This window comes from Phocoena phocoena, chromosome 1 (genome assembly GCF_963924675.1).
Source record: "Phocoena phocoena chromosome 1, mPhoPho1.1, whole genome shotgun sequence".
NCBI lineage: Eukaryota > Metazoa > Chordata > Mammalia > Artiodactyla > Phocoenidae > Phocoena > Phocoena phocoena.
In genome coordinates this window covers 29,536,750-29,823,429 of record NC_089219.1, presented here as the reverse complement: position 1 = coordinate 29,823,429, position 286,680 = coordinate 29,536,750, and the positions used below count along the sequence as shown (strand labels likewise).

The following is a 286,680-nucleotide window of genomic DNA, read 5'->3' as shown; positions in this document are numbered from 1 at the left end:
TTTGGCCCTTGCCTCCCTACAATCTATTCTCCATGTAGAAACCAGAGTGATCTTATAAAACAAAAACCACATAATTGACTCCCCTGCTTTAAACCCCTATTCATTCACTGTTGTACTTGGCATTAAGTTCAGGCTCCCCACCACAGTCTACAGTGTCCTGTGTGGTCTTGCACTGCTGTTGTCTCTGGCCTAATCTTTGATTCAGCCACACTGGCCTTCTTTCTGCTCCTTGGACACCCCAAGATTTTTCCCACTTTACAGCCTTTACATTAGGAGTTTCTCTGGCCTAGAATTCTCTTCTCCCACATCTTCCCATGGCTCCCGATTTTCTTTTAGACCTCAGCTCAAATGTCACCTCCCTAGAGAAGCCTTCTCCGACCACCCAGTTGATGCAGCCCCTCAATGTAGCATCCTCTATCACTTCACCCTGTCTTACTGTCATCATAATTCCTACCACTCTCTGAAATCTTACTATTTGTTGACTTATTTTAATCGGTGCCCTTATACGTAGAACATAATCTCCACTGAGCGTAGAGACTGTGCCTGTACTGTTGAATGTTTTAGTGCTGGATCTGCAGGACCCAGAAGTGTGCAAGTACCTGAATGAATGAATGAACACATGAATGAATAATGAAAGTTGCCAGGAGCCAGCCTGTCAGAGTCTCATCTCTCTTGGATCTTCCCGAAAGAGGTTTAGATTCTGTGAGTGTCTTTGGGGGACAAAGCTCTGAGCCACTTCAGTCACCAACATCAAAGACCACAGAGAAGTCAAGTGCAGGAAGGATTCAAACCATTCATCAGATTTAGTAACTAGGAGATGATTGGAGATCTTGAGGAGAACAGCTTCAGTGGAGTAGAGGAAGCAGAGGAATTAAACTGCAGAAAATGGGAGTGAATAGAAAAGCAAGTAGTGAATACAGAGAACTCTAGGAAGATATTTTTCAGGGGTGGAACATAAAGAAGGATCACTTGTTTCTATGGATTTTTTGAGATGGGCTTTGCTTTGTTATAATCTAAGGGAAAGTTGCTGATCTGGTATCACCATGAGCACAAGCTGGTAACACTCACAGGCTGTGTCAGACTCTCTTCTAAGCTCTGTGTGTATTCATTTTCTATTGCTATGTAACAAACTGCCACAAATTGAGCAGCTTAAAACAACATACATTTGTTATCTCACAGTTTCTGTGGGTCAGGAGTCCTGACATAGCTTAGTTGGGTCCCCTTGTTTAGGGTCTCATAGAGTCAACTGCAGACTGACACCTACAATCAAAGTGTCAGCTGGGATGTATTCTCATCTGGAGGCTCAGCTGGGGCAGAATTCACTTCTAAACTCACTCAGATTATTGGCAGAATCCACTTCCTTGCGGTTGCAGAGCTGAGGGCCTTGGCTTTTTTTTTTTTTTTTTTTTTTTTGCGGAACGAGGGCCTCTCACTGTTGTGGCCTCTCCCATCGTGGAGCACAGGCTCCGGACGCGCAGGCTCAGCGGCCATGGCTCACGGGTCTAGCCACTCCGTGGCATGTGGGATCTTCCCGGACTGGGGCATGAACCCGTGTCCCCTGCATCGGCAGGTGGACTCTCAACCACTGTGCCACCAGGGAAGCCCGGGCCTTGGCTTCTTGTTGGCTGTTGGCTAGAGGCTTCCCTTAGGTCCTGGAGGCCATTTGCAGTGGCTACAGGCCACCTGCAGTCCCTAGACGATGCCCAGAATTTCCTAATGTGGCTGCTAACTTCATCAAGCCAGCGAGGGAATCTCTGTTTTTTCTTCTAAGATGGAGTTTTATATAATATTACATAATCGTGGGAATGACATCCTATCATCTCTTCGCCATGTTCTATTGGTTAGAAGTACATCACAGGTCCTATCCACACCATCAGAGAGGATTACACAGAAGGCTGAGCAGCAGGAGATGGGGATCATGGGGCCACCCTAGAGTCTGTCCACCTTAATGTGTATTGACCCATTTAATCCTCACAAAAACACTATGAGACAGGTCTTACTACTATCCCCATTTTATGTGGGAGAATGCTGGCGATAAGAGAGAGAAAAGGGACAATTAATGGAGCAAGACCCCCAAGGCAACAGGGAAGGAGACAATGCAGAGTATAGCTGAATAGTTCTCCTGTAATTGGAAGGGAGACACCCCAGTCGTGGATGCTGAAGAGGGACAAGGGAAGGATCCAGATTAGCTTGTAAGACTGGGGTAATATCCTAGGTATCTACCCAAGACGAATGAAAATACATGTCACGAAAATGTGCGTACGAATATTCACAGCGGCATTATTTATAACAGCCAAAAAATGGAAACAACTCAAACCTCCATCAACTGGTGACTAGCTGCACAAAATGTGTTAGAGCCATACAATGGAACTCTATCCTGAGATAAAAAGAAACCAACTACTGATGCATGCTCCAACACGGACAAACCTCAGAAATATTATGTTAAGTGAAAGAAGTCAGATACAAAAGATTACATATTATATGGCTCCATTTATACGACGTGTCCAACAAGACAAAGCTATAGAGATAGAAAGTAGATTGGTGGTTGCCTAGGGCTGGGGATAGGAATGGAGAGTGGCTGCGAATAGACACAGGATTTCTTTTTGAGGTGATAGAGATGTTCTAGGATTAGAATGTGGTGATAGTTGAACAACTCTGTCGATACACTAAAAATTGTTGAATTGTACACTTCAGTGGATGAATTTTCTGGTATGTAAATTACACATCATAAAGTTTTTAAACAATTGGGGCAGTAAGTTGACAGAATGCCTCCCCGCCCCCAGTTGGCCTTTTTCTCTCCCATGGAGGTGAAGGTCATACACAGGAGTGTAGCGCTGGGGGAAGGGGGCTTGTCGAGAAGGGATGAGGGTTAAAACATCAGGAGGGGAGGCAGTAGACAAAGCTGCTGTGTGGAAGGTCATTGGTGGCAGAGCTGAGGGTCCAGGTCAGGCTGGAGACTGTGAAATGGTCGTGTCCTAGTCTACAGTATAATTTTTTTCCCATCTTGCTCCTTTCAGAAGCCCAAGTCCCTAAGAAAAAGAAAAGAACAGCTGGGTTAAACCAGACTTGGCATTTTGCTGGACGGGATGAGCAAAAAGACAAGGAGGTTGAGAGTTTGACAAGAATGGGATCAATATGATGGCGGTGGCATCTCTGATGGGCAGGAAAGGAAGCAATGCTGTGGAGGAGCTAATGGACTGTCCTGTCCCTCAGGACACTGCGGAGGGTTCAGAGAGTAGGGGCCTCAAGAAAGTCAAGACACAGTGGGAGTGAGGGTCTTAGGGACAGTCAGAGGAAGTATTGTATATGCTGGTTCCTTTACCTTCATGTCCTCAACTGTCAGTGTTTCTCTGGAAGCATGGTGCCCAGGCCTGAGCATCCATCCCAATGTGTTGTGGCCTGAGCAGGGCAGAGCACATGCTTCCACTGAAGCAGCCCAAGTTTAAATAATCTTTTTTTTTTTTTGCAACTTGCAGCAGCCTGAGCAATGGGCTTTGCAGCCAGCTTGTCTGTATTTCAAATTCTGCTTCCCCCACTCTTTAGGTCTTGGAAAAGTCACTTAACTGCCCTCAACATTAGTTGCCTCATCTGTCAACTAAGAATAATAATACTATGTGTCTCATAGGGCCATTATGAGGATCAAATGGGACATCGCCATGAAACACCAGGTAAGGTACCTGGCCTGGAGAACGTGTTCACACATGTCAGCTGTCATTGGTACCCACAGCAGAGAACTGACTGATGCTGAGATTACTCTTAGCTCACAGCCCTAGAGCCACATGGTGGGACCGCTGTAAGCCAGCGGTTGGGTTCGGGACCCAAGGGCAAAATTGCATGATTATACTATGTCACTTCATCTTGTAAATCTTCGTCTCTTGGTCCAGCCCAAGGACATCTGTTTGATCCCACCTCCCTGGCAGCACCTCCAAAGTCTCCTGCAACTGTGTCCTGTGTACCTGTGTCTGCAAGCTAGTGTCTTTTGGAGATCTCTAAGTCACTGATGGAAGGGCAGGCTCTTGGGCACTGGGGCTCCTTATGCTGCCTGGGTCTGGGACCTTTGGATCATTCATCCAAGGAAGGAAAACACAAAAAATGCAAGCCCTTGAGTCTTCAAAGGCTTGTTTGGGGAGTGGGGCAGTGGGGGGCAGGGGACCAATCTCTTATACCAGGTGCCTCCCTGGGGTTAGAACCTCCTCTCCTCAGCCAGCCAGCCCCACGGAGGTGAAGGTGACTTCACTGCAGCCTCCCTCCCGGGGCGCCTTCCGTTCACGCTCCAAGTCTCCCAGGCAGGAGGATCGATGCTTTCTGTATCTCCTGGAGACAGACCGCGCATTCCTGCAGGACTATTGACAGCCTCGCCTCTCTCTCATATCTTCCATACTTCATTTGCGAACAGCACCGTAATTACCCTCCGGAGTCATTGAAGGAAAGTGTGCAGATAGAAAAGGGCTGGAAATGGGCACCTCTGGCTGCGGAGAAAACACTTTCAACATTGAAGTCTTCTCTCCCGGGTCTAGGAGTTCCCATTCGCTGGGCCCTTAAAGTTTCTGCCACAAACTGTGGCCGCCTTTGTGCACCCCGTGACAATGGGCATTTGACACGGAGGGCAGGGAGATTAATGAAAGACCAGAGTTTTCCATTTCTTCCTTCAACAGCTAACTACTTTCTTTTCAATTCCTACTGCTAAATAGCTCGGACAATTAATAAAGCTTCGGTTGTGCTCGGTTTTTCTCTTTTCTTCCCACACACTTGGTTGTTTATGCTGCCTTAACCTGACCGTCCAGTGCCCTTGTTGACTGCTCTGGAGACTCAGATCTTGCCAAGTGTGGAGAGCTCTGGGATTCGGGGAAGAAAAGGTCCCATTAGGGAACAGTTATCTGAGGACAAAATGCTGAAAGCTTTGTCCCAGGCCCTGGGACAAAGACTAACCTCTGAGCTCCCTGCCCAGCTGCCGGGTCTGATGGTACCTCTTGGCCTTGAGGCCTTTCTGTCTGGGGAACTGTAGGGCTGCTGTAGGAAATTACCACAAACCTGGTGGCTTACAGCAAGAGAAAATCATTCTCCCACAGTTCTGGGGCCCAGAACTCCAAAATCAAGGTGTCAGCAAGGTCGGTTCCTTCTGGAGGCTCTGAAGGAGAATCTGTTCCAGGCTTTTCTCCCGCCCTCTGGGTGCTGCCAGAGATCCTTGGTGTGCCTTGGTTTATAGCTGTATCCCTCCAATCTCTGCCTCTGTCATCACGTGACCTCCCCTTCCCTGCATCTCTGTGTCTTCTCCTTTTCCATCTCTTATAAGTTACTGGATTTGGCCCCACCCTCATCTAGGATGATGATCTCATCTTGAGATCCTTACCTTAATCACATCGGCAAAGACCCTTGTTCTGAATAAGGTCACACTCGGAAGTTCCAGGTAGGTAGACTTATCTTCTGGGGGCCACAACCCTCCCAGGACCCATTACAACTCTGTGTCCCCTGGAACTCAGAGCTTGGGCTGCTTCAGACTGCATTTTCTGCCCAGTGCCGGAGGCTGAAGACCTTTCTGTGTCCAGCAGCTCTCAAGGGGCAGGTGAGGGTGGCCATGGGGCAGGCAGGGCAGGAGGAGAGTGACCACGAGCCACTGCAGCTGTGGACTGTGGTGGGTCCCTCTACTCACCTGCTGTCTGGCTGTCCACCCTGTATAAAGCAGACCCTCAAATCCCAGCTGGGGTGTGAGGAAGCTGGACCCCTTTCCCTCAACCCACTTCCTCTCCATCTTGCCTCCCCAGTTCTGAATTCTCAACTTTAGGACACCAAATTCAACCTTGCCTTTGACCTCTCCTCTCGTTTCTGTCCTTGGACTTCTTTTCTTGCGCAGACTCTGCCGGGTTCCCTCCCTTGGCCCTGGCTCCTTCTACTGCCCTGGGTGGCAATCATTGCGTTGACACGCACACACTTGTAGTGATTATTCTGTGCCAGGCACTGTTTAAGCACTTTATATAAACTGGAACATTTAATCCTCACAAGAGCCTTGTTAGGAGGGCTCACATCCCCATTTTAGAGATGAGGAAACTAAGGCACCAGAAACATTCAATAATTTGCCTAAGCCAGGATTTCCTTCTTTTTTTTAACATCTTTTTTGGAGTATAATTGCTTTACAATGTTGTGTTAGTTTCTGCTGTATAACAAAGTGAATCTGCTATACGTACATATATCCCCATATCTCCTCCCTCTTTTGTCTCCCTCCCACCCTCCCTATCCCACCCCTCTAGGTGGTCACAAAGCTCTGAGCTCATCTCCCTGTGCTGTGCGGCTGCTTCCCACTAGCTATCTATTTTACGTTTGGTAGTGTATATATGTCAATGCCACTCTCTCACTTCATCCCTGCTTACCCTTCCCCCTCCCTGTGTCCTCAAGTCCATTCTCTACGTCTGCGTCTTTATTCCTGTCCTGCCCATAGGTTCTACAGAGTTTTTTTTTTTTTTAGATTCCATATACATGTGTTAGCGTACGGCATTCGTTTCTCTCTTTCTGACTTACTTCACTGTGTATGACAGACTCTAGGTCCATCCACCTCACTACAAATAACTCAATTTCGTTTCTTTTTATGGCTGAGTAATATTCCATTGCATATATGTGCCCCATCTTCTTTATCCTTTTATCTGTCGATGCACACTTAGGTTGCTTCCATGTCCTGGCTGTTGTAAATAGTGCTCTAAGGCAGGATTTCTCAGCCTCATCACTATTGACATTTTGGCCTGATAACTCCTTCCTGTGGGATCTGTTCTGTGTATCGTAGGATGTTTAGCAGCATCCCTGGCCTCTTCTCACTAGATGCCAGTAGCCACCCCCCTCCCACTCCCTCAATGGTGACAACCCAAAATGTCTCCAGTGAATATTGCCAAGGTCTCCTGAGAGGCAAAATCACCCCAGTTGAGAGCCACTGGCCTAAGATCATACGGTAGTGAGTGGCAAAGCCAAGATGAGAGCCCAGGAAGTCTCCACCTGACCTACTCCTTCCTTCTATTCGATGCCTGTTCTGGGCTTGAATCTGTATTGCTCTGCAAGTTCAAAGTTAGGGCTAAAAGCTTAGTCTACACTTTGTGGAATCTAATGTCCATCCTGGCCTTTTACTTAAACCAAGCTGTGTAACTGGGCGCTGGAAGGAGGGGCGCACACTTTCTAGAAAAGCACGGAGTCTCCCCAACCCTGCACAGCTCCCGGCTGTGGCCATGACTCCTAGCTGCCTGGCCAGGCGCAGCTCCTGGATTCACAAGTTCACCCCAGGATCCTCCCTAGCATCTCATTGGCAGGACAGGAGGTGACGTGACCCACCCCCATAGTGGTTTCCTAGAGAAAGGGCAAGGATCCCACCTTTTCTCCTTAAGAACGTGAGAGATACACGCTTGTGCTCATCGGGGGAGGGGATGACCTTTCAAGGTCTCATCAACTCTGGCTTTTGTTGAGTCTAGAAATGGTGAGGGTTTTGGAGTCTGCAGAGAAGGACTAGTAATTAAAATGTCAAGTTAATCGCACCCCGGGTCATGGCCACTGCCCTTGGCTTCTGTCCATCTCTTCTCCTACAAAGAAGAAAGGAAGGTATCAATATTAAACTAGTAGGGCCGGAGAGCGTTGCTAGTTCTGTGTCCCCGCCCACCGCCTGCCCCCCCCAATAAACACACATATGTGTGAACAGTGTTGTGAAAAGCTCTGCCTTCTTTACACAAGAGCCCCTCTCTGCCTGATTCCGTAACGAACAGGAAAGGATGCAGTTGTGTCATTTTCGGGAGAAGTGTATCCATTCTTTCTAAACATACAGTGGCTCCGAGGTGCTCACTGCTTTACGTTGTCTGCTATAATCATGCATTTTTTATTTGCACATAAAAGGGCTTCCTGTAAAACATATTAAAGCTTCCAATTCTGAATGAAAAACACTTGATGTACAATCTCTCTGTGAAGAGGAACCTCAGACTGTGCGGGGCTGATGGCATCTCCCCTGCGTGGAAGGGACAGAGCAGCCTTGAGCATGGTTCCGGCAACAGCCCTCCAAGGAAGTCATCCTGGGGAGGATACTGCCTGGTCGGCTCCTCCAGGAACCTGGGCACTGGCCCCTTCTCCACAGCTGAGCTCGCCACGGATGTGTTCAGACACGCACCGGAGGATCCAAAGCCCTAGGCAATCACGATCTAAGTCTCCTGGATGCCTGTTTTATTAGAAGATTCAGAAAGAAAATGTTATTATCTTCACGTGCAAACAAACATGGCAATACTATGGAGTAGAATACAAATTACGTGTGCACTTTTAAGATTAAAACATAGGATATCAGAGACAGTTCCTGGCTCTGAGCAAGGCTCCCTTTTAGTAGGTGTCCTTTAGCCGACAAGTTTGAGCAGCATTCACATTTGGATCCAAGCGCTAATTCCCCAGCATTCAGAACATTTTATGATCAGGGTTCACGTCCAGGGTGGCCCTATTCTTCCCAGGTGAGAGAACTCAGGCTCAGAGAGGAAGACTGATTTGCCCAGCATCACACAGCTAACAGCAGCATCAGAATGCAAGCCTGGATTTCCTGACTCACCCCCATGCTGCCTCTGGAGGTTGCAGCACTTACAGAGACTTTCTACCAAAGGCCACCAGCTCCAGCTTCATCATACAGTGTCACAGTGACATCCCTGAGATGGAGAGAAGAGAGGTTGTGGGCCCACCATGAGTTAGTTCATAGTGCAAGGTTAGTGCAACAGGAGGTAGATTTCGCTGCCATTTACACACTACCCATATGAACACAGGGGACTATAGTGGTAACTCACGTTTATCAAGTGTTTCCCATGCGCCAGGCACTCTTCTGAGAGTGTGTTAAATTTATTTGCTTTTGGTAATAGCCTTATGAGGGAGTTACTGTTGCTATACCCATTTTACAGATGGAGAAGCTGAGGCACAGAGTGGTTAAGCAACATGCCCAAAGTCACACAGCCGGGAAGTGGAGGAATTCAGGATCTGAACTCAGGCAATCTGGCTGCAGAACAAGCACACACGAGTGCCTCTTAAGCTTCATCATACCTACCTTTCTTTAGAGCAGTGTCCTCCAGGAGTAGTCCCCCGACCAGCAGCATCAGTATTACCTGGGAACTGGTTAGAAAGTCACGTTCTCAGTCTGCATTCTAACCTCCTGAATCAGGAACTTTGGAGCTGGGACACAGCAGCCAGCTGCGTTCTCTGAGTTAGAAACCTAGAAGTTCCTGTGACTTAGAAAGTCCCTCAGATGATTCTGATTCAGGCTAAAGTTTGAGACGCACTGCTTTAGAGGGTGAAAATAAAATAATGTTTATAAAGTTCTTAGCATAGCACTCAACCATGTTAGCTATTATCATGACCAGCTTTATTTGGTGAGAATGAAAATACCGTTGTGGGGAATATAAAAAAAACACCTGTCTCCTTGGTAAAGTGCCATATAAAGCAACTTAAGCTTGCAAGAAAAGAAATAAAGTTTTCAGGCAAAGACTGGGGGGAAAGATATTGACAAGACCATCATGGTACACCTGACACCTGCACCTGATCCAATCCAAATGGATGCAGCCCGCCCCAAGGGGCAGAGCCCATTTTGTCATTTGAAGGATGCTGTTGCCTCCTCCACGGACCAAATATAGTGGGGTTTTTGTTTTGTTTTGTTTTGTTTTTCACCAAATACAGCTTGATGAATGTGCTGGCCAGCTGACTCACTGGTTGGCTTTAGAGCTAGACGCAAACCCAGGGCCTTCCTGGGCACGCCAGTCACTTCCCATGTGGCCTCCTGAGTTAAGAACAAGGATGCCACAGCTCCGGCTTCCTATGCTTGCCCAGGTACCATGTAGACACTTCATTTCAAGTATGACCTGCCCCTTGTCACTGTGTGTCACTCTCAGTGATGACGGGCCTTCCCTTCCCTGGGACGGATGTGTATTTGGCCTGGCATTACCCAGCAGTCTCCGGGGAACTGCTTCTGTCAGGAGCAGAACAAGCTTATCTGTTTAGCCTGAATTATGCGCTCACCATGTGCTCCGTGTAAATCTGACCGCCTTCCCGAAGTGTTGGGTCTGCGTGGATCTGTGAATAATTTCACCACCACAATTATTTTACAGTTTTGAATCTTCGCTGGCAACATAATGCCATAATTTGCAGCGCGAAGCTACATTAATCAGGACTTCAAACAAAGGCTCTCCAATCAGGCGAGGGACTCCCAGGCACATCTGAGAGGGGCTGGTGAGCCCCTTATTCAGGGGAGCTGGGCTTCCTGCCCCTCACCCCACCCAGGTCACACCTCAGCTTGGAGCTTCCATCTGCCCTGGGGCCTTTCAGTGCTCTCCAGGCTAGATTTTTCTTGTTATCTTAGTGTTTGAGTTGATTTCCACTTTATAGATGGGCGTGGAGGGTGATGGTGGTTTCACCTCCTCTCTTCCTGCTTCTAGAACCAGCTTCCCTCATCTTCCCACCTTCCAGAGCATCCATCAACTGACAAGCGTTAAGTGAATAGAATCCCAGAATGTCTGAGCTAGCAGGGCCCATAGAAATCATCTAGTCCAGGATTTTTCTTTCCTTTTTTTATATTAAGTTATACGTGCCATACAATATTATGCTAGTTTCAGGTGGACAGCATAGTGATTCGATGTTGTTATATGTTATGAAATGATCGCCACAAAAGCAAAAGTAAACAAAAAGGACTGTTCCAGCATTTTCTAGTGTCTGTTCCCTGAGGTCCCAGAGGTACCTCAGGGTCTGCTTTAGGGGACAACACAGAGTCGGGGGCAAGGCTCTGCCATGTGTCTATCAGAGCAGCTCCCTTTTTACTTATTTTTCACATTGGGATTCTGTTTGAATAGAAAGGTTCAGGTGGTAAAAAATTCTGAAAACCCGCAGTCTCATCTAACTTCTTTGTTTTACAGGATGGGAATTTGAGGCTCAGAGAAACGTGACATTGCTAAGTGAATTTATCGTAAAGCACACAGGTTAGAAACTCAGGCTCTGCCACTGATTCCCCCAAACTGGCTTCTTTCATTCACTAGCTTGCGTGACCTTGAGCTAAGGCTGCGTAACACCTCCAAGACATGGTTTCCTCATCTATTAGATGGGAATCATAATGGATTTGTTCTGTATGTTACACGAGGTCATATAAAGTACCGGCATAGCATCCGGCGCATAATGAATCAATAAGTGTCGCTAATGTTACGAACTTGGGTCTGCTTAATCCCGACCCCAAGACCACCCATCAGAAATTCTTTTGCAGTGCGTCTGTCTGTAAGGAAAGAAGAAACCGCATGGGCTGAGCCCCTAATGCCTGCCAGCCTCTTATTATTTCATCTTTGTAATCAGCATGTGGATTCTCACCTGCATTTTGCAGGGGAGGAAATCGCAGCTCCAAGCGGCAGATTGACCTGGGCAGCGTCCCAATGTGGTTCCACCTTCCTTAGACCAGACCCTGGCTGGGCAGGGGCTTCTATAGCCATTTTAGCTATAAGGATTCTGCTGGCGTTCGGGCTGGGCTATTAGCAGCTTCTTTAAACCATGTTAGCTGTTTTCCCCACAAAGGTCTCATCAGCAGACCTTAGTTCCTATGCTGCCTTCTGACTGTGTTTACTTTGATAGCATTTGATAGCTGCAGTGTGCTATTGGTCTATTAGCTACATCTCCCCCTAAGTTTTGTTTTGTTTTTATACTCTCCCCACTTTTATAAGTGACGAGAGAGACTCAAAGGGGCCTCTCGCTGGGGAGGGAGCACCCAGGAGAGGGATGTTGCAGTTCCTGAGAGCTTTAAGGCTGTAGAAAAATGGAAGTTGTTCTTTCTCTGTACATATCTGGGAGGGACTGGGCATTTCTTTATTCATTCAGTTATTTAACTGATATTCATCAAGCACCCCCAGGTAGTGAGTGTACAGCGGCGGATGAGACAGACCTGCTCTCCACCCTGTGGAACTCAGAGTCCAGTGGGGGTGGGTAAGGCAGCTAAGCCAGTCCTGTGAAACTGAGTATTGCCGCCACGATGGAAGGTTCTTTTTGTGGGTCCTGGCAGCAGCTCACCCAGACTGCACCCCAGCACCCAGCTCAAGGCTCAGCCCAGAGGATGGCTCGGTAATGATGCTGAACAAGCATTTGTGAGGAAATATGAGTGGCATCAGCCCATCACTTCCGTGCCCGGTCCTTTCCCTGAGGTCTTCTCCCCAGACCTGCAGTCATCCCGAGGAGTGTCTCCATGGCCAGGGCGGTCCTTTGGGGTGTTCCTCTGCTTGCCTTCAGGACAATATTCCATTCCCAGGCCATTCTGGGTACCCCAGCTTTCCTTTCCTGAAGTCTATGCAGGACCTGAGACATCCCAACTGGGGCAGGGATGAGCGGAAGAAACACAATGCCTGCCATTTTTAACGCACACTGTCAGACACATACGTATGGGTATAGGTACTTAGTATACACACTTGCATGCGGACTTGTGCACACAGATAAGCATGGGCATCCAGAAAGGCATGCTCCCCTACTCAGAGGTATGCGGCAAACACACACACACACACACACACACACACACACACACACACACACACAGATTCATCCAGTCATTTAATTCTTGTTGAAAACCTACTATAAATGGAACATTATGCAAGGCACAGAGGGTGCGAGAGTTACAAAGAGACATTCCCTACCTTCACGGAGACAAAGAATAGACACCGTTAACACACAAATAAATATACAATTACAAATGGAAATCAGCTCATGGAAGGAGGATAATTGGACATTGTGAGAGAAAATAGCAGAGAACATGTTCTTTGAGTTGGATGAGGAGACAAATAGCAGGGAAAGCGTTTCAGGCATGGGAGCACACATGCAGAGGCCTTGAGGATGGAAAGAGCTTGGGACATTTAAGGAATCCAAAGATGGCATCAATGTTCATATGAACGTAGACCGCACGTTATGTATATGCAGAGAAGCCTACACACAGACAAGCACGTGCATCAAACCCACGTCGGCAGGGCATGTACCGTACTCTGAGGCCCACGTACCTGTGTGGACAAGTACACGCACACGCGCCCCTGTGTAAACACACAGCATACAGCGGAACACGGAGCCACGTGCATCAGGACGGCCTTGGTAAAGACAAGCACAAACGATCAGGGAATGTAGCGAGGGGCACTGCACAGGGATGGGCACGCACACACACACACGTTTGCTTGCATGCACACAGACCCGAGATGTGCACGCCCGCTCTTTGCACGTGACATACGCACACACGCGCACACACAGGATATGTGCAAGAAAACAGCACGTGCTCCAGAGCGCCAGAAAGATCAGTGATTCCCGAGCCCGGGGTCATTAAAGTCAATTGCCATCAAGCAGCTAATCCCTCATTCAATTTCTGAACATTTGGGGACATAATCCGTGGCCTCCTCCGTTTTTGCACAGCTTTGAAAGGATTCTGGAGGGTGAGGACAAGCGAAGGGAGATTGGAGTCTTAGATCCTTGATGTGAAGCCTTTTTGGCAGGGGCGTCTGCTGCCCTGTATGCAGATGATCTCGAGCTCCGGGGGGGTTGGGCTCCATAATCCATATTACACCAGTGTCCCGCTGGCCATCGAGGCCCGCCAAAGCTCCCTGGGGCCCGGAACCTTTCTTTTTCCAGTCGGGGAGGGTCAGGACATCCCTCTCCATTGTAGAGTGAACAAGGGAGGGTCTGGGGGCCCGGTTCTCTGGGGACACGTAGCCCAGCAGGCTTCCAATCTGTGCTGTGCTAACCAACACATCAGCTTCTCCATGGCCACCTCCCAAACCCCAGGAAAGTCGGATGCGTGTTGGCGATGCTGGTCTGTTGGCAGTGCCTGGAGGAAACCAGTGAAAGGGGCTGTGCTCGAGGCCAGGAGGGAGAAGCCTGCGGTTCCCATAGAGGGATGCCTGGCAGAACCAGAGTCCAGGAGGAAGTTGGGGGGAGGTGGTCCTGAGACCCTGTCTCCACGAATTGCCAGGAATCTAGGAGCAGCCCCAACCTCCACATCCATAGGGCGATAATAGGAATTGCAGTCTGAAGAAGCCCTGTGCCCGGGGGAGGTAGGAGGGCTTGGATTAATTCTCAGAGCGGAGGAGGACTTGGAGAAGCACTGCGGTGCCCCAAACCCAGAGGGAAGATGGACCAAGCTGAGCCTGCAGCTAATGGGGCCCATCAGGGGCCCTGCAGATCCAGGGGAGGGACGGCCCAACAGGGTGGGGTTCATTTCTGTCCCCTGGTCATCGTGAGCTGAGACTCTGTTGAGGCAACTCTAACCCATGCAGGGGCCTCTGTTACAGCCCCTGCCCTGGGGCCCACACAGCGTGCAGGAGGCTCCAAACATGCCCATCACCCTGCCCCTGAGCAGAGTCCACTAGTCTCAGCCATTCGGCATGTCTATTAAATTAGATTGAGTAATTACGCTCGGTTCAGAGGCAGAGTGACGGAGAGGAGGAAGGCCTGTCAGGGAAGGGGATGCAAATGCGTCTCAGGTTACACATGCTGATCCTGACTCACAATACCCGGCTCCTGACAGCAAAGCCACGCACACAAGCACTGAGCACAGGGACTTCCCTGGTGGCGCAGTGGTTAAGAATCGGCCTGCCAAGGCAGGGGACATGGGTTCGAGCCCTGGTCCGGGAAGATCCCACATGCCGCGGAGCAACGAAGCCCGTGCGCCACAACTATGGAGCCTGCACTCTAGAGCCCACAAGCCACGACTACTGAAGCCCACGCACCTAGAGCCCGTGCTCCGCAACAAGGGAAGCTACTGCAATGAGAAGCCTGCGCACCGCAACGAAGAGTAGCCCCCTCTCGCCGCAACTAGAGAAAGCCCGCGTGCAGCAACCAAAAATAAATTAATTAATTTAAAAAAAGAAAAACGAAAAAAGCACAGAGCACTCTGCTGTCCCTGACCCAGCAGCTCAGGCTGAGCCGGGGAGCGAACGCTCAGAAAAGGGAGAGGCAGGAAACGGGAGTGATGGAGCTGGAGTTTCTGATGCTGGTTGATCAGAGAGGAAGTCTCAAGCGCTTCGCAGCACACATGCAGCAGTTTAGGGGAAACTCCTCAGGGGCCGCGTTCCCAGGAAAGGGGAGGAAAACAGCTGATTCATTTATTCAACAAATATTTACCGGGCACCTGCTACGTGCCAGTTCTCGGCAATCATGGGAGAGTTCAGGAGAGCAGTTAGGTTGGAATGTTTACACAAAGAGCAGAGACCTGAACATGAATAGTGAACTCGGAGTCCCAAGTTCAAGTGCTCTCCTTTCCTTGTGATCAAGAGAGCTCAGAGGAAGAATCCTTGACTCAACAGGGAGGTGGGGACAGGGAGAGGAGCCAAAGGTGGAAGTAGGAAATGAACTTGGAGATGTCTGTGGCAGCCTGACTAATGAGCCTTCTGTGCCAAGCCAGCAGGAGTGCCCGTGCCCATGGCTGGTGCCAGCTACCTCTGCAGACAGTGATGGAGGCCTCCGCACTCTCACCAGATGAGCGAGGCCACGTGTGTGCCGGAGGTGACAAGAGGAGAGGACTGACGAGGAGAAAGAGCACAGGGTGAGGCCAAAGGCAGGGCTGCCGCGTATCTGGGAGGGCCCTGGCGGTGTCCAGAGAGAGCGCCAGACAGGGGGTGCGGGGGCCGGGGGTGTGACGACACCAGGCCTTTGCTTCCAGCTGTGCTGCCCCAGAGTGCTTGGGGCGGGCACAGTGCACAGACAGAGGGACGGGAGGGAGGTCAGCTCCCGGGCAGGGGCAGAAACATCCTGAGAAGCTGGTGGAGATGCAGGGCCGTCACGTTAGACCCCGCTGAGCACAGCCCTGGCCTGGGTCCCGACCTCCACTCTGCCTCGGCCAGGCCTGGTGAGGCCGGGGTCAGGGACCTGGCAAGTGAGTGAAAAGGAGGCACTGAGGAAGGCTGGGCAGACCCGGAAAAGAGAAGCGGCAAAAACCCAAACCAATGGATCTTTCCCCAGTGATGCTGTTTAGACGGCATGGAGATGACACAGGAGCACGCCCTCTCTCTCTCTCTCTCTCTCTCTGAAATAGGCGCTTTGGCTTATTTCCCTGAAAATGTTTATGTGGATTGAGGAGGGTGTGCAGGTTGATGGGGGCGGGGGGGGGGGGGGTTCTGCATATGGTTCCAGGAGAGGAGGGGAGGAGAGAGGAATAAAGGCCTTGAAGGGCCAGAAATGCAGGGGCTCTTCAAGGCAGCCCACAGTAGGGCTGGGGGGCCCTGGGCCCATCTGTGATCAAGGATTGAGGGCTGAGTTTAGCAGTTCTTGTTAGGTATTAGAAAAACGAACTCAGACCCCCCCCCCCACCGCAGATTGGTGGCAGAACCGTGAAGGTGGGAGGAACTGTGAAAAACCTGGGGAAAGACCACCAAGTGATACCAGTTATACCCATTCAATCGGTAAAAACCAAGCAACCTAACAATACCACGTGTGGAAGAGCTTGTGACTTCCGACATTGCCAGAAGTACACATCGGCACGACTCCCCTGGAAAACAATTTGACACCGTCTTGTAAAACTGAGCAATTCAAATACCCTTTGCCCCGGCAATTCCATTCCCAGGTATGAATGCGCAGAAACCCTTGCACCTGTGCCCCCGGAGACGCATACACGGAGGCTCGGAGCAGCAGTGCTCATAAAAGTAAACATAAAGACACTGAGATCTGGAAACAACCCAAATGTCCAATGCTGGAAGAATGGCTAAATAAACTGTGGTGAAACTCGCACTGTAGAATGATATAGAACAATGAAGAATGAATGAACTGCAGCCACACGCAGTAACCTGGATAAATCCTGGTCACAGAACGTGCAGTGCAAAAGCAGGTCTCAGAAGACTGCATAAAATTTGATACCTTGTTTATAATGATCAAAAAGAAGACAAACTAAGTGATAATTGTTTAGGGTATATCATGTATTAGACGGAAGGAAGCAAGGAAGGAAGGAAGGAAAAATTACTCATTGTAGTAATTATGTAAATGAGGGGCAGGGCTTAGGGAAAAGCACATAGGTGGATGTAAATTCTAATCTGGGGGTTTGAGTAGTGGGTTCATGGTTGTTTGTTGCATTATGATTATTAAACCAAAACTTTAAAAAAATCATTAAAAGAGGGTCATGACTAAACAATGCTTCATGAACAAAAGCTTCTGACGAATTTGATTCTGTGCTCTAAGGGACAAAAAAGTGTGAAACCCCTTTGGAAGTACCAGTGTTGTCAGGATGTCCCCAGGTCCCACCCTGCTCCTTTCCTCCTGTCACTTCCTTCCCATCATCACTCCATCACTTCCTCCAGGCATCTCTCTGAGCTCTGCCCGGAGCGGGTGCTGAGGAAGCCAGGCCATGGGAAGAGGGGACCCCTGAGATGAAGGGCCAGCTCTGTCGGATTCGCTGCTGTGACCCGAGCCCCCAGCACAGGGCAGAGATGCTGGACATTCAGCAAGAGCGAAGGGAGAATGGCTGTTTCTGTGTCTGCTTTTGGTCCTTGCCCTCCTCATGCTCTTAGCAACTTCCTGACATCCTTTGCTGCATCTTTTTACCCGTGATGGGGTGGGCGGGGGCGGAACTTATTTCTGCAATTCTGATTTCTGCAGGCTCAGACATCATAGAATTTCTCCGACCCCACCTGGTCCCTGCTCCAGCCACGTCAATGGCTTCTCTTCCTTTCATTCATTCATTCAAATATATTTACTAAGGGCCTACCGTGTGCCAGGCACTGTCCTAGATGCTGAGAACACAGCAGTGAACAAAGGGAGCAAACATCCTTGCCTTTGTGGCACTTGTCTTCTTGGTGGAAGGAGGGCAGGCAGGGAGACTAACAAGTATGTGATGAATGTGGAAAAGAAGTAGTGTGTTATACAGGTGGTGCTGAGTGTTGTTGGATGAGAGAGGAGATCAGGGGTAAGGATAAGGGGCAGGCTGGAGTTTTAGATAGAATCCAGGGAAGACCTCGTTGAGAAGATGACATCCGAGTAAAGATCTGGAGGTAAGAGAGTGAGCCATGAGGACACGGGGAAGAGCCTTCCAGGCAGAGGGAACAGCCAGTGCAAAGGCCCTGTGGTGGGAGTGCCTGGGCGGAGGGGAGCTGGGGACAGGAGGAGGAGGTGATGTAAGGGCTGAGATAAGGCAGACAGGTAGGGAAACTAAAAGTTGACACCTGGGCAGTAATCAGTGGCGACCTGGATGAAGCTGGTAGCAGTGAAGGTGGTGAGAAGTAGTCAGATCCTGAGTGCACTTTGAAGGGAGAGCTGACAGGGCTGCTGACAGATTGGGGTGTGTGCAAAGTATCAATGGTGACGCCAGGGGTTTTGTCCCACAGGCAATGTTGAATGAATGAATAAATGAAGAATGAATGAAAGAATACACAAAGAACAAGAGTGTCAGCTTGCTGGTCTGACACAGATGCCTCCATACCACCAAAGAGGAGGAACTGCAGAAATGTGTCCCATAACTGTGGGCACTTTTTCAGAGGGGTCTTGTAGAGACAGTGACCCATCCTCCTTGTGGGGTCTACCTCAGAGGACTGGAGCTCTGGTGGGAACTGATGGGAGTCAGCAGGAGTAGAACCCCAGGGGCAGCGAACCCCGGGCTCCACAAAGCATGGTTGGAGGACAGCAGTGTCCCCAGTGCTCGGTCAGGGACTGGTCACCTTCGGCAATGGCAGATTCTCAGGCTCCACCCTGGAGACTCTGAGTCCATGGGTCTTCTTTGCCTAATGGGTAAACTCTTGGCCTCCTGTTTCCAGGTTTCCAAACTTGTTCCCTAAGGTTTGTGATTTCACCCTCTCCAAGCCTCAGTTTTGTCCTATAAAAATGAGGATTCTGCCAGTACCTTGTTTGCAGGTGAGAACTCAGCAAGACAAAGCACCGCAGCTGTGACTGTTCTCTCTTGTCTGTAGCGAAAGTCTCCTGCAGGTGGAGCCAGGTTTGGGGACAAGTAGCAGGGAGGTCACCACCACCCTGAAGATGCCATTGTTGTAGGATTCCACTGAGCTGTTCCAACATCCTCTCTGTGTTCAAGCACTTTCCATGCAGCTGCGACTGTCTGCCTCTCTCCTCAACCTCTCCCCCTTCCCTCCCTCCCTGCTTCTCACCTGCCTCCTCTCAGCCCCCACCCCCTGGACCCTGGAGAGGGAGGCAGCCATTCTGCACAGCATCACCTGTGAGACTAGCAGGTGTTACGGGGACAGTGGACTTCTGGCGTATCCCCTCCTTCCCGCAGCCTCTCAGAATTGGGGGCAACTTCTGAAGACGCTGTTTTTGGCCCAGGCACCATGAGCCCAAACAAAGGCATTTTCTGTGGCTGCTGGGAAGGAGACAATTGTTTCCACTTAGCAAAGGGTTGCTGCCAGCACCAGTGTTTTCTCTTGGAAGCCAACGTTTGGTTGAGAAGACAATGCCAAGCTAAATATTTTCTCTGCATAAAAATCCCTTTAATTTTGTAATCATTTGGCAAACATCTCCTTCCTCCCTCCCCTCGTGTTTCTGTTCCTCTTCTCCCTCCCTCGCTCTCTGTCTCTGTCTGGGTCTCTGTGACACCCACCATCTGGGTAGGAAGGGGAAGTTTTGGTGTGCCACACAAATGTCTCCAGACCTATAGATGGTGAGCTTGGTGCAGACATGCATCTGGTTGACGTGTTAACATTGTTTTTTTACGACTTTTTATCTGGATCTTTGAGGTTGAGGCAGACATGGTCTTTTCAGCCCCTGCCCTATCCTAGTCCCATTCTAGCTGCTTATATTAAATTCTGGTTAAGAGAAGCCAACCAGATAGTGATGAGGGGCCCCTATGCCGCCAGCCAGGGCCAGGGGAGACGATAGTTCTCCATCACTCTATGGCTGATGGCTGAAGCGGCTGTGGGGTATCCAGCTCCTCTGGCTTCCTCAGTACCCCCTGAGGAGGACACCCATCTCATTCTCTGTGCCAAGGTCCGAGGGTACTCAGGGCTTCAGGCCTCCAATTCTCTAGATCCAGGAGTGAGCGTTCCCTGCCCTGCCTCCCACCATACCTCCTTCCTCATACACCATGGCTTGGGGCTGAACCACTCTCTTCCACCTCCACCATGGTGCCTGCCTTTTCAGGCCTCCTCCCCACTCCCTTTGCATGCTAACGCACACCTGGAACACCTCTATTTGGACTTGATCCAAGTCCCCTTCTCTGGAAACTTGAATTTCTATACCACAATCCAGATGGTGAAACATATCCGGGTAGGATTTGCAGAATGAATGGTTACATGGATAAATCAATCGGTGAATGGACAAGTGGGTGAGATAGTAAACATGTGAATAAGTGAATGGGTGGGTGAATGAGTGACTGAATGTATGAGAGACCAAGTGAACAAACAATCTCATCTCTGCGTCTGTGCCCAAGGGTAAAGCGTGTGCACGGACACTGAAGGGGAGACCGATAAACGTGAAACTGCGCACATTGAGTCTCCATGGACGATCTCACCGGGAAAGGGAAGATTGTGTTTATTCCTTGTCAATGACAAAAGCTCCACCCTCTTCAGGAAGAGCGCCAGCTTTGGAACCTGAGCCTTCTATCTGGGTTTGATTCCTGGCTTTGTCATTTCTTGGCTTATGACCTTGAGTAAGTTGCTTCACTTCTCTAAGCCTCAGTTTCCTCATCTGTAAAGTGGAGTGAATGGGTACCTATCTTTTGGATTGTTTGGAGAATTGGGGGTTTGAACATGAGGCACTTGCTAGGTATGAGACTTGTCTCCCTGCAGGAGGGTGAGTTTTTCAGGTCAATGGGAAATATAACCTTTGAGGCCAGACGAGGAGTGGCTGAAGTTCGCCTAGCAGCACAGTGGGTAAAGGCCACCTTTGGGCTCCAAGGGAACATCACCTTTCCGTGTGGAAGGACATCTGCAGGTACAGGGATATACCCAGAGGACACTGCCAGCTCCTCTGCCTTTACCATCCTAGCTCCTGGTGAATGTTTGACATCACATGGACCAGGCCAGGGTGGGAGTATTCAGAAAAAATCTTTCTTGGAATGAAGAAGGGAACTTCCTAGAAAGAATCACCACTGAATACTAGCAGAGAAGACCAGAGAGAATGTTCACTGAGGCTGAGCATGTTAATCACCAAGGTCAACAATCGCTATGAACCAGAGGACAGGTAATGATATAGAACCAGGACGATGCTGATGAGATACGTACTGGCTTGTGACCTTGGCCATGCCATTTAACCTGCGTGGCTCTGTTTCCTCATCTGTGTAATAACAAAAAAAGTATCTACCTCAGTGCTGGGAATACAGCCTGGCAGATATTGAGCAATATATAAATGTTAGCTGTTATCATAGACTGGATCACGGCCCTCGACTCTTCACTCCTTCTTCTTTGCAAGAGGATTATACAACTTCTCCCCCACTGACTTTGGGCTTGGCCATGAGACTTGCTTTGACAAATGGAATATAGGCAGGCGGGACCGTGTTCGAGCTCCCAGGAGAGCTTTGAAGAGCATCTTCTGCTCACTCTCTTCATCCTGCTTCCACCATGAAAACAGCAGAGTCTAGATAACGGTTGTTTCTTCAGCCCTGGACTTGGGAGGAAAAGATACGTGAAGCCCAGGCAAGTCTGAGCAAGTGCAGGTGAGCTGCAGCCTTCATGTAATGAGAGCAAGAAATAAATGTTTGTTAGCATAAGCCACGAGATTTGGGGGTTGTTGTTATTGCAGCAAAGCTGACTAATACAGCTATTATTACTATCATTAGCTCCATCTTCTAGAGGAAGGAACTGAGGCTCTGAGTGGTTAAGTTACTTGCTCACGGTTACACAAAAATTAAGCAGTGCAGATGAAATTCAAACGCAGAACCGCTCATTCATTCAACAGTTAGTGGCAGACATTGAAAACGTAGAGAAGGCCCTGCCCTCGTGGAGCTTACATTCCGGTGAGTGGAAATAGAGAAATACAGTCAACCAGTAAATGAGCAAGAAAATTTCAGGTAGTCCTAGATTGTTTGAAGGATATAAAATAGGGTGATGTGATCATGACTGGGGAAGGGGTGAGGGACTAGCTTTGAAAGGATAGTTAGAGAGGACCCTGAAGGCAGTAACATTTGCCTCGAGCTGTTAGGGATGAGAAGGAGCCAGCAGTAGAAGAGACAGGAAGAGCCTGGCAAGCAGAGGAAACAGCACGTGCGAAGGCCAGAGGCTGGGACAAACATGGAGTGTTTCAGGAATGGAAAAGGGCCCAGTGCGGCTGGAGGGAAGTGAGAGGCATAGTGGAAGATGAGGCAGAGTGAGAAGGCGAGGTAACACGTGGCTTTGTCATCTGCACCGTGTAAGGACTTTGGAATTTATTCTGAGCTCATGGAGGATTGTAAGCAGAGGAGAGATGTGTTTGGGTTTAGGTTTTAGAATTATTATTCTTTTGTATGGAGAAGGATTGCAAGAGTTTCAGCTGGCAACTATGCAGAGTGTAGGAGAGAATGGTGGCTAGGTCCCTGGTGGCCGGGTGGAAATAAGCAAGGGAAACTGACCTGAGATATACTTTACAAGGAGAAGCCACATGTTCACTGGAGGTTTGGAGGTGGAGATGAGATAAAGAGATGACTCAAGGATGACCTTTATGTGACCTTGGGTAGGGTGGTACCCCCCTCTGACCTGGGGAAAGCAGGTGTTCTGCATTAGACACGCTTGCCTTGGGAGGCTTGTGGGTCATCCACGGGAGCTCTTAAGCAGGCAGTGCGCTGTCCTAGGCCAGAATTCAGGGCTGGAAGCATAGATGTGGGCATGGCCAACATATGGTTATGCTATTTTTTTCTTATTTTTATTTATTTGTTTTTGGCTGTGTTGGGTCTTCATTGCTGTGCACAGGCTTTCTCTAGTTGTGGCGAGCAGGGGCTACTCTTCGTTGCAGTGTGCGGGCTTCTCATTGTGGTGGCTTCTCTTGTTGCAGAGCACAGGCTCTAGGCACACGGGCTTCAGTAGTTGTGGCATGCAGGCTCAGTAGCTGTGGCGCATGGGTGTAGTTGCCCTGCGGCATATGGGATCTTCCCGGAGCAGGGCTCGAACCCGTGTCCCCTGCATCGGCAGGCGGATCCTTAACCACTGCGCCACCAGGGAAGTCCCTCTAGTTATGATTTTAAAGGAACAGGATGCGATCCTCTGGGGTGAGGAAGAGACACAGGGTTGAGTCCTGAGCACCATGGCATTTGGCAGTCAGTTGGAGTTAGAGGAGCCAATAAAAGCCTGAGGCTGAGGTGCCAGCGAGGGACCTCTGTCCAATCCCAGAGGTGGAGTTCATTATTGACAAAGCTCCATGACCCTTGAAGCCTGAGACTATACTGTGTGATAAGGCAGCCACCAGCCACGTGTGGCTACAGAGCACTTGAAACGTGACCAGTTCCAGGTTGACACGTGCTATAAGTGTAACACACAGAGCAGATTGCAAAGACTTCGTATAAAAACCGGAATATAGAATATCTCATTAATAATTTGTATATGATTATATGTTAAAATGATAATATTTTGATATATTTGGCTAAATAAAATATAGAGGTAAAATCAATTTTACCTGTTTCTTTTTACTTTTAAAAATGTAGCCACTAGAAAATCTACAGCTACTCTGGGGCTCAGGTCTGTGGTTTGCCCTGTATTTCTATGAGGCTGCGACAGAAGGACGGCAATGGGGTGCTGCCCCCAGGTAATGACATAATTCCTAAAGCAGGGTCCAGAGCTGTTCCCTAGGGTCCCTGGGCTTTCCCAATCAAAAATAAGTGTCAAATTTCTCTTCAAAGACTCAACTGACAAGTCCTCACTCCAGCCCGTGTGGATCTGTTTTTGCCTAGAAATCACATGCAATTTTCATCAGAAAACACACACACACAACATGAAACTAAAGAAAGGAGCAAAATTTCCTGATGCACTGCCAAGCAACTGTTCCATTTCCCACAACGCCCTACAGTTTCTTCAAACACAAAGACGTTTGCCACATGGTCAATGAAATCATTTGGGAAAGTGTCAAAAGACCATCCGTGGCAAGTCTGGGAGCCATGAGATTTCCTTATGCCCCATTATTATCTCAGAGCTACTACCTGTCTCCCTAGCTCAGAGCTTCCTGGGGGCGGTGTCTGAGATCACACACCTGTAACTCTACAGCCCCATCAGACCTGGAGCTCCTGAGGAGAATTGGCACTGAGGGTCTTCGTGGGCCCTGGAGGGATTTGGGGGCTCTGAGCAGTTACTGTTTCTCTTTTGTGGAGGGTATTTGAACTCAGCAGGGTCAGGCAGGGTTTGAAAAAGTGTCATCTTCTCCTGCCTGCTCACAGCCCAGACTGGCTATGTCACCTTGCCCCGAGGCCATTTAACAAGGTGGACCCTCAGTAGAGCAAGACAGAGAGCTGCAGAGAGAGGCAGAGCCCAAAGAGACCACACAAAGACAGAGCCTGGGGATGGTGGGGCAGAGAGAACACAGAGCAAGGAGGATGCGATTCACTCATTCATTCATTCACTCATTTATGAAAATGTAACTGAAGACCTTCTGTGTTCTGGGCGCTGTGCTAGGCGGGGGTAACAGGCAATGAGTGCAACAGATCTGGTGTCTGCCCTCATGGGCTTACAGGTCAGTTGGGAAAACATGAAACAAAGAACGTGTAAATGTATTTATAATGAAAACTGCACGTGCTATGAGGCTAGGGATACGGTGCTGTGATATCCCCACCAGAGATGGTTGAGCTAAGCTGGGAGACCAGGAAAGCCCTCCTTGAAGGAAATGACGTGTGAACGGGGACCTGAAGGGTGACTTGGGGTTAACTGCACAAAAGGGAAACTGAGCATGCCAAGCAGAGGAGACAGCATGTGCAAAGACCCTGTGGCAGAGGGAGCAGAGTGAGTTTGAGAAATAGAGAGCAGTGTGGTTAAAGCAGAGACAGCTAATGAAAGCCTGGTAGGAGATGAATCTGGAAAGGAAGGCAGGGGACAGACCACATGGGGCCTCATGGAGATCTCAGAGTCTGGGTGGGAAGCAGAGTTGAGAGACCGAAGCCAGAGACTAGAAAGAGCAGGAGACTTGTTCATTGCCAAGGACAGTAGGCTCAAGATGATGTATGGTTGAGGCAGTGATGGAGAAAATGGTACTGACCTGTGAGTGGGTCACATGGGTTCACACCTCCAAGATAATTTTAACTTTGTGGGGTATTGTGAAGATTGACTGAAACAGTGCCTGGATGCCCTTAGCAGAGCATCGGCATGTGGTGAGTGAAAACATATTAGAAAGCTGTTATTAGTCTGTTATTAATAGTGTGAAGCTGGGACAGGGCACCCAGATAGGGAGCCCCACGGCAGAGCTGAGACTTAGGGACAGGATGGTTTGGGTCCATGGAGGACCAGGGTTGGTAAGAGGCAAAGCAGGAGTCAGGGGCAGCATCCTGGGGAGGGCACGGCCAGGGTCCCCCAGGCTCTGCCACCACAGTCCCAGGACCTCAATTCCCATCTCTCCTCCCACCTGCCAAGCAGGAAGGTGGGCACTAGTGGTTGGACTGTTGGCTGGTGTTTCCTATGAGGGAGGAGGACAGAGGAGGTGTCCTGGCATCTCCCTCTAACGACCTCAGCTTTGGAGCTTGAATTAAAGAATGAAGACCCTTATTCCTCATGCAGTGACCCGGCACCAGATTCTGAGGCCTCCTCTGAGGAGTGCAGTCAATGGGCAGAGCCTTCCAGGGAGCCTCAGAGATTAGCATCAAAGGACCACGGACCTCCGGGTCCAAACGGGGTTTAGGGTATTTAGACTTCTCAAAGATCCCAAACTTTTAATCTGCCTTTAAAAATTATGTTTTCCAATTTCAAAGGTTTGGGGTTGTTTTTAAAATGCTGCCTATGTCTGAAAAAATCTGAACAAAAGAACTTGGGGATTTGGGAGGTAATTAATATACACGTAATATTTACTGGTTTTTCTCTTAATTTTAAAAGTAACATACACCTAACCTGAAGACTTGTAAAACACAGAAAAAGACAAATTAAAAAATTGACCCAAACCCACAATCCACACTCACTGTTAATAGTATTAATGTATAGTATTAAGAGTATTAATATAAATTTGAGCTCTTATAATACTATATAACAGCCATTGCCCTTGACCTTTACATACTCGATCTTATTTTGTCCTCACAACAGCCCTCTAAAGTAGTACTATTATTCCCATTTCACAGATGAGGAAAGTGAAGCCTAGAGCAGCTACACAGTTTGTTCAAAGTCATTCACAAACTTTGAGAGGTGAGAAGAAGCAGAGCTGGAATCCAAGCCCGTCTGACCTTGAGTGCACGCAGGTCACCACTCAGTTAGCTTCCGGCTTGGGTCACATCCTTGTAATCTGCCTTTCTATACACAGACATGCATTTATAGTTAGATTTACACATACACCGACTGCATTACCCAGATTGTTTTGCAGTTTACCTTTTGCACTTTGCAACATACCATGTATATTTTCTCAAATCAATATCTATTCTTCTCCAACATGATTTTTAATGTCTACATAGTAGGCTACAGTTTAGACTAGCAGTGGTTCTCAAAAATTTGTTCCAGTATTATCTGGGAACTTGTTGGGAATGCAAATTCTCAGGCCCTAACCCAGGCCTACTACATAAGAGATTCTGCAGATGAAACCCCAGAATCTGTGTTCTAACAAGCTTTCCAGTGATTCTGATGCAGGCTAAAGTTTAAGAACGGATCCTTTAGATGTTCTGTATTTTTCTTAACTAATCTTCTGTAATTGGTACATTTAGATTGTTTCCAGGTTTTGACCATCAAAAATAAGGCACAATAAGCATCCCCATTTGTCCATATCTGTGAAGATCAAGAAAGTGGTTTTCAAATAAAACAGGTGGAAAAAAAACAAATAAGAACTATTAATTAATAAATGTTATATATATATATATATATTTTTTTTTTTTTGCGGCACACGGGCCTCTCACTTTTGTGGCCTCTCCCGCTGCAGAGCACAGGCTCTGGATGCGCAGGCTCAGCGGCCATGGCTCACGGGCCCAGCCGCTCCGCGGCACGTGGGATCTTCCCAGACCAGGGCACGAACCCGTGTCCCCTGCATCGGCAGGCGGACTCTCAACCACTGCGCCACCAGGGAAGTCCAATAAATGTTATATTTTAAAAAAGAAACTAAGGAAAAGCAGGAGAGATTTTGGTCAGACCTAAGGAAGTACTTCCTTTGTTGGCAGGACCACCTGGCAGGAGGAATGTCTCTGGAGCACTTTGTCACCTGTGGGGACAGCTCAGTGCTGCAGGCAGCCTGGGAGATCCCCCTAGCACTGCTGGAAAAGCTGAAAAGCTCCAGGCTTTTTCTCACAGTTTCTGTTCTTTAGAGCATAATGGCTGAGATGTTTATTAAAGAGACAGCTGCTGTGTGGGTCGAGCCAGCAGGGGGAGGGCAGAGGGCCTCAGTAGCTGCAAAGCTGGATCTAGAGGGCAGGCTGGCCGCTCACCTCCCAGCTGGCCATGTCATTAAGCAAGGGCTGCTGAGAGGGCTCTGCCCGATCCTCAACTGCTGCCCTGCCAAGCTGTGTGGTCATTAGCCCAGGGCCGAGCCCAGACTTCTGAAATAAACTCCAGGCCATTTCCCCAGGTCTCGGAAGACATCCTCCAGCTGATGTCGAGTGGAGATCTGTCGAGAGGGCATTTTGCTCCCTGTTCTGAAGCCCAGGCAATCGCTAATGTCTGCCTGTTCTCATCTCCCATCCAGCTCCCTATTGGTAGAAAAAGTTTCCCAGAATCGGACGGTCCTGAGGAATGCCTTAGCAAAGGACTCAGAAAAGTAATTTTGACTTTCTGGCGTGAGTCAGTTTTCTTGCTTGTAAAACGGGAGTAACAATCCCTGTCCAGTGAGAAAAGGGGCAGACCGTGGGTTGTAAATGGTAAGTCTTACATATTAGATGGATTTTTGAAGTCATTGCAGTGTTTTTTTGGTTTTGTTTTGTTTTAAATTCTGGAAGTTGCTGCTGCTGCCACTGGCAAATGAGGAAAGCACAGGTCTTTGGGGACTTACTGGCCTGGGTTCAAATCACAGCTCTTCCACTTAGTGACTGTGTGATCACGACTGAGCCACGTCTCCTTTCTGAGCTGCCATTTCCCCATCGATAACACAGAAGTAATGACAGTTGCTTCAGAAGGTGACCGTGAGAAGTGCGTGGGCTAGTAGGGGAGAGCGGCCAGCACAGGCTGAGCACACAGTAGGCTACTCAACTTTGGTCTCAACCCTTCCTGTTTCAGAGAGCTCCTCTGCCTTTCTGCCTGGAAAATGGTCAGATGTCAGATACCTGCCAATTTTGGTCCCATTAGTGTGTTTTCCAGCCTTGGACACGTGACTTCACCTCTCCGAGCCTCAGTTTCCTCAACTGTAAAATCGAGAGATGATAGCTCCTACTTTATAGGACTCTTGAGAGAATAAAATAAAATCGTAGTCTTCAAATGTGAGTGATTGTTAGGTAACTCTGTTACCATTTTTCCCCATGTGACAAAGCCCTAGTCTCTGGAAATGTGGAAACGCCGGGAGGGTGGACAGCTTTTCAGTTTTGATTGGACATTCAATGACAAGATATTAGTTGAGCACCAGCTGTGTGACAGGCCACTTATTGGCCCATGAGTCCCTTGAGTTTGGGGTTTGGGGAGGATTTTCAACATGGCAGAGAGGTCCTGGAACTGGAGATGCAGGAGGTGGGGTGGGGGTCACTGTGAAAGTCAGAGGGAGTGGACAGCCTTTGCCACCATCCAGTGAGGAAGCCACTTCTCACCTTGTGTGGGCACATCTCAGAACGGTTGACTTCTCTGACAGCCCCTCCCCCACCACCTCCAGAAAAGCAAAGCCTTGAGAAATTTCAGGTTAAAAATCAGTCCTTAAATTCCACTTTGATTATTCAAAGGAAAAAAAAGAATAAAAATCAAGGCAGACCCAGTCTCTGGTTCTGAGGAACAGTCGCATCTTGTTTGTAACCTGAAGGGATCAATAAGAGATGCTTCTTCTGGTCCATTTTTTAAGCTCAATACCGTGGATGCAATTTGGTCGACAATTATGAACAGTCAGTTATCTCGTACAGCTTCGCTCCCTCCATCAGCTTCACTTTCAGGCAATCATGAGCTATTACCAGGAGGGTGGTGTTGGCCAGGTGCTGGCTCCTGTGACACACTCGCCAATGATCGCTCAGGAGAAAACGGAATTTGCCGATCCCTTGAGTCATTGGGATGGAGAAGTTATGAATGCTCTGATGCAGAAGCCTGGCTTATCGAGTTTTCGGACCCATTAGCCAGGGCATAGCTTCCTATTGATTAAATTATACATCTCCCTGGCATTGGCAGTCTTAGGGGCCAAGAGTCTAGGTTAGGACTTGCAGAGGTTCAGAGAATAAAGTGCCTCTTATTATAATCAAGAATGTGGAGGGACAAGTGTCTTCACAACACGGGTATCTAAGCTGGGTGAATAAAACTCTGTAGCTGCCCCTGGGTGTTAAATGCCCCAGAGACAGGTGGGATAGAGCCTGGCAATTCCCTCGTGGGGGATATTCCTCCAAGATTCTTGGTATGTGGCCACTTGGCTACAGGAACCCACGGGAGCAGCCCTATGCATGTTGGCAGAGCACAAGGGACTTCAACCCCTTTTGGGTCGTGGACCACTTCGCAACACTGTTGCAGGCTCTTCATATTTCTCTAGAAAATTGATCAGATACTATGAAACCTGGGTTATGAATGCAAAGCCAAGGGTTTTGGAATCAGATAAACCTCAATTTCTTATTCAGAAGACTGTGTCATCCCGGGAAAGTAACCTTAGTTCTCCAACCTGCCGTTTCCTCCTTATCATGGGAACAGTAATTGTATCGACCTAAAAGAATTACAAGATGATCCAGGTAAAGAAGTAGTCCGTATGCTTAGCCTGTAGTATGCTTAATAAACATTAACCAGTCTCACTATTAACATGAATGATAGCTATCAGTAGGAAATAGCTATAAATCATACAATCTCTCTATGCTGTGTCTGTAAAGTGAGGATATAATAGGACCTACCACACAGACACATTTAAGAAAGTGTTACTTAAAAGGATGCGTGTAAAGCGCTTAGCCAGGACCTGGCGCATTGTAGGTGCTCAATAAATAGTAGCTGTTTATTGTGATTATGGTTGTTCATATTTTTTTACTAGTAAATGTTATTGATTATTTCCTGGATGCCTCCCAGGACTAGGCTGGGCTGAGGGAGAGTCTGACAGAGGTCTTGGCAGCAAAGCAATGACAAAGATCAGAGCGCTCACGATGGACTCTGGCAGGGCGGCAGGGGATGGGGAGGCAACAAAACACCCAGATGATGCAAGTTTCCCAGCCCCAACTCTGTAATGGATATGCTGTGTGACTTTAGCTAAGCCTCTTTGCCTCTCTGGGCAGCACTTCCCCAAACATATGGTGGGAAATTGAACTCGATGATTTCTAGTGGTGTAGACTCTACTTGGCTCAACCCAGCTAGTTAATTGCTGGAGAGATTTCCTATAGCTGACACTGGGCTGGATGGGTGTGGCCGGGTGCTGAGGGTGGACCAGGAAGAAAAAACAACTTTGGCAAGCACAGAGAATCCTCCTCCCTTGCTTTCTCCTTTCCCTTGGAAAAGTAGGACTCGCTGACTATAGGTGTCTCCCCAAACCTCCTGGCCACTGTGGATCATCTCCTTCCATCACATCTAGAAGCTTCATGTTGGGCCAAGAATGCTGAGTATCACTGGCCCAGCAGGCCAGGCATCCAGGGCCGTCTCTCCATCCTTCCCCAGCCCTACCTGAGACCAGGAACCATGGCTGCCTCGTGCTTGATGCCTCCGCTGGGTGATGGGAGGCCCAGCCTGTCCTGTCTCCACCATTTGCTTACAGACCTCTTTGAGCCTTAATTTCTCCTTCTGTGGAATAGGATGAACAGCCCTCACTTCCCCTCACCCCTGTGGAAGAAGGGCAAGACCTCTCCATGTAGAGCAGGGACAGCGATGGGCCAACAAGAAAGCCATTGTTCCCCTCCCCAGCCTTTTGAGCGAACTGGTTCACCCAGCAACATATCCTCATGACCCTTATGGAGGAACTGCTGATGCCTGGGGTGGGAGGTGGGGGGTGGAGACAGCTGTTTCTCACCCTGGATTTGCCCCTCCCTCTCCTCCAATGTCAGCCACCTTCACTCAGGTGCTTCCCCCCAATTCCAAATTCCTGATGCCCTCTCCCCACCTCCATGCCAGCCACTGATCTGATGTTGATCTGGACTCTTTCCTGGCATTGCCGTAGCCCCCACACCGCTCCTGTCGGCCAGCTCCTGGCTGACCCTGCCCCTTCGTCCCCCAGCTCCTAGCTCCAGCCCCAGGTCCTTCCTCTGGAACTATTTTCATTCTGATTCACAGCCAGTGTCACAGCCATCTTCCCAGGGGAAGTGGGAGGAAGGGGGACTGGATGGCTCCTAAAACCCTGGGCTGCATGATTAGAAACATACTATTTAGGAAAAGGGAGGTGACAGTCCTGCTTGTGGTCCTGCCAGGCCACACAGGTGTTGTATTCAAGAGCCCTGTTATCGTTCTCAGAGAACTGCGTGACCTTCCTTTAGAGCACACTTCTCACTCTTTGTAATGACTGATTTATTTAGGTGATTATTTGTTCATGTCACCTCCTCACTAGACTGCATGCTCCCTGAGGCCAGGGGCCACATGAACCAATTTAGCTCACCTTTGTATTTACAGCTGCCACACCATAGGTACTCAGTATTGATTTACTGAATATATGAATGGATGAATGGATGGTTAGATGGATGCATGGAGAGGTTAAGAGGGAAAGTAGACTTTTTACAGAACCAGCCCCTTACAGGTGTGAGTTCAAAGGAAGTTAGGAGGGGGAGGAGCCTGATACCCAGAAGACAGTGTTCTGTGTGTGTCTGGGAGGCATCCCACCTCTGAATCAGAACCCAGGTCTCTTCCTGGCTCAGGGCATTGACAGTAGGAACAGGATTGACCACGGGGTCCTGGACATGCCCCCTGCCCCTTCCCCGGGCCCCTACCCTTCTTCCCATTGGATGGCAACCTTGTGCTCTCGGTCTGCCTTGCCCTAAACCATCCAGCTTTCGGGAAATGATGTGATCCTTTTATAAGCACCGGAGACTTAACCGGATTCCATTCTTGGGGTTATTTGCATTTTAATGACCAGGAAGAAAACTATGCAGACTGGTGAGACAGCAGAGGCTCTTCCAGGTGTTTTAGAGAGAAGGTCTCTGGGTGAGAAGAGCTCGGGCCCTGCTGCTTGATGTCCTACTGGCAGGCCTGTGGGCCGTGCAGCTTCTCTTCCAGCCTCCTACCCCCAGCACCCTCCTGTTCCAAAAATGTTCTTTATTTCCAGGATAGGACTCGGCTCTCGGTGGTGTGCATCACGGCAGCCTTTCAGAGCCGGCGGCGCCGTCTCTTCTTACCCTCTCCTCCCCAGCCTAGGGCCCCTCCCTGTTCAGGCCACCCAGCCTGGCTGGAATCCCACCATTCAGGGCCTCCCAGAGACGCAGCTTCTTCTTCTTTTTTTTTTTTAACATCTTTATTGGAGTATAATTGCTTTACAATGGTGTGTTAGTTTCTGCTTCATAACAAAGTGAATCAGTTATACATATACATATGTTCCCATATCTCTTCCCTCTTGCGTCTCCCTCCCTCCCACCCTCCCTATCCCACCCCTCCAGGCGGTCACAAAGCACCCGAGCTGATCTCCCCGTGCTATGTGGCTGCTTCCCACTAGCTATCTATTTTACGTTTGGTAGTGTATATATGTCCATGCCACTCTCTCACTTTGTCACAGAGACGCAGCTTCTGTATAGGCACTGGAGCTCCTGCAGAGGTGGGACCGGAACAGCCAGGCTGCTAAGAAGCCAGACCTGGGTTCGCAGGCAAACCCCAGCCCCTCCCTGTAATAAGGCAGAGGCACAGGTGGGGAGGAGGAGGGGGAGGGGAGAGAGGACAGGCACGCAGCGCCAGAAAGACAGCCACGTGAAGTGCCTGTGGGATTCTGGGTTCAAACAGTCTCCCAGACGACCCAGATGGCTATCAGCGACCCCAAAGAGAACCCCGAGGGGGAGGGGATGGGTGGAGATGAGTTGAGCGGAAAGGGGCCTTTTCCCAGCCTCCCAGGTAGGGATTGCTCTCCTGATGAAAAGCAGGCCCACTTTAGCCTGAGTGGCTGGTCTGTGCAGTGGCGCATTCATCTGGTATTCATAAGCCCGGCGTTAACTCTAATGGCAAGGCACCGTGGGCTTTGCAGCTCCCTTTCCCGGCCACTCTGTGATTTCCCATTAGTGAAATGAACATGCAGAACTCAGATGACAGTAGCTTGGACTGCTGGGCACACACACGCATGCACCCATGTCTACACATGCAGGCACAGTGGGCTGGGTTCTGATCCTGTGCCTGGGTGAAGGTGGCAGGACAGCTACTTCCAAACCCAGCTAAAGATCCTCGGGGGTCTGCTTGGGAGCTGCTACATCACAGAATGCTACAGCATCATAGAGGAAGAGCACAGACCTGAAGTCGAGAGACCTGGATTCAAGTCCCAGCTAAGAGCTAAGATTTGCTCCGTGCTCCCACACTCCTGGCACTGTGCCATGGGCAGGGCGCACCTTATATCCTCCAATTCTCACAACAAATGCTCAAGTGGGTATTATTATCCCATTCTACAGATTAGGAAACTGAGATCAAGTAACTTGCTTGACATGCTACAGCTAAGAGGCAAAGCTCGGATTCAAACCAGATCTGCCAGAGTTCGGCCAAAACACAGAGCAGTCACGGTCCCTCTGTTACTTACTAACCTCATGACCTTCTCGGACCCTCCGTTTCCTCATCTGCAGAATAGAAACTCATACCTCTTCTACTTCTTACACAGGATTGTTATGAGACTGGCAGGTTATGTGCGTACTTACACAGTTAATGAGATTTTTAAGCCGCTTGGTCCATGTTAAATTCTAGACCAGAGATTCAGAACGTCTGAGATAGCTGCGAGCACTCTGAATGTTCTTTCTAGGAAAATCCCACTCCAATAATGAGAAATGTTCTATTCCTTGTGAGAAAGAGAGTGGAACTGATACACTGAGGAAGAAGCTCCCTAGCCAGACTTGGCAATGCCTAAAAGGACTCAAGGTGATGCATTTCTGAGGACTTTCATCTTGGCCTCCCTGACTCATTGCCTTGAAGGCAGAGGAAAGACCCAGTGATGGGGTCTGAGGCATCCGACGCTTCAGCCCCAGGGCCCTTGCCCACTCGGAAAGTGCCGGAGCCACCGCACCCTTCCTGCCTCTAACTGCCTTTGTCTGTTGACTATCTCCCAGGTCGGTTTTCTGGGGCCTAGAGCAAAAGACATTAACTTTGTTTGCACCTGCGTCAGAGACCATCGAGAACGCATGAGTGGGCCTTCGGAGAAGAGGGACTGGGCAGCTGCGAGGCTGATTTTCCTGTGTCTTGGGGGCCTGGACACGGATGGATGAAGCCACCAGGTCGAGGCTGACCTGGTCAGACCGAGGTGGCAGAATTTCCATTCCAAATAGCAGCCTTCTCCTTCCACTACCCTGTGTGTGAGCAAAGCCACAGGCACCTGTATGGTGGGGCTGCAGGGGTGCCCAGCTTGCCAGTCTGCACCTCCACACTGAAGTGTCCCCGCTACAGGTACACGGAGACATGCGCCTTCCAAGAGAGCAAGGTGCCAGGAGATGCAGTCCTGTGGCGTAGCTGGTCTGGGACCTTCGTCCCAGACCCGGGGTGGTGGAGGTCGGGGGACCGCAGGACAGATGCGTGCAGACTCCGGAGAAGTATGAGCTTGCTGGGAGTCACTGTTTGGTTGAAGCTCCCTCACTCTCACCTTTTTCGCTCAGGCCCCAGGAACAGAGGAGCCTCCTTCCCTCACTTTACCAGCAAGATTCTTCTCATCACTGTGTGAGAGATTCTGCCCCAACCCTCCTCTGGTCACATCTGCTTATATGTCAGTGCACATTTCTCAAGAGGTAGGTGCGCGTGTGTGTGTGTATATATGTATTTGAATATATACATATGTGTGTATTTGCATATGTGAGCATGTTGGTGTGTGTGTACAACACACATGTTTGCATGTGTGTGTGCATTCTCAGCCCACCCTCCTCCCAACTCCTTTCCCCTCCTGGGTAGCAGGGCCTCCTAGGCACTGCTCTCGGGCTTCTTCTCTCTTGAGTCTACACACTGTAGAGGATCTCATTCTTGTTCATAGCTTCTTTTCTTCCCTCATGAGGATGAAACTCTCAAATCTATATCTCCAACCTCTGACCTCTTTTCCAAGCCATAAAGCCTCATTTCCAATCGATAACCTGTGTACATCTCGAACCCAATGGTCCCAAATTGTCCCTTATCACCCTTTTCCCAAAACCAGGTTGTCCTCCAGCCCTAACTATGCCTGAGATGGGCACCGCTGCCCTCCCAGCCTTCTTCATCTCTCCCATCTCACACTACAGAGGCCGGCGGCTCCTTCCTGTGAAACGTGACCTTCTCTATTTCACCGCCGCCATCCTAGGCCAAGCCCTTAACACCATACACCTGTTCCACTCACCAGTCTTCACTTGGTCTCCCCGCATCCAGGCTCTCTGGCCCTAATACACCCAATTCGGAGGAGCGGAGTTCTTTTTAAAAGCATGAGACAGATTCTATCACTTCCCATTCTAAACCTGTGACTGGGTTCCTGTGGCCTTTGGAGCCAACTGTATCTTTTCTTTCTTTTTTTGTAATTGAAGTATAGTTGATTTACAATGTTAGTAAATGCTGATTTACAATGTTAGTTTCGGGTGTATAGCAAAGTGATCCAGTTATATACATATATATAAAAATTTTCAGACTCTTTTCCATTATAGGTTATTAGAAGATATTATACAGTATACAGTGCTATACAGAAGGTCCTTGTTTTTTATCTATTTAATATATGGTAATGTGTATCTGTTTATCCCAGACTCCTAATTTATCCCTCACCCCCTTCCCCTCTGGTAACCATAAGTTTGTTTTCTATGTCTGTGAGTCTGTTTCTGTTTGTATCATTTATCTTAGATTCCACATATAATATGATATGTGATATCATATGATATTTGCCTTTCTCTGTCTGACTTACTTAGTACAATTATCTCTAGGTCCTTCCTGTAGCCGCAAATGGCATTATTTCATTCTGTTTTTATGGCTGGGTAGTATTCCACTGTATACATGTACCACATCTTCTTTATCCACTCCTCTGTCTACGGACACTTAGGTTGCTCCCATGTCTTGGAAGCCAACTATGCCTTAACGCAACTCTTCCCTCTGAAGCTCGCTACCTGTGGGCCCCTGGCCATGCTACTCGACCTCTCTGAGCCACAACGTGGTTTTCATAGAGGTACGATGAAAACGGAGCAAAACAACATGTGAAAGTACTGCAAAGTGTCTTTTATGTAATATATATGTTATATATATATGTTTTCTATATATTGTATAGATATGTATAGTAGTATATAAAATATGTATTTTCTTAAAGTTCCTTGGTTTGGGGGTAGAAGTAGCGTGTATGTGTTTGTGTGCGCAAATTTGCAAATACGAAGGAAAATGAGTGTTGCATATAACTGCATACAATGAAATACTTTTATTCTTCTCATTCATTCACTCATTCAGCAAACAAGCATCTGTTGATCCAGCCACATACCACGTGTGGGTGCAAACACATAGAAAGACCCAAGTTCTAACCCTTAAGAATTTGGCATCATATATGAACTTCCTCTCAAGTCAGAATACTTGAGAAAAGTCCAGAGCCAGTGGTCAAATCCTAACTCCCTTGCTCAGTCAGAGTTCACGGGTATGTGATAATGTTTACAAGAATGTCTGGCTGGCCCTGTCCCTCCATCGCTGAGGGACCCCTCACCTGGAATTATTTGCCCTGGAAATCACCGGGCTCCGCAGAGCCTGGCAGACCTGTCCTCTGTGTAGCTTTTTTTCTGCAGAGCGTGAGGCCCTGGCCATGGCAGATGGGCTGAGGTCTGGGGAGGGCCCTGCGCCCAGACCCTGGGAAATTCACGCTTGCTTTCGTCGTGGGCAGGGAAGTGGAGGTCAACGAGACTCCATCAAACTGAAGTCTCTCCAATTTACTTTCAGGAAGGAGCTCCATTAATGCTAGCGTTTGGGGAAAAAAACAAAAACACTAATCACCATCCAAAATGTACATGCTATTTCCCATCTGGTGTGCGGAATTGGATCATCTCGGGAGTCTCGGGAAAATGCAGCAGATGGGCTGGGTTTGGAGCGCGTCTCCCCACAGGCACTAAGGAGAGGAGGAAGAGACTTGGCACCAGCAGCCAGCCTGTGTGAGGGATGCTGGGCCCCGCTGGGCACCCATCAACTGGGTCCTGCAGGAACCCTCCCCACTGTCAGATGCCTGATGCTGCCAGAGCAGCTGTGCTGGCTGCCCCCGTGGCTTCTGGTCCATCCCGGGAAGCAGCGGCTCACGCTCTCAGTTTGCAGAATCTCTGCTGCATCTCAGATTTCAGTGGTGCCAGGGAAAGATTCGAGAACATCAAACGCTTGCTGCTACTGCTTCCTCACTGTGCGAGACGGGCCGGCCACTCACCAAGGATCGTAGTTAGTGCCTCCCAGAGTCACCATGCTGGACCACTGCTGATCAGTGGGGTCAGTGGAGTCGGTGGGGATCATTGCAGATCAAGGGGTCAATCAAGCACTCTGCCTGCACACCTTATTACTTGGTTTGGATGTGTCCAGGCAAGGGATTTAGGGATCCTCCAGAGAGGATGGGGGCATAGAGATGGACCTCTGCTGGGGAGAAGGCACTGTCCTCGAGCTTCTGGCCTGCCAAGTCAAGGGAACAGGTGTCCAGGGTCCCCAGGCTACACCACTGCAAAAGGGGCTGTGTGTCCCAGACAGTAGCTTACGCTATGACCTTTGAGTGCATTCAGGAAGGAGAGAGGCATGTGCAGCAGGCGGAGGCTGGATCAGCTCCCAGCACATGGAAAGAGAAACTGGGAGGGAAAGCGTAGGGTGGGAAAATAGGGCTCCTGGAGAGAAGGACCACGGAGATGGCAGGGAGTGAACAAAGCTCTCAGAATTCCCCTCTCACAGGGGCCTCTAGAGAGGGAATGGCCCCCTCCTCCTCCACCTGACTCCAGCCGATGCCTGCCGTCCTATCAGATGGCAGGATGCCACCAACACCTTTCTTCTCTGCAGTGATTTCCGGTCCCCCTCCCTAGGACAGCCCTCCCCGCAACATCTAATCAAAGAGAAGAAAGTAATTAAGGAAGGGCACGTAACATTCCCAGTAACTTAATAACGATCCCCGCCCACGCCTCACTTCAGATCCATAAATATGACACGCAGAACAACTCGTGGCGACACCAAGTTGTTTATTGCTTGCTAAGCTGGAAAGCACTTGAATTAACCTCTTGCATAAGTGGATTTAGGAAAGATCCAGGCGTCTTTAAGTGGAAAGAGGACGTGAGCCAGACAGAGTCCTTGTCAGGGAACCCAGAGGATGGGGCCTCACTCACTCACGCACTGGCTCATTCCGACAAGTGTTTACTGAGTGTTTATGTAACGGGCCATTTGGTAGTGTCCAGGATGTAGAGGAGAATAAACAACATGGTTTGCAGTTTGAGACATGTTGTCCTTTGCAGTTTTAAAAGTGGCAGCTGTGACCCAGTGAGAGGAGGGCCCGATACCCTGGGAGAGGACCCTTTGGGGCTGGGGGCTAAAATGAGATGGGAGGGCAGTACCCCAGCCTCCCACCCTCCCCATCCTGGCTGAACCATGGTTGATCAACAAGCCTATTATATACACCAGGCACTGTAGGCGGGGATGGAGATAAAGCAGTTACCACGCACCCCCCCACCCCGCCCCAATCTAGAGAAGTTCATAGTCAAGTTGGGGAGACAGATTGGGACACAGCATGAAATGCAGCATGAAGAGAAGTACTCCTTAATTGAGATGTGTGCAAAGGGCAGGAAAAACACAGGGATGGGAACAGTTAACTCTGTCTGGGGGAGTTCTAGAAAGGCTCACAAAGGAGCTGACATGGAAGTTGGGTTTTGAAGCCTAGCTAGGAATTCCCAATAGAGAAAAGGGCACAGGAAAATCTAGGTATTAGGAAAGCTCGTGCAAAGACTCGAAAGCATGAAAGAGGAGATGGCCTGTTTGGGCTGAAGAGGAGAGGGGTGAGGCAAGTGGGGGAGGGGAAGGGAGCCATGGAGGTAATAGAAGAGGAAAATCGCGCACAGCACGTGAAGTGTGATATGGTCTAGCGGTTGAGAGAACTGGAGAAGGTGGCCTGGATTCAAAACCTGGCTCCACCACTTCCTAGCTGTGTCTCGCTCAGTTTCCTCAACGGCAGGGCAGAATGAATCATGGTACCTACCTTATAGGGTAGTTGTGTGGATTAAAAGAGTGAAAACCTGTAAAGTGCCCAGAGTGGTGCCTGGCGCAAGAACCAATAAATGTGTCTGATTACTACTGACTTCTTATCACCACTCCACCTGACACACTTCTCCCTGAGCCATGGGGAGGGTTTGAGTAGAACAGCATCCTTTCCGTGTGTTGCACTTTGGAAAGATCCCTCCAACCGTGGTTTAGACTTGGTAGGTCCCCAAACACCACCGCAGTCCCGGAATGCCCCAGGAACTTGTTCAAATACATATTCACAGGTCTGCCCCAGAATCACTGAGTCAAAGTCCCCCAGATCGGGAGGAATGTTTTTGGGAGGATGAAAATATTCTAAAACTGGATGGTGGCGATGGTTGTACAATTCGGTGAATTTACTACAAATCATCAAATTGTACACTTAAAACAGATGAACTTTATGGTATGTAAATGAACCTCAATAAAGCCATTAAAAAAAATCCCCCAGGTGATTCTGTAAGACAGCTCAGCTTCGGAGGTCAGGGCAGGCTGGGGCGGGGAACTCAGAGCCTGACTCCGCAGGGCTGGTGGATGAGGTGAGCGGAAACGACGGCAAATGTGGGTAAAGCCTGCAGCAGCTTGCGCAGTGCTCACCTGGATTTGAGGCTGCTTCGCTGGGCTTAAACTGCTCTCTCATCTTTATCAAGGAAGCCACTGGATTTCGCTGAGGGCGCTCCCTCCTTGGGGCTCCCACAGCGCCGGCTCCACCCGCCTGCTATTACAGCGCTTGGCCCCATCCGTGGAGTGCGCTGCTTCCAGGCCTGGCTCTCCAGGAGTCCTGAGAGCTCCTCAAAGCCATGTAGACAGGGGGGCACAGACTACTTGGTCACCTAGCACACAGTGGGTTCCCTGTGCATGCACCGCCCCGGGCTTCCTTTCTGTGTGGGGTGTGGATGGCGCTTCAGAACCTAGGTGGGACCCCAGGTATCTGGCTTTGCAAACATCTTCTCAGGAGCAGACACTAAGCTTGGCCTTCCACTCCTAGTGGCTCAGAAGCTACTCTTGCTAAGATATTTCTTCATCTCCTCCCCCTCCCCTCTCCTCCATCCCACCTCTTCTCCTGACAGCCTTCATCTGTGTTTCTTCTCCTCTTCAAGGCTGGGAGCTGCTTAGAGGGGAAGGTCCTCCTCCCAAGCCCCCAGCTTTGTCCCCTCTGCCCTTCCCTGGGTCACCACAGCTCCTACCTGTCTTTCTAGTCTGGGTCCCAAGAGCTCCTTCTTTGGTCGACCCTAGTTTGTCCCTTTGTCCCCGCTGTGGATTCTCAAGTTCTCACATGTCCCCTCAAATTCTCCACATATTCCTTTTGTCCTTTTCTGTCACCCCACGCTCCCTACCTGCATCTCCTCGTCACTACCTGTGCCCCTTGACCTCCACCGTTTATCCCCACGGACTCCACCTGTGACCCTGCGGCCCTCCCACGTCACCTCAGCCCTTCTTGTCTCCCCACGACAGTGGGTCTCCAGTAACGATTGTTGCAAAAGAACAAACAAATGGATGAGGGAAACAGCTATGCAGATATTTGCAACTAGCTTAAAGTGTGATTGGTGTAAAGTGCTTTCCCTAGAATTATCTGGAAAACTGTTTCTGTTTTTTGCTCAATGGTATGTGTGCAGACACAGGTCCGGCCCTCAACTCCCCACCATGGGCTGTGGAATTCTTGTCCATACCCCTGCCCTTCTTTCCTGGTCTCTGGTCACACAAGCAAGAATCAGGAAGATGGTAATCTTCTAGCTAAGGGCTCCTGACCCCCTGGGGCACATGCCACACATTTGCTCTCTCAGGGGCACCCAGGAGAGTTGTGTAAACAGCCACCCAGGGCCCCATCCTAGCTGCTGTCATGCTCCTCTCTTCCCCAGGCACTAAGGCCACCATCCAAGGCCCCAGTCCCCTGACCTGATGTGTAGGGAACCTCCTGCACTTGGCAGGGAGAGCCAGAGGGCCATGTCAGAGTCCCCCGTATCCCTGAAGAACAGGAATCAGAGTCTTGTTCTCTGCCCCCATCCCTTGGTTCTCATCTGTCCTCAAGCCATTCAGAGCTTTGGGCTTCTCTAAGTGTCTCTGACATCCTGGTGCTTGGAAGGGACGTACACACATGCTTGAAAGCAAAGGGACTCAGCCAGCTGAGTCAATAGAATGAAATGAAGCCAAATCAGAGAAATGAGGCTGTGGCCACTGGCACCTGTCCTGTTTATTCAACCCAACGCAACCCAGGTGGAAGAGGGGGGCCTGGGATTAACTGATTGGCAGAACCTGCTTCCCCAACACTCCGTTTTCCTGCTGCCTCAGAGATAACACAGAACTGGGTCTGGCTCCTGCAGCCCGGTCTCCTCTATCCCCAGCCCAGGGCTCCCACCCAAGCCTCCTTTCCCTGCTGCCGTCCGCAGCTGCCTTCGCTCTGTCCTATGGGGGACACAACAGCATTCGCAGCTAGGAAACTAGGCCCCTGAGCCTCAGGACCTCCCTGAGGTTTCTGAAGTCTTCCTGCTCTGGATGGGGTGGGAAGGGCGTGTTCTCTTTCTAAATGGAATCTCCTGAATTAAGTCTCAGGCTAGAGGCTGGGAAGTGCCCTTGGGGATGAGGAGATCCTGGACTGAGATGCAGAGAGGGGTCAGGCACATCACCAAGGACAGGACCAGGAGGAAGCCCAAGTGGGTAGGGGTGAGGGCTCAATGGGGAGGAGGAAGCCTGGAGAATTTTCCAAACCTGATAGCAGGTTTGGGGTTCAAGTCCTAGGCTTCCCTTCCTCCCTGGCAGCCAGCCTGCCCACTGCATGAACAAAGAGACCCCCCCCCGCCACACACACACACTCAGCAACTCCACAGCTTCTGTGGGTGCAGTCCTCATCATGTGGGTGTGTGCGGGAGGGGAGTGGAGGGATGGCTTGACACGTGTCGTTCCTCTGAGCTCCTCCCCACCGCATTCACACGCATCCGGTGAACTCTGGAGGGCCTGGGGTGAGGAGGATACACGTGTACTGCAGGCTTGCAGGAAAGATGTTTTTCCCCAGGGTTGATTCCCGGGCACGACACGTCCATGAAGCAGAGAGAGCTAATCACTAAGTACAACATGCCCTGACCATGTGCTGGGCACAATTTTAAGCACATTACATGTATTAACTCATTTAATCCTCACAACAACCCTGCAGGGCAGATACTATTATTATCCCCATGTAACAGATAGGAAACAGAGGCACAGAAAATTAGGTAAGAGACAGGGTAGATGTGAAGCTAGCTGCCTGGATCCAGAGTTCCCACTTTCATTAGTCCTACATGGATGCTCATAGCTCTGTGTGTGTGTGTGTGTGTGTGTGTGTGTGTGTGTGTGTGTAACAGCATAGGCATCTTCCTGTACTCGAGTGTTTGTGTGTAAAGCACCAGGGACAGGTGTGCTCTCATGCATGCCTGCCCAACCCTGTTCAATGAAATCTTGAGGAATCTGCCCCTTCTCCTTCCCCCAGAGGAATCTGTAGCTTTCCTCATTCCAGGCTGCCTCTGACCAGCTCCCTGAGCCTGGTGCTCACCCTCTCTGTGCCCTCACTGCTGTGGACAAGGCACCAGAAGGAAAAGCAGCAAGAAAGCAAAGCACATTTGAGTGATTGGGTGTGGGATGAGCTGGATTTCTAGCACCTCCTGCAGCTGGAATTTTGGCCACCTCCAGCCCCGTTCTGGGCACAAACATCAGTACTTCCTTCCACATTTGACAGTTGCTGGAGGAAAATCTCTTCCTAGATCCAGTCAGGATAGGGGCTATATCACCGGGGATCCACTGTGTCATGAGGTGGGGGCTGAGACTGTCCCAATCAGAGCCCAGATCTGACGTCATGGTGAGTCAGGGACCCAGTGCCCATGCCCCTCTGGCCCTGGGGCAGGGAGGCAGCATCTCTTCCCAACAGCCTGCTGTCCCCGTCTCCCCCCGGGTCCTCCACCTGAGTGTAGAGGGCACGTGGTCCTCTCCACTCCCAGCCTGGCTGCCTGCCGCCTCGCCTGTCTTGCGGGCAGAGAAGCGCCATACCTGCGTGCCAGAGAGGCACAGGTGTGCCCGCGCCACTCACACAGCGTACCACCTGCTGGAATCTTGGCGGAGGGTGGACTTGGGATGGTATCCACGGGAGAGGCAGTCTGTGGCATAATTAAGAGTGAGCAAAACACAAAACAAAACAATGTTTTCTTTCCTTTCTCTTTTCTACCACTTGCCCTAATTATTTTCCCACTTTAAAATTCTACATCAGGTCACTGAAACGTAAAAAAAAAAAAAAAAAAAAAATTCTACATCAACTTTAATTAAGCCGGCCTTGGGCAGGGAAGTCTGGCAAACTTGGAGAAGTTCACTTGTTTATTTTCTTACCCCTCAGTGATTGGATTTTCGCATTTCACTCTGTCTCTCGCTCTCTGAGGAGGGATGATGGCAGCTTCCTGCCCGCGGGGGGACAGGTGCAGACAGAACTGCTCGCCACAGCCTCCAAAGGGGTAATTCTCCAGAAAAATCTACCGTTGCCGGACTTACGCTCTACTTTTGTCCCACCTCCGCCTCTAACCCCTGCCTCTTACTACACCCTGTAAGGTCAGGGTGTGGGAGCAGGGCATCAAGCAGCTGAGAGCACTGGACTTGGAGTCAGAGCTCAGTCTGGCCACTTGTTTGTTGGGCACGGGTCATTCATTCATTCATTCATTCACTTGTTCATTCATCTGCTTTCTCTCACATTCATTCGCGCATTCACTTAGTCTCCCATCGTTCAGTTGCTCATCTACCTCCCCACCCCATCACTCTGAGCCCAGTACATCCCTGCTTCTGCCCCACCCCCAACCCCAGCAAGTTCTCTGTGGCAAGTTATTTGGTTCCTCTGAGCCCATTTCTTCATCTTTCGGTTGTTCCAAGGACAGAGAGATCATGTGACTGGAAGCCAGTGTGGCTTCTGGCTCGGTGTGGTAGCATCATGGAGCACCTCTAATATGACATCCATCAGTAGACCCTGGCTCTGGGGCTTTCTGGGCCCTGGTCTTTGCCAGCAAGTCAAATGCCCAGACCGTCTCCAGGGTCAGGTAGGTCAGCCGAAGGTTGCTGGATTTCATGATAAAGCGGATGATAGGAGAGCTGGGTGCTCTGAAGGGGCCGTGAAGCCCGGGTGGCTGACTGGGGAGCTCAGTGCCGTGCTGGGGTGCCCCGGGCCGTGCCATGAGGTTGGATGGTATCTGATGCTCACGCTGAAGGCTGAGGACGTGAGAAGCAGGCAGTGTCTGTCCAGTCTTGGGGGGGAGGCAGCGCATGAATGGCAGAGTTTGAGTGAGTGAGTGAGTGGATGAACGTGCGAGTCTTTGAGTGCGTGGGTGACTGAGCAAAGGGCTGAGTACATCGCTGGGCGAGTGGCCAACTGAGTGACTGATGGAAGGGTAGATGACTAAGTAAGCGAATGAATGAATGAGTGAGTGGGTAAGTGTGAGTCAACGAATGCGTGAGGGATGAATGAGCAAATGCGTGAGGGAATAGGTGAGCAGATAATTAAACAAAAGATTGAATAGACGGATGAGTGAGGGAAAGAGGAATTAGGTGGTTGAATGAATTAGGAACGACTGAATGAACGGATGAGAGGATGAATGGGTAAGGGACTGAGTAAATGGGTCAATAAAGAGCGAAAGACTGAGGGCATGACCCTATGAACGAATGAATGAACTAGTGTGGCTGCAGGTATGTCTAGTGAATGACCGAGGGATCCCATGGATAAATTAATCAGGAAATGACTGAATGACTCCAATGACGGAGCAAGTGACTCTCACCCCCACCCTTGGTACCGGGGCCCACAGACCCGGGGAAGTGATGGCTTCTCCTCCCCTCCCCCCGCAGCAGCAGAACCCCCTCGGCTTCCGAACCGTTGGAGACTGTTCCATTATGTAGAGATACAAACAGGATTGCCTTAGCATTTACTTCTCCACCAGAACTGCACCCAAACTATTGAAATGCAGATGTCAGGAAAATAACAGATCTCTGGTGGCTTGTCTACCTGTCCCCTTCACCGCTGAGAAATAACTCGCAGCGGCGGGTTAAGCTGACAATAAACACAGTAATTGACTTCAGTGGGAATGAACTTGCTTGACTATTGACAAAAATTTAAGGTGATGCAACCCTCACAGGGCTTGCTCGGGTGGCAGCCGGCCGCTGCTGTGCCTCTTCCTCCTTGGGACAGGGACGAGGGACACAGGCCCCAGGATGATGAAGGGGTTCCCATCCCTGGGTGAAGAGGCAGGTCCCGGTGTCCTGAGAAGGGCCAAGGCTTATTAGCTCTGTGGTTGGCATGGATGAACTTTGCTGAGGACAGGATGCTGTTAAGCGAAAAGTGGGTATGAGGAAGGCCTCTCCCGCCGCCCCCCCCCCACCTCCTGCTCAGGCAGGTGACAAAGATTAGGCAAAGGGCTGGCAGCTTCTTGTCCCGGCTGCCCTCCAGGGTGAGATGGGGGCAAGGTAGTTTCTCCCCCCATTCTCACCAGGGCCCTCTGAGGGCGCACTGGCACCGGGCTGCTGCGGAGCTGCCACTTAGGGGAGTGGCGAGAGCCCCCGCCAGCAGCCTGCCCGCCGCCGGGCAGTCTGAAGGGAGATGAAGGTAGGCAGGCTTCAGCAGAGGGCACTCAAGTCCTAGGAATCTGCACTCAGCAACCGTATGCCTGTGTTCGGTGCTTTCCTGGGGAAGCGGAGATCATGAATCTCGGTAACTCGAGCCCAGGGCCTCGTCACTCACCGTGATCGTGAGGGGATTGAGGGATGGAGTGGACCTGTCTAAACAAAACACACACACAGGGGACTCTTCCAAATGAGCCGGCTTGGCCATCACTGGGGGCCCCCTCCCACCGGGCAGAAGCAAGGGAGGAGCTTCGGGAGCGGCTGGGAGGGGGCCAGCAGCCTAGGGTTCCTTCCTCTCCCATCCCCACCTGTGAGCCGGTGGGAGACATGAATCTCGATGGCAGCGACTTGGGCCAGCTCAGCCGTTTTGGGGGGATGTTAATGAAATGCGGGAGAACTTGTCCTTGCAGACAGTGGCCCCTTTTATTTTGGAATGAAAAGCTTCATTAGTCTGAATGAGGTTGGGAGGCCTCATAAATCCGGCTCTGACTGCCTCGAGGGGGAGTGAGGAGAGGAGGCCTGGCTGGTGGGTAGACTTGTTTACCAACAACTCGAGAAGCCGGGATTGGCGGCTCCCAATCCCCGGAGATGCAGCTTGAGATCCTGCCAGCCCTGGTGGTGCCTGCTGGTGGCAAGGCAGCCCGGAGAGGTGCACGACGGCGGGGAGAGAGGTCTGCGGGTTCCTCCTCACGAGCTGGGGACAGCGGAGTTCCCCAGTTTGTTCTAGTAAAGGACACAAATCCTATTCCACCCTTAGCGTTTCTACAAGCAGCCAGAAGCCCCAGTGGGTCTCCAGCAGAGGTGATGAGGATCTTCTGCTAGAGCCTGTCCCCTGCTTAGCCCAGGTGGGATAGGACAAGGGTCAGGCCTGCAAGCTTAGGGTGCAGAGAGGCCGGCACGGGGACCGCAGCTCCCCACTCACAGGGCCTGGCAGTGATATAACTAGAGGGAGGAGGGAAGGAGTGAGGAGGAAGGAGGAAGGAAGGAAGGGAGGGAGGGAGGGAGAGGGAGGGGGAGGAGAAGCGTCACCCACTAGCTGTGTGACTTTGGACCTCTCAACCTCTCTGAGGCTCGGAGTCTTCAACTGTAAAATGTGAAAACCACCCAGATCCTATCACAGAGGGCTGTGAGATGGTTAGATGAAGGGATGCATATAAGGTGGTACATCATCTGGAACGCAGAAAACATGTACCAAGTACTAGTGGTCATTATTATCAGTGCTAATGTTTTTGTCGTAATGCCTCCCACCCTCCCCTGGCTGGGAGGGAGCAGGCTGCTGTCAGCTTGGGGAGACCTCTGTGTTACAGAGTGACTTGCAGCTAGGTCCAGAATAAGGTCCTGTCCTAGGCTGGGGGAAGCCGGCTTCCCTTTGACCCCGCCGGTTCCAGCTGGGCAGCCAGGTCTGCAGACCAGCCCCACTGCCTCTGCAGCTGGAGGCTTTTCCCAACACAGCCAACGTGGCAGCAGAGGAAAGCCTCCCTCCGCAGCGCTGGCTAATGTCCACCCACCGTGGGATGCGGCAGGAGCAGGGGCCCGCCGATGCTGTTTCCCTGGGGGTGCTGAGGGGGCTGCGGGTGACAGGGTCACACTCTCACGCCCTGGGACCCTCAGATTGGCCCTCTGCCTTCCTACATTCACTTCTCCGGCACCACTGTCTTTCTTGGCGTCTTTGGAGGCTGCCGCCCCTCCTCTTCTTGGTCCCCTCCCTTCATCTCTCTCTCCCACTGGCCTTTCCCAGGCTCTGGTCTGGGGTGCAGATCTGCCCATTGCCTGGAGTCACACCTCTACCCCTCTGCTTTTCAGCTTCCCCGCCACCCTGCCCCTCTCATGGCAAGAGGCTGCCTGCAGGATAACCCATACAGACCTAGCATCCAGGCTCTCTCCCCCTTACCCAGCCCCTAACCATCCTTGGGCATTGCTGGTGATGCCTTTTTAGCCTTTCATCCTTTGCCTTGAGTTCAGATCCTGCCAATTCCCTTTCCATTTCCCTATCAGGGCACTGGAATTTTCTTCCTTAGTGAACAGCCTGCACTTTTTGGTTCCTTGGAGCAACTAAACCAGCTGTGGAAGCTGATAAGTGATGGGGATGGAGCGTCTACTCTTGAACGGAGAGGCTCCTTCAGCTTTATGGAGGGGGGGGGGCGCGCTTCTGCTCCCTCCTCCTGCACTTCCTCCTGGCCAGTGTCCACTGGGGCCCGTTACTCTCTATCAAGAGGTGGCAGCTGCTGCTTCCCTGGCTCTGGTCTGCATGTCCTTCCCTCTGGTCCCCCGGGCAACATTTTTCAGTGGCTGCTTGGGAAACCAACCACTCCTGCTTGAGGATGAGGAAGGCCCAAAGTCTGGCAAAAAAAAAAAATGGTAGCCTCCATTTGCTGGCAGATCTTTGGGGGGTGCCCTCAAGAGCACCTCTTTCCCTTTTTGAGAGGAGATCCTTGGGAATCTCCCCTCTTGCTCCTTCCACAGCCACAGTCACCCCCATTTCAGGTGGGAGGGAGTCCCTCCGCAATCGGCAGGATTGGCCGTGCTGCAATATTCACACCCCCACACAAAGCCATAGTCTCCTGTGCCTGCACAGGGAGGGAAAGAAAAGACCGGGACATGAACAGGCCACACAGAGGCCGACTCATGGTCTATTTGTAAGAAAATTAAAGATTTGCCTTTCAGATGTTTGGGACCATGCTTTTACCAGACAGCTGGCAAATGGGAGAGATTGGAATGATGGAATAGATCAAATTATTTAAATGAGAAAAATAAATTCACACACAGCCTAGCCGCTGCCAGGTGACAGATCCGTTTATTTATCTACTGTATCGGCACCACTCTGTCTCTGTCAAAAAGGTCATTAAACTCGTCTAACTGTGTATTTCGCTGCCTCCTGTTCCAGACTCACTCCACAGCCCTTCCCTTCCCTCGACACCCAGCGCCACTTGAAAAAAAAATTTATTATTGCTAATAAACAAGTTTTTTTTTTAACCCTTTCTATTTTGCTCCCCCACGGGTCCTGCTCCACCCCACGGAAAATTACAGTTTCTCTTTATTCTTTCTCAGGAGAAATGGGGGAGGGGGCCAGCCCCTCCTGCAGAGTTGAAGAAGAGGGACGGGAAGTACCAGCGTGCATCTCAGCCGCCCCTCTGCATCTAAGGATTTAGCCATCTTCCTGCCAAGCCCCTATAGTTGTGGTGCATGGTCCAGTCCTGCTTTCCACAGCAGAGGGTCTGGCCTGGGCTCTCCAACCCCTACCAGCTCCTGCAGCTCCCCTAGCCCAGCGTGGACAATCCGCTTTGAATTCCGTCTCCCCTGAGTCCCAGCCCTAACTCTAACTCTGCTTCCACGAGGGATGGGGTTAGGGAGGGAAACCGGTTCCTGGGTCAGTCTCCGGCCGCCGCCGTCCAGCCGGCGACGGCTGCGTGAGAGCTGGAAGGCGAGACTCCGCAGACGGCAGGCTCCAGGTTCCTCCGCTCCCTGCGGGCGCGACTCTTCCAGCTTGTCCGGCCGCTAGGCTGCCGCCGTCTCCCAGCTCGCGGTGCCAGCTCTCGTGCTCCACGCCCGGCTCCCAGGCTCCGTGCCCTCGCAGTCGAAGGGACTGGGGGCGGCAGGGCGGATGCGGACGTCTGGGAAGCGAGGAGAGTCCTCGTTATCCGGCCGTCTCCCCAAACCGGGTCCCGGGTCCCCTTCCCCGCCCAGGTGTGAGCTCGCGGGTGTACGCCTCGGCGGGTGTGAGTGTGAAATGTGTGTGCGCGGGGGAGTGTGCGGAGGGAGCGCGGGCGGCGGGCGGCGCGGGAGGCGGGAGGCAGGGCGCGGGGGAGGGGGCTGGGAGGGAGAGTGTGCGCGCGTGCAACTCCACTCCGGGGCTTTGTGCGAGCCCGGGCGATAGCATCCGCGGCGGCTGGAGGAGGAGCGGCCGGAGACGCGTGCAGCCCGCCCGCCAGCGCCCGGCAGCCAGGGCAGGTGGGAGCCCGCGCGCGAGCCGAGCCGACGCAAGCCGCAGCCGAGTCCGAAAGGAGCCCGAGCGGAGCCCAGGAGCCTCTCTCGCGGGGGGCCCGTGGGCGGCAGCCGGGCTGGGTGGGCGCCGGCGGGGCGGCCCCCCAGTAAGATGTGCGCGGCGCCGCGGGGCGCCCCCCACTCGCAGCGGCGCTCAGGAGCCGGGCTGCTGGGCCAGGCGGCGCCTCGGGGGCTGCTGCGCTCCCGCGCCTAAAGCTGCCGCCCCAGGGAGCCCGCCACGGCCGCGCCCCGGGCACGCTCGGCGGCGCCCAACGATGACCGCTCCCTGGCGGCGCCTCCGGAGTCTGGTTTGGGAATACTGGGCCGGGCTCCTCGTGTGCGCCTTCTGGATCCCGGACTCGCGCGGGATGCCCCACGTCATCCGGATCGGTAAGGGCTCCCCGGAGCCGGGGGTCTCCGTGCGCCCGGGCGGGGGCGGGAACGGGGGGCCACTGTACGCGATCCCAAGAGATTTCCCACCCTCTCTCCGCGCTGCCGGGGCCGGGTGACCACCAGCTCGTCCCGGTGAGGACAAAGTTCCAAAGCCGGGGTCATGGGCCTTACTTATTGGAGAGGAGGCAGCCGGGGTGCGGCGGGCGAGGGGCCCTTGGCGCGCTTCTGGGAGGCCAGAGCTGGCAGAGTGTAGCGAAGCGTTCCGGTCCCAGCCCGAGTCGGCGGGCGCATTTCCCGGCCATTGCCAGCAGGACCGGCCGCAGACCGAGTTCTGGGACCCGGCTTCTCCGCGAAGCGGCAACCCTGGGGAAGGCGCCAACTTCTCTTCCTTCCTCGTTCCCCGAGGGCCCCTCGCCCCCACCTGGGGCAGGGCTCGAGCGGCCGCGGCGGGGACGCAGGATCCGGCTTCGCATGACAAGGGCGGCCGGTCTTCTCTCCCGGTGGCTGCCCTCGGCCTCGGTGGCCCCCGTTCAGACCCGTGGCGCGGGGCAGGGGAGGGGCGGCCCCCGCCGGTCGCTCCAGCCATCCGTCGCGGCCGAGGCCTCTCCTCCGCCTGGGGCAGCGCAGGCAGGGGGAAGGGAACGACGGAGCCCACCCAGCACAGCTAGGAAAGGCGACGAGAGGGATGCGAGTGGATTTTAAAGTTAGCCGAAATCCCTCCGCAACTGGCGGCGGCCGGCGGGGCTGCGTGCGGCGTTCTGGGGCTCTGGCGTCCCCGCGTCTCTTCTCGCCAGAGTCTCTTACTCGGGTTTTTAACTTTGTTGAGGCATCCTGTAGGCAGCGCTCCGGGCTGTACGGGATGCCTCCGAGTGTTCCAGGCCCGAGACCGCCAGGGCTGGGCCCGGCCTGGCCACGCGGGAGCCTCCGCCACGCAGGCCCTGCGCCCGCCACCAGGCCGGAGACCTGGGCCGCCTGGGTTCGCGAGGCGCCACCACCAGCATCTGGCACAAGGAGGCCAGAGCTCTGCTGAGCCAGGGCCACCTTCCTCCCCTGTGGCTCTAATCTAGGCTCGGACTCGGCTGCCAGCACCGTGGGGGGGTGTAGGGAGCCAGTGTCGAGCTTGGTTTCTCTACTTGAGGTTTTCCTAGGAGGAGTCAGAAATCTGTCTCTCTCCTGGATTCCAGATCCTCTTGAACTGGACATCTGGACGAGGGTAGAGCGCAGTCCTCAGCTCTGCCCACAATGGGGTCTTTCCCTTTATGCCAAGGACCCTGGCAGGCAGACATTGGAGGCAGAGGAATCCAGGCACCCGACTCTGGGGACAGCCCTCGCGACCAGGCTTAACCCTTTGCAGCCCAGTCTGCTCCCGGCAAGACAAAAATATCTCTTCCATCTCTGCACCTTTGCCTGCCCCAGCGCCCAGTTTGGTCACCATTCCAGGAGCAGGCAGCCCCCTAGTAGTGGGCCAGTTCTTTCTTTATTCCCTGCTTCTTTCCCTCTGTTTTTTTTGTGGGCCTGCATGGTAGGGTGCCCTTGAGAGAAAAGAGGGGGACCCAAAAGGTGCTATGCACGCAGCCCATGCATTGCAGGTCCCTCTTCCGTGGTCCTCCCTCCACAGGGGTGGGGTGGGCATGATCCTGCCCAGTGTGAGGGGTGGCAGTCTTTGGGGGCCCAGGAAGAGAAGGAGCAGGTGAGGGAAGCCCCGGAAGGCTGAGCTGAGGAGGGGCAGGATGATGTATCCTCACCCGCTCCGTCTTACTGTGAAACTGACTTGCACTGGAGGACTCCTCACTGCCCTGAGGGGAAGCCCGAAGCCTGCCCGCCCTTTCTTGGGTTCACCGTGTAATAATGCGATTAAGGATGGCAAAGCCCTCCTCTCTTCTAATCTTCTTCGTATTAAGCCCCAGGATTAATTAGCGTGTTGGCCCAAGCCATTTATATCCAAGAGCCCTGCCCCATTTGATTCCCAGCCCGAGGACTGGGGTGTTGGGCCGATGCCGAATGTGACTGCCGGAGCTGTGCCAGATTGGATGGAGGATGGGAAGGCTCTGAGGCCCCTGGGCTTCTCTTGAGCTTCCTGGGGAGCTGAACTTCTGTCCTTCTGAGCACAGGCTGGAGTCTCAGCTGGAGCCAGGGGCTACAGTGGACGTGGCACAGAGAGAGACACACACACAGAGAATCTCATGCTGAAACCCAAACATAGCATCTTGGCTGGGCCTGATGCCATCTCCCTTTTTCTCTCTCTCCCCACCCCTGGGATCTCAGGGCTCTGGCTAGGGCCGCAGGAATTGAGGCCTTGGAAATTGGGCTCCGGCGTGTGCTGGGTGCTTCTGGTTCCCAAGACTGGTGCCTGAGCTGGCTGCGCTGACAGCCGAATCCTTGCCCAGCAGGCAGGCGTCGCCTAGCACCAGCCTGGGAGAGGGGTTTCCTGCAGGTGTGCAAGGGGCTCTCTGGGCCGGGGAGCAGCGTACCCACTCCCTCTCTTTGTGCCTTTTTTTGGGGACTGAAATTTCCTCTTAGACAAGGAGATGGATAGCTCAGCAGTGTGACAGAGTGTTCAAACAATCCGTCTTGAATAGATGAATTGCATTGCTCTGTCTTTTTGTAATTGTGTCTATCAGAGGGAGAGGTCAAGGCATTGATTGCTTGGATGGTTTGCAAGTAACAAAGGAGAGTAAGGAAGAGAGCGAGGGAGAGAGAGTAATTGGATTGTAGTCTGCAGGAAAGAAATGATCATTGATTATTTTATATGAATATGTGGAAGATGTATTCTGCGTGTGGTTATCAAGTGTTGCCTATTGAAGGTTTTCAAGGCATATTGTTCAACATTTTATTATTATTATCATCGTTATTATTGTTCAGATGGATCCTCGTCTTAACTCACAGAAAGCAGCTTAATGCATGGGTCCTCTCAATGCTTCAGTGGCCTCATGTGGGGACCTGGATTTCCTGGTTACGTGACCTAGAAGCTGAAGTGGAGGGGTCCTGGGCTGGGAGCCAGGAGGCCTGGGTTTTCTGCTCTGCCTTCCACCAGTTTCCTGAGCCATCTTGGTCAAATCACACTCTCCCACCAACCCGGAGCCTCAGTTTTCCCATCTGTAAACTATTGAGTTGGCCGTGATGGCTGGGGATATTCTGTTGTTTCAAAGTTTCCTTTAGTGCAGGCTGGTGGGGACTGTCAGTGCCATAGTAGGTTTCACGGCTAGATCATCCCTCGTGTTACATACATACTGTAGGATAGAGGGCCAGCCTGGAATTTGAAAAGGGAGACAGACAGTGGGGCGGTAGCTGGGGAGCTTGAGTGGACGATGGTGATCTCTAGCCAGCGGGGGGGGTGGGGGGGTGGTCGGGGGGGGGTGAGGTTCCGAGCCAAACGGCTGCAGAGACATAAAGCAGGTGTGTGTGGAGCGGTGGGAGGTGGGAGGGAAAGGCTGGCTCAGCACCGGCCCCTCCGAGCATCTACAGACAGAGCAAGAGAGTTTCGAGGCTCTGAGCCTGAGCTGGGGGCAGGGGTGGAGGAGAGGGTTGGCGTGGGGTAGCGGGTACTGCAGTCTGTCCCAGGGACATGAGGTCCCCTCACCCAGAGTTCCCAAGTCAGCCCTGTCTGCATCTCCTGCGATCAGTTCATCCAAATGGTCCCGAACATTCGTCTCCTGAGTTTGGGAGCTGCTATGCGTAAAACAATGAGAAATTTCTCACAGCGACTGGTGATGCGCTGAAACGTCCGGCCGTGTTGAGCAGACAGGCGCTGAATGAAGATCAATAGGGTTTTCCCCCCGGAAGCAAATAGCTTCAGACAAGACCTGGGAGTGGCCCGAGGGGCCTTAAAAAGCACTAACTTGAGGAATTTCTGCCTCCACTTTCTAGCCCAGCTGCTCCTGTCAGCCCGGGCTTCCCTGCTTCTCGAGCTGGAGTTTCATTTCTTCTTGATGCCTGCCTCGCACTGCACTAAGCAGTCTTTTGACGTCAGGATGGTCTGGGGTTTTTAGAGGTGGTTGATGCGGGGTGAGCCAGCACAGCGCCCCGACCAGGCCCTTCCAAGGTCACTCGCATCCCCCTGCTGCTGGCATGACGGTTGACTTCAGAAGTCCAGCCCACTGTGCTCTTTCAAAAGGGCTCTGAGGGGCAGCTCTTCATCCCACCCTTCAAAACGCAAGGCTGCTCGGCTGCCTTTACGACCCTTCGTGGGGCCTGTGAGCCTCCCTGTCAGTGCCATTGTAGGTTTCACAGCTAGATGAGTCCCCACCTTCCCACAGGCCCCGTGTCCCTGCCCCAGGAAACAGCCACCTCCGTGGGGAGGGGGGAGGCGCAGGTGCCCTATGGGTACAAGAACAACCCCATCCTCGGGGGTGGGGGCGTGCAAGGTCATATGCAGAGGAGGCTCAGGGCTGCTCTTTTAGGGGTTGTGCTCCACCACTGGGACTGTTTCGGATCTGCTGAGGCCAGGCTTCATCCAGGCTGTCGCACTCAGCTGCCCCAGCCTCTGCCTCCTGCTGCTTCCGCCTGTGCCCTGCCTTGCTTGTCAGGACCCTCCAGAGGGAACCAAGAGAGCTGATGTTCCCCCTCGGCTGGGCAGCAGCAGAGAGGAGCCCTGGGCTCCCCAGGCCCTGCCTGGCAGCAGAGAGGACTGAAACTCCAGGAGCAGGGCCCTTCCTCTGGTTTGTCCTCCCGGGGAGCTTTGGATGGACAGGTGGGCCAGGGGCGGGCCTGGTGCAGACAGGCCTTGGACTTGTTGGCTGGAAGAGCTCTTCTCGCAGGTGCTGATTCCCCAGCAGCAGCGCCAGGGGGCAGTGTGCCTGTGCTGAGGTGGCCGTGTGCCTGTGCTGAGGTGGCCATGCGTCTCCTGCCTGGGACCCCACCTGGGTCTGGAGCGAAATCAAAATAGGAAAGCAACACACAACCGCAATGCAATGGCCCTGGTTTATTGAGCACTTACTAGCTGCCAGGGACTGTGCTTTTCAAACAGTGACTGGTACTGTGACTAGTACGTGCTCGAGACATGTAGCTGTCGCATTATTTTTTTTTCTCACCATCTGGTTTAGCCTTCACAAACACCCTGCAGACATTATCCTCATTTTGCAGATGAGGAAACTAAGCTTGGTGAGGTCACTTGCCCAGGATCACGTGGCCAGTGAGTGGCGGATGCAGGATAAGAATTCCCGCCGGCCTGAACCCAGATCCTGTGCTTTTAACTGTCTGTGTAGTCGGAAGATGGGAAGCACAGATATTCATATGCGCTGAGTGCAACGCCCCCTCCCCCCATGATTCTGGGCGCTGAGTGCGGCCTCAGAGGCCTGGGCTGTATGGGCTTTGCAACATTTAACCCTACCAGTGCCGGTTTTCAGCGTCAGACTCTCCTTGCTGATGGACCAAGTGGTAGTTATGCTTCCTGTAGAGGAAAGTTATGGATGGTCTTTCCCACCCCTCCCACATGTGCAACACACAACCGTACACTGACTACACCCCACCTTGTCCGGGCGTCTGGACTCTGCCTAACACTTTTTTTTTTTTTTTTTTGTGGTATGCGGGCCTCTCACTGTTGTGGCCTCTCCCGTTGCGGAGCACAGGCTCCGGACGCGCAGGCTCAGCGGCCATGGCTCACGGGCCCAGTTGCTCCGCGGCATGCGGGATCCTCCCGGACCGGGGCACGAACCCGTGTCCCCTGCATCGGCAGGCGGACTCTCAACCACTGCGCCACCAGGGAAGCCCTCTGTCTAACACTTTAATCTGACCCCGAAATAAAGGTTGGACTCTCCCTTGACTGTGTTCAGTCCACCCACAGGAATCCCTCTACTCTGGAAACTCCAGCCTACATGTCACCCTGGCAGCCACAGGCTGTCCTCAAAGACATCATCAGAGTGTTGAGGAAATCCCAGGGCCCTGTGTCTGTGTCTCCCTTCATCCTCTTCAGCTAGTGGCCTGGCCAGAGAAGGTGGCCAGCAAATTAGTTCTTGTCCTCCCTTCCTTCCCAATCCCATCTTCCCTCCAACATCCTTTCCAGGCTACCTACCCTTCTACACCTTGTTCCTTCTTCCAGGGGACATGGGGAGGCTGGGTTATGGTGGCTGCAGGGACTGACCTGTTCTCGAAGTGGGGAAACTGCACTGCTCAGAGTGCCCACAGAAGTGACCGATTCGGAACAGGCACGATCGGAGGGGTCATGTTATTTTCCAGGGCCTCAGTTTCCCCATCTGTAAAATGGGGATGAGAATTCCTGCCTCATGGAGTCAAATAGATGGGATGTCATTTCAAAAAAGCTTAAATGCTGTTCAAATACCAACATGTCTTCTTGTTTTTGTTGGAGGAGAAGAGTCTGACTCCAGCACAGGGCGGGACTGGGGTGAGGTGAGGGAGGCGGCCGGGGAGCAGGATTTAAGGAGGCGGTCAAGTGGTGACCCTGCTCTTGCATGACTGAACGTGACAGTGAGCACCTCCTTAAATTTTGTGCCCCAGGTGCCTCACTGGCCTGTACCTATTAGCACCTGTGTTTGTTCTGAAGTCCCTGTTTTCTTCTGCTTCTCTTTGTGCTCCAGACACCAAATCCTAATTGAGCGTGATTGAGAGAGGGGAGAAGACTGGATTGAGGGCAAGGGCACTAGGTTTGAGGACAACAGGTCATTCTGATTTTGCTTTTGTTTCCCTTCAGCCACATTTTATAGCTGCTGGGCCCCTGAGCGCTCGGCCCCCACCTTACCTTGCTTTATTTCCTTCAGAATTACCGGCAGGGTCCACACTACCTCAGTGCCAGCCAGGCTCTCCCCTCCCCACAAAGCTCGGGTTCCCACGTTCCTCTCTTTGCTTCCTTTGACCTTTGTACTTTGTTCACTAATGCTCACTGGCCTTGGCTGTAGCTATACTTGTGGGTATGTGCAGGGCTTTCTCTAGTAAAGAAGTTTTTGGAGTCAAAAAATAATATTTCATTGATTCTAAGATTGACTCTTCGCCCCACATTTTCACATCTCCGAAATCAGTCTGTGTCTGACGTGTCAAGTCCGAGTTTACTCGCAGGATTTTTTCTTTCTTGGCACCTTAAAACATGATGATGGTATGTCTCGGGTTTGATGGGATGTGGTGGATCTGAGTTTGAGTGGGAGTCTAACGTGCTAGCTGTGTGACCTTGGGCAAGTCACTTCACCTTTGAGCCTCCATTTCCTCATCCACAAGGAAGAAATATTAATATTGGGTTAAACCATATTCAGCTACGGTTTATAGGTCAAACCATATTTGACCTATAAAAATTTCATATGGTTGAACCTTATAGGGTCTTCACGGGGTTGGTGTGAGGATTAAAGGAGGTAAAGTATATAAAGCTCTTTGCACAGTGTCTGATAATAAATGTTAGGAGGAAAAGGATTCCCCAACAGTGGAGGCTGTGTCTCCGCCATCAGACTCTGAGCTCTGAGGCTATCTGCTTCTTATACACCGTCTGCCTTGTGCCAACCTTGTGATCAGTACCCCATGCAGCTCAGTACATGGTATTTGCCCATTTCTGACATACCCATATGCCCAGCAGTGGGATGGATGTCTCCGGCAGCCTGTGACACTTACCTGCCACAGTTACCTGCTCCTTGCTAGGGAGCAAGAGGGGTGCTCTTCTGAGGATGCTCCTATATGTCCAGAAGCTCCCAGACTCCTCCTGGCCTGTTATTTATCACACACCTGAAGCCCACGGGGTTTTGGTCCTTCCCTACATTTGCAGCGTTTTAACTGAAATGTGTTTTGCACGTATGCAGAGCTGGGAAGACCCTGGTTATGGGATGCTCTTGAGGGATTGGTCCAGGGAGTCCTGATCAGTCCTCTTGGATGTGGAGTCCAAGCTTGCTTCCGGAGCAAGCCAGTGCAGAGAGGGTCTGCAGCTGGAGGCTGGGCCCCAGGGGATAGACACTGCTGGCTCTGCTGGGAGACACCAGGTAATGAGGCCACAAAAGCGGGGGAGGAGAGAGTCCCCATGGTGATGTTAACAGATTGGAGATAATGAGATGGAGTGATATCTGGGGGGGAGTGGCAGCTTCCACTTCAAATCGTTTGGTGCTGTGCTGAATGGTGGTTAAGGAAGGCAGAGGGAAAAAGAGGAGGGAGACGGAGCTAAGATTCCAGTTTGTGTGAAGAGGGTTCCAATCCATAGGAGACAATTAAGTGTCGTGCTATTAAAGGGACTGATGCAGACAGGCTGCGATGGAAGGGGGTTTATAGAGTTCTCGGAACCACTGCAGGGATGAGCTCTTTAAATATAGGAACGAGAGAGACTTCTGCAAAGCCTTCCTGCATCTGCTTTGCAGAACTGAAATATGCTATTCCAAAAAGCCTGCCCAATTGGGCGGAAAAGCAGAAGCAGGGAGCCAAGGCCTTCCCAGGGCTCCAGGCATCACATTTCCTGTCTGTGGTGAAGAATCACAGAATCCACGCTGAAAAGAACCCGGGGGGTCAGTCTAGGCCTCTGCTTCTCCAACATTAACATGCATCAGAATCACCTGGAGCGCTCAGTAAAATACAGACTGCTGGGTCCCACGCCCCCAGAGCTTCTGATTCAGTGCGTCTGGGTGAGGCCTGAGAATTTTCATTTTAATAGGTTCCCAGATAATGCTGATGCCGCTTATCTGAGGACTACACTTTAAGTACCACTGTTCTAAGTCACTGGAGGACCCCCCCCTGCCCCCCCGTAGGTGGATACCTCGTCTCTGCTTCAATACCACCCGTAACAGGAAACTCACCGCTTTTCAACCGTGCTGCGTTCTTTGTTGCAAATGTATGGGCCCACTGCAATCTTTGTTGCAAACCTCCCCCTAAAATTGGTTTTCCTGCAGTTCTGGGGAAGGCAATAGGACTTGGACGTTGAGAGTATTGGTTCTGAAATCCATCTGTCTTGAGTTTGAGCTCTCATTCCTTCCTTCCAGGCTGTGTCACTTTGGGCAAGTCACCTAACTTCTCTAAGCCTGGATTTCCTCACCTGTAAAATGGGGATCTTCATGGGATCATTGTGAGAATTAACATGACTGGCCCCAAGGAAGTTCTGAATACATTTTAGCAATCTAACTTGTGGATAAGCTCACAGGTTCTGGAATCCAACAGCCTGAGCTTGAGGACTGCCTCCATCATTTCCCACCTGTGTGATCTTGGGCAAATTATTTAATCTCTAATAATAATAATAATAATAATACCTGCCTTACGGGGTTTTTATAAGGATTAAATGAGTTAATGCACATAATGTGTTTAGACTACAGCCATGGTAAGCGCTCACTAAATGTTATCCATTGCTCTTAATATTATGCTTATGCCGCCCCCTGATTCTGGTTTGGATTTGCACCCGGTCCCACAGTGCAACCCTACAGAGATGGAAAGGCATTTCTCCGGACTAAAGATAACGAATTCTTTCAGCATGGTGTCCAGAGCTAACCACAGTCCTGCTTATGTATTAAAAACAGTAAACTCATCCTCTCCTCACATCTCAGCATTGGTGTCTACTTAACACCCCCAGATTATTTCAGACTTTTCTGCAGCCGTTTCACTCTGTTGATTTATACTGGGCCGGTGGTCTCATGAGATCACAAGGTCTTTTACACAGGCACCGCTGCCGATCTGTCATTTCTCTCATCCTGTCTTTGGCAGTTGATCTTTCGAGGCTGAAGGCAAGACCTGTCATTTACCCCTGGAAAATCCTATCATCGAACCTTCAGGCAGCTTTTCTGGCTCTTTGTTTCTGGACCACCAAAGCCTGTTCCCATCTATCCATCCTTGGGAGGTGGGCATGGATTTCACCCTCTTCTTCCGCCTCGGCCTGCTCCAGGGGTCTGTGATAGAGAAGTAAGTGGTTATTGGCCTGTAGTATGGTTGAGGTTGGGAACCACAGTTGTGGACAGTGGAGTTTTGTGGCTTCCTTTCTGTTGTCTGGCATGCTTCGTGCCATCTGAGCCTGGGATGAGCATGCCTTCCCTCACTTCAGCCATCCCTGCCATCAACACATTAGGCAGGAAATGACCAATGTCAGAGTCCGTTGGCTTATTCAGTGGTCTTAGATCCACTACCCTACACTCTAACCAGCTTTGAAATCCCACTGGGTTCCTCGTGCTTTCAGGCCCTTTATGACCTGCCGTGCTTGGCATCTCTAGACTCGTGCACTGTCCCTCCTTGCCTCACACACACTCTCTACTCCTCTGTACCAAACATCCAAGTCCCCAGAAAGCACTGTGCCTTCCCTCACACTTGGCCTCTTCTCTTGCTGTTCTTTCTGGCTGACTTCTAGTTATCCTTCAGGTCTCAGCAAACATGTACTTTCCTCCAGGAAGCCTTTCTTGACTCCCACCTCCTTCTGTTGAGTCACCACAGCACCCTGAACTTCCTTTGTCATAGCGCTTACCGAATTGTAATTCTTGGTTTCCTTAGAGAGAAGCTCTCTTAGAGACAAGCGTGGACCACAGCTGTCTTATTCACCACTTTCCCAATGCATCTCGCATCGTGTGTGGCACACAGTAGGTGGTTAATGACTACGTGTTGAATCAGTGAATGCCTTGATACATCCAGTCATTTGAATATAAGTCCACCTAACCTTCTCATCCAGCGCAACACTTTCCATATTGTCAACAAGGATTTCATGAAAGACATTGTTAGATTCTTCTGTGAAGTCGGTGTCCTAACGCTGTCCATGGTGGTGTTCTGCTCCATCGGTTCAGCACCTTCTATGCCAAGACCTCTCCCGTGAGGTCTGCTGGGCACAGCTGGAGTGTTTAGGGGAGTGGGCCTTTCTTTCTCAGGCCTAGAACTCGTCTTTATATCCATCGTCTGGTTCATATCATGAAGATTCTCTTCTCGAGAGAGGCACAAGCTGTCGACTTCAAGAAGAGGCAAAAGAAAAGACCATGATCCTCCTGTCTTTTCTGACGTCTTCCCTCTCTCCTTCCCATTTGCCCCTCAGCATCTCTGCTGCTCCCTCTGGGAACTGAACCATGGAAGAGAACTTCCGCGGTTCCGTCCTCAACAGACGGGTCACTCAATTAGCTTCCAGGCAGAACTGTAGCTGTGCCACTTGCGCTACCACCAGCCACAGGTCAGGCTTCTCCTTTTCCTGTTTACATCACATCACTGGATCCTGCCGGGATGTGTAGACAACAGGCTTACATGACAGGTTTGTGTCAAGTGAGGTGCTGACAGTTAACCTGGAGAGTCAGGCTGTATAGACAGTCAGCCTGGGCCATTTAACCCTGGGAGCATAAACGCCATCCACAGTGGGTTTAGCGAGTGTGAACGTGTGCGTGTGTGTGTGTGTTTGTGTACTTGTAAGGGACGACCAATGGAAGGGTTGCTTCTCAGGCACAAGCTTCCCAAAGTGGGGCTCAACAGCCTTTCTTTATCCCAAGCCTGATGAGTGACTACAGTCACTTTACTTTGGATCAGTGGGGAAACTGAGGGCTTAAGTGATGGTCCCAATTCCCGGTTGACTGGGCTGACCTGTCTACAGAATTCGTGTAGCTGAGAGTGAGGGTGGGACAGGTTTGCAGGGGAGCACCGAGCTTCCCCTGCTGAGACTAGGACCTCCTCTTTCTTGCTTCTCTCCCCAAGGAAACAGGTGACACATTGTGAGCAGAAAGAGCCTGTTGCCTACATGGCCATTTTTCCTGCCCAGTTTAATAGAGGTGACAGCCGTCTATTTTACTTGTCTCGTAACATCGAATCAGTAAATAAAATATGGGTGAACTCTCAGGTTTAGTTATGGCTGGTCCATGGGGAGAGTTGAACAGAGAGATTGGATCCCTGGCTTCTTACAAGAGAAGCTGAGCCTCGTCTCTTCCTCTGGATCCAGAAAATCTTCGTGCTGGAGGAGGCCAGGCAAACTCATCCTGTTTGACAGTCTCTGAGTCCGTGGAAGAACCAGAACACAAGTGGAGGCACTCCGAATGTCAGAACTACAGGAGTACAGTACCCGCCCCACTCTTTTCTCTCACAGGTTGGGAGACTGAGGGATGAAAAGGGGAAGTGACTTGTGCCACATCCCTTGGTGAGCCATGGAAAAATCAGATGAAAACATGGGTCCCTGACCCACCCCCAGTCTATTAAGAAAATCGCATCCACTTTCCTATTACACACACACAAATCTGCACACATTTGAAGCCTTAAATTTGCAGTCTTAAGAGACTAGATTTTTCAGTGTGGCAAAACAGACCTACAAAACCTCTATTTCACATTGAGGGAGAGATACAAATCACATTCCTATGTGTTTATAAAAGCTCGTAGATAATGATAATACCCTGTGTAGTCCTGGGAGCGGCAGGGAAATTAAGGTCCACCGCAACCTCTGCGTTCAGCACCACGGAGAGCAGCCAGGCCCTGGGGTAGTGAGTGGGCGCCACCTGCATGCTGCTTCTTACAGTAGAGGCGATGTGGTTATTGTAAGGTCTTGCTAAACAGGCATTCTTTTTCCAAATGCTATTCCTCTAGGACTTTGCTGTTCGTAAACCAGACTGAGGTGTCGAACAGGTACACAGTAGGCTAGTAAGAACGATTATTTGTGGTCATTCAAATCGAGTAGCTCACAGTAAAAGAAAATGGAGTAAATGGATAGAATTTTCTCCTTTTTTTTCCCTCCCACATAATTGTTCTCAAACCTTTGGTGCCTTGTATGGCTTGTCTGCTAGGGAACAGTAGCAGACGACAAAATGAGTGAACATTCCACCGTCAAATATCACACCTGATACCAAGCATCTTTGCTCAGCTTGTCAGCACCGTCTTTCACATTGCATTTGGTAAGTAGGCTTATGTTATGTATTTTTATCCCGCTAAATGTGATTTCTTAAAAGTATTTTGTGTGTTATTATTTCCTGAATCGTGGAGCCGTGCATACCTATAATAGAGCCATATTTTCTGCTAGTAAATAAAATTACTCCTCGTTCAGGTGATGGGAATTAAATGTGTCACAGCTTTGTGGCATTCCCCGAAGAACCCCAGCAGAAACAGGTGCCCCACCACCTGGATGTGTCTGAGAAGCCTTGTGATCGGGCTGCGTGTTGACAAAGGTCTCTCCCAGCCAGGAAAGTCACGCCATGAGCGACCTCAGCATACCTCAGAGAAAGGGGGAGTTGTGTCCATCACTGGGGTACTGAGAGTGGCTGAAACACCCGGACTTGAAGCCCAGGGCATAGGAGGCTGAGAGCGTTAGAAAGATAGAGTCTGATGAATTGGCATTGGCCTCTGAACAAGGAGGGAGCCTTAGGTAAATGGGCTCCCAGGATTTAAGGAGGCAAGATGACACGTTGAAGTCATACTGCAGATAGAAAGATCTGGACTGGGCAGGAAAGACGTGGGCTATGGTATGTACAGAGTAAGGCTACTCCGGGGACCCTGGATCGAGACATCTTAGTGAGAGGGGATGGGGGTTTTTGCTGCTCCTGCTTGGATTCTTAGAATCAGAAAAATCTGCTTTGGAAATGTGGCTATTTTTATGCTGCTTGTAATTTAGTGTTTATTTCCTGTCGTTTTCACATGCTCTTTGGGCTGACTCATTGATTCACCAAACATTTCTGGATCGCCCGCTCTTGTGCAGAGTACACAGGGCAGGGGATTGCGGGGGTCTGGGGGGATGGCTTAGCATCTCTGGACCTGGTGGCATCTGAATGGCCTCATGGTAGGTCCAAATAGGTGACCTTAAGTGATAGCCATGGTTCCTTGAACAGTTAGGTTCATATAGTTCAGGCTAGAGCCCTGCACTTAGATCTTCCTTGTTCTCCTGTGTTCTGGGGAGGAGTACTGAGGCTCAGAGAAGACAAGAGACAAGGTAAAGATCACACAGTAGAGCCAGCTGGGAAGCCACGTCTCTTCCCTTTCACCCTTCAGTCCTGCCCTTGCTCCTAAATCATTTCATCATTTATATTGTTCTGAGAGTTTTTTCACCCCTGAGCTGTCAAACCCCATCCTCAAACCCCACCCAAGGTTCATTTTGGCCAGTTCTCGGTCTCTTGGTAGAAGCGACTTAACTTTCCTAGATAGCGTGGGTACATGTGTAAGTAGGAAGGAAAAGGTTAACAGGGCTTAGTATCCAATTTTTCATGTTTCCAAAGGATACGATTCTGTCTCCTTGGTGAGAAAGTTCTTCTTTCTGGCTAATTCAGAGTCTTCCTGCTGCTGTGTAAAGCCATCTCATCCATGATGTGACATTGGCCATTCATGGGGTTTGGGAGGAAACATCTACAGAGTAAGATAATTGGGAGCTAGTAGCTTCAGGGGCTTTTTTTCCCTGGGGCTGTAGCAAAGAAGCTCTCAGACAATTAAGCTGAAATGACTGCACTTTCCCTCACACGGGTTTGGACAGATTTATAATATCTTCCTTTTTAAAAAATTCGGATTTTTTTTCATGGAGACAATGATTTATGGAATAATCAATTTCTTTATCTACCTAATCCATGGGCGTGATCTATCAGTGTAGGCATCAATTTCTCCCAGAGGCTGGGGGGAGTGGACAGCCTTTGAGCCTGAGTCATCCAGCAGAAGGCAGTTTTTTCCGGGAGCTAATGTGATCCCAGATCTGGATCTGAGGCCTGTAGTAAGGAAGGGGTGGAGCTCCTGCAGCCTCACTCTTTGAGCAAAGATGCTAATTCTTTCTCCTCATCAGTCTTAGCCCCACCCAAAGAGGAGTAAGGTGTAGTATGTGCTGTTCCCATCATACAGGTATGGAGACTGAGTGTCAGAGAGGATGCTCAAAGACCAGAGGTTGGAGACGTGAAGTCAGGAGGGGTTATCTCTCAATCTTTGAGGACTGCGGCATAGAAGAGGGGGCAAACCTGATCCTATAGGTCCCAGGAGAGAATTGAGGCCAGTTGGGTTATGGTCCAAGAAGGCAGAATTTGGTTCAACGCCAGCTGTCTTGTAGTCAGTGATCTCTGAAGATTAAGTGAGATACCTTGGGCATAGTGAAGTTTTCTTGCTATGGGAGATGTTCAAGAACAGATTGGCCTGGGATGTTTCAGAGGGGCTCTGAATTCCTTTCACTATATGAAATTCTAGGTATCCTCAACTGTGCAGTTAGAGGTGCTATAACAATTCGGGCTTTCTGAGTTCCCTAAAAGACCAGGACTGTGCCTGCTCTGGGTTACATAAACTCCATTAAGGCTGAGCTCAGAATGGTGGTTGCAAAGAATAGTCTTAAAGTCAGACCCTTCCCTGCATGTCTTCTACAGCAGTTCATCCCTTGGCCGTACCCTTGGGTCAGAAAGGAACCTGGTGGCTGCAGCCAGCTCCAGGGAGGGCCCATCAACGTTTATGAGCAGTATAATGCCAAATACACTGGCATGCCCGATGTCACTTAATTTGCACGTCTCTCTGACGTAGGGATGGTGACCATCTTTTGCAGTTGTAGAAACTGATGTCTGAGGGAGATGGATGGTTCGAAGTCACACAGCTGGTCGAGGTAGAGTTTTGTCCTCTGGTTCACACGTGCAGTTGGTCGTTCTCACACGTGCAGTGAGCCTTTTCTGGGCACATGCTGTATTCCAGCCCTCTGTGAGCCGCCAGGACTGCAGGGTGAGCAAGACATATGTGATCCTGGCCTCATGGAGCTTGCAATGTAGCGAAAGACAGACATCAGAGAGTCATTACGAAGGTATCACCTCACACCAGTTAGAATGGGCATCATTAGAAAATCTACAGACAACAAATGCTGGTGAGGTTGTGGAGAAAAGGGAACCCTCTTGCACTGTTGGTGGGAATGTAAATTGATACAGCCACTGTGGAAAACAGTAGGGAGGTTCCTTAAAAAACTAGGAATAGAATTATAATATGACACAGCAATCCCACTACTGGGCATATACCCAGAGAAAACCATAATTCAAAAAGACACATGCACCCCGATGTTCATTGAAGCACTATTTACAATAGCATGGAAGCAACCTAAATGCCTGTCGACAGACAAATGGATGAAGAAGATGTGGCACATATATACAATGGAATATTACTCAGCCATGAAGAGGAACAAAATCGGGTCATTTGTAGAGACATGGATGGACCTAGAGACTCTCATACAGAGTGAAGGAAGTCCGAAAGAGAAAAACAAATATCGTATACTAACACATGTATGTGGAATCTAGAAAAATGGTACAGATGAACCAATTTGCAAGGCAGAAGTAGACACAGATGTAGAGAACGAGGACACCAAGGGGGGAAAGTGGGGAGGGGGTGGTGGTGGGATGAACTGGGAGATTGGGATTGACATATATACAGTAACATGTATAAAATAGATAACTAATAAGAACCTGCTGTATAAAAAATAAATAAATAAAATTAAAAAAACAAAGAATCATTGTGTCCTCAAAGTGTGTCACAGAGGGAAGTGCAGGCTGCAAGGGGCACATCAGGAAGGGCTGCCCCAAGGAAGTGACATCTGTGCTTTGACCTGAGGGAAGAGGAAGCGGTGGTTAGGTGATGGCTAACTCTCCTAGGGGTGGGGGGTGCGGTGGCTGCTCCCCTTGTACCCTCTGCCCAGCCAGGCCTTCAGTGAGTCGAAGGAGGAGGAGTGAGGGGTGTGTTCTAGGCAGCGGGAACAGCACGTACAAATGCCCAAGGCACAGACAGTTGTGTTAAGTTGAAACTATGAGCTTTGGAGGTCAGACATGGTCAAGTATCAGCAATTTCATATGTTTGAAACTAGTGTTTAAAAAACTCAAGCAAGCCTGATGTGAATGGAGCAAACAGAGGGCATGTTAAACAAATAAGGCCTGAGTAGTGGGGGTATGGAAGGCTGGATAACCCAAGGTAAGCATGCTGAACTTTAGCCCCAGGGCACTGGGGAGCCATTGAGGACTTTATGAAGGGGAGCAACAAAACCAGATTGTAGCTTTGAGAGGTCATCCTAGTGGCCGTGTGATGTGACTGCAGGTGTAAGGCTGGAAGCTGGGGGCAGTTGGACAGGCATCAGGAAGTTGTTTAAATAGTCTAGGTAGGAAAGGACAGAACGATGTAGCACGGGGGGTTGGTTAAAGAACAAATGTCCTGTTTCCTGGTCCAGGGCTCTCCCCAGAAGCCTGGGCATCCCCTTTGCCCTAGGCCAGAGCACTGGAGGCCAGGCCATGATGGGCATGAGCCACCCTTCCCGGGGCCACACATCTGTTTCTTTGTTTCTTTTTTTTTTTTTTTTTTGCGGTACGTGGGCCTCACACTGTTGTGGTCTCTCCTGTTGCGGAGCTCAGGCTCCGGACACGCAGGCTCAGCAGCCATGGCTCACGGGCCCAGCCGCTCCGCGGCATGTGGGATCCTCCCGGACCGGGGCACGAACCCGTGTCCCCTGCATCGGCAGGCGGACTCTCAACCACTGCGCCACCAGGGAAGCCCACGCATCTGTTTCTTGAGTCCTCCATCGATGGATGCCACATCCGCTGTCTGCGAGCTCAGCTGGGCCTCCAGCCCCATTTCATGGTTCCCTGGTTTGACCAGACAACCCTAGGCGTGTTGCGTCTCCTGGAGGCAGCGAGCACTCCTCGGGGTGGGGGGGGGGCGGTGGCTGCTCCCCTTGTACCCTCTGCCCAGCCAGGCCTTCAGTGAGTCGAGAAATGGGCTCTGTCTGGTCTTGGCTTTTCCCTTAGAAGCCTCCAAGGGGCCAGGAGCTTCCCTGTGGCTGAGCTGAAACCCCTTCTCCCACTGAGGGTGGAGCTGCCTTCCTTTTCCTTGGCAGATGTGGTGGGAGGAGGGAGACCTCAGCCTGCAGGACAGGTGCAGGGGTCACTGATACCTAGGACTGTGGCAGCAGGGGTGGGAGTGGCAGCCCCGCGCAGATCTGGCTGGGCTCTGCTTCCAGCACGCTGAGCTGATGAAATGTTACTGTATCCATGAAAAGAATAATAGCGATCCTTCCCCTCGAAGGCTTACAACGTGCCAGACACTGCGCTAAACATCTTCCAGGCATTCGGTCACTTAATGCAGCGAACGTAAGAGGTAAAGACTTTATCCTCACTTCGTAGATGAGGAGGCAGAACCTGGGGTGATGCACACAGAGGAAGCATTCCATAGATGGTGGCCGATATCATCATCACCATCGTCATGATTGCTGATGTTACTTTAAATAATGGACATAGAGACCTGTCAGAGTGCCCAGTTCATAGTAGGTGCTCAGGAGTATTTATTGAATCTCTTTATACAGATTTGGGCAGAAAATGGGGTGAGTGGGCTGGGTAGGGAAACCAGCTTGGGACAAGCCTCTACCCAGCTCTCTCAGTCCCTGAGGATATCTGGCTCCCATTCCTCTAGCCCAGGACTTTCTTAGCCCAATCCCTCCCCTTTCTCATGGACGTAGCCCATCCCCCATTCATCTAGCCAGGGCACCTGGATTCTCTGGCCCCCCTGGGTGCCCTTTCCTGGCAGCTGCGAGTAATACAAGGACAGCCCTCAGTACCCCCTCTTTGGGCAGCGAGGGTGGATTACAAGACCCCCATCCTTCAGGTCTTCACACTGTGGTTGGCTCGCCCAGTCCCCAGCCACTGGCAGACCCCTCTCTTCACCCAGCCAGACAGAAACCACTTCACCTGCAGAACCATTACCAACTTAAGGCAGGTAGGGCTGTTTCTGACTCCCGTGCTTCTATTCTGTGCTCCCCATCTGTGCCCTCCCTTCTTTGGCCTCTTGCTGAGTTTCTTCTTTCTCTTTTTCTTTCATACTTCATGTGCTATTGTACGTCTCACCTCTTCCAGAAAGCCTCGTCTGATGCACCCAGGCAAGTGGGTTACAACCGTCCCTGAGCCTCCCTGGAGCCTTGCTCTAGCCCCCTTTATCGGTGCCGAAACACCTACTGCCCCACTCTTCTCCCTCATGACCTCAGGGCTTATAATGTTGAGGCTTGTAGACCTCTTGTATTTGCCTCAGACTTTTTTCAAATCTTGTTATTAAAACTACAACACCTTCTGATAGTTTACACTCTTGAAGACAAGCTCTGTGGCCTGGAATTCAAGGGATTCTCTTTCTGAGCTCTGTTTCTAGGCTCTGCCCTCACTGCCCATCAATTTAATTGCAAGTTCCATTAGTTTTTTAAGTGAGTTAGCCCACATTCAAAAGTGGGGATGTTTGGGCTTCCCTGGTGGCGCAGTGGTTGAGAGTCCACGTGCTGATGCAGGGGACGCGGGTTCGTGTCCCGGTCTGGGAAGATCCCACATGCCGCGGAGCGGCTGGGCCCGTGAGCCATGGCCGCTGAGCCTGCGCGTCCGGAGCCTGTGCTCCGCAACGGGAGAGGCCACAACAGTGAGAGGCCCGCGTACCACACACACACACACACAAAAGTGGGGATGTTTTATACAAAATCCAGGTTGATGGATTTCCAGGTTCTTTTCCCCACATGTCACAGCCGCCACCTCTCCTTAGCGTGCCTCCCCTGTGCCAGGGCCATTGACTATCGTGCGTGGTGCCCTTTTTCTTGAGGTAGAGTTGAGAAGAAAAAGTAAAATGTTTTGTATACCTGTGTGTTTATTATCAGGAGTAAACAGAAGACAGAGAGGGCCGTTTATTTCGAATGTTTCTCTCTCACCAGCCCTGCTTCGCTTTATGTTTCCTTTTGGCTCCTGCGGGCACTGTGTCCCCTGGACCAGGAGCTTCTCATAGATAAGGACCTTATCTCATTCTTATTTATCATATGCTAAAAGCAGCTATTGTTCATTGAGCCCTTTTCTCTCTTTTTTCTTTTCTTTTTTCTTCCCCCCCATCTCTTTTTAACCCTCACCATAGCCCTAAGGTGGGTGTACTTTTCCCCATTTTCCAGGGAAAGGATCTCAGCCGTAATGGGATGAGGGCACCCCTTCAGTAAGGGACAGTGTCGCCACTGGGATTTGAACACCCATCTGCCTGGCTCCAGCTCCATTCCCTGTGTATTCCCAGCAGCTGCCCTAAGCAACGCCCACAGTAAGCAATTAGTAAGTGCGCAACAAATCTAATTGAATTCCAGAGTCACAGATGGGATGGAACCGGGTGGGAAACCTCCACCCCTTGTGGACAGTGACACGTTTAGGACGCTCCTGCTTCTTGCTTCTTTTGACCCCTGGCTCCACGAGCTGGTGCTATGTATCTCCAGGGTAGCATCACCCAGAATTAACACGGGCCAAGAGGGAAGTCTGCCATGGTTCCTTCGCTGTACGATGTCTTTGAGGCGCCAGGACACGGTGTGGGCATCAGAGCTCTGCCGGAGGATGTTAACAACCTCTGTCCTTGTTCGCTCCCTGCAGCATTCGCAGCGGCCCCAGGCCCATCACTCCGACACGGTCCCAGCAACTAACTGAGCCTGGATAATGGGCCACACAGACATATGCTATTTCCCACCCCCTGCAGGCTCTGAGGTGGGATGCAAAGTAGGAGGCTCTGCGAAGCTGCCACTTCTGCTCTGGTGGGGCTTGGGGGAGAATGGGGATGAAGGGGAGAGGATGTGCCCCCAACCCAGGCAGGCATGGGGTGCTGGGCACCCTCATCCTGGCCAGGCCTTGGGCGGGGGGCACCTACAGTGATAGTGTGGGCTGTCTGGTGTCAAAGAGTCCCCTGTGGACATTTTCAGGAGTGGCTTTTGGAGGGCGAGTTAGAATAGTGTCTGTTAATTCCCCTCACCCAGATCCTGAGATCTCATTATTCCGTCGGCCCCCTGGCACCAGGTGGCAATGGGAAGCTTCAGATTCATTTGGGAGATGTTTTCTTTGCAGAACCTCCAGCTTTCTGTACAAGTGGATTAAGTTCTGGACTAAATGGGGGTGCTTACTTTCCTGGTACTTGGGGCTGGCTTTGCCTTCTGACTGCTGCGATGTGCTTTGGGTATATGGATCATGCCCCCAAATCCAGACTCTGGGATCCTGAGACTCAAACACACTTCTAGTCTGAGAATCTAGACATCCAGTCTTCCTGGGCCCGGAAGCAGGTCCCTTTCCAGGGAAAGTATCCTTGGTTGATGGTGTTGGATGTTGCAGCAGGGTTGAGGAGGGACTTACTCCTGATACCACCTGGGAGGGTGCCCGAGGCCACTCCCCTGGGCCAAGCTCAGTCCTGCCCACTGTAGGAACTGAAAGGCTCGACTTCCTGGAAATTGCAGCGGACCTGGAGGTCAGGTTGGGGGCTCAGCTTCTGCGAAGGTCTGTCTGCATGGCCTTCTTTCTTCCCAGCCCCAAGTAGGTCATGCTGGGGTCATCAGCCCTGCCTGTGGGTCAGCGGATCTGGTGTCTCCACTTCCTGATGCCTACAACCAAAAGAGGACCATGAAACATACCACGCCCCTCAGGCTCCATGCTTCCTGGGCCTGCTTGAGGTGGCTCCATCACAGGCCAGCGTGAGGCTGAGGTCCCCTTGCTGGGTTTTCAAGAGGACACTGCAGGCGGGGGCCTCTCAGAGGCCTACAGGCTCTGCCTGTCCCTTGGGGTCTCTGCTTTAGCCCATGACCTGCAGGAAGATAGGGCTTTTCCTCTCTGTCCTACTCAGGGTAGACAGTGCTACCTTTCCCCATTGCCCCAAACCAGGGGACAGGCCTGCACTAAAAACAAACAAAGAGAGAACTAGTAGACTAAAGCCAGGAAAACACTATAGCCAGTATTTATTGGGCACTCACTATGCCAGAGAGCCCTTCTCTGTATTCATTCTTTTTTTTTTTTTTTTTTTTGCGGCCTCTCCCATTGCGGAGCACAGGCTCCGGACGTGCAGGCTCAGCGGCCATGGCTCACGGGCGCAGCCGCTCTGCGGCACGCGGGATCCTCCCGGGCCAGGGCTCGAACCCACGTCCCCTGCATCGGCAGGCGGACTCTCAACCACTGCGCCACCAGGGAAGCCCTGTATTCATTCTTTAATCCTCCCAATGCCCCATTTTGCAGATGAAGAAATTGTGGCTCAGACTGAAGAAAGGACTCGCCTGAGATCACGAAGCCAGTAGGCGGCAGAGCCTGGATTCCAGCCAGGAGGTCAGGCTCCGAGCCCTGGCCCTTAGCTGTCTCACCCTAGGATGTCTCTATATACTTAGAGAAAACCCGCATTATTGTTTAATAGTAACTTTTTCCACACAGATACAGAGAGCAGACCTGTGCTTGCCAAGCGGGAGGGGAGGTAGGGGAGGGAAGGAATGGGAGTTTGGGATTAGCAGATGTAAACTATTATTTGTAGGATGGATAAAAAACAAGGTCCTCCTGTATAGCACAAGGAACTCTATTCAACAGCCTGTGGCAAACCATAATGGAAAAGAATATGAAAAAGTATGTATATACATGTATAACTGAATCCCTTTGCTGTACAGAAGAAATTAGCACAACATTGTAAATCAACTGTACTTCAATACTTTTTTTTTTTTAATGGTAATTTTTTTCCAGATTTCTGAATCCAGAGTCCTAAGAGAATGAGTGTAGGAGTTTCTTGGGCTTCAGGCTCCCTTGATGCTAAGATGGGAATAGGATGTTTAGACCCCATTTTGACCCCACTGTTTTAATCCCTGAATGAGTCAATGTGGCTGAATTCTTTTTTTTTCATTTTTGCTCGTGCTGGGTCTTTGTTGCTGCGCGCGGGCTTTCTCTAGTTGCGGCGAATGGGGGCTACTCTTCATTGCAGTGCACGGGTTTCTCATTGCGGTGGCTTCTCTTGTTGCAGAGCATGGGCTCTAGGTGCACGGACTTCAGTAGTTGCAGCATGGCGGGCTCAGTAGTTGCAGCACATGGGCCCTAGAGCACACGGGCTTCAGTAGTTGTGGCACGTGGGCTCAGTAGTTGCGGCTCATGGGCTCTAGAGCACAGTCTCAGTAGTTGTGGTGCACGGGCTTAGTTGCTCTGCGGCATGTGGGTTCTTCCCGGACCAGGGGTCGAACCCATGTCCCCTGCATTAGCAGGTGGATTCTTAACCACTGCGGCACCAGGGAAGTCCTGGCTGAATTCTTATTGAGAGATAAAGAGTGAGTCAGAAAGAGGAAGCCAGTGATTGAGACAGAGACACTCAGAGACAAGGAGATAGAGAGAAACAAAGAGGAGAGAGAGAGAGAGAGAGAGAGAGAGAGAGAGAGAGAGAGAGAGGGAGAGAGACAAATGGAAACAAAGACAGAGAGAAGAAAGGGAGACTAAATGGATTCTGGTACTGGGATGACCAAGCTCCCTGGTGGGGTCAAAATATCCTCACCATCCAAATGGCAGGTTCAAATGTCCCAGACACTCACCAGCGATCACTTCATTCTGATCCCCGCGAGTGTGTCTTTCCCCCCTGCCCATCTCCGGCTTCTCAGCAAAGACGCCACTGGGCGTGGTCTGTCTCCTATTGGCGGGTGAGGGCCATATGTAAAATGCTTAAGGTTGTACCAGCCTGGCACAGGGTGGGGTTCAGTGAGTTACCTGAGGCAGTTTTCCTGGAGGAACCAGATCATCTAAATGGGACCCATGTGAAGAGATGTCTGGGAATCTGCCAGAAAAAGAACTCTGTAGGTGGACACACGCATCCCCGTTGGTCTGCATTTCATCTTGCCTGGCTTCTATCCCCTCCTCCCTCCCTCCCTCCTCATGCCTCTTCTTCCTTCAATAAATGCTGGTTGAGCACCTACTGTGTGCCAGGTGGACTGGGTGCTGGGTCTAGGGTGATGGCTAAAGAGACGAGATGCCCTTCTTCATGGGATCTTGTCTACTCTACTTAGGGTGACAAACAATAAACAAGTAAGCAAACAAGTAAACACATAGTCCTCTCTGAGGAGGTGGCATTTAGGCTGAGGCTTGGAGAATGGGCAGAATCCACCAGGTGAAGAAGGGGGAGCATTCCAGGCAGACGGAACAGCACGTGTGAGGACCTTGAGGTGGGGAAGAGTGTGGGGTGGTCAAAGAACAGAGAGCAGGCCCACGTGGCTGAGGCTTGGTGAGCAAGGGGTGGGGCGTGGCATAAGATGTGGTGGGGGAGGTGGGTTTCCAAAGCCCTGCTCAGGGTTGTCCCAGGGCTGACCAGCCTCATCCTGCATTTCACACCTACTGCCAGACCATTGGTTCCTCTGGTCCTTTCAGGCTTCAGAGCTCAGCCTCATTCTCCCTTCCCTGCTTCCTTCCTTGGAGCTGCTTTTGGTGAATGACGTCCCCTCCCAGCAAGGGACCTCACCAAAGCCTGTCCCAAGCATGTGCTTGAACCAGTGGTGGAGGAGCCATGTTGCATCACTGGGGAGCAGGGCTCTCTGCAGGAGAGGGGCTTCTCTTCCAGGGAGATTTCTGTCTCCTGGCAAATCCCTAGCATCCGGGTAAGCGAACCCATGGAAGCCTAAAGGTGCCAAATCATTCTGGGGGCAGGTGGGGAGTTAAGCGGCAAGGATTCTGATTGGCTCCGTCCATGAAGCCTGTGGCAGAGTTTGTAGCTAGGTGTGGCCCACACATCTGGAGGGAGGGTACACACCCATCACCCAGACGTTTCGAGGATGAGACACCAGGCCATCCATTGATGGTTCACGCCATTGATGAATTGTTCAACATGTGTTAGTGTCCGGGCCCAGGCTAGGAGCTCTGGGGGATTCTGGGAAGAGAGACCACCGACTGCAGTAGTAGAATTCCCTTCTGTGTGCCAAGTGCGTTCCCCTCTGTGTCTTGTTTAACACTCTCAGTTGTGCACTTGGCAGGCAGGGCAGAGCTGAGGCTTCCCCATATGCACGTGAAGAAACTTAGGTTCAGTAAGGCCAAGTCACTCGTTCAAAGTCACACCCGTAAGGGCTGGATCGGGCAAGTCCTGAAGTTAGATCTGAACGTGAATCATTCCTTCACCCTTTGGTTGCTCTGTGACCTTGGGCACACAATACCAGCCTCACTTTTCTCATCTGAAAATACAGAGAAACATGGTAAGTGTTAAAGCACTTAGCTCGGGGCCTGGCAAACAATAGGTGCTTAGTAAATGCACAGCTCCATTTCCTTCTGGCCTTTGACCTGACCCTGGGCTGGTGTTTCTTAACCCATCACCTTCTTCCTAGCCACGAAGGTTTCAGGCTCATTGTTGTGACCTTGCCCAGAAACATCTTGATATTTGCTGCCAGGTAGACAAAACATCTGGAAGATTGGCCCATCTTCTTCCTCTCCATCCCAGTGTTTTGGTGTCATGAAGATAAAGCCACAGAGATGTAACTGCCAGGGCCCAGTTCCCAGAGGCCATAAAACACAGGCGGCTCTGCCCGGCCCTGCTCGCCGCAATCCAGCAAAGTGCTCTTCGCATCCGACACATGGTTATTTTTTACAAAATCACTGAACTAGCCACGTTAGCTGTATTGATCAGTAAATTACTTTGATGAAAACTCAACAGGCAATGCCCCCTGGCACTCATTCCCACACAAAGGAAGGACTTTACACTTTTCACATCTCAAAAACCTTGGTGCCGGTGCCCGTCCGACTTTTGTCTCCTTTATGCCACTCCCAGGGGACATTGCCCTGGCCAGCACTGCCTGGACAGGGTCTGGAGATTTCTGGGCTCACTGGCCGGGATTCTTCTGGCCCAGGGCGTGGGGGCTCCATGGTGGGGGTTGACCCATCTACCCCTGCCTCACAGAAGAATTTTACTGTCAGGGGCACTGTGGGCCCACAGGTGCCACTGCTGCTGGCATCCCCTCATCATTAGCTGCCCTGCTGGGGGAGTGACAGCTAGTCACGGCCCCGGCCTCCCTGCTGGGAAGGACCGGGAGCCACAACAGGCCCACGGTCTTCCCTTAACTTCCTTCCTTCATTTATTCACGTGACACTTTTTGAGACCCTGCTCTGTGCTGGGAGCTTTCCATGTGTAATCTTATTGAATCCTTACCAAAAGGCAGGTGTTTGAAGTTAACTTTTCACCCCCTTAGACATAACAATAGCCTGCTTGGCATGCTTAGAAAAGGCCGGTGCTGGGCTAGGACACGGGCCTTGGATGAAACAGGGGAGCCACGTTGGTTACGAGCCCAGACACTGGGACCTCGCTGCCTGGGTTCACGTCCTGGTTCTTGACCTTGGGTGCAAGTTTTGAACTTCTTTGTGCTTCAGTTTCTCCATCTGTAAAATGGGGATGAAGCAGTGTTTACCTCACAGGGTTGTAGAATAGTTGGAGTTACTGTGGCTAAGCCCCACATGCTTTGCACATATGAGCACCACGTAAGTGTTGGCTGCTTTTAGCTGGTGAGGATTAAATGAGCTAATATGTGCAAAGTGTTTAGAGCAGTGTCTGATACATACTGCTCAGTGTACTATCTTCACAGCAGTGCGGTGAGGCAAGAACTGTCTGCCTCCCCATGTTACAGGTGAGGAAGCGGAGGTCAAGCAGGTCACTCAGGATTTCAGAACAGACAGTTAAACAGAGCTGGTCTGACTCCAGCCTCAGACATCTTTCTATAGGGCTGGACCGCCTGATGCAATCATAGCGCTCTGGAGTTGGAAAGCACCTAGAAGATGCCTGGACCAGCAGAATAAACATGATACAGATGGGAAAACTGATGCCCAGAAAGGTGCAGTGACCTGCCCGAGAGCACACGGACAGTTGGGTCAGTGACTCCTGGGTGCTTCCTGCATCCATCACAGCCAGTAACCACGTGTCCTCAGGTTGTTGGGCTGTCCTGGGGGATTATGAATATTGCCCCCTTCATTCCAGGAGTGTCTTTAAGAGCTCTCAGACTCACTGGGTTTGAATCCTGCATCCACCACTTCCCATCAGTCATACTTTCTGTGCATCAGTTTCCCCAGCCTGTAGAAAGGGTCAAGTGATACCTGGCGCTCCGAAAGCACTCAGATGTTTCTACATCTGTAGATGTTACCTCTTATTTACCCTTCTCAAGAATAAGCACTAGGGGCTTCCCTGGTGGCGCAGTGGTTGAGAGTCCGCCTGCCGATGCAGGGGGCGCGGGTTCGTGCCCCGGTCTGGGAGGATCCCGCGTGCCGCGGAGCGGCTGGGCCCGTGAGCCGTGGCCGCTGAGCCTGCGCGTCCGGAGCCTGTCCTCCGCAACGGGAGAGGCCACGACAGTGAGAGGCCCGCGTAACGCATAAAAAAAAAAAAAAAAAAAAAAAAAAAAGAATAAGCACTAGGGCTTCCCTGGTGGCGCAGTGGTGGAGAGTCCGCCTGCCGATGCAGGGGACACGGGTTCGTGCCCCGGTTCGGGAAGATCCCACATGCCGCGGAGCGGCTGGGACCGTGAGCCATGGCCGCTGAGCCTGCGCGTCCGGAGCCTGTGCTCCGCAACGGGAGAGGCCACAACAGTGAGAGGCCTGCGTACAGAAAAAAAAAAAAAAAAAAGAATAAGCACTAAAATAGAAAGAATAAATATCCATCTGTAGAGCTCTAAATGTATGTGCAGCTTGTTTTGACCCTCAGACGGCTCTGGGAGATGGAAAGGGTAGAGTTCGTCTTTCCTAATTTGAAGTTGAGCAAAGAGAGGTCCAGCTCTCTTTGGGTGCCTCGTCCAGGTCACACAGCTGGCTGGTGAGAGAGGCAAGGCCCAAACTCACATCCATGGATATGCAGAGGGGCCTTCTCCCCTGCACTACACCCACCCCCTTTGCAAAGGCCCAGCTGCAGGGAAACCCAGCCACCCGCAAAGCAGCTGGTATGCAGCAGAGCTGGCCTCTCAGGCGGCTTCTCCTCTCTTCCCAGGTGTAGGTGAGCTCTCAGCAAGCACGTGTGCTGCTCTCAGCAAGCTGCCTGCCCTGCTCAGCTGTCCCAGTATGTGCCTCCTCTTCTTTATTATTGAGACATTATCCAAGCTCTGCCTCCCCCCATAGCCTGGCCCCTGCCCCCTCCCATCAGCATCTTCAGGACTGTGGCTGCAGGCCAGGGAATATTTTTCCCAATTATTGCGATCACCCAAGTTCCTGATTCAGCCTGGCCCGGCCCAGCCCCATTTGCATACCATTAGCTATGAAGCCATGCATTATGGATTCATATTTAATTTTAGTATTTTTTGGAGGCAACTCTAACCTAATTAAAATCTCCTTCTCCAAGAACCTGACACTTCCCCGAACTCTGGTAACATGGGCTACGCACAAATGGACCACACACACACACACACACACACACGTACGCACACACGCACACCCCTCCAGTCATAGACACATACTGCCATTTCAGCCTCAGTTCAATGGATTCTTTTTTTAAATGAAAAGGCAAAAATGAAAAAGAAGTCATCCGAGATGATTTGTATGCAGACTTAGCTCTGTGAGCCCCCCCGGGGCCTGTGCCTGGAGAGGCTGACAGAGCCAGGCTCCATGAGAATCTGGGATGGGAGGGTGAGGGGACCCAGGCTGTGGCCCAGACTCCACCTCCCTCCCTCTGGGAGTCACCGAGCCTGCCCTGGCCTCAGTTCCCTCAGTTCCCCCTCTTTCTTGAGATCTTTGAGTTAAAATTCTCAAGTCCCCCATCACACCATTATCCTCAGTCCGTTGCCACTCAGGCAATATGAAACGAAGTATGTGGACATTTTTTTCCTTAATCAAATGAAAATAAAATAGCTGGGGCAAGGGGGGGGATGAATAGGTGGGGTACAGGGGATCTTTAGGGCGGTGAAACTCTTCTGTACGATACAACAATGACGGATATATGTCATTGTACATTTGTCAAAACCCATAGAACGTACAGCACCAAGAGTGAACCCTAGTGTAAACTCTAGGCTCTGGGTGACAGTGATGTGTCAGTGTAGATTCACTGATTTTAACAGATGTGCCACGCTGGGGAGTGTTGATAATGGGAGAGGCTGTGTATGTGTAGAGGTAGGGCATATATGGGAATCTCTATACTTACTGCTCATTTTTTCTGTGAACCCAAAACTTCTATAAAAAATAAGGTCTGGGGCTTCCCTGATGGCGCAGTGGTTGAGAGTCCGCCTGCCGATGCAGGGGACACGGGTTCGTGCCCCGGTCCGGGAAGATCCCGCGTGCCGCGGAGCGGCTGGGCCCGTGAGCCATGGCCGCTGAGCCTGCGCATCTGGAGCCTGTGCTCCGCAACGGGAGAGACCACGACAGTGAGAGGCCCGCGTACCGCAAAAAAGAAAGAAAAAAAATAAGGTCTGTTAAAAATAATAAATAAAAGAACATATTTGAGTGCTCACCATTATGTCAAGCATTTTACATGCATTAACTAATTACGGTTGACCCTTGAATAATGTGAGGGTTAAGGGCACGGGCCCTCACACAGTTGAAAATCCTCGTACTGCTATCTCTGCCTTTAAAACAAAGGAACTGATACATGACTCACTTCCTGCAGGGCAGGAAGCAGAAACAGTCTGGATAGAATCAGAACTCCAACCCTATTTCTTTTGATTCCACATAATGTGATCTCTAATCAAACACAAATGTTCCCCCACATTTAATTTAAAGATCTATAGAAGGAAAATACAGGTACTATATTTATTGAAAAAACTCCACATATAAGTGGACCAATGAAGTTCAAACCCATATTGTTCAGGGGTCGACTGTAATTCTCACAACAGCAGTTTGAGGTTGACGTTACTATAATTATTACGTCTCCACTTTACAGATGAGGAAACTGAGGCTCAGAGGGCCACATAGCTTGCCCAAGGTCACACTGTGAATAAATGGTAGAGATTGGGTTTGGACCCAGGCGATCTGACTTCAGAGCCCGGTCTTAACTATAACACAGCTGCCTCTTCCTTTTTACCAAAGAAAGAATCAGAGAGAGGGGCTGGAATGATCTCATTGCTCTAATTCTGTGATAAAGACTCAATTCTCACCTGACTCAGGGGCAAGGTATGGGCCATCATTCATCTCCCTGACATTTCTCAGAAATCAGCAGGTTGAGTTTTCTGACCAGGCTCTATTGGAGGCGGTGGAGCTCTGATCAAACCTGGTAGCTGGGCCATCCCTCACCCAGGGGTCGGGTGGGGGACACAGTAAGAGCACAGAGCCCTGCGCCATCCCCAGGCTCTCACCATCACCTGCCCCAAACCCTGTGTCTTTCCCCATGTGGAATAGCCAGAAAGATGCATCTAGGTGGGTTGCTTTGTTTGAGTTTGATGCTGGGTTTGCAGCATCCAGGGAAGAAAATATGGTATTTATTTTCCCCAACATTTAATTATGAAACATTTGAAATGTACAGAAAAGTTGAGAGAATTTTGCAATGACCGCCATTATGCTCACATGGTGTTTCTTTAATCATCACCTGCCTTCTGCTCTGGTGCCATCCTGGGTGCCCTCGCAGCCATCTCAGTCCCCACACAGACCCCATGGAGTAGGGCTTCTCACCCCCATTGTACAGATGAGGACACTGAGGCTCAGACAGACGAAGAAAACTGCCCAGGGCGCCCCAGCTCCCCAAGGGTGGAACCAGGAGTTGCCCTTAGAGCTTTCTGACCCCCAAGGCTGCTCTTTTTCTCTACTGTGTCCTCTGTTATCCCCATGAGACTCTGGAAGTTCCCTTGATAGTAGAAGGCAAAGCCCTCCCCACCCAGGGTGCTCTGGGTGCAGGGAGGAGAGGTGCACAGTGGTCAGAGGATGGAATGAGAAGTGATGGAATGAGAAGTGGAGGTGAGATACGGTGTGTTAGTCTCAGGGAAGCTTGCACTGGGCACATGAATCTTTATGGTGATGGCTCCCACTTCTGGGGCTCCTGGCCCATCAGGGACCCAGGGCTCTAAAGAGCAGCTGAGCCCCCGGTGCGGGCTGGGTGGCTCCCAGGTCCCAGGGTCCTCCTGTCACACGTCCACTCCCACCTTCCTTTGGCTTCCTGCTTGGTTTGCCACACAGTGAAGGCTGGATGAGGGCTGTGTCCCATCACTACCTTCCTCAGAGCCTTGCCTGGCTCCTACCGTGCTCAGCCCCCTACCTGGGTCTCCTTGGACAAGTCACTTCACCTCTTTGCAGGACTGCCATTCTTCAACTGTGAAGTGAAGAAGTAATCATTGGACCAACCACGTGTGGTTGACAGTGTTTAGAAAATGCCTGGAAAGTGCTTTGCCCAGGGCCTGACACACAGTAGGAACATAGCGTGGAGCTCTTCTCGTGTCCTCCCTGTGCAGCTTCCCCACGAGATGTGTACGCTTGTCCCCAGCCAGACCCGATGGCTCCCAAACGCCAGCACACACTCAGCCGTTTGTTCACTTGGTCCTCTCTGCCCGGGATACCCTTGCCCACATCCATCGAGGTCAGCTCCCACCTCCTCCAGTGGGATTTCCAAGGTCCCCCGAGTAGGAACAACTCTTCCCTGCTCAGTCTCTCCCTGGCACCTGATCTCCGTGGTTAGAGACACAGAGTCTGGTGCCAGGCTGTCTGGTTTGACTCTCAGCTCTGTCATTTACTGGTTGCGTGATCTTGGGTAAGCTGTCTATTCTAGGCCTCAGTTTCCTCATCTGCAAAAAGGGTGTGATGATAGTACCTACCTCGTTGGGAGACCTAAATAGCTTCCCTGGTGGCGCAGTGGTTGAGAGTCTGCCTGCCGATGCAGGGGACACGGGTTCGTGCCCCGGTCCGGGAAGATCCCACGTTCCGCGGAGCGGCTGGGCCCGTGAGCCATGGCCGCTGGGCCTGCGCGTCCGGAGCCTGTGCTCCACGATGGGAGAGGCCACAACAGTGAGAGGCCCGCGTACCGCAAAAAAAACGAACACACCGTATCTCACATGAAAGAGCGTTCACATGGTGCCTGCACATAGCATCTCGGAGCCATGTGCATGGTGGGGCCTCCCGTGCTTGTTTGCTGAGTCGAGGTGACTCTGAGTTCAGCCTCCATGTGTGAGACTCAGCAAGGAGGGGGCTCTATAATGGACAGGATGCTCTGAAAGGCAGAACTCCGGGCAGCTGGCAGGCTGGGGTGGGGAGTGGGCACACTGTTGGACTGAGGCAGGGACCTCTCTCCTGCCTGGGGGGCATCTCAGCGAAGAGATGGGCTTGCAGGGCCACAGTGCTGGTGGTTCGGGGCTGTAGAACAGAGTCTTGGTCCTAAGAAGTGCTCTGGGGACAGGTAGCCCTGAGTTCAACTCCTGGCTGCACCTGGCTCGCTACATGACCTTGGGCAAGTTCCTTAGGCCCTTCCAGGCCTCAGTGTTCTCTCCTGTGAAATGGAGACAGGCTTGTCCCCACCTCCTAAGGCGCTCCGCACAGCAAAGCCACTGCCCTTCTGGCGTTTGTTCTGCGGCCGCAGACGGTTCATCTCAGGCCTGGTCTTGACTGCCCTGCCTCCCTCACCCTACAGTCCCACCAGTGACAGGGAACAGAGCTCTGATAGAACACACATGCCTGGTTGGCATGGAGCCTGCCCTTGGTCCGGAGGGATTTAGATTCTTAGCAAATAAGTTCACCTGAGTCCTGCAGAGCACTGACCAGGAAAAGCCTTTGACTCTAACCTCCCATTAGCTGTCTCCTCTCATGCCGAGGCTTTTGCAGAAAATCATTGAATGTTTTCTCTGTGTTTAAAGAAAGCTCCGAGGGACCATCAGACTCAGGCTGGCTGGCTTGATCTGGAAACAAAGTGCAGTCCCCAGTGGAACATGCCAACCTCTGCTCTTAAGTAAATTCACGGGAGCGTTTCTGCACGTGGCCTGGCTGGCTATATTTAGGCCTTGCCAGGCCTTTGAGTTCTTCCCCCACTGCATTATTAAGGTTGCTGGGAGCCTGAGAGGCCTGAGGCCCGGAGGCCAGCGGGAGAAGCCCTGCTCCAGTGAACGCAGCTGGAGTTTGCCCGGCAAGTTCTGGAATTCATACTTGGCTCTGACAGCTGTGTGTTTAGACGCAGGCTAGAGGGCCGCAGGCCCCGAGGAAGCAGACGGCGGTCCATGAGAGGAGGCTCCTCCCACCAGCCTCAGGCCTCCTGTTTTCCTATCTCGCTCCCCACTGACTGACATCCACGCCCTCCTCTGTTGCATCCGCTCCCACCTTTCTTGACCGTATGGATGTTGGCAAGGGTATCCCAGGCAGAGAAGACCAAATGACCAAACAGCTGAGTGTGTGCTGGCATTTGGGAGCCATCGGGTCTGGCTGGGGACAAGCGTACACATCTTGTGGGGAAGCTGCACAGGGAGGACACGAGAAGAGCTCCACTCTATGTTCCTACTGTGTGTCAGGCCCTGGGCAAAGCACTTTACGTCCGTCTTGACCGTCAGTGATTCTCAGTCTTTCATATGTCTTTGCACGTCACATTACCCTCACTCAGAAACCCTCAAGGGCTCCCCAGTGCCTGCAAGATAAAGCCCAACCTCCTGAGCCTGGCATTCAAGGCCTTCCATGATCTGGCCTCCACCTACCTTTTCATCCTCATCTGTAACCGTAGCCCCCTTGAGGGAGAGCTCCGTGGGGATGGAGAGCTCCGTGGGGATGGAGAGCTCCGTGGGGATGGGTCCTATGTCTCTTTATCTACCACAATATGCCCAGTGCCATGGAGAGTGTCCAGAACATTGTAGGTACTCAATGAATATTTGCTGAATGAATGAGTCAATGACTAAACCAATGAATGAACGGTGCAGTGATTTACAGTTTCCCACCCTCAGGGTTTTGTGCTGACAGCCATTTGCTGCCTGGCCAGCCCTCCCACCCTCTTTGGCCAACTGTGTTCTACCCCTTAAGGCCCAGATCAGGTCCTGCTTCCTCTGTGTACCTCCCTGGTGGCCCAGCCCCAGTGATCCCTCTAGTTAACTCGGCACCTTTGTTGTCAGATACCCAATGCCTGCCTTGTTATCTGGCTTTCCAGAGGCCGCACCTGCTCTTACACTTGGCTGTGCACCCTGAGGTGCACTAGGATAGGGGAGCGTGCCTCTAACCCCTAGCCTCCCAATACAGGCAGACCTCGGGGATATTGTGGGTTGGGTCCCAGACCACTGCAACACAGCCAGTATCACAATAAAGCGAGTCACACAGATTTTTTGGTTTCCCGGTGCACATAAAAGTCATGTTTACACTCTACTGTAGTCTGTTAAGTGTGCGATCGCATTATGTCTGAAAAAACTACGTATGCACCTTACACAAAGTAAGCAGATGCTGTTGGAAAATGATGCCGATAGACTTGCTCGACACAGGGTTGCCACAAACCTTCAATTTGTAAAAAGAAGGCAGTGTTTGCGAAGCGCAATAAGATGAGGTCTGCTTGTACCTTGGAGCGTCCCTCTGTGGCTTTTAGTGGATGTGGGAGGGCAGGTTGGTCCGCTAGGATGGGACTCGGACTGTCCGGGAGGGCAGAGCCACCCCTCCTGGGGGTGGAGGCTGGGGACAGAGATGCAGCCACAGGTAGGGAGTGGGACCTGGTCCTTTCAGGACAGAGCGTGATGTCCAGAGGAGCTGGCAGCCAAGGTCAGGTAGGGACCCAGGCAAACAGGGCCGCCAGTGAGGTACAACATGGGGCAGTGGAATGGCCAGAAAGTGACAGAGCCCAGAGGGGGAATCCCAGAGGCAGGTCAGCTTCGGAGGTCCAAGGCAGCAGACAAAAGTGGGCCAGGACTGGGGGTTCTGTCGTTGGAGTAACTGTCCTTAGAGGGAAGAGGCTATTAAGCGGGTGCCTGAGACCAGCACTCAAGTCCAGAAAACAAGCAGGATCCCTTGCTATACCCAGGGAACAAGGTTGAGGCTCCAGGCTGGCCAAGGGGGCTCTTGATGGTGGGCCCACTCTCCTTGGCACGGGGATGACTGGTTAAGTGCTTTCTGTCTCAACTGGGGTGGGCCCCAGAGATCTGAAGGGCCTGCACCTATGGGAGGAATCCAGGGGTCTCCGGGGGGGAGATGAGGCTGCTCTGGTTACACACAGTAGGTGTTTTGTAAATGGGGGCTTCAACCACTAGAGATAATGACTGTCCCCATTGTGGTCACCGTGCTGTCACACGTGAAATCTCCCCCATTGGAAAGCTTTAGAGGACACACGTGCACACACACACAGACACACACGTGCATGCATGTGCATACATACACAGAGATATGCACACACAGACACACACACACAGTTAAGTGACAGCAAAGGGACACCAGGCATGGAGCCTGGGGAGGGACCAGATGACCTCCTGATGACCCCTGGAGACCCCTTCCCTGAAGACTCAAGCCTGTTGATTCAGGAGGACAAATGAGAACAAAGGGAGTGGTGATTCTACCTGGGCGAAGGGCAGGGAGGTGGGGACTCCAGGCCCCACCCTGCCCCAGATCTTGAAGCTCACTTTCTCCCTGGTTCTTCTGGGGTCACTTAGCTCTGAGGGAACAATTGCAGGAGCAATCCTCTACTTCTTTGTGTGATTCCTTATCCTCTTCAAAGCCCTTTTGAGCAGCGTTTTCAATTTGATCCACCCTCTGTGAGATAGGCTGGGATCCTTATCTCTGCTTTATAGATAAGGAAATCGAGGCTCAGAGAAGGTGCCAGGCTTGTCCAGGCCCCTTGGAGGGTGAGCTGTGGAGCGGGGATTAGACCCGGGAGGTGTGACTTTGTGCCCTGTCCCATTCTCCTTCTCCCTCTGATGTGTGGTGTTTTTGGAGAGCAGCTTCCACCGGTCATGCTTCCTTGGTGTTTCCTGGTGTGTGTGTGTGGGTGTGTGTGTACATGTGTGTGTACATGTGTGTGTGTGCATGTGTCTGTGTGTTGTGTGTGTGCCTGCGGCCTGTGTGTGTCTGAGGGGTGCTGAAGCCAGAGGCTGGCCAAGTGCAGCTTCATGAATTCCATCTTCCTCCCTTCAGCCCTCCCTCAGGTTGGCTTTGGGCTTCCTGACAGGCAGCAGGAGCCACTCCCAATCCCTGCCTCCTCTCCCCTCCTCTGCCCACCTAGGGAGCCAGTGGGGCGAGGGGGCGAGGTGGAAAGAATGCCTAGAGCTGGCCTCGTCAGTCTAGAAGGGTGGCAGCTGTTGGGGCTGGACTCAGAATTTGTACAGACAGAGGGACCAGAGAAGGAGGGCAGCCTGGCTCTCTAGTACCCACTGAAGGGGTCTGGCCTGGGACCGGAAAGGACAAGTTTTAGGATAAGTTCAAAGAAGTGGTTCAGAGGAGTTTGGAGAGAGATGTGGGTTTATAGTCAGTTGCTCAGAAAGGCCAGGAGTTGATTCAGGGGACAAATGAAAACAAAAGGAGCGGTGATTCCACTTGGGCGAGGGTCAGGGAGGTGTGGAGGCTCGGAGCCTCTTGGCCGGACCCCAGACCCCAGACCCTGCCCCACTCCAGACCCTGAATCTCCAGCGCCTTCACCTTTTGAGGCTGACATCGTGGAGGTGGAGCAAAGGACCTTCCTCTTTCTCAAGTCCAAGGCAGACTCAGTGGCTGAAGTATCATGGCACTGACTCAGGAGGGCATCTTTGATGTTTCTTCTTCGTGTCCAGAAGTGCTGTTTGGACCACCATTGGCAGGGCTTAACTTTTAATCTATAGATTAGTAACTACTTCATCTCATTCCGTGAAAGTAATTTGAAGTTGTTTACAAGAATTACGTAATAAGATAGTTAACTTATCGTGCAAAGAATTCAGGACGAAGAAAAGATATAAATTAGAAATATAATGTTTCCTAGGAGGAAAAAGAGAAGGCTATGTTTAAGTCATGACGTCCATTACAGTTGCTATAATTGGCCTGAACATTTGACTCTGCACTCCCTGGTGGCCAAAGGGAAAAGAGAAATACTACTAGTTATACACTTTTACCTTTGTGAAAAAAAAAAAAAAATCACCCTAGTATCTCTGGGACAAAAATTAAGCTTTTATTAACCTGTCATTTGAAAATAATTTTTTTCATCTGGGGCTTTATGAGGAAGACGCTGGGAAAGACAGCATTGTTCTAACAAATGGCAGTAGCAGATTCCCTAAGATGCGTCTGGTATTCTGTCCGTTTTTCCTGTCAGCTGAAGGCGTAATAACAGAACACATAACGACAAAACCGAGCCAGGAGCCTAGGTGTGAGGTCCGAGTGCACCGCTTGATCAAGGATAAATCGGAGAATAACTGGAGACATCAGTGGCCAGCCTGCTCTTCCGCCTGTTCTCCAAAATGCCGTTTTTCTCCATCAGACTTTGGGTTCATGTTGGGCAACTGACAGTTGAGGCGACCATCCCTGGCAAGACCTGACATCCAGGTGTTTAGTTGGATGGAGTCAGCTCCCATTTAAGTCTGAGCAGTGATCGCCAGGCTTCTTTGATTGATAACGATCACCCATCAGTAACAAAATTTTGCATGCATCCCAATAAATGTGATTTATCCTCTACAGATTGTCTACAAGCACACCCAGGTCAGTGTGCTATGTACGTAATAAATCATACATGAAAATAGGTAATTAAAAAGGATGAGATGCAAATCAACGTAGGTGGGAGTTAATAATTTCCTCTTCTCCCCCGTGGGTTGTCTTGAGCACTCCTTAGCTGAGCGTATATCCCTTTAGATTCCTCTGCAAGCCCAGGCTGCTCGCTGAGAATACCTGCAGCTCCTTCTACAGAGGCGAAGGACGAGGGTGGATCCACAAGGATCCCAGCTTCCTCTCCCGTCAGTTGGGATAACTGCGGCAGGTTCCACACTACCTCCCAGAGGTCCCCAGCAGCAGGCAGCGGCCAGATTGAGCTCCACCTGCCTACAGTGGCAGTTTGCTTGGCGATGCACCCATTTATCATCTGCCTTCCTTTCCCTGGCTCCCTTTCCTCCCCCCTCCCACGTATCCTTAGATCACTTCCAAATAAACTACCAGCATTCAACTCTTTGTCTAGGGTTCCGTCCCCAGGGGAATGCAAATTCCCTCAAAGCCTTCTTTTGAGGGAATTGAAGACCCTATTGAAAATTTTCTTCTCACTTCAACATGGAGAAGGGCCCTGGGTTTTTTCTTCAAAACCAGTCCTGTGACTGTTCCTACAAGGGAACAGATGGACAGTTCTATTCCTGGTGTGATGATTCTGGTCCGGAAAGTTTTCTTATCAACCAGCACAGGGCCCTCCAAGAGCGGAGAGAAATTCTCCAGTGTTCCCGAGGAGGGCCAGGGGTAGAGCTTGCGGCTTCCTGCCTGGGGAATCAGGTGCAGAACATCCCCCAAGTAACTAAGTTAAGCTCCCTGCTGTATAGACTTATTGAGTATAAACTCGTTAAATTTAAGAGGACAACTGCCAAACACAATTGATTTCTGCTTTAGAACAATTGATCTCAGACAGTTCTTTCTGACAATAGGCAGATGAAGGACCACTTGTCTATCTCAGCCACTCCTGGTCTGTGACAATAAAATGAAGCCATTGGCTCATGGGAGCTCATCTTTCTGAGTACGATGGGCAGCACAGGTTGGGGACATGGGACATCCATTCACAGCACCCAAAGGCATTTCAATTCTGTAAAGTATGAATGAAAATTACTGGTTGGTGAGCCCAGGAATATCCTTGGATAGTTATTGACAGAAATTGAAGGAGGATGCTACTTACGCATTTTACTCCCTAACCTCTGCAGCCAGGTACCGCTGAGCCCAGTGCAATGCTTTGGTATGTATTACCAGTGGGTGTTTGTTACATGTGGATTTCAGAGATGGAAGACTCCCCACAGGCATTTTGACCCAAGAAAGGAATTGGGACCTAGGCCACTGTTTTTAAGACTCACCTTCTCTTCCACTCTGATTTTAGGTCCCTCTGAATGCTCACTTCTGGTGGGAAGCTCCCTGCCCCGGTGGCCATAGCGGGAAGGAGGCTGAGTTTGGACTCAGACAGATGTGGGGTTGCATCTGGACTCTGCACCTTGCTGCCTGGGTGACCTTTGTCAAGTCATTGCGTCTCTCTGGGCCTCAGTTTCCTTTTACATAAAATAGGATTATTGCCTTGCAAGACAGATATACGCATTAAATGATCAGATCCACATAAATCGCTTGGCGTGGTGCCTGGCACGTGGCTGTGTGACCTTGTGCAAGTTACCTTACTTCTCTGAACCCCATTTCCCCCATCTGTCAAATTGGGTTAATAGCACTTACCTCCTAGGGTTGTTGTGAAGATTGAATTGATCGGATTTATAGGTGTGAGACATTTATCACAGGACCTGGCACATAGGAAGTGCGCAATAAAGTTGGCTGTTAGTACTGTAATTTTTATTCCCTCATATATATGGGTGAAGTGATAAAAATGATACCTGTCTTGTCAGCCTTAATGATAGGAGGGCTAAAAGAGCCAACGAGATGATGGATTTCTGAAGGTCATTCATTCAACAAGTATTTCTTGAGAGCCTACTGTGTGCCAGGCACTGTTCCAGCAAGTGCTGGGGAGTGAGCGGAGTGTAAGACAGCAACAATCCTTACCCTCAGAGAGCCTGCATTCTATTGGGACACTAACCACAGCGTCATAGTTAAAGGAAAATGTAGAGGGTGCTTGATAATACTAAGCTTTTAGGAGACAAGTAAGTAGGGTTGAGGGATAGCAGAGGGGAGGAGAGGTGATGTGAAATCATGGTCCGGTCCCCAGGGCCTCAGTGAGGAGGATGTTTGAACAAGTCCTGGAACAGCACTTTGAAGCTGGGATGTGTCACCCACATTCGAAGGGTGGCAATTGGTCCCTGCGCTGCAGATGGCTTTTGTGGTGAGTGAACTGAGTGTGCTGCCCCGAGGCCCAGCCAGAGGACCTGGCTGCACCGTGATGAACCCTTGCTGCTGGGGGGAGAGCTGAAAAGTCTGGGCTGGGTGGAGCGGATTAGGTGACCATTCCTTAAGGCCCCTTTCCAGCTGCTGCAGCCTCTTTGGCTGAGACCAGGGAGATAGATTTAGACTTAGAGCCTCAGGGTGCTTCCCAGAAAGGACCTTCTCAGAAGGCAACCCTGAAGGTCAGATACTCCTGCCGAGCTCTCTACCTGCCCTGGTGCTCACCTGGCTCCCCACACCTGCGCCTGACTTGCAGTTTCCTTCCTCCTGAGAAAGCAACATCCGGCCCTGGTCTGGAGAGATGATCCGCTCCTCCATCGGCCCCTGTAGCTGCCTCTCCCACCTCGGTGCACCTGGGCTGCTTCCCCAGGCCGTGCACCTCTGTCCCCGAACCTTGTGCTCTGATTCCTGGGTTGTCCTAACGTGCGTAACTGACTCACCTCCCCCCGCCCTTATGCATTCAAGCCCCCAGTCTTGGCCACCTGAGCCTTCCACTCTGATTGCCACGTCCCAGCAGGTCACCTGAGCTGCCCTCCCAGGTCTGGTATCTGTGGGACGCTCATCCCTGTTCCTTCATTCCCACTCCTAATACATAACCCCCCTTCGGAAGTTCAGCAGAATTGAGCAGGGCAGGGTTAGAGGGGGTGTGATGGGAACTGTAGACCCTGCAGGTGGATGTCCAAGGACATAGTAGGAGCCTCAGAAGCCCCTTGGGCTTGAGCCACTGGGAAGGGCCCTTCAGTGGTTCTGGGGGCCCAAAGACTTGCCTTGCTTCCCTTACTGCCTTGAACTGAAATTCTGACTGCCATTCACAGGCTGGGAGAAGGGCTCCCTTCAACGCTAGGATGTCAGGGATCTGTGGGAGGAGTAACAGAGGTGGGTAAAGGGGGCTTCTCTGAGCTTCAGGCTCCTCTTCTGTAAAATGGAGTTGATAATGCCATATCACAAAGCCATCAGGAGGGCTGGGTGAGATGGTGCAAGTGAAGTGCTAAGGACAACACTTGGCATATGGTGGGGAGTCCAGTAAATGCCGACATGAAGAAGATGCTCCTGGTACTTGCCCGTCAGTCATCGGTTCATCCGTGAATAACCCTAACGGATACTTACTAAGTGTCTTCTGCGTGTAGGCCCTGGCCGATGCTGGAGATGCTGAGTACCCTAGACATGCGGCTGGTTCCTGGGGAGGCCACAGTCTTACCGGGGAGTCTGTGTTAAGTTACAAGGCCCTGTGGTCAGGCCCTAACAAAAGTGAGATGGGGTGCCAGGGACACCAGGAATAGGGCATGGTCAGGGAAGGGTTCCTGTTTGAACTTGGTAGAAAAGGGCCCCTAATGGTGGAGTTTTAGGCCACTTTCCCAGCAGGAGGCAACATTTTGGCCCGGGCCTCCCATCCCCAAATCTAGATCAGGTTACTGACTGCTTGTTTTACTGGTGCCCTCTAATCAGAAACTTGGGCTTGAGGGAGTGGCATGGCCAGCTTTGGCCCTTATAAGATGGGCCCAGACCCCACTGCCCCCTCCCACTCATTCATTCAGCTGTGTCTACTGTGTGCCAGGCATTCTATGCTCTGAATTTACACCAGGGAGCGAAACAGGTCCTGGTCCCTGAATTAATAGAGCTTCAATTCTAGCGGGGGCGGGGGGAGAGATGGCCAATAAAAAGGGGCCAGTCACCCCGAGCTCCTCCCAGGCTGGGCGTGGCCACCCCGGCCCCTTCTAGCCTGGATTTGGTCTTGTCCTTTCCAGGACTCAGGCTTGTCCACCTTGACCCCACCCAGGTTAGATCTGGTCATTCCTGATCTTTCTTAGGACCCACGCTGGGCCTGACCCTCATGGCACCACTCGGGCTGGGCCTGGCCATCCTGGCCCCTCCCAGGCTGGGCCTGGCCACTCTTTACTTTCCCCAGAAGCAGCCTGAGAGGCAGGAGCTGGCAAGGGCTTTGGACTGAGTCCCTCTGCCCGGGGTTCCTTCACCGCTCCCCGTGTGGTTACAGCCTGCCCCTCCCTGTGTGTGGCATTGAGCTCCGGAATTACAGTTCCTGATTTAACAACTGCAAGTGTTTGCTACAGCTTCACTGCCTTAAAAATGTTTTCTAATAATCCCCAGGTGTTTCTCTGGCATACAATAGCCTGGCTTGTTACAGCCCAATTAAATCCTTATTTGAGATGCTTAATTAAAACTCGGAACAGAACAAGCCATAAAGCTCTCTCCTTGCCAGCCTCATGCCAGCAGTGCCTGTCCCTTCCCCACCCAACCGCCACTTTGCTGGGCCTGCCCTTGGCGTTTGCGGCTCCCGGTTTTGACTTGGTAGAGGTGGGAGTATCCAGTTTCCCGCCTGGGGGGTGGGGTGGGGCACAGACAGCTCTGTTTGGAGACACGTCTGGGGTGGGGGTGGGGGCTCCTTGACCCCATCCAGAATTAGCTTCTTCTGGCTCCCCCAGAGCAGGGGCCCTCGGCCTCTGCACTCTTGACATTCGTGCCAGGTAAGTCTTTGCTGTGGGAGCTGTTCTGTGCACTGTAGAATGTTTAGCAGCACCCTCAGCCTCTGCCCACTGGACCCCCAAAAGCACCCTCCCCCCAAGTTGGGACAACCAAAAATGTCTCCAGGCATCGCCAGATGTCCCCCACCCCAGGGAGGGAGGCCAAACCACCCCCTGTTGAGAACCGCTGTCTCAGAGGGAGGCACCACCCAACACCATGTATTCAGAAGCCGGGACACAGTGGGGCAGCCCCCCCACCCCCCGGAAGCTAATTCTCCCCTCCTACCCCCAACTGAGTTCTAACTGAGTGGGGAGCTACAGGCGACAGATGCCTCTGTTCCCCTCCAGGAGCGGGGATGCCCTGACACCAGGAAAGTGCCCGGTGGGGAAGCTAAGGGGAGGAGCCCTACCTTGACACACATCTCTGCCTGAAGAACCTTCTTTGCTTCACACCTTCTTGGTCTTCCCTTCTCATCCCACTCGCTCCTCAACTTAGGGGCAAATGGAGCCAGGTCCCTTTGAGTAGCCTCGTCCTCCAGGTAGATCCTCAAGTTAGGGTGACCAACTTGTCCCAGGCTGCCAGGAACTTTTCCAGTTTTAGCATTGAAAATCCCACGTGCTGGGAGATTCAGTCCGAGCAAGCCAGGATGATGGGGAAGGCCTGCCCATTGCTCATCTCACCAAGTGGTCTCTGAAGCACCTGCCCTGGAATAATGAGCTGTTAGCATTAAGTCGTGTGCCCTGCGAGCGTTATCTCATTTCATCCTGCAACCTGGTGAGTTTGGTGGGATTAGCTTCTTTTTGTGGGTGAAGAAACTGAGGCTCAGAGAGACTTGCCCATGGTGACCAGGTAAGCAAGTGGAGAGCCAGGATCCAAACCAGACCTGCCTCTCCCCATTCTGCTATCAGAGGCCTTTTCCGCAAGATCCCAGAAAGGGAGGACTTGGACACTTGGGGTTCCCATCTCTCTGGCTCTGGCCTGGTAATGGAGGAAGTGGAGCTGCTTTCCTGGTGCTGACCGCAGGCCTATGCAGAGGCAGAGGTGGCGGTGACGGGGGAACCAGACCTCCAGACAGCAGCTAGGTGTATCCGTGGACCTGCACATAGCCTCCAGTGAGTTCTTGACTTGCCTGGTGACAGTTCCAGCCCCCAGCACAAAGAGAACATGACCGGAGGAGCCACCTGGGACTTAATTCTGATCAACAAGAAGGTGGCTGAGGAAGGGGCGCGGAGGTGTCCAGCTCCGTGGGTGATATCAGAGGAGGATGCAACCCAAGCTTTAGCGAGTGATATACTAAGGCTCAGAGGACATGTCATGAGCAGCGACCTGTGGCCTGAGACAGAGCTCAGAAATTTGGGAAAATTGCAGGCTTCTGTTTCCAAAGGTATAGGTGCAAATTGATCCCAGGAAGTAGAAAGGTGTCGGGTGATTCCTGAGGAAACCTGCCTGGTTGCAGAGGGAGCTCTCTGGAGAGACTGGATTTATAGGGGTCGTGTTCCAAGGATGGAAAGAAGGGAGGTTAATCAAGAAGGCACCTCAGAAGGGGTGTGATTCCTGGAGCCCATCATTCCCCAGATTCAAATGCTGAGACTTTACGGCAGTACATAGAATATGCCTAGAGAAAATAACCGTACATCATACAAATGGCTGCTGTTTACTGAGCGCCAGATATGGTGCTAAACATGCTTCTTATAATGGCAGGGATAATCCTCACAGCAGCCCAGGAGTTAGGAAATGTTGGTCACCTTGTTCTTTTCAGATGAGGAAAGTGAAGCAGATCATGACACTTGCCCGAAGTCACACAGGTGGTCAGTGCTGGAGGCAGGATTCAAGTTCAACAGACCAGGGTTCAAGGTCCGGTTTGGCCACTCTCTTCCTTGCTGTGCGGCCTTGGATCAGTTATCGACTTCTCTTTTCTTGGAAAGGAGGTTGTGAGACTTGAAGAATTCATGCATGCGCTGTTTCCACAGTGATGGGTGTGTAGCTCATGTCCAACACATAGGATTGCCCTTCAGAATGAGAGAAGGGTTTCACGTTGATGGGTGACGAGGGACACAGAGGTGACACTTACTTGCTGTTAAGGGGAAGCATCGTCAGCCGGAAGGGGCAGCCCAGGCCTCAGGGAGAGAAACAGCCCCGGGGTGGGCTTTACTGAAGCCCCCCAGCCCGGACACTGGGAGAACTCGCCACTGAGATGATTGAACCACTGCCAGTGACCAGTGGAGCACAGAGGATGGGAGAGTCCTGGGAGACTGGGCACGGGCAGATTTCAAAAGGGAGAGTGGTTTCCAGAAACTACCGATCAGGGAGCTTGCTTGAAGCTGAGGTTGGTGAACGTGGGTTCACCATAGACAAAACCCAGGTTTTCTTGAAGACCTGTCACATGTCACATGCTATATTAGGTGTGAGGCCAAGTTCTACCAGATGAAACTTTCTTGGAGGGGTCAGCCAACTTTAGACCAGGGGAATACCTATGCGAATTCAGCAAGGTGCTTGGAGAAGTTTCTCAAGCTCTCCTTGTGGACAGGATGGAGAAGAACAGATGTCAGGGTGGGTTAGTAACTGTGCACTGACGATGTTCTGTCCACACGGAAAGGGGTCTCTGCTGGAGTGCCACAGGGCTCTGCCCTCGGCTCATAGGCAGAGGATATGGGTTGCTGGAAGCAGACTCCCTCTGGTAATCTCAGGTAACGAGGGTTTATTGCCAGGGTACGTGGGTGTGGGACCCAGTGGAAGAACCAGGACTCCAGCAGAGCAGAGGCTGAAGAGAACTTGGGGTCCGGGATGTCCCTGGGGACCTCAGCCACAGGAGCGCCCTACAGACTGGACTCAGGTTCCCTGGTTTCCTCCCTGCTTTCCTACCTGTTGCCTCCTCACCCTGTTCTCTGCCTTGGCGCCTGTGCTCGCACGTTGTTCCTGCCCCCGGTGCCTGTCACTTGCGTGTGGTCTGTCATGACCTCTCCACCCTCCTCCCTCACTTCGTGACCTTTCGGCTTCCGCTGCCCACCACTTCGTGCTCAGCCTGGCCGCGTTCAGATTCCCATGAGAAGGGAGCTGGTGGGACCATCAGCTTTTCACCTGAGGCCACTCTCGTGGGCTTTGGCCAACCTGTGGATATGGGCTGCCAGCCTTAGTCAATCATTTGAAGCCCAAAGGGAGGAGGGTTGGATGGTCACAAGATACAAAACAGAGGTGCCCCAGGGCTGCGCTTTCGACAGATGTGGTGGATGGAACATGACCACGGTGAACAATAGTGATAATTGGCATTATTGATGGTGTGGCTGGTATAAGTATGCTTATTAATTTCACATGTGATGTGAAATGGTGGGAAATTGCAATTACGTCGGACGACAGCAGCAACATTTCTAAGGATCTTGATGGCTCTGTGGTCTTCATGAAGCCGCTCCCTCCCCCCGGTGGACATCTGCCCAGGCCAGTCTTCAGCAGCCCCTACTCCATCCCCGCCACTCTGCGGAGGTCACCGGCAGTGTCTCTCTGTCTTATTCGCAAGCTCTCTCTGCTCTTCTGTCTGTGAAGGGCTTTCCCCAGGCTGAACCAAAACGAAGAAGGTTAACTGTCGCAGGGATGGTGGTGCCTAACACACAGATTCGGAATCTGGCAAGAGTCAAAAAGCAAAGTCAGGGCTTCCCTGGTGGCGCAGTGGTTGAGAGTCCGCCTGCCGATGCAGGGGACACGGGTTCGTGCCCCGGTCCGGGAGGATCCCACATGCCGCGGAGCGGCTGGGCCCGTGAGCCATGGCCGCTGATCCTGCGCGTCCGGAGCCTGTGGTCCGCGACGGGAGAGGCCACAACAGTGAGAGGCCCGCGTACCGCAAAAAAAAAAAAAAAGCAAAGACATGCTATGAAAGTATGTGTGAACGAGTTTTAGGGGTGGGTTTTCCCCCCAGGAATCTTAGAATGGTGCTTGGTGTGGTGTGGCAACTAGTGGCTGAAAAGAATCATTCTCCAGAAATTCTGGGCAGCACGATTAGAAGGAAAAGATCTAAATTGGGAGGTGATAGTGCCCCACTGCTCTGCCTGGGAGAGACCGGAGCCAATAGTACTGCGTTTAGCTCTTGGGACCAACTGATGAAAGAGTTCTGAAGACAGCAGCCGACAGCTATTGAAAACCTACTTCAGGTAAAACTCTATTCCCCAAGTGTTCTGTGGATTAACTACTCGATTTTATAATAAACCTATGGGACTGGTGCCATTTTTGTAGATAATAAAACCGAGGAACAGAGAGATTAAGTAACTTGCTTAAGGTTGCTCAGCTTAAAGTAACTTGAAGCCTAGACCTTTGTATAATTATTGGAGTGATTGGGAATGAGAAGACTTAACGGTCAAAAGGTCTGGGCCCGTGTTACACAACCAGGCAGCGCATGAAGATCGTAAGAAGTGTGTCCTAGTTTAATACAACACTTGTGTGAAGTGGGGGCTCCTATGCCCATTTGATGAAGAAGGAGACCAAGGCTCAGAGAGGTGAATTAACTTGTCCTAGGTCACAGAGCTAAGAAAAGGGGATAACCCTGATTGGTGTGGATGGTGTGTGGGTCCATCAGGGAGGTCGATGCAGCTCCCTTGGAGGGAGAACCAGATAATGGCCAGCACTGTCCACCGATGGTCTGGGTGACACGTGGGCTTGGTGATCTTCTGGCCGGGTGTTTATTAGGGACTACTCTCGGGACCCACACCTGTGAAGGGAGGGAGGGGAAGCAGGGTTTGGCAGAGAGAAATGTTGCCGCAACGCAGTGGGACACGGGGCCTCTGCAAATCCCATAAGAAGCTCTGGAGCTGGGATGGCCCTTCTGAGCTCAACTGCACTGGGATGAGAGTGCCTGGCTGGCATACCCCTGTGCTGATCCGTTGTTCTATATGGGGCACCCCTGGAAGGAGGCACGACCTTGGCTGAGGCAGTCCCTGAAGGGGGCTCTGGAGGAGGGCCGTTGTGGGCAACGGGGGTAAAGGGGAATAACCTTTCTTCCTAAGGGGGATTTGGGCAGCGTGTCTCAGCGTCCACCACACCCCCTCCCCATCTTCCAAGTGTCATCTACGCAGAGCTTGCCCAGGCTCACCTCACATAACCATTACCGTGAGGGTACTTACAAGTAGCCATCAGATTTCCTGTTAACAAAAGGCTTTTGAAAGTTCTGTCGCATTTTATCCTCCTAAATACGCTCTGCACAGAGTATTACTAACGTCCCCACTTGATAGAGGATGGGCTCACATGCTCAGAGTTAAGATACTGGTTCAAGGATGTGCATCCAGCAAGAGGCAGCACGGAGACGCACCAAACCCGGCTTCGTGACCCCAGGGCCACTGCTCCTCGCACCAGCCCCCACGCTCTCCCACGGCGCACGTGCAGATGGCACCCTAGGTTTGCCACGCTCCATCACTCTCCCCGCCTCTTTCTCTGCAGCTGATCCATTGGATGTCCCCTCCATGACCCCACCCACAAGGCTTCATCTACCACGTCGTGCTGATGCCTCCAGGACTTCCATTCCCCCTGAGATTCAGGCCGATGTTTTCTCCCTATTAGCCCACCCACGTGTCCTGGATCACCTTGAACTTGCCATGTCCAGCACTGACTTTCTTATCTGACCCCAGGGCTGCAGGGCAGTAAGGAAGGTGGCATGAGCTCAGGCCTCAGGGTCAGACTAGGTTCTACTCCTAGCTCACCGTTTCCTCTGGCCTTGGGAAGCAGCTTAGCCCTTTGTGCCTCGGCATTCTCATCTGTAAAATGGGGATAAAGATGGTGTGCCCACCTCCTAGAGTTTCTGCTAGGATCAACTGCGCTGATGCATATAAAGCGCTGACAACAGGGCCTGGCACGTAGTCAGAGCTCCAGAAACTTGAGCTGTTTTGACTACTGTTCACGGTGGTGCTTAAAAGTACCCCCCTCCGCCAAGTCCTGGGTAGGAACACGTGCTCCCTCACCCTCCTCATCTGATTGGTCTCTGCCTCCCCACGTCTTGGGCACTCGTCCACCCCGGCCTTCCCCATCACCACTGCCTCAGTCGTGGTCAGCTTCGTCTTCCACCAGGACCCACTGTTTCCTGGGAGGTCTGCCCGACCCATCTTCTGTTATTCAGCCACCAGAACTGGACTTTTCTAACATGAATATTTGATCATGGCCCTCTTCTGCTACCATTCCTTCTATGACTCCCTGTTGCTCTCAGGTTAAGGTCCAGCTTCCTGAGCTGGGTGTTCAAGGCCGCCTGCCAGCCCACCCACGCCTCCCTCTCCCGCCCCAGCCGCCCTGGGATCCTGCCTCACTCAACGCCATCTGTCTCCCTTGCTCATCCTGCCTTATATGACCTCTCTCACCTGGGCGACCTTCCTTCCTTGAAGTCAGCCTCCCTTACTTCCCCAAACTCTGCAAAGGGCAGAAGACGGCATCTTGTTCCCCTCCGGGCCGCAGGGTCCACTCCTTACAGGTGTTTGGTGAACTTGGCCCCGAGGAGAAGCAAACAGTGGGGAAGGTGCCTGCTCTGTTGCAGAGCAGGAGTAAGCTTTCTTTTGAAAGCCGTCCCTGTCAGCCCCCCATCTTCCTGCCAGACATCGGCCTGCCCGGACTCCCAGGCCCCATCGCAGCCCAGTCCGCCCTCCCCACCAGACCACGCACCACCTCCGCGGGGAGCAGCTGAGCCCTGGCCGCACCAGCTCTCCCCAGCATGGGGCCCCAAGCCAGCCAAGCCTCTCCCACCAGGTGTGCCTCTCAGCCCACAACAGGATGCGAGTTCCTCTGGACAGAGGCTTAGACGCCCGTCCCAGGCCCCCCCCCACCACCTGGCTGAGAACCGTCGCTGTTATTGTCACTTTTTCCGGGGCTGGCCAAGGGCTGCATTTAGAAGCGGCAAACAACCTGAGGCCGCAGCCTTCAAGGGTCTTAGCGTTCAGCTGGGGAAAGGCAGATTCCTGAGAAGAGCACTTTTTAGAGCCCCAGAGACCTAGATTCAAATCTCCGCCTCTTCCCTTGCTGATGGTGTGGCCCACACCCCTTCCCCTCCCCAGCCTGGTTTTTCCTCTGTAAAATGACAGCCGTTGCCGGGAAGCCCATAAAGCAGCCTCTTGTGCAGGTGAGCTGATGGGGGCAGCCGCGATGCCACGGGAAGGGACGGGACTAGGTTGAGTCTGGCCTCTGTCACTGCCCTGCTGTGTGCTTGGGGCTGCTCACTGCCTCTCCCTGGGCCTATAAAGCTCAGGAGTTAAAGAAGATGGTTTCTGTGGCCCCTTCGGGCTCTGACCTGTGATGGTCTAGGACTGCTGTGAAGGGGAGTTCAGGAGAAGTGGGAGAAGCAGTAAAAGAACTAACATTTATGAAGCACCTGTGATGTACAGCACTGTGCTAGGTGCCTCACCTGCGTGAGCTCATTGAATCCTCCAGGTGAAGTGAGGGCTTTTATTCCTAGTTATAAGACAGGCTCAGAGAGGTGAAGTGACTTGCTTAAGGTCACACAACAAGGACGTGGTAGTGCTGACTCTGAAGCCTATGTGCTTCCCTCAGGCAGCTCAGGGTAATCTACAGCCCCACCCCACCCCAGCCCCCCACAGCAAAGGAGGGGGCAGCTGGGGAGCAGAGGGATAGACAGGTGGGTGGGGACCCAAGACCCAGTTTCCACAGGCACACGGCTATGGAGGCAAAATCACTGCCCTTTTCTGGGAGGCACATGGCCCCAGCAGAGCCTGGACTTGAATTTGCAGCTAAACAATTCTCCTTCTTATCTGGTCGCAGTGGCCCCCCGGGGGCCACTCTCCCCACCCCCAGGAACTCTGGCTACCACCAGCAGCCAGGGCGCTGGGCTCAGCGGTTTGTAGCTGCCCATCAGGAAATCTGATGGCTATTTGCTCCAGCCCGCACACCAGTCCCTTGTGATGCCTCCAGGCTTACACCCATGCTTACAAGCGAATGGTGTCATCCGTTCCTCTAAGGCATCCTGTAGATGCCTTCATTTGCTATTAGAGGAAATGAGTTTTGTTTTCCTCCTGTGTAAGTTGGGCACCAGCCCAGGCAGCTCCCTGGAACTCAAATATTAAAAACAGCAAATTAAAGGGAACTGGTCTGGGTGGAGCCCTCCAGCAGTCCAAACGCGTCTCTAGAACTTCTAGCCGGTCCTCCCAACAGCCTCAGAGGCTGCCCAGAGCCTGCTCCACCTGAATTCTCCCAGTCCTCAGGGATGGGGGGACATTGCTGGTCCCCACAATGCGGGAAAATGAAGCAGGAATCTTGTGATGGGGGACCCAGATGGTGTGGATGTGGCTGTGCAGGGGAAGCCTAGCCCAGCAGACACAGCAGGATGGAGTGAGGACAGGTGGTGCCCAGGCAGATGGGGCGTCATGACTGTCGGGGCCGGCTTGTATTTCAGAGACAGGACCCCAAGCCTGAGGTAGGCAGCTGGGAGGGCTGGGCAGGGGCTCAGGGCTCATCCTGGCTGGTCTGAGCGCTGCGGTCAGGACGGAGCCCTGGAGGGCAAGCTGGGAGAGCCTTGTTACCGTGCAGTGGCGAAGGCGGTGTGCTCTGAAGCTGCGCTGCTGGAGCCTTCATGCCTGCCCCCCCGGTGTAAGGTCTTAGACGAGTTCCTTAACCTCCCTGTGTTAGTTCTCCCATCTGAAAATTGAGGATGAGAATAAGTCTTTACTTTGTGGGATGCCAGTGAGGCTCAAAGGGGATAAAGTCTGGAAGAGGCTTGGCATGGTGCCTGGGATGAAGTAATTGCTCAGCAGAGGGGGATGTGGTTGCCCTGCTGTGGGTACCAGGTGGGCGAGGCTGTGAGTTAGGACTACTTCAGGCTGAGGCCGAGGTTGGGACAAGCTCTGGCTCCAGCAGGGCCTCCAGGAAGAGGACCCTGTGGACCCCAAAGTGGGTGAGCATGAGGGGTAACCAAGCCCTTGACCTTAGGCAAGTCACTTCACCTCTCTGAGCCTGTCTTTTTTTTTTTTTTCCCTGGGCCAGGCGGGGACCTGGCCTGTGTCCACTGCGTGGTGGGCAAGGCTGGGCTGGGAAGCAGTGAGGGACCGAGCTTGGTCTCCCCAGAAGGATCCCAGAGTTTGGAGCATGTGATTCAAAGGGCCATTTTGCGGACAGCTCCCTCCGTCACATCGGACTCCAAGCAATTAACCAGCCAGGCCCCTGGGAGGAGCTCTCTGTGGCAATCAGAGGGTAACCTTGACCTCCTTTGCACGATGCCGCAGCTGCCTCCTACCTCCTGTCTCCAAGGTGTTCGTGCGCTGTTGAAGGGCGACTCCTCCCCAGCACAGGGAGCCTTGCTCCCCTGCCAGCCAGAGCCGTGAGCAAGGGCGCCTGGGCCTGGCTGCAAACACTGGCACCGGGTCTCCCACCCGGGACAGTTGACCTCATTTGGCCTTTACACACTGAGAAATTGTTCGTGTCCTGGGCACCTTTCTTGGAGATACACGATGTCCTCAGCCGTGTGTGTGTGTGTGTGTGTGTGTGTGTGTGTGTGTGTGCGTGCGTGTGTGCGCGCGCACGCGTACGTGCGCACGTGCAGCGGGGAGAAGGGATTGGGGTGTGTGTGCTCATAGACGTGCAGGGGTGTTGACCCCTGTATGCCTGTGTGAGGGGAGAGGGCGTGGGTGCATGTGCTGGTGTAGGAAGATGGACCAAGGATGTGGGAGTGGGGAGGGAGTGGGGGGGGTGTCTGTGGGGGGAGGGTTGGAGGGTGGGGCATGTGTTGAAGGAGATGGGGAGCTGTGCTTGGGGGTGGTGTTTGAGCATCAAGTGAGCAGGAGGCTGGGGAGCGGGAGATGGGGCGAGGGGTGTGTAGGGCTTCGGCTTTAGGACGTAGTGACTGTACGCTCCCGCCACCCCCTCTCCACCAGCTCGGGGCTGTACGTTTCAAATACTTCATTGTCAGTCCTGGTGAAGCCTTTATTTATAAAGCACGGGTGTTTCATTCAGCGTAACTGAAAAGGCCTTTAAATCACCGCAGCTGGGAAGGGCTAATTGCAGTTAGAGTTGTCAAGGACTCTCTTGTCTGCTTTTGCCATCTGTGACATAGTGAATGCAAAGATCATTTTAAACATAGGCAGTTAATGTAGAGAATAATTTGAGAGCTTTAGATATTTATGGTAAATTATTTAACTTTATAGTTGAGTTTTATTGCCTCATTATTCCATGTGTGAAGAATCTTGGCGTTTTCTGTGACTCGGCACTTTGTGGAGTTTCATTCTGTAACGTTCAGGAGTAAAGTTACTCCGCACCTAACGGGAGCTCTGGATCCACTGTGAGTCCTCCCACGGAAGGGACTCTGATCGTTGCCTGTCTGGCTGACAGCCGCGGCTTCTTCTCGCCCTGCCCTCAGGGTCTCTGGGTGGACTTGGGTACTCAGCCAAGCTGTCTGGTGCTTGTTACTGCCAAGTCAACCCCGCCACTTCCTGCTGCCCTGGAGGCGGGAGGCGAATCTGCCAACCACAGCACTGCACTGCCACCGTCCCTGCCACTGACTGCGCAGTGATGCCCCAGGGCCAGGAGGATGGTGCCCAGGCACGGGTTTTTATTTGCATTAAAGCTCTTTGGAAGCTCTGTCCTGGTACCTTTTGCACCCTACCTGAGTCCTATTAGGCAGGCACTTGTCATCTGGATGGCATCTATCTGTTTGAGTTGTCACTGACCGCTGTTCGGAGTTGAACCTTCCCAATTACTCAGGTTTCTTTCGAGCGTCTGAAACGTAACACTTCCCTCATAGAAGATAGCCTGTCTCCTTCTGCCGCGATCACAGGTGGTCCTGGCTTGGGCACTGCAGCAGAAGCCGTTAGTACTGTGCCCCTGCCCCCTTGGCACACGACATTCCAGTCACGCTGGTAGGATTTTGCTGTAAGTACCTGAGACTCCTTCCCCAGGCCAAAGAGCTGGGGTGCTGATGCCCCAGGAGCAGCCCTCAGCCAATGGTGGGTAGAAATTGGAGGATAAGTACCCCAGATTCCTAGCTCCTCTGGAGGGATCATTCTGGGGCATTGTCTGCACCGTCTCACAGAATGACCGAGCGAGATTGAGCCCAGGTGGTCCTTGGCTGTAATGTGCTCAGCAACACTCCATTTTTGGGCTTCCTTCCCTTCCCTGCCTCACATCCCCTTTCTTCGTCAGTGTTTATTGGTATCGTGTCCCAAATAAGCTACTTGAATGCAAGTCCTTGTCTCAGGTCTAGGTGAAACCCTACTAGGCAGAAGTGCAACTGAATCACAGCACTGCCCACTGGCTGGACTTGGAGCGGTGACCCTCCAGTTGTGCCTCAACTCCCTGGCTTGACTTTGGACATGGCATGTCTACTGCTTGGGGCTCTGCTCTTGATGGTTCAGCTTTGATCAGGACTTCTGTGAGAGGCAAAGGGTCTGCTCAGCTAGTCAGAGCTGTGGCATAGCCCCCTAAATGCATGTGCTGGGATTTCTAGGGGAAGATCATGGCCTTGGGAGGGGCTGGTGATTATTTTCTGTGAGGCTCTGATTCTTATTTCGATGTCTAAAATGACTGCATCAAGTTTGAGCTCAGTGGCTGGGGAGGATTTAGTTTGAACCCCGAAGTTATTGGTTGGGGAGCTAAAACCGTCACAGGACACCTGAGAGATGTCAGGTTGAGCTCTCCCCCTCATCTCTGGCTGGGAGCCTGCCACTCATTCTTCAAGACTCAGCTGAATGGCACCTCCTGGACCAAGCCTTCCCCAGCCCCTCCAGGCTTTGGCCAATGTGTTTGCACGGCTCTGTGTTCGTAGCTTGGTAATTGCACTTATCACATTGTCTTGTCATGTATCTGTCTCCACGTCTGGTCCTTGACCAGACTGGGAGCCCATCGAGGGCAGGGGCTGTGTTGATTCATCCTCTTTGTCCACAGAGCCCAGGGTCTGGCACAGCCATAGCTCAGGGAGCATGACCTGAATTAATGGAGGGATAAGTAGACGGGTGGGTAGATGGATGGATGGATGGATGGACAGACTGAGAGGCGGATGGATGGAAGGACTGATGTGGGGGAGGGAAGAATGGGCTAGTGGATGAGTGGGTGGATGGACGGATGGACGGATTGTTGAGTGGAGGCTGATGTAGCATGGTATTCTGTGTTCGAGCTTCAGAACCAGTAAACATCCACTTTTTCCAGTGACTCTGTATTCTTAAGCAGTTGGCCCCTTAGGATCCTCCCTGGAAGCTCAGAAAGGAGGAGATAGTGAGTCTGGGTCCCGGGGGCGTGGTGTGGGCTCCTCAAAGCTGAAGAGTGAGGTCCCTTCCTCTTGGGCTGGGTTAGGGATAGCTGGGGTGGGAGCTGCGGTCCAGGGATTCTTCCTTCCCACCCTTCTCCTGAAGCCAGCATCCTCCACTATCCCTGCTCCCACAGCTTTACAAAGACACCACAGAGAGGGAGGGGGAGGGAAATCAGCTGGGAGGGGCTGAGTTCCCCTCCCCGTGGGACCCTCTACTGCAGGTCCCACTTTGGGGGAGATCAGACAGAGAAGGGCCCCAAGCGTGACATGCCCAAGGCGGGGAGAAGGAGCCCACATACAACCCCAGCTCTGTGGCAGGAGGTCCGGGGGTGGGTGGCAGAGACCAACAACAGTTGCACAGAGGGCAGGAAGCAGGAGTGTCTTTGAGGTCTGATGACAGCAGCTGGGGGCTTGGGCTGCAGCCTCTGCAGAGCCGCTGCCTGCCATTCGGGAGTTGCTGTTGTGTGGGAGGAAGGCTGATGCCCCAAATCCTTTCCTCTGCCCTGGGGTGCTGCAGTAGGAAAGGTCATCCCGTTGCCACACCTGAGACTCATCCCGGCCACCCTGGGAATGGGCAACACCCACACCTTCTGCCCAGCAATGACAAAGGAGGCCAGAGAGGATCAGAGGCACGTGTGCCCATGTGCATGCCCAGTCTGCCCACACCTCTCTGGGCAGGGCATCGTGCACTGGGGTATGAAACTCACCCTGCCTACGCTTGCTGCCCCACCACAGACATCAAGGTGAGCTCCACGAAGGTTGTGCTCTAAGGTCCGAGTCCCAGAGTGATGGCCGCCCCTGGGGAGGCAGGTAGACGTGATGGGCTGTGGCTGGTAGGGAGGGTGCACCAGGTTTTCAGGACTTCAGGCAGCTTTATTAGGGACAGACAGGGACATCCTGGCCTGCCTTGGAGCCTGAGGAGGGGGATGGGTAAAGCAAGAACAGCACCCCACCCCCTCCGCCTCCTTCTCCTCCCAGAGCTCAAAAGAAAGGCTCTACCTGCTGCCAGCCTGGCCCTCTGTCTTTTCCCCATTCCCTCCTTGTTGGTCCCAGGCTTCTCTCTGAGCCCTCTGGCCTGCCTCCTGGTCTCCAGGGCTAGAAGTTACCCCTATCCCCCGCATCCTGAACATCCGCCATGGGGGTGACCCTGTTTGGGGGTGCTCTGAGTGTCAGTGCCCGGCAAGTTCTTTCTGCTCCTGTCCTCACTTCCTGGAGCCTGTAACCATCTCACTGCTCCCTGCCCAACTTCAGCCGTGTCCCGGCCTCCTGTGCAGCCTGGTCCCGCCACCCCCTCCTCCGCCCATTCTGCATCCACCAGGCTCTGCCTGAAATGTCCCTGAGGCCTGGATCACCCTGATTCATCCTCGGCCTGCTCTCAGTGTTCACTGCAGCCCCGCCGGCCTGGGCCCCGCGCCCTCGCCACCCGCGTAGCCAGATGATTCTGGCATGGAGGTGCTGTCCCTTGAGCCGGGCTAGAGGGGGCCCTGGAAGGGAGGGGGTTTTGTCCTCACCCAAGGCCAGGCCCCCAACACTCAGTCACTGCCTCCTTCTCCCTTTCCTCCTGGCTGCCAACGCCCCCTCTCTTTCATCCCCACACTCACCCTTCCCACCCTGAGAGCACCTCATTCCGCACACTGACCCCAGAGCCCCTAAGGTCCCAGAGTTTGGGCAAACAGGGAGTAGCCATTTAGAGACTTGGGGGCAGGATCTCTGGCTGTCTGGGAGGGTCACTTCTTGGGACCAGGTGCGCTGAGCTACAACTTTCCCCTTTCCTGTGCCCTCCTGGTGAAGCTCCTGGATTCACAGCCCTGTCCCCACCAGTGTGGGAGTGGGTGGTGTGAGTGTGCATGGGTGTGAATATGCAATGAGAGGGTGCTTGGGAGAGCGTGTGTATGTGTGTGTGTGTGAGCACGTGCGATGGCGTGTGGGTATGAAGGCTGTGTGACGCTGGGAGCGTGAGAGGCTTGGGACCCAAGGCAGGTGTGTGCAGTGGGAGACTGGGCGGTTGCAGTGCCGTCGACAGGCTTCGCACATCCATTAATTCAGTTTGGACTCTTCCTGAGGGCCTGCTCTGTGCCAAAGGTACCCGGGGTCAGTGTGGAAGGAACCCCCGGCCGCACGGGGTGGACAACAGTGGGAGAGACAGACTGGAACAGGCCTCAGCACCCAGAACGGTGCCCGGGACCTGGGAGATGCTCCCTCAGCACTCGTAGAATGAATGAGTGAAAGTTAGACAGTCTCAGAAATGTATCATTAACTGTGATCGTCGACTTCAAGGAAAGCCCAGGGTACCCCAAGACCATATGTCAGAGGAACTAATTTAAACTGGGGGGTCAAGGAGGGCCTCAGCTTTGGACATTTCTTGCCGTGAGCAGCGTAGGATGGAGCCGTGTAGAGTCCTGGTCAAGAGCTCCGATTGGAGGCCCAGCTCTGCTGCTTTTTAGCTTCTGACCTGAGCCAGTGCCTTGACCTCTGTGTGAAATGAAAATGATCATGGCTCCTACCTCCTAGGGTGGCAGTGAGGAATAAAGCCATGGAAAGCACTTAGGACAATGCCTGGCACATAGGAAGCTCTCGGTGAATGTTCCCTGGAATTATTATTCCCACCACCCCAGCCCAGGTGCTGGAAGGGGTATACATGCACGTACCACGGGTACATGGGGGTGTGAGTAGAAGTGCGCACATGGGAGAGTGTATGTGACAGAGCAGGTGTGGGGATGTGGGTCCACACATGCCAGCGTGTATGTTTGCGTGACTCGCGTGTGTGGGACAGAGCAACTATGATGTGGCTGGAGAGGAGGCTGTGCGCGTGCGTGTGTGTGTGTGTGTGTGTGTGTGTGTGTGTATCAGGCCCAGAGAGACGGCCATTCCCAGAGCCCTGGCAGCCCTCGCTGTCCGTGTGGGGAAGAAAATGTCTGCTGCTCGGTGCACTCAGCTGCAGGTGCACGCCGACGTGCAAGACTGGAGGGAACGAGTGGTGGAGTGACTGGGAGAGAGCAGGGGTGTGTGCGTGTGTGTGTGTGTGTGAGGGAGAGAGAGAGAGAGACAAGGAGAGAGGGCTGGAGCTAGAGCCGCTGCTGCAGCTGCAGGTGGGCCCAGAGCTGCCAGGGCCCACTCGAGACAGCCGGATTTTAATCGTCCATGGAGATGATGGGGCTCTGGGGAGTTGTCAGCGATGCTCTGAGAGCTGTAGTCGGCTCCTTGCTCTATTTGTTGGCCAACATCCTTCAGCTCGCCTGCCTGGCAGTGGCTGCTCCTCCTTCGTCCTCCTTCGTCCTCCTCCCCCACTTCCTGCTCGCCTCCCTCTCTCTCTTCCTGTCTCAGCCTCAGAGCTCCATGTCTGATGCCCTCACCTTCCTCCACTGCTTAAAGATGCTCCAGCACCTGGGCTGCCTCTGCCATCCTCCCGGCCAGTGACTTGCCAGGCCCCTCCTTTAAGCGGCTTGACTCCCCCCCTGCAGACCCACTGGAAACCGTCCTAAGGCAGTGCTTCTCCTGCTTGAACAGGAGGATCATTCTTCTGCAGATCTGATTCTGGGGGCCTGGGGTGGAGCCTGAGACTCTGCATTTCTAACAAGCCCCCCAAGGTCTGGTCTGAGTACCACGTTTTGAGTAGCAAGGACCCTAGGCCTTCAGGGGCCAACTGCGGACCAAGTGGCCTTTCTCAAGGACTCCGTGTCCTCCCCACCCATCCTCTCCGGTGGTGGGCTGAGCCAGGCCACCTCCCCTGGCAGCTGTAGAATTAGTAGCTGTACGTGAGACCCCAGCCCCGGACAGCCATAGCCACAGTGCACGGTGGCGCTTCTGGCCAGCCTGTCTGGGCACCCGATCACCAGGGTCCTCTCCTGGGGAGCTGCCGCTCGCCAGCACACCTACACACTCCATCTGCCCCACCCAATTCAGCTGGACAAACTGGAATGTTGTCCTGAGAGTCTGCAGGAAACTTGCCTTCTGGGGCATCCTCACCTGTGCTGGCTGAGCTGGCTGAGGGAGGGACAGCAAGAGTGGGATTCAGGAGCTGGGGGCGTGGGGAGGACTTGGCAGCAGGTCAAGGACCTTGGGGAGGACTCCTTCCCACCTGCAGTGCCTCCTCCAGGTGCGCTTACCGCATCTCATTCCTTTGCAGGCACAGCCCGGAGAGACTCAGACACACGGCTCCCTCGCACCTGGGCTGACCTGGGCTGGTGTCATTTGCTACTTGACGTTACAACCTCATTCATTGGTTTATTGTCTGACCCCCTCAATGAGACTCTAGGCTCCAGGATGGACTTTTTTCAATGTCATATCCCCACTGGCAGGAACAGTGCCTGGTATATAGTAGGTGCTCGAAAACATTTACTGCATGGATGCCATAGACAGCTTGTATACCCTCCTAGAAAGAATAAATAGGAGTAATAAAGAAGAGGCATGAGTCACCCCTCATCCCCATCCCTCCTGGAGGAATGACCAGGCTGGCTTCTGGGAAGTAAAATGGAGCAGATGACAAGCAGAGGCTGGTCAGACAGGCCTGGCTCTGCTCCCTGGTTTGGCCACTTACGTGCTGTGTGAGTCTCCTAGACTTAGTTTTCTCAACCGTGAGAGGGAAACAGTAATCCCCACCTCACTGTGGCGATAAGGAGTCTGAGAGCGTCATCTAAATGGAGCTCCAGTGATAGTTCCCTTTACCTTTCCTTTTGTCACCTCTGATCCCGGCGGGCTGCCTGGCCACCCCATCTCCCTGGTCACTAGGCAACCAACTAAGGGGGCGTGTTGATGCCTGACCCACTCCCCCACCTGGAGCCCCAGCTCAGAGCTCATGGTGAAGGCAGGTGAGCACCTGCTGGCCCCGTCTTTCTTCATGTACCCCAGCCACTTGCTTCCATGGAGAAGCCCCACATTAGCCTGAGTTAGCTGAGGCAGCTCAGGTTAGCAGAGCGGGCATTAGTTCTTGAGCAAAACTGCCTGGTTTTAAATCCACCACCACTTAGCAAGTGAGGGACGCTTAAAGCCTCCCTGAGCCCCAGATTCTTCATCTGGTTGACGTATTGTAAGAATGGAATAAAGTCACCTGTGTCAGATACTGAGCACAGTGCCTGGTGCATCTCAGCACCTCAGCGGATTGCAGCTGTGGTCATTATCTTTGGATATAGCTCATTGTTCTTAGGGCCAAGCCAATGGGACAGAAATGGGGAGGAGGATGGACGGATGGTGGGAGATTCCGTTTCCTCATCTATAAATAAAAGAGCAAGACGATCTTTCATATCATTTCCTGCTGCTATGGACCCTAAGCTTAGTGTTCGTATCCTTTGCTATGTTCTATACTCTCTTCCTGGGAGTGGGATGGGGGAGAGAAGAGCCAGTCCCACTGAGGGAAGCCAGATCATTCCAGGACTGCGGTGGGGGGGGCCTGACTCCAGGTGGGTGGGGCCTGACTCCAGGTGGGTGGAGCCTGGAGCTCCCCTGGTGCCTGTTATTAGCACCTGTGGATGTGGTGAGGCCAGTCCCTGAGTGTGCGTGGGAAGGGCTCGTCCTTGAGGATGTCCTGGCAGGTCTAGTGTCCAAACCACACAAACTGATCCCAGTAGCCAGGGGGGCATATGGCACCCCGGGAGGAGGGAGAGTGCCCCAGGCAGAAGGAGCAGCAGGGGCAAAGACCCTGAGTGAAAAGAAGCAGGGCACATTCATGCCCGCATGGAACCCAGCTAGCAAGGGAGGAGAGTGTGGCAGGAGGTGGGCTGGAGAGCTGGCCAGAGGTCAGACCACATGGAGCTCTGTAAGCCTCAGGAGGATTTGCGGTTTATCTTAAGAACAATGGGAAGTGTCCAAGGGTTTTAAGCAGCGCTATGGCCAGAGGTGAATTTTTATTTTATTTTATTTTTTTTTTTTAATTTTTTTTTTTTTTGCGGTATGCAGGCTTCTCACAGTTGTGGCCTCTCCCGCTGCGGAGCACAGGCTCCAGACGCGCAGGCTCAGCAGCCATGGCTCACGGGCCTAGCCGCTCCGCAGCATGTGGGATCTTCCCGGACCGGGGCACGAACCCGTGTCCCCTGCATCGGCAGGCGGACTCTCAACCACTGCGCCACCAGGGAAGCCCCCCGAGTTGAATTTTTAAAATGTCCCTCTGACTACTGCACGGAGAACAGGTTGGGGGTCCATGGTTTGGTCCTGTTGGTTCTGCTACAACAAAGTTGGATTCTTTCAAAGGGAGATTTACTAGGAAACTGAGAAGGACATGAGGAGACCCAGACACGCTGGAACTCATGAGTTTGTGGAGCGCTGTGGTCAGGTTTTTCAAGTTGCAAGGGAAAAAGCCCACTTAGGAGGACTCACTGTCAAGAAGCACGTGAATTGGAACCGTAACTGGAAAGCCTTCGAAATCCAGGGGGCCCTGGAGAGTAGCCTCTCCCTATCTCAGTCCCCACACCCTCTGTCCCTCCTCCTACCCCCACCCCATCTCAGGGGCAATGTGGTTTCAGGCCTGTGAAGTATGAGACCCCCTGTTCTCCCCCCACCTCCACCCTCTGCACTCCATGGCTTCTCTGTCCCATCACTTGGTTTCCTCTCTGGCCTGATGAAAATCTCATCATCTTTCAGCTGTAGCTCCTGCCACTGACTAGCAAACCTTTTCTGTTTCTTAGTTCAGGTGCCCAGGAGAAGAAATCTGATTGGATCAACTCTTCTTTATGAGCCAGGTCATAGATTGTTTGTCTTTGGGTCAAGTGCCTGCCTTTTTGTCCAATCAGCTGTGTCTAAGGAGGATGTGATCCAAAGTATGGCTCCAAGGCAGCAATGGCTATGAATGGGGCAACTCCCCTTGGAGAGGGTGCACATAGGCAGGCACATAACCTGCTTATTCTGGACCTAAAGCATTCCTATGTCAGGCCATCTGGATCTGACTGCTCAGTCGGTTGTGCTGGGAGACCAAACCCAGGCCTTTGAGCGCTAGGTGGACCAGAACTAGACATGATCTCCAGCTATAGGTAAGACCTAACTCTGACCTGTGAGCCTACGACATTGGTTTCAACAAGGGAGTTTGAATGGTTCTTTGCAGGCCAACCCCACCATCAGAGCACATGTTGTACTGAGGGCTGGTGGATCTGGAGCCCCTTCTGTCTCAGCGACTGGCCTATTAGACTGGCGCTGGATACCACACTTAGAGACACAACTCAGTTTATAGAGGTCATCATAACCAATAGCAATTCATTTGTCCCTGACCCACGCAGCGGGCTCCAACATTATGAAGTGACATCTGAGCATGGCCAATGCCAGCCTCTCTTGATTTTTAAATATGTATAGTTCAACATCTCCAGTAGTAGGTTGATGGCAAATGGCTATAAGTTTTCATTCCTCCCTGTATCCATGATGTATGCAATATGACCGCAGCATCTCCCATCAAGAGGTGATATCTATTTCAGCCAATAGAATTTGCAGAAGGGACATTGTGCCAGTTCTAAGCCTGACTTCAAGTCTCCTTGCCTGCAGTACTGTACTGTTTTGAATACTGTAGCTCTGTAATATATTTTGAAAACAGGAAGTGTGAGGCCCCCAGGTTTGTTCTTTCTAGATGTTGTTTTTGCCTATTCAGAGTCCTCTGTGGTTCCATATGAATTGTAGAATTGTTTTTTCTATTTCTGTAAAAAAATTCCATTGTGATTTTGATAAGAATTGCATTTAATCTGTAGGTCACCTTAAGTAGTAATTTTAACAATATAAAGTATTTCAGTTCATGAACAACAACAAAAAAAAGAGCTACAAAGGAAAAACAATAGTTAGAAAGCAAATAATGTATCGGGATCTCATGCGCAAAATCATTGTTATAATTTATTATTTTTGTACTTTTGCTGACCTTGATTGTTCAACACTTGGCAGGTGAAAAATCGTCTCTGAGGTTGATTGTTCATCCATGTACTATTTCAACGAATCTTGAATTTATGTGAACATAAAGAGAATAGCCATAGGATGCAAAAGGTTATGCATAATGACCTACTATTCTTCACTGATGGGCTTTAACTTTGTAGAAAGCATTCCATTTGGATATTTTAAAGACCTTTAGGTTTGGTACTAAAGTTTATGAGTAACCGAGTTAAGAAAATACAATCTTTTAGGAATGAGTGACAAACAGAATAAAAGCATGTCAGAAATGAAAAAAAAAGACTCCTTGCCTGCTTTTACTGTCTCTCTCTCTCTCTCTCTCTCTCTCTGAATCCAGCTACTGCCATATGAACAAGCCTGGATGCCTACTGGGTGATGAGAGATGGGTGGCCAAGTCACCCCCATTGCCCCAGTTGATAGTCAACTGCTAGTCATTAAATGAGGTCATCCTAAATCAGCTAGCCCCTATAGACCACTGACACACTAGCGAGTCCTGCCTAGTCTGGCCCACATCAGTAGAGCCATTCAGTTGATCTGCAGACTCCTAAGCAGTAGCAAATGCTTGTTGGTTTAAGCTGCTGAGTTTTGCTGTAGTTTGTTACTCAGCAATAGCTAGCTGATATACGTCCACGCTGGGAGACCTCTAAGAAGTGTTAATATATGCTTTCCAGTTTAGTCCCTGAGCCTGGGAGGTCCACTCCTCGAAGGCAGGACTCGAAATGTGGTCAGTCTCAAGTTGCAATGGTGACTCTGTATACTGATAGATGCCCTTTAATCTGGGTGCGGTGTGTGCCAGGCAGCTGCACTTCCTGCCACTTACAGAGAATTTGCTGTAATGCATTGTGAGGCATTAGCATAATAATTGCTAAGCATTCGCAAATGAACAGCTCGCTGACCGATGGATTTTGTACGGAATCTGTGAAGGTTACATCGAGGGTGAAAACATTTCACTGTGTCAATGAACATACTTAATTTTTCTGGAAGTGCTATTTAAATTGCGTCTTGTTATGACATTAGCATAACAAAGACGTAATGCATTCGTTTATGCTGTAGTAGGGAACACTGCCTTAATCAGTGGACACAATGGGCAGGGGTTGTGGGGGAGAGGGGTGGGATCTGTAGAGAGTGGCCTGGGAGCTTAGGAGAGCAGCCCCATTGGGTCCCTGTGACCGTGCAGGGGAGGTCCCAGCCCTGCAAGCCCCGCCCTCCACTTGGCTCCAAGGGCCCTGGGGGCTCTGGCAGTGGGTGGACTCTTTATTGGCTTGTTTTCCTTTCACTGATTTTCTCTTCTCACAGCACTGGCCACTGAATCCTGCTAATGGGTGGGTGGGTCTTGGCTGTCGGAAGAGAAATCCTCAGGAGAATTAGGAAGAATTCAAATCTGGCAGGATTCATCCTCCCCCTTCAGCAGGGCAAGGCGGCCTTTACAGAATCAGCCAGCTCATCCCAGGAAGCAGTGCCTTGGGCCCTCGGTCTCTCCAGCCTCCCCCACTAAAAGCGCTGGCAGAGCTGTCACAGAGAGCGTCGTGAGGAGGCTGGAGGATGGCTCTGTTACCTGAATTTTCTACATTTTCTGCATATCTGGCTCTTCAAAGGAGAAGTGTTTGGGGAAGAGAGAGCCTGCTAATAGTATGTATTGCCTGCCAGGCCCTGAGCTCCAAACTTCTCAGCCAGCTGTGCACAGATGCTGGGTTTCATGGTCCAGTCCTGGGTTAAACAGAGTGAAACAGATTTCTTTTCTGTAGAACTTTTCAGAACCTCTAGTATAATAATGAATCTTATGCGTCTCCAAGAGGGAGACGTAAGGGTATCAAAGCTTTAAAGTAGTAGAACCTGGTTTGGGAGAGGTGGGCGTGATTTCATTTGTTATTAACCCTATTTTAAAGCTAAGGAAATGGAAGCTTCACAAAGGAGTAATTCACACAGAGCTGGCAAATGGCCCAGGTGAGATTTTAATCCACATCTCCCTGATTCTGACACCAGAGGGATAATGTAAACTGGCTTCTTGGACTGTCAGCCAGCCTTTGGAGGGACACACCAAACTGAGACTGATTCAAAATTGCTGCTGGTCACACCCACTTGGACTCTTATGTATGACCCTGATTGAGGGAGCCTCTTCTGGGGATGCTCAGCTGAGGTCAGGACTGAGAGAGGAATGACCCTCATCTGTCCTGTGGCCAGGGGCCCTTCTGGCAGGAAGCATGTAGCTTGGAAGTGTGAGTAACTGGGGAGGGGGTCGATCAGACCTCCCTGACCCCTGGGGTGTAGCTCACGGAGGAGGTCACTTGAGTGTCCTGGTGCTTTGGGACTGGGCTTGTATGGAGTGAAGGAGGTGAAAGGCTGCTGGGACTCAGACCCATGTGGTGACTCAGAGCCCCGGGAAGGAGTGAAGAGCTGAGAGATCCAGGAACCATGGGGAGGGGATGGGATCATCACCCTACCATCCCCTCGACCACAGTGTACCCTTGAAATACAGTTGATTTCACATTCCCCAAATCCCAATTCTCAATCCCCCCACTCAAATTCTGGGGGGCAATTTGAGTGGGGCCCACTGGCTTTTCCCCCAGAGCCAGGAACTTCGCACTCCTTGAGGGATCACAAATCCTTTTAGAATCTGATGAAAGTTATGGACCCTTTCCCCAGAAAAATGCGCATTCATATAATAAGTTATGTACAATATGAAGGGTCACAGGTGGCCTAAAGACCAACCCCAGGTAGAACCACCTGTCATGGGGAGAAAGAAGCTGAGACTTGAGACCCTGGCAAAAGGGAAGAGGTAGGGAGCCCCCCCATTGGCTTACCAGGATTCATCCAATTGCCCTAGGCTGGCATTCAAGGGCTCATTTCACCTTCCATCTTCCCCTCTAACCAGCCCAGCACACAAGACTGCCCACTGCCCATGTGCTGTCCTCTGTACAGCCCAGCACTGGAGCTCACTGTCCCCAGAACATGCCACGGGTCTCGCTACTTGGGGTTCCTGCTTGGGATGCTCTTCTACTTCTGCTGCCAGAGCAAATGTTATTCACTTTTGGAGTCTCTCCCCTTCCAGGAGGACTTCCTGATAACTTCTGATTCAATTCTGTTTAACTGAGCATGTATTTATTGAGTACCTTCCACATCCGATGTGCTGGGATACAGAGAGGAACAGGAAAGGTGAGTCACTGATCTCACATGACCTATAGGCCAGTGGGGAACCAGACAAGGAAATAAGCATTTACAGGTGTGATGAGTATTATAAAAGGGCAGACGTGGAGGGTGCTTTGGGAGTCATGGGGATTTCATTTCATGTAGGGCGAGGTTTCCCAAATGAAGGTGCTGAAGCCAGGGAGGGCTGGGCCATTCCAGCAGGATCTGTCCACTTCTACTCCTTGGACCTAGAAAGAGTGGAGTCCTTGGGGGGGCTTTAAGGCAGTACCAGCCCCAGGGAAGTTCTGACAGGCAATTCCCAGGGCTCCCAGGCCCTGTGGATTCCCCTTCAGAAATAACGGCCTCATTGGGACGCCAAGCACGTGGCAGAGCCCACGCCAAAGACGGATGAGGAGGCTCCACGTGCGGCCCGGCTGGGATGATTACAGCCACAAAGTGAACTGCCAGTGGCTCCTCAAACCGCATTCTGCCTGGCTCTGTGATTCATCTCCGTTCAGAGAAGTTTAACCATTAGCAAAGGGGATTTCCAACAACAGACAGTGCCTGGCCCTGGGGAGTGGTTCTGCTGCAGACGTACTTTGCAGAGAAGTAAGCTGGAGACTTTCTCCTGCTCCCTTCACATGGGTGTCTCGGGGCTCTGTGACTACCGGGTCTATTCGCAGAAGGTGGCCGCAAGACGAGCAGGAGGAAAGGAGGGTGTCATCTGGGGGCACATGGGTGTCCGTGGCTCTGCTGGAGAGAGGATGCCAGGCAGTGGTCTCCTTCACTCTGTTATTCATCTGGAGGTCTTCAAACATAGAAGGTCAGAGCAAGAGCCATGAGAGAGCCTGCCTGGGATTGGAGCAAGGTAGCACAAATGGGCTAGGAGCCTCCAGGAACCTCTAAGAGGCTTCTGATGTCCAAGCAGAAACTTTTCCCCCAACCCCTTCTGAAAGCACAGCAATTTGCTCACCTCCCATCCCCTTCATGGTACAGAGGGACAACTTGGACACTGGTGTCTCTTGATTTTGGAAGCCCAACTCAAAGTGGCTTAAATAAAAGGGGAATTGGCAGGCTCTCTGAATTGGACAATTGAGGAATAGACTGGCTTCAGACATAGCTAGACCTGGAAGATCAGGTCATGCTATCCCTTGACTTTGCTTCTGTAAGACCTCGATGTGGCCTCATTCTCTTCTCAAGCATAGACTTTCTTCCATGGGTGTGGGAAATGGAAGCTCCCCTGCTAGCTCTAGCACAAACCCTCCAATGGGCCTGGACTTGGTCATGTGTCCATCCTAGAGTTGATCTCTGTGGCCATGAGAATGACTATGCTGATTGGCCAGCTTGAACACTTGCCCATCCCTGTGGCTGGGAGAGAGAGCACCATGATTGACAGCCCCACCAGAACCATAAGGAGTAGAGGGTTTTCCAAAGGAGGGGCTGCAGAAGAGCCAGACCGAGCGTGTCCCAGAGGTCCAGAGAGAAGTGGCCAGCCATGGTCACACAGCAGCAGAGCTGAGATTAGACCAGTTATGCTTTGCTTGGCTGGTACCTTCTCACGGCTTGGCACGGCTCCCCAGTGAGGGCTTGTTATGATCACATTCACCTAGTGAGTTTCTACTGGGATTTGGCCAATGATCTAGGACTGTCTTGGAACAAAACACATGGTCTTTCTTCTTGTGGTAGTTGTAGGCTACTTGAAGAACAGATGTGAAAAATGAATTGCAAAACCAAGAGGAATTAAGAGATTTTTGCAGGGTTGTTTGCAGAATTAAAGCATGATTCATTTCCCAGTGAGCACAGCAGATCCACTGCCAGGAATTAAGAGGAACAAGTAATCACCGTGCAATGGAGTGGGCTTGGGAGGGAGGGGTCCTGGAGGAGAAGTCTTATGAGTCAGATATTCAAGGATGAGCTGCATTTGGATAGGGTGTTCCAGGCAAAGCAAATGGCATGGTGGTAGGACCTATCCAACCATTAGTCCAGCCACTCACCCACTTACTCATTCTACAAGATATTTATTGAGTACAATGTATATGTCAGGAATTGAACTTACAATGGTGATGCAAACAGTAGAGCATGTAGGGTGAATGGTGAGTAGAACAGCCCAGCTTGGTTAGAGAGTATTGTGAAAGAGAAGGCTGGAAATGTAGTCTGGGTCAGAGTATGGGGGCCTCAAATACCAGACTTAGGTATCTGAGGATTTTCCTGAGGCCAGCCAGGCCTGGCATGGTGCGATGACCCCACTCAACACCCATGGATGCCATGGGAACAGCCTCCTAGGTCAGATTAGGGGTTTCAGGAGCAGAGAGACCCTCCACTGCTCTAACCGTAGAGTGATCTTTTCCCAAATCACAGGAACTATACAGTCAGTTGATAAGATTTTCTCAATCACCCCAACCCTAATGCATTTTTATTAAACGTTTGGTGCCTGCTAACACTGGTCCCCAGGAGGTGGTAGCAGATGACATGACCAGTGACTGTTCAGTTTTCAGGTAGCACACCTGACACCAAGCATCCTTGCCAGCCTGTTGACCTTACCCTTCACACTGTCATTGGTGAGAAGACTTGTGTTATGTATCTTCTCCCTGCCAAGATGGGATTTCTTAACAGTACTTCATATTGTTTTGACACGATCATAATTTCTGTTGGCTGGATCGTTCTCAGCTTACGCAATAGAGTTCTATCCATCCACATTTTCACAGCATTCCACAGAGAGCACCGTGATTTCTGGGTATGCCATACCCAGATGCATTTGAGAAGACTTGTGTTGCAGCCTGAAGCCAGGACTTTATTGAACTCTCTGGGCTCTATGTCTCCCCTTGATGAAGTCCTACTCTTCCTTCTAGTACCTATGCCAAAGTTCCCTTGGATTTGAAGCCCTTTCTGATACCCTTTGAAAATAATGACCCTTTCCCCACCATAGGCTCACAGAGCACTAGCTCTACCCTAGTACTAATTCCATTGTTAGAGTTTTCATTTCTGCACCTCCAAGGCCTAGGCACAGGCCTGGCACATGGTTGGTGCCAACGCATGTTGAACGACTGAATGAATATATTAGTGATTGTGTGCGAGAAGGTTAATTTTCAAGATCCAAACTCTGTAAACTCTGTTCCCAAAAAGCCCTGATAGCACAAAACCCAACTCAGAAACGGGTCCCACTTTCCCTGTTAACCTCTGCCACTGACCTCACAAGGGACACATAGAGTGAGGATGACCAGACATAGCCCTGGGTGACCTCCGTGAGTTGAATCCGTTCCTTCCCCTTCTCCCTGGCAGGGATCTGTTCAGCCCCAAGGAGGCTTTTGGCAAGGGAGCCTCCAGGGCTGATTGAGGAGACGAGCTGGAGGATGGTTTTCTGGAAAGGTTTGTTTGTCTTGGAAGCCGGAGTAATTTGGGGGAAGAGAGCGCGGCCTGTGCAGTCGATTCCATTAATCTGGTCTCCTCGTGGGGAGCAGAGGGAGTGGAGAGTGGGGGAAGGTCCGCAGTGGGCACTCTGGTGGGGCCACTTAATTAGTTTGCTTCCCTTGAGAGAGGGTTGGAAAGGCTCTCTGCCTTGGTTTTGTCTCCAGGATGTCATTCTGTTTGTTCAAATTGTCGACCGTCAAACCACAGTCGAGAGTGTGTTCTGGGTGGAGGGTCAGTGCTGTCCTGACAGGCACAGCTGTTCTGGAGACACCCGCAGTTGGGAATTGGAGGCCATGCTGCTACCAAGTTACTGGCCTGAATGTCTTGGCAAGGGCTCCATGAGGGCCAGACTGGCCCCGTATGGGGCTGTGTCTGGGAGATAGGGAGGTAGGGGCTCCAGGGTGGGAGGGGGATGTAGCTACTGCGACTGTGTCCCCGTGTTGGTGGACTGGTGGGGTGTCTGTGTGTATATAAGGGAGGGGGTTGGATTCATAAGTCAGGGGCCTTTGAAAAGGCAGGTGAAGACAACATCTGAGCTGCCCAAGGCTTGATTGGAGACAGGTTAAAATGTTCCTTGCTCTTGGGGGAGTCTCAGTACCTGGGGGAAGGATACTTAACCCCCTTAACAAAGAGCTTCTGACTTGCCTTATGGAAACATGTGTCAATCTCAAGGGCCAGCAGTTACCTTTCCCTGCGGGACAGTGGTAATGATAGAGGGGGGCAGAGACAGAAAGAGACAGAGAGGGAGAAAAATAATGCTACAGAGACAGCATGACCAGAGGGAGACAAAATAAAGATGCACAGAGAAACAAAGACATACCAACAGGTGAAACTGTGGGGAAGTGAATAATAGTGGTCCCGTTCCCCATGGAGGAAGTTCCTACCTGCAAGAGACAGATATAGATGGGGGTGGGACAGGGCACTGAGGGGTCTGCTACCATCACAGAACGCCTGCACGCTGCTTTCAATGAGACAAAGAGCCTGGAGCTGAATCTGGGCCTCCGTTCCCAAGTGCCTGGGAGCCAGGTCTTTACGAACAGGCTCACATGTATGAATGACATATACTTGACAAGCCCATAATTACTGTCACTGATTGAGTGGTTACTGTGGGTCATAGATCCATCATCTCAATTAATTCTCACAACAAGGCTATATTTTTGCTATTATTAGCTCCATTATACAGATGAGGAAACTAAGCCTTCAAGAGTTGAAGTAACTTCCCTATAAGTGGCAAAGTTGGGTTCTAACCCAGGCCTATCTGGCACCTAAGTGCATCTTCTTTGTGCTTCTGTCTTTTACCTCACATCATATACCTTCTAAGGGCACTACCTAAAGACTCCTTCCTTTGCTCACACCGCTCTGTGTCTGTCCTGCTGGATTTCCGTCTTGGTTTTCCCTCCTGCTACCTCTTTACCTCCTGTCCTGTCACCTCCCACCTTCCCAGACCATAGGCTGTGGCTCTGCATCCTGGTATTGGCTTTTCTCAGCTAGCCACAGATGACCCAGGAGTCTCTGCTCCCTTAGGTCCAATGTCAGGTCTTTCAAAGGTCCAGAGATGTATATACGGAGTGACCCCTAAGTGGTGAGCAGTCAACTCCTGCTGGACTTGGAGGTGGGAGCAGAAAGCCAGGACAGGCTGGATGAAAACAACAGAGTCAGGAGCACTTCTCAGGGCTTTGTGGTGCCCAGTAGAAGGGACCCAGGCCCGAGCACATGGCCTCTGGTTTCTCAGTTCTCAGTAGGGAAGGGAATACCAGGGGCTGGGATAGAGAACTGAGGACCAGAAGAGCTCTCCTATACACTCACAGGCCTCTTCTACTCTTTATCACCACACAGATCAAACTATACTGTCATTTTCTAGTGGTTAGGAGAGCAGGCCCTGGAGTCAGGGTGCCTGGGTCCTATCCTAGATCTTCCTCTTGCTAGCTGTGTGACCAGATAATAATGTCGCCTACTTCATAGTGTTTCTTAAAAGATCAAATGAGATGCTGTCTACAGAGGGGCTCGACACAAGACTTGATACTTAGTAAGTATTCAACAGATATTAATGATAATTCTCATGAACTTCTTTGTCCTTCTCACCTGTTAAGAAGGACTCCATACATTTGTTTTTTACAGTTGTGTTCCAAGAAATAAGCACGGTTGTCTGGCAAACAGTGCGTCTTTATATATGTTAAATGAATGAATGAGACTCACAACGCCTGGATCTGTTGTTCTTTCTTTCCCTGAAGGTCAGAATCCTGAAGGTGAGAGTGCTGGAGTGGGGGGAGCGTGGTGGGGTGGACTCTACCCTGGAAGAAAGTTCTGGTAAGGAGGATGCTGGTAAAGAATTTGCCACTGAATCTATGAGGGATCAGTGGTATCCAGAGTGATCCATGCATGTCCAGAGATACCTAGCTTCTTAAGGAAGGAAGAGAGGGCTCTTGCATGGGTGAGGACTAACCTCTTCAAAAAGATTAGGACCTGCCTTCCCCATCCTGGCCTTTTCAGCTAGGGATTTTTCTCATCTGCTCTCCCCAAGTGGGGTTAACCTGAACTGTGGAAGTCAAAAGGCTGTGGTCCTTCCCAGCCTTGGCCAAGGAGAGCCTTGTTAGGAGCTATCCATGGTGCTGACCCTCCAGCCCCCATCTCTCTCCTGGCCAAGAGGCCCTGTCCAGACTGACCCAGCCCAAGCCGGCCTGCTCTGCTGAACCTCCCAAGGCCCCAGTTTCTTGGTAAAGTCTTTAGGCTCAGTCCAGGCCAAAGCCTGTCTCTCTGGCACTTGTCTGGTACCCTGTCTGGTCCCATTTCTTACTTGAGACACCCCAAATCTGCCACAAGCTGATTGCTCATGCACACTGGGCCTGTGGAGAAGGGATTGGGGTGACGAAAGGAACATGCACTGGTTTTCCTCTGTCTTCTATCCTCAGTACTTCACACTTCTGACACCAAACTTTTTTCCCCCTACACCAAGCAATTTCCCACTTCTCTGCAGACACCGACTGGGTATCCTACAATTTAACTCAATTCTGACCTTATCTTTTTGGAGTTGGCATCAGATCTCACAGGTTAAGGTGCTCAATCCCAAAAGAGCGCCCCCACTTCAGATGCCAATCACAAGTAGCAGGTCCCCAGGTTACCCACACTTCTGTTCGACTTGGTTATAAATTAGGCGTTCCCACAACCCCTTCCTCAGGTTTGATAGCTCTAACAGTTCACAGAACTCAAAGAAACACCTACTTATGTTTCCCCGTTTATTATAAATTAAAGGATATGAGAAAGGATATAGGTGAACAGCCAGACGTACATAGGACAAGAGCTTCCGTCCCCATGGATTTGGGGATGTGTTCCCCAACCTGGAAGTTCTGTCAACCCCACACTCTAGGGATTTTTATGGAGGCTTCATCACATAGACACAATCAATTATTACTCAGCCTCTAGCATCTTTCCCCTCCCTGAAGGATCGGGGTTGAGGCTGAAAGCTCCAAGCTTCTGATCATGGCTTGGTCTTTCTGGTGACCAGCCCCCATCCAGCAGCCCACCAAAAGTCACCTTGTTAGAACAAAAGACATTTGTATCACCCAGGAAATTCCAAAGGATTTAGGAGCTCTGTGTAAGATGCTCCTCTCACCCCCATCACTGCGGAAACTACAAGGATGTTAGAACTCTGTGTCAGGAACTGGGGTTAAAGATCAAATATTAGCAGGAACTGGGGGCAGAGACCAAATATAATATATCTTATGAAGTCAGAGGTGACCCCTCAGGACAAAAGATAGGGTGCATCGATGCACAGATGGCTGGACCTGCACCGTTGGCTGGTGTCTCTGACTGGCCCAGCATTTCTTGGGATCATAGACCATATTTCTCTTCCAGAGCAAAACTCATGTTTCGGGTGTGGCTGAGAAGTGCCGTTTCAGCACGTTGCTTCCCCGGCTAATATAGCAGTGTGAAGGCTCATCCCTGGAAAGGCAGATTAATCATTTCCGTCCCGAGTCACCATCCGGGCCAGATTTATGGTGGCGGGAGCGTGGGAGCCCCCGACTTTATGGTCTTGTAAATTACAGAGCTCTTGTGCAAGAGGCAGACTGGCCTGTAAATCATGTGTAAGTGCTTGTAAATTGGCAAACAAATAGTATTTTTGCTTAAGTTGCCCTCTTTGCAATGTTTCTTAGGGAATTGAGGCTCCGTAGAAGACCTTTAACCTCCCTGGGACCAAAATTCCCACCGGGACTCAGTATAAACCATCTCAGAGTCTTTCAAAGCCACATCCCAGCTGGTCTGGAGACCTTAGGGTCAAATGGAGAAGAGTTGACTGTGGTTGTCATAAATTCCTCTTTTAGGCAGGCTTAATCCACGTTTTCCTGGGACCTCCTCCCCTCCCAACCCCCGCCCTCGGCTTTATTTCCCATTAACCCCAAGGATCTCATCTGGCCCCCGGCTACAGCCAATCCTCTCCAAGGCTCTGGAAAGACAAGCTCACGTGAGCTGCAGAGAATCCAGTTTCATTCCTCCTTATCCCCCCCGCGCAAAGGCAGTGACTCACTGCGTTCCGGTAAAGCGTGGCCTCTGTGTTAAGATGCTGTTTGCTGGCTTTCTCTCAGCTTTTCCCATTTCAATAAAATTACATTTATAATCTTTTTGCCTGCCTTGGTCAACTTTGAAGAGTCATTAAATTTGCTGATAGGCAACCTAGTAAACTTTAATTGAATCATGAATCACGGCCTCCTAAAAGGTTCAGCCTTCAGGGGACCTTGGGAACCACATAATTCAACTGCTCCCTTTGACAGGTGAAGAAATAGAAGCCTAGGATGGTTAAGTGACTTGCCCAACGTCATACTCTGAGTAAGGGCAGCTCTGGGATGAGAACTGAGCCTCCTTTGTCAAGTGCTGCGCGCCTTCCTCTCCGTAGTGCGAGGCCCCTTGGATTTGGCTGTCATTTGTGCAGCTCTTCAGCGTGGTGAACCTTAACAGGATCAACAAGCCTTTGTCTGATTATTGAGAGAATTAGTAGCATTTCAAAACCTTCCCTGGCCATTATCTCACTGAGATAATGCGTAGAAGAAGCTTAAAATGGGGCCTGCCACACAGAAAGCATGCTTCGACACTGTGCTTATTCATGGAACTTCCAAGCCTCCTTCCGGACAGGCAGGAAACCATCGGGAAGCGTGACGGGTGTGACTTTCATGTTCAACCTGGCGTCCTGAGTGTCCTGGTCTCAGGAGGCCAAGCAGGAGGATTGTTTATTCCTGAAGCTGTTTTCTCCACTGCCCGCCTCCCCCAGACATACTTAAGGAGCCAAGCGGGCAGGAGGTGCGAGGGAGACCTGCCAGCCCGATGGAGTGGAAGACTGCGGACAGCTCCTGTGGACAGACAGATGGAGCAGAGGACACTGGGCATGCGGCCCCCCTGCCTGGCGCGCTGACCCCAGGCTTGGCCCGGCCTGGATCGAGACCCTCCTCCTCTCTCCCCTTCCTGCATCTTTCTCCTCCCTGACCCTGACCTCTGTCTCTTTCCCTTCCTGTCCTTGCCATTGCTTCCCCTCACCTCCACCCACCCCAGATAACTGTTGGTTGTTTACCTGCCTCTCTAGCTTTTTCTCTTTCCTTCCTTCCTTTCTTCTCCCTTTGTACAGTCTTTCTCTGTCTGATTTTATCCCCCTCTCTGCCTCTCCATCTCTCTCTGATCTTCTTTTCACTGTTGTCTCTCTGTGTCTCAGCCTCTCCGTTTCTGCGTGTGTCTCTCTCACTCATCAGTTTTCTGGCTCATTCTTTTTCTCTCTCTGTCTCTTTCTCTAATTTGTTTGGATTTCATCCTTCCTTCCCCCAACCCGCCCCTCTGCACGAACTCCCTCTCCAACCCCCGACCTGCTCCCCTCAGGGTTGATCAACCTGCACCGCGGATGTGCCGGCTCTGCTCAGGTCTCCCAGGTCTCCTCCTAGACCTGCCGGGCTGCTGGGCTCTCTTTCTTCTTCCCTGCCCCTTCCCCCAGAAGCCAGAGGCATCACTTCGATTCTTTCCTAAAAATGGGTTCCGGGCTGGAGTTGACCTCCTGCAGCAGGTACCTGGGGGAGACTGTGAATCCTTTGGAGCAGAAAAGGCCGAGAGCTGACCCTAGGACCCTCCACCTGAGGCCCTTTTCTGAGCATGGACAGAGCTTCCATTCAGTGAAGATATATGGAGCCCGCTGTGTGCCCAGGGCTGTGGGAGATAGAAGAGAAATGGGAGAGTGCCCACTTGCAAGGATTTTTCTATCTAGTTGTGGCCAAGCAGCTAATACATACCTGTGAACTTGCTCAGAGGCAGGTACTGGACAGTTAGGGAGAAGAGCCATCCACCAGGGGGTGTGGAGTTGTCAGGGCCGGGCTGATGCTCCCATTACCACCTGGCCAGCCCCAGCCCCTCCCCGCGTCCTTCCCTAGGTCTCCCTTCCTTTCGTGTCTTCCCTGACAACCCGGATCTGGTGTCCTCCATCTGCATTCCCAGGGCACCTATACTCAGGTATTGAAATCACCTGGCTGGATTTCTCTGTCCTCCCCCATCAGGCTGGGAGCTCCCCAAGAGCAAAGACAGTTGGCTTTTCTGATCCCTCAGAGTCCCCCGTGCCTAGCACAGTGCCTGGTGCAGGGAAGGGGCCCATTCTGAGCTCGTCATGAGAGAGGCTGGGGGAATGAGGAGGTATGACTTGAATTACAGCAGGACAACCTTGATGCAAGGGTCTTGGCATCCTTCAGCAAAATGGTTTTGTCTAGCACATCCCAGCTCTGCCATTTCAAGGCATTAGTGTTGGAACCGGCAGGACCTTGACCTCACTTTGTCCAGCCCTCCCAGTTTACAGACAGGATGCCTGAATCCCACACTGGGCCTGGTGTAGTGAGTGGGAGTGGGGAAGAGAGGGGCTCCCCCCGGCGCTCTGCCTGGGGCCAGCATCCCCACTCCCTCTTTTGGGTAGCTGCTTCCTTGAAGATGCCCCCTCTTGAGGAGCCTGTTGCTGTCTCTCTGTCTGCCACTGTCCTCGTCCTCTCCTGCTTTTGTTGGGATTTTTTCCCCTCTGATGGCATAATTATGCTAATCAGTCTGTCAGAACAAAGGTAATTTGCGATGGGCTATTTCAGACTTTGGAATTCAGGCTGAGGCCCCTTTCCTGCTTGCCTCTGCATGCGCCTTGACCCCCGGCTCAGGGCTTGAGCCAGGCAGGTCTGTTGAGGGAGGGGTGGTAGATGCTCGGGGGCAGATGGCTGGATGAGGGTGTGCGTGGGTGCGTAGGTGTGCACATGCATTGTACAGGGCTCACCTCTGTACAGGCACATGCCGCGTGAGATGCCTGCAGAAACCAGCAGGATGTGGAGAGGGTAATCAGAGCCGCTGTCCCTAGGATATGAGAGCTGAGGGCAGGTCATCTCTGTGCGTCCGGCTCCCCCTCTGGGGTGACCAGCCCCAAAGCTGTGATAGTACTGACATGCGCGTGGTGGTTCCCTGATACAGACCAAATAAGCACCCTTTCTTCTCTGGGGCCTTGGACCCCCTCCTCCACCGCAGCCAGTCCTGGCCTAGAAGTGGCCTTGGCGTGTTCACTCCCTGGGCGCAGTCGGTCATGACTGCGTGGGGAAATGGGGCTGGTATGCCAGGCAGCAGGGCCAGAGGGGGCAGTTCTGTATCCCAGGAGCCTCCAGGGTGTGAAGAGACTGATTCCTGAGGACCCAGGCTTAGAAGCAGGCGTCCTGGAAGTGCTGAAGGGGCGAGCCCAGGGGCTGGACGTTGCCTGCTGGGCCACCTTGCCTGTTCCTGCTTTTCTGAGATTCTGAAGTGCGCCAGGGGAGCATGGGCTTCACCCAGGAGTGGAGCCAGAGCCCCAGAGGCCACTGCTCAGCCATCCAGGCCCCCTTCACACGCCACATTCTTTCCCTCAGGGTCCCCCTCCTTCTCCAGGGGCCTCCAGTCCCCTCACCCGCCTCTCACGTTCATTCACTCGATGGTATTTATCGAACATCTAGCAGGTGCCAAGGACTGTGTTAAGCCCTGGAGTTACAGAGGGTGCCTGCCTCATGAAGCGTGTAGGCCCTCAGGAGCTTCTCAGAGCCGCCACCACTCTCCACCCTGCTCCCTGCAGCGTAAATGTCTCCTCTCTCTCTTAGGAAGAGTGCAGGCCCCCGCCCAGCCTTACTCGGGGGCCTGTCTGTCAGAGCCTCAGTTTCTATACTGTCGCGTGGGCATCATGCCCCCTGCCTCCCAGGAATGTAAATGAGGCAGTGGAGGGATGGTGCTCAAAGCGTGGTGGTCCCCACCACCCTCCCCTCTGCCACCAGCAAGCTTCCCTCACCCCCAACACACACATCCTGCCCTCTGCCCTTTCCTGGCATTTGGCTCTTAAAAAAGACCTGTCCAGCAAGTCACCTTTAAGCCTAGCCTCCCCTATACCAGCTCACCCCCTGCCCGCTGCAGCCCCTCCCTCTTCTCAGCCCGCCAAGCAGCATCCATGTTCCAAAGGGCCAACCCATGCTTACCCCTGTGGCTGGAATGCTGCCCCATCCCCTCACTCTCCAGGCGTCTTCCCGTTCGTCGCTGCAGACCAGCCTGAGGCCTCCGGCTGTGACCCACTCCAGTTGTAGCAGGTGTGGGGGGGTCTAGCTTCTCGTACCCCCATGGGTGCTCAGCCTCACCCAGAGTGACGCAGATGAATCCACTGACAGTGAGCGCTCTCAGGGCAGGGCCTCCAAGAAAGTGATGGGTTGAATGACTGCGTGATGCCGTGACTTACTGATGGATGAGTGTTATCTCTAAGAGAGGGGGTCCAGAGCTTAAAAACAAACAAACAAACACACCCTTTTATTATAGAAAATTTCAAAATATGCCAAAGAAGAGGCTGGACCAGCGAGCCCTCATGTGCTCATTGCCCATGACCCTCAATTGTCAGCTCACAGCCGGTCCTGTCTCAGATGCCCCGCCTACCTCCGAGTGACAGGAGTACTTGCAGCAGGTTTTGCTGTACGCTCCCTGTCCCTTCCCAAGGATGCTGGGGCTCCGAGTCAGGCTCATTTTAGGAATCTTCCAAGACTGTGTAAGGATTGGCAATGCAGTGCCCTGGCCAAGAGAGGGGTGGTGCACGTGACCCTGGCAGCCCTTTTCCCAAAGACGGAAGCCCGTCAGCCACGCGCCGGCGTGGAAGGAGTTGGTGGCAGCTCTCTGTCTGGTGTGCAGTTGGAATGCCGCCGGCCTGGCAAATTGTGACGGTTTTGCAGTCGAGGCTTTGCGGCATTTAAATGGGGCCGTTGGTGAGATGCCGCACTGACTCATCTCATCTTCCCAAGTAACCTTCCTCTCTCGCGCTGGTGGCCGCCAGACCCCACCACTCTCGCAGGCCGCCACCTCCAACCCTCTTCTTCCCGGGCTTCCTCCCCCTCTGCTGCCCTGGCTCAGCCCCACGCTGGCTTATCTGGAAAGGGAAGAGGTTGGTGTTCGAAAGGTGGGTATCAGAGCTCCTCAGGCCCTGCTTCCCAGGTTGAGGGCTGAGACGGATGAGCAGGGCTCCAGGACTCCTGCCCAGAGGCCCTCCACATGTCCCACTGGCTGCCGAGGGAGGCTGGCGGCCTGGGAGAGGAGGTGGCGTGTAGACTCTGTGTCTGGGCACTGTCCCCACCAGTCCTGAGAAGCCCGTCCAGACACTAGGCCTTTGCTGTGGAGGCCTTGCTGTATCAGCCCCTCAGGGGTGAGTAGCGGGAACGCCAGGCCCTGGCAATGAGGGGACCCTCATGCCGAAGGCCCACAAACACTCTGTGGTTGTGTGTGTGTGTGTGCGCGTGTGTGCACAGTGTTTGCACCGTGTGTGTCTCTGTTCCTAAATGCCTTGGTGCGTCTGATGTATCCGTGTCTATACAGCATGTACCGGGGTGTCTGGAACCTTCTGCTATTGTGTCCACATATACGTGTGCTTCGGCATGTGTGTGTTTTTTGTGTGCTTTGGGTATATCTCAGTATGTTTGAGCGTGCGCGTGTGTGCTCTCTGAGACTGCTGTGTGTGAGTCTGTGTTTGTGTGTGGTTGTGTGCGTGTGCCCTGAGTTTCCATGTATCTGGGCAATGTGTGTGGTGTGTGCGATCTGGGGTGTGTCTGTTGTGAGTCTGTGTACCATGTGCCCCTGCCACTGTGTTTGGGGGACTCAGCACTTGTGTTTCTCTATGTGTCGGGGCCACGCATGTATTCACGCCTCTGTCGGCCTCTCTGTGTCTGTCCATGTGTTTGAATGCTTGCCCACGTGGACATGTGCGATGCGTGCTTCTTGGGGTGAGGGGGCTTGGGGAAGCGCAGTCAGGGCAGAGACTGGTCAGGCCCGGCCCTGACATCCCACGTGTGCCCCCTTCCCATCCTGCTGGCAGGTTGAGGCCAGCACGGCCAGGCCCTGCCATTGGCCAGGCAGGCTGTCACTTAACTACGGCCGCTAATTTAGGAGGGGAAGCGGCTGGCTGGCGGGTTGACATGTTCACCGGAGCCTCAGCGAATCGGTGAGCTCAAGGCACATTCTGGGCAACCCCCTCACTCTGCTGAGGTCTGTTGAGGGCTGCCCAGGGCTGGGGGCCCACGTGCGTGAAGCCTCTGTCTATACTGCCTGAAACACCACCATCCAATGCAGAGTCAGCTTGGGCTCTTGCCTGCTCTCAAAGGAATAGGGCTTTGCCCAGGGCTTCTAGGGGCCGAGTCTGTGTGTGTGTGTCTGTGTGTGTGTGTGTGTGTGTGTGTGTGTGTGTGTGAGATTGTGTGTGTCACATTCAGATACATGTAGGAGTGTGTCCCTCTGTGCACACCTGCAGGCCATTGTCCATTCTACACTTGTGTGTTAGTGCCTTTGTGTGACCTGCACTTGTGTGTCCCTGCGTGTCTTTCTCGTTTTATCCGTGATATGTATGTGCATGTGTGTGTTCACCTGTGTATGCAAATGGGTCACGTGTGTGCATGGATCTGTGTATGTGGGGGGCTGTGTGACTGTGTGTACACTCTTTCCCCAGCCTCCTTACACTAATCAGGTTAAACCCTGGGGACCTGTCTTTGGGAACAGACGCGTCCTCCTCCCTGTTTTCCTGCCTCCAGCCTCAGCCCCTCTCCCCACCCCCAAACATCTTGGAGCCCCGCCTCAAAATCCTCTCGTGGCCCCCCACTGCTTCCTCATTAAAGACCACCTGCCTTCCAGGAGAGGTCTGTTCCAGGCTTCCGTGTCACTGCCCCTCGGATGAGCTCTCGGGCCTCTGCCTTTGCTGTGACTTCCTCCCCTGAAGGGCATCCACAAACCTTTCTCCAGCAAATTCTCGGGTGTGTGCTGGGCCCTGTGAGATGCAGGCAGCAGCAACACAGCCCTGTGTTCCCGGGCCTCTCGGGCTAGTGCGGTGGCAGGATCCCAGACCTGGGATGTAAGGTGTGCTGGAGAGACAGGAGCGCTCTGCCAGGGCCAGGGCCTCCCAGCAGGAGTGCCCGCCCTCCATCTCGGCCTGGAGGAGCCCCCTCTGTCTTTGAGGATTCCTTCCACAGCCCCATTTCGGGGAATACTCTTCCGATGCCCCAACGGAAGATACGCCCTTCACCCTCCTTGTTCTTTCACGGCAGCATCAGACGTCGTGCTCCTGGGAGATCCCTTTCCTCCTGGGACAGGTTTCCTGCGCAAGGGCTGCGCCCAGCAGCCAGCACAGAGGAGGGAGGCCAAGGGCAGTCTGACTGCAGAGGCAGCACCGTGGGCACAGAGGGGCCCAGCTGTGGCTCCCGGTGTCCTCAGCGCCGTCCTGGGGGGCACTGCCTCTGGCTGTGGTTTCCTGCAGTTTTCCTTGTTCAAGCTATTGACTCTCAGGGTCCCTCTTTGTACTGTCTTCCAGGGAGCTCTTCCAGGGCCACACGTTGATTGTTGTTGAGCTAACAAAGCCCTTACGAGTATCTCTTCTGAGCTCCAAGACCCTAGTCTCCCGTATCTCGCTCCACGTCTCCATGTGGAGACCCCAGAGGTACCCAACCCCCAGCAAATGGCATCTTCAGGTGTCCAGTTCCACAGGTTGGGAAGCCACAGTTTCACTGCTGACTCCTTCCTGTCCGTCTCCCCTTCCCCCACCCTGCCCCACACTGTCTTGTAGGTTTTGCCTTTTAAGGGTGCCCAGGTCAGTTTTCTCCTCTCCGTCCTCTCTACCACCGCCTGCCCTGGGCCACTGTGATCAGCGCCTCCGCTGCTCTCCTGCATCTGCTCTGGCCCCACCCGTCCATCTCTTCCGCACGTGGTATCTAGATTCCCTCATGGACACCCCTTGCTTAAAGCCATCAATGACTCCCCATCACTCTTAGGGTAAGACCCAAGCCCTGTGCTTGGCCCACCAGCCCCTTCAGCCCATTAATTTCTCTTCATCCTGCAGATCTCAGCTCAGCATCACGTCCTCAGGGAGGCCTCCTCTGACCTTCCTCTCCTTCTTCATAACTTGTGCCAGGCCAGGTCCTCCTGCCACCTGCTCTGATCACACTGAGCGCCTCTTAGCACTTGCCAGAGCCAGAGTAAGGTGCTTATTGGGGGTTATTGATTTCACTGGCTTCCGACACCTCCTCCGACTGAGGGCTGTGAGGCCAGGGCTGTGTCAGGGTTTGCCTAATGCCAGCAGGGAGGTTTGCAGTCTATAGACTGGGAGCTTGGCTGACATGTTCTGACGAATGGGTGAGTGGAAGGGAGGACGAGTGGAGTGAGGACCATCTCTTCCTCCTCCTTCTCCTCCAAGCAGTCCTGGGTCAGCCTGCAGAGCCCTTCAGAGGACAGTGTGGACACCTGGATGGTGGTACTGACGCTTCTTGTCACCTGCCTTGTACAGTTGTACGCGCTGTTTCTCTACCTGGAGAGCTTTCCCTCATCACATGGCTGGGCCCCTCCCACCACTCTCTATCGTCTCACCTTGGCTTGTTCTTTCCAAGCACTTATGCAGTTGAATTTCATTCATTCGCATACATTTTAATTGTCTGTTTGCCCCACCAAACCACAAACTCCATGAGGATACGGACCACTGCTTACCCAGAGCCTATCACAGAGCTTGCTTGGCACACGGTAGGTGCTCAATGAGTGCATAGATGAATGAATGAGGGATTGTGTTACGTAACTTACTTTTCAACTCTGCAAGGGATCCATTTTAGAGATGAAAAAACTGAGGTTCGGAGGGGCTGAGAAACTCACCAGTTGTCCAGAGCTCATGAGAGGTGGAGTGGGGATTCAAACCCAGATTTGTCTCACCCGAAAGCCTAATTCCATTCATTTATTCACTCATTCATTCAGTGCCTGCTCTGTGCCGGGAACTGGGGCACAGAGTTGAATCATCAGAGTTGCTGTCTGGGAGATGTATCAGGCTGGCAGGGGATATGACCCAGAGGATGGTCATTGGGAAGGACTGGAGGAGGTCGTGGGCCCGTGCACGCTCTGAGTGGGGTTTTGAGGGATGAGTAGGCTTTTGTCACTGCGTGGTGCGTATTGCACAGCAGAAAGCACCGGATGGGGAGTCAGGAGGCCTGGGCTGCATCCTCTACCACTCGCCCCACCCATGACTCTGGGAAAGTCACTTTCTTCCCCGAACTGCTTCCACATCTCTAAAGCAGGGTGGTTGGTCCTCTCTGCCAGTGCATGGGCCAAAGTGGCTGATTGGCAGGACATTCATTTTCCTTCGCTCCTCCCCTTTCAACGGTCCTGGAGGGAGGGGCTGTTTGGTGGAGTGGGAGAACCCTGGGGCAGCCTCTCACTTCCTGCCCATCTGCGCCCTGCCTCCTGCCCCCCACTGCCCTCTCCTCCCTCCCTCCCCCCTGCTTCCCTGTTTCTACTCCCTCCTCCTCTTCCTCATGCCCCTCCTCCCCTCCTCCCTCCCCCTTTCCATCCCACTCCTTCCTTCATCCTCCTCTTCCTCCCCTCTTGGCCTCCTCCCTTTCCTCTCCTCCTGCCCTGCCCTAGGGGGAGAGCAGGAAGGGTAGTCAAAGTTAATTGAGGCTCAAGTACCTGTTCACCTAGAAACAAGGCCAGTCCCCTGGCTCAGGGCGTCAGCCATGGCCTCATTAATCTGCGCGAGACTGGCCTTGGCGGTGCCGATGTAAGTAGGGCAGAAGCCAGGCTGCTGTGGAGCAGGGACCTTGGGCTCTGGCCGCTTGGCCCCCAGCAGTCACATGGCCAACCCCCGGTGTGCAGTGGGAGGAAGACAAAGGAAAAGGAAGGAGAAGTAAAGACCCCAGGGTGTCTGCTGTCCCTTCCTCCCTGTGTCCTTGCTGCTGGCCGGAGGACCCCCGGGCTCCTGCCGTCCCTTCCTTGCATGTGCCTGTGACCACAGTCCACTCTTCCTCACCCTGAACGCAGGGCTCTGTTGGCCCCCCGCTTCAGAGGGTGCTGTGGAGCTCAGAGTCACCAGTCCCTGCCGCTGCTCACATGCACAGACCCTCAGAGGACTCCTGTGTCCAGCCTCGCGGCTGCGAGCTTCTGCCACCGGAGTGCTGGGTGACCCGGAGCAGCTTGGCCTCCCGGCCCAGCTGGCTCCCTCCACAAAGTCACCTCCCCCCAGTTGCATGCTCCAGACTTTTCCTCTCCTGGATGCTGCTCTGGGACACTTTCCCTTTGGGGCTGAGTACATATCCTCTGTCCTGCCTTGGCTAATATTTAGGAAAACCTCTGAGCCCAGCCTGCAGCTGAGGCTCTGCCATGCCCCACCTCAGGCCTCACCTGCCCTGCTCATGATAGCATCACAGGCCCCAGCATCCCAGGGGATTAAGTGTGTAATTGGTAGGTGAGAGCACACGATCGTTCATGACATCAGCTTCTGCAGGCTGTGACCCCCAAAACCCCAGTTCAGTTCTGCACTGAGGGAAACATCACATTTTCATCCAGACAGTCCCTGAGGATAAACAGACAATGTCCTGAAGGCTCTTGCCTTTCCCAGAGCAAATTTTGCAGCGGGCCGATGGGTACCAGCTGGGCCACCGTCTCCATCACGCGTGCCTCTGCTCTGCACAGCTCGCCAGCCTCACAGCCTGCCTGGCACAGCCCAGCCCAGAAGCAGGTTGCTGAGTCTGTTCTAGCTTTGCTTCTGGAAATCTGATCCATTCGGAGTGCAGGAAGTTGGGCAAAAACACTGGCTACAACCTGACTGCCCAACTGTTGGGATTTGTCAAGGGAATTACAGAGCACCCCCATTTTTTATAGAAAAATATTTTATTTAATGGAAAAATATTATTTTATAAATGGAGAAAAGACTGGAAGGACCTGCACCACAGTACGGACAGTGATTTTTCTGGATGGGGCAATTATAAGTGTTGTTACTTTTCTCCTTCATATTATTCAGTGGATGTGTATTTTGTAAGCTGGAATGAGTATATTTAAAAGTCTGAGTTTGAATGCCAAGTTGATCGAGTCTCAGCTGTGCTGTCTTTGGCCAGCCAGCTCTCCTTTCAGAATTCCAGTTTCTACACCTCTAGGAATGGGTAATAAAAATCATTTCATAGCATTGTTCTGAGAAACAAAGAGGTGTGTGTGTGTGTGTGTGTGTGTGTGTGTGTGTGTGTGTACACGTGCTGAAGCGGGAGCTGGCACACGTTTAGAGCAGTTCCAGGATGATGGGCACATACAGATGGACTGGATTCAAATCCTGATGCTGATACTTACCAGCTGTGTGACTTTGGGAAAGTTGTTTAACCACTCCGTGCCACTGTTTCTTGTCTGTAAAATGGGGTTTTTATAAGGCATAAGGGGATTAATATATGCAAAGCACTTAATACGGTACACAACAGGTGCTCAATAAGGGCTAGCTGTTATTATTGTTCTTCTTCTTCTTATTTACATCTTTGTTAGAGTATAATTGCTTTACAATGGTGTGTTAGTTTCTGCTCCAAAACAAACTGAATCAGTTATACATATACATATGTCCCCATATCTCTTCCCTCTTGCGTCTCCCTGCCTCCCACCCTCCCTATCCCACCCCTCCAGGAGGTCACAAAGCACCGAGCTGATCTCCCTGTGCTTTGTGGCTGCTTCCCACTAGCTATCTACCTTACATTTGGTAGTGTATATATGTCCGTGCCTCTCTCTCGCTTACCCTTCCCCCTCCCCATATCCTCAAGTCCATTCTCTAGTAGGTCTGCGTCTTTATTCCTGTCTTACCCTTAGGTTCTGTTCTTATTATTTTATTATTGAATATGTGTCCTTTCACTTTCTTTCCGGGCTGTTAGGATTCAGAGCCCAGAGGGGCCACAGGCTCACCTTTCTCAGAGAGGGTTCTTACCACCCGTCTGTTTCAGAGTCGAGGAGACAGGGGTCCTCTGGGAGCTTTAGTCAAGGGGCTCGAGGCCACCAGGAAAATTGGGGTTCAGTGTAATAGCTGGGGTCAGAGGTCAGACTGGGGTGACAGTCAAGGTTCAGTCTGGGCTCAGGGTCAGGACTAATTTGAGGGAGGAAGCCGGTCTCTGACTGGGGTTTGGGCCCAGGTCTGTCTCTTGCTCTCCAGTGGAACCAGGCAGCGTCTGAGGTCTGCTCCATGATGGCTGCACATCCAGAAAGGGCCTTTCCCTGGGCCCCAGCCTTACCCCTTGGGTGAATCCATCCTTGAACCTGTTTCAGCCTCCCCACAGGCCACGTGGTACTTTACTTCCCAGGCAGCCTGAAGCCGCCAGCAGTGCCCTTGACCCATCATCCCCAGGAGCTGCCCTCTGTGTGCTGATCCCTGAGCACCCTCCAGCTCAAGGAGCGGCCAGCTCAGCTCAGGCAGGAGCATGGCCCACCGCACCTGTGCCCAACCTCAGCTGTATTTTTAGAGTCGCTCCTGCCTGTCCGCCTGGTGGGCAGTGGGCTGGAGGTATGGAGGCCGGGCGCCCCTTCCCCCAGGCAATGACAAGTTGATGGAAGGCCCAGATGCTCCCCAGAGCCAAGCTGGGCTCGTGCGCTGGGCCTCAGTGGTGATGAGTGGGCACGGAGCTGTGTGCACAGATGGCCCTACGTGTGCTCATAATTTGCCAGAATAAATGATTATTGATCTCCCCTGTGCTTTCCTTCTTCCCCTTCCTCTCGCATTATCTGCGCATCCCAGGCTGATTGTGAGGCACTTGAAGGCAGGTCCTGACTTGTACTTTTCTTGCTGCCCGGTGCCTGATTCAGGACACAGTACGTGTGTGACTTTGGGAAAGTTGTTTAACCACTCCGTGCCACTGTTTCTTGTCTCAGCATGAAGCCAGGCACGCAGTTGCCCGTCCCGCATCCCTCCATCATAGGAGCTCACCTAGACAAGATCTATACAGACTACGGTTTCGGCCAGCTCATGTTGGCACACAGTAGATGCTTTCTCAGCACGGAGCCTGGCACAGCGTAGGGCCTCTCCCAGTGCAGGACCTGGCCCACAGTAGAAATTCATCCAGCATGGCATTAGACACATCGTAGGGCCTCAGCCAACCCAGAGTTTGGCTGGGAGTGGGTAAGTTTCAGACAAATGTTTGCTGAATCAAGTTTTCATCCTCTGCTATGCTCACTCAAGAAATACTGAGTCCCTAGTATGTGCCCGATTTGGTACCAGGTACTGTGAGGGGAGCAGGGTAGGTAAGACAGACCTTTCATTCTTATTTAAGGAGGCTACAGACGAATGACGAGGTACTAGCCCTGTACAAACCCCACATCACAAGGCGGACTGAGTTGGGTGTAAGATGGGGGAGGAGGAGGTACTGGAGATGGGTCAAGTTTCCCATTTTATCTAAAGAGAAAAGGCGAGTGATAGAGAGTGGGTGGAGCCGGTTAGGACGGCTGTGAAGTGTCACTGGTCGCTGTAGCAAAGAGTACAAACTGTGGGGTGGCAGGGTGGCCGTTCATTTATTCAATAATTGTCAAGTGCCTATGATATGCTGGCACTGCTCTGAGCCCTGATGACATGGCTCAGAATAAAACCATCCCTGCTTTCATGGGGGCAGGGGATGGAAAATCCAGTGTATTAGATGTCAGCTGTTGATTGTGTTTGAGGAAACATAAAGGAGGGAAAGGGGATGGAAGATTGGAGGGGGTGAGCTCTTTTGCAAGGTTTGACATGATGTGATATGAGGACATTTGAGCTGGAACCTGAATCCAGTGAGGGAAAGAGGATGAGATTAACAGGGGGAGGAGCTGGCAGATGGAGGGGAGGGGGTGCAGGGAGGGGGGACAGACTTAGAAGGGCCGTGAACACCAGGGTGAGGAATTTGGACTTGATTCTATAGGCAGCGGCCAGCCTTTGAAAGCCTTTGAGCAGAGAAAGGACATGGTCAGAGCCTTAGGAAGGAGAACCCGCAGAACTGGAGGCTGAGGCCGGGGCAGGGGGTGGCTGGCAGCGGTCCAGGTGGGAGATGATGGGCCTGGTGGGGGGAGGGGGGAGGAGAGGGCCAGATGCCATAGGTCTTTAATGGTGGAATTGTTTCTGTGAGGTCGAGGGAAGGGGAAAAAGCAGAAAGGCTGTGAGAGTGAACTGGGGCCTAGATGAGAAAAGGAAACACCAGGCCACAGAGTGGGCTGGGGGAGCAGATGGTCGGTCCCTCTGAAACTGCTGTTTCCTCCTCCTCCCCTTCCTGAGCTGCTGTCCTCTCCTTCCCCATCCTTTCTTTTTCTCCTGCTCCCTCTCCTCCTCCTCCCTCTCCTCCTCCTCCTCCTCCTTTTTCTTCTCCTCTTCCTCCTCTCCTTCTCTTCCTCCTCCTCGCTCCCCTTCTTCTCATCCTCCTCTTCCAGCACCTCCCCTACAGCCTAGAAACTCCACAATCCAGGTCCTGGGTACCTTGCCTCCTCCTCTTTCATCTTACAGTGTCCCTTTTTCCTTCTCCTCTCTCCTTCAAACCCCTTCTGAGCCAACCTTCTTGGAGGAATATTAAAAATCAAATTGTTACGGTCTTCGTGGGGCCCCTGGCAACCTGATGGGGCGAGGACCACATCAGAAGTAGTTAAATGCCCTGGTTTTTGTGTCGGACAGAATAGGGTTCGAATCCCAGCTCCGCTGTTGTCGAGCAGCACGGCGTTGATTGAGTTACTATCTCTGAACCACGGCTTCCTCGGCTGTCAAATGAGAAGGTGAGCGTGCAAGCACAGGGCCCGGCACAAAATCTGAGTTCAGTGAGTGTGGCTGTGCTCTTGTTATTTTATTTATTCACCAAATGTGAGGCTGTGCACCTAGCTGGATCCTTCAGATACCAGAGCCACCTTCAGGGAGCTATGTGTGATCAGGACCATCTGCCCAAGTCACTCCTGATGCTGGGCACACCCACGTGTCCCAAATATCCACTCCGAACAGGCTGCCCAGTAGCCACTCAGGGTGGCCTTTCGTCAGCTCCCAGTAGATACCAGACCCTCAGTCTCCCTGCAGAAGGCCCAGCAGACATTGCAGACCCTTTGCCGCCAGCTGGAGCTGCACACCCTGGGGTGCCCCAAGGCCAGGACCTCAGCCTGCACTGTGGTGCCCCCGGGACCCGTGTCCCCTCAGGCAAAGGACAGGTGTCCCCTCTGTTCTCTCGGGGAGCAGCCCTGCCTCTCAGCCCTATGCCCCAGTCCTCAGGGCTTCCACGGAGGCTCTGGATGCAGAGCTCATTTCTGGCCTCGCCTGGGCTGGGCTGGGCCCTGGGCCGCAGCTTTAATGGTGGAACGTCTGGCACCTGTGCTCTCCACTGACCACAGGCCCAAGAATCGCTGACTCTTTACCTTTTCCACCAGACTGGAACTTCTGGGGACCAGGAATTTGTCACCCTGGAGAAACCAGGGTACCATAGAAGGTGAGACTCTTTGAGGCACAGCAAGGCTTTGTCCATGGGGACCCAGAGGAATGAGAGAAGCATCCCCATCTAGCATGGGGTGGGAAGAGCAGAACACCCAGTGCTACCACGCATCAGCTGTGTGACCTTGGGCAAGCCATCTAACCTCTCTGAAATTTTGTTTCCTCATCTCTGAAGTAAGACTAATAATTCCATCATTTCAGGGCCAGTGTACTGATTAAGTGAGATTACAAACACCAAAAGCACCTTGAAAGCTGTAGCATGCTGGGGAATATCGGTTATGGATCAATACCTGGGTCAGGAGGCCCAGGCCGTGCCTCTGACTTGATGGACGACTTTGAACTATGAGCACTCACTCTCGGGTCCCCAGTGTCCTCCAGTCTGTTGTGCGAAGGATCAGCTTAAATGATGTTGCAGGATGAGTCTTAATCATGTCACACGTCCCTGCCAGCTCTGAAAGTCGGTGATGGACACTTGGATGTTTCCATCCGCAGTGGAAACCCTGAGCCCTGGGAGCCCATCCCCGCCCAGACCTGGTCCTCAACACTGACTCGGGCCCCCCTCTAGCTGCCCAGTCTCATCCCGCTCCCCCCAGCTTCCCTCCACTCCTCTGCCCCTTTTCCCCTAAACAGATGTGTTGTCCAGAAAACTGATTGCTGTGACCCCAGTGTTTATTTGGAGACAATACAAGGCGATTGAAACTGCCACATCAGGAGAAATGTGTTCCACTTAGATCTTTAAATTAGCTCAGCACTGGCCTTTGATGAGGCCGGCCTGGGAAAGGCACCCGCCATCGTGCTCCACCGATCATTGGCCATTGCAGGCCATTTGCTTAATGAACAGTGTGGCCAGCGGCCAGTGGGCGGGACCATCTGGGCACACCTGCTGCCCAGAGGCTGGAGTGGCTGGAGTGACCTCACCGTCCCATTGTCTTGGACCTCTGCTTGGCAGCCTGCCCTCCTGATTGGAGAGGACGCTGAGGTCAGCTGTCACTGCTAATGGCCATAATGCAAAGATGGTACCAGCCTCCCATTGCTAGGCGCTTCCTACATCCTCTGCCAAGTGGGCTGAGCTCTCTGCAGATGTTATCTCACTGAAAATTAGAGCAGCCTTGAGAGGTCGGGGCTGTTGTGGACCCATTTTGCAGATGAGGAGACCGATTTAGAAGCTCGTGGAGGTCATGGGGAGAGGACAGGAGGAAGGGGCTGAAGTGGAGCATGAGGGGCCATGTGCTTCCTGCCAGAAATGCACGGTCACAGGAACCATTACCCTGATGTCTCCAAGGCCCTCTTCCTCTTCCCGCGGGTTGTGTGGCCTCAGCCCTGGGAGCAGGCTCTCCGCAGCCTCTCCTCATCGCCTTCCTCCTCCGCCTTCCTCTTTTCTTCCCCCGCCTTCCGTCCCTCCCCTCAATTTCCTGCCCCATCACCCCACACCCCTAAAGTTGGGGACTACAGAAGCCAATGGGAAGCCTGCAGCCCTTTCTACCTGAAGGGACTTCCAGCAAAGATGCCGCTTTGCTATCTCTCATATCGATTTCCAGGGAACGACATTCTCCGAAGTTCGGAATTCACAGTACCTCTCAGCTGTTCTGTTTACCAGCAGCGCTAGCCCTGGGACAGTTGCTCTTGTCACTTCTTTGTTTCCTCCCGTGGTTATTCCAGGCCCTTCTCCTGGGGGATGGGGAGTGAGATTTATACATCAGGGCTGCAGCCCTTTGAAGAGCTCCCGGTCTGGGCCAGCTGTGTACAGCCCAAGTGGAAGGGGGTGGGTCGTAAGCCTCAGGACTCGGTTCTGTGGATTCTTCCGATGCCCTGTATGAGATGCGGGTCCTGAGCTGGCTTTCAGCCTGACGAGAAGACGCTGAGGGGCAGAGCTCTCGCCTCCCCCAGAACTGCTGCATCTGTAGGCCAGGCCGAGGTCTCTGTCTGGGAGTCAAGCCTGGCAGGTACCTGCAGGTCCCTCAAACAGGGTGGGGCCAATGCCTGAACAAGCCCAACCCCCATATGGGTGGCACAAGGCCAAGACATCCCTGGCTTTGCAGGGCTCCCTACTAGACTGTAAGCTCCTCCAAGGCAGGGCTCATGCCTCCTCCTCCTAGACTCCTTGACTGCTGTCCTACAGGGGGGTGTAGCAGTAGACCAAGAATGAATGAACGGGTAGCTGAGTATCGTTCATTCAGCTGCTATTGTTTCATTTTCTTTTATTCACTTGCTCACTCATTGTCTACTCTTGCCAGGAATTTTCTGGTCGATTTTTAACGTGTAATTACCTCCAGGGCCAGATTAGGAAGAGACCAATGAGGTGCCTCAGGCACAAAATTTAAGGAGACACTCACTCTAAGGGTCATGCGAGTGCCTGATTATTTCGGTTCCTGAAAATAACCTTGCTGGTAGGTATTGTCATTTCCACTTTATAAACGAGGAAATGACGTCAGACAAAGGCTAATTACTTCCCATGGTCACCTGGCTGGTAAATATTTGTTCCCAGATCTGTGTGACTCCAGTGCCTTTGTTTTCTCCCTCCGACTGGTCCTCAGTTTCCCTGCCCTGCCTGACGGCTAAGCAGGATCCCCGGCACTGGGGAGGGAGGATGAGTTGCAGCCACTTCCTTCTACGAGTTATGCTCTCCTCCACCCCGTCTCCTGGACCCTGAGCACAGATTGGCTACCTAAGGTCTGGTCCCATCTCCTCTGCTAAGGGACGACCTTGGGCAAGTTACTTGAACTCTCTGTGCTTCAGTGTCATTCTCTAAAAGGGGACGAAAGAGCAGCCCCCATTTCATGGGTTGCAGTGAGGATTCACATGGGTAGGGATGTAGACTATATACAGCACTGAGAATACTACTTACCACCTAGTACCCTTCGTGGATGTGTTAGCTGTTATTTTCAATAGCTGGGGGACCTGTTATCACCTGAAGGTGGGTAGAGAGTGCAATGAGCCCCAAACCCCCAACACACTGAGCCCTCGGGGTTCAGTCCCCGCCTCCCCAGGGTCAACAGCTCCCGGGGTGTCACCTCAACTCTCCTGCGATGACAGTGCCCAAGAGTCCCTGGGAGGTGGAACGATGGGGGTGAGGTTTGACACCCCAGTTCCTCTCCAGCTCCAGGAAAGGGAGCAGGCTCCCTGGCTCCTTCCAGCCTGAGCTCTCCTGGAATTCACAGAAGGTTTGGAGAGAATTCACACTTCACTGAAGACGTGTTTCGAACAATTAGCAAGTCTTTGCCAGAGGAGCCTTTGAAGTAGAAGAACAGACCCGCTGCTGTGAAGGATTTCTCCAAGACTGACAGGCCAGCAGATAGTCCCACCAGCTCGGTCCTTGCCTGGGTGCCAGGGGCTCCTGCGAGTCCCTCTGTGTGGCAGCTCCAGCGTCCGTCTCCAGCACAGAAGGCTGCTGTCACTATGGGTAGTGCAATGGAGCTGGGCTCCCGCTCGGGTCCTGGGTTAAGTCCACGGGATTTTTCTGCTCTCCAGATCTTTCAACCCATAGGCTAGGGCAGCTGAAGCCTTTGACTATGAACTTGGACCTCCCGCATCCTTAAACAGTGCCTAAAACTGTGTGTAATTATTAGTCGAATAAATGTGTGGATTCCTCCAATGATTGGCCCCGTGGCCTGGAGCTAGCCTCCATCTCCCCATCTGCAAACTAGAGACGGGTGGGGTGGGAAGGGAATGGGCTAACTGATCTCTAGGGCTTGGAGCTAAACCTCACTGTCCTGGGAAGGGCTCACATTGCAGCGGAATGAAGGTTGGGTCCTAATTCTTCTCCCCTTTAAGCTGCATGACCTTGAGCAAGTAAGTGAATGCACCTCAGTTTCTCCCTCTGTGGAAGGGGTAAAATAATCTCTATCTCGCAGAGCCATCATGAAGATTAAACCAGGTAATGCCTAGAAAGTGCCTGGTACAGTAAGTGCTCGGATTTCTTGAACACAGCTGTGCTTCTTATAGTGACTCTTCTGATCTCTTCCTACAGAGCCACAGTGAACGGTTAGCTATGGTGGGAGGGGCCCTTTATGCAGCATCCCTACCCCAAAAAACTGGGAGGGAGGGGGGCAGAGAGAGCCAGCGAAATGGGAGCTGAAAGGGCCTGTCCCCACTCTCCCGGCCCATGAAGCTGTCTGCCCCCTGGCCTGAGGCTCTAGGTTGCTGTTTGATTCCCTCTCCCTGACGTTCCATCCATCATCATAATTGCTTCTCCTGAAAAATGAATTTGTAGTTGATTTCTTCAAAAGAGGGAATCAGACAACAGATAAAAAGGTTGTTTTATTTAATTTGCATGAAGAGGCTGCCTGCTGCTGCCCAGCTGTGCCGGCTGGGTTGGGGGGAGGGCTGCTGGTGGCATGCAGTGGGCGTGCACAGGTAGGCACAGCCGTTCCCTGGCTCAGGGCCTGCCTCCCAGGTTGTTCCTGGTCCCAGAGGTCTGATCCTGGGGGGCACGCTGAGCTGAAATCATTCTATTTTAGGAGACCCCTACCCGTCCCACATCTGTCGTTCTGGGACAGGTCAGGGATTCTAGTCCAGGAGGTTGAGCCAGACAATCATGGGGGCAAAACACAGGAGATCAAGGGCTCTGTAAGGTCAGGGGCCCCACATACAGGGCAAACATCAGTCAGTGTCCTCAGGAGGAAGGGGTATTTAAATTGCATGTGTGTTCGGGCCAAATTGGGAACCCTGGGCTCCTCTTTGAGACGTATTTCACCTAAGGGTGTTGCGTTTCCTCTCCAATTCAGCAGACACTGGTTAATTTTCACTTGTGCCCAGGGCATGGCTGGTTCTCTCCAGAAGCTCCTAACGCAGTGAACATGAGCCCGTCTTCAGGAGAAATCCTTGGCAGGGGGTGGGAGGTAATGGCCAAGGTAAAGCCGCCAGAGGATAGAAGTGGGAGCAGGCAGGGAGGGCCATCTGAAGAGATGCCTTTCCCTCTGCCAGGCCCCTCAAGGACTGAGCAGTGATCAGGGAGGTGGGCCCCAAGGTTTGCTGGGGCAGAATGTGGTAGGATTCCTCGTGCTGTCCAACATCCGGAGAAGATGTGAAACATTCATTGCGGCATCAAGACGCTCCAGGGATGCAGAGTACCTAAGTACTTTATGGATGGGGTGGCATATAATTTATTGTCTAAACCTGGACAATTTTGCAAGTGGAAATGCGTTCTGTTAATTACTCCAGGACAACAAATGTAAATGAGAACTGTCCCTGGTGAAGCAGACCTATGATTACCCTAACCAGGTACCAGGTGTGATGTGGACTTAGGCCAAAAGGGCATCCTCCCAGGAGTTGCCAAAAAGAGCATTGTATATTTCTGGATAGAGCCACAGGACATCTTTGGGGGCTACCAGGGCCACAGACTGGAGGTGGAGAAGGAGCTGGGGTAGAGCAGTCAGGGGTTGGGTTCCATCTTGGGGCTGCTGCTTAGAGCAAGTCATTTACCCTCTCTGGGCCTCCATCTCCTCTCCATGAGATGCTGAGTGTCCAGGTATCGTATATTGATTACATCCTGTAATTGTCTTGTACCTTTATTTGTTTACTTGTTTGTGTCCCCACCTGCCATGTAAATCTCTGAGGACAGAGGCCTTGTCTATCTTGTTCACTGACGTGTACCCAACTCCTAGAATGAGTAGACACTCAACAAGTGGGACGCAGACTTGAGGAAACTCTGAGGGGTCTCACCTGAACATTTTCAGGTTCGGGAAGACGATTATGTCAAGGTAGTCCAGGACAGCTTTGGCAAAGGCAGGTGGTAGACCAGTTGTCTTCTGGGAGCTCCTTCCTGCTCTCTGCTGCTGCTTCCTTGTCCCCCTCTCTGACTCACACGGAATTCCTCCACCCCCGATGCATAACATTCTGGATACAGAATCTGGGTTGCAATTATTAAGGCAGGTTTGTGGGTGGGATGGAGCAGAGGGGTCCCTGACTTAAAACTTTGTGAAAATGACAATAGGATTATTGACAATGACAAAATACTATTTATCATTTTCTACCAGTTACCTTGAAAAGCATTATGAACAGCAGCTGGAGCTCACCCTGGTGGCCTTCTAATATTCATTTCCACTTCTTTTCTTCTTCCTCGATTGCTTGGTGAGAACCCCTGCCTGAGATCCGCATTGTAATCTGAATTGCTCCTCTACCGGAGTCATCCCCTGCCCCCACCCCCACCCCCAGGGAGGACTCTCTTTGTTCTCTGCGTGGGCCAAGTCCCACCGCTCTGTGCTGGGATGTGCAGCCTTGTGTCAGCATGGCCCTCTTACTGTTTGCAGAAGGCGTTGGTCCTCCACTTACAAATGCACCGATCCAAGTGCAGGGTCTTTCTCTGTTGTTCTGTTTGGGAGAGTTTCTTCCTTTGCAGCAACCTGCCAGGAGAAAGCCTGCTGTTCTGTCTGTGTCATCCCCACTCGGGTTGTGTTATCCCTCGGGGACTGGGCCTCTCCCACCAGCTCCCTCTGTGGGTGCACCGTCAGCTTTCCGTGTTCCACTTCCACGCGCCGTGTGTTAGAGGGACATTAGGCCTTGATTACAAGTGGTGGAAACCTCATATCAAGTGCCTGACATGTCAGTAGAGGTATTTATTGGCCCATACAGCCTAATCCAGGGGGGCAGGGCAGGGGGGCCTAGCTCTAGGCACAGCCAGAGCCAGGGGCAAGTCAGTCCCTCTCTCTCACCCTCCGCCTCTCTCACTCTCCCTCTGTCTCTCCCTCTCTCTTTGTCTTTCTCTGTCTCTGTCTTCCTCTATCTCTGTCTCTGTCTCTCCCTCTCTGTCTCTCTCTGTTTCTGTCTCCCTCTGTCTCTGTCTCTCCCTCTCTCTGTGTCTCCCTCTGTCTTTGTGTCTCCCTCTCTCTCCCTCTGTCTCTGTCTCTGCCTCTCTCTCTGTCTCTCTCTGTCTCTCCCTCTCTGTCCCTCTGTCTCTGTCTCTGTCCCTCCCTCTGTCTCTCTCTCTGTCTCTGTCTCTCCCTCTCTCTCTGTCTCTCTCTGTCTCTCCCTCTCTGTCCCTCTGTCTCTGTCTCTGCCTCTCTCTCTGTCTCTCTCTGTCTCTCCCTCTCTGTCCCTCTGTCTCTGTCTCTGTCCCTCCCTCTGTCTCTCTCTCTGTCTCTGTCTCTCCCTCTGTCTCTGTCTCTCCCTCTGTCTCTCCCTTTGTCTCTGTCTCTGTCTCTCTCTCCCTCTGTCTCTGTCTCTGTCTCTCCCTCTGTCTCTGTCTCTCTCACACTCTCTCTCCCCATTTTGCTTTGGCTCACGTGTCCTGCTTTTCCCTGTGAGTCGGCTTCACTTTGTCTAGCTGGCTTCTCCGTGAGGCCCAAATCACAGCCTCCAGGAACTCCAGGCTTTCCCTGGTTATAGTCTTATGTAGAAATAAAATGTCTTTTCTCTCCCACCTCCTGTTAGAAAGACCCCAGGAAAGGACTCAGGTGGCTCACCTTGGGTCAGCCGCTGACCCCACAGCCAATGACTGTGCTCAGGGAGTCGGCTCAGGTAAGAGGTAAGCGTCCGCCTTGGGAACGCAGGCCGGGAGTGGGAGGCAGGGACTCTGCTACCTAAGAAGATGGTGGAGTGCGGGATGATGCAGACGTTGCTGCTGGGGGGATGGGGTGAGCCGGGCAAAACCACGCCAGTTTATGACTGACACATGAGGGGCGTTTCATCTCCTGGCTTCTCAGCAGGAAGAACTTGGAGAGTCAGCCCAGGCTGAATACATTTCTCCAGTGAACAGAAATGCAGGCACCATGGAATTCCTGACTGACACCATCGATTCCTTCCCTGGCAGCAGCAAGGCGAGCCTTCACTGTTTAATCAAGGCGAACCCCTTTAATCAAGGCGAATCACATACGTGGTCAGTGATTCAACTCTGGGCTCCGGGGTCCTGCCTTGAGCAGAAACACCCCGTGCCCTTTCTGGGAAAGGAAGTCAGGTCTGTATCCCCTCGTCTGGCTCAGAGTGGGGCCTGTCTCCCCATCCTCTCCCTTGGCCTGGGCTGGGTGAGAGCCAGCGGCAGTGGACCCAGGAGGCGGTGCCCATCCGTTTCTACTTTAGAGAGGCCACCCTCTGCTTGTGCCCTGCCCACCAGACACAGCCTGTGCCCTCAGTCTCTCTGCCGCCTTGCCTGTGGTTACAGACTGTCTTGAAATTGTGCGTGTTTTTCTCTCCTGCTGGTCCATGAGTGCCTGAAGGGCACAGACTAGGTGTTGTTTGTTGGTTTGTCCAACACGTGACATAGGGTAAGGCACCCAGAATATCCTCAAGGGGATGCTTATTTATTATTTATTAATAAAAGAATGCGTATGCGCTCGGAAGGCACGCAGGCAGATTGGGTTGGCAGAGGGCGAGGTGTCCAGCAGATAGCACTCAGTGCAGCCCGGCTAGCATTTATCTGAGGGCCTTCCAGACTGACTACAAAGTGCGTTGCCCTCCAACTGGGTTGGTTCGTGGCTGTAGTGGCCCTTGGATTGTTATGAGTAGATGTGGAACTTGACTGTTCATTATAAACCTAAAGCGATCACAGTTGGAAAGGCTGTATTTAAGAGCTAGTTTTTCCCTCCCTCCATCCCTCCCTCCCTTTCTTCCTCTCTCTTTCTCTTCCTTCCTTCCTTGGAGGCTGCCACGTCTCCTCAGCTGGATTGTCGATTCCACAAGGCAGGAACTGGGCCTTAACCGTCCCTGCTCCCCACTTCCATCCCCTACTCTAATCGTATAGGGATGTAAGGGGGCAGGGCATGACTCTGGGGTCATTTTTCTCAACCGAGATTTCTCTTTCACTGAATCACAATAAACTCAGGCTGAGTTTATTTATCTGGGAGGTCTGAGCTGGTCATCCCATGATGAGGAGCAGCGCATAAGGCCTGATAATATCTCTGTCTTCCAGCATCGAGTTTTGGACCTCAAAACTGAGTCTAATTCTATCCACGCATTCAGAGGGAAGCAAGATCTCACCCTCCTCCTCCTCTTAGATTCCCTGCTGATCTCTGTAGCTTTCTTGGAAGCCGATTCACCCTGGGCTGGTTGATCGCTGAAGCAGGGGGTCACTAAGCTACGTCTCCCCATCCTGAGCTGTGGTCCAAGGATGGGTTTCAGTGTACTCCTGGGAGAGCTCATCTTGTAGAGCTGATCCATTGTTCCTGCTTGCCAAGATTCTTCCATCCTGATTCCCAGCGCCATCCCTCTGACTTTGTGACATGCCCCTCATTTGGTGACAAGTTGGGGGAGAAACAGAAAGCCCATCTTAGGTCTCTTAGCTTAAGTTATATTTTCCAATACAACACTTCCAGGGAAAATACAGAAAGAGGAAGGACTGGGGGTGTCTGGGACACCGGTGCAGCTCCTGACTGGTTAAGCAGTACCTCCTCTCCTGTTCGACTCACGTGCTTGTACCGTTCCTTGGTCAGGAGTTCCAGGCACCCCCAAACCCAAGGCCCCTTCAGCCCCATCACCCCGTCTGTAGATTCTGGCTCCTCCCCGCCCTCCAGGCCTGCGCACCTCTCTCTTACAATCACACGGTGTGGCGAGGAAGCAAAGCTCTTTCACCCTGGGCTTCCTGAGCAGGAGTTTGTATCCAGCCTGTATAAGTGCTCCTGCACTCCCCTCCCTGGGGATGCCCTGGGTTTGGGAGAGCCTTCCTTTCCTGGGACACAACCCAGACAGATGTCCAAGAGGCCTCTCTACCCACCCTGACTCAGAGCCTCTGCTCTACTGCTTGCCAAGGCCCATGATCTCACTCTCTTTTCCTGGTCACCTGAAAACCTCTCTGAATCTCACCTTCTTCCTGATCCTAACCCCATCGTTTTTCCAGCCCTATAGCCACAATGATTCTGTGTCAGTTCCTAAACAAGCTGGGCTCTTCCCGTCTCAGAGATTTCAAAATGCTCTTCCCTCTGATGGAATGCTCTTCCAGCCATCCATCTCAGCTAACTCTTATGTCTCAGCTCAAATGTCACGTCTTCAGATAAACCTTCTCCCACCTCCCACTCCTTGTTCTTTTCCTTCAGAGAATTTGCAACAAACTGTAATCATATATGAATGCTGCAAAGGTAACAGATCTCTCCCAGTGCCATGCTGATTCAGCCTCACCTGTGAGCCACTCTCCTGGCTCCCCGTCCTGGTGCCTGTGCCTCCTTTTCTTCTCTGTATTTGGTACCTTCCCTTTCAGGTCTTGATTTCCTACTGTATTTGGAGTAATTTGATCTTCTCTTGGTTCTTAAATCCTATCCTCCTCCCCATTGCCCACCAGCCAAACAAAAAGTATAAAGGGAGCAAGAGAGTATCTAATAGATGGATTTGTATTGAATTACATACACGTAGGTGTATTTGTTTGATGACATCCCACTACTATATTGTAAGTTCCATGACACTTTCATGGCTTCATGGATGCTTTCTCACCACTGTATACCCAGTGCCTAACATGGTGCCTGGCATGTAGTAGGGGGGTCGATAAATATTGACAGAATGAAAGAATATTGTGTTTCTCTATTGAAACTCATTACCGATCTCAACGTGAATGTTGGGAGCCCCTGACTATCTAATCCTGGGTACCCATATACCCGGTTAGAATGTCTCTGTGGTATAAGGAGAAAGATATGTGGTCTTTGTGCCCAGTTCCTGACACAGAGCTTCTAAAACATCTTGGAATTTCCAGAGTGGTAAGGGTGATAGGAGCATCTTTTGTTCTAACGAGGTGATTCTTGGTGGGCCCCTTGGTAGCTTAGGATGAGGGGTGGTTGCCAGAAAGACCAAACCTTGATTTGAAGCTTGGAAGTTTCTGTCCCACCAACCTCCTGGGAAGGGAGAGGGGCTAGAGGTTGAGTTCAATCACCAATGGCCAATGCTTTAATCAACCATGCCTACATAATGAAACCTTCATAAAACCTCTGAACAATGAGGTCTAAAGAAATTCCGGGTTGCTGAATACAAGGAGGTGCTGGGAGAGTGGCACAGCTGGAGAGGGCTTGGAAGCTCCTTGCCCCTCCACCATATCTCGCCCTATGCATCTCTTCCATTTAGCTATTCCTGAGTTGTATCCTTTATAGTAAACCGGTGACAGTAAGTAAAGCGTATTCCTGAGTTCTGTAGCTGTTCTATACCTCAGGGGATCATTGGAACCCCTCACGTATAGTGAGTGTGTTAGAAGTCCAGGTAGTCCAGGACTTGCAACTGTCATCTGAAGTGGGGACGGTCTTGTGGGAACCCTTAACCCATGGGGTCTGCACTAACTCTGGGTAGTTAGTGTCATAATTGCATTGAATTGTTGGACACCCAGTTGGTATTGGAGAATCAGAGAATTGGTTGGGTAGAGGGAAAAACCCTTCAGGGTCACCATAGACTGCGCACATTTCTGGCCCTTTTCATCTCCTGGTACAGGCATTAGCATCCAGAGCTCCCAACCACGTTTGTGTCACACTCATCCCATGTAGGTAAGGGGTCCTCTGCATCTGGGATAATGGGAAAAACCATCTCCTCTCCTCCTCCCCTCCCCTATCATTTCTCCCCTGCCCTGCCCTGCCCTGCCTCCCAGTAAAGATAAAGAGAGTGACTGAACAAGCATGAAAGTTATGGAAACTTCCCTCCTGAATGATCCAGCTAGTGGTAAATTGATGGGATTGAATACATTTGAGTCGGAAATGATCCAACTGTATGCTAATGAGGCTGAATATGCATTATTTAGACTAAAACAAACTAACTGTGAGTCAGGAAATAAAGTAGGTGAATTATTAGTTTGGCGACTCAGAGAATCGAAAAACTCAAGCACCGTTCCAGAGACAGGCAGAGGCAGGCAGGAAAACGTGGTTAATGAATTCTAAACCACTTAACCGCAAATTGATGGCACACTGGAAGACTCACCACCCCCAGCTCTACTCCCTCAGATTACTTTCTGCAAATTTAGAAGGGAAACACTGTTGCCATGTACTTTTCTTGTTTTCACTTCCTAAATGGGCTCCCCTGGAAACTTGAGTGAAACCAAAAAAAAAGAGGAAAGGAAGAAAACTACAGATTCCAGATTCCTGTATTTTGGCTACAGGGGGAGATAAATAATGCAAGGAGGAACTTCTCAATTCTTCTTCGTCAAAGATTAACATCTTCAGACTGAAGAGAGGAAAGCAAGCCTTGCTAGGAGAGAGCTAAAGCCTGAGACATGGAAGAAAATGCAAGAACACGCCTTGCTCGTCCAGACTAGAACAACTTGATCATCCTGGCCGACTTCCAGCCTGAGGCACATAAGATACAGATTAAGTCCTGGTGAGACTGTGAGGCTGAGGAAGTCACTAGGAAAGGGTTAGAACACAGGAGGTGGCAAAGATGGAGCCCATAAATTCCAAGTCATTGGATGACGATCATAGAAAAATCTCAGGTTCTATTCTTTAAAAGATGTAAGTTGTGAGACCTTAGGAAAGTGAGCAGTGATTACTTGGAGCCAGCATGGGTTCACCATGTACTAGATCTTTGCTGAAAGGGCACCTTTGTTGATGAAGGCTCTCCTGATCTCTATAAAAAGTAGCCCTGCTCACGAACCCTACCCCTCATCATTTTCATCCCCCATTGACTGCTTTCTTTTTCTCTATAGCAGTTCATGTCATCCAACACACATATACAGTTGTCCTTTGGTGTCCTTGGGGGATTGGTTCCAGGACCTGCTGCAGATACCAAAATCAAAGTATGCACAAGTCCCATGGTCAGATCTTTGTATCTGCGGTCCCACATCCAGGGATTCAATCCGCTGCAGGCCGTGTCATACTACATGTTTTTACTGGAAAAAAATCCATGTATGAGTGGTCCCGCAGAGTTCATCCCCTGTTGTTCAAGGGTCAACTGTATTTACTTGTTTATTTTCTTCTCCTCCCATAGGACTGTAAGCTCCATGAGGACCAGGACATTGCCTGGCACATGGTAGGGGCTCAGTAAATATCTGTTGAGTGAGTGAGACTTCCCCCTCATTTCACGTTCACCCAGTATGGCCAGGCCCTCAAGGCAGACCTGTCCTCACCCACCCACCCACTCACAGACAGAAACACTGAAATAGAGCTGGAGGGCAGCCCCAGTGCCCCTACTCCTCAGGTCTTGACCTCTAAAGCACATATCCTGTCCACTTGGAAATGTGGCCCAGTGGACTCTGAATACTCAGATTGACCATCCTCATCCCACGGGGGGCATAAGGAGGGGGCAGAGGAGAGCAAGAAGCTCCCGGGGAAGTTCCTCCTTCCTCTGAGAAGGAGCAGAAGCATGAGGAGAGGGGCAGGGATTCTCTCCTCCCCCGTACCCGATCTAGGAACTCAAGGAAATGAAGGAGAAGGCATAGCTAGTGAGTTCTGACTGTCAGCCTTGTGCCCCTTCTACTGTATTCTGCTGCCCCTGAACTTGGAAGTAATATTGGAGAAAAGTGTGTCAGATACATGAAGGACTTCTGCTGCTGTACGCCAACCAAAGCAACTGGAGATATTCTACCTTTGATTAGGAGAGAGTCACTCAGTTATCTGTGGGTAGATTAACTGGCTTGCAGGTAAACCATGGAAAACACATAATAATAAGGAAAATAATGGGTCAGGGGGAAGATGTGAAAAAAAGTCAAATTGATTACCAATCAGTAACAACATCCATCTTTCAGAAGATGCCAACTGTGTGGAACCACATACTTACATTGAGGTCCACACTGTGCCCTTGGCAACGTGGAAACTTCCCCCTCCATCAGCAATTCATCTGGGCAGCACATGGATGGAAGTACAGCAGTGAGGACTCCATGAGTGACTCTCTGTGACATGTGTGGATTGAGGTCTGACACCTTGAGCCAAGTGGGGTCACCTGGCAAGGAGGTGGGGGATGGCATAGGTTGGGGGGTAGGGGCTGCTCACTAAACCAAGACCCTGAAGCTGCTGGGCTTTGTCGCCTTGGCCCAGGCAGGCTGCCAGACTGTTTAGAAAGCAAAGAGCTCAGCCTGCTCGGTGACAGACCGTGTTAGTGTAAGCTTTGTTCTCAATTCTCACACAAAAAAGATAGCTCAGATAGAAACAGACAGTGTAACAGACTGCAGAATGAATGGTAAATGTGTTTCTACATATTGGATGTGATTGTAACAGAATCAGCTGACACCATGTGTGTCCTTTGGCATGTTTTGGGTTTTAGTGTTAACAGTGATTTGGGGTTCTCCACGACTTTTTCCCCTCCATTATCCCAGGACATTCATTCAAAATAGACATATGTGCCAGGTGCTGGGCTAAAGGTGCAACAGTGAGCAAACAGACGTGCTATCTGGCCTCAGGGTGTTTACAGGCAAGAGCTGACTATAGATGCACCTGGGAGAGTGACCAGGTGTGACTGCCTCTCTACTCTTCTTCAAAATGAAAGGAAATGGTAGAGTTCATTTAGGAAGGGGAGTTGGTGGATGTGAAGTGACAGTTTGGAAAACAGTGTGGATCTTATTTTAGCCAGGAAGCTTCTCAGTGGAGGAGGTACCACTGGCTCTGAAGTGGTCATCATAGTGGCTGAGCATCTGTTGGAGAATATTGCCTCCATATCCTCCGACTTCAGAGCCCAGAAGGGAAAGTATGCAGAACTCCAAGTGTCTGTGGTAGCAATGGGCAAAGAAAGGCCAGGAAGGCCTTGGAGGCGCTCAGGCGTCTCCTGAATGCCCCTCTCTGGTGGAAGAGGGAACTGTGCCACATCTAAGTCCCGAGGGCCAGAGCAGACTGTAGGCATCACTTGCTGGGAGTGGCATTCATTGAGTTTCTAGAGATTGGGCGCAAACCAAAACCCTGGGTTGGCTTTCTATGCCTGGGAGATCTATAGCACGATAAAAATTAAAATGAGAATTAGATTATGTAGAAACTAACATCAGTCAGTTAGAGTTAAGGTCAATCATCAGGGAATTACCAGCATCAGAATTCAAGTCCAAGGGTCCCTCATCTTTGCCTTGGAAAGGGAAGGAGGAACGAGCTGAGAGGCCAATAGTTATGTGGGATTCTGGCTCCTAAAGAAGACCCGAGCATAAAACGGGGTCACCCAGGAAGGGGAGAGAGCGACGAATGCAGGCTGTCCTAGCAAGCATCGAGGTCCAAAGTGGCTCTTGTCTCAGAGGGCTGGACAGGATGGAGAGTGAGAAGTAGGCTGGCAAAAGGGTGGATGCAAAGCCTCTGAAAGATCCAACCAGAACCAGACAGGAGGAAGAAGAAATGGACAACCCACTCCTGAGAAATGGGGGCTGACAAGAGTGGGGTCAGCAAGTCAGCCCAGCCAGCCATCTGAAGCACAGGCAGCGCTCCTTGCCAGATGCCAGAGACACAGCATCTGAAACCCAGACAGAAGGGGACGTGCACGCCTCTCTGTGGGAGTGTGTTGGAGAAGCTGATGGTCCTGATGCCAAATTAGGAAGATGAACTCTCTTCCAGATGTCTCTACTCTCGGGCATATGGCAAAGGAAAACCCTCTTCTACCAAGGCAAGAACAATCATTTATAGAGTGCCAGCATTGCGCTGGGCACTGGGGACAGAGTGGGGAATCAAACAGTCATTGTGCACATCCTCATGAAACTTGCAGTCTTATAAGGGAGATAGACAATAAACAAGCAAACAAACATGGATAAGTACAGAATGTATTAAGTGCTATGAAGGAAACAAACAGGATTCAGAACGAGGAATAATAAGGTGATGAAACCTTTAAAATGTGATCAGAGAAGGCTCTTTGAGGATGGTGAGGTTTAAGCTGAGGGCTGCAGAATGATGAGGACCCACTCATGCCTCTCTTTAGGGGAGACTGGGGCTGAGAAGGAGCTTATTTCAGCAGTATGGGCAAGGGAGGTGTTTCTATTTCTATCCAGTCTTGCTCCTCATTGAATTCCCCTGCTTATCTTGATGCTATTGTCATCTTGGGTTTACTATAATAATTTGACAGGTTTACTTTATAGAGAAAGAACATGCTTATGGAAACCTGTGGCAGATACTTTGAGTCCCAACGGCTGAGTGCAGAGGAGACCCTGCTAAAACTGACTCCACCAGCTGCTTGTGACAGTGACCAGAAAGGCAACCTCTGTGTCTAGAAGGACATAGTCCCTGGGAGTGTGGTGTACAAATTCAAGCTATGCCAGAGATACAGGGTCAGCAGGCATCTAGGGTGTACACAGCTCTCCCACCTACAGGGGCAACTGGTTCTACTGCTCTACAGGTGGCTGAGCTCATGTTTGGAGAGGAGAGTGGGTCTCAGATTCAGCTTTTGAGGAGAAAGCTCCTAGTTCCTATTGTTCCCTAGGGTGGTGGTGGCAGTCACTCAGAGAAGTGTGACTACCAGGGCTACCAGGAGCCCATCCCATAATATTTCTCTCCTACCCCACTTCCACTCCACTAAGTAAGAACTCTACTTCCACCATCCCCGGCCTAGAGCCCACCTACCCTTGACCCAGTGTAGTCAGGTCTGCAGAAATTTCAAGGCTTTGGGTAGGGATGTGATGTACCCCTGGAGTTTCAGGCCAGTGGATTTACATTCACATCTTGTCAGGCATGTGTGATGGAGAAGGAACACAAAAACTGCAAGTCATGGCTTGTCACTAACCTTTTCTGTGACCCTGGACAATTTCTTTGCTTTTATTGGCCTCGGCTTCCTCATCTGAGGAAACCTGAAATAAGAGTTTGGACCAGATGGCTTCCAGCTCTGACACTTAGGATTTATGATTCCATAAGGTCAAGAGTTTTAGGAGGTCAAGAGAGGCAGCTAAAGAGAACAGTGTAAAAACCAAGTAGTCGGGCTTTCCTGGTGGCGCAGTGGTTGAGAGTCTGCCTGCCGATGCAGGGGACGCAGGTTCGTGTCCCGGTCCGGGAAGATCCCACTTGCCGCGGAGCGGCTGGGCCCGTGAGCCGTGGCCACTGAGCCTGCGCGTCCGGAGCCTGTGCTCCGCAACGGGAGAGGCCACAACAGTGAGAAGCCCGCGTACCGGAAAAAAAAAACAAAAAAAAACCAAGTAGTCACTGGGCATGGCTGTGATAGTTCAAAATAGAAGTATGTGTAAACCTGCAGGTCTAAAGGGAGGAGATACACACTTATCACCAAGTTCCAGAAGCTTGCACCAGAAGGCCATCTGGATAGCCAGCCTCTGAGAAAGTCCCAGAGTGATCCTTGCCTCCTAGTATTCATACTCTTATGTATTCCTTTCCCACATTGTATCAAGGTTGCCCTGTGTGACCCCTAAACAGTGGTGGGCTCAATAGTTTGTCTATAACCTAGCGCTAGGTCATAAAAGACATTGCCACTTCCACCTTGCTTTCTTGCGTCACTTATTCTTGGGAAGCCATGTCATGAGGACACTTGAGCAACTCTATGAAGGGTCCATACGGTGAAGAATTGAGGCCTCCTGCCAGCAGCTACCACCAACTTGCCGACCATGTGAGTGCACCATCTTGGAAGTGGATCCTGAGCCCCAGTCAAGCTTTCAGATAACTGCAGCCAAGACTCATGCTGACTACAACTCATGTAAGACCCCTAGCCAGAGTCATCCAACTAAGTTACTTCCGAATTCCTGACTTACAGAACATGTGTGTGATTGTATTTATTGTTGTATTAAGTTGTCACGCTTTGAGATAATTTGTTACATGGCGGTCAATGACTAATACACCCACCATTCCTTACATTCCAAAAATGGTGACTCAAAGATGGTGCTTCCCATCTTGCTGGGGCTCTGGTCCCAGGAGATGCTCACCAGCCAAAAGAACTTAAGAAGCCCTGAAATAAAGAAGCCTGTTTGGTTTTGTTTAACCCAGAGTTCTCTAAGCTCGCATGACTATGGACACCCTTTTGTGCCTAACGTTTCGAGGAATTCATGCCCCGTGTCATATGTTTTGGGAGCTACTGTTCTAGGACAAATACGAGGTATGATCTTTACTAATGCACTGTAGTCTTACATCCTTTTTACCCCCAGGTCTGTTTGGGTTCAAAATACATCACATTCATTCATCCATCCACTCAACCACATTCACAGAGGCCTCATCTCCGCAGGAACCCATGCTGGGTACCGGGAGTACAGAAATGAATCATATAGTCCCTATCTTCAAAGGCTCACAGTCCAGTGGGGTTTAGCAGAGTGGTTATGACGAGGGCTCAGATGTCATAATGCCTGATTCTGAAGCCGAGTTCTGTCCCTTACAAGCTGTGTGAACTGGGGCAAGTTTCTTCACCTCTCTGATTCAGTTCTCTCATCTGTAAGTTGGCACTAATAATCATGGTATCTATCCCACAGGGAAGGTTTTAGGATTCAGTGAAATAACAGAGGTAAAGCACTGATTATGTGCCTGGCACATAGTAAGTGTTGAATAAACATGAGCTGTTCTCATTATGTTAGTTGTCCTTTCTGCAGAGTTCGACAAAGGTGCCATCTCCTCCAGGAATTGTTCTCTGGCAGCGTGCCCCCAAGCTGATTAAGGTGCCCCTATTCTCTCCTTCCTTGAGAACACCATGACCTTACCTCCATCAAGAGCATTTTCCTGTTGCATAACTGGGAACGGTGAGGGGCCTGCCATGACCAAAGCAGAGAGTATGAGAGGATGAATGAAGAGGTAGGGTTGGGGCCTTTTTTTTTTTGCCAGGCTGAAGTCTAGGCTAGATACCCTGGGAGATGGGAAGCCAGGGAGGGTTACAAGGAAGGGTGTGGCCAGCTGGCCCTACACCCCCAGGCCTGGCTCAGCCTGCCATCAAAATGATGTCCCACGTGGCGGTCCTTACCCACTCGTGAGCAGAATCCTATTCTAAGCCCTGTGTTGGCAGCCAGTGGTTTTGCATGGCAGGGTGTGACATCATTGCTCCCACCACCCCATGGCACGGCCACTTTTGTTCAGACATATCCAGCATACCAGGTAATACCCTCCTTTGTTCACCTGGGCAGCCACAGTGAAAGGTTTGAGTGATGGTGTGGAAACCCCTTTGGTCCCTGGGGCCTGCATCCCTGGGGTGGAGGGAGCTGGGGACTGAACCGTGGCTGTAGGAGTCCCTTGTCTTGTTGCAGCTGCAGTGCATACTCAGAGGGGTTTTGCAGAGAACAGCTGGTAAATTCACTTCAGTATCGGCCTCCCCCAGCCCTTTCCAGCGCCCTGAGTGGGTGGCCTCTCCATCAAGACACAGCTCTGAAGGAGCCTCCAGATGACTCCAAGGCCCTCCCAGCTCCCCAAAGGCAGCTCCCAACCAGCAGGCCTGGCTCCGAGGCTCCTTAAACTCCCTCCCAGCCCACTCTCTTTGAGCAGAAGTGGCCATGTGCCAGCAGCTCCGGGGGTATCCAGGCGAGGCCGGATGCCTCCACCTCTTCTCTCTTTCCCTCTCACACACAATTCTGCAGGCGGAATTCTAGACAGTCTCTTTTTCTTCAATCTGTGAAATCAGGAACCAGAGGGCAAACTAGGGCTCCGAGTCTCCAATTATCTCTCTCCCTCTGCCTCTCGGGGAGCCTCACACTCTCCCACTCAACAGCAAGCAGTCAACCAGCCTCTCGGAACCTGTTGAAATCTATTACCGACCTTTGGTCTCATCACCACCAAGGGGTTTTCTGCAGCGTGGAGATGGATTAAACAGAAATGAATTGGCCAGTGGAGGCTTTGCGACCCTCTCGGTTCTTGCCTTCCTTTTTCCCCTTCTCTCCCTCTTTATCACTTTTATTTTTTTATAGAAAGCCAGCTGGGCAGAGCTGAGATAAAGCAATGTGACCCACGTGGACTGAGGTCACAGATACCTGAATGAAATTCACTTTGTTCATTTTGCAAACTAGGATACTGGCAGTTCCACGGCATGGGGGCTGTCGGTGCTAAATTCATCGCGTCTGGCAAAAAAGAAAATAAAACAAAATGAAAACCCCATAAAGTTGAACTGTTAAATGTTTAGGCCTCGTGATGAACAGCAAGTCATAATATTTGTTGGATTGCATTTGCTATTCAATGCATCTTTTTCCACTTACGGCCCCAGTTTGGGGAGGTAGATGGAGGAAAACTAGATGGATGGGGTTGCGTCAGAAATGAAACGTGGGCTTTAATTTAACCTCAAAAGACAAATCTCTCTGTCTGCACATCCTGGGCTGCATGGCTGTTAGCGCTCTTGAACGGGGGTCTTCACCTCCCCTGGAGCCTGTCTCTTCATGTTCACACAGCTCCGTGTGTAATTAAGCAGATGCTCTTCGACGTTCGGCTTAAATTATCTAATGTCAGGACGTGACACTTTATTTGTGTATGTTTTCCTTGCTTAGAAATTCAGGCAGTACCTGGGGAAGGGAGATGTCTCTGATCAGCTCTAGGAAGGAGCCTCTCCTTGTCGCCCTGTGTCTGAAATTCTACTCTTAGAGGTTCACTTCTTTGGCTTATTAACTCTTCAGGCAAATTCCCCATGCAGACTCAGTTACTTACCTGGTCAGAGGGGTGGGTTAATAAGATCTTTTCTTGAGAGCAAAAAATGAGAGTGAATATAAGAACTTGGGGAATTTAAGAGGTTGTGGGGGGTGGGGGTGCTGGCCTTGGCTCAGAGACAATAGTAGATTCCTTTTCAACAGGCCTGGGAGGTCCTGCTGAAAAAGCGGAGGAGGTGGCAGGAGAGAAGAAGGAGAGAGAGGGAAGAAGGGAGGAGCCTCAAGTGTGTTGTAACTTGTATGTAAATTACCAAGTTCACCTGAAACACATTCCACCCCTCCCCCACCCCTGCTCTTTGGTACTAACCATCTAGTCAGGAAGTTTGACTGCTCAGGGCTTGCCTTTTTGTCAGGATCCCAAAGGACCAAGGCAGAGGACAGAGACAGGCCTTCCTCAAGTAGGAGTGCGGCCCCCGGAATGCTTGGCATTGGCCCTAGGAATCACTGTGATCTCAGGGGTCAGCCAGAAATGGTCTTAAGGATCTCTTTCCAGTGACTACCTAAATCATCATGCAGTGACCTTGGGAGTCAGTGAGTAACGACCTTGAAAATTACTGAGAAGTTGGTCTAAAGCATCAACCTTTAATGACCTTGAGAACCAGCAAATGGTGACCTTGGAAATCAGTGACTAGAGATCTGGTGAGTCAGTGAGTGAAGATTCCCAGGGGAGGGCGCTCAGAGAGGCCTGGAGGCAGTGGGTCAGGCCAGGTACCCAAGTGGGCAAGACCAGTGGGGGCTGAGATGTGGGTGATGCTTAGGGTTCCCTAGCCAGACTCCTACCACACCAGCAGTGAAACCCCCTCTGTCCCCTGGGCTGCTAGGACCCAAGTAGCCTTTTGCTGAGCTGACCAGGACTCTGGAGAAGTCTGGGCACCAGAGCTGAGCCCTCCCCCTCTGTTGCCAGGCTCTTGTGCCAGGCTTGGCTTGTGGTGGGGGTCACACTGGCTGCACCCTCAGCAGACCCCCGGCCTCTGGGAGGGCCACTTGGCAGGGCCTGGCTGAAGCTGAGCTCCCGATCTCAGCAGGCTTGTTTGTTTCCATACAACATCCGGGGCTTACCGCCACCACCTGGACCTGCTCGCCGTCAAAGCCTGCTCTCTCCTGCTGTCGACATCAGCCAGGTAGCCTGACCAGAACCTGGGGAGGTTTCAGGGAAAGTGCTCACAGGGCATGGACTGGCTCCCTGGGGCAGTGTGTCCAGGGCCCTGGGGGTGCGGAGGCAGAGGGTACATGGGCTGGGAGGGAAGTGCTTGTGCCGTGCATGTGTGTGTGTGTGTGTGTGTGTGTGTGTGTGTGTGTGCAAGTATGTTTCTGTGAATGAGCATGTGTGCAAGTCCGGGTTTATCTCTATGTGCTTGTTTGTCCATGTCAGTGTGTGTGTCTGAGTGTACATGTGCACATGTGTGGGTGGGCAGGTGTGTGACAGTGTAGTGAATGGTAAGGACACTAGCTGTGGAGTCAGCCTATTGGAGCTCAATTTTATCATGTGAAAAATGGGAGAGTTGTCGGGAGAGCTGGACTAGGTGATGCATATTAATCGTTTGGAAATAATGCACACAGTAAGCGCTCAGTATATAGGGCACATGGGTTTGTGTGTGCCTCTGTTTGTGTATTGACGGTATGTGTGCCTCTGGGTCCCTGTGTGTGTCTGGGGAGTAAGTCCGCGTGGATGTTTGTATCTGTGTGTTGGCCCGTGCGAGTAGGTGTGTGCACGTGTGCTTGAGAGCCAGGCGCGTGCTAAGTGTTTGTTTTGCTGGGCCCTGGGGAGCGCAGTTGGCAGAGCTTCCAGCGCTGCGTGCCATGTTTCTGACAGCTCGAGCGCGGCCTCCGGAAGTGTGAACTTTCTTAGGGTAAACAGCTAATGATACTGTGATGCTGGCGCTGACCCCCTCTAGGGCCTCCTCGCAGGCCGGGAGTCATTAGCTGGCTCCTGGCTGGCGCCTCCTTCTCGCTCCCCCAGCATGGCACCTACAGCCAGAAGTATGTGAGATGGGACAGAGGGGCTCAGTACTCAACCCACACCCCTGCCACTCCCCACCCTGTCTGAAGCTGTCAGGCTAGCAGTGGAAGAGAATAACTTCTCTTGGCCAATCTCTCCCTGCCCTCAGCCAATCAGCACCTTGGAGAGCTCCTGGCCCACGTTGTGGGTAAGTGCAGAGCGGTAAAGCATCAACCCCTGCTTTTAGTCCAGCTGCAGCCAGGACTGGGGTTGTGGGACTCCAGCTGCTCCAGGTCTCTGGATCAAGGGAAGCCCTAGTAAGGATGTGATTGCTTGTTAATTTATGCAAAACCTCACTGTTTTCTGAATTGGGTCACAGCCTCTGGGAGCTCCTGAAACCCTAGCAAGGTTTCTATTTCGTTGATGAGAAAAGTGGCCCTTGATCCTCTGCCCCAGCAGCGCCCTCCCTGCACCTCACCCCACTGCTGTCTCTGAAATGTGCCTGATACCCTCCTGCCCGTGCACGACCGGGACAGGGCTTCCCCTTTTATGCAGCTGTGTGTGCGTTCACGTGGGAGCTCTGAGTCTGTGTGTGTGTCTGTGAGTGTGCAGGCTTGCTTGTATGTGTGGGTCTCTAGATGCAGGTGCATGCCTCTATGGGTCAGCCAGGGCATATATGTGTACATGTAGGTACACACATGTGCATGTAACCAACAACATAGACACATGAGCACCCTTTTGTGCTTGTGTGTCACAACGGGGGTTTCCCAATAGTCACACAAGGGCAAGGGGTGTCTGGATACACTCCGGATGGGGCTCAGTTCCCACTAGGTTATCTGTTAAGAGTAAGGACAAGGTAACACTGACATTTATCCTAGAAGCCTATGATGTGGGAGAAGCAAGATTTGGGAGAAGAGTGTTGAGGATTGTTTCATTCTCTTCCCCAGCTTACAGATGAGAAAACTGAGGCCCTGCCAGGAAGTTGGCTTGTGTAAAGTCTGCAAGGGCAGAGCCGAAGCCACACCTATGATCCTGCTTCCTGCACAGTGTCCCCTCCCCCCACCCCGCAGCACCACCCCACCTCATGACTGGCCCACTGCTTCTGCCTTGAGCCCCCTCCAATGCTCCAGAAAGTCAGGGTCAAAGACTCCAGATTTCTCAGGTCTCCAGTAAGGCCCAACGAAGCCCCCTTAGGTTTCTCTTCCCCACCTTGCCCCATGCCAAGCAGTTGAGGTCCCTTTAACAGATGGATCGGGCCTCCCACCCCTACCCCCTGCCACTGTTGCTGAAGAGAGAGAACCTTTCCAGACAGCCCCTGTCTGTGTTTCATTACAAAGACGCAGCCATATTCCATTAATTCCTCATTAGCTATGGGCTAAGCACTGATACGTACATTTTTACCTGGGGTGGTTTTTAATCAGTTAATTTAACCGGAGGCATTAATAATGTATTCCTTTGCCACTCAACTGCCCATCTGTTGAACAACTTACCTGTTGGAGAGCAGTGTCACCTCCTGTGACTCAGAGCCCTCCGCTGCCCAGGAACAAGATGAGATTCTGCATATCTAATGGCTTTGCAGACCAAGGATGAGAGCTGAGGGTACTGCTCCCTGCTCGGCACGGGCCCCAGGCTGCAGCTGGCAGCACGGCCTGCCTCTTCCCTGGGCTCCAGACAGACACGACCTCCCAGCCTTTGATCATGCTTTGTGGGCGGATTCTGGGTTGCAGGAGAGGTTGGATCCCTGCTTAAGGTTAAGGAGTGGAGGGCGCTGTGTGAGCCAAGAGATGCCGGCAGACAGATCCATGCTGAGTGCACCCTAGCCTCTCCCTGGGCGAGCGGCTGCACTTTGAGCCTCAGTTTCCTCCTCCACCTCTTGATGTGTGGGAAGGACTCAGTGAGAAAGTCTGTGTGAAGTCCAGGCACAGGGCCAGGCACAGAGTGGGTGCCCCAGATAGGAAGGTTTCCTTCCTTGAGGCTGAAGAAGCTCATGGCCCCATACAGTCGGGACTGATCCCAAGGAAGCGGAAAGTCGGAATTACCTTGGGGGAGTCAGGGGTGATACTCTGTATAAGTAACTACCAGCCTGGGAGGGGAGGGGCAGCAGCCAGTCAAAACCCCCTTTGGGGCCAGGCATTAACTGTTTAGTTTCTGGATTATGGGAAATTCAGGGAGGGGGGAGCCCAGGGAGGGGGTTGAAGCAGTTGAGGCAGCAGCAGAACTTTCAGAGGCTTGGGGATGCTGCGTTGCTTGAGGAGGTCGCGGGTGCCAGCCATAGGACAGAAACGGCGACCTGACCTCCCTTAGATCTCGCCTTTCCTGGGCTTCTCAGCTTTGTACTCTTTCCATAGAAACCATGGAGCAGCCAGAGCTATCCCACTTCAGAACCTTCCCCTCCGGGACTGACACTTAGCTCAGGTCTGTGTCCTGTTTTCCCACAGCCCTGGGGTCACTGGAGAGTGGCAAAGAAACTGTGTTCCCGCCTAGTGGCACAGTGAGGACGGGATCCCAGTGCACACCCACCACCTGGCCATCCAGCTCTCACCCACCCTCACCTCTTCAGGGCCCTCATGAGCAACATAAAAGCAGAACAGATGCCCCTCTGAATAAGGACTCCAAACGTCCCTGTGGAAGGACATCGACCTCACTCCCAGAGGAAATAGCAGGCAGATGTCATGGAGGGGCAGGAGAAGGGTGGATCGGGAGGGAGTCACTGGATGCCAGGTGACCAGGACTTGTTTTGGGGGGCCAGGGGTGGGGGTCAGGGTATGTGGGATACCCTCAGGATACAGCAGGACCAGGTCCTCAGTGAGAACTCTCCTTCTTGCCTTGGTCTGCTTTGATTTCATAAATACTGAAAACACCACTGACTGTAAGATACATAATTTGATGTACTTCCCTAAGAAAGAAAAAAATGCCACCAGTTAAACTATGACATAGTGCTTTCTTATCATCTATTGCAAGACCCATCTCCATTTCAGAGATGTTAAAATGTTGACAAAAGAAGTGTGATTTGGAATCAATGGAAATACGGTCATAAAAACAACACTCACTGCAGTTTATCAAGAGTTCTCTGCTGAGGGCTATACGTGCAGCATCTCACTCAATCCTCCCAAACTCTGTGAGTCGAGATATAGTTCAGAGAGGTTAAGCAATGCTACAAGGTCACACAGACGATCCTAATAATACTTAAATAGTGTTTGACTAAACTCAAATACTAGCAAGATCACTCCACAAATCTATAGTTATGGCCTTTGAGACACACAGAGCTTGACAAGCTTGTCTGAGGTCATGTAGCCTGTAGATGGTAGACGAGTTGGTGTTGGCTGACCTCTCCACTGTCCTGTTATCAGCTAGCAGGGGCAGAGCCGGGCCTCAAACCCTGCCTCATGGAAGTCCAGGCTGTGCTCCTAGCCACCAGGCATCATTGCCTCTTTTCAAGAGAAAAGGGCACCAAAGCAGGTTGTCCTGCATAGGTGTCTACCTACAGGACTCAGCCTATCTCTGGCCCTCCCAGTCCCCTGGAGGCTGCTCCCCACTGCCCACCTCCCACCTCTGGATGGGCATTTGCTTTCCCTCCTGGCTGGCCGGTAAAGGGTGATTCCCACCTCTCTGGCCTCCTTCAGAATCCCAACAGCCAGTAGAACGAAAGGGAGCAGCAGGCAGGCAGAGATGAGGCAGAAACGGCGAGCGAGGGCTGCCTTCGAAAACTCACAAATTGGTCCCAGAGAGAAATGGAGCCTCTTTTTTGCCCATCAGCTCACTCCCCCAACCATTACCAGGCAAGCGGAGTGAAGGCCTTGGCTGGAGCAAAACCCAGGCATGGGTATGGGGAATGGCATTAGGGCAGCCGTGGCTCCCTCTCAGAGGGGCAGGGAGACCCCGGGAGCCAGCCTGGACCCAGCCTCCTCGGAGGAGAGCTGAACAGGAACACAGAGCTGGTGCCTGGGGGAGACTTGACCCAGCTAACTTCAGGTGGATGGGAGAGGCCAGGACCCACCTGAAGTGGGGAGAAGGGGCAGGTGCTGGATAGGCAGACCCACGGGGCTGGGGGACCCAAAATCTACCCCAACAGCAGATAGTGGCTCCTGGGGATCAGGCGTGGGCAAGAGGTGGGACTGGAATTGCAGATGCAGGAAGTCACCCTTATCCCAAGCTGCAGGCAGAGAGAAGTGGGGGCGGGGGGAGGGGGAGAATCAGAGGAGCATCCGCTCTGTGCCGAGCACTGGACCAAGAGCTTTAGGTGCACCATCTCCTCTAACCCACCCAGCAGCGCTGAGAGGTGAAATTCCCATCTCACAGATGTGAAACCTGATATTCAGCGGGGGTGAGTAACGGCTGGTTGGCGGCTGAACCTGGATGTGAACTTCCCCAGTGCGGTCTGACTCCAGACCACTGTGCTGTGCTGCTTCTGCGGAAATGAGGCGTTAGACAAGCGAGCCAGGCAGGGCAAGATGAGCTCCCAGAGCCAGACACACAGTCAGCACAGACGAGCTTCAGGGGCTAGTATGCTGCGGCTCCTGAATTCCCTCCCAGCCCTGCTCAGCTGTGGTCCTCAGTCCTTAGTCTGTGACAGGGCTGAGTCGGGGGTGGGACATACGCCTTGCTTCTGAGAACTGGAAGCCAAGCAGCATCCGCTAGGTATCCACAGCAGCAGCCTGCGTGCTTCTGCTGACAGCCAGGATGGAGCTGGCTGTCCAGCTAGGAGGGGTGTTCTGTCCTTTCCCTGCACCGCGTGCCTGTCTTCTGAAGATGAGGACGCTTGCCAGTAGTAGGCGGGGCCTGGGAGGCCCTGGGCACTGCGCTTTCCCACAAGACTCTCCAGTCCTCCACTGCCAGCCTCACTGGCAGCCCCAGTGCCTGCTGGGAGATGCTATGGAGATGCAGTCACAGTGTGTTGGCTGTGAGCAGAGCACAGCAGCGCTGGAGAAAGGAGTAGCACTTCCTAGAGGCAACAAGTCTTTCTGAGTCAGGGACTGAGAAAACTGATACCTGAGATGAGATGGCCTGGCAGGTGGGGCCGTGACCACACCTGGCCCCTGCCTGCTTGCTGAAATCACTAGGCTCTTTCATGCTTCACTCCTGCTGTTCCTCTGCCCATTCAGCCCTTTTACTATGCTGCTTGATCAGCTTCTACTCACCCTTCAGGGCCTTGCTTAAATATCACCTCCTCTAAGAAACCTTCTGGGATTTCTCCTGGCCACTTTCATTCCCTAAAACACTTTACATTAATCACAACAGGACAGTCATCACCCTTATTGTTAATTATTTCTTTGACTTTTTCCCCCTTCAATCTGTGACCAACTCTCATCCAATTTTCCATTCCCCTGCACTGAGAAGGTACCAATGAATGTTTGTTGCATTGAACTTCCCTTGGGAGAGTGATAAAAAAGCAGTCCCCCATAGACACTCGCTATCATCTTGTCTGTTTGTTCCTTTCATAGCTTTTATAACAAGAAGGTTGGCACCTAAGAGGCAGGGAGCTTGTTTGCTTAAATCAACACTATCTCCGCAATTCTGGAAACAGTCCTTTAACACAGAGTAGGTGTTCAATGAATACTTGTTGAGTTAATGCCTGAATTAGAAAAAGGCTGCTCTAAGTGTTCAGACACACAGGGCCCAAGATGTGGGTTCTGTTCTCACCTGCTCAGTTGCTGGGCACTGTGCTGGGCACAGGGTGACACATCCCTTGAATGCCCTGCAGTCTAGTTGGGGGACCAACATGGAAACAGTGACAGGTAACTATCAAACCAAAGACTGAGCCAATCACTACAGTGTATGGGGAGGACATACCTGGACACACCTGGGATCCAGGTGTGAATGGAGGAGAAGTTACTATACTCTGTCTAAACTTCAGTTTCCTCATACATAATATAGTGAGAATATAATATTTAGGGATATTGTGAAGATTAAACAAGATGATGCTCATGAAGCGTTTGGCACAGTACCTAATTAATGCGTGAGAAGGTACCAGATACTTCGTCACCATTAATAAGGAACATAATGTCATGAGCAAAGGCATAAAAATGTGGCAGTTAATGGAGTAGTTGAGAAACTGATGGGGAGACATGTACACAGAGAGGTTCAATGAGAGATAAGGCAGAAAGGTCGATGCAGGCCAGATTTATGAAGACGTTGAAAACCAGGAAGAGCACCGGGGCCTGATCCTCTGGGCAGAAGGAAGTCAGGTAGGCTGTGAGGCTGAGCGCAGGCACCAATGAATTTGAGCTTTGGGAGTCCCTGGGGCTGATGCCTGGGGGGCGGGCTGGTAAAAGAGAGGGCGGAGGGGCTGGTGCCACGGTGCAGGGCATGGGCTGGAGGATGACGATAGAGATGGGAAAGACAGATCGCAGAGTCACCTCGGGGGCAAAGAGTGACGCAGGAGATGGGGCTGGGAGGTGAAGATGATACCAAGTTTTCCAGCCTGGACCACTGAAGGGCATTGGTGCCCTTCCCTGAGATGGGAAGCCCAGGTAAAAAGTAGGTCTGGGGAGAAGATGCTGTATTTGATTTCAGAAATGTTGGGTTGTAGATATCATGGAGGACTTGAAGGTAGATCAGAAGACAGATTCTTACCCAGACAAAAGCCCGTTCCTTATCCACAGCCTGGATGCTGCCAACCTCTCATCAAAGGCCACATGGAGGTAGGAATGGTGCAGAACACCCCTCTCCCAGGCGACAGTGACAGGTAGCCCACCCAGCCATGACCAGGCCCATTCTGGAAGGGGGCATTGACTTAGTCTGTTTTTGTGGAAAACAAGATTTCACCTGTTTTATTCTCATGGCCTAATTCCCTCTACTTGGAGATACCTAAAGGTTTTTGTTGTTGTTAATTATAACCTTTTAAGTCAATGGAAGAATTAGTTGGAAATGACTGAACCCATACATAGAAAGAAAACTACACACCATGGACTAAATGGGTAAACATAAATCTAGCAACACTAATTTATGAATAACCTACAGATTTGAGGACTCTCTGGGCGCTGGTGTAAACGACCCCGTGAGATCCTTTCCCAGATGAGGCTTAGGAAGGAGATCTCTTCTCGGTTCTGGGCTAGATGCTCATTACCAGTATGCTATTTACAATCTTAGTATGTGTTAGTATGTCTTCTTTGGAAAACCAAAGCAGAGCATGACTCCTGGATCTGCAGAAGCTGTGCAATTTTGGACAAATCACTAACTTCTCTGAGCTTCCATCTCCTCCTCTGAAAAAATGAGGACGATAGTAGAATCCCCCTCATCGAGTTGCTGTGAGAATTAAATGAGCTAATGCGTAGAGAAGGCTTAGAACACAGACTCAGTAGGTATTAGTGATTCTTGTTACTGTTATTATGACTTCTGCACTGCTTTTGGTTCCCCTGCTAATTCACACCGGATGGTTATGCAGAAAATTCTGTCTTTGTGTTTGTTCAAAGTACAAAGTTCTCCTTGGGATGAGAACTCACGATTTACTCTCTTAAGAGCTTTCATAGATATCATACAGCAGCATTAATTATATTTATCATGTTGTACATTACATCCCTACTACTTATTTATCTTATAACTGGGAGTTTGTACCTTTTGACCACCTTCATCCAGTTCTACCTTCTCCACCCACCCCACCCCCACCCCTGGAACCACGTATCTGATCTCTTTCTCTTTCTTTCTTTCTTTTTAAATTAAAGTAGAGCTGGTCTACAATATTGCTTTAGTTTCAGGTGTACAGCACAGTGATCCAGTTATTTTTTCAGATTATTTTCCATTATAGGTTATTACAAGATACTGAATATTGTTCCCTGTGCTAGACAGTAAATCCTTGTTGCTTACCTATTTTATGTATAGTGGTTTGTATCTGTTAATCCCATACTCGTAATTTATCCCTCCCCCACTCCCTCTCCCCTTGGAGAACCATAAGTTTGTTTTCCATCTGTGAGTCTATTTCTGTTTTGTTTTTCTCTGTCTTACATCACTTAGTATGATATTCTCTAGGTCCATCTGTGTTGCTGCTAATGGCAATATTTCATTCTTTTTATGGCTGAGTAATATTCCATTATGTAAATATACCACATCTTCTTAAACTAATCGTCTGTTGGGCACTTGGGTTGCTTGCATGTCTTGGCTGTGGTAAATAGTGCTGCTATGAACATTGAGATGTATGTATCTTTTTTTTAAAATTTAATTAATTAATTAATTTTACACAGCAGGTTCTTATTAATCCATTTTATACATATTAGTGTATATATGTGAATCCCAATTTCCCAATTCATCCCACCACCCCTGAGAGATGTATCTTTATTTTTTTAATCATTTTCCTCATTTTATTATTTTATTTTTTTTAACATCTTTATTGGAGTATAATTGCTTTACAGTGTTGTGTTAGTTTCTGCTGTATAACAAAGTGAATCAGCTATACGTACACATATATCCCCATATCCCCTCACTCTTGCGTCTCCCTCCCACCCTCCCTATCCCACCCCTCTAGGTGGTCACAAAGCCCCAAGATCATCTCCATGTGCTATGCGGCTGCTTCCCACTAGCTATCTATTTTACATTTGGTAGTGTATTTATGTCAGTGCCACTCTCTCACTTCATCCCAACTTACCCTTCCCCCTCCCCATGTCCTCAAGTCCATTCTCTACATCTGCGTCTGTATTCCTGTCCTGCCCCTAGGTTCTTCAGAAACTTTTTTTTTTTTTAGATTCCATATATATGTGTTAGCATACGGTATTTATTTTTCTCTTTCTGACTTACTTCACTCTGTATGTCAGACTCTAGGTCCATCCACCTCACTACAGATAACTCAATTTCATTTCTTTTTATGGCTGAGTAATATTCCACTGTATATATGTGCCACATCTTCTTTATCCATTCATCTGTTGATGGACACTTAGGTTGCTTCCATGTCCTGGCTATTGTAAATAGTGCTGCAGTGAGAATTGTGGTACATGACTGTTTTTAAATTATGGTTTTCTCAGGGTATATGCCCAGTAGTGGGACTGCTGGATCACATGGTAGTTTATTTTTTAAAGAAGCTCCATACTGTTTTCCATAGTGGCTGCACCAATCTACATTCCCACCAACAGTGTAGGAGGGTTCCCTTTTCTCCAGCATTTATTATTTATAGACTTTTTGATGATAGACATTCTGACTGGTGTGAGGTGATACCTCATTGTGGTTTTGATGTGCACTTCTCTAATAATTAGCAAAGTTGAGCATCTTTCATGTGTCTGTTGGTCATCTGTATGTCTTCTTTTGAGAAATGTCTATTTAGGTCTTCTGCCCATCTTTTGATTGGTCTGTTTGTTTTTTCTATATTGAGTTTTATGAGCTGTTAGTATATTTTAGATATTAACCCCTTGTTGGTAGCATCATTTGCAAATATTTTCTCCCATTCCATAGGTTGCCTTTTCATTTTGATGATGGTTTCTTTGCCATGCAAAGGCTTTTAAGTTTGATTAGGTCCCATTTGTTCATTTTTTCTTTTATTTCTTTTGCCTTGGGAGACTGATCTAAGAAAATATTGCTATGATTTATGTCAGAGAATTTTTTTGCCTATGTTCTCTTTTAGGATTTTTATGGTGTCATGTCTTATATTTAGGTCTTTAAACCATTTTGCGTTTATTTTTGTATTTGGTGTGAGGGAGTGTTCTTATTTTATTGATTTACAGGTAGCTTTCCAGCTTTCCCAACACCACTTGTTGAAGAGATTGCCTTTTCTTCATTGCATATCCTTTTCTCCTTTGCTGTAGATTAATTGACCATAGCTGTGTGGGTTTATTTATGGGCTCTTTATTCTGTTCCATTGATCTATAGTTTTGTTTTTGTGCCAATACCATGCTGTTTTGATTACTGTAGCTTTGTAGTATTGTCTGAAGTCTGGGAGGGTTATGCCTCCAGCTTTGTTCTTTTTACCCAGGATTGCTTTGGCAATTCTGGGTCATTTGTGGTTCCATCTAAATTCTAATATTATTTGTTCCAGTTCTGTGAAAAATGTCATGAGTATTTTGATAGGGATAAGATTAAGTCTGTAGATTGCTTTGGGTAGTTTGACCATTTAAACAGTATTAATTCTTCTAATCCAAGAGCATGGGATATCTTTCTATTCCTTTGAATCATCGTCAGTTTCCTTTATCAATGTTTCATAGTTTTCAGTGTATAATCTAGAAACCCCTTTGGTTAAGTTTATTCCTAGGTATTTTTTTGGACCCAATTTTAAAGCTTTTTTTTTTTTTACTTTCTCTTTTCTGATATTTCATTATTAGTGTAAAAAAATGCAACAGATTTCTGTATGTTAATCTTGTATCCTCCTGCCTTGCTGAATTCATTTTTTAGTTCTAATAGTTTTTGTGTGGAGTCTTTAGGGTTCTCTACATAGAGTATCAGTGTCATCTGCAACTGATCTCTTTTTCTACGAGTTTGTTTATTTTTGAAGTATAACTGACCTACAGTTAGGTTGGTTCCTGATGCACAACATAGTGATTCAATATTTCTATACATTACAAAATGATCACCATGATAAGTCCAGCTACCATTTGTCACCATAATAAAGATATTAGAGAATTATTGACTATATTTCCCATGCTGTACATTTCATCCCCATGACTTTTGTAACTGGAAGCTTGTACCTCTTAATTTCCTTCACCTATTTCACTCATCTCCCCACCCCTCTCTCTCTCCTCTGGAAACCACCTATTTGTTCTGTGTCTATGACTCTGTTTCTCTTTTGTTCTGTTTGTTCATTTGATTTGTTTTTTAGATTCCACATATAAGTGAAATCATCCAGTATTTCTTTTTCTCTGTCTGACTTATTTTGCTTAGCATAATACCCTCTAGCTCTATCCATGTTGTCACAAAGGGCAAGATTTCATTCTTTTTAATGGCTAATATTCCATTGTATATATATATATGTGTGTGTGTGTGTGTGTATATATATATGTATATATATATATATATATATACATATATATATACACACACACCACAACTTCTTTATCCGTTCATCTATCAGTGGACACTTAGATTGCTTCTATATCTTGGCTACTGTGAATAATGCTACAGTGAACATTGGGGGTGCATATATCTTTTTGAATTAGTGCTTTTGTTTTCTTCAGAAAAATACCCAGAAGTGGAATTGCTGGACAATATGATAGTTCTATTTTTAATGTTTTGAGGAACTTCCATACTGTTTTCCACAGTGGCTGCACCAATTTACATTCCCACCAACAGTGCACAAGGGTTCCCTTTTCTCCACATTCTTGCCACACTTATTTGTTGTCTTTTTGATAACAGCCATTCTGACAAGTGTGAAGTGATATCTCACTGAGGTTCTGATTTGCATTTCCCTGATGATAAGTGATATTGAACTTCTTCTCATATGCCTGTTGGCCCATTTTTTAATCAGTTGTTTGGTGTTGAGTTGTATGAGTTCTTTGTATATTTTGGATATTAATCCTGCAGATATCTTCTCCCATTCAGTAGGCTGCGTTTTCATTTTGTTGATTGTTTCCTACACTGTGCAAAGGCTTTTTAGTTTAGTGTAGTCTCATTTGTTTATTTTTGCTTTTGTTTCCTTTGCCTGAGGACACATATCCAGAAAAGTATTCCTAAGACCAATGTCAAAGAGTGTACTGCCTATGTTTTCTTCTAAGAGTTTTATGGTTTCAGGTCTTACATTCAAGTCTTTAATCCATTTTGAGTTTATTTTTGTACATGGTCTGAGAAACCAGTCCAGTTTTATTCTTTTGCAGGTGGCTATCCAGTTTTCCTAGCACCATTTATTGAAGAGGCTGTCTTTTCCCATATTGTATATTCTTGCCTCCTTTGTTGTAGATTAATTGACCATATAATTGTTGGTTTATTTCTGGGCTCTCCATTCTGTTCCAATGATCTATATGTCTGTTTTTTGTCAGTACCATACTGTTTTGATTACTGTAGCTTTGTAGTATAGTTTGAAACCAGGGAGCGTGATACCTCCAGCTTTGTTCTTCTTTCTCAAGATTGTTTTGGATATTCAGGTCTTTTGTGTTTCCATACAAATCTTTGAGTTATTTGTTATAGTTCTGTGAAAAAAATGCCATTGGTATTTTGATAGGAATTACATTTAAAATGTAAATTGCCTTGGTTAGTGTGATTATTTTAACAATATTAACTCTTCCATTCCATGAGAACAGTATATCTTTCCATCTCTTTGTGTTATCTTCAGTTTCTTTCATCAGCATTTTATAGTTAACTTCCTTTACAGGCCTTTTGCCTCCTTAGTTAGATTTACCCCCAGGTATTTTATTCTTTTTTATAAAATTGTAAGTGGGATTATTTTCTTAATTTCTCTTTCTGATACTTTGTTGTTAGTGTTTAGAAATGCAACTGATTTCTGTATATTAATTTTATATTCTGCAACTTAACTGAATTCATTTTTTAGTTCTAATAGTTTTTTCAGTAGCATCTTTATGATTTTTTATATATAGTGTCGTGTCATCTGTGAACAGTGACAATTTCACTTCTTCCTTTCCAATCTGAATTCCTTTTTTCTTTTTCTTGTCTGATTTCTGTGACTAAGACTTCCAATACTATGTTGAATAAAAGTGGTAAGAGTAGGCACCCTTGTCTTCTTCCTGATCTTAGAGGAAATGTTTTCAGCTTTTCACCATTGAGTATGATATTTTCTGTACGTTTGTCAGATATGGCCTTTATTATGTTGAGGTATGTTCCCTCTATACCCACTTTGTTGAGAGTTTTTATCATAAGTAGATGTTGAATTGTGTCAAAAGTTTTTTCTGCAACTATTGAGATGATCATATGATTTTTATTCTTCAATTTGTTAATATGGTGTAGCACATTTACTGATTTGTGGTGATATTGAAGCATCCTTGCATTGCCGGGATAAATCCCACTTAATCATGGTATATGATCCTCTTAATGTATTGTTGAATTTGATTTGCTAATGTTTTGTTGAGGATTTTTGCATTTATGTTCATCAGTGATATTGGCCAGTAATTTTCTCTTTTTTTAGTGGTTTCTTTTTCTGGTTTTCATATCAGAGTGATGCTGGCCCTATAGAATGAGTTTGGAAGCATTCCTTCCTCTTCAATTTTTTGGAATAGTTTGAGAGAAATCAGTGTTAACTCTTCTTTAAATGTTTGGTAGAATTAACCTGTGAAGCTGTCTGGTCCTGGACTTTTGTTTACAGGGAGTTTTAAAATTACTTATTCAATATCATTACTGGTAATTGGTCTGTTCATATTTTGTATTTCTTCCTGATTCAGTATTGGGAGATTATACGTTTTCAGGAATTTATCCATTTCTTCTAGGTTGTCCATTTTATTGGCATATAATTGTTTATAATAATCTCATATGATTCTATTTCTGTTTTGACTTCTCCTCTTTCATTCTGATTTTAATTATTTGGGCACTCTCTCTTTTTTCCTTGATGAGTCTGGCTAAAGGTTTATCTATTGTATTTATCTTTTCAAAGAACCAGCTCTTATTTTCACTGATCTTTTCTATCATTTTTGTAGTCTCTATTTCATTTATTTCTGCTATGATCTTTATTATTTATTCTATTAACTTTGGGTTTTGTTTGCTCATTTTCTATTTCCTTTATGTGTACATTTAGGTTGTTTATTAAACCAGTATTTTAAAAATGCAAGCTATTTCTTTTTGCCATGGCTGCTGACAGCCTATGCAGATTTTAAGATTGTGACTTTGTGTATGATGTGAAATAGTGGCCTAGTTTTATTCTTTTATATGAGGCTGTCCAGTTTTTCCAACACCATGTATTTTTTTCATGTGATATCACTTATATGTGGAATCTAAAATATGATACAAATGAACTTATTTACAATACAGAAACAGACTCACAGACATAGAAAACAAACATTGTTACCGAAGGGGAAAGGTGGGGGCAGGATAAATTAAGAGTTTGGGATTAACAGACACACACCACTATGTATAAAATAGATAAATAACCAGGACCTACAGTATAGTAAAGGGAACTATATTCAAGATTTGTAATAACCTATAATGGAAAGAATCTGAAAAGAATATATATATATGTATATATGTATATACGTGTGTGTATATATATATGTATATACGTGTGTGTATATATATATATATATATATATATATATATATATATATATATATAACTGAATCACTTTGTTATATACCTGAAACATTGTAAATCAAATCTACTTCAATAAAATGAAAGAAAATGTCCAACACCATTTATTGAAGAGACTTTCCTTTCTCCATTGTATGTTCTTTGCTTCTTTGTCATAAATTAATTGTCCATATATGTGTGGGTTTATTTCTGGGATTTTAGTTCTGTTCCATTGATCTGTGTGTCTGTTTTCCAGCCAATACCATGCTATTTTGATTACTATAACTTTGTAATAAAATTTGAAATCAGGGAGTGTGATACCTTCAGCTTTGTTCTTTTTTCTCAGAATTGCTCTGACTATTTTGCCTTTCATGTTTCCATATTAATTTTAGAATTTTTGTTCTACTTTTGTGAAAAATGTCGTTGAGATTTTGATAGGGATTGCATTCAGTCTATATATGGCTTTATGTGATATGGACATTTTAACAATGTTAATTCTTTCAGTTCATGAGCCTGAAATATCTTTCCATTTCTTGGTGTTTCTTCAATTTTATTCAACAATGGCTTATAGTTTTCAGTGTACAGGTTAATAAATTTAACTTCCTTGGTTAAATTTATTCCTAGATATTTTATTTTTTTGTAGTTGCAATGGAAAATGGGATTGTTTTCTTAATTTTTCTTTCTGCTAGTAAATCAAAATGGATCAAAGACTTGAATGTGAGATCTGAAACCATAAAACTCCTAGAAAAAATATAGACAGTGCGCCCTTTGGCATCAGTCTTAGCAATATTTCTGGATGTGTTTCCTCGAGCAAGGGAAACAAAAGCAAAAATAAACACATGGGGCTATATCAAACTAAAAAGCTCTGCACGGCAAAGGAAATCAACAGAACAAAAAGACACCTACCTAATGGGAAAAGGTATTTGCAAATCATATATCCAATAAGAGATTAATATCCAAAATATGTAAAGAACTCAACAATAAAAATACCAAAGAACTTGATTGAAAAATTGGCAGATTTGCCAACGTGAAAAGATGTTCAACATCACTAATCACTAGGGAAATGTGAATCGAAGCAATTAAATATCACCACATGCCTGTTAGAATGGCTGTTATCAAAAAGGCAAGAAAGAAGTGTTGGAGAGGCAGGCTGTGGAGAAAGGGAACCCTCGTGCATTGTTGGTGAGAATGAAAACTGGTGGAGCCACTATGAAAAACAGTATAGAGGGTCCTCAAGATATTAAGAATAGAATTACCATATGATCCAGCAATTCCACCTCTGGGTATTTAACTGAAGAATTTTTAAAAACCACTAATTTGGAAGATACACGCACTCCAATATTCACCACAGCGTTTTTTACAATAGCCAAGATGTGGAAACAATCTAAGTGCCCATCAACAGATGAATGGATAAAGAAGACGTGGTATATGCAGTTGACCCTTGAACAAAGCAAGGATTAGGCGCACAGTCGAAAATCCAACTATAACTTACAGTCGACTCTCCATGTAGGTGGGTCCTCTGTATCCGCCATTCCACATCTGCTGATTCAACAAACTGTGGATCATGTAGTACTATGATATCTACTATTGAAAAGAAATCTGCATGTAAGTGGACTGATGCAGTTCAAACTCATGTTGTTCAAGGGTCAACTGTATATAGAATGGTATACCACTCAGCCATAAAAAAACAAGATGAAATCTTGCCATTTATTAACAACGTGGGTGGACCTTGAGGGTGTTAACATAAGTGAGGTAAGTCAGACAGAGAAAGACAAACGCTGTATGGTTTCACTCAAGTGTAGAATAAAATAAAATGAACAAGCCAAACCAAACAAGAACAAACACATAGATACAGAGAATGGAGTAGCAGTTACCAGAGGGGAAGGAGTGTGGGCAACACGGGTGAAAAGGGTCAACTCTATGGTTATGGAAGGAAACTAAACTTTTGGTGGTGAGCATGCTGTAGTGTGTACAGAAGTCGAAATATAATATTGTACACGTGAAATTTATATAATATTATAAACCAATAAAATAAAAGAGAGTGCAATTTTGCTGCAGTCCTGGGAATGCACCTGCTGTCCTGCCTGTTATAAACTTGGGCTTTTCCGAGTGGCTGTGACTAGAGGGGATTATGAGTCTTTCTGGCTTTTGGTAAGAAGTGTTCAGCTTTCTGATCTCAATCCTTCCTATAAGGAATCTCCCCCACCACTTTAAAGCCCCAGATTATATTCTTACTCTTTGTGGTGTCCCCTCCTATCACGTCAATGCATAAAAGCCACCATCCATGTGTTACCTCCCTGAAGTTTCGTTGTTTAGCCATCTCATGCTTGCTTAAACTTGTACGTTCCATACATATTCCTTTATAATTGAGAAATACTTATTAAGTGCCTACTATGTGCCAGGCATTGTTCTAGGCACTGGAGAGAAAATAATGAACAAGCTCTTTATGCTCAAAGAGCTTATATTATAGTGGTAAGGGTGGAGGACGAGGCAGACTATAAACTAGATAACAGATATTTGAGATCATTTCAACCTGCATTAAGAGCTTTGGGAAATAAGCAGGGTATTTCACGGGTAGGGGTCTCCCCTATTGTTTATCTGCTGTGTGCCTGGTGCGTGACACATGGGAGGTGCTTCCTGAGTGTTTGGAGAACGAAGGAAGGGCTGAGTAGATGAACAGCTCTATCAGTGGTGTCTGTGGGGGGACAAGGTCACTTGGAATTCCTTTGTAGGAGCTGAGAGCTTGTGAAGATGCAAGCAGTCTCGTTTGCTAATAATCATAATTAAGTAAGAATCTCTTATTTCAACCCAGTGCCTTGGGGAGAAAGGCACAAAGCATTTGGCTGGTGAATTGGCTCCCCATGCTTCCCTCCCTGCTGTGCCCCCGCCCCTGTGAGTTGAGTGCCCACACCTGCCTAGGGGCGCACGCACACATAGACACATGCTAATGAGAGCCTAGCAGAGTAATCACGCCTCTAAGCTGTGTTAAAACAACCCATAACTTGTGTCCCAGAATCAATCCAGTAAAAACAAAACCCGTCACATGGACCCCCTGACTGTAAGTAGATCAAATACTTTCAAAGTATACTTTGTTATAATTTCTTCATTCTTTCTTTGTGTGTCTCTGGTGCTCAGGGCTGGGGACCAGGTTATGTGGGGCAGACTGAGATGTGAAGGCTTTAGCCCTGAACCTCAAATAGCTCATTCCTCAGAAGGGGAAAAGAAACTTTTGTCCAAATCACTGTGACGCAGCAATTCCCGAAGCATGTTTTCAGGGAGATGCTCTGCCAAAAGAGGTTTCCATGGTTGTCAAGTAAGTTTGGGGAATGTTGTCTATGCTCCCTACCTCTCAGAGGCTGCCCGTGAGTGCAGCAAATGCCCAGAGAACTTCTGCAGGAAAGGAACCTGCTCAATCTTGTGGGGGGTTTTTTGGGGGTTTTTTTGTTTGTTTATTTTCTTAAGTTTTGGCTGTGTTGGGTCTTCATTGTTGCACATGGGCTTCTCTAGCTGCAGCGAGCGGGGGCTACTTTTCGTTGCGGTGTGTGGGCTTCTCATTGTGGTGGCTTCTCTTGTTGCGGAGCACGGGCTCTAGGCACGCGGACTTCAGTAGTTGTGGCACGTGGGCTCAGTAGTTGTGGCTCGCGGGCTCTAGAGCACAGGCTTGGTCGTTGTGACACATGGGCTTTGCTGCTCTGCAGCATGTGGGATCTTCCCACACCAGGGCTCGAACCCGTGTCCCCCACATTGGCAGGCAGATTCTTAACCACCGTGCCACCAGGGAAGTCCTCGATCTTGTTTAACTTCTACTTTCCCAAACATATGGAAGACTTCAGCCTCCCTACACGCCGACGGTAGTTTCCCAGCGTTGCTGAAACAGCAATGACACAATTTTCCCTCCAGTCAAAACAGAGGTGCCCATTCTCGGTTCTACCCAAGGCAGCTTAGTGGGTGGAGTCGGAACCCGGACAGGGAGAGAAGAGAAAGCGACAGGACATGTCTCTGGAGCAGGAGAGAGGAATCTACTACTCCTGGCTGAGGAACCCTGGCTCCCTCAACTGGGGTGGTCCAGGTACCATGGGGCTGCAGCATGGGTGTCCCTAGTGAATAGGGAGCTCTGGGAGGGACCAGAGGGGTGCCAGGGTCAGCTGGGCTGTACTGCCTAATTCCAGGAGGCCAGTGCAAAACCACAAGCTGAGACCCCAGAGGAGGTCAGTGTATGTGAGCAGAAAGTGGACTTCAAGAGATTTGGGCTGCATTTGTGTTGGTTTTTTTCTTTAATGGGGGGCAGGCCTGCAGGATGGGTGGGCCGAGGGCAGACAACCATACTGATATTTTCAGCATCTTGAAGTCCTGTCTTTAAGAGCTCCCACCGGGGAGAGGTGTACCCAGGAGGCCCACCTGGGAGAGCTCATCCCAGAGTCAGGAGCCATGGGGGAGGGGGTGGGGGCGGGGCCTGCAGGTCAACTTTGTGTTGCGGCCTAATCAAAACAACACGTGTTTTGCTCCATCAGACCCCCTTCTGTCATTCCCGCAGCATTGTCAGAGAAGAAACAAAACAGAGAAATGGAGGTTGATTCTATAATTAGTGCACTTTCTTCACTGTTCATTCAGGATCTCCAGAGATCAATTAGCTTGCTTTTAAGCTAAAAGGCATCTGAATAAGTATTTAACCTGCATAGCAATTGATATTTAAAACAGATGAGGATGGGATTAATAATGCAGAACTGGGCTGGCTCCTTCCTCCGCTAATTTCCCAGGTTCTACTCCCCCTGCCCCTGCCCCTTGCCTCTGCCCATACCACATCCCAGTGGCCTTAGACTGGCCTCCTGGCCTCCTCAGGGCAGGGCTGTGGGCAGGCAGGCTGGTGCTGAAGGAGGGCTATCTTCCAGATGCTGACACCACTGTGGAGCGGGGCCCCGGGTTGGCAGAGGAGCTTCGGTTAGGGCTGCTCTGAGGGTCCACCCCCAGCCAGAATCAGGTCCTTTCTCTACAGCCATCCAGCCATGTCACCGGGCACATGGCACCCTATCTACCCCTGCAAGGGGCAGGGGCCTGGAAGGTTGCCTGCTGAGGGCACGCCAGCCTCAGCTTCCTCCTCTAGTAAGAGCCGATCACGGCCAGAGATGGGGAGACATAGGAGCTGGCAAACTGCATGACCTGGGTACCCGACCTGCTGGGCATCTTCATGGCAGGTGGTCTGGAGGACATTTGTGTGCTTTTTGCTTTGTCATTTAAGTATCAAAGTCCTGAACAGGAATTAGCTTTTAAAAGCAAGTAGTGTGTGTGTGTGTGTGTGTGTGTGTACAGGCACACACTCATGTACTTATGGACGTATTTATTTAATAAACATGTCTCAGCATCCTCTCTGTGCTAGATAGTGTTAGACACTGGAGCGGGAAAGAGATGCCAGGACTACTAAGGTGTGTCTCCACCCTCCAGATGCCCACAGCCTAACAGGGAGGGAGTGGGGGACATGACACGTAACACAGGTGAGGGTGGGTACAGAAGACGAATTTGGAGCTTAGGGAAGGCGTCTTAGTTGGGAGCTCCCCAAAGCGGATCCTGCAACAAGTTAGGGTGCGAGTAGTTTATCTGGGAGATGATTCCAGGAAGTATGGCGATGGAGCAGGAAAGTGAGATGGGGAAGGAGGAAAGCCAGTGAAGGTGTGTCCGCAGGTGGCTTGTGCTGTGGGTAACTGGGGCTCAGCCCCGCTGGGGCCCTTTGAAAAACTGGGTAGATCGTGTCTCGGAATTGCACCTTTGAGGGGCGAGGAAGCCGGGTTTCATCCGCCTGCTCCCTGCCTCCTCAGCTGAGGCTCTGCTGAGCTCAGCTCCCTGGCTGTTGTGTTCTGTCCCTCGCTTGCCACAGCTGCACCATCGCCAGCGAATTCCAAGGGGGGCAGAGGAAATGTCTGCAGGCAGCCCCTGGCGGGGCATGGGGGAGGGAGGAGGACACAAGGACAGCGTTTGCTACACAAGGCTCAGAAGAGAAATATGGAAACCAGCTTTGGAAGGAGGAAACAGAAGGAAAGGCGATCCAGGCAGAAGGGGAGCACACTCGAAAGCACAGAGGCACAAAGGGGAGGGTGACAAGTACAGTGTGAGTGGAGGGTGTCCTGCTTGGAGGAGGTCAGGCTGGCCTGGGAAGGGCCTCGAATGCCAGGCTTATGGCTGGCCTTTCTGCTGTGGGCAGGTGTGCATGGGGGTGGGCTGTGTGACGGCTCTGCCCATCAAGGAGGTGGGACAGCCCCATCAGGGACTCGGGATTCAGGATCTTCTTTCTTTTGGCCCCTCCGGCAAGGGCGCTCACTCACTGCCCCTGGGCCCCTGCTCTTCCACCTGATGACAGCCCATCGGTCATCAGGGTCTCTGGGCAGCACGGGAGCCTCCAGCCATCCTCCCGACATGGTGGATTCTGCAATTTTTGTTTGTTTGTTTGTTTTTGCGGTACGCGGGCCTCTCACTGTTGTGGCCTCTCCCGTTGCGGAGCACAGGCTCCGGACGCGCAGGCTCAGCGGCCATGGCTCACGGGCCCAGTTGCTCCGCAGCATGTGGGATCCTCCCGGACCGGGGCACGAACCCGTGTCCCCTGCATCGGCAGGCGGACTCTCAACCACTGCACCACCAGGGAAGCCCGGATTCTGCATTATTTGACTTGCGTGTCCCTGAGTTGTACAGACAAAGCTCCGCGTATCATCAGATCAATTAAAACAACTGCCACCAGGCTCCAGGACTCCATCAGGAGGCCTCCCCTGGGGCCCTCCGGGATTGCAATCCTCTCCTCAGATCTGTTCTTTCTCTGGATACCCCCATTTAATTTAAAGCCCCTCAGCTTCCCTGTCACTACAAAATTGTAACTTCTTGCCCTTATGAGGGCTTACAATGTGGCTTAGATGATTTATGCCATTTAAGCCTCAAAATAGAGCTATGTTGTAAGTGTGACTAATATCCCTGTTTTCAGATGACCAAACAGAGGCACAGGGCAGGGAAGGGATTTGCCCAAGTTTGCACAGCTGGGAAATGGCAGGGTCAATTCCAACTCAGGCAGCCTGACTGTGGAGTCCACAGGCTTGACTGCTCTCCCATTCTGGTCCAGATTCCAGGGTCTTCTTTGATGCTCCCTCTCGCAGGCCCCCACCTCCCTCCTTCATCTCATCACAGATCAGTCCTAGAGAAGCAAACCCAGCAGCTCCCCTCCTGCCTGGCCCCTGCTTCACTCCCTCCCCACTGGCCCTGCCCTAGCCCAAGTCCTCATCCTTAAGAACCTACCCACGGCCATTCTCTCCCTCGCCGGTGCCATGTTCCTTCCACAGCTCAGCGCGGAGCAGGGCAGATGCTGCCTTATCCACGGAGACATCCATGACTCCCTCTTCTCCCTCTTCTCCACCCTTCTAGACATTCTGATCCCATGGAGAGTTTTTACCCATAGCGATTTTATGTGTGCCCCTTCTCTCATTTCCTCTTCCGAGCTGTGAGCTCCCGAAGGCCTGGGAGTATGCCTGATCTCTTTCTGACTCATCTAGTGTTCAGCATGGTTCCTTGTTCATGGTTGTAGCCTATAAACTGCCTGGGGAATGAATGAATGAATGAACGAACGAATCAACAAACCCAGAGGAGGGGAGACACACAGACTCCTTGTCTCCTCTCCCTCGCCCAGGACCTCAGAAAGCCTATGCTTGGCACTTTTCCACTGGGCACTGCTTACCTTCTGTAAACCACCTATTATGCCCAGTGGGGGAAGTCAGCCAGTGTGTCCCCTCATCTCCTTCTGCTGAGACCAGGGCACAGAGAGGCCCAGAAGCAAGTCCCCAGGCACTGCTGAGGCCCTGAAGAGCTGGCTAAGGTGCAGTAGAAAGCAGAGCCTGGTTCTTCCGACCCACGGGCTACAGAGAGCCGCAGGGGCCCTGGCAGGGAGAAGAGAGAGCGCTGATTGCTGCTTGGAACAGACAGGGAGGCGGCGGGGAAGAGGCTGTAGCAACAATCTCACTGATTAGCGTCTCAATCTCTACGACACCTTGGAAACTTCAGAAAAAGAACAAAGCAGACTGGAAAAGAAAGAACAGACTTAGGCCCCAGAGGACTGACGGTGCCTGGGCCTGGTGCTGGGAACGTGAATGTGTCTTGGGACTTGGCTGCCAGACAGACAGGTGGCGGCACGTTGCAGGCTCGGCCGGAGTCTGCCAGGCTCACTGCAGTTGGGGCTGGGCTGGCTGGGCTGCTTTTGCAAGGGCCAAATTCAAGAGCACAAAGTTGTTCAAGAGAAAGGAACATCTCAGGACTCCAGACCAGCCCTAGACAGTCATGAGGCTTAATCAGGGGACTCAGTCTTCTGCTTGCATCTGCCCTGGGACCTGTGCGCTGGAGGGTCTCTAGGGCCACTTGCCCAGAGGGAGTGTGTGTTGGGACAGCAGGGGCTGTGGGCGGTCCTTCCTTGCTCTTCATGATGAGACGTGGCAGGACAGCACCGTATATTTGAGGTCACAGGCCACCATAGGTCATCTGGGAGGCAGGGCAATGCCACCGCTTGGGCACATTTCCAGAGACAGAAAAAGCAATCTTAAAGATAAGGGTGTTTGGCTTCCCTGGTGGCGCAGTGGTTGAGAGTCCGCCTGCCGATGCAGGGGACACGGGTTCGTGCCCCGGTCCGGGAAGATCCCACATGCCGCAGAGCGGCTGGGCCCGTGAGCCATGGCCGCTGAGCCTGCGCGTCCGGAGCCTGTGCTCCGCAACGGGAGAGGCCACAACAGTGAGAGGCCCGCGTACCACAAAAAAAATAAAAATAAAAATAAGGGTGTTTATGCTTAGGGCACTCAGAATGTTTCTCGAAACATATGACAACATGTCACTGTAGAAGGAGCAAGAAGGAAGTAGGTTCCGGTTGGCACAGCTAGTTCGAGCGTTCCTCCCCCACCCCCGGCCTTGCGTTTCGCTGTCTGTAGATGAGGTTAGTTCTGAGCAGTGGTTTTCATGCTGCGCCTGGTGGAGCCCTGGGGGTTACAGAGCCTTCTCGGGAACTGTGGCATCCAGTCTTTAAGAGTCCAGATGATGGAAATGGGCTTGGGCAGTGGTGTGCTGGTAATCACACTCTCCAGGGGGAAAAAAAAAAACCAGCTCTCATTTGTAGCACCTGCTTATTTCTGTGGTGTAAACATTCTCGTTGTGGCTGCTTTCAAGCTGCCAATGGTTTAGTAACTCACTTTCACAACTCCTGGAAAGGTAACAGTTGACACTAACAAGCTGGCTTTGGTTGCAGAAGAGAATTTACCACATGGTAGTTTTCACAACCCCTTTAACCTCCCTGGGCCTCCGTTTTTTCTTGTGTAAAATGGGGCAATAATCATTTCTGTCTAATGGGGTTGTAGAGGTTCTTGTAATAAATGAAGCAGGCGGAAAGCGTTCGGCATCATCCCCAGCACATAATCAGTTTTGTTATGGTTATTATTTGTTTTACCCATTGGGCTTTACACTCAAGATTTTGTTGGAAGAAAATGATCCAACTGCACCTGTGCTCCACCCCTGCTAACATCTTCTGGGACCCATCACACAGCACGCACGCACACACACACAATCCTATTTCCTCAGCAGCCCTGGCGTCTCTGCTCCATTTTATTAAAGCAGAAAGCAGTGACAATTATTTTCATAATGAACTAGCTCTTCAAATTAATGCCAATTACGCTATGCAATCATGATTAAGATTATGCATTAATCAACGGTGCCAACCTACTTATTAGCCTCTTTAAATAATGATCATGAGAAATGTATGGGAAGGAAGAGAATAGAGAGGAGCCAGTTGAATGGGGGAGCTGCTTCGAAGCGGTGCGGGGTGCTCTTTCCAGAAGCCAAGACCCAAAGCAGCCTTTCTTCCATGGGGTGGAGCCTGAATTAGGACCCCAGCCCATCAGACACCGAGCTTCCAAAGCTCCCTGATCTATAGAGCCCCCTGCAAAAAAGAGAAAGGGGGCAAGAGGACCCAGAAGGGAGAGGGTAGAGGAACCCTCAAAGGTTTTTCAAAGGATGAGGTTCGGTGCTGCCCTTCCCTTCCTCCAAAAGAACTGAAAGGTAAGTGTTGTTGATACTCTCCCTGAAGCAACATCACCTCTATCTTAGGTCGGGTTCCCCAGATGCAGAGCCTGAGTCAAGGATTCAGATACCTGGGGTCGATAACAGGGAAGAGTGCTCTTTAGGAAAACCCTGTCGGGGAGTGAGCAAAGCAGTATAGGGAAGGGGACAGGGATGGACCAAGACGCAGCCTTGGGTAAGATCTGGTCTTCGTCCGATGCAAGGTGGGGCTGTTGGGAGGGCCTGTGGAGCATACCTGCACCACAGAGTTATACCCACCCTAAGGCAAGGGGACCACCCTTTTAAGTCCCAGTATCATTCAGTCATTGGTTACACACTGCCCCAATGGGAAGAAGTGAGAATAGTTCTCTAGAGAGAAGGGCAGCCTGTGAATGGAACCAAGACTCAAACCCATGTCTGCTACATCCAGAACACACTCTCTGAACCTCTGCACTGTATCTAAACATTTGCTTCCTGGGTGTCCCAATACATTCAAATTTGGGGCATCATCTTGCCCTTAATGTTCAAGTAAAATGACCCATCCTTGCCTGTGTTTGGGGGATAGAGATGGGGGAACAGCCTCTCCCCAGCAACATCTCTGAGATGCCCCAGGGCTTCTGGTTTCTCCTAATCACCTCTTGTTCCAACTTCCTTCTCTGCTGAATTTTCCATCCCCTCTCATCCCACCTCCTGCACCTCTTGTCCTCTTTCTACCCTGATTCACCCTATGCTGGACTCTGCCCACCTTCCTTCACTGTCCCCAAAGAGCACAAGCTGGGGTAAGTTTTCTGTGACCAACTTTACCAAATGATGGGGCTCCTGTAAGGAGGGAGATGACAGCACACACAGATCAGGCTAACTGGGCACTAAGAACCAGACATCACTGTGTTACTATGGCCCTTCCTGCCGTGGCCTCACCCGCCTTTGGTCCTGGGCTATATTGTCCTCTTCTTTCTCTCTTTTTGGGCCCACTTCCTGTCTATTCCCTTTCGCCTGGGCCATTCTCTCCAATCCTCCCCACACAAAAATTCAGCATTCCATCTTTGTTTCTTTGACACAGCAATTCAGTACTATCATCGTCTTATCTTCTCCATCCAGGCTCTAAGGTGCTTTTCCCTCTGAGATAAAGGCTTCCCTTCCCCTGGAAGAGGTCATAGACTACAGCCCACTGGCCAAATCCAGCTCACCACCTGTTTTTGTAAATAAAACTTCATTGAAACATAGCCTCATCCATTGTTTACATATGCTGCTTTCATGCTACAATGGAAGAGTCCATTAGACCTTCTGGCCCACAAAGCCAAAAATATTTACTATCTGCTCCTTTACAGAAAATATTTGTCAACCCCTGCCCTAGAATGTAGAAGCTCAGAATTCGTTTTGTTTTTCTAAATAGCATTGTTTCACTCCTACTTTAATAACTGCCCTTTACTAAGTCCTCACCATGTCCCATGCATTTAGCTACATTGTTTTCTTTCTTCCACGCAACAATCAACCCTTGGAAGTGTGTACCCCATTTTGCAGATGGAGAAACTGAGTCTCAGAGAGAGTAACTTCCTTCAGTGGGTAGAGCCAGGGTTTGGACTGAGGCCTGACTGTCTCTGGAACCTAAGTTAGGAACAGCTGATTACCGTACATGCTGGTTATGGTCATCTATGGTCATCTGTTTATTGTCAGCTGAGTCCTCCTTAAGAGCAGGGGCCCAGGAATGACTTCTCTTATCCCAGCACCCAGTGACAAGTGGGCAGATACCAGTGGGTATTCATGGGACTGAATTGTGTATCCACCGGGCTTGGGTCTCAGTGGTTTGAGACCCCCTCTCTCTTCTCCTCCCCACCTGCCAAGGTCTGAGAGACAAGCAAGGATGTGTGAAGCCCTAGGAAATGGCCCATTGTCCCATGACCTTTGATCCTCATTTGGGATGGGGCTCTCTAATGACTAGATTTCTCCCCAGCCTTTCTTAGAAGAATTTTTTTGGATGTTTACATTTTAAAATATTAAAAATAATACTCATTCATTGTAAATAATATGGAAAAATCAAGAAACTACAAAGAGCAAGATTAAAAGTATCCATAAACCTCTTCTTCCCAGAGAAACTCACTGGTATAAATCCTTCCAGTTTTTTTTCTGTAAATATAGTTATGTGCTTTTTATTTGATAAATAGGTTTCATACTGTAATATTATTTTGTTGCCTTTGGGGGTGGGCAGGATGAGCATTTCCTGTACCATTAAGTATGTTTTAAGAGCGTTTTTTAAAAGCTTTTTTCCTTATTACCAAAGCTCCGTGCAGAACATTTGCGGGGGAAAGCACTAAGCAAAAGCAATCCGTTATCTTTTTACTTTATAGAAAGAACCTCTGGTAACATTTTGGTGTACGCCCTTCTGGTATGTCCTTTTTGATTTTAATTGGAATTGCATTAAATTTGTAAATTAATTTGAGGAGAGCTGACATCTTTACAATATTGAGCCTTCCCTTCCAGGAGAAAGTTATGTCTCTCCATTTATTCAAGTCTTCTTTTATGTCCCCCAGTAAAGGTTTGTAGTTTTCTTGATAAAGGAATAGCACATTTATTGTAAAGTATCTTATTCTTTCGTTGTTGCTTTTGTGAATAGGGTCTCTTTTTCCCCCTGTAATTCCTCACTGTTTATTGCTGATTTATAGGAAGGCTGTATATTTTTCTATATATGTTTTATATGCTGGTCCCCTGATGAGCTTCCTGTTTACTTTCTACTAGGTTTTGATATGATTCTCTTGAGTTTTTAAGAGAATGGTAATAAGCGTCTGCAAATAATGTGTCTTTTCTCTGACTGCATGACCACGATTTGTTATTTTTGCCTTATATACTATGATTTTAAAGGCTGTTTTATTATGGAGGACGTCTGTCACATATATTTAGGGAGAATGGTATAATGAATCCCTGTGTACCCACCACCTGGCCCCAGCAATCAGCGACCCATGGCCTTTCCTGTCCTATCTGCATTCCCTTCACATCCACCCCTCCCATATTATTCTGAAGCAAATCCCGGACACCATATCCTGCCATCCAACACCCTGACTGTTAATGCCTGCTAGTTGTTCTGCCATATGGATGGGTTTTAATATATTGAGTAATCTGCTTTTGAACATCAAGTTGTTTCTAGTTTTTTCAATATTATTTCAAGATACTATTTCAAGAACATCCTTATACATAAATGTTTATGTTACTCTAACTTTTTCTAAATTTGTATCCATAGAAATGGGATTACTGGATCTTATGGTATTTTGATCCCTTATTTTCCTTGAAACACATACACACAATCCCATGATGGCTTTTCTGATTAGAAATATAACACATGTTCCCTGCAGAACTTTTTGAAAATACAGAAAAAGCACAAAGAAGGGAATTCAAATCGCCCGTAATCCTCCCACTCAGAGAGACCCCCTCTTCACATCTGGGGACGCAGTCTGCTCGTCGTCTTACAGATGTGTTCATCATGTTCCTGCATCCCCACACAGACTCACATGCATGCACTCTCTGTGTTACAAACTGTAAGCCTGCTGGAATACCCACGGGGGTGGGAGGGCAGCAGATTTATTTGTTTACTTTTTAAAATATTCACTGTTTTTTTAAAACAATTGAACAACCCGGATACCCATCAACTGGTGGTGAACGGGTAAATAAAATGTGGTACATCCGTAGAAAGTAATACTATTTAACCATAAAAAGAAATGATGTCCTGACACGTGCTACAACATAGATGGGCCTCAGAAGTGTAATGCTCAGTGAAAGAAACCAGATGCAGAAGACCACACACTGCATGATTCCACTTAAATGAAATGCCTGGAAAAGACCAATCTCTAGAAACAGAAAGTAAATGAGTAGTTGCCTGAGGCTGGAGGATAGGGTGTGAAAACAATGATTGACTGTAAGTGGGCACCAGGGATCTTATCGGGGTGATGGAAATGTTCAGTAGCTGGATTGTGGTGATGGTCACACAATTTAGTAAATTTGCTAAAAATCATTGTACACTTAAAACGGTGAATTTTGTGAAATTTCTTCATGTAAATAATACCACAATTAAGTTGATTTTTTTTTAAGAATAGAGGTTTATTTTGGGAAAATAAGCAGAAAGAACAAAATAAGAAATCTATTACATAGGACTGTACACTTTTGTTGTTTTGAAATGCCTCCTCTTGTCAATGATATGACTCCCTCCTCATCTTCCTTCTATTCTTCCTCTTCTAACGTGGGGTCACACTGCATCTCCTGCTTTACAACTTTTGTTTTTCACTTAAAAATATATAATGGGGCTTCCCTGGTGGTGCAGTGATTGAGAGTCCGCCTGCCGATGCAGGGGACACGGGTTCGTGCCCTGGTCCGGGAGGATCCCACATGCCGCGGAGCGGCTGGGCCTGTGGGCCATGGTCACTGAGCCTGCGCGTCCGGAGCCTGTGCTCCACAACGGGAGAGACCACAACAGTGAGAGGCCCGCGTACCGCAAAAAAAAAAAAAAAAAAAAAGTATATATATATATATATATATCATGGATACTTCCCGATCATTACATGTTTGCTATTATATGGGAATATATAACAAATTGCCAATTGCCATTTATTTACTGTTTCTCTGGTGTTGAGCATCTCTAGATCTGCCTCCTCACACATGATCTGCGTGCCCATCGTTGGAATCAATTCCTAGAAACCAGAGATATGAGTTCAATATGTGAGCATTTTTAAGGCTTTTGATACATTTCTAATGGCCATCAAGGAAGGAGGGTGTACCGGTTCCCACTTCTACCAACAGTTAAGCAAATGATTGTTTCCAAACACCCTCGGCAAAGCTGGGACAGGCAAAAATGGTATTTCACTGTTGGTTTAAATTGAGTTTATTTGACTATTAGAGTGGATGCACATTTCTTCATATGTGTTAATAGCTCCTTTGTATTCTTTTTTTTTCTTTTGTGAAATGCCCATCCTTGCCCTTTGTACGTTTTTGTATTGGAGGATTTGTCTTTTTTAAGTGCTTTTTATAAAATAAGAACATCAACCTTTATACTGCCATATATGCTACCTATATTATTTCCCGGTTTGTTGTTTGCTATTTAATTCTGTTTATGAAAATTTTGAAATCTACACATTTTATATTATTTCTGTGGAGTTATAAATCTTTCTCCTATGGTTTCTGACTATTGGAATGTCTAGGAAGGCCTCCTCCACCTCAATATTGTAAAATATTCACCTATATTGTCTTTTTAGGTAGTTTAGTAGAGTTATTTGCCCCCCTTCCTTCCCTTATTTCTTGCTATTTAATCTTTGCTCCATCTGGAACTTTTTTTTTTCTTTTGATATATAGCTTAAGATTGGAATCTAAATTAAATTTCTCCCAAATAATTGAATAATTGTCTCAGCACAATTAATGAATAATTCATCTTCTACCTTCTGATTGGAAATAGCCATCTTTATCATGTCTTAAATACTTATCTCTACTTGAATCTTTTTCTGGGGGCTTTTATCTCGTTCCATTGGCCTGTGTTCTCATATACCATTAGGACATGGTTTTAATTATTTTGGCTTTATGATATATTTTAAATCTGGCAGTGCAAGCTATCTCTCATCTCTTTTTAGGCTGTCTCCTGTTTAATCTTCCAGATGTATTTTAGAGTCATTTTGTCAAGTTAAGTAATACACACACACACACACACACACACACACACACACACACACACACACACATATTCTTCTATGATTCTGACTGGAATTACATTAAGCTGAAAAAGTAATTTGGAGAAAAACTGACACCTCTACCCTTGACCCTACCTACCTAGGAACATGACATGCCTCCTCGTTTAAATCTATTTTCATGTCTCTCACTTAAGGTTTTTTTGTCATTTTTAATATTGGAGTTGGTTCATGATTAGTTATTTACTATTTTGTTGATATTGTAAAGGAAATCTTTTTGCCATTAAGTTTTTACTTGTTGTTGCTGATTTAAAGAAACACCTAATTTGTGCTAACTGGTCATTGAACTTGAGTCTCCTACTAGTTCTTACTAGTTTTCATGTTTAGGGATTATTATAAGAGATTTTAGGAAGGCATTTATATCACTGGCAAATAAGAATTTTTTTCTTTCCAAGGGATGTGCCTCTAAATTCTTTTTCCTTCTTATTTCATTGGTTAATGATGTGGTGTGACTCTACACACCTCCTCTTTTTTTTTCCTTTAATGAGAATGCCTCTAGTGTTTCACCATTAGTGATATTAAAGGCCAATTTGAGCTGAAGATGCTTCAAGGAAGTATCTCTTCTAGAGCTAGATTTTTAAGCATTCTTTTTTTTTAACATCTTTATTGGAGTATAATTGCTTTACAATGTTGTGTTAGTTTCTGCTGTATAACAAAGTGAATCAGCTATACGTACACATATATCCCCATATCCCCTCACTCTTGTGTCTCCCTCCCACCCTCCCTACCCCACCCCTCTAGGTGATCACATAGCACCGAGCTCATCTCCCTGTGCTATGCGGCTGCTTCCCACTAGCTATTTATTTTATATTTGGTAATGTGTATATGTCAGTGCCACTCTCTCACTTCGTCCCAGCTTACCCTTCCCCCTCCCCATGTCCTCAAGTCCATTCTCTACGTCTGTGTCTGTATTCCTGTCCTGCCCCTAGGTTCTTCAGAACCTGTTTTTTTTTTTTTTTAGATTCCATATATATGTGTTAGCATACGGTATTTGTTTTTCTCTTTCTGACTTACTTCACTCTGCATGACAGACTCTGGGTCCATCCACCTCACTACAAATAACTCAATTTCGTTTCTTTTAATGGCTGAGTGATATTCCACTGTATATATGTGCCACATCTTCTTTATCCATTCGTCTGTCGATGGACACTTAGGTTGCTTCCATGTCCTGGCTATTGTAAATAGTGCTGCAATGAACATTGTGGTACATGACTCTTTTTGAATTATGGTTTTCTCAGGGTATATGCCCAGTAGTGGGATTGCTGGGTCATATGGTAGTTCTACTTTTAGTTTTTTAAGGAACCTCCATACTGTTCTCCATAGTGGCTGTAACAATTTACATTCCCACCAAATTTTATCAAATGCCTTCCTGTATTTTGTGAGTTGATCATATCTTTTTCCCTTTGAACTGTTCATGTGATGGAATGATATTCATAGATGTCTTTATATTGAACCACGCTTATACTCCTGGAATACAACTCTGTGGTCATGGCATGTTATCCTTGTAATAATATTCTGGTAGATTCTACTTGCCAGCACGGTATTGAGAATTTTCATAGCAATATTCATAAGTTGGTCATTTTATTTGGGCTCTGTTTGTCAGTCTCTGTTATTAGGAATTTGCTAGCTGAGTGAAATGAACTCGGAGGATTTTCATATTTCTTACGCTCCAACACAATTTCTACGTATGGGAGTAATCTGGCATATTATTGAACATTTGGGGGAAGAATCTTGCCCATAATACCGTCTGAACCAAGCGTCTTTCTTGGCAGCCCTCCTCCTTCCCCAGCACACACAATTGTACCCATCTCTCGCAGGAGGAATCTTTGAGTATGCAGACGGCCCCAACGCCCAGATCATGAATGCCGAGGAGCACGCCTTTCGATTTTCTGCCAACATCATCAACAGAAACAGGACACTGCTGCCCAACACAACCTTGACCTACGACATCCAGAGGATTCACTTCCACGACAGCTTCGAGGCCACCAAGAAGGGTGAGTGGGCCGCCCCCACTGCTCTTTCTGGCCTTGGGAGGGATAAGGCTGTGTTTGCTGTCCAAGGTCCTTAAAATGTGCCAAAGCTCTGGTTGGGTTTGGGGCCTAGAGCCTTTTCTGCGTGGTTTCAGGACCGGCCTCTGGCGCGGTTCGCTTAGGCCGTGTCATCTCTCAGGAGCGGCAGTTTGTCCGTCAGGAGTTTCCAGGCCACAGGCAAAGGCCATGAGGGAATGAGGGGGCCTCGGGAAGGGGTGGGGTATGAGAGGTGGGCTCCTGAGATGGGTAAGGAGGCCAGCCCAGGTCTCCAAATCCTCTGAACCAAAGCCAGCACTTTCAAACTTAGTTTTTCTTTCATTGAAATCCTGCCCAGGATATCAGTATTTAAAATATACATAAAACAGATTATGTAGAAGTTCAAATATGCAACACTTACTTGCCATAAAAAGACTTACTAGAAACAAAAACAGCTCCTGCTATAGGTACAACAATTCGACCCCAGCTGTGGATGACACTTGAAGTCTGACATTGGCCTCAGCATTCAGTACGTTTCCATATTATTTTTTTGACTGCATAATAACAAGAAAACCATAATTCACAAAAATAATTGTAGTAAATCCAATCATAGTTTTCCCCATATCTGAATTTTAAGAAATCAAAAATAAAATACTGGGCTGTGTTCTTTCCCATTAGTGACACATTTACAATAAACTCCAATGACTGCACAGAAAGGACTGAAGAATTTATTCTAAGATCCTCACTAAAAAAACAAGGTAACTTGTCGACACCTGAATGAGCTAGCAGGTTCCAATGTGGCATATAGCACGTTTGAGTATACCAGTATGCTCTTTTTTTGCTGTCTTTAAAAATATCATTCATATATATGTGTAATTGGAATTTAACTTAAAGTCTTAGATAACTCTGGAAATAACTTCCATAGAACCCTAGAGTTCCATGGAACTCTATTAAAAAAAAACCCTCAGACCTAAGGAGTCTCATTCCCAGGGTCATCCTTCCTATCGTATGCTAGCATAGCCCCTTGCTTCTCTTCTTCAAGGCCTTTATCACAATTTGTAATTAAATAATTGTGTGTATTTAATGTCTTTCTCCTCCTCTCCAACACAGCTGAGAGGAAGGCTCCTTCTTCTTAACTGATATAGCCCTGGCACCTAAACGACTGGTCTATATTAAGTGCTCAATGAAATGACCATTGAATGAATCAATGAATGAGAGTAGTGTGAGAACGGGGCATGAGGGGCTGAGCATCATTGCCCAGAATCCTTGTCAGCTGAGCTGACAGCATTATCCATGCATCTCGGGGAGACACGCCCATCCACAAGATCCCCTTGGTCTTTCTAAGGGGTTCCCAGTGGCTAATCAAGGTGTCCTGGGCTCTCAGGTACAGACCAGCCAAGGTGCTGCCTGCTGCCATCTCTGTTTCCCAAAACCCCATTGCGGGTAAACACCTCAGTATAGAAAGGCAGAGTAGCACGGGCCTGGAGCCAGACATCCTGGAACTGCCCCCTGTCCATTCTGATATTAGTTGTGTGACCTTGCACAAAACACCCAGTGCCTCAGCTTTTTTTCGTCTTCACCTCTGTGAAGTGCTTGGGACAGTACCTGGCACATATGAAGTACCATTGGCCTTGTTCTTATTACATTGGCTGCCTTGCTCTCCACTCCCTGAGCCATCAGGTCAGGGGCCTCACACCTTCAGGCGCTCTCCCACTGCCGGTGCCTGCCTCTCCCACCCTGCTTCTCCTGGCATGGTGTGCTGAAGGTCGAGGGTTTCCTGGCATTGAACACAGCTGTCACTGACATTTTAGAGGCCACTGCCTCAGGGCCAGGCTGCACACAGACTAGAGGCACCCCACCCTGTTAGCCTTGTAGAGTGGTCCTTCGCCCACCACTCCATCCCTCCTCTCCCCGTGCTGACGTGCACTCCTCCCTGCCCACATCCTCCACATCCTCCTAGCTCTTTGCCAACATACACTGCGGCCAGCACCGTGTGGTCAGGTCTCCATCTCCCTGCTGAGAGTCCATGCTGGCACCCTCTGCCCAGCCTTGTCCAGCTAGAAAATGACTGACCTCAATCAAAAATCACTGCTCAGTGAAAAGGTCAAGACACAGAACAAATGCCCGGAGACGGAACAGAGAGGCCCGCATGGACACCACCCCCCTAAGGGCTGGGTTGTGTCTTCTGTCCCTTTTGTCTAAAATTCACTAAAGGAATAGATGACTCTTGAGTGGTGCACGTGCCACTCAGCACAGGGACCTTCCCCGGCGGTGAGCCCGGGACAGGGCACTTCCTCCAGCAGGGGCTCACAATCCCACACTATGTGGAGTTGCCTGGCGGTGGCTGAGGAGACCCGAGACGGAAACACTCAGCTCTGGAAGTCCAGCCAGATGGGTCCAAGTGACCAAAGCCACAGCCCCTCCCCATCCTACAGCAGGTCACGTGCCTTGTTTGTTGGAGGGCCTACCTGGTCCAGCACTGACGTGACCCTCCAGACACATCTGTGCCACTGGCTCCCTCAGTCTCTGGGTTCTAGCCATCCCTGCCATCCTCAGGTGCCATGCTTCCTCCCACCTCAGGGCTTTTGCACATGCTGTTCCCTCTGCTTATAACTCCCTTTCCCCATCCCACCTCTTTGTCTAAGGAACTCCTCCTCTCAGCCTTCTGGTCCTCAGGGGAGCCCTCCGCAAGTCTCTGGACAAGATCAGGTCTCCCTGCTTCCATCTTATAACACCCTGGACCTTTTTTTCACATCCCTGACCCCTGGTGGTGTGGGTATAATTATGTGATTATCGTCCATCTGTTCCGCTAGATTGCACGTTCCTTTGCCTCCTCACTAGCGTACTGTAGAATCACGGTTCTGACTGCTGGTGCCATATACCAGTTTTGCCTGTTTTGGAACTTTACATGAGTAGAATACCAATGTGTACTTTTGGAGTCTTGCTTCTTTCACCCTACAGTAGATCTGTGAGATTCATCTATATTGTTGAATGTAACAGTAGTCTCTTGTTCTTCATTGTCGTGTAGTGTTCCATTAGACGAATAGACCACAGTTTTTAAAAATCAAATTTACTGTTGAGTATTTGAGTTGTTTCCATTTAAGTCCACAGAGTAGTTCTGCTATGAACATTCTCATCGATGTCTTTTGGCGCACAAACGCGCACGTTTTTCGTTGGATACATACCCAGGAGTGGAAATGTGAGGTCATCCAATGTGCATATGTTCAGCCTAACAGTTTTCCAAAGTTGCTGTACCAGTTGGCACTCCCCCCAGTAATGCAAGACGGTAGTAGTTGCTCCACATCATTGCTAACTCGTGGTAAAGTCCGTTTTATTTTCGGTGGTTTACGTGGCAGATGTCTCACTGTGGTTTTATTTTGTATTTCTCTGATGACCAGAGATATCGAGCGTCTTTTCAGATACTAAGAGATCATTTGGAGCTTCCCTTTCTTGGAGGGCCTTTTGGAGGCTTTCAACCACTTTTGAAAATTGAGTTGCTTGTCATTTTCATATTGATTTGTATGAGTCTTTTATGTATTCTGGATATGTGTCCTTTGCTGGATATACATATTGCGTATATCTCTTACAGATGAGCATACCTTTTCACTCTCTTCGTAGTACCTTTTGAGGAGCAAACTTTTTCATTTAAAGGAGTCCAATTTATCAATATTTTCCATTATGACTAATGCCTTTTGTGTTCTGTTTTTGTCTATCCTAAGGTCATGAAGATATTCTCCTATGTTCTCTTCTGGAAGCTCTATTGTTTTATCTTTCATAGTTAACTCTATGATCTATCTCAAATTGATTTTCTGGGTCGGGTGGGAGGTAGGAGGTGAGGCTTATTTTTTCTACACAAGGCTGGTGGGAATGAAAACTGGTTCAACTTCTCAGGAGAACCGTTTGGAGTATCTACTAAAGTGAAATGTACGTCTGGAACGTTGTTCCTAGCCACTTTCTTGATAATAGCCAAAAGTTGGAAATAAATGAAAGGTCCGTCAACAGAAGAATGGATAGGTGGGGGGGTACAGTTATACAATGGAATCGAATCAGCAATAAAAACAGAACCAGCTCTTGCTACGCACACCATCACAGATGAGGCTCACAGACATATTTTTGAGTGAATGAACAGTGATCACCTCTGGAAGAGGGATATGAACTGGAAAGGGGAAGACAGAACCTTCTTAGGTGTTGGAAATGTGCTATGTTTTGATCTAAGTAGTAGTTACATGAGTTCAGTTATATGTAAAAATTCATAAAATTCTGTGCTTAAAATTAGTGCACTTTACTGAATTGTATTATATCTCAATAAAAAAATGTAAGTGGCTCCTCTCTACTGTCACTCTCCCTTAATGTCCTTTTGATAACATACCTAAGACAGACCCCTGCTGTGGTTAGAAGCACCCCTGTCTGACCCTGGAGGCATTTCTGCTGTTGGAGTATGCTGCCCATTGGGGACCCTCCATCCCTCGGGGAACCCCATGTTCTGTGATCTTTATTTTTTCTTTTGATCTTTGGTTTTTAAAAATGTATTCCTCGGGAGCATCATTAGGACTCTCCCAGAGGGGTGAACTTGGGCCTCATTCTAATTAACCCAATGATAATTCATTTTTCCTAGGCAGAGGTTCTCATCACAGCTGGATCCAGCCACCTTGGGCCATGTGGGTTGAGGGGATGCAGAGGCACGGAGCCTGACACCACCTGCCCTGCCAGCTCTGGTTGAATTAGTCCTTTCCTCCACATGAGGCCCAGGAGGCCTTTCCCCATCTTTAGTTTTAAATGTTTTGTGGAAAATTAAAAGATCAGTGACTGTCAGGCAGTGCCTGAGCCAACAACCCAGAGAACGTCTGTGTTTTCTTCCAAGCCTGACCGGAGTGGGGCTGGAATCGACCCAGCCCTCCCCAGGCTCCTCTGCCTCCATTTATTCTCTGGGCTGCTCAATTCCTTTTAAGACACAAATTGATTGGGATAATTTTTGCTATAACTACAATTGCCATGCAAAGGGGGTGCGGGGTGGGGGGGAGCTGCATTCAGGCTGTAGACTCCTGCAATGACTGTGAACCACTGAGTTACTATAAAATGACCAGAAAATGGATTCAAAACTGAAGCCACAAATAATGTAATTACCGCTGTGTGTGCTCAGGGCTGCCAGAACAAGAGTTGGCTGCTGCCCTGGAAACATCTGGAGATAAAGCTGCTGTGGCGGCTGCTGCTCTAACCCTACCCTGGTCCCTTTGGGGCAGCGGTGTTCTTCCAGGCTGGAAGCTCCTCAGAGGGTGGAAGGAACATGGGAGGGATAGGAAAAGGGATGTGGAGAGAGGCCATGGAGAAGAAATAGGTGAAGGGCAGGACTGATGCCTCCTGCCGCCCAGCCGTGGGATCTAATCATTGCATCTCTGGGAGAATTGAAACCTAGTGTGGTCTTTATGATCGTATCCCACTGTCGTCACCACTATCAAAACCAATGCAGGATCACCACAGTTACTGTTATCACTGTCAGCCATGGCGTCACCTCCGCTCTTCACATCAACACCACCGTCATCACCCCTACTGTCATCATCAGAATCACCGCGGTGACAGCGACATCGTCATCATCACCAATCTCGTCAATACCAGCATCATCACCACCATTCCTGCTATCCTCATCCCTGTTACAGTCAATGGCGTTAACATCACCACAACCAATCCTATCAACACCATCAAAATTGTTACCAACCCCATTCACATCCTTGCCAACATCACCATCACCGTCATGGCATCAGCATCTTCATCATCCCTTCTCATCACCACCACCTTTACTGTTATCACCATCCACATTGCTATCACCTCCTCCTCATCAGCACTTACATCACCGTCATCGTTCCTACCGTCATCATCGCCGTTACTGTCGTGACATTGACATATTTATCACCATGAGTCTCCTCATCACCGTCCCACCATTGCTATAACATCGTCACTTTCCACCCTCACCAGTGCCACCACCGTGATCATCAACAGCCTCACAGTATGGTCTTCACCATCACGACCGTCACAGCTGTCATTACAGTTACCTTTATCATCATCATCATGATCGACGTCAAAATCAAGATCACTTCCTTCAAGATCCCTCTTACAATCCTCTGCATCGTCGTAATTTGTGGTGGGTCCACTCTCAGTCAAACGGGATCCCCAGACCTTGGGCCTGGGCAGCGGGCATGACCTAAGCAGCCGGGCTGGGTGAGGATGGAGGTGGCAGGGCAGCATTTGTCTGCCTGCTTCAGGGTATGGATCAAAGCAGGAAATGCAAAAGACAGGCTCTTGGAGGGGGTAGTGGGAGGGAATGAGATGCAGAAGTTATTCAACCAAGTCATCAATCAGAAGGTCCTAGAAGGAAAAGAAAAAGAGTAGAGACAGTAGATAGTAGACTGGAAACCAGGGACATCAGAGGACCGCTAGGAGGGTCAAAACAGAAAGAGGAGGTAGAGCATGAGAGACACCTACAGATTTCACAGCGTGCTTACATCTTCAGGTTTGGGCAAGAGGGAGTGACCAGGCCTGGATGGCTGTCCCGCACTATCGTCATTTCTTCCATATTGGTGTCCAGTCTCTAGGGCTACAAAATGCTCAGGGAGCACCTGCTCATAAGGGGACGAGTGGCCAGAGAGACATTCAGCAAACCCAGAGAGCAGAAGAAGAGCATGAATGGGCAGTGAGACTATAGGTCAGGGCATGGCCTCCTTGGGGCACGGGCCCTGAAAAGGAGAACTGTCCCCAAATTGGACCATTTACCAACAAGCCTAGAGTTCCAATTTTGGAAGCATTTATTATCTCTGGGGTTTATGTCACACACAGTCACACAGAGTGCTGCCCAAGGTTTATTCACTCTAGGGTGACAATAGCAGGGACGAAACAGTGCTTCCCAGACTTGATCTCCAGTCCCACCACTGTAGGAGCACCAGGAAGGCAACATGTGCCCTATTGTATGCCCTCTCTTGCACTTGGCATTGGCCACGAGGAATCCTGGTCACCCAGGAGATGCCCTCTGTGCTGGGCCTGCTACCTTCCACACATGGCTGTGCTGTCCCGTGTTCCAGGTGCTTCCATCAGACTCCTGGCAGTAACTAGCCTACCCCCCAGAGTGCTCTGTCACCCAGACCATAGTGGCATTCTCTGATGTTCTTGGGGGAAGTACAAATTTCAGGAGAAATAACTAAATTATACAATATCTCCTAATCCTAGGAGGCAGTAAGGGAGGAGAGGTGGATATCAGTGGAGAGGAAAAATACCCTGAAGACCATACATTATGACCGATTCAAACCACCCTGTATCTTTGGATCCCTTAGCCCAGGCAAGAGGGGCTCTTTCCCAGGGCCTGTGCTTTGGAGGGGCTGCCCTTACCCTCCCCTGGTTGATGTCGCCTCTGAGTACAAGGAGTCATTCAGACCAAGGGGACTTGCCCACCAGGAGCCTGTGCCCTGCCCTTCTATTCTTTGCTCCAAGTATCTAGAACCCTGAATTGCCTGCCCACTTGGCTCTGTGCCCATCTCTAGGCCTGCACGAGCCTCTGCCCTGGCCTGTCCTCTGGAGGGAGAACCACACACCCATGGTCACAGTCCTAGGCCCTATGTAGGGGTGACCAAGAGACAGCTATTTGCAAGGAGTGTGGACAGAGCTTGGACATAAGAAGTGGGGTGTCCACATCCAAAGTTCAAGGCCCTTTATGGTTCAGGGTGGAACCAATGGTCAAAGAGGAGGGGGCAGTGTAGAGGCTGGTGCCTTGTCTCCCCACAGCACTGAGTAGGAGAAGTCTCCGTTCTCACCTGATTTACAGGTTGTTAGGAAGGCATATTTGCCAAGGTAGGAGAAAAGCACATGTTTTATATAACAGTTTGTTAGCTTGACTTAAAAACATTTAAATATTTAGCCACTTGGTATGTGGGCCTCTCTTTGTTCTTTGGCCCTGGGCCTTGTGAATCTTAGGGGTGAGCCTGAGCCCAGTAGGTCATTCCCAGAGGCTCTTGAGGCAGCCAGGATGTGTCTGAATCCACTGTGTGTCCACGTCTTGCCTCCTCCTACACGCATCATATGTTCATACGTGTGCACATAGTGTCATTCCCATGGCCACAGGCTGGTGGGTGCACTGATGCTCCATTGATGGTTGCAAGTGACAGAAAGCCACATCCTAACTTGCTTAAGCAAAAAGAGAATGTATTGTTCCATGTAACCCAAGTCCAGGGTTCCACTTGATCGTGGGTCTCACATTTCTTTCTCTCTCTTAGCTCTTCTGTCCCCCACACTGACTCCATTCACACACAAGCACTGTGCTTTTTCTGTGAGCACAGAGGGCCATTCCACCTCCACATCTTACCTCCTCCCAGGTCCAGTTAGAGCAGGAAGTTCCCCCTTTTCAGTGGGAGGTCTCGCACCATCCCATTGACTCCAACTGGTCACATGACCATCCTCCAAACCAATGTCTGTGGCCTGGGGGCAGTGAGTGAGCAGCCAGCTGGGGTCTGGGTCCCTAGCACTACCCCTCCGGGATTGGAAGTGGGAAAGGCAGTGGAGCCCAAAGGAAGACTAGAGACAGTTGCCAGAGAAAGGGCAGTGGCTCCTGGGGAGCCCCTGACTGCCCCTGAGAGGTCCCACTTTATGGATCTTTTAGACACAATCCCTGTAAGCCTATGCCCCGCTTTGAGGCCCAGCTGCCCTCGTTTCTGCTCGTTTCATGCTCTGCTGTGACCACTGATGCTTGCCCTTCCCAGAAGGATCTACAGTCTGACCTGCTTGAGTCCTTGGGCCTCCCCCAGGAATGTGAGCTGTTTGAAGGCAGGGATTCAGCATCCATTCACTCAGCACCTACTCAGACCAGGTTTAAGCACTGTTGAAACAGCAATAGACAACACAGATGAAGCCCTTGCCTCTCTGGAGCTTACCACATTCTAGTGGGAGGAGAAAGTCAACAAATGAACAAGACTTCAGTGGTCATTTAATAGATAAAGAAACAAAGCAGGTGTGGGTTTTCAGGAGTGTGGTTGCACAGGGATTGCTATTACAGGTTGGGTAGTGATGTGTTTCTAATAAGACACAAAGATGCAGAGACCTGGAGGAAGGGAAGGAAGGAGTCATGTGGATACCTGAGGGAAGAGCATTCCAGCCAAAGGGGACAGCACGTGCAAAGGCCCTGAGGCATGAGTGTGCTAAGCATGTTTGAGGAGCATCGTGGAAGCCAGTGGGGCTTGAGTGATGTGAGGAAGGGAGAGAAGGATGTGAGAGGAAGCCAGAAAGTGGTAGTGGTGACGGGGACAGGGTGGGGAATTGCTGCAACAAGTAGGGCCTCATTAATCACTGTAAGGACTTCGGCTTCAAGACTGAGTGAAGCGGGAGCCCTTGGAGCAAAGGAATGATGTCATCCACCTTAGGTTGTGAAAGGTAAGATGGCAGGAGGATTACGCAGGAAGCCAGAACTGGTGAGGAGGCTTCTGCAGTAAGGCAAGCAAAAGATGATGGTGGCTTGGACGGGAGTGGGAGTGGAGAGAAGTGGTCAGATTCTGATATGCTTTGAAGGAGAGGCAACAGGAGTTGCTGATGGGCTGAGATGTGGGATATGAGAGGAAAGGAGTCAAGACAAAACCAGGGTTTGGGACATAAGGCACTGAGACAGTGGAGCTGCCGTTTACTGGGATGGGGGAGGCTGGGAGGAGAAGAGGGGGTGACATTTTGGACACGTTAGGTCTGAGATGCAAATTAGACATCCAAATAGTGATGGTGAGTGAGAGGTGAGATGTACAAGTTGGATGCCAGGGAACAGGTGGGGCTGGAGGTTTAAGAGTCACCAGCAGGTAGGTGTTTCATTCCTATATGTTTCTCAACGTTCCCCCCGGAACAGGACCAGGTACAGAGATGGTGATGTTAATCACAGAGATGGTAACATAAAAGTAATCGTCATTTCTATTTCACGAGTGCTATGCTGTGTCTTTTTTTTTTAATTGAAGTATAGTTGTGTTAGATTCAGGTGTAGAGCAAAGTGATTCTGTTATACACACACTCACACACATATATATACACATACATATAAACTATTGAGTATAGTTCCCTGTGCTATGCAGTAGGTCCTTGTTGGTTATCTATTTTATATTAGTAGAGTATATCTGTTAATCCCAAATTCCTAATTTATCCCTCCCCCTCTTTCCCCTTTGGCAACCATAAGTTTGTTTTCTATGTCTGTGGGTCTATTTCTGTTTTGTGAATAAGTTCATCTGTATCATTTTTTTAGATTCCACATATAAGCGATATTACATGCTACATTATTTCATTTTTTATGGCTGAGTAATATTCCAGTGTGTGTGTGTGTGTGTGTGTGTGTGTGTGTGTGTGTATGCCACATCTTCTTTATCCATTCATCTGTCAATGGACATTCAGCTTGTGTCCATGTTTTGACTATTGTAAGTAGTGCAGTAATGAACAATAGGGTATATGTATCTTTTCGAATTAGAGTGTTCTCTGGATATATGCCCAGGAGTGGGATTGATGGATTATATGGTAGGTCTATTTTTAGCTTTTTAAGGAACCTCCATACTGTTCTCCATAGTGGCTGCACCAACTTATATTCCCACCAACAGTGTATACTCATATGATTCTCTAAGGTGGGGGCTATTACAACCCCAGTTTCCAGATGAGGAAGCTGAGATTCAGAAAGCTCACCAGTCGCCCACCTCAGAGGGGTCTTCAAGATCACTGCTCCCCTGCCCCCAATGCCCAGATGCCTGATGAGACAGCACTGACCCCTGTACCATCCCTCCCTCCCTCTTTCTGTTGCAGCCTGTGACCAGCTGGCACTGGGGGTGGTGGCGATCTTTGGGCCATCCCAGGGCTCCTGCACCAATGCCGTCCAGTCCATCTGCAACGCGCTGGAGGTGCCCCACATCCAGCTGCGCTGGAAGCACCACCCACTGGACAACAAAGACACCTTCTATGTGAACCTGTACCCGGACTACGCCTCTCTCAGCCATGCCATCCTCGACCTGGTCCAGTACCTCAAGTGGCGGTCGGCCACCGTGGTCTATGACGACAGCACAGGTGGGTAGCCGGGCCTGGCTGGGCCAAGGGCAGGAGATGAGGGTGGCAGAGCCCCAGGATCGGACTCTTTGCTGCTCGCTCAACTCAGCTGCCCCTGGGGAAAAAGTCCACACTTACACCCAAGCCTCATCTAGTCACACTGACGCTCGCCCTGCACTCACCTGCAGCCCGGTACACACCAGCCACACTCACCCAGCCCAGCCCACTTCACACCTGCCCTACACTCCCGCCTCCACCCCAGCAGCATGCTCCAGTCTGCACTCACGCCTGCACGGTCACGCCCACACCTACCAGCACCCTCCATTCACACATTCTCCTCTGCGGCAAACGCATCCAACTCCGTGCTGGCTACGAGCGCAGACTCTGGACTCAGACCAAACAGTACGTGATGCACGCAGGCTCTGCGCTTACCAGCTGGGCAGCACGGAGCTGTTTCCTCTCCTCCTCTTTCTTTCCAAAGACTCAAGTCCCAAGATATTTCTTAGCCCTGCCTCTTAAGAGAGTGACCTTGGCGAGTCACTTAACCCATCTGGCCCTGCTCTTCCCACATGACAAGTCAAGAGCTACAGCAGCCAGCTTGGAGAGAGCCCTCCAGCTCCCAGCTGCCCGTGATTCAATGTCAGCTCTTGATTACCTCCTAATGGGGAGTCGGGATAGTGGGGAGAGAATCCCTCAGAAAAGACGATCAGAGATTTAGTTAACTCAGGATTCTACAAGCATGTCTTGAGTTCCTGCTATACCCAAAGCGCCAGACAGTGGATACTGGACGGCAGAGACCCCAAGCCCTACTCAGTGCCCCCAGTTATTGAGAGCCACTCCTGCCCAGCTCCAGGTCATGGCAGTGTTGCTGCAGCCCTGTAGTTCTGCCTGTCTTAACGTACCACTATGAATGATTGTCTATCTTTGAGCCTGTTTCTGCTTCCAGACCATGGGTCTTTGGTACCTCCGGGGTTTAGCACAGCACCTGGTACAACGTAGACGTTTAAATGTTTGGTTGAATTGAATTGAATTGAACTGAACATAAAATGGAAATAAACTATAATTAAATATGGCTGGAAAGGATGTGTTGGGCACTGGTAAGGAAGAAGAAATAAAGATGTGGCTACTCCATCTTCTTTAGAGAAGTTAGTCATATTGAAGTGGGGTGAGTGCACACCCAGAGCTCACTGGTCTTTCTAGGCCATCAGAGCTAAGAACCGAGTGACACGTACATACAGTCAGAGCTAGAGGCACCTGGGGAGAGGAAGCTCCATGGCCTTGGCCAGTCTGGGCTGATTTACCAGAGGAGGAGAGACATGAGCCTGGCCTTGAGGATGGATGGACAAGGAGAGGAGTCACGAAGGCATCACAGGAGGGGGAAGAGTGGGAGCAAGATGAGGAGGTAGGACTGTGCATGGCGGTCTCATCAAGAGCACAGCCTGGCAGGGAAAAGGATCCCAGTGTGGAGGGGAGGAGGAAAAGGTCAGATAAACAGCACGTATGAGGCTGTGGGCAAGGTCTCTTCTGTCTAGCTTCAGAGTTCAGACTTTATCTTGTAAGCAGCCGGGGACCATTGAGTGTTGCTGAGCACAGAAACAGAATAATGAAAGCAGAGTTTTAGAAGGTGGCACTGACAGCAGTGTACGGAGGGCTGGAGGGAGAACCTGGAGCTGGAAGACGGAGGCAGAGGCGGCCATGTTGGTCCAGGCAGGAACAAAGGGGCTGCTTGGAAGAGAACTGGTGGCCAGAATGGAAGAAAAGAATTAGATGTGAGCAGGTAACACTGAAGATTTGTAGGAGTGTCATGGGCACAGAGTAGTCAGAACAGACACTGGCATAAACCATGGCCCAGCAGTACTGGTGCCTCCAGGCTGGATGGGGGTAGCGGGAGAGGCTTTGCAGAGGAAAAGATGCTGTGGCATGAAGGTGGATGCCAGTGAGACTGGTCAAAGCGGATGCTGAGGCCTGGAGCCTCCTCTCCCCAAGGATGTCTAGCTCTGACTGTATGTACACATCACTTGATTCTTAGCTCTGATGACCAGTGACCTCTGAGTGGGCACTCACTCCCCTATTAACTTCTCAAAAGAAGATGGAATAACATCTTCATTTCTTCCCCCTTTCCAGTGCCCAACACACTCTTTCCTGTAGTATTTAATTATAGTTTGATTTAACCTGATATTCAATTCAATTCAATTCAACAAATATTTTAAAACTTAGGGGAGTCAGTGATGGAGCTGGTTTGGTCAAGAAGAACTTAGTACTAGGGATTCAGGGTTGGATTCAGTCAAACAATAGTATAACTTTGATGAAGAATATTGAGTAGTAAGAAGTATGCTTCCAGAATCAGGATATTTCAAAGGGACAGGACAGCTTGTGGGTCATCAAACCCATGGAATGGGAAGCACTGTATAGCAGACTGACTATGTTTGCTTTGAGGGTTCTTTCCATTAGGATGTTTCATCTGTGAGTAACAGACAACCCAACTCAAATCGACCGGAGCGGTAGCCACTTAGTTATCTCACTGACAAGAAGTCTGGAGATGGGCCTTTCCAGGGCTGGTTTAGCAGTTCAGCAGAGTCAGGGTGCTGAGTCAGTATCGCTGCAGTTCTCTTGACTTGCCCCCTCATAGTCACAATAAAGTTGCTGCAGCTCCAAGCATCACATCCTCACATCATGATACCCCAGGCAGTGGTAAGGAAAGAGGTAGAAGCCAAAGGGATTAATGTGATTCGTGCCTCTTATCAGGGAGGAAAATCTGTCTCGTAACCTTCCAACAGACCACACTATACAGCTCATTGAGTCTGCACCTACCACCCTAAAGCCATTCAGATAGGAATGGGACTGCCACTCATTGGCTTTCACCCATCCCGAGTCACGTCTTGGGGCTGGCACGTGGCCACCCAAATAAAATCATGGTTCTCTCAGTATGCTTGAAAAGGGTACGTTAGTTATCTATCTCTATAATAATTCTGTGTAACAAATCACCCCAAAACTTAGTGACTTAAAATAATAAGCATTTATTTAGCTCACAAGCCTGTAGGGTCAGTGACTGACTGAGATTGGCCAGGCAGTTGTTCTGGTCTCAGCTGGATCGCTCACCTGCTTGGGGGTCGGCTGACTGCTGGCTGATCTAGACTGGCCTTGGCTGAGATGGTGGGGTAGCTGGGCTCTCAGTCTTCCAGCAGGCTAGCCCAGGCATGTCGTCATGACGATGGCAGAGGTGAAAAGAACAAACCCAGTGTGTAATTCCATTTCAAGTGTTTGCTTATGTCATGCCTGCTGATACACCATTGGCCAAAACAGTTGACATGGTTGAGCCCTACGTCGTGGGTAGAGCAAGTCACCTGCCCCCGCAGCTGGAGGGCACTGCAAAATTACATGGCAAAGGATGGGGATGTAGAGAGGGGTGAAGAATTGGGGTCATCACTGCAATCCACTGCAGGGAGAACTGTTTTAAAATGCACCTGGGATCTAAAGGGTAGATACGACCAAGTGATGATACGAAGAGGCCAATAGCATAGAAAGAAGAGTTGTTACTTACAGTTCCCTAGAAGAAGGGGGCACACCATGGCACCCAGGGCCACATGGAGGGTTGGTCAGGAGGCAGGAGCAAGGGGAAATCATGGGCAAGAGCCTTTAATAATTACTTATTACTATAGGTGGAATTTGTTAGGTGCAAACGTCCCATGTGGGGCAGGAAGCAAAACAGATTGTAGGGCTTGTGGTTGGAGAGCTTATAGTACGATTTTTGTGTGCCCAGGAAAACCCAGTGATAATAGGGATACAAACAACTTTGGTCATTAGTTTGGCCCATGATTTCAGGATGCCAATTCATCAGTTATAGAATACCAAGAGTGATTATTTCAGGGACCAGCAGTGTTTGCCATATGAGCTTTGCCACGTAGCCACCTTCCTAGCCTAACCCGTGCTCAAAGACGGATTTATATCAACAGTGAAAGGGAGGAGCTCAGAAAATGCTGGGGTAATGGAAAAGGGCCCAGCTTAAGAGCCAAAAAGAATTGGTCTTGAATTTTGATCCCATTGCTGGCATGCTGCAAAACCTTGGGAGGCTCACTTAACCTCTTTGGGCCTCAGTTTCTTTATTTGTAACATTGGAACAAAAGCCCCTACTCTGTATGCCTTCTAGGACAGGGAGATGTTTAAATAGGGTAATGAATGCAGAAGTGCTTTGTAAGTGAAAAGCATGACTTCCACAACCATGATTCACTGCAGATATTTTGAGAGAGATTGATTAGGGAAGCAGCCAGGAAGGAGAACTCATCTCAGGCAAACAAAGAGCCTAGTCCTCTGCTGGGGTGGGCCAAGACGAGCCTCTGGTCTCCTTTGGGAATACACTGATGGGAAGGAGGTCTGACATTTGCTGCTGGAGAAGGTGGGTCACTGTGTATTACACGGGGCAATGAACTTGGCTGACAAGAAAGCTCTGGTGGCCTCTGCTCTAGCATCCAGACTGTCCCTGTCCTCGTCCTGGGTCCCCAAAGCCCATGTGCCTACTGATGCTGTGCCTGGGTCTGAAAACTGAGCGAGTAGGAACAAAGCGTGCACTCAGGGCCTCACAAGGTAACAGGTGTGAGCGGGCATCATTCACCCAAAGTAAGAACTTCTGGGATTAGTTGAGGAGGGAGGGTAAGGATGTGTGTGTGTGTGTGTGTGTTTGGGGGGAGCTTGTGACCCCCCTTCCTCTGTAAGGTCACCTGATATCCTCTTCTGCCCCCATCAAGTCTGGTATTAGAAAGCACTGGGGCCCCTGTTTGGTCCAGACCACTCCACGGCTCCAGAGCCCTCTCCCAGCCCACACACCTGGATCTGAGACCTTCTAGGGGGCTGGGGGTTCCTGATGCCCACAGCCATGGCGAAGCTTGTTTGGGAGCTCTTTGGGAGGCTTAGGTCCCAGAGAAATATCTCTGTCCTCCCCAGCAGAGTGGAGTGATGGATGCCAGTCGGTTCGCTTTCCAGATGTCCAGCCCTCAGGAGTGGGAATGAGAGGCTGGACAGACCCAGGTGTATGTACCAGAAATGGCTTTGGAAATCCAGACTTTTTGTTGGAAGGCTCAGGAAGTGGGTTGTCTGAGTGTGGGGACTCTGTCCGAATAGGGGGCACTGCGACAGCTGATTGCGAACTTAAGTCCATCGCGAACTAGCTTAAGCAAAGAAAACAAAAAAGGCGAGGGTTGGGGGAGGATTTTGTTGGTTTCATTTACTGGAAAGTTCAGTAGTTTTAGCTTTAGAGGTGCAAACGAGTATCTTTAGAGCTAATTTTCTTTCTGTGTTTCCTGACTTCTGCCCTGTGGGAATCCTTTTCAGGTTCTAAGTGGTGACCCCAGACTTGCTTCCTCCCCATTTGGAGTTAAACGGAAAGAGGGTTGTCTCTTACCAGTTGCTCTGGCACAATTCCTGAGAGTCATCTGATAGAACCAGCTGGTGTCACACATCCATCGCTAAGCCCATACCTTTGCCTAGAGCAATGTGTGTGCTGATTGACCAGGCTGGGGCCAGATTCTGTGTCCCTGGAGTGGGGACTCTTGAGTCACATGGACTGAGCATGGGGGAGGAGTTGTTCCCCAAAGGAAAACCAGAGTGCTGTTAGCGGGGAAATGGAGCATGGCTGAGTGGACAATGCAGCCAGGATGCAGACACCGAGCCCTGAGTATGGGCGGGCAGCCCAGCAGGTGGGAGAGGATGGCCTGCTTGGGACCCTGGGCCTGTGCTTCCTCCGCTCTTCCTGCAGTGGGTAGGGCGAGAGAGAACAGCAAGCAAGCTTGCTTCCAGGCTAAGCAGAGAGGAGTCAGCAAGAATAGGGCTTCCCTGGTGGCGCAGTGGTTAAGAGTCCACCTGCCGATGCAGGGGACACGGGTTCGTGCCCCAGTCCGGGAAGATCCCACATGCCGCAGAGCGGCTGGGCCCGTGAGCCATGGCCGCTGAGCCTGCGCGTCCGGAGCCTGTGCTCCGCAACGGGAGAGGCCACGACAGTGAGAGGCCCGCATACCGGAAAAAAAAAAAAAAAAAAGAATGGACCTTGTACTAAGGACGGAAATGAACTTAATTAGACCTAAGCGAGCCATTTGTCTCCAAGAAGTGACATTCAGTTTTTCCTGGAAGTCCCCAGATTAAGTGGTTTTGCAAAATGCCAAGGTGGAGGATTTTTCAGTGTGGGGGGAAAAAAAGACAGTAGTCAATCCAATTCTGGAAATTTGTGTTGAGCACAAATTTGTGTTGTGTTGAGCACAAATTTGTGTTGTGTTGAGCCCAACCGAAGTGCCAGGCCCCGTGCTAGGGCATGTGGAGACCCAGTCCGTAATGTTGAGGAGTCTGTGACAGGACCAGGAGAGTGAGATGAGGCCAGAAGAGGCTAGTGCTGAAGGACGAGGCCACCGAGTTTCGGGGGAGAGGGGCAGGATGGGAGTGGGGTGGGGAGATCTTGTCTGGGCAGAGCAGTAGAGGTAGGCGTCATGGAGGAGGTGGCTGCACTGAGCCCGGAAGAATGGTTAAGGTGTACGGGGGTAGCCTGCCCTTGGGGGTGGAGGCCGGCCACAAATACCACCTGGCCTTCCTTACCTGGTCCAACCGTTGGTACAGCTGAGCCTGGAGCCGCCACTTGGGCCGCATCCTGGAAGCAGGTTGCTGGGACTGTTTAGGAAGATTATGTCCCATGCTTCACAGTGTTGCAGGGGGCAGGGGGAGGAGGAGTGGGGGGCCTCTGGTTCAGGCTCCATAAGTCTCTACACCGACTGAGTTAGAGAGGTGCAGGTGGGTGGACTCGGTGGGGATTCGCTAGCTGTCCGTGCCTGCTTTTGAATCTACAGGTGTGTACACACCTTTACCTACCTGTGTACACATGTGCTTATCAACCCAAGTGTATGTCCTGTCTGTGCATGTAAGCATGTGTTTGTACGTGCACACGTGCCTGTGGGCGTGAGCCAGCATGCACAGCCGGGTGCACGTGTCTGTGCCACAGTCTGCTAGTGCCTGGGTCTGCACATGCGTGGCTGAGTCCATGACATGTGGACACTCTGTGGGCCACATGTCAGTGTCCATGTGTGTCTGTAGACCTGTGGCCACACGAGTCTGTGGATACCTGCAGCTAGGTATACGTGGGCTCACATGTGTCTTCTGTGCCCCGGGACCTCTCAGGGCTCATCCGACTGCAGGAGCTCATCATGGCCCCATCAAGGTACAGCATCCGCCTGAAGATCCGCCAGCTCCCCCTTGACTCTGATGACTCGCGCCCGCTGCTCAAGGAGATGAAGCGAGGCCGGGAATTTCGCATTATCTTCGACTGCAGCCACACCATGGCTGCCCAGATCCTCAAGCAGGTGCGTGAGCACCGGCCAGCGGGAGGGATGGTTGGGATCTGCCTGCCACTTCTCCCACCCTCCCCCCCATTTCCATGATGTCAACCAGTCCAAGTTCGACCTCTAGTCTGCCTCTTTCCGGCTGTATGACCTTGGGTGGTCACTTTGCCTCTGTGAGCCTCAGTTTCACCAGCAGCAAATTGGACACAGTGGTCTTGACACTCTGAGTTGGTGTGAGGATGGGGTGAGACGCTGGTTGAGCTGCCCCAGCCAGGCCTGGCGCACGGAGGGTGCTGAGTAAATGCTAGTTTCCACGCCACATCGGGGCAGGCGGGAGGCAGGGGCTGCGGAGAGGGACTAGAACGCTGCGGGAAGCACGGGGAGGCCTGGGGGTCTCGGGAACAGCCCCCGGAGTTCCTCTTCCAGCCACTGATTCCCTGCAGCCCGTGGCACTCGGTGTCACTCTCCCATCCCTGGGAGGTTTATCGAGGCTCTGTGCACCATCTGCTCAGCTCTGCAGCAACGGCGGCAGAGGAGAATGGCTCTCGGTGCTTGGCCGCGCCTCCGTTCCCGACACAGCCCAGGGTGGCGTGCTGGGAACCAGGGCGAGCTCTGCCAGCCCCCTAAGAAACAAACAGCGAAATCGCTCACAGCCCCCCTCCGAGGGTGCCGCAGCCGAAAACAAAACCACTCTGATTCGAACCAGTGCTTTGTGTAAAAGGCAATTATGTGGTCCCAGAAAGCGAACTTGGTGATTGGAGGAGGCATTCTGTGGGGCCTTGACACATGACGCCGGGAGATGCTGGTGGCAGGGAAGGGTCACAGGGATCCAGGGGGAGAGGTGCTGAGCTGGCCAGGAATATGTTCAAGGCCTTCCCTGCACAGCCTGCAAGGGGTACCCAAGCTGAACAGCAGCCTCTGTCTTCCCCCAGAGGAAGTCCCACCCCAGGACCCTTCACTCAGGGGCTAAAAACTCATTTGAGAGCTTGAATCCTGCTTCTGCCCATGGGTGTTATATACCCAAGAGCAAGTGGCCCCGGAGTCGTCCCCTGCTCTGTAGATGGAGTGAAGGATCCCTCCCTCCCCTGGTTCTGGAGGATTCAGTGAGATGAGGCGAGGAGAGCGTTTATCCCAGTGCCCGGGGCACAGTCAGCATGGATGTGGCACATCTTTACACTCAGCGTGGAGGAAGTACATGCTCCCCAGAAATTCCTTAACCCTCAGTGTCCCGGCCAGCGGCGCCCAGTGCCTCCCTCCTCTTCCAGGCATGTGCAACTGAGTAATAAAGACAATCCCAACTTGGGTTCACTGAGGAGTTACTCGGTGCCGGGTACACACACAGCTCCTCATTTATCGCCACTCTGGGAAGTGGGGGCGATTATCGTGCTCGGTTTCAGATGGGGAAACTGAGGCTCCGGGGGAAAGTATTGGGCCTGAGGTCATCCAGCCAGAAAGTCAGAATTCACTCCCCAGTTTGCTGACATGAAAACTCCTAGAATTGAAAATGAAGATTCTGTGCTCAGCCTGGCACTGAACTACACCAAGGTGAGCATGTCTGCGTACTGAGGACTTCTTGAGCCTTTCACCTGCGCATGCGGGCTGTGAACCTCCAAGACCGGGAGGGAATGTGAAGCATTTTCAAAGTGTATTTGACCCAGGGACATTTCCTCCTGGAGCACTTTGTGGGCCCGCATTCTGAAGAGCTCTGTAGAAAATGCATTATGGTCATTAGTATTATAGATTATAGGCTTCTAATAAAATACATTAGATTTCATGACGGTGTAGAATAGTAATTCACAGCAGCCATGTGGCCCGCTGTGTGGCCAACCAGGACCCAAGGAGCAGGGATGGGTCAGCCCTTCCGGGGGAGGCTCAGACTGAGGACAGACCCTCCTCGGCGGGCCTGGCTGCGCTGGCGGGAGCCGAGCTCCCACAGACGTCTTTCTGGAGCCAGGACGGTGAGTTCAGCTGAGGAGAGTCAGGGCACTTGAGGAGGCGATGTTGGGCGGATTCCAGCAGCATTTCTCCAAGTGTGGCAGGCCCAGCGATGCTTACTAAAAAGGCAAACCTGGCCCTGCAGAATTTGGAATCTTTGGAGAGTGTGGCCTAAGATTCTGCATTTGAACGTGTCACCCATGATTTTGCTCCAGTGTGAAATCCACTGCCGTCTGCCAGCCAGTCATCTTCCCTGTCTCAGAGTATGCCCCACTCCAAGCGGCCAGCCTCTCCCAGCCCACGGCCAGCCCGTGCTGCCCCGGGTCCTCACCGCTCTCTCCCCCTCCCTTCCCACCCCCCATCCCCCCTGCCAGGGTGGAGAGGGGGAGGGGCTTCTCAGGTGTTCCCCGCAGGGTGCTGACACTTTGCTCTCCCGTAGGCCATGGCCATGGGCATGATGACCGAGTACTACCACTTCATCTTCACCACCCTGGTAATGTACCTCCGAGTCCTGGCACGGGTCTGGGTGGGGCTCCCTCAGAACAAGGTCAGCCCCGGGGGAGACAGTTGCAGCAGCTAGAGGAGATTCATTCAGGCTGGACTTGCTTCCTGAGGCTGTAGGTGTGGCCCCAGGCAAGGGCACAAATTTGTCTTTGTGGCCTGCCCACTTTGAGAAGTGACATCTTGTTGTGACTAAGGACAGGGACTCTAGAACCTGCCAGTGTGAACACAAGCCCCTCTGCTTGCCGGCTGTGAGACCTCGCACAAATCATTTAACCTCCCTCAGTTTCTCCCTCTGCAAAATGGGCATGATCATGGCTCCCACCTCCTAGGATTGTTGTGAGAACTGAATGAGTTCGTGAACTAAAGCGCTGAGAGCAGTGCCTGCTCGTGTGAAGGGCTGTTGTTATGACGATGACCCTTGGCCCCAGCCCACACGCCCCCACACAGGTCCCAGGCCTCAGGCCTCATGCAACAATGGGAGTTGCCACTTTGGATTCCTGTGACATCCACGCTCAGGTCTGCCCACTCACTATCAGCTGGGGCCAGCCCACCTGCGGGCTCCAGATGGGTCCTGTCCAAACCTTGAGAACATTTAGGGCCATTTAAACCCATTAGGGTAATTAGTTGTGGTCTGAGATCAGCAGAATAAAGAGATCCCTGTGCCAAAGGGGCACCAACCCCCAGCCACCCTGCCTTGGAGCCAGACGCCCTGGATGTCACTGGGGGCCCGGGTGGACTCTTTTACCCAGCCCAGATATGGGGCAAGTGACAGCATCACTAAACATCCTGGGGCTGAAACAAGCTCCCGAAATCTGTGTCAGACTTGCCACTGCAGTCTTGCAAGCCTCTAGCTGTGTTCCTTCGTTCACCCAGCACCCAGCTAACATTCCTTACCCAGCACCTGTATTCAACTGAGTATCTCAAGACGACTGGCACTGAGGCCTGCCCTCAAGGAGCTCCCATCCTCCCCAGTCTGCATCTCTATGTGTGACTCATTCGGCCGGCTTGTGCCATCACAAGCCATCACATCAGATGGCCACGGGGCACAGCAGAAGGAGACTCCGGGTGCCACAGAGCTGGTGGAAGGTGGAGAATTTCAGGCAGTCTTTACAGGAAAGAAGATGTTTGAACTGGACCTTGAAGGATCAATAGGAGTCCACCAAGGAGAGAGAGGAAGGGCATTCCACATAGAAGGAACAGCATAAGCAAAGGCCAGGAGGCGGGTTAGCTCTTCAAGGCTCACTCTGGTTGATTGCCAGAGCCAGCTGTGTTCATCTCTTCCTGGCTCCACTTTCAGTCAGTGACATCATGCAAGTAGCTTGAGATTGGCCAAGGTGGGAGTATTCACACCACAGAAGCTGGCAAGTGCTACAAATAAGAGGTTCCTCCTCGCCATCCCCTGAGAGCTGGTTATTAAGCATTTCCCAGCATACAACTGCTTGTTACCCTCTCTCCACCCCCAACCCTGTGCCCATGGCAGAGCTCAGGGGCCACCCTGCCCACTCTTCTGATCCAGAGCCCAGACCTGGAGACCTGCCGGGAACCTTGGTGGGAGAAAGGGATGCTGGAAGCTGGATGCTGGAAGCTGGTGACTGAGACCAGGTACCTTCTGCCCTGGTCCCTTCTGGATTTCTATCCACCCAAGCAAGCTTCTCCCCTGGGAAAGTCATTGGAGGCTGGAGGATGAGGTCATCAGATCCCCAATATTCCACCTCCGTATGGAGCTAGGAGCAGGGCAGAGGAGCAAGGCTGGGAAGGTGGGGTGGGGTACATTCCAGGCGCCCGAGGCTCTGTCTCCAGGCATGGCAGCCCTGGGCTCCTAGGGTGCTGAGTCCAACCTCTGGGCCCTTAGAGGTCCCCACCAGCCCTGTGCCAGCTCAGTGCATTCTTCCCACACTTCCGTCCTGCTGGCTCACCTCCCTGAGTCCTCACCGCTCTGACCTGCTGTAACAAAGCCCTGGAGTCCATGTAGGAACAGACAAGGGAGGAGCAGGCAGACCTCCCGGGACGGCTGTGGTCCCCCTGCAGACCGTGCTCATCCCCCCTCCACATTACTTTCCAGTTCAGTGACAGGAGAGCAGGCCTCGGAGACACAGATAAGGTTGAGAGTCCCTTTAGCACCAGGGACTGTGCACATGGGCAGATTGCTGAGCTTCCCTGGGCCTCAGTTTCCTTGCCTCTAAAATGGGAATAATTTGTGATGCCTCTGGGCTTCAGATCCTTCATTTGGCCTCTTTTGGTTTCAAGGAGCAGAGCTCACTCAAGTAACCTCAAGTCACTAGAGACTCAAGAATGAACCACCAGGCCACAAGAGCAGATGTGGAGAGTGGTTCTGGATCCAGAGCAACCCTGGACATCACGAGGATTATGGTTCCAACCCTCTGTCCTGACACTCAGCCAGGCTCTTCCGTTTCCCTCTCTCTGCCCATTGCTCCCTCCCCCTGCTCTCGGCCTCAGCTCCTTCCTCGCAGTCTCTGTTCCCTGGAAACTTCAGCTCATCACAGCTGCCCTGGGATCATCACACCCCAACTGACCATCCATTCTGCCTCTGCTGCTTCTCACCACCGCTTTCTCTGAGTGTTACCCACCTTCCCCAGGTCAAATTTCGGACTGACCAAGCACCAGCCATTGCTTCTCAACAGGGCACTATATAGGCATTTGAGGCTGGACATTTAATCTTTCCGGAATGTCCTGCCCACTATAGAATGTTTAGCATCCCTGTCCCTGCTCACCAATTTCCAGGCTTGGTGACAAATAAATAAATGCGATCCACACATTTTCAAATGTCCCCAGGATAGGGGCTGAGTCATCAGCCAGACTGTAGCAACCCCCCTTGGGAGGTGACCACTCCTCGGCTGGTCAGCCGAGGTCTGGCAGTGGGGGGCAGAGTACAATGGGCTCACAGAATCTAAGTCATGGCCACCAAGCAGGAGGGCTGGGGCATTGGGAGAGCCCTTCAGAAGCGGCAGGAGCAAAATCCACAGATCTCATTCACCCACCCTGAGTACTGACCCCTCGTCCACTGTGTCCACACAGGGCCTGTGGTTAAGTCCTCTTTGTGCTTTGCTTCCGGTCTTAGCTCCGGACAGTCAATTAAAAGCATCTCTGCCTGGCTCGTGCCCTCATTCCAAGGCCAGAGGGAGTGTCCCCTCAGGGAGCTCTCAGCCCTGAGGCCCGACCTGACCTTCTAGACAAGACTCTAGAGAAGGCACCACCCCAGTACGCCAGTGGCTCTCCACATTAATGCCAGTGCCAGCGTGAGGTCAGGGTTGGACTTCTCGGAAGGAGGGGCAGGGCAGTATCCTTGCACCCTGGGGCAGTATCCTAGCCCAAGAGAGTGTCTGTTTTCCCTACTTTTTTATGGGGTGTTTTTTTTTTTTTTGGCCACACCACGCAGCATGTGGAATCTCAGTTGCCAGCCAGGGATCGAACCTGTAGCCCTTGCAGTGGAAGCACAGAGTCTTAACCACTGAACCACCAGGGAGGTCCCTGCTTTCCTTACTTTTACATTTCCTTAATTCAGTCATTCATATACTCCCTTATCCAGCAGGCACATACATATGCTCTCAAGGTCCCAGGTACCAAGCTAGGCACTTGGGTGAGACGGGGTGTCTAGAGATGGATCCAACACAAAGCTCACCAGCTGGTAGCTTCCTTTGTGCACATGAGGATCAAGGACGGTGCCCAGTTTACCTCTATGTCTCCAGTGCCCAAATAGCACCTGGAATACAGTAGGTGCTCATTAATGCCTGAATGAATGAATATACAGAGTAGAAAGTAATCAGTGAAATTAACATCCTCAACATAGCAACAGTGACGTCCACCGACTCTGGCACCAGTCCGCCTGAGTTAGAATCGAGATTCTTCCACTTCCTTCGGCAAGTTACTTCGCGTCACTTTGCCTCATTCCCCATCCGTAAAATGGCCACAAGAACAGTACCATCTCATAGGACTCTTATGCTGAGCATTAAGCGAGTATGTTGCCATCAGTAAAGCACTAAGGAAAGTGTTATTTAGTACTATGTACAGAGTTAAATTGATTAATTAAATAATTCCTGCTTATATATTTTATGCGCTCAGTATACCCCATCTCATCCAAAATTCTGAACAACTCTCCAAGGGGAGGATGACTCTCCCAATTTTACAGAAAAGTAGAAACTGAGGCTCAGAGAGGTCACTCAGTAAAAAAAGGAGCAGAGCAAGGATTTTGACCAGCCGGGACCTGTCCAGCTCCAAAGCCCTCTGCTGAAGCTTGTGCCAAGAGCTGCACGCAGTGTTGCCTGGCTTCCTCTGTCTGGCTCCGGCTCGGATTCCACAGGCTGTGATGGTCCAGGCAACACGTGATTGGCACTCATGCGGGGAACAAAGCCTCCACAAATCTCAGCGGCACCCACACTTCACAGGTTCCAAAGCCCTTTCTCCACATCGCTGATTTTCCTCTTCACAGGACAGTCTGTGCTCCCCATTAATTGATGGGGAAACCTGGGACCAGAGAGGTTGAGTGAACTACCTAGAGTCTCCCAGCAGATCAGTGATAAAAGCCTTGGCTCCTGGCTTCTGTTCCAGCCCACTGCCCTTCCTCCCCATGCCTCTCTGAGGGTCAGGAAGAACCGATCCTTCCAGAGAGGCACAGTCCCTGCAATACAAATAGTTCATGCAGTGGAATATGTGTGTGTGTTGGGGGGTTGGGCTGCAGCGGGTACCAGGGTATCTCCCAGCAGCTCCCCATATGCCAGGGCATCAGCTCTGTCGCCTGGGTCCCCATGTCCTGCTTCCGGCTCCGGCTCCAGTTTCCTCCTTCCAGCCCCGTTGGCTTGAGAGTCTACCTCACGATTGTGCCCCTTTCTGCCCATTGGTCAATCGTGGCTGTATGTGGGACGGCAGTGGCATTTGGCATTTATCTCCTTCCCTTTAGGAGACCCACGTCACCAATTCTTTGTGTCTAAAAAATTCTCCAAACTTGCTTCTCCCATGCAGAAGACATTTTAATTACCCCAGCTGCCATTATCTGTTCCAGCCAGCTTTGAGCCATTCCCAGATAACCCCGCGTTAATCAGCCCCAGCTGAGCCCCTGGTACATGTCATGTGTAGGTAAAAGCCTGGAGGTGAAAAGAGAATTATAATAAATTAATAGATAAGCAATCACAATTAATGCCGCTTCTCGGCAATAACAGTTATATCATGGGAAAGATATTTTCATCTGTCATTCCTTAAGGCGATGTTTTCCGAGCTTCAGCTTCTACCCAGTCAGACCCATGGGGTGCTAATGAATTAGTCTATTATGTTATGCTGAATGTTTCTAAAAGGTCCCTCGTTGATACTGAATTCAATGTGTCAACATTTGGCATGGAGAACAGCAACTTTTTGCCAAGCAGCAAGGTTGCGCACAGTTCACTGTGTACAGCACATGGGGTCTCAGCCCAGGGCAGTTTGGACAAAAAATTGGAGCCGGACAAAGAGGCCTCTTTTCCAGCTCCGCATTATCACTGCCCTCATGTCACAGGGACGGTGGTACTCAGTGCCACAAGCCCTACAACACTTTGCAGCTAAGTACAGGCTCAGGGTGACAGGGATGAAGGTGACTCCGGCAGTGACACCCCATCGTGCCCCCTCCCAGGCTGCGATTGGCCACAGCCACTGTGTGAGTGTCAGCCAACTCAGTGCTGCATCTGGAAACCGGAAGGGCTGATGTCGCCAGCACCCGAGTCCCCACCAAAGCCACAGATGCTGCCCTTCTCACTGAGTCCGGCTGGTGTTTAGTCCTCAGGGAAGTGAGCTGAGTCACGGAGGCTCTAGGCAGGCTCATGTTGGGCATCTCTCAGGCCTTCGGTATTAGGTCAACACTGAATTGGAGAAGAGGCTGAGCCCCGTGCAGAGGTAGAGGGAGGAGGGCGCCCCCTGGAGGCAGAGCTCAGTTTCTCTTCTGTGGCCCCAGCAGTTCAGCTCTGGCCCCAAACTTGCATTCACCGCCCTACAAAGCAAAATCCCTCCATCTCCCCAGACCCACCTCCTTCAAAGGCAGTCTAGGGAAGCTCTCTTGTCTCTAAAGCAGTACCCTTGAGGGGCTCATCCTCCACCTCAGGCAATTTGCCAAACCACTTCTAACTTGTAGCCCCATAGAAATCCCCCCCTGAGAGGAGGATGTAAAACACTGGCCTCTCCATTCCAGGCTCTTCCCAGTGCTGTTTAGGTACCCTAGAGAGCTACCCAGCTGGCTGACCCTTCTTTCCACTTTGGGTGATGGGAGCCCAGGGGCTCCTAGGGGACACAGATGCAGACATGGACAGTTGTTATCAGTGGGGTGAAAGCTAAAAGGTCCCAAGATAAGAGCAGAAGCACCCTTGACCCACCCTATTGTGTGATAGTAGTAGAGTAGTAGTCGAGGGAGGCTTCCCAAAAGAGGTGACAAGCTGAATCTCAGAGTGAACCCACCCAAGGAGGATTGAGAAGACAGGCATTCCAGCCCAGGGATAGAGCACACACAAAGACACTGGCTTAGAGAAGCTGCATGATGGGGACAGGGGCCAACGAGGAGTGGGGAAGGGAGACAAAAGCAGTTTGGTGTTCCTGGGGCAAATATGAGAGGGGGGCTGGGAAGAAAAGTGAGGCCAGAGGGGTGGAGAGTCTTGCAAAGTATACTAAGAAATTTGTGCTTTTTTCTGAAAAGGCAAGAAGGAGCCATTGAAATATGCCAAGCAGGGGAGTGACAGGGTTGGGTTTATTCTTCAGAAAGACCCCTCTGAATGCTGTGTGGTGGGTGACTGAGATATCCAGGGGTGGGAACCAAGGGCTGGTCATAGGACAGAGGGAGGGCTTGGGAGCTGGTGGCCTGGGTTTGACGCCATTGCTCCCCAGCTGTGTAACCTTGAGCAAAACACCTAACCTCTCTGTGACTCAGTTCCTTCCTCTGAAATGGGTGATAATAACACCCTCCTTGTAAGGTGAAAATGTGAATTAAACGAGTTAATACACCTAAGGTACATAGAAACTGTTCTGAGGTCTGTGGGTGCTCAGTCAGTGTTAGCTCCTTGCGATTGTTTTTGTATTTTGCCAAGAGAGGTGAGTCAGGACGATGCAGCTCATGTCTGCTCCTCTCTTCCAATAACCCAGTCACGTCCCTGGGGGCTGAGTCCACAGCCATCACAACTACTGCAAGAGAAGGCAGAATATGAATGTCAGCACTTCCGTGGTGTCTCCCGTGCACCAGACACGTTCTAAGCACATCTGTTAACCCGTTTCTTCCTCGTGACAACCCTATATGGCAGGTACTATTATCATTCCCGTTTTTCAGATGAGGCAACTGAGGAAAGGAGAGTAGATGGCCTGGCCTCCTGGTCTGTGCTCATAACCATCACGTGGGTCTGCTCAGTGAGCTGTTCTCAGGGAGGAGCTCTGGGAAGAGAGGCCTCCTTCCAATGTGTTTCCCCCCTCTCCCTCTGATTCAACAGGTCTCCCCGTCTAAGCCCAGACCCCTCTCTGTGTGTTTCCCAGTTAGGAGTAATAGCTTAGATTAGCGGCTTCTCAAAACACAGATTGAGGCCCCACCCCACATTGTCTATGGCCCATACTTTCCAAAAAATGCTCCAAAAACAATTCTGGTGCATACCTTGTGCCTGGCAACCACTGGGGACATAAAGCACGGGGATTTTTAAATAGGACAGACACGGTGTACTAGTAGATGTGTACAACCAGCTGTCCAAAAAGAGGGAAAACCCAGATATGTAGTGCTTGCCAGTTTTCATGGTGTAGATACTCCCACCATGGCCAATATCAAACTACCAATGAATATCACTGAGCGCAGAGTCAAGAAGTGCTGACATTTAGCTCTTACAAGCCGTTTGAACCCAGCTCCAACACACCACTGAGATGGACCTGGGTACGGTTTCTGCGTTGCCTTCATGAGCTCTGTGACCTTAGGCAAGTCACCTCACCGCTTTGGCCCTGTTTCCTCCTCTCTTAAAAGGGAATACTATTAAATACCTACTTTATAGGGGATTGTGAAGATCAGATGATACACTCCATCGCGTGGGGCTGAGCACACTGCCCACCCTCCACTTCCCACTGAGACTGGGGCCACAGAGACACCCTCTGGTCAATTCCATGGAGACTCCTCCATCTACTCCCGCCCAGCCCCTCCCCCATCCCAAATCCTGGCTTTGAATCAGGGCCCTATTTGTTTGGGCAAGGCTGAGACTAGACTTTCTTGCTTGGGCTCAAATCTGCTCCCAGCCTCTCCCCTAATCCCTAAACCCTTAAAGAGGAAACCAACACAGTGTATTCCAGACAGAGGCCAGCTGGAGGTACAGGAGGAACAGCGGGAGATCAGCACGAATTAGGAACATCTCAGAGACCAGAGGAAGCCAGCACGGTGTGAAAGAGCTGCTCCGTGGGCTCCAGGTTTTATCCCTCATTATCTTTCCATGAGCCATCATTGATTTAACTGAAGCTGGGACTGTGATTGGGCCAGATGTTACTCCTGACATCTGCAGCCATGGAGAGACAAGTACACTGTCCCCGGCCACTCTGTCCCAGCATGGGAGGGAGTGACTGAGTTGAAGGACCCGGGAAAGAGGACGGGAAGTGGGGGGCAGAATGGAAGGGCAATGTGCAAAAGAATAGACAATGGATGAAGAGGAGCCCAGACCTGAAGACCCACTTTCCCCACTAGTGGGACGAGGCCCATCTAGATTGTCAACATAACACGTTTCAAAAAGTAACCTAAGTGTCCATCAACAGATGCATGGATAAAGAAGATGTGGCACATATATACAATGGAATATTACTCAGCCATAAAAAGAAACGAAATTGAGTTATTTGTAGTGAGGTGGATGGACCGAGTCTGTCATACAGAGGGGAGTAAGTCAGAAAGAGAAAAACAAATACCGTATGCTAACACATATATATGGAATCTAAGAAAGGAAAAAAAAAAGGTCATGAAGTGCCTAGGGGTAAGACGGGAATAAAGATGCAGACCTACTAGAGAATGGACTTGAGGACATGGGGAGGGGGAAGGGTAAGCTGTGACGAGGTGAGAGAGTGGCATGGACATATATACACTACCAAGCGTAAAATAGATAGCTAGTGGGAAGCAGCCATATAGCACAGGGAGGTCAGCTCGGTGGTTTGTGACCACCTAGAGGGGTGGCATAGGGAGGGTAGGAGGGAGGGAGACGCAAGAGGGAGGAGATATGGGAACATATGTATATGTATCACTGATTCACTTTGTTATGAAGCAGAAACTAACACACCATTGTAAAGCAATTATACTCCAATAAAGATGTTTAAAAAAATTTTTTTAAACATACAATTACCATATGACCCAGCAATAGTAATAAAGACCTATGTTCATCAAAAAAAAAAAATAACACGACTCTTATGCAAATATAGAATGAACACGTGTGAAAAGTATTCAAGTCATGAACAAAGGAACCAGTAGGATGACAACGCTGGCTCAAAGAGCATTTGAAGGATTGAGTATTTATAGGTGTCTGGTGTAGGGGGAACATAAAATAAGACGGCTAAGTTAGACAGAAAAATGGATTAATATTCTACAGGGCAATAAAACCAGCACCTTGGGGACTATCTTTTCTATGGGCGAAAATCTACGTATTAGCTCAGAATCTGGGCCTTTAACCAGTGGCCGACAGTGAAGTCAAACCCGGGTGCATTCTCCCGGAAACTGCACAGTCCCGGGAGGGCCTGTAAGCGATGCTTCTACGTGACATTGAAAGGACGCGCTGCTCTCCGTCTGCCTCATCTCCAAGTTTGGGTAATTGTTCTTAAGACAACAGAGCTCTGCTCCGCTCCTCACACCAGCCTCCACCTCGCGCCAGCTCTTCTCAGCCTAGCACCTGGCCCCTCCCTCTTCAGCCACCTCCCCCCTTTCCCTTTGCCCCCTGCCCTCCCCAGCTCACCGTGCCCCAGAGCTAAAGCTGGCAGGAGGGGCTGAAGCTGGGCTGCCCCCGTGCATTAAGGCCTGTCTTCTTGGCTTTTAGGCCACCGCACCAGACGGGACATGACCTGGCCCGCAGACAGACAGACTGACTGCTCCTAGGAGGCAGGGGGTGAGGGGGCCTGGCTGATGATGTGGGGCAAGGGTAGAGAAGAGGACAGCTATACTCCTTCAGTCTCAGGCAGAAAAGACTATTTTAATTTAATTCTTTTATCCAAGTGTAGTTGATTTACAGTGTTGTATAAGGTGTACAGCAAAGTGATTCAGTTATGCATGTATATCTATATATCTGTTCTTTGTCAGATTCTTTTCCATTGTAGGTTATTACAAGATGTTGAGTATAGTTCCCTGTGCTCTACAGTAGGTCCTTGTTGTTTATCTGTTTTATATACAGTAGTGTGTATCTGTTAATCCCAAACTCCTCATTTATCCCTCCCTCACCTTTCCCTTTGGTAACCCTAAGTTTGTTCTCAGAAGAGACTGTTTTCAAATACCCTCTCTGGGGGGATAAAATCCTCCCTTCACCCTCCCTCTGGGTAACTTGGAGATGCCCAGATGCAATGCCCTTTGTCTTCCCAAAGCGGACGTCCCCCATCAGAGGATGACGGTCATGACCATTATCAAGTTCCTTTTCTGTTCCAGGCTGGGCATTTGATGTCTACTGCTTCACTGGGGCCTAAAGAGGAGGCATGATCCCCATTTTGTAGATGAAGAAACAGGCTGAGCAGTGTGTCTGAGGTCCAGCAGAGTAAGTGGGGTCAGCCACCAGGCAGACTGGCTGGACTCCTCCACGCTCAAGTGGACTCCAAGCGCAGTGCTCCCATGGGTGCTCCATCCTCACTGCTGAGCCTCACCTCCACAGGGCTCTGCAGGGAGCTGCGGCTGCTCTGGGGCCCCAGTAGGGAGTGTGGGAGGTGAGGCTGGAACTCACAGCCAGCCCACACCTTTGTTTACTGAAACTCTCTCTGTCAAGGATCTTTATGCATTAGACCTGGAGCCCTACCGCTACTCAGGGGTGAACCTGACGGGATTCCGGATCCTCAACGTGGACAACCCCCATGTCTCGGCCATCGTGGAGAAGTGGTCCATGGAGCGGCTGCAGGCGGCTCCCCGGGCAGAGTCTGGCCTGTTGGATGGAGTGATGATGGTACTGCAGCCGGGAGGGCCAGACCTGGGGGCTCCCCTCCCTCCCTCCTTCCCATCATTCCTTCCTCCACCCCTCTGTTCCTCCCTCCCTCTTTCCATTCCTTTTCCTTCCTTCCTCCCTTCTTTCCTTCCTTCCTCCCTTCTTCCCTTCCTTCCTCCCTCCCTTCCTTCCTTCCTTCCTCCCTCCCTCCCTCCCTCCTCCCTCTCCTCCTCCCTTCCTTCTCTCCTTCTTCCCTGTTTCTTTTTTCCCTCCCACCACTTTCCTTCTTAAGACCTGCCCTGTATCTGCCAGACCTTAGGCCAGGGGCCAGGGACACAAAGGAATCAGACAAAGTCCCACCCCAAGTGTGGGAGTGCAGGCACGGAAACAGATGGTTACAGAGAGTAGGAATAAGGACTAGTGGGTGCTGGGCAAGGGGGACTTTCAGTTGTGGCTGGCAGGAGGCCGGAAAGCTGAAGGTGTGCGTAGGGGCAGGCAATAGCAGGGACAACGGCACAGGGTGGCGGGGCCTGGCAGAGAAGGTCTGAGCTGCAGAGGGAGGGAGTCCGGTGTCTACAGAGCTGCAGAGGCAATCCGAGCTTGGCTTCTCACTCGGAGCAGGGATGGTCACCTCCAGGGTCTCAGGGCCTTTCCCTCACCAGGACCCCCTTGCCTCTGGTCGGGGAGGAGAAGGGAGACAGGGCAGGGTGGGCTGAGGACTCTCGGGCCCGAGCTACTCTCAGGCAACCCTGGGCCTCCCCTCCAGACTGACGCGGCCTTACTGTACGACGCCGTCCACATCGTGTCCGTGTGCTACCAGCGGGCACCCCAGATGACCGTGAACTCCCTGCAGTGCCATCGGCACAAGGCGTGGCGCTTTGGCGGCCGCTTCATGAACTTCATCAAGGAGGTGAGTGCCCCCCACTCACCAGGACGGCACCAGGGCCATCTCCTGGGGGCCGCAGAGCAGTCAAGGGCCCAAGTTTGGGAATCAGACAGCACTGATTTCCAATCCACGTGAACTTGGGCCAGTTGCCTCACATCTCTGAGCCTGTTTCCTAGGGTGAAAATGGGCTCAATAGGGACCGATCTAAGAGGATGACTAAGGGGCTGAGTCTTTGGCATATAGTACGTGTTCAGTGGGTGGTCGGCATTGTCAGCAGGACAAAGAGCGGGCTTTAAATTACAACAGATGAGGGTCTTTGCCTCCAGCTGCGTGACCTCAGGCAATCTCGGGAAACTTGCTGAGCCTTGGTTGCCTCATGGGGATGCTGTGAAGACGAAATGAGGCACCATGTGGACAGTGCTTAGTCCTGAGGGCAGAGGAGGCCCATCGGCCAACTTCCCAGCCAGGGTCCCTGCTGGGACCCGGCTCTCCTGGCACCATGGCAACCATGAAGAAGTCCCATCCATGGAGCTGATTCAAAGGAACCAGAGAGCAGGAGCTGTCCTGCCGCTGAGAGGATGACCATGAAAATACACAGTGCCGAAGTTTAGCTTCAGAGTCTCCATCACTGTTGTCCTTATGGATGGTAGAGTTTATTGTCCACATTTTACAGATGGGGATGCTCAGGCCTGGGCTTGTACCTTGGCTCCATCACAACGAGCTGCGTGACTTTGGGTGAGATGATTAGCTCTTTGATCCCCAGTTTCCTCAACTGTAAAAGGGGTATAGTAAGAGTTCCTGCCGCAAAGCATTGTTGAAAAAAACAGGGTGAAAAACTATGTGCGAAGCATGTAGCCCAAGGCTAGGCAGAGTCAAGTCCCAGTAATGGTAGGTGAGGAAGGCTCAGGGGGCCGAGATCTAGGCAGGGTTACTCTGGGTCAGAGGGAGTGACCTGTCCAGGGCAACAACAAGTGCAGTTAGGGGAAGCCCTCTAGGAGGGCTCCATATAGACCACCTCTTTGCAGCCATCACGATGGACCAGGAATGAAGCAGGCTGCTTTGAGAGTTCATTCATTTATTCACTACCTATTTGTGCAGGTCTGCTGGGTGGCCGGCACTGAGCCATGCGCTGGGGATCCAATGGGGCTAAAACAGACGGGCCCCTGCACGGACAGAGCTCACCGCCTAGGGAGACGTCCATCAAGTCATCCCATTAATGAACGTAATCCCATATGCAAAGGAAGGCAACACAGTGAGGGTAAATAGCAAAGAAACCCACCAGTCAGCAGACAGAGCAGCTTGTCCGGAGGCCCCAGTTCACCATGACTGCTTGGGACGAGGCCAGTGACACCTCCTGTGTTTTAGAAAGACACTAAAAGGCATACAGCTTTAGAGTCTGATGCACTGCCTTTGGGCTTTTCTCTGCCTCTTTCCAGCTGTGCGGCTTTACATAAATTCCTGGACATTCCCGAGCGTTAGTTGCCTCACCTGGCAAACACCAGCTAGTAGTCATCATGAGGGAGCACTTGTATCCTTGGCACCAGTCCCCTCAGCCCTAGAAGGGGCTCCAGTATCAGATGTTATGGTAGAAGAGGACCATGAGAGTCCCTTCTCATCCTACCCCTCAGAACTGCGGAGGAAGTCTGATTGTCCGATGCCCTGAGCGAGGCCTGGCTGGCCTGGGCAATCATCGGCTTGTTCTCTGGGAACTCGAAAGCCTGATTTCCAGCCCCGTGAGCCTCCTTCCTCGGCAGGCTCCAACCCAGTAGCTAGAGGTTGGCATGGGTTTCTCAGTGACGGAGCCCACAACCCTAGGACCCTTAGGAGCCAGACGTAAGTGTCTTTGAAGCTTAACTACTTTTTAGCTGTGTGGCCTTAGGTAAGCTCCTGAACCTCTCTGTGCTGCAGGTCCTCCTGAGCAATGGAGATAATAGCAGGTCTGTTATAGGTGTGAGTGAGTTGTGGTGTGTGAAGCACCTGGGACAACGCCTGGCACAGAGAAAGTGCCAAGCTGATTGGCTGCCTTACTATTATTTCTATCATCACGACTGTCGTCGCTCTGGCTTCTTGCTCCCTGGTGGGTTTCCAGCTAAAGAGGACCTCCAGGCCCGAGCTTCAGGGACGTCCCCTACCCATTCACCCTTGCCCCCCGCAGCGCTCGAGGCTCAGTACTGAATCCCTAAAGGGAGCAGATGAGTCACTGTCGTGCCACAGAAAGGGTAGCCTCCCTCTCCACCCACCCCCGCCACCCGGCACCTGCACCCACTGGCCCACACTGGCATACCTGACCCTCCTGTTTCCTGGCCCCGGCCCAGTGAACAGCCCTTACCACTCACTCTTCTTCACAGAGTCCTTTCACAAACAACTTCGTCTCCAGTCCATTTTAGGGAAGTGGAGACCGAGGTCCAGAGCAGCTGCGGGGCTCCCTCATGGCCCTACAGCTGGCCACCCCCGGGACCCAGGTACCCTGCCTGAGCCCAGTACACCGTCTTCCCTCAGACCATTCCCAAGTTGCCTGTCTCCCCATCTGCCTGCGTGACAGTAAATCATTTTAAAGACTTGGCATTTCCGAGAGGAGCTGGAAAATACCAGGCCGGAGTTCAGAGTGTGTGAAGCATCTTTCATTTAGCAAGTCCTGCGTGGCAGCTGGAAGGGGCGGGAGGGCTGGGAAATGTCACGGGGAGGAGCTGCCAGTGGCTCCCTGCCCTGGCCCTGCCCCTGCCCGACTGCCCACAGACAGGCCACGCACCTGCTGACATTTAATTCCTCTGTAGCTGACAGGGAGGAAGGCTCCCCTCCAGTGCAGGTTTGAAGACACCTGCTGTGATTTCCCTGGGGGCTGAGAGGTAGCCCAAGGGAGGAGGGGCCCCAGGCAGAGGAGGGGGAAGGCAGAGGGGCTGGGGAGCCAGCCTCAAGGAAGCTGAGCCTCCCTGTGAAGTCATAAACAGTGGCCTTCACCATCACCGATGCATTTTTTTAATTGAAGTAAAATAATGTATAACATTATGTAAGTTTCAGGTGTACAATGTTATAGTTCCATATCTGTATACATTACACAGCGATCACTGCTGAAGGTCTAGTTACCATCCATCACCATACAGTTGACCCCTCCGCCCTGTGTGCCCATCCCCCACCCCCCTTCCCCACTGGTGACCACCAATCTGCTCTCTGAGTCAGATGCATCTTTAAATCTCCATCCTCAACCCCAATCTCCAGCTCCCTGGGCTTCATAAACTCTCCCCAGTCAACTTGGGCATGATGACCCCAGCTCTTTAGCTCCACTGAGCTCAGTGAGAATCTGCCCGGCACCACCATTACTTGGGACCCACAGAGCTCAGTCCCTCTTCGAGCCTCAGTGGCCATGACTGTAAAATGGGGGCAATCATGACACCCACCTTGCAGGACTGTGATGTGAGGTGGGTGAGCTCATGCAGGGAAGCTAATCACGGATGAGCCTTCTGTGATAGGGTTTCTCCTGAGGCCTCAGGCCATGGCCCAACTGACCATCCCTCCCCCTCCAGCCAAGGAAGCCCTATGGAAGGAAGCTGACTAAGGAAAAATAATAGCTGGGGTTGTATATGCCAGGCACTGTGCTAAGCCCTTTATGCACTTTTGTTACCACCCGTGAAATAGGTCATTTTCCTCTTCCCGAAGCTCAGAGAGGTTGGATGCTTTGTGCAAAGCACTCCTTCCATCCCCTTTTGATTTCCAGCATCCTGGAACCCTCCTAGGCGTGCCCCTCCGCCTGAGCTAATATAACACATGCCTGTCTACACGCTAATACACAAGACTTGACAGTGCCGGACAGCTGCCCGAGTGCTCGGAGATTCCCGTGGGTTTTTGTTTTGTTTTGTTTTGTTTTGTTTGCCGTACACGGGACTCTCACTGTTGTGGCCTCTCCCGTTGCGGAGCACAGGCTCCGGACGTGCAGGCTCAGTGGCCATGGCTCACGGGCCCAGCCGCTCCGCGGCATGTTGGATCCTCCCAGACCGGGGCACGAACCGGTGTCCCCTGCATCGGCAGGCGGACTCTCAACCAATGTGCCACCAGGGAAGCCCTCCCGTGGGTTTTAATGTGGAATCTATAGATAGGCCTCCAGGAATCTGAAAACCTGTGAACTTGTGGGTCATATTGTGAGTGCAAGGGGAACCTTCAGCCACGGAGAGGCTCTGGAGCCTTCTCCAGAACCTGCAAGGTTCACGACCCCAGTGGGATGAGGACCCCACGGGGCCCACATGCCGAGGCTGCTGTGGAGGCTTCATGAGGCGAGCAGTGTGAAGCACCTTGTATCACTAACGCTATGGGCCTGCAGGCAAGGTGTTATCTAGAAGGGGAGTCGGCAAGCTTTTTCTATAAAAAGGGTCAGGTAGTAAATATTTTGGACTTTGCAGACCAGTCTCTATTGCAACTATTCAACTGCAAAGTTGCAGCTCAAAAGCCGTCAAAGACAATAGGTAAACCCTATGGGCGTGACTGTGATCTCATAAACTGTTTACAAAAACAGGCAGTGGGGCTTCCCTGGTGGCACAGTGGTTGAGAGTCCGCCTGCCGATGCAGGGGACGCGGGTTCGTGCCCCGATCCGGGAAGATCCGACATGCCGCGGAGCGGCTGGGCCCGTGAGCCATGGCCACTGAGCCTGTGCGTCCAGCGCCTGTGCTCCGCAACGGGAGAGGCCACAACAGTGAGAGGCCCGCGTACCGAAAAAAAAAAAAACAGGCAATGGGCCTATTTGGGCTTTGACCCATAGTTTGCCAACCCATGCTTTAGAAGATGGAGCCCTTCTTAGTTTGGGTCCTGTACCTTCTCTGAACCTCTGCCTGCCTCTCTCTCTGTTAATGATGCTAAAGGCAAGAAAAAGTAGCAAAAGTACCATTTATTCAGGTCTTAGGTTGTACCAGGCACTGTTCTCCATTTTTCAAGGGACTTAACTCATTTCGCCCTCATAGCATTTTGGTAAGATGGGTAATATTATTAGTTCCATTTTACAGATGAGGAAACTGAGGCAGCGAGGTGAAATGAAATCCCAGGTCCAACTGGGGTTGGACCCTGTATTCTGACCCCAGTTCTTAACCAGGGCATGGGTGGAGCAGGGGCAGGGGTGGGAGACCTTCTCTGTCACCCCCGGCTCTCTGGGGGCTACTCCCAAGTGTTTGGTCCTACAGCCAGAGCTGGCTTGGCCCCTTGGCTTTCTGCCCCTCAGCAGGTCTCGCCTGCCGCGGCCTGCCTGCCTGCCTCCCTGCCCGTCTCTGGGGACCCAACATGAACTCCCCCTTCCCGTGGCTTCAAGGCGGGGGCTCATCTGAGCGCATCTATGATCGGTGTTGTACATGAGAAGGTGCGAGTGTAAAGCTGGCTGAAGAGCATAATAGAATTTATGGAAATTGCTGGCTCGTACCACAGCCCTAGCAATGATGGAGGTGATTATTAATTAATCATGGTCTTGGGGGAACAGTATCAGTGCAAGGAGTAATTAAAATGAAGCATTGTACAGTTGTACGGAATGATGATTTATGAGCCCGAGGAATTGCTGCTCTGCCCTCTCCCCTCCGGCAGGCTCAATGGGAAGGATTAACGGGAAGGATTGTTTTCAACAAAACCAGTGGCTTACGGATGGATTTCGATCTGGACATCATCAGCCTGAAGGAAGATGGCCTAGAGAAGGTGTGTGGGCTCAGGAGTGGGAGGGCAGGCCAACAAGCAGAGGCTCTTTAAATCCCCTACAATAGACCCCAGGCAGAGACCCAGAGCGAGGGGGCAAGACCCAGTCCATCTGCCCCCTTGGGACTCAACATGACCCAGTGTGGCCAGTGCCTTGGGCCATCAGAGAACATGAAGGCCGTCTCAGACTGGAGGGGTGCAGAACCCAGTGGCCTGTCCATGGCAGATACCCAAACCATCACCCTGTGAGCAAGGGCCATCAGAGATGCTTACCCTGGAAAGGAGATGAGAGGCTCAAGGGGCAGACAGACTAAGTCCCTGCAGGGCTGTCATGGGGCAGAGGGACACACGTGTCCTTAGGTAAGAGAAACTTTCTAATGACCAGGGGATGCCTACATGGGGAGTAATGAGCTCGCTGTCACTGGAGGCATTTAAGCAAAGATTGAACAAAGCGATTGCTTGTCTGGGGGACTGGAGGTGATTCTTGCTCTTGGAGAGAGGTTGAAGCACGTGGATTCTGAACTCCCCACTGTATGCTTCTAAGGCCTCTGCGATTCCGGGGAATTTCAATGCGGAAAGCAAGCCCGCGGGGCTGGGCCTCCCATCTGGCTACCATAGAAATGTTTGTAACGGGGCCGATGCTGATCCCTGGGAACCTGCAGCATATTCTGACAAGGTCAGGTTGCTGACCTGAGAAGGGAATTTCACATTAGCCCCTGATTCTCAGCATCCCCTGGGACCTTGGAGCTAGGGGCTCAGCCACACCCTCTCCCACAGCAGGCTGGTCTCTGGGAGCCACCAGGGCACCTCTCCAGCCCTGGGAGAGGGGGGTGTCTAAAATGCAAAGAGGCCAGAAGTGAAGTGGCCACCCCTGATCCTTCAGGAACCCTTGATTCCTCTGCTCTCCTCCTCTGCCCTCTCTGGTCCGGGCCTCTTCCTTGGATTATTTTAACCCCCCAACCTGGCTTCCCACCTCCACTCCCGGGCCCTCCAGCCATCCTGAGTGTACACACAGATGAAGCTCTATCCTGCCCTGGGACTGAGCTTGGCTCCCCAGTGCCAAGGCATTCAGTATCAGTCCCTCACCCGGCCTTGAAGGCTCTCCAGGAAACGCCCCGGTTGCCTCTCCAGGCCTAGTCTCCACTGCCCCACCCACAAACGTTCCCCATGGCCCAGTCATACCCACTCCCTCCTGCACCTCCAGGCCTTTGCCCTTGCGAGCTCCCCAGTTGCACGAGTAGCCTGTTTCCTTGGTTCATTCCCACAGTCATGGACCTGGCTCTGCCTGTGTTGCACTTTGTGGCCGAGGTGACTTCCTTCGATCCTGAGTTTCCCACAGACCCATGGGGCCACCGTGCTGGGGCCGGGTGGCCAGGGCAACCACTCTTCTGCAACTCTTTCAGCCACTTACAGCATCAGTCCCTTAAGGACAGGCGCTGTGCCCTCTGCTCCTAAGATGATCGCGGCCTGTTCGTCCAACCCTATTCAAACTGTAGCTTATCAAGCACTCTGCTAGCTCCTATTTAAACTCCTGCAGTGCTAGGGAGCCCCCTTCCTCCTCTGGCAGGACTACTGCAATAGTTGTCACTCAGTCTGTCTCAGTCGCTGTCTCAGCTCTCCATCTCTGGGGATAGCCTAAAATTCTAAGGATGGCAATTAGATGGCAGGTATGCCACCACCTCCCACTCCTGCGCCTGTGGCAGGCATCAGTAGTTGCCCATCAGAGCACCCTTGCCATCTGAGCCTACCCGCAGCTCCCACCAGCCCTCCGGCAACGACACAAATCAACCACAGCTAATACTCGAGAAAAACTCTTTACTATACCTAGACACAGGTGACCAGATTGAGGGCGGAGAGCCTCTGAAGACTGGGTCCTCCTCAGTCTTAACTGTTCTCGCAACCCCACGGCACCTGGTGTCCAGCAGGTCCTGCAGTTGGAGCTCAGTAGATGCTTGCTGGGGTGAGGGCTCCTGCTGGTCACTTGGCCGCCAGCCAGCTGTCTGTTGTGCGCCTCCTGCACCCAGGCCCGCCGCTAGGGTCCCTCGTGCTGGGCTGGGCTCTGAGCTCAGCCCCCTTGAGAGAAGAGCCTCTTGGACGCTGTCTGCTTGTCTGCTCTCCTCTTGGCTCTGGGGGCGGGGTCTGCACAGACAGAGATGCTGCCCAGAGAGGGTGCTGAGCCCCCAAACACAGCTGCTCTGCCTCTCATCACTTCTGTTTGCTAAGTCGGGTCATAACTGATCCAGCCAGCTCCAGCCGGTGGCTTGGGGGGATTCAGGCAGAATTACGCAAGCATAATTACATGTCTCTCTGCTATGCGTAGCTCTCTTAATGGGATGTTTGCATTCGGCCTCCCTGTTTAATTGATTAAGTTTCCTGAGTACCCCACCCCAACTGGGACAAGGACAGAATGGGCAGGCCAGAACCTTCCTTGAGAGAGAGGAACTGCGATGGACACAGAGCTGGGCAGAGTTGGGTCCCAGAGGATCTTCAATAGGCCCAGGGCTTTAGAACGATTTGTAAACTTGATTTTCCCTTGCTTCCCTCCAGCCCCAGGCCTCGTATCCACAAGGGCACCATGGGGACAGAGATTACGCCACCTCAGCCAGAGTGTCTGCCACCATTAGGTGTAAAACCACAAAGCAAACTGCCTTCTAACCGAGTGGCATCCAGTGCCCCCAGTGAGGGTTTTCTACTCCATTCTGCCCCAAAATAGCTGCAAAGACCAGCGTCCTGCTACGCCTGCCTTCGTGCACGTTACACATCTCATTGTCCTTCCACAGATGCCTAGGAAACACCTCCCTCGCTCCAGGCCCTGTCCTGGGCTTTGGAGGGCATCTGGCCCCAGAGCTGGCACACGCTGAGACCCAGTGAGCAGCTGGGTGCCCAGGTCTTCCCCAGGAGGCGGGAGGCCCCCCAGGCTCAGGGTGACTCTGTCCCAGGGCAGGACCTGGCCCTAACCCTAACTGACTTCCTCATGGCGTCTGCTCCATCCCAGGCTGGCTTCCACTGTGCTCCCTGGGCCGTCTTTATGTTCATTTTCTCCCTCTGCATTTTCCCTTCCAGCTGTGACGGGTTTGCTAGCAATTGAGGAGGTGGCAGAATTCAGGAGACTGGACACCTTGGGGGCTTCCTCTGGGAAGGAGGGAGGCAGCAGGGTTGCCAGAAATGTTGGCTCGAAACACATTAGCAATGACGATACTCATGAAGGATGGGAAGGAGACAAGGAGGTTGCTGGCGTGGAGAAAGGATGGAGAGACCACGGACTCAGCCTCCTGTTCTCCATCTGTCTGTCCATCCAGGTTGGGGTGTGGAGTCCTGCCGAGGGGCTTAACATCACGGAGGTTGCCAGAGGCCGAGGCCCTAACGTCACCGACTCTCTGACGAACAGGTCCCTTATCGTCACCACTGTGCTGGTAAGAGCTGCAGCCCTGCAAGAGGGGCTGTGAGCTGGGGCGGGCTGGCTGTCGGGGTTGGAAAGACCTCTCCATCACCCCACCCAGCACAGGCCAGGCATCTCTTATGAGGCTGCTGGGAGGCTGGAAGATGGGGGAGGAAGGTGGAAACATTGAGGGTCCCTCAGAAAGCCCCCAGCGAGCAGATGGGTGACAGCAACGCTGCTCGTGGCCACAGGCCAGAGACCCCAGGAGGTGGCTGTGAGCGGCCTCTTCCCAAAGGCAGAGCAGGCCAGCCCTCCTGCCTGTCTGGGACCTGCTTGGCCAGCCCTGCTGCAGAGGCCTGTGTGTTTGCATCTCACTCGCACCCAGTCCCTGAGCCCCTGATGCCGATAGGAGCTGTGATGGGTAGAAGGAAGGAGGGGTAACCTGCCTTCTGCACCAGGACTTGGGGTCCACCTCTTCCACCCCAGTACCCAGGAAAAAGGCCCTTCCCACTGGTCCCCCCAGCCCGGCAGGTGCTGGGAGCCCACACACGTGCCACTGCCCACAGTGTCCTGTCCCGAGTGCTCCTGGCCACGGCTATGACCTTTCTCCCTGCCACCCTCCCTCCACTGCCCAGGACTGAATAGTGCTTCCTTCTTCTGACCATTTCAACCCAAGGAATGGCTTTTGGGGTCTCCCAGGCTCTGTGAGTCTTGAAACTCAGGGCGAGCAGAAGGGCACCCAGGCTGCTGGCCTCCTTTGGCCAGTTCTGTGCCCGCTCCACGTGCACCAGCCCCACCTGGAAGGCCTCCAGGGTGTCCGGAGGCTCAGGACTCACCCTCTCAGAGACGTAGCACTGCTCTTGGGGCCCAAGCTGGGCCATGTAGTGGGGAGGCAGCCTGATCACAGCCCGGTGGCTTCTGACCAAAGGCCCTTCGAGGACAGTTTTGGCCCCGGTCAGCTTCTCCTTATAATGAAGCAAACATGATTGCCAGGACCATGTGCTGAGGTCACTCTATACCAAAAAAGGGAGCTCAAGCTGGTTTGGCCAGGCCCTACTGGACGGTCCTATGCCCTCCCTCTAAGGCCAGGTATGTGCTCAGTGGCTGGGTGGTGGACACCATGGAGGAAGAAGGGTTGTAATAGCTAAACCCCACCCTCCCAAGAATCCAGTGAGCAGCAGACTCCAGGGGCACCATCAGCTTCCAGGGAGCAATTGTAGCAATTGTAGCCTATGGCTGTCATCCCCAGTCTCCAGGCTTATGACTATTAAGAGGATCCACATTAAAGCTGATGGAGACCTAGCAATTCTGAACATGCTGCTGATAGAGCCAGAGGAGATGGCTGGGGAGACACCTCTCCACACCCACCTTTTGGGAGTGAGACCCTCACTGGCATCTTCCCCAAAACCAGACATCCTGCCTGCCTGATTGACATTTTGTTAACTAAAAATATATAAATATCAAGCTATAAAACCAGTAAGTCAAAAGATCTCATCAGGAACAGGGGAAAAAATTGTAAAAACAAAAAATTTAAAGAAAAATAAAATAAGGATGTAGTATACGACATGGAGGATATAGCCAATATTTTATAATAACTACAAATGGAGTATAACCTTTAAAACTCGTGAATCACTATATTGTACACCTATAACATAATAAAAAATAAATGAAAAAGAATAAAGCAAAAAATAAAGATTAAAAAGACATGAAAAGAGCAAAGGGATTAGAAGGAAGTGTGATGAGCAATTAAAGGAATATTAATGTGGATAAAGAGAGAAAAGATGAAAGGAAAGTTGCAAAAGAACAAAATAAAGGTGAAAAGGAAAATAATAAAGAGAAAAATGAAAACGAGGAATGAAACTAAAAGGAAAGCTACCAAGACAGACAAAAAAATAAAATAAATAATTAACAGCTCTGGCTAGAGAAGGTGAAGAATGTAAACCCAAAATGTCAGAAAGCAAAAGGATAAAAGTGTGAGAAAAGCTAAACTATAAAAGGGTAAAAATAAACTAATAAAAAGGTGGTCAAAGATTAAAAGCAGAGCTGCATACAATGTGAGATATAAAGAAAACACTTTTCAGAAGACGAGATTGAAAAAAGGTAAAACGGATGTGCTCAGAGAGATTAGGAGAGATAATTAAATGAGCTGAGTTGATTCAGCCACAAAACAATACTCTAACGGTAAGAGGGGAGCTAAAGATAATATACCAAAAGGATGCAAAATACACACACCTTCAGTGACCACAGGGTTAAATTTTATTAAAGTGACAGCAGCCCGGTTTCAAGGGCATAAGACCCTTCTGCAAAGCTGCAGGGGATTTATCTACACCTGCAGAGGTAGAATCGTGCAGCTATTCTGTGCTCTTCTCACAGTTTCTTGGGCAATACTGGAAGCTTCTTGCAAAGGTCCCGACCGGCTGCACTCAGTTGCTCACTGAGGGCCCCGCCCACATCGTCCAGCTGGCTCTCAGCACCCCCAAGGAAGGAGAGAAGCCCCGTTGGCTGGCAGCCTGGATGCAGCTCCATCGGTTCCCCTGCCCTTCATCTGGGCAAACGTGAGCCCAGCAGCTCTTGGCGACATGCAAGTGTGACCAGGACACAAGGGCCAGACTGTGACGGTTAAGAGACTCAGACCTTTGGGTCTGAGTCCCGGCTTTACTGTCCACTAGCTGTGCGACCCTGGAAAGCTGCTTAGTCATTTGGTGTCTCTGTTCCCCATCTGCGAAAGAGAGGTGATAATAATTGTCCTTAGTTCATGGAGTTGAGAGGATGAATGATTGATGGCAATAAATGGCACAGAATGCGTGCTGTCTAAGTAATGGCTGCTGTTGTTATTACTGATTATAAGTCCAGCCCCCAGTAAGCTCGGGTTTTAAGTAAGCAGAATGAGAGTTCTAGAGAAAACCTCTGCTTCCAACCACAACCAGGGCCCTGAACTTCACTGAAGATCGACCCCTGACCATGGTCACAGAGCTTATCTCTGTCAGGGTGCATTATAAACTCTGAGCTTGGATTTGAATGTCTTTAAGGTCTGGTGGGCATTCCCTGGCTCACCACAGACCCCACCATTCCATACTGCTTACTCCTGGCTGCTTCTTATACAGGCATTTCCTGAGTGGTCCCTGCAGGCGCTAGGGTTTGTGACCTCCTGAGCCCCTCGTAGCTCTAATCTCCTGCTGATACATAAAACTCCACATCCCAACCGCCACCTCAAGGTCTGAGCCCTTGACCCTGACACTGTGATAATCCCCTACCCCTGGACTCCTTTGCCTTGACCTCTGACATGGCTGCTGACCCACTTGAAGCAGATGTCCCACCATCCTAACCCCATTATGCAGGGTCAGATACTCGCATGGTCTGGGAGTGACCCATGATCCAGCTTTCTCCAGCCCCACTGTCCAGAGATCATGGATGGTTGGGTCTACTTCTTCCCTGAGAGAAGCCCAGTCTTTCCCGGAGGCAGAGCGGGGACAGAGGATGTGACACACAGCCTTTACACTGGTCCCCAAGAAACTCTGTGTCCAGCTGAAAATGTCCTCGGAGTCTCCCGAAAGTCTCAGCGTGGTCTGCATGTCCCAGAGCCCTGGGAGGGGTTGGTCTGGGTACAGTGCTCTCAGCTTGGGCTTTTGGGGACAGCAGCACCAGTTGCGGGGAGTGTCCAGCCCAGCCCAGCCCAGACGCTCTGGCTGAAAACCCAACCCCAAGCTTGGCAGGCTGAAAGCAGTGCCAGCACCTCCCATGGAGAGCACTGGCCCCTGCCTCTCAGGAAGCGTGTTGTCAGGGCAACAGTGCTTTGAGTGATGGGCAGGTACCAGGCCTGGGTGCAAGAACATCCACCAGCTTTGCCCTGGAGGACAGGGCTGGACCTGAGACCCTGATGAGGGAGTCTCTCCTCCTCTTCTGGTCCCTGGAATCTGGATGCGGCAGAGAACACAGGGAGATATGGGGGCTGCCCCCAAAGTCCCCTCTCTCCTCCTCCATCCTGAATCCCGGGGTTAGGTGCTAAGGTCGCATTACCCTGGACGGACAGATGGACAGAGCCCGGACCTCGCCCTCTCTGACCCCCCAGAGCCACGGGCTCTTCCCCCTTCCTGAGGCGGAAGCAGCAGCAGCAGCAGGAGGCTGGAAGCCTGCCCTCCCCACCCTCTCCCTGCCAGGCCCCAGCTTCTGCTCAGGTTCGCTCTTCCATGAGCTCGTGAAAAATTCATGCCCAAAGCTCTGCTCACACACCAAGAAAACACACTCAACTCGCTCCGGGGGGCCCTGCTTCGGAAGGTTCAGGGTTCCTGGGGCTGCTGACGTGAGCAGTGGTGTCGGCACGCATGTGGGCACCTGTGCAGGTGTGGGATCGGCTACACACAGGTGTCTGGACATGCACCGTCGGGTGTGTTTGTGCCATGTGCGCATTGTAACCCATTGAGGCGCAGCTGCTAGGCAGGCCGGACCTGCACACCTGGCACAAGAGAGGAGGAGCTGGGGAGACCAGGATGTGGGCTGGGAGAACCATCCCAGGCCAGGAACCACTCTAGGCTCCACCTGCTGGGAGGACTGGTCTAATGCTCTGTCCTGGTTCTAACTGGCAGAAGCCGAGGCCTGGGGGCCAGGGTCCTTGGCTTCCGGGTCCGAGCAGGTCAGAACATCCGAGGATGCGGTGTATCCGTGCCAGTGGCATTGTGTGCATACACAGCGCATGCGTGTACAGGTGTGTGTTGAGATGGCCTAAGCCGGAAGGGGCCTGGGAACAGAGCTCTTAGGTAGGTAACCCTTGGCTTTCCCCACCCCCACAAGGCACCCTCTTCCAACTCCACAGGTCCTGTCACTCGGCTCTCACGCTGGTGAAACTAGACTAAGAAACTAGACTAAAAGCTCTAGCAATGAAAAGTAGGAAAAGGTTATTTTTCTGGACTCTTGTTTCCTGTGACTTGTTGCAGAGAAATATTACCCCCATTCCTACGGCTGTTCTCCCAGAGCAATAGGAGAGAGCGAAGTTATGAAATTGAGGGCACCTTCACTGAGCAATCGATTAGCAGCCGAGAGAGCTTGTGAATTGGCTGTCTGGACATTTCCAGTAATAAATTGTGAAATAGTCCATGAATAAGTAGTTGGCGGAGTTCAGAATTACCCCCTAGGAAATGTTGCAGGTCTAGAGACACATTACCAAGGCGAGCACCGTTTTAATGCTCTGGGCTTTGGCTGTTAAATATGTATGCCATCCGCAAAGCACTTCCTGAAATTAATGGCATTTTACAGCTGCTCCAAAGGCAGCGTATTTATATGAAGATGTATAGATTCTGGGGCTGGGGTGGCTTCGCAAATGAAGTGCTAATTTTAGAGGATAGGGCCTGGGAGGGTCTCGGAGAGAGGGTCAGGAAGTGAGCTATCTCAGGGACCTTTCCTGAAATAGCTTTCCGCTGCTAGCTATGATTTTTAACCTTTGGTGACATTGGGCATGGTCTCTAGGCTGGACAGGCCATTTCAATAACAGGTCACCCCGTGCCCAGAAAGATGATAATGATATTAATAATATAATAATAATAATATTGCAGTTTACATTTGCCAGGCCCTAAGTGCTTTTCACAGATTGACCCATCTTATCCTAACAACAATGCTGTAAGGTAGATTCTATTATTATCCCCATTTTACAGAAGGAGGTCGATTTTGCTTAGGAATCTCTATGTGGTTGGTGATTCACTGGCAAAGAAGGTACCTTCTCTTTAATTCTTTCCTTGAGCTAACATCAGGGCTACCAGGTGCCGTGGGGCAGTTCGGCCACTGCACGAGAGCCCCTGACCTAACAGTTGAGAAGGGATTGAAGCCTCACCCAGGCCCTCTCACCAGGCCCTGTGCCAAGGTTCAGGGCAGCACCATCCCAGAGATTAATTTGCACGAAGGCAGGGTCCACAATACCCTAAGTTCCCTTCCCTCCGTGTAGTCTCAGCCCCTTCCCCGGCACCTCCTCAACTCTTTTCTCCAAACTTGTGAGCTGCTTGGTTGGAGCTGGGGATGGGAGGCACTGAGATTTAGCATGGAGTCTAGCCAAAGGACCCAGCTTTTCACCCAATTAGACTGAGAGATGGTTTTCTCAGAACCCCTTGGGGATTCAGACACTCCCTTGCCCTTTCTCTGCAACATCCCAAAGGACTGTTGAAAACCGAGAATGAATCAGTCATGGGATGGGATTTTGAGAAGTAGCGTTGCCGGGGAACCAGGGCCAGAGGATCTAGCCCGCCCTCCGCAGCAGGAGCCTGGCAAGAGGCTGCCGGTGGGTTTCTGTGCCTGAGAACCCCTGGTGAGGGCCCTTCACTGCTCAGGGGCCCACAGTGTCAAAGGAATGGCCCCACCACTTGAGAGAATTATGGCGCGCCTCCAGACGAGGTGTCTGCTCTTCTTATGGGCATGTGGGCATGTGGGCATGAGCTTCCCCACACGGGCGGATTCTGTCAGCTAAGGGTTGTCACCCATCAGCTGAAGGCTCGAGGCATTCCTTCACGAAGGGGTGCCAAGGTGGCTTGGGGGAAGGTTAAGGCCCAGAAAGAGGCCAAGGAGCTACAGGCAGGAAGGACTGAGCCTGAACTCCATCAGACTATAATTCAACTCTTGTGTGACCTTGGGCAACTTACTGACCTTCTCTGAGCCTCAGTTCTCTCATCTATCAAATGGGGATAATGTCACCTATCTTTTTTTTTTAACATCTTTATTGGGGTATAATTGCTTTACAATGATGTATTAGTTTCTGCTTTATAACAAAGTGAATCAGTTATATATATACATATATCCCCATCTCCTCCCTCTTGCGTCTCCCTCCCTCCCACCCTCCCTATCCCACCCCTCTAGGTGGTCACAAAGCACAGAGCTGATCTCCCTGTGCTATGTGCCTGCTTCCCACTAGCTATCTGTTTTACATCTGGTAGTGTATATATGTCCATGCCACTCTCTCACTTCCTCCCAGCTTACCCTTCCCCCTCCCCGTGTCCTCAAGTCCATTCTCTAAGTCTGCATCTTTATTCCTGTCCTGCCCCTAGGTTCTTCAGAACCAGTTTTGTTTTTTGTTTTTTTGATTCCATATATATATATGTTAACATACAGTAATGTCACCTATCTTGAAAGCTTATGAGCCTTTTTCACTCTGAAGAAGAGTTTAAATCAATGCCTGGTGCATAGTAGGAACTCAGTAAATGATGAGTTTGCTGAGAGTTCAACCCATCCACCTCCGTTCCTTACTCTGTGTATCTCATACTGGATGAGGTCAGTAGCTTCTTTCCAAGGTTTTCCTGCCTCTACTCCCAGATATTCTTCGCAGGGTTGCCAGGGGCTTATTTCTAAATGAGAAATCAGACAGTCATGCCCTTTCAAAGCCCTTCACTGGCTCAAAGCCCTTCACTGGCTCCCTATCACGTGGGAGGGAGGGAACCTGATGTGGGACAGCTGTCACCTATGCTCTGGACCCACAGGCCACCTTCTGAGGACCCCCTGCCCACTAGGGAGAGGCACCATGTGACTCAGGGCCTCTGGCACAGTGAGGTGGTTAAGAGCTCCTGCTCTGGGACCACACCGACTTGAGTCAAATCCTCTCTCTATGGCAGCTGAGTGACCTCCCACGAGTTACGTTATCCTCGTGGATTCACTTTGTACATCTACAGAATGGAGTTACTCGTATCTACCCCCAGAAGGCTGAAACTCAGGCTAAGGGAGGCAATACCAGCTACTGTCCACTGAACCCTCCTGCTCTGCTGGGCTCTGCGCTGGACCCCCACGGGCACCATCTCGTCTGCTGATTTGCTGACGCCTGGCACGTGCAAATGCGAACTATCGTAGTTATCAGGAATCACTCACTGGCAGATCCTAACGCTGGGGACTAGATCCTTGGAAAGAGAGAAAGGTGTCAGGGAGCAGGGACATCTCATCTGTTAGACAGGAGCTGGGGAGCAGTCAGGGAAGAAACGATGAAGGGCCTTCTGCAGCAGTGTTCTCACACTGAAGCAGACATCAGAACCCCCTGAAGGGCTTCTTATAGCACACCTTGCCAGGCCCCACCCCAGAGTTTCCGGTTCAGTATGTCTGGGTGGGAGCCGAGAATGTGCATTTCTGACAAGTTCCCAGGTGTTGCTGCTGGTCTGGGGACCACACTTTGGGGACCACTGGCCTGTGTTGATGGTGCAACAGAGAGAGCATGGGATTCAGAATCACAGTCTTGAGTTTGAATCCCAGTTCCACTAGTTTCTAGCTCTGTGATCGTTGGACGATCAAATCAATAAGGACCTACTAAGTGCTGTGTGCACGTCAGTAGGTGGCCATCTGCGAGGCACAAAGTTGGCTCTCAGGAAGTACGCTTTCCCTCTCCTGACTTAGCAGGCCATTCTTCTGAGCTCCCCCCACCCCGCTAAAGATGGCTTAGAACACCCTTGCGGAGGACCTGGCCCAAGCTCTCTGGCCCCAGCTGGACCTGCCCCACCCACTCAGCCTTTGTCTGCCCCTCTCCCATCTGTCCCCGCAGGAAGAGCCCTTTGTCATGTTCCGGAAGTCCGACAGGACCCTGTTCGGGAATGACCGGTTCGAGGGCTACTGCATCGACCTGCTCAAGGAACTGGCCCACATCCTGGGCTTCTCCTACGAGATCCGGCTGGTGGAGGACGGGAAATATGGGGCACAGGACGACAAGGGCCAGTGGAACGGCATGATCAAGGAGCTCATTGACCACGTAAGTGAGGCGGGAGCACAAGGGACCAAGGACCTCCCAGGAGGTGTGGCCAAGCCCTCTGTGCACGTCAGGGTGGGGCATCCTGGCAGAGAGCGGCCCTGGGGGAAGGAGAGATGGAGACAAAGGAGCCATTGGTACAGGCTCACCCAGCACAGACTAAACATTGCCTGCGTTCCAGCTCAGGGCCTTCAACTTTCCAGAAGCGTTTTCTATCAAATACCTGTTAATGAATGCAATGGATCTGTACCACCAGACCCCTCATATTCCTTCTCTCGTTTATCCTTACAACAACCCAGTGAGGTAGGTACTGTTATTACCACCCATTTAACAGACAAGGAAGCTGAGGCAGAGAGAGGTGAAGGTTCCCAGCTAGTAAGCAGTGGAGCTGGGACTCAAAGAATCTTTGGAGGCTTTCCGCTTCTGAAGCCTTGGGCTCTGACCTCTGCAGAAAGCCATCTGACCCCAGGACCCAGGGCAGGGAAGGTTCATATAGTAAGTCTTTGCAACCTAAAAAGCCTCAGCCAAAAGGATTATTATCACTTCGCCTCTCCAAGTGCAGGCAGGCAGCATCAGGGCCTTCTTGTGTTAGCCCTCCTGCGCCTGTCAGAGGGGAGCTGGGAAGGGAAGGAGGTTGGAGCTCAGAGCCAGAAGGCTGAAGCAGAGCCTCACTGGTGGAGTCATTTCCTCGGCCCTAGGAAGCGGGTCTCCCAGGGAAGGCTGGCGGCGGAGACTAATGGTAAAGGGCATGTACTTGGGCTGGATTTGATTCCCACTCTCCCACTTCCTAGCTGTGTGCTCCTGGACAAGTTTCTTAACCTCTTTGTGCCTCAGTTTCCTCAGCTGTAAAATGGGAATGATAATAATAGCCCCCTCCCCCACAGGCTGTTGTGAGGACTAAGTTCACCTATGTGTACTGCATAGTTAGCACCGTGTCAGTACTTGCTTCTGTTGCTTTTATTTTTACCATTACGGCTATTCCTTTGAGGCCGGGGAGGGGGCTTCAGAAAGTCCCTTTTTCTCCCTGAGCTCATTTCCTTACTCAACAGTGAGAATAATGATACCTGCCCTGTGTTCTTCCCCACTTGTTGTCAGAGGCGACAACTGGTGGGGAAATAGCTCCTAGATGGCGGAATTCAGTCGAAATGGGAGGGAGTGGTGTTGCCACCGTTATTGGTAATAACTGTAATTATTATGGAAATTAGTCAGCAAGCCCCACAGGCATCTCCATTTATCAGCTCCCCCCTCCCTCCGAGCTTCATGAGTGGGGCTCTGGAGCGTGGGGCTCCGGGTGGGTTCTGAGCCTGTCGCTTGCAGAGGTGAGCTGGACTGGGGAGGAAGCGGAGATCCCGTGGACCTTGGAGGCCACATGCAGAAGTGAATGAGGCCGATGCCAGTCTTACAACCCACAGCATCCCCAGGAGCCCGAGAGCTCGGCAGAGCCATTTGCAAAGGGGTGGATTAGAAAATCCAGCAGCAGCCAGACCTTCCTAAGCTGACCCTCAGCGGGAGAAAAGAGGGGGTCTCATCCATGGCCTCCATGCAACCCAGTATCCATCAAGCCCGTGGCCCCTGACGGCACATGCCGGTACCTTGTTAAACCCGATTCCCTACAACTGATGAGCCTGTTAATCCTAGCTTGGTGCCATTTTTAATAACATCATAACCATTTATTAGTGTCGTCAGATAATTAGTCTTCTCACTAGCTCATAGAAAGCGTGGTAAAAGCTTGGCAATATTATTACTTCCTTATTAGGGATCTGAACAAAGATATAAAAATGATGAATGCCCACCTTTGCAAGAATCTGCTCCCCGAGGCCCATTTGGAGGCGCTGGATGGAGCCTCTGACCAACAGGACTTAAGTCCTTCCCTGACACTCTGCTCCTCTCTGTCCCATGCCACAGGCCTTCCAAGGAGCCAGGGTTATGGGGGAAGATGGGGTACCTAGAGGGTGTGTCCCTCTCCTGCTCACATACTTGCCTTCCCCGAAGTTGCCTCCAGCTATGGGAACAAAAAAGGTGATTGAACAGAGCAGTGATTTCTCCATCCATCACCCCATCTCTCTCCCCGATCGTCACTCTCTCCATTTTTACTCCCTGCTCTCTCTCACTCCCCCTCCCCCGAAAGTCTCCTACTCTTGTCCCTGCCTTAAATTACTCCCATGTATTTTAATGACTTTGGAATTCAACAGAGATGGGTTCAAATTCAGGGTCTAGCACATTGTAGCTGACAGTGGGAAAGTTATTGAACCTCTCTGGCCTCTATTTCCACCTCTAGGAAATGGGAATAATTGTAAAAGCCTTCTGCCTAGGGTTCTTGGGAAGATTTAATGAGCTACAGCACATGCTCAGCACACGGGAGCTATCCTGCTACTCCCCATTTCCTCCTGTCTAAAGTATGCACACAGGGCTTCCCTGGGGGCGCAGTGGCTGAGAGTCCGCCTGCCGATGCAGGGGACACGGGGTCGTGCCCCGGTCCGGGAGGATCCCACATGCCGCGGAGCGGCTGGGCCCGTGAGCCATGGCCGCTGAGCCTGCGCGTCCGGAGCCTGTGCTCCGCAACGGGAGAGGCCACAGCAATGAGAGGCCCGTGTACCACAAAAAATATAAATAAATAAATAAACATAAAAGTATGCACGTGGGTGGCCGTGATGGCAGTGGGAGAGTTGGCCCCTCGGCCGTGGTCACCTGGGTGGGCCACAGTGACCTGGGATCTAGTCCTTGCTCCTCTGAATCCAAACTGGAGCCTCAGGGAACTGACTCCTACTGACCAGACTCACGGGGATTGAGGCGCACCCCAGGCATCACCCCCTTTCTACACTGGGGGCCTTTCCTGACACCTACCATCAAGAGCTTCTGTCCTGGCACCACGAGCCTGGGATCCTGCTAGGGATTATGGAGACGGAGTCATAAGTATGGAAAGCCTGAAGCCAAGAGGGCACACTGCTGCTGGAGAAGGGGGCAAGAGACAAGCCTTGAAAAGCCTTGGGTGCTAAAGTGAGGAATTTGGTTTTAATCCTGTGAGCTACAAGGCACAGCTGAAAGATGTAGAGCAAGGGGGTGACATCAGATTGGGACTTGTGCTGCCAGGCTAAACTGGGGCCAGTCTGGAGGCCAGCACTGGGACCTGGGTGGAGGAGAGTATGGTGGCCTCCAAAGGTTGTGGTCAAAAAGGAGGAAAGTAGATGGAATAGGATGGAGACATGAAGATAGAATTGATGAGGTTGGTGACTGGCGGCATGAAGGAGGCAAGGAGAAGGGAGGGAGGAATCGAGGACAAGTTGTGAGATTCTAGCTTGGGTGGCTGGGGCGGTGGTGAGGTCATCCCCACAGGATTCGGTAGAGGTTCAGACACCGTGTTGGGATTGGGGTCTCAGGAGGTGGCTGCCGTAGGGCTGGGCACTCAGAGGAGGTGGCAGGGCTGGAGGTGGAGGTTTGGAGTCGCGAACACAGCCTCGGGGGAACCTTGGGACACAGAAACAGAGGTGGGGATTGCTGGGGAGAGAAGAGAGGACCTGGGGTGGGACCCTGAATGGCATGGAAGTGTGAGGAGGGGATGAAAAAGAGGCCTCAACAAAATGCCTGAGCCCGCAAGGCCAGAGAGGAGGGAGGAGGGCCAGGGAGCATTGGTGATGGAGGCCAAAGGAGGAGAGGCTTCTGGGAAGGCATGGACACAGGGTCTCAAGTAGCAGGTGGGGAGGTGGAGGGAGACGAGGATGGAACAGCATCCACGAGTTGGCACAAGTGTGATCTCCTAGGGGTACAGGGTCAGGCCCCACACAGGCTCCTTGAACACCCCTGGCCTGGCCTCTTGCAAGCTTTCTTTTCGGAGGCCGAGGAGTCCTGTCCTGGCTGCTCTCCCAGGCCTGTGAACAGAGAGGGAGAGGCGAGGATGAACGCCCTCCAGGCCACAGGAAGCCATTCATTCTTTTTTTTTTTAAATTTTTTTAACATCTTTATTGGCGTATAATTGCTTTACAATGGTGTGTTAGTTTCTGCTTTCTAACAAATTGAATCAGTTATACATATACATATACCCCCATATCCCCTCCCTCTTGCATCTCCCTCCCACCCTCCCTATCCCACCCCTCTAGGTGGACACAAAGCACCGAGCTGATCTCCCTGTGCTATGCGGCTGCTTCCCACTAGCTATCTGTTTTTTGTTTGTTTTTTGTTTTGTTTTGTTTGTTTGTTTTTTTAACATCTTTATTGGGGTATAATTGCTTTACAGTGGTGCGTTAGTTTCTGCTTTATAACAAAGTGAATCAGTTATACGTATACATATGTTCCCATATCTCTTCCCTCTTGCGTCTCCCTCCCTCCCACCCCCCCCATCCCACCCCTCCAGGCGGTCACAAAGCACCGAGCTGATCTCCCTGTGCCATGCGGCTGCTTCCCACTAGCTATCTACTAGCTATCTGTTTTACATGCCACCCTCTCACTTAAGCCATTCGTTCTTTTATCTCGAAGTTGTTACATCTCACTAGAGCATGTAAGGTGGTTTCCCTGTCTCATGGAGGCGTCTAGACCAAGATGACTGAGACAAGGAGTGGTCATGGCTAGCCCTGGCGTGTCTTCCCTTCCCCTGTGAAAGAAATAGCACTGCCCAGGTGTCCCTCTCTGTCGCCGTGTAACACTGAGAGCAGAGCAGAGAAGGTGGCACAGCTCCAAGGGCCCATTTCCCCTCCTGACTCTTCTTCCAGACAGACAGTGCCTTTGGACTGTGCTGGTGCTGCCCGCACCTGGCGTGGGGCTGGGCACGCAGAGCAGGCGTTGATGAATGATGTATGAATGAGCATGTGGACTTGCACACCATCCCCAGAGACATGGCTATGGGGTCATGACTACTGAGCTTCCCACCCAAGGTGTGCGAGCAGAGGGTCTGGTGTCAAGGCCGTGACCGACCCCGTCACACACTGTGTCCCCTGCCTTCCAACCAAGAACCAGATCTTAGTTCTGGCCAGCATGCGTTGGTCTTAGGAGGGGCCCCAAATCCCTGTTTGGGTGGCCAGGAAAGGCTTTGCCAAGCCACCTCCTTCAGGCTGGCCAGTGCACTTTGAAGCAAGGCATGCTGGGAGCTCACCTAGGGCAGGTCAGAAGCCTGGATGGGACAGGGCAGGTGAGGGCAGGGAAGCAGATGGACTGAAAAGGTAGCCTTTTGTCAGGGCAGCCAGGTTGCCCAGAGCAATGACTGAGGAGCTCCAGGGAAGCTTAGGATCTACCTGAAGACGACCAAGTAAGCAGGTGAGGGATGCAAGAAGGACTTGGGCTACATTGAGATTCACTGCAGGGCTGTCAGCTGCCGGGACCCAGCAAGCAGAGACTAGCCTGGGAAACCTGGAAAGAGCCTGGCAGGAGGTCAGGGTCCAGATAACCAGTGCAAGAAAGGACAAGGAGCAAAGCAGCAATAGAGCTGCAGGGGTGAGGGGGTTGCTGGAGGGAAACCAAGGGTGGAGGAAGCAACGGGAAGAAGCTGGCCCTCCCGCTGAGGATCATGCCTTCCTTCCTTCCACAAAGCTTTATGGAACCCTATCTCAGCCTGGGCTTCTGGAGGGCAGAGGCTGACGAGGTTCAGACGCTACTACTGCATGGGTTGGGGGGCGATGCCGGGGAGAGTCAGGGCACGGAAGAGGAGCAGAGGGGAGGGAAAGCCGATACGAGGGCGCAGCATTGAGCTGGTCACCACTGAGTGCTACTAATCCAAGTCTGCACCCCAGAAAAGCCTGACAAAGTGTGTCTCAGGACCACCTCTCGGGGTGAGGGGAAAAGGGGGAACAGGTTCATCCACTGGCACCTGACTTTCATGCATTTCTGGGTTTGGCAGGGCAGGCATGGGAGCCAATCAGGGCCCTGCAGCAGCGTCCACAGGAAGTTATGGGGGAAGCGGGGCAGGAGAGACAGGAAAGAAGGAGACAGGAAAGAAGGGGACAGGAGGTGACATGCTGGCAGCTTGTGCCTGCGTGAGGTTGGTCATGGCCAGAGGGTCTGACCTGGCGCATGAGACGGGTGAGCCAAGCACACATGACGGGCCGGACCCGGGGCGGTGACTGGAGATATAGGAGCAACCAAGGTCAGCGTGGTTCCTGCCCCTCTGGGAACAAGCAATGAATCAACCAAGTTAAATTTCATTAAAATGTTGATCGGTGCTGCGAGGAGAAATATGTACAGGGGACTTTGGGAGTGTCAAACAGGAAAATGACTCAGGCTTCCCTGCAGAGGTGACTCTGGAGCTGAGACTTGAAGAATGAGGAAGAGATATGCAGGGCTTAGATGGGGGTACCGACCTGGGTGGGGTCGCTGAGGTTGCTGAAGTCTCCGCCCTCATCAGGGGTCCTGCAGGGCTGGTAGGACCGTGCCGGGGCAGACCCTGGGTAGACGCCGGCCTTGTGGACAGGCAGGGAGTAGGGAAGGGGGGATCTTACAGAGATGCGAATGGAGGTGTGATGCATCCCCCATAGTGTGCCATGAAGCGGGGAACGCCAGCTGAGCTGTCCTGAAAGACAGCCCTGTGGGGACTCAGGAACCGGCCATTCTCCCAGGCCTGGGAAAGGCACAGGCTTCATGTCTCACTGCCGGGCATCCGTTGGCTCAGGAAGTCTATGTGTGAAGCATGGGTACACGACCCCTCGGTCAGCACTTAGGAATTTTCTAGCACCTGTCCCATGTCTTTAGATACATATGGGCTGTTCCGAGGTCATCGGTGGCTACAGTGCTGATTGTTAAGTGTGGCGCCGGCCGGCTGGCGGGACATCAGTGGACACCACCTGGGACTCAGTGTACCCCCCAAAAGAATTGCAGTGCACCAGGCCCTGAAGGAGGGCTCGCTGGGTGACCTCTTCTAAACCTCAGAGGGTGGATCCAGCCAATGCTCCCACCGATTAAGGGATTCACTTGTTCATTCAATTTGTTCAGTTAAGCCCCATGCTAGGCACTGTGGATACAGTGTGAACTAAACGGTCAGGATCCCTTCCCTGAGCCTCAGGAGCTTACATTCTAGTGGAGGAAGCAAGCAGGCAGTAATCTATGAATGTATGAATAGATGTAAGTATTCCACAAGAGGAGTGTGGCCAGGTGAAAGAGCTTCCCTGGCTGGCAGGCTGGCGCCTGAGCTGAGAGGCCCTGCGCATCGGAAACCAGTGGGGAGTCCTGGAGGAAGGCCCTAGAGACTTGTGGGAGGTGGGAAATGCCTTCCCTGTCCTCCTAGTCATCAGCATTCAGAGAAATCCAGGGAAGGGGTCTGGGTCATTTCTGGCTCCCTGGCGGGTAACAGAAAATGGTACATGAGGGACAGATGAAGGAGGACATAGACTTGGAAAGGTGTCACCCAACATCAGCCATGGCCTTGAGACTGTGCACTCTGGTCTCCCAGCCTCCAGGTAGGCTGGCAGATGTGACGGGAAGATCTGGTGTCTAAGACACCACCATTACCTCACTGTGTCCCACCTTCCTCCCAGCCAGGGAACAGACCTTGGTTCTGGCCTATATGCATTGGACCCAGCCCCTGTTTACAAGGCCAGGAAAGGCTCTGCCCAAGTCTGCTCTCCCAGCCTAGAACAGGGCACTTCAAAGCAAGGCATGCTGGGAGCTCACCTGGGGGGCAGGACAGAGTCCCGGATGGAGTAGGGCAGGCTTGGGGTGGAGGAAACAGATGGACCGCAGAGATGGCCCCATCCCCAGGGCAGCCAGGTCGCCCAGGGCTGCCACTGCGGGTGCTGTGGAGCTGAAGATGCCACCAGGACCTGCCTGAGGAGAGCCATGAGGACCAGTGAGGGCTATCAATGAATGCTAGGGGCCACTGATAGGTCATAAGTAAGGGTACCCATCAAGGACAAGGGCACAGGGTGCAGGGTCCAAACACTGGAGGGAGGCTGGTGAGAGACAGGCAGGCTGGGCCAGACCCCGGCAGACTGGCAGGGGTCAGAGTGACCTCAGGAAGAATGCGGGAACTGAGCAGGGAAACAGAGGCCAGAGCTCAGCCCGTTAGGCTGGAGTAAGGGTTGATCAGGACTCTTGGGGGTACTTTGATGCTCAGTCTTCCAACAAAACTTTACTGAGCCCCTTCTTTTTGCTTGCCTTTGTGCTAATCCCGGAGATACATTAGTGAGTGAAATAAATGTAGTCCCTGCCCTCCTGGAGCTTATATACCAGCAGAGGAGCTAGATATCAAGCAACAACTTATAGATCAAAATTCATGTGTGGTAAGGGCATTGAGGACCAGCACAGGGGCCATGGGAATGTACAACTGGGACCTCACAGCCCGTGGACGGAGGGGGCTCCCTGCCCCCAGCTCCTTGGGCTTGGCTGGGCAGGGCCTCTCTGGGCAGATGCCATCTTCAGGGCCCTGTGGGATGGAGAAAGAGAACCCCCAGAGACAGGAGATGGAGCCGTGGGGCGTCCATCCCCAGGGCCCTGTGGCTATGAAGCAGGGAGGATCCGCCCATCCTTCCTGGAGGACAGAGGCACAGCTTGGAGCCTTCTGGGACTCAGGAATCACCAGTTCTCCAGGCCAGGGAAAGGCATGGCATCATTGCTCACCATCAGGCCATGAGGTTGCTATCAGCTCAGGAAGCTGGCTTGTGAATCACAGGTGTTGGTAGTTGACCCATCCGCTGGCACTCATAAATCTACTAGCACTCGTTTCCCCTCTGTTCAGACGTGTGGGTTGTTAAGGCCATTGGCTGCCAGACTTATGTCCAGGGCCTTTCAAGGGGCACTGTGTTTTCTTAAGCTTGGAGAGGCCAGGGTTCATCAGCGATACTGTCTATGACTGGCTTTGCCCTCTTAGAAAGTGCCAGGTGCCCCAGCCAGCTGGCTCTGAGGACACGCTTGCTGGGTGTCTCTCCTAAACCAGCAACACCCCATTCATTCAGTCCCCAAATCTCTACCGAGGGCCTGCTGTGAGCCAGACACTATGCTAGGTGGGGGGCAATAGAATAGTGAAAAGACACAGGCTCAGGCCCGGCTCTCATGAGCTTATGGGCCAGTGGGGGGAGAAATCACCCAATACCTAAAATCACAAATAAGATCAGTGCTAGGACTGCAAATACCTGGTGCTGTGAGAGTCATCACCAGGGGAGGCCTGATTTCCCCTGGGGGTTTTGTCTTTGGAAGTGATGTTGGAGCTGAAATCTGAAGGAGAAGCAGGCATTAGCTCAACAAAGAGTTCAGAGAGGAAGAAGTTCCAGGTAGAGAAAAATACCGTGCAAAGGTCCTGAGGTGAGCATGGACTGGAGGGTCTGAAAGAAGCCAGTAGGAAGAGAACCAGGGGAAAACAAAATGGGAGGTAAGCCTGCAGAGGCAGGCAGGGCTAGATGTGCACTTTCCAATTCACTAGTCACCAGCCACATGGGGTTATTTAAATTTAAACTTAAATTAATTAAAATCAATTGGTTAAATTAATTTAAATTACTTAATTTAAAATTAATGAAATCAAAGTATACATTTAGTTCCTCAGTTTTACAAGCCACATTTCAAGTTCTACATGTGGCTCGTGGCTACCATATTGGACAGGGCAGGTACCGAACATTTCCATCATTGCAGGATGTACTATTAGACAGCACCATGTAGATCGTGAATGGCTTAATGAACCCAAAATAAGAATTTTTTATCTGAAGGGCAGAGGGAAAAGTCTCGACATATATTAAGCAGCATTGGGAATCAGGAAAGATTCTAGTTGGAGAAACAACACTTTGGGAAAAGACTGGAAGGTGAATTCCATGGATCCCACATACCAGAGACGTGGGCAGAGAGCCAGCAGACAGAGCCCTGGAGACAAGTCCTGCCTATGTGGCAAGAGTGAGACTAGGTTTCTTGGGTGGCTTTGGCAGTAGAAGTACAAGGACCTGAAGAGAAGTTGGGGCGAATCAGCATGTTCTTGTAGCCATAGAACTCCCAAGCCTAGCCAGGTGATGTGAAGTGTATGCTGGGGAGACCCAGGCAGTCATGGTCAGAAGGCAGAGTCAAGTTCTCTGGGAATGCAGCGTGGGCTCACGCAGGGCAGGGTGGGTCCAACCGTAAGGCCTGCCTATCAGAATAGGACAGGTGCAGGGGCAGGGCTGGCAGTGGGAGGTGCAGGGAGTTGCATGCACCCTGCCCAGGGTCCTAGGTGGCACGTGTGTGAGTGTCCTAGGGCTGCCACAGCAAATGACCACAAACTAGGGGGCTTAAAAACACAGAAATTTATTCTCTCTCAGTTCTGAAAGCCAGAAATCAGAAGTCAAGGTGTCCACAGAGTTGGTCCCTTTGGAGGGAGCATCTGTTCCAGGCCTCTCTCCTAGCTTCTAGTGTGGCTGGCAATCCTTGGCATCCTTGGCTCGAAGTGGCATCACTTCAGTCTCTGCCTCCCATCACATGGCCTTCTCTGTGTGTAACTGTGTGTGCTCTCTTCTTCTTATAAGGACACTAGTCATTGGATTTGGAGCTCACCCTAATTCAGTATGACTTCATCTTAACTTGATGACTTCCACAAAGACCTAATTTCCAGCGCTTCTGGGTTGGTGGACACACGGAGATGTGGGGAGAGTGGCACACCCAGAGAAATAGAGAAAGCATGGAAGCTCCGCACCATTTCCCGCATAACTTTCCCTATGTATCTTCTTCATCTAGCTCTTCCTGAGTTCTATGCTCTTATAATAACCAGTAACGTTGAGTGGCTGCACCATTTTACATATCCACCCACAACCTATGAGGCACCCCGTTGCTTTGCATCCTTATCGCCACTTGGTATTATCAACATTGTTTTCTTTTGGCTCTTCTGATAGGTATGCAGTAGTATTAGGGGAATTTTAAACCACTTGGGGAGTGTCGCTAGGGGACCTATGAGGGAAATACGGTGACACAGAGAGTCTGAATAAAAAACAGGCTCATGCCAGGAGCCTTCCACAAGGCTGCACACTCAGGAGAGGGTGTTTGCACACTGATGGCTTTAGGGGCACTCAGCGGGAGTCAGGGAGAAACAGATCTATGCGGAAGTGGACACGCCCACTGAAGACAGAGAAAGTGTGTCCTCCCTAGGCACAGGCCCAGCTACGTTACCCAGGAATTTCTCCAAGGTTGTTTAGTCCCAGTGGCCATAATAAAATACTGTTTTAGGTGGTGGTGAGCGGGGGAGCCTATTTCCAAATAAGGTCGCGTTCACAGGTACCCAGGGTTAGGACTTGAACATATTTGGGGAGGGGGTGCCCAACTCATCCCACACTGCACGTGGCTGGTATGGCAGAGTGGTAAAACATCGGGGTTTGAGGTCACAGTGAACTGGGTCCAAGTACTGGCTCAGCCACTCACCAGCTTGGAAGGTGGCTACACTTATCACTGTACCACGAACGCCACTGGTCACTCACCAGCTTGACCAAACTGGGGCTACTGGGAGGGTCGCATAAGGTAATGTAGGTAGTACACTTAGCAATGCTTGGTGTATAAGAAGCATCTATGAAAGACAGTAAAGGACAGTAGTTCTTACTATTTTAACTATAGCAGTCAGCAAGCAGATGCCCTGGGGGATCCCCAACCAAGAGGCAGAGCACATAGATGGGGAATCTGGTGGGGACCATACTTGGGAATCCAAGTAGGCAGGTGCCAACTGGGCCACCAGACACAGGTAGCAAGCTGAGGCTTGCCAGGTTTCACTCTGGGGTATGAGGCTATAGCATCCGACCAGCAGCCAAAGTGCCTGGATACTAAGGGCAGAAATGTGGAGCTGTAGCTAGTTAAGTCATTCTTGCCTTCACTTCTGGCTGTGGAGACGTGGTAAAGCAAATGGTACCAATTGACCTTATGCAAGCATGGAGGAGAGTAGGACAGCTGGAGCCAGGCGGGTCCTGACAGATTCTTGGAAAGCTGCTTATAGGGATGAAGTAGTGTCCTGGAAGAGCTGTCCTACCTGGTCCAGAGGTTTTTTTTTTTAAGGTATGGAAAGGTCTTCAGTGAGGCAGAAGGGGCTAACAAATCACCCATGAGACCAGTGAATGTGTTGCACAAGTCAGAGGTTTGGTTTGTTCAAGGACATGATTACTGTAAATATGAGAGCAAAGACCTTGGACCTTCTGTGAGCTTCAGTTTCCCTCCATAAATAATACGGGTTGGAATAGATGTTGCTAAAGGTCTCTTGTCCAACTCTGACAGCCTATGATTTTATGAATCATCCTCAAAGAAAACTTGCACAAGTGGGAAGAGCCTGCCAAGATTGGGCCTTTCATTCTGAGTAATGAACTGACACAGCAAAGGCTTGACATCTGTTCAGCTCTTTCAAGGGAAGTTGGACAAAATAAGGCCTTTTTCAGGGAAATCGTAACCAACGGTGAAATGTAGTATTTCCTGCCTAAACCAAAAGCAAAGTGGAGAACTCCAGCCTTCCTGAAGCCCAAGGGAGAACACACATCAAAACTTCCTGTGAAGAAGGTCAGGTTGACCAGTTGTCTTGCTGCCGTAGACACAGGTGCCTTCCAACACCATTAGAACCTGAGAGCAGAAAGGCTGGTGGGGAGATTCTGAAGGTTCTGAAACCATCTGGGGGAAGAAAGAGGGCCTCTGGCCCTGTGGTTGGCTTCCTCGCCACTCCTGGAACACTCGTGGTGGGAAAGACATTGGCTGCAAACACACTGACCCCTCAGTTACTAACACTGTCATCCAACCTGCCATCAAAAGCCGAAGGAAGATTTGCCACCATTGACTTTGAGGTTCTTCCCAAGAATCCACTACAAGCCCCAGAAGCCATTCCCAGAGACCAGTTCCAAATGCATTCTGAACAGTGATGGTGACTCTGGAGTCAGAACAGAGCCTCCCAAAGCAATGTGCTTTGAAGGGGCGGGGCTAGGGGAGGCCAAGTTCTAGAATGATGTCATGCCAACATTATAGAGGATCTTAGAACTTCAGGACTGAAAGGGACCTTCCAGAATGTCCCACCCCAGCTCCCACTCCAATTGGAGTGCTATCCACAGCCTCCAACAGGGGCCCCCTTCACCAGAAGCTCCATGAGAGCAGAACTGGGTCTCTTGCTCACCCGTGTACCCCCAACTGGTGCACAGTAGGTCTTGAGCAAATACACATTAGTCCCTCTGCACCTTCCCCGACAGTTCTCTCTCCTTTTGTTGCTTTCCTTTGTGCACACCCTGAAATGAGAGGGCTCCAGGGAGCTAGGGTGGCAGCAGCTACCTGCTTCTTCTTCCTCTGCCTTCAAAGCTAGGCAAGTTCCAACTCACACACTTAGAAGCTTACAAAAGGAAGGTCCCAGTATGAAACATCCCTTGTAATAGGCCCCTCCTCCCCGACTTTCCCAGGTTCTAAGATTCACCGAATCCTTGGGCTCCTAGTGTCAATAATCAGTCGTGGGGGCTGACATTAGAAGGAGAAACATTGGGGTTATGTGCCAGTGCCCCCCAGCCAGTGCCAGTGCCCCGCAGCCTGGAGCACCTGCAGAGTCATTTAGGAGCTGGGGCTCTACCCATACCAGTCCTCCCTGTCTTGAAGTTTCATTTCAACTTGGTTGCTGGTTCCTATTCTAGGATCGGTGTAGTCAGAGATGTGTTAATAGCTACCACTTAGAAAACAATTTGATTAACATCTGTCTGTCCTACTAGACTCTAAGCCCCAGGAGGGCAGAAACCATGTCTGTTTGGCTCAGCTGCGTATCCCTAGTGCCTAGTGAAGCTCACAAAACAATTAATTGTTTAAATACTCAGTTAATTAATTAAGCTGGACCAAGTCAGTGGATGATTGCCTAGAGACTATTGTTTGGAAGGGGGTTCTCAGAGGCAGCTGCCGCCCTTAGCAAAAGGGTCTTTAGTGCTGGTCTTTAGGACTCAGCCTCTCTTTCTGTCCTGCCCCACCCGAGGAAGGGAAGTGATAACTTGGTTCACATTCTGGTATGTACATATCCACAGGAGCCCGAGGCACAGCCTCTCAGAGGGACACATTATTAGTTAACAAATATTGCAAAGGCTGAGATGGGGCTGTGGAGTAGAGAAACAAAGCAGTGAGTCAGCCACAGTCCCAGCTGCACTTAGCAACTCACAGGTAAATAGGCAGATATGACACAAAGACACATGGCTGCACATACTGCCATTTCAACTGAGCAGGTTAGGACCTTACCGTGGGACAGCGCAAGCTTCATGGGAGTTTAGAATTGGAGGATATCAGGGAGGGCTTCTTGGAAGACATAGCATATGCAAAGGGGTATGGAAGGCGGTGAGAGTTAGACAGCAGGAAGAGACATTCTCAACAGGGCACCGTGTGTGCAAAGCGTGGAGGTCAAGAAGGGAATGCGGTAAACAGGAAGCAGCTTAGTGGGGCCTTGGTGCACGAGGAGAGCAGTGAGGAAAGCCTGCAAAGATGGGAGTGAGAGATTGTAGATTTTTAGTCAGAAAAAGCTCAGACCAGAGATACAGACCTTTAATCATTCCCCTTGTTAAAATTGTGACGGGCATCCCTAGACTTCCCCAGTCCCTTCCCTTCCTCCTCTGCTCTGTTCTCTTGCCTCCCCTCTCGTATTAAAGAGGGCTCTGAAGTTGCCTGTTTAGTTTCTTCCCCACCCTTTCCCTCCAAAGAGAGTATTATTTTTGCCCCACTGGTTTTTGGGGCTTTGAGGATATATAGAATATCCAAAGTGGCGTGAAGCGTGCAAGAAGTAGATAGGAGAGGAAACTAGATATAAATAAGGGTTGCTGTGGATTCTGCGTCCTCTTCGTGACCTTTGATAGTCACAAAGAAAGAACACCAGCTATTTTTAAATGTTTGAAGATCGCTGAACAGTATTTGAAAGGCACCATTTTGAGAATGGACCGCATGGGTTACAGCTGCAATAGGGTTCCATTCTCTGCATGTTGATACCACTGTCCTTTTCCTCAAGGCCATGAGCTCTTGGAGAACAGGGGTTAGGTCTAATTCATTATTGTCTCCCAGCACCCTGGGCATGGCCTGGCCCAGAGGAAGGGTTAGTAAATATTGAAACCAAGGAGTGATGAAGTGATGAAGGGCTCAGGCAACAGACTCCACTTCACTCCCTCGTCTCTCCTCCCTTCAAGAAGGGGTGCTCTGTCCCCTGCTAGCCTTAGGCTTTGCTCATAGTCTGTCTGTCTCTCGTTGCAGAAGGCAGATCTGGCTGTGGCCCCCCTGACCATCACCCACGTCCGCGAGAAGGCCATCGACTTCTCCAAGCCCTTCATGACCCTCGGTGTGAGCATCCTCTATCGCAAGCCCAATGGCACCAACCCCAGTGTCTTCTCCTTCCTCAACCCCTTGTCCCCAGACATCTGGATGTACGTGCTCCTCGCCTACCTGGGTGTCAGCTGTGTCCTCTTTGTCATCGCCAGGTAAGGGCAATGCCTTGACCAGAGGTCTGGCCCAGGGTTAGAGGCTCAGGGAGCCAGGCAGGTCCCCCCATCCTCAGCAATTTGCACAGAAGGCCCAGGTTCAGGCCACTGCTGTACCTGCTCTCCTGCCTCCCTCCGTGAGGCTCAGATCCTTTCATATCGCTCAGGGACCACTCCATGGCCTCTGAGCTTGAATCCCCCAGTCTTCACCCTGGTCTGTGTCCATGACTCTGAGAGGCAGCAGTTGTATCCCAGGTCCTATGAGCAGGAGAGGTTAAGTCACTGCCCAAGGCTGCACCACCTGGGCCAGGCACCCAGTACAGCAGACCCAGGCGCACTGGGTGGCCCAGCAGGTAGCTTGAAACTTGGCAAACAGACTGTGTCCATCCAGTCCACAACAGCAGGGGGAACAATGCCACATAAAGTCACACGCATGCACACATGCAGAAACTTGGCACACGCACCTACCTGCCTCTAACACGTACTAGCAATACCCTTGCATATTTAGTTGTTCACATGAAGTAGACACAGCACATCCTTACTGGTGGGTGGTAGGGAGAGGTCACTAGGAAACAGGTTTAGCTCAGTGTTTACTGAGTGCTGGCTGTGTGCCAAGCACCCTGCCCTGTCCTTTACAGCCAGTTATCTTATTTAATTCTCACAGCCTCCCATGAAGGGGAGACATCTGGACTCAGAAAGGCTCAGTACACGCCAAGGCCATCCTAGCAATAAGGGACACATCCGGCAAGTGAACTCAGGTCACCAAGTGTTTTATCTGCAACCCACATCTCTGGCCACCTGGACATTCGTGTTCTGTTCCCGCCCCAAGTTGGTGGCTCCTGGGCCCTCTGCCTCCTCCCTCCAGGCTCCAGCCCCAGCCCCTGCCCCTGCCCTGGTTCTTTTTTCTCTAAATTCTAACACGGTGTGAAGCGAGACTTCTCCGGAGAAGCAGTTTGAGATCCAAGGACTTGGTGTTTCGGCCTTTTTCTCTCCTGAGTCTTCTTTGAAAGCCTTCCCCCAACCCTGCTTCTTTTCACTCCCTCCTCCCACACAGAGACAGACCAAAGGGAAGGATGTGAGAGAGGAAATTGTCCTGCCTCCGAAGCTCTTTGCTGCCGGCAGGCCTGATGCTGCCTGCCTGCTCGCCCAGCCTGCCACAGAGAGACCTTCATTATGCCTCTTGTCTCTAATGGTCTAACAAGCCTTTGAAAGCCAGGAGCCATTCTCCAGAGCTCTCACCATAATTTTAGCAGCTCCAGCCGGCCACTTGGCTCCCACCCCCTTGCAAACAGCTGGAGTTTTTCCAGCATCAGCGTTGCTCATTTGATGTGCCTCCCATCCCCCTCTAATTCCTGGCTTTTCATCAGCTGCTGGCAGCCCAACCTCCTTCCCACCCACTACCTCCTGGCCAGGCAGGTAGGAGCCCCCCTCTCAAGGATAGGCTAGGAAGACTTTCTGGAAGAGATGGGATTTCTGGAGCTGCTGGAATGACACAGGATGCCGGAGAGAGCGGAGAGGGACAAGGGTCTCGGCCACAGAGCCATGAACAGCATCGTAGGACAATTGTCACACAGGGTAACACTCTGACAACACAATTCACACCCAACTGGATTCACACCCAACACAATTCACACCCAATTCACAACAACACTTACACACCCTGTAAGGATTTGCTGTCAAATCCTTACAGCAGTCCTGTGAGGTCGGTACGATTATCTCCACTCTACAAAAGCAGAAACTGAGGCTCACAGGGGTTAAGTCTTTGCCCAAAGTCAGAAAGCCTTTCCGTGGAGTGTTAGGCTTCAAACCAAGACTTGCCCGACTTTAAATCAGGGGTGGCACACAGAGGAAGCATGAGGGAGTGAAGCAGGCTGGGTGGTAGGCGGCAGGGAGTAGTGGGAACTGAGGCAAACTTGAGCACACACGTGGAGAAAAGAGTGACTGCCACTCAGCTCTAACCGACTCTGCTAAACAGGAATACAGACCAGTGCTGCGGGGTTCATGATTCTTAGAGAGAGGTTCAGATTTTCACGTGAAGCCTCATGGCTTTTATAAGTAGCCACTAATTTGATATTTTACAATACTGTTGAGGTCGAGCACAGCACATCTGTAGTGTGGATGTGGCCCTCTGTCCCCTCGCCTCCACGTGGCCTGTGTCCTTTGGACCACTCCTTGCTGTCTGCCGGAGAGCTGGACACAGCTGCCCAAGAGATGGGGTCTGCGAAGGGTGGGCAGGTGTCCAGGCCCCCTCCGGGCAGCTCCAGCAGGGCACAGGGCTGTCCATCCTAAAAACTGGCCTGGGGCTTCCCTGGTGGTACAGTGGTTGAGAGTCCGCCTGCCGATGCAGGGGACACGGGTTCGTGCCCAGGTCCGGGAAGATCCCACATGCCGCGGAGCGGCTAGGCCCCTGAGCCATGGCCGCTGAGCCTGCGCGTCCGGAGCCTGTGCTCCGCAACGGGAGAGGCCACAACAGTGAGAGGCCCGCGTACAGCACACACACATAAAAACTGGCCTGACCTGTGCCTGTCTAGCATCAGGGGTCCAGGCATTGACCAAGGCATTTCTCTGCCACCAGGATATTCTGCTTCATGCTCAGTGAGAAAAAAGGAAGGGAGGGCGGATGCTTCTCACCACAGAGAGCAGGACAGTTGGCACTCATGACAAGGAGATAATCCTAAGTGGACCCCAGAGGCAGGGCCGGGGGTGAACCGCCAGCCCAGCCCCCAGGAGTCACATTCCGACCAAATCCAGTACAGATGAGAGTCCCAGGGAAGAGATGGTCCCGGCCAATCAGTGCTCTGTCTGCCCTTCTACCCAGGGGCCGATGTTTAGACTTCTCCCCTGAGGGGACACAGAGTATCTCCAGGTCAGCCTCTACCAGCTCCAACTTACTTGCAAGACTGAGAGAACCCGTTGTAGCCACAAGCCGTAAATCCGAGATCCATCATTCACTTTGGTGGCACCTTCCAGCGCCCATCCCATCCTCTTCCCTCCTGTGGCCTTGGAGTTCGAATCTGGGCCTTTCCACCCACTGACCGCAAGATTGCAGTCACCTAGACTGCTCCAAGCCACCTCCCCACCTGTAAAGTGGGCACCTGCTGCATTGTCGGCCTCTTGAGGGGTACTATAACAGTACTTGGTAACCAAGAGGCCCATTTGAGACCAGTTATTTTTATCATGGTAAGCAATTCCACCTCTGGGAATTTATCCTGTTGAAAGTCACCACTGAGCCCCACTTTCCAGTTCCCCCAAATCTAGAAAGCCTTCTCAGCAAAGCCCTAGACAAGGCTGCCCTTTGGCCTAGGTACCCACGGAAGTGTGGCCAAGGATGTTTCTTTCAGCAGAGTTTACCACAGTGGAAAATAGGGCCAGCCTAAGTGCCGTCAAAGAGGAATGGTTAAAAACACCTATTGACTAAAAAAATGATACAAATGACCTTATTTACAGAAGATAAATAGACTCACAGACATAGAAAACAAACTTAGGGTTACCAAAGGGGATGGTGGGGAGGTGGAGGGGAGAGAGAAATTAGGAGTTTGGGGTTAACACATACACACTAGCGTATATCAGACAGGTAAACAACAAGAACCTGCTGTATAGTACAGGGAACCGTACTCAGTAGCTTGTCATAACTTATAATAGAAAAGAATCTGAAAAAGAACATATATGGAATTGAATCACTATGCTAGACACCTGAAACTAACACATTGTAAATTAACTATACTTCAATTTAAGAAATGTATTAAAGAAACACCTATTAATTAGTTATAGAGAATAAAGGGGATCAGGAAGGACTGATCTGGAAAGAGGCTGGTGACTTATTAAGTGAAAAGCCAAGATCTAAGACAAGATATATGATATGATTTTGTGTCTGTGTTAAAAGATTATCCCATATATCATATATATACTTTGTACATGTGTGTGTACATTAAAAAAGCAGGGCTCATGAGAGCTCATCAGAAATCATCTTTACTTTGTCTCTCACCCACCTTCCAGTGCGTTCAGAGGTGAATTTCTTTGCCCCAGTGAAAGCCCTGCCAGGACCTGTCACTTTTGGCTTGCTTCCAGAGCTCAGAAACCCTAGGTCTCTCTCTAAAGCACAAACGCACTGTTTCAACTCAAAAGTTAGAAGGCTGAGTCCGGTATAGTCCGCAACATTTCTACCCTCATTCACAGATCAGACTTCTCCCCTCGCCCCCATGTAGGCCCCCTTTGGTAGCGCCTCCTTGGTCGGCCCACTCCCCCGCTCAGCACCTGGTCCTCTAGCAGCCCCTGCTCCATGGCTTCTCCCTGTTGGAGTCCCATCGCCCTTCTCGGATAGGAGTCAAGGTGGATCTGGGCTGGATCTCTCTTCTACATGGGCCCATCTGGTCCAGGGAAACGTCCTTAGCCCTGGTCACGTCTGGGCCTGCAGGCCGGTGCCGTGCAGCGAGGACTCACCCTCCTGCCTCACCTAAGAAGCACGTATCAGCCCGACCCCTGCCCTCCAGACTTCCCAGGTGGTGTCCACCACATCTACTCCTTCCAGAGCCACCCCCGAGCTCCCCCAGCCACCCTGTGGAAGCTGCTCTCCCTAGACTTCAATGCAGGGGGCCCCTGAACACACAGCTCTCCAAAGGCTTTCTCTAAAACTCTTCTCACAACAGTCTCTCATCTCTACTCTCTTCATCCTCTGTCTCTTTCTTGTGGATTTTTAGAGCCTCTAACCAGTTCGTGGTCATTCACTTTGAAAATCCCCATCTTGGTTTGAAGGCTCACTTTGCAATTTCCTATCTGGAGGATCTTCCTGCTTTGTGAAAACAAAATTCTTCTCATGTGAGCATTGGTGATCAATGTTTAATTGACTAAAGCTTTTAAAAGGGGGATGGAAAGTCACAACATCACACTTAAAACTCATCACACTTTAAAAAACAAAACAAAATTCTATCAGACATGTCTCTCCTTCCGGGTCTCTCATCTCAGCCTCTGACCCCACACCAGCCACTCCAGTCACCCCAGTCACTGCAGCCACTCCAGCCTGGTGGGGACTTTCTCTCAATCTCTCCAGAGTGTTCCAGCTTCCTCCAGCTTACATGTCCAATTCCTCAACTGGAATTCACACAGTAAACAAAGATCCCTCCAGTTATCAGGACTTCTCTTCCTTAGAAGGCAGTGGGGAGTTGTAAATAACATTTTTTCCTGTCATGCATGTATTTGCATATTCAGAGGGAAAAATCTGAAAAAAATATATAACACATTGTTTTCCCCAGAGGGTGGGATCATGGTGTACTTTCACTTTCCCATTGTATTCTGTACTGTTTGACTATTTTGTGAAGAGTGTATTTTACTATTTCTCCATTTTAAGGTTTTTTAAAGTATACAAGTAATTCAAAAGCCTGTTCTCATTTTTCAAAATTCATGTAATACATACAAAGGAACAGGCTTCCATGAAATTTCTTCTGCCATTTTAACAACCCCCCACCCCGAGGTAAACAGTGATTTTTTTTAGATATGGATCCTTCCAGACTCTATATGCATTTATATACAAAGGTACATAAATAGGTATGCAACGATGTCTTCAGGAATCTATTTATACAGATGTGATCATATTGTTCTTATTTTTATTACTTTCTGTAAAAGACAAAACAATATGTGTTGAAGATCTTTCCCTGTTGGTGCATTTCTTCTAACAGCTGCGTGATGTTTCAGAGTACGATTGTGGCGGAGTTTAGTGAATCATTCCTCTATTGAAGGACATTTAGGTTGTTTCCAGTTTTTCGCTATTACAAATAATGCTTTGATAAACACCCTCACTCACTTCTCTTTGTGCTCCTGTGGGAGTGTTTTTTGTAGGATGGATAATGAGTTGCAGAAGTGCTAGGTTGAAGGGCATGTGCACTTTTAATTCTAAGAGATACTGCTGAATTACTTTTATCACCAGAAAAGGGCACTAACAATAAAGAATGAGAAGGAAAATGGCCCTGGTTTCCCATTCCCTGCCTTCCCAGCAGAACGGTGAGGGAATTGATGCTAAAGTTGGTGGCATATCACTGATTGCTAAACCGCCGGCTTGTGTGGCTCGGACACTCCTTCCCTCCCGTCTCCCCGTAGCCTCGCCTCATTGCCCCCCTCTTTCTGCTGCAGGTTCAGCCCTTATGAGTGGTATGATGCTCACCCCTGCAACCCTGGCTCCGAGGTGGTAGAAAATAACTTCACTCTGCTGAACAGCTTCTGGTTTGGAATGGGGTCCTTGATGCAGCAAGGTATGTGTGCCCTCCCCAGGCAGCCTCCTTTCCAGTGTCAGCAGAGCCAGCCCCACCCTCCAGGGCAGCCTCAGACCTGCCAAGCCCTCAGAAGGTTGGAGACACCTGGATGCTCAGGTGTGTGCCCTTTCCCAGGTCCCCAAGCTCCATCACTGCTGTGGCTGGACCGGCTCACGGTCTGAGGCTGAAGCATATAAGCCACGCCCACCCATGGCATGCAGGGCTCATCCCCAGCCCCTCCTGCTCCAGCTGCAATGGACATACAGCAACTTGTCTGCTGGGGCCAACCCCACCGAAGGCCTCACCGCCACAGAATCTGGCTGAGCAAAGTTGGGCTGAGCATGAGGGGAGACTGGAGGCAGGGAGGCTGGGTGGGAGGCTACTGCAGGAATGAGATGATGATACCTGAGCCGGGGTAGTGGCCATGGGGCTGGAGGACAGAGATGGATTATGAAAACTTCAGAATGTAGCGGGAACTGGACTCTGGGGAGCCTGGTAGTCGAAAAGGGCATGTCTGAGGTGGGGACATTAGCCTCAGTGCATCAGAGCTGGTAAACACAGAAGGACGCCATTTTTTCTTACATCCTCTTGAGGGAAGGTTGGGATGCTGCACCTCCCCCTGGCTGGTAGCGTATCTTTTGGAAAGATCTGCACTTGCTCAAATATCTCAGAAAGCAGAGCACCTACAAGGAGCACAGCGCAGAAACACCAGGGGCTGGAGGGCAAGCACAGGGGGAGGGAACCCCAGCCAGGAAAGACCCCCAGAAGAACCCCACCCCCAAGCCCTGCTGACCAGGAGCCAAGTGCTCATTGCCTCTGCTCATTACCTCTGCCTGGGTTAGGGACCCACAGAGGGACAGTGGGCAACAAGGGCACCAGGGAGGGAAGGAGATCCAAGGGGCAAAGAATGTCTCTGTCCCTCACTCATCTGTGTGTATCCTCTAGGTCCAGCACAAACCCTGGTCCTCAGTAGGTATATACTAGCAAATGCCAAAGGAATGAATGACTGATGTTACCTCAGTGTCTCCTGAGTCCCCACTACATGCCAAGCCCTGTGCTGGGCACTTGAATGAAGGACCCTGACCTGAGCGAACTCCCAGCCACGACAGAGGCCAGGTCGGGGGCCTAACAGAGCCTGGCAGAGCTCACCAAGCAAACAAGTAAAATAAGTCATTCTCCCTTTGGGGGCAACTCTAGCCCCTTGCTTGGGGGAGGGCCAGGCAGATGAAGCTGGGGGTGGAGGCAGGGGCGTGGTCTCCAGCAGCTGGGAAGTGACAGGCAGCTTTAGAGGGAAGTGCCTCTTTCGGTCCCCACCACTAATGAGTGTCCTGAAGCCTCACCTTGCTTCTTCACTCATCATCTCTGTGCACTGACAGCTGGGAAGGACCTGGAGGCCCCTCAATGCGGTAATAGCTTCCCTTTCACCTCCTGCTGCTACTCAAAGCCCTGGCCCCTGAGGGATTCCCCACAAGGTTTTGATTAGGAGGGAGAAAAATAGTTATGTATTTGAAAAGCTCTCCCTTGAGTGATTTCTTTGAGAAAAAATTCATCCATATCAAAGCAGACGCTTTTCAGATGGCAGGGCCAAATATTCTGGAAAGTTCAGGAGTCACTTGCTATTTAAATCTCTTGAAAGCCACCTAGTTAATTACTTCGGTTAGAAGGTTTCAGCTAAATTATGCTTCGCACCCAAGGTCGGGGAGGAGGAGTGATCTATTTCGGCGAAGAGCTTCAAAAAATGTTGATTTTTCTCCTCCTGCAAAGCATCCTATAGCAATCTTATATTTGTATACCACTTGTATTTCCAACACAGTTCCTCCTCAAGTTGTATCATTACAGCAGCATGGTGGTATTTGCATGAGGCTGGGACAGAGGAAGGACGATGCTTTACAGAGTCCCAGAGAGGGAAGTTGTCTGGCACGTGATCACACAGAGAACTAAGAGCTAAGAGCAGGATTCACGCAAGACTTCCAGGTGTTCAGAACCTGGGACCACACAGGTGGTTCACAGATAGGCATCAGAGGGTCTGACAAGCCTGGGAAATGTTATGCATGTGTGTGTTTTTCTCGAGCAGTGGTTCTTAAATTTTAGCCTGCATCAGGATCACCTGGAGGGCTTATCAAAGCCCAGATTGTTGGGCCCCACCACTAAGTTACTGATTCATTAGGTCCTGGGGTGGGGCCTGAGGATGTGCATTTCTAACAAGTTCCCAGGTGATGCTGACGGTCCAGGAACTACACTTTGAGAACCACTGGTCTAGGGAAGAGGTCTCCGCTGTTACTAGGCTGTCAGTGGAGTCCGTGTCCCAGAGGACCAGAGCAACCCTGGTCTGAGCATTGCCAGGGACCACCAGTCTCCTCCTCCCTCCTCCCAGGGTCTGAACTGATGCCCAAAGCCCTGTCCACGCGCATCATCGGTGGCATCTGGTGGTTCTTCACGCTGATCATCATCTCCTCCTATACGGCCAACCTGGCTGCCTTTCTGACCGTGGAGCGCATGGAATCGCCCATCGACTCTGCCGATGACCTGGCCAAGCAAACCAAAATCGAGTATGGGGCTGTCAAGGACGGGGCCACCATGACCTTCTTCAAGGTGAGACCTTCTCCCTTCCTTCACTATCCTTCCCTAACCACACAGAGCCAAAGGACCAGAAATCCCCTGGGCTCCGCCCATCCCTGTTTGGGACCAGTTGACTTTGAGGAGCTGTAGTGATGTGGCCATCTGGGCTGGTCCCAGCACAAATCCTAGACGTTTCCATAGCTGGGACAAGCAGCATGAATATGCCGTGTTTCCTTAAATCATCAGAGGAGGACCGGTGGAGAGAAGAGGCTGGAAAAGGGGGAAGGAGAAGCATGGCCCAGACACACAAACAGGCCCTGGGGCCAGGGGGCTCCCTGCCCTTGGCTTTGCCTCTCAGCAGCCTCCACTTCCAAGAGGCTGGCCTGGGCTTGGGGTGAGCTCTCCACCACTGAGAGAGCAGCAGGGGGAACATCCTCCAGGGAAGGAAGGAGGCTTAAAACTTGAACAAGCATTTACAAGCATTCCTTAGCATATTACACTCGTGGAATGCTGGTGTCCATGTAAAGCCCCTGTCAGCTGCTCAGGTTATTGCTCTCATGGGGATCTGGCCATGACTTTGCTGCATCCTCCTGTTTTGTAAAGCGTTGGCTTAGTTCCTTACTGTTTTTTCACCTTCTACTAGAGTAGCTGAGGGTTTAGGAAACTGAATGACCCTGACCACCGATAGCTGTAAATGTTCTTCTGGAAATTAAAGTAATAATAATTATAGCTACCACCACTGAGAGCTCACAGTGGGCCAGGTGCTCCATGCTTGGTCTCATTTAATCTTCGAGACAAATCCCGTGAAGTAGGTACTGCAATTGTTTCCACTTTACACGTGTGGAGACTAAGGCTTGGAGCATTAAGCGGGTTGTCCAAGGACTCACGGCTGAAGGAGCGCGAGGCTGGCCCAGGCCTGCCTTTCTCCAAAGCCCATGTTCTGAGCCACGGTTCTCAGCCTTGAGTGTGTGTCCAAATCACCCGGCAGGCTTGGGGAGCCCCCAGATTGCTGGGCCCCACCCCTGAAGTTACTGATTCAGTAGGTCCTGGGGGGGCCTGAGAATGTGCATTTCTAATGAGTTCCCAGGTGAGGCTGAGACTGCTGGTCCAGGGCCCACCCTTTGAGGACCACTGCTGTAATGATTTCTCAGAAATGGTCAGGATCTGGGCATTCTGTGGCTATGGGTCCATTCATTCATGTATGTGTTTAGTAGCCAATTGCCGTCAATCCGTCTGAAAGCCTGGGGGGTTTTGCTTTCCTCCGGGCCCTGGTTCCCCATCCCCCAGCCCTTGCCTCCTTCCAGGCTAAGCCTCTGAGTGATAGACTGAGCCTCCAGTGGGGCCTGAGTAAGGACAGAAAGAAGGGGTTGGGTGGGAAAGGCTTCTACCTCCTGGGCATGGAGCCCCAGTAGCGCTACCCCCGACCCCGGCCTCCCCTGTGCCTCTTCTTAAGGGTAGAAGCAGCTGCTTAGTGAAGAGCAAAGAGGGAGGAAACAGACTCCCCTCCGGGATGTTGCCTCTGGCAAACTCGGTCTTCCTACAAGGTCACCACCATGTACTGAGAGTGTGGGGAAGATAAAGCATTGTCCTAAGCACGCTAGGGGCTCTCTGGGACCCGGTGTGTGTGTTCACGAGGGTGAGCAAGTATGTGAGTATGTGAATGCCTTCACGTGCGCGTGTAGCGGTATATGATGTGTGAAGGCACATTCACGTGTGTACGTGTGCACACGTGTGCCCATGCACAAGAGCCAGCCTCTCTGGGTGCTTGTGTGTCTTTATGCTTGGACACGTGTGTCTGCATATATGTACTGACCAGCATATGTGTGCATGTGTCTCTGTGATCTGGGCATGTGGATATGTGCCTATGATTGTTTACAGGTGTGTGCCAGTGTCTACATGGATATGTAGGTGGAGAGTGCACACGTGTCTGCTTAAATGTCCCAACAGGTGTGCTTAGATAAGTGTGAGTGGGGGGATGGGCGCGCGCACGCGCGCGCGTGTGTGTGTGTGTGTGTGTGTGTGTGTGTGTGCTGTGCCTGCTTCTGCCTATCCGCAGGCTATGGCCCAGCCCTTTGTGCCAGAGCATCCCTCATGCATTACAGATGAGCCCGTCTCTAAGCAGGGCTCCCAATCAAAGGGAAGCAGCATAAATAAGCCCAGTGCAGGCTCATTGCCACTGATTGGATGCCCTTGCCTCCCTCCATGCTAAGATGCTCAGATTGGCTTCCAAGAGCCTGGTCCCTGCTCCCCACCGAGCTGCTGTCCTCGGCATCAAGCAGCACCTCCCTCAGCCCGCGCCACCCTCACCCACCTTCCCTGCCAATGGTGCAGTGAGGAGGGCAGGGGAGGGACACAGATGCTGCCACCCAGCTGGGATGCTGGGGCTTTAGGGCCCAGGCTCTCAAGGGCCTTTGGCCAGAAACAGCAACTCCACATCCCCCTGCAGAACCAACTCCCCTTCCTTGCCCTCCTGATCACCAATGAATTCCGCTTGCTCTCTGGCCACCTTGTCTCCTGCTTTAGTTCAAATGAAAGCCCTCTTGCCTAGGCCCCCTTCCATCGGCAGCAGCAGTGGGACTGTTATGTAGGCAGAGAGGAACCTGAGTGTGGATGCATTATCCCCACTTCGGATGATGAGCTAGAAGAAAAGACCCTCCTAGAAGGTCCCTGGACAAACTTACTTCCTCCCTGCCCCACCCCCAGCCCACCCTCCTTAGTCATACCTCCCTCCTCAAGCCCTCCCCCATCCCCCCCCCCGCACTGGGCCTGGGGGTAGCCTCCTTATGGTCGCTTTCAAGTTAGAGCTGGAAGGAAACCTGAGTTTAACCTAGAGAAACAGAGGTCCAGAGGGGCTGGGTGAGTTGCGGGTGATCAAACAGCAGATCAAGGATCAATGGAGCCGGATGTACAGTCAGATACTTTGTTTGCACACACACTGCCCTCTCCCGCAGCCGCTCCAGGGTCTTCTCCTGGAGGGGCGGTCCTCCCTCCCACCAGTGAGTGTATCCGGCAAGACCGGCACTAGGGTTGAACAGGAATCAGCTCCAGAGGTTGCCATTGGAGGTCTAGGAAACATTAGCAAAGTCAAAATAATAGTAACATTTATTGAGCACTTACTGTGTGCCAGGCAACGTTCCAAGTACTTTACCTGTATTCACTCCTATCATCCTCATAACATCCCTAGAAGGTTGAGACTATTATTATCTCCTCTAACACATGATGAAAGGAAGGCTCAGAAAGTAACCCGAGTTCATACTTCTTGCCTAACGCGTCACACAGCTGATGAAATGCAGCGCTGGGATTGGAATCCAAGTAGTCTGGCTCTAATGCCTGTGCTCTTTGTCTCCGTGTCCATATTGTTTCTCTAAGGAGCCAGGCACAGTCCAGGAGTTCCTTGGGGAAGAGTGAAGCCGTATCCCCAGCCTAGAACCATCCTGGCACATCCTAGTTGCTTAAATAATCACGTTGAGTGGATGCCGTTGTCGAATTAAAGGATGGAATTAAAAGACAGCAGAGGCCAAGTAAAGCAAATACAGGAGACCATGCTGAGGACAGGAACCCAGCAGGTAGCACTCCTGAAGGTTCCAGAGCACAGGGCAAATGAACTTCATTTCTGCAGTTAGCATGTTTCCTGGTTAAGCTACAAACTGTCTTAAAAAGCCCCCCTGGCTGAGAGTAGCACTCGAGGGAGAGAGCCCATTCCCATCCAAAGATGACAACAGCAGGAAGTGAGACGCCAGTCTCTCGGGGGGCTCCAGATCCCTCGCTCCACCACCCTGTAGCCTGGGAGACGCGTGGCTAGTGGCAGCCCATCATTCCAGAGGAAATTTCATTTGAAGAGTTGTCAGGGAGCAGCAAACATCACAAACAATGTCTCCTGTGTTGTCCTCCCTCCGTCTTGGAAGATAAAAATTAATTAGGAGAAGAAAAAGGAGGCCTTTGAAAGTGTTGTTTGGCTATAAAAATATGTAGGCAAAATGTAAAGGAGGATGTTGGGAAAGTGTGTTCTTGGAGGGGAGGGCTGGGCAACTTTGAAGGCAGAGGATGTCAGAAGACAGCTTCTCCAAGGATTTAGCCCTCTTTGGTGTTGCAGTGGGAGAGACACATCACACGTGGGAGGGACTGTGTGTGAGTGACAGCCACTTAGGAAAGAGATAGAGCTGGGGACCAAGAGTTCCAGGCTCCCCAGGTCCCTGGCACCGTCAAGCCCCACCCCTTGCACAGCTTTGCCCCATCTTAGCAACTGAGCCTGGAAGGTGCCTGGAGAGGCCATCCAGTCCATCTCCCTACCTTCCAGCTGCTCGGCAGACTCTTCCCTGGGCTGGAAGGCTCAGGAGGGTGCTCCCAAGCTCAGCTCCCAGTTTCTCCTGACCTGTCTGCTGGCCTCTCTGATACAGCCTTAGCCCTGCTTTCAAGCAGAAGCAGGACAGGAGGACAGAAATGCAGTGACCAGGCAGAATTCATTGTGGTGCAGCCTGGCGCAGTCAAGTCACATCAGTCTCAGAGTCAGACAGACCGGGACTTGAGTCTTGGCTATTGTCTGTGCTGGGTGACCTTGGATAAGTCACTTCACTTCTCTGAGCCTCAATTTGCTCACCTGGATGACATGGATACTGATTCCCACCATGCAGCAATTAGCAAGGAGATTCAATCAGCCACTGTATACACAGTGGTTAGGCCAGTGCTAGGCACACAGTACATTTAAGGCAAAGGCTTTCTCCTCTGGATGCCCCTCTGTTTGGCTGACCCAGAAGATGGGCAAGTTGGCTGGCCCCTTTTCTCCTTTTGCTATGTAGTCCCCTCCTGATGCAAGGGTTTAACTGGAGTCCCATGGAGAAGCTCCAGCCAGTGGACACCTGGAGAACCTCTCTTCTTCCAGGTCCCTCCAGATTGGGCCTGGGGGCTTTGTGGAGGACATTGGTGACTCTATCACAGGATGGCTGTCTACCTCTGCACAGAGCTAAACACTTCAGGGGGAGCCCAGAGGTCCTCAGAATAGAAGAGACCCAGAGCAGGCAGGCAGAAGGCAGCAAAAGGGGCAGGGGAGGCCTGGGGATGATGGGAAGTTATTGAAAACGACTCAGTTACTGATGACCTCTCTGTGCCTCGGTTTTCTCACCTATGAAATGGGTATAATAATAGTACACACACACACACACACACACACACACACACACACACACACCTTGTAGAGGTGATTATTGAGATGATTAAATGGGATAATTTATATAGAAAACTTAGAACCATACCTGACACAGAGTATGCATACAATAAATGTTAACTATTTTTATTGTTTATTCTTGGTGATATACAGCGCTGTTTAGCTCACAGATACGATTTTGGGGGCAGCACATTTCATATATATATATATATATGTATATATACATTTTTTGTGTGTGTGTGTGTGTGTGGTATGCGGGCCTCTCACTGCTGTGGCCTCTCCCCTCGCGGAGCACAGGCTCCGGACGCGCAGGCTCAGCGGCCATGGCTCACAGGCCCAGCCGCTCCGCGCATGTGGGATCTTCCCGGACCGGGGCACAAACCCGTGTCCCCTGCATCGGTAGGCGGACAATCAACCACTGCGCCACCAGGGAAGCCCTCTTATATATTTTTAATTAGTGGCCAGCATTTTAAAATGGGGAGATTTTTGCATTTAAAAAATTCACATATCCAGCTTCTCAAAAATGTGAAAGATGAAGGGGCATCACTGAGCTGGCTCTCCTGAAGAGAGATTGTCAGGTGCCAAGAGGCGGCGGCCGTCTCCAGCTTATCAGAACTCCACTCAGCGGCCTTTACTTATTTACAGTACTCTACCTGGCCCGTCTCGGCACTGAAATTTTCTGCCACTGAGTACTATGTCATTTAGTTTCCATAGAAACTCTGCATTCTAGAAATTATTATCCCCAATTTCTAGATGAGAAAACTGAGCCTTAAAGAGAATAAAGGAGGCTTAAAGACAGAGAATGACGCTAGCCACTTATCAGGCACTTCCTGGCTCTGTGGAACCTGGAACCTGGCTCTGTGCTAAGTTGATTCCCATTTTACACATGTGGAAAGTGAGGCTCAGAGATGTGACATCACTTGCCTGTGGTCACAGAAGGAGCTGGCATTTGAACCCAGCTAGGTGTGACACCAGAGTCCATGCAGTGGAGCCAACCCCTCCCACCACCTCCATCTCCAGCCTGTAGCCCTCGCCTCCTGACTCCCCCCACTGCAAGGGTCAGCCTGCAGCCCTCACCTCCTAACTCTCCCTGCAGGGGCCAGCCTGCAGCCCCCGCACAGGCAAGCCTCAGGGGCACATGCAGAGAACAGAGGCAGCTGCTGGGCCAGAGGGTCAGCAAGTCTGCCCTGGCGAGGTGGGCAGAGGCAGGGAGCCTCCTGGTCCCCATGAAAATAACCCAAGAGACATGATTAACTGCTCGGGTACGTGGATCCAATAAGGCCAAAGACTCCACATCCAGGGATAAGAAAGCCAGTTAATCTGGAAAAAGGTCTCTTTTCCAGTATGGAAAATACTCAAGGTCTCGCATGGAATCACATTGCCTCCCCACACACATTCCCTGAGATTCAGCTCTCTTTGGAATTGATATATATTTTTATACATATATATATATACCTATATACATTTTCTTGTGCAGAAATGTTAAATTCTCAAGATTAAATATCTTCAGTTGGGAGAAATCAATTTACTTCTTTGAGGAGGCTAGAATTGAAAGTCGTGAGTCTGAAACTTACTTTCTTGCCAAATTCACTGATAAAAAAATCCTCTCCGTCCTGGCATGTCGCCCTGTATCGGCTGCTCCAAGCGATTCCATTAATTGATTTGGGTGACTGGCCCTGAAGCAATGCTTATTAAGGTTCCCACTGGAGCTGGGACAGGGAGGATGGCATCGGAGTCGTAGGTACGTGAGACTCCATTCCCTGGGGTGGTAACTAACTCAGGCCAGTGACGGAACTCAGGCATCTTGTGACCAGGCCCAGGAAGATAGGAGAGGGGACTGAGATTCCAGGAGGGGCCCTGGCTGTATCCCTCCCTGCCTCAGAGGTGCACAGGGAAGCTTTTCAGGGATGTTCTCAGAATCACAGAATCACTCAAAGACAGAACCTAAGGGGAATCAGTGGGTTTTGTTGAAAATGGGGATCCCAAGATATGAGACAAACACAGGGGGTGGCCTTTCTAGGGAAGAAGATTTCAGACTCATCTGCCTAAAGGTGATGAAGGTAATGAATTAGTTGACACTGGAGCTGGGATAGCAGAACCTCTTGAAATCAGCATCACAGCCAGCTTCCTGCCTTATCGTCACTTTTCATCTTAACTGGCCCAAGCTTTCTGGTGTTTTTACCCATCTTCCCCATTCCATTCCTTCACCTGCTTCAGGCTTTCACGTGTCTCTCCTCAAAGCCCATCAGCCTCAATACCAGCCTCTCCCTCGCCAGCCTCCATTGGAAATTTCTATCTCCATTTATGATGGGGTGTTACTGGGAAGAGCATATATTTTGATGTCAGGCATGCCTATGTATAGAAGGAATGGGGTGTTAGGGAGAGGATGCAGGGAGGCGTTTGCAGAAAGAGGAGACGTTCTCATCCTCTTCTGAGACAGAAGGAGTGGGACAGGGCTCCCTGTGTGGTTCATTTTCAAGTTACTGATGGCTGGTTGTGTCAGAGAATGAGTGGGTAAGGTGGGTGAGGTGTAAGGGTGGATGGATGGATGGATGGATGGATGGATAAGTAAAAGGCTGGGTGGATAGTTGGATAGTTAGTTGAATGAATTAGTGTGTAGATAGTGTGTGAGTGAATGGGTGAGAACATGAACATGATGAATGAGAGGATGGGTGGGTGGATGGATAGGTAGATGGATGGCTGGATAGATGGATGAATGCATGCATGCCTTAGGAGGTGTAAAAGGAGCCCTGATGGCCTCATGCACTCCTAATTCCCACCTCTAGTAGAAGAAGGAGAACTTGGAAAGCAGGAGAGACTGAGATGGAAAAGGAGCTGAGGTGCTGAAATCACTGATTGGAGAATAGTATTTAGTTACAATAACCAAGAGAGCAGAGTGTCTGAGGCCATGTGTCCCTGCCAAGCAGTGATGATTGGACTTGGATAACCTGATTAGAAGAGTTGGAACTGATCATCTGAAAAAGCAATGATCTTGGGAATAAAAGTAGCTTGCGTCAGTATGTGTGTAAGAGAGTGTATCAGTTACCTATAGCTGCATAACAAATTACTCCAAACTTAGTGTCTTAAAACAACAACATTATGACCTCACAGTCTGTGGGTCAGGAATCAGCTTGGCATAGCTGGGTCCTCTGTGCAGGGCCTCTCACAGGCTGGGATCAGGGTACTGGCTAACACTGTGGTCATCTCCAGTGTCCACTTCTAAGCTCGCTCACGTGGTGGTTGGCAGCATTCAGTTCCCCCTGGGCTGTTGGGCAGAGGGTTTCCATCTCCACTGACTGTGGGCTGGAGGCTGCCCTCTGTTCCTTGCTATGTGGGCCTCTCCATGGGGCAGCTCACAGCATGGCAGCCAACTTCCATCAGAGCAGCAAGCCAGAGGAGCCAGAGAGAGCAGAAGCAAGACAGAAGTCACAGTCTCTTGTAAACCAATCTCAGGCATGACATCCTATCACTCCTGGGGAGGGGGGGTTAAAAGCAAGTCACTGAGCCCAGCCCACACGCAAGGGTAAGGGATCACGCCAGGGCATGAATCCCAGGGATGGGGATCATTGGAGCCAGTTCAAAGCTTCCGACTGTAGAGAATCAGGGCGGGAAAAGTAGCAGAGTGAGAATGGGCCCAAGGGAGAAACTGGAGAAGGCAGTCTGGATATCAGAAATGATCTAGAAAATAAGAAATGTCTGGAGAGTCGGAAGAGCTGGACATCGGGAATGTTCTTAAGGGCAAGAGTAGCTAAGTGGGGAGGGGAGGAGCATCTGGGAGCCATGGGAGGATGGAATAGCCGGGGAGCAGGAATAGCTGATAGTGGGACAGGCTGAGGACGGCAGGAGCGGGCGGCAGCCAGCTTGCTGCTCCGATGGAACCCACTGAGGGCTCTGGGCATCTGAGCCCTTCCAGGCCTTCAGCTTTGGGGCAGATAAATTTGCAGGAGGGGAGTGGCTGCTCGTCTATGAAGGCTCCCTCAGGCCCCGTGCCCAGAGGAGGCATCCCTGGCACTCAAGAGATTCGGGGCTCAGGTGGAATCTCTAGTGGGGTGCTGCCTGCTTCTCCAGGGCTCCCTCCTCCCCAAGGCGTGATTGGGTCTCCAGGAGCCAGTCTTGGAGGGGACAGCCCTTAAGCGCTAGGAAACACCTGGAGAGGAGAAGGTCCACTTTCCTCCCAGCCCCCTCCCCCCGCCACTCCTGGCAGTCACAGCTTCTCCCCCCGCCTGCAGCCCCGCGCCAGCCTGTTTGAGCGCACCCATGCCATCACGCACGCTGGAGCTGGGCCGGGTGCCAGTCAGACAGGCTGACATCACAAACAGGCACAGCCAGACTTGGAAAGAGCCAGGGACAATGAGGCCTGCAGAGCCGCCGACTCCCCTGGGATCGGCAGAGGCAAGGCTGATCCCTGCTGGGAGCAGGCAGCCAGCAGGCACTAATTTCCCAAGAAATCTCATGAGTGCATGCACCCAGGTCTGCCCAGTCTCCTCAGGCAGCAAGAAACATGGAACCTTGGCCCCCTCTCCTGGCCCCAGGCCCTCTCTGAGTCTCCCCAGCCAGACGGGGCACGCACAGCAGCCCACCCACCAGGCCTGACCTTAGGGATGCTGGTTCCGTATTCATGGAGCAGCATCCTGCCCGGGATGCTCTGGAACAAGAGGCTGAGGGGGTCTGTGGACCACCTGCTCTGACTGCCCCCACTCTTCTCCCCTCTCTGCAATTCTCACCCTGCTTCTCTTTTTTTTTTTTTTTTTTTTTTGGGGTACGCAGGCCTCTCACTGTCGTGGCCTCTCCCGTTGCGGAGCACAGGCTCCGGACGCGCAGGCTCAGCGGCCATGGCTCACGGGCCCAGCCGCTCCGCGGCATGTGGGATCTTCCCAGACCGGGGCACGAACCCACGTCCCCTGCATCGGCAGGCGGACTCTCAACCACTGCGCCACCAGGGAAGCCCCCTGCTTCTCTTTTACTGTTTTGAAGGAGAACAGACAGGAGCACTTGCCTCAGACAAATCTTCCCCTGGGGCATGGTACATAGAGCGACCTGCTTGAAGTGGGAGTGGGAGGCCCAGAATCCACCGAGCTTTACCCTCATCAGCCCCTGCCCCTCCCCCCACCCTCAGAGTGGTTTCTGCGAGGCAGTGCAGCTCTATGGTTAGGAGCATGGGCTCTGGAGCCAGATGGCCTGGGTTAGAAGCCTGGTTTTGCCACTTTGTGTCTGAGTAAATTAGGCAAATTGAGGCACAGCTAAACTCAATTTTCTCATCTGTAAAATGGGGCTAATGACAGTACCTGCCCCCTATGATTGCTGGGAAGAATCAGTGAGTTAATACAGGCAAAGCACTTAGAACAGGACCTGCACATGTTTAATTGTTCAATAAATCTTAGAGAGAGAAAATTAATTTTTAAAAGAACATCCTGAAAAATACTTGTGCCGTGGCAAAGAGCCAAGTGTTTTCGGGTAGGTTGGCTCGACTCAGGTCTATGACTCAGCAGCTGTGTGTTTGAGGACCTATCCGCCCAGGCCCTCAGTTTCCACATCTGAGCAGTGGGTCGCACTCCCTCGCTCTGAGGACTGTGCACAGAGTTCAGTGACCCGGGCCCTGCTAAGGGGTGAGCTGTGCTTGATCCCTGTGTGCTCAGTAACTGTGTGTGCATCACCACCCCTCATCCCTCCCCACGGCCCAGAAATCCAAGATCTCCACTTTCGAGAAGATGTGGGCCTTCATGAGCAGTAAGCCCTCGGCACTGGTGAAGAACAACGAGGAGGGCGTCCAGCGGGCGCTGACAGCCGACTATGCGCTGCTCATGGAGTCCACCACCATCGAGTACATCACCCAGAGGAACTGCAACCTCACCCAGATCGGGGGCCTCATCGACTCCAAGGGCTATGGCATTGGCACGCCCATGGGTGAGCATAGGGCTGCAGGCGGGAGGGTAGCGGGTGACAAAGGGTGAGCGAAACCGCCACGTCCACTCATGCGCACACATGGCCCCCTGCTCCCTCTCCCAGGTCACCCCACTGAGCCTTAAAAGGCAGCATATCCTCAGCCCAGAAGCAGAAAGGTAGAGCCACAAGCCTTGCGAGGTCAGCCCTGGCCTGAGCAGAGGAGACCTGGGCAGGCACAAAGGTGGGGGGTCAATTCAGAGGTCATGCCTCCTCTCCCTGACCTCACCCCTGCTGATGCCGCCCAGATGCTCTGCAGGCCTATGGAGACAGGGATTCGTAGGCAAGACTCTCCGCCCCAAATCAGGACCCTTCCACCCAGATACCATAGGTGGATTTCAAGAGGGGCCTCCTGGCACTAGGGTCCCCCTTTGGATGAGCTTACTGAGAGGCCCAGTGATGGTGTCTGGTACCCACCAGGGTACTGACAGGGGCGCACAGATGGACTGAAGGCTGCTGACAGCCAGGTTCCTCTCTCCCCCACTCAGGCTCCCCATACCGGGACAAGATCACCATCGCCATCCTGCAGCTGCAGGAGGAGGACAAGCTGCACGTCCTGAAGGAGAAGTGGTGGCGGGGCAGCGGGTGTCCCGAGGAGGAAAACAAAGAGGCCAGTGCCCTGGGCATCCAGAAGATTGGGGGCATCTTCATCGTCCTGGCCGCTGGGCTGGTCCTGTCTGTGCTGGTGGCTGTGGGCGAGTTTGTATACAAGCTCCGCAAGACAGCAGAGCGAGAGCAGGTAAGCCCCCAGGAGCTGGGGCCTGCGCGGGGAAGGGAAAGAGACGGAACAGGGTCTGCGCTGGTTTCTAACCCCCTATGTGCCAGGTGCAAGGTGGTGTCTGATCCCATCCCCACCGTAGCCCACTCTGAATCCAGTCCACCAGGAAGCCCTGCCAGCCCCACCTCTGCACTGACTCCGGGCATGTTTTCCCCTCAGTGTAGCTCCACACCAGGCCACACCCATCCTGTCCAGCTGGATCATGCACCAGCCTCCAGTCTGGCCTTCCTGCCTCCACTTTTCCTCTCGATCAGCTGCTCTCCATACAGCAGCCAGTGCCCTGTTTAAAACTTAATTCAAACCGTGTCATTCCCTTGCATAAACCCCTCCAGGGTAATTGTCAAAGCTTCGTGATGCTTACATAGGGGGTTCATTATACTCTTCTCTCCACTTCTGCATATATTTGGAAATTCCCATAATCAAAAGTTTAACCAAAGTAAATAAATTAATAAAGAGATAGGAGGGCCGGCCCAAGCTTGCTAGGTTCAACCTGTCTGATTAATTCATCAACTGTGGTTAGGTAGTGGTTCTGGGTCCCAGTAGCAAATTGCAATCACAGGGAGAAAGTGTTTTAAGTGCTAATACCCCTGGCCTCACTCCCAGAGACTGTGTTTTAATTGGCCTGTGGTAGAGCCTGGAATAGGCTTCTTAAAGTGTACGGCATGATTCAAATGTGCACCTTGATTGAGGGCTACTGGGCTGCGGGGAAGCTCCTCTCACAGCGAAGTTCAAAGGGATTCAGGGCAACTGTGGAAGGAGATTGCAGTTAAGTCATATGTATAAGATGCACTTACACATCCATCCAAAATTAAATGGAGTCCTTTATAATCAGGAAGCTTGAGTTAGCAAAGAGGAGGGGCAAAGATAATTCTCGGTGTTCAAGTTCACATGGGTATAAGAAAAGGGACATGTTCCCATATTGCTGGGGGGAGTCCAAGAGGGTAAGTTTCTGGAAGGTAACTTTGTAGTATGGCCAGAGTCTTTAAAAGTGGCCATGCTTTTGACCAATTTCTTTTTTTTTTTTTTTTTTTTTGCGGTACGAGGGCCTCTCACTGTCGTGGCCTCTCCCGTTGCGGAGCACAGGCTCCGGACGCTCAGGCTCAGCGGCCATGGCTCACGGGCCCAGCCGCTCCACGGCATGTGGGATCTTCCCGGACCGGGGCACGAACCCGTGTCCCCTGCATCGGCAGGCGGACTCTCAACCACTGCGCCACCAGGGAAGCCCCAATTTCTACTTTTAGAAATGCACCCAATGGAAGTGGCCAAGGACATGTGCAATTTTATTGACAAGGTTGTTTGTTGAAGTGTTAACTATAATGTGAAAAAACCTAAATGTCCAATAATAGGGAATGGTTTAAAAACTTATGATACATCTAAAACTAACAATCAAATTCTTTGGGTTACATTAGAATTACATTACAATTGGAATGAGCTCCAAATTCCACCGAAAAGCCTATGAGATCTGGTCCTTGCCCACGTCTCCAACCTCCTCCTTCCCACCCTCCCCCCTCACTTGCTCTGCTCCATACACACTGGCCATATTTTTAGTCCTTAACCAAGCACATTTCTGCCTCAGGGCCTTTGCACATGCTGTTCCATCTACCTGAAATGCTCTTCCCCCAGAGCTCCATATTCTTAGAGTCTTTTGGTCATTCAGCTGAAGCTCAAGTAGTCTTCCCCACCTATCCCCCCTCCCCACCCCACTCTATCCCATTTCACTGCTTTATTCTCTTAATAATAGTTATCCCTCTCTGAAATTATTTGTTCACAAGTTTATTATCTATTTCTGTCCCATCATTAGACCGTGGGCTCCTAGACCATGGGCTAGGACCTAATCTGTCTTTTTCACTGCTGTGTGCCTAACACCTGGAACAGTGCTTGGCACAGAGTGGGTCTCAGTAAATAGTCTCAGAAGCAAGAAAGGGAGGTGAGGAGGGACGATGTCTGCATTTAGTAGGGAAGCAAGGGGACACTTGGCAAGGTCACACAGCTGGTAAGAGGCAGGGACAGAATCCAAAGCCAGGTCCCCCTTCCCCTTCACCACACAGCCTACCTACAAACTGTCTCAGTGCTGATGCCCGGACCTCCCAGCCCCACTGCCTTCTCGACAAGCTGCAGGACAACCTCTGGCAGCTGGTCTCATAGGAGCCACTGTCATCAGATACCTGTGGGCAGTGCTGCAACTTGAGCTATCCCTCTTGGATGTCCACAGGGACCCAGGCCAGAAGAGGCCGCTGCCACCCACAGCCCTACAGGAGAGAAATATGTACTGAACTTCCCTGAGTGGGAGCGCGGTGACCCCTCCCCTCAGTTGGAAGCCCTTCCAGCAAAGTTACCCATATATTCATCAAATGTTTCTTAAGCCCTGACTCTGAGCCAGGCCTAAAGCTGGGGGCTGGGCTCATAGGGATGAAACTGGCTGGTTCCTGCTTCAGAAGCTAGTGGAGAAAAGTCAGGCGGGTACATTCCTCAAACATGGATGCGCATGCCAGTCAGAGCCACAGTTGGCTCATCCGTAAAACGGGGCTAAGATGATACACCTTAGACTCCAGACAAGGACGTGATGCTTTGTAGGCTGCTACTCAAAATAATCACCTTACAGGGGGCAGGAGGCAGGTGGGGTAAATGTGTGAGGGAGACCCGGTAGCTTTAGCAAGGCTCTGGGAGGAAGGGGGGAAGTTGGCTGGAGTTGCAGGGTCGGGCCTCACTCATGTGCCCCTTGCCCTCCCACCCCGTACCCCCACCCCAGCGTTCCTTCTGCAGTACCATGGCCGACGAGATCCGCTTCTCCCTTACCTGCCAGCGTCGGGTCAAGCACAAGCCGCAGCCTCCCATGATGGTCAAGACTGACGCCGTCATCAACATGCACACGTTCAACGATCGCCGGCTTCCAGGCAAGGACAGCATGACCTGCAGCACATCATTGGCCCCCGTGTTCCCCTAGGCACAGGTGGGGCGGGGCCCACAGGCCTGCAGGCAGGGCGGAGGAGAGCAAAGGACACCGGAAGGAACATCCCCAGTCCCCATACTGGGCTTGGGGACCAGAGCTGCTGCCTGCCTATTGGGCCAGGAGTCCTCTGCCCTTACCTACTAGGAAACCAGCAGGCCCCCAGGCCAGCTGCTTGGGCTTCACCCTCCTCTTGTTTCTTCTGTGGGTTTCTAAAGCTGCCAGCCAAGACAGCCAAGGCCAAAGGAAGCACATGCCTCTCTCAGGCCAAACTCATCTGCCCCTCGACTCTCTTCTCCAGTCAGAAGTTCCTACCATGGCCCTGCGGGGGCCAAAGAAAATGGGAAACAGCTCTTATATTGCCACTTCTTCCCCGTGAGCCCAGGCCTCCTGGAACTTGACTGTGAGACCAGAGACACAAACCTTGGGTACCTTAAGGAGCTTATAGTTTGGCTGCCAATGGGAGCTGAAGTTGGGGATTGGCCACCCCACATGCCTGGGCAGAAGGAAGACTTCGTCCCCCAGGGGCTGCTTATGTGGTCCTGATCTCCTGGACTTGACACCACCCATGGAAGCCCCTGTTTGGGCAAAGTTGAAGGCAGAGAGCCCCATAGAGGAAAAGAGGAGTTTGGAGGCTGGGGGAGAGGAGGATACACAGAGACCGCCATTTTGAATTCTTCTGGACAATGTCCCAATGGGTCCTACTCCTCTAGGAGGTCTCTAGGAATGGAGGAGTGGTCAGAGCAAATTCTTCCCCACATTCCGGCCAGAGGAGAGAAGACCCCCTGAATCTCTTGCAAAGGATGCCTAGAGACTGAGACAGTATTTGAAGCCCAGAGGAACAGTGGATTCCATGGGAATCCCTCAGGCCCTCGAGCCTGCAGATGGTACTTTGCTGGTTACCAAGCTGTTTTCTAAACCCTGGTGGCATTAGGGAGCTTGAGCTCTTTGCCATCTACTCCTCAGCAGCTCCCCATTCCTGGCCAGTTGACCTTGACCTTCTGTCATCATGGAAGGAGGAAAGTAGCCTAGATTGAAGTGAACGTCATCACCCCTCCTCTAAAGAGGACCATGTCCTATGGCACAGGCTAACTTTGGGGTAGATGGGGAAAGCCAGAAGGACCCTTAAGAACACCTGGCCTCCTGGACTTGCCAAACCTAAAGATGCTCCCCAGGAAAAGCAAGTGTTTGGGAGCAAAACAGCCTCCCTGATAGGGGCTCCCATGGTGGGGGGAGAAGCTGCCTCCTGGAGAATTAACCAAAGGCCCCCCACAGAGACACAAGGCCCTTATGGCCCCTGGTCTCTTGTCTGGGGTAGTTGGGACCTTGTGGGGTTTGGGGGTTCAGCAGAGATGAGGTACAGTGAGGGGTTGACCAGGTGATCTGGGGGTTCCAGCTAGCTGTGACAGATACCCTAGAGGTCTGTGACTCTAAGATTCTGGGAGATGAATGAGACATGGAGGGAATAGGAACAAAGTGTCCTTAAAGAGAACGCGATGGGGCCAGCAGGGCTGCCTGTGGCCAAGAGCAGAGGGCAGGTTTTGAGCAACGGAAAGGGGCCTGGAGACTCTGGACAGGGACCCAGGAGATACCAGCCACACCCCTCCACCACTCTCCTGTTTCTGCTTGGGGACCCTGGTTAGGGAAGAGCTACATTTAGGTCTCCAGAACCTTCTCAGCTGGGGCGAAGGGTAATCTCTGACTCCCCTCAGGACTCCCAAAGCAGGAGAGCACAGTGGACTCCTGTGATAAATACCGTCCCTCCTCCAAACTGAGCTGCAAGGCCAAACCGACTGGTTCCCAGAATCACAGTGGCTCCAATAGGCTCTGTGCACTGGAGGTGGGAGAAGAGGGCTGGACATACCACGTAGCCAACACACGTCATGATAGGAAAAGCCATGCTATTGTGAGCTCCTGGGTGTAGGAGTGTGTGTGTGTCTGTGTGTGTGTGCGCGCATATATGTGTATCTTTGTATGTCTCATCTTTGTGGGTTGGGCATGAAGGGCAAACTAGGGCAGGTAACAGAGTCCAGGCATGCAATAATAGGAGAATCCTTTGGGTTCTGACGTGTGTGTGTGCGTGTGTGTGAACTGGGGGTGAGGGAGACAAATATCTGGACAAGCCGCAGGACCCCATACATGTAAAAACAGGAGAAGCCATGGCATAATGGGGTTCTGGTGAGTATACATATGTATGCACGCGTGAACGACTGTGTACGCTTGTGTGTGTGTGCGTTTGTGCACCAAATGGCAGAGGGTGGAGAACAGAATAACACCTGCAAACATCGCCAAATGCGTTTAAACGGAGAAGCCATGTCATCAAGGGGTCCATGTGTGAGTGTGCGTGCACATATGTGTGTGCAGTGGAGGGCGGAACCAGACAGACACGTAGCACAGGGCAATGCATGTTGTATGTGAGAGGCCACATGGGACTGGCGTTCGTGTGTGAGTGCGCCCACATACGTGTGTTCGAATGCACGCATATGTTCCAGCTCACAGCAGGAGCAGAGACGGACAATCAGGAAGGCAGGGAACCAGAGTGTGCAAACACTTCTGTCGTGGAGAGATCATTGTCACAAAGATTTGCCGAGATGACATAGGCACGGGCACGGGGAGACCGGCCAAGTGGAGGCGAAACGCTGCAGGGACTCACGGCCAGTGACTCTTTTGCTCTTGGTAGAGTGGCCCGTTTGAAGGGAAAATGACATTTTTTTGGCAATTACCAGATAACCAGATTCTGATGAAGGTATCTGCCGATTTTTTCTCACCAACCACAAGCATGAACCGCTCTCTTTATCCGGTCTAATTTCATAGCACGTGCCCACATCCATGTTCGTATCACACACACATGTGTGTGTGCTTTTGTGTGTGACATGCCATGAATGTGTCATTTCTTCTGAGGCTATGCACATAGATAGACTGTGATGGGAAGGGCGACAAGGAGGCGGAGTGGGTAGGAGGAGCTTCATCGAAGGGGGAGAGAATGCTGGAAATCAGAGGCACAGTTCAATTTGGGAAATCCCCTGAAAGGGACTGAAATGATTTCTCGAGTCCTACACAGGGATGGGAGGACACGCGGCCTGATCTCGCCTCCCATTCAAGCCTTATGTCCGTGTGTGTGGATAATGTCCAAGCTCTGCCTGATGACCTGCTTGTCTCTGAGACCAGCCCAGCGTTCAGAGGGCAGCAGAGCCTGTTTCTGCCCACGTGTGAGCTCTCTCTCTCCCGGGGTATGGAAGGTGCCACTGCGTCTTGGGGATGGGGGCCAGGGAGCTATTCCCAGCAAGGCGGGTCATGTGGAATTAAAGTTCAGGCCCACCTGCCCGCGGACGAGGATCTGAGCCGCAGCAGGTGCACGTGGGCAGGGGGAGCACGCCCACACGGAGGCACTGAGGTCAGTGGCTCGGAGTGATGGAGGCATCAACACTGGTTTGGATGGGGCAAAGATGAGACCGGCCCGAGCAGGTGCTGGCCCGTCCCTGTCTGGCCCCGCATGCCGGCCCTGAAGAAGAGACTCCCCTACCTTCTACCCCCATCCCCTACCCCCAAAAGCCAGTGCCTCCCCTCAGCCTGATCAAACTGGCCATATTGAGGGGCAGCAGTGAAGACACACACTACCCGCTAAGACCATAGGGTTTGGGGCCATGAGGGCTCCTTATCTCTCTCCCCTTGACCTGTATTGGTCTCTCTTCTATGGACAGTTAAGAAAACCCTGAGAGTTTTGTCACCATTCAGGTGTCTCCGAGTGTCTCTCAAGAGGCGTAAGGCCCCCTTGGCTGAGGAGCTGGCTCTGAATCTCTGAAGTGTGGGGGCCACCGCCCCACAGCCAGGACTCCGCCTCTGCTAGTTGAGCACACGGGCTCCCCGCAAGGCCCCGGGCACCGGCGGAGGGCAGGTCCAGGCCAGGATGGAGTAGGGTGGCAGTGGTGGATGGAGGAGGGTGGCAGTGGTGGGTGAAGGCTCCAGATGGTTGGAAGTCACTCCCCTCCTTAAACTCCAGGAAGTTAGAAGTCAGATGCAGGCACACGCCCACCCAGAACAGTGGGAAACTCCCTCCTCCCATCTTGCTGGCCTGCTGCGTGTGGGTGGGCTGGACGCTGCTCACTCAGTGTGAAGCCCACCCCTCCCCGAGCCCTTCCCAGCTCTCTGTGCAAACATCTGGAAGTAGGACCCACTCTGGCCCACATCCGTGGTCCTGTGTGGATAGCCAGCTGGGAAGGGCCTTGCGGTCTTGACAAACATCTATATGGACTTTTAACATCTGAGATGGGCCCGGCCCCATGGACAGATGCAGGAAGTGAGCCCAGCTCTGTAGACGGGCCTCTGGAATAGACACATCTGGAACAGTCCCAGCCTGGGTGGACACATCTGGAGCGGGCCAAGCTGCTTGCCACAGTAGAAGGGCCCTGCCCTCTGTCCCCAGGCCAGTTTGAGTCGAGCCTTCATTCCAGTCCTGGCTTTGCCCTGGAGTTAGAAGTTCGGCGCTGAGGCCATACGTGAAAGTCACAAAACTGTTTTTGATAGAAGGTTAATGTTCTATACATTATATATATGAATGTAAAAAGATATATATATATATGCTGTATGTATATATATATGCA

At 51.1% G+C, this 286,680-nt stretch overlaps 1 protein-coding gene across 1 annotated transcript; it reads left to right on the top strand.

Moving 5' to 3' along the window:
• Nucleotides 1-50,248: 50,248 nt before the first annotated feature.
• On the top strand, nucleotides 50,249-282,076 carry GRIK3 (glutamate ionotropic receptor kainate type subunit 3). Its single transcript, XM_065888235.1, has 16 exons — nucleotides 50,249-50,363; nucleotides 192,479-192,655; nucleotides 203,462-203,719; nucleotides 210,851-211,032; nucleotides 213,386-213,439; nucleotides 224,376-224,549; nucleotides 225,295-225,438; nucleotides 230,969-231,076; nucleotides 234,373-234,486; nucleotides 242,947-243,150; nucleotides 258,229-258,452; nucleotides 264,576-264,694; nucleotides 267,069-267,286; nucleotides 278,096-278,318; nucleotides 278,843-279,093; nucleotides 281,882-282,076. Exons 1-16 carry the CDS (start codon nucleotides 50,249-50,251, stop codon nucleotides 282,074-282,076), a joined length of 2,760 nt encoding a protein of 919 aa, XP_065744307.1.
• Nucleotides 282,077-286,680: the final 4,604 nt, after the last annotated feature.

Bases quoted from the DNA above. Each gene is read 5' to 3' on its own strand.
- GRIK3 (XM_065888235.1), top strand. From the start codon at position 50,249: ATGACCGCTCCCTGGCGGCGCCTCCGGAGTCTGGTTTGGGAATACTGG. The intron at 224,550-225,294 runs GTACTGCAGCCG...CCTCCCCTCCAG, and splicing joins TGTTGGATGGAGTGATGATG to ACTGACGCGGCCTTACTGTA. The intron at 279,094-281,881 runs GTAAGCCCCCAG...CCCCCACCCCAG, and splicing joins AGACAGCAGAGCGAGAGCAG to CGTTCCTTCTGCAGTACCAT.